General features: G+C 42.8%; 1 long non-coding RNA gene across 1 annotated transcript; it reads right to left on the reverse strand.

Moving 5' to 3' along the window:
* Positions 1 to 51,428: 51,428 nt before the first annotated feature.
* Positions 51,429 to 233,709, reverse strand: LOC140738436 (uncharacterized). The gene is made up of 4 exons (XR_012101373.1): positions 233,637 to 233,709; positions 192,257 to 192,356; positions 67,329 to 67,435; positions 51,429 to 51,674 (listed from the first exon to the last, which is right to left on the reverse strand). It is a non-coding gene; the product is annotated as an uncharacterized lncRNA (long non-coding RNA).
* Positions 233,710 to 288,358: the final 54,649 nt, after the last annotated feature.

Here is a 288,358-nt window from a genome sequence, read left to right on the forward strand (position 1 = left end):
CCTGTTTCTCTGCTGTAGTATGATTAACATCACAGACATCTAGCAATCCGGGATTATTAGGGTTGCTATGGTTACCTTCGTGAAATGGAAATGGTCCCCACCATCAAGAGCATCTTCAAAAGTTATTGCCTCAAGAAGACAGCATCTATCATGAAAGACCCTCACCATCCAAGACTTGCCCACTTCTCATTACTGCCATCAGTGAAGAGGTACAGGATCTTAAAGGCACACGCTCAACATCTTAGGAAGAGCGTCTTCCCCTCTGCCATTAGACTTCTGAATAGGCCATGAACTCATGAACACAACCGCACTATTTTGCTTTCTTTTCGCACTTTATTTATTTGTAATTTTGGTGATTTTTATATTTTGCACTATACTGTTGCCACCAAACAGCAAATTTCACATGTGTCAGTGATAACACATCTGATTCTGATTATTTTTATATCTTTTTTGTTTTTATAAAAGCACTAGTGAACAAATTAGGGATCTCATAACAATCCAGTTGCTTTTTTCATTGACATCATCAATAATAATAATTGGCGCTCCCCACTTCCCCTGCCCCCCAAATTTCAGATTGCCAACTCAACTTGAGCTGCTGTGCTAGTTTTTGGATTCATTTTTTGCTGGATTTTTGCTCCATTTCTCTGGTTACCGACTCGGTCACTTAAGAGCTGTTCACCACCGTCTCCCTCATCAGCCTCCGCTCTCAGCAGAGCAGTGTTGGTTTGCAGTTTCTCCTCTGCCAGTGTCATTGCTGTTATGTGATTGCTGGCCAGCTCGGCATGCTGAGGTGATGCAGCTGACTGAAGTTCTCCTGCAAAGCTACCTGCAGTTCCCCCCCTTCAGCCACTCTGCACCCTTTGGGAGAAAACCACGTGGAAACACAGGAAAAGTCAAGCCATGTAGAAAGTGGGCACAGCAGGAATGCACAAGAGAATGGTTACATAGAGATGATATGGCATTTTGTGTGGTTTATTTATGTATTTGCTTTGAGATGCCTTTTCTGTGTTATATTTATTTTTATATTGTCATTGTGTGAAGTATACACTCTGATGGTCAGGAAAATAGAACAAAGAAGATAAAATATTACAAATAGAAGAGTGCAGTATAGGAACCAGCCCACAATGTCTGTGCTGATTATTATGATAAAGCAGGGGTTCCCAACCTTTTATATGCCATGGACCCTGACCGTTAACCGAGGGTCCATGATACAGGAAGGCAATGTGAGAGCTCATGGACATTGCGTTTGGTGGTTGTATGCTCTGGTGAGCTGATCATTAAGACGGGTGGCTCGTCTCATCTCCTTTCTTTGCCCTGCTCACCATACACATCTGCTGCCAAAAAGTGAGTCTTTATTTTTGGGAGATTGTACACTAGGCAGCAGACCGCAATGAAAGAGAATTTTTAAAAAAATCTACAGATGCCAGAGATCTGAAGCAAAAGCATTTTCCGTTTCACAATAAAATTGAATTCTGCTGTATACTGCAGGGCTCTCCCCTGCATAGTCCAGGCTGAGAAATCAGTGCATGAGGATACCAGGCAGGGAATGAGGGAAAACATATGTCCAGAAGGAAGCTGTTTGGTCCAATGTGTGCGCATTGATTGAAAAAGAGCTCATTCCACCTACTAGCAATTGATTCATAGCTCTGCATTGTCTGTTCCGTCAGATCAAAGCCATTCATGGTGTGCAGTGTGCCTTATGTGCTGTGCACTTGATTCAAGTGCCATGTCGTTAGAGCGCAGTGCTTGCTAACCTGTGGCCATCTGTTCTTTGCCATGGAGGCACACTGGTGTGCATGTGTCACCGAGTGAGGTCACGATAACTGCTGCTAGAATGTCACGCACAATGCACCGCGAATCAGGAGGAGACTGAGGAGGCCGGTCTGAGTCACAGAACAACTCCAAGGCGATGGGTGGCACCCACAGTGCATCCGGGATGTGACGCGGAACCACTTGCAAAATCGTACTCAAGCCACTGCCCCCTGACAAGAGGAAATGAGCCATGATGTCTCCCTTCGAAGGGAAAGCATCCATCTCACTTGATCAATAGTGTGCTGGTTATGTTTGGGTGTCTCTTGGAAGCAGCTTGATTCCTTGTGTTCTTGATAATGAAGGCTATTGGTAGACCAGTTCTTGCCCTGCTTTGAGATTGGAATTATAGTTATGATATGTGACATATCTCTACAAGGGTAACTCTATTGAAATGACTTATGTAGTTAAGTAGTTTAGTTGACTAAGCACAGCTTAGTCAAGATGGCGCTAAACGACATCTCCTTTGCTTGCATCTTCAGAAACAGCTGTATTTCCATCTTTAATATCTCTATTTTTCTCTTTCCGCATTCTTTTGAAGACCCTGACATGGAGTTACATGCTGACTTCGGTTCTTCGTGGGAATGGGACCCGCTCTGGGGGAGTCACGACTGGCCGTTATCCGACACGCCAAGGGCGCGGTCTGAGAGCTCGGCTCACCTTTGGAGGCCTAGGATCTCGGGGCTCTGGATCGAAGGTCGGTGTCCCAGACCGATGTGTCGTGGGAGCCGGAAGATCTTTGGCCGTGTGCCCAGACACCTGCGACCTTCGGGCACAGAGCTCGGAAAAAGCGACGCAATGGACTTTTAACATGGTAAACCAGCGAGTTGTTTGTTATGTCTCTCCTCTCACTGTGAAACGGAGACACCTCCTTCTCCCTTATTAGGAGAGAGGGAGCCTGTGGTATGTCGAATACTGGGTGAACGTGTAGCCTTTGGAGGACTACAAGTCTGTGTCTTTGCTGTTGCTTTGCTGCACTCTTGAGTGCTCGGTGGTGGGTGCCGATGCCTTTTTTTGCCGGTGGGGGTAGGGGGGATTGTTGCTTGCTGCAGCTTGCATGCGGGAGGGAGGGGAGCTGGGGGGCACTTTGGGGTTCAAACATTTAACTGTCATTCATTCCTTGGGGCACTCCTCTGTTTTGGTGGATGGTTGTGAAGGAAAAGCATTTCAGGATGTATATTGTATACATTTCTCTGACATTATATGTGCTGTTTGAAACCTATTATTTTCTTGCTGCTGGAGCACAACAGCCACCTGAAAGTATCAGGTTAATATGCTACAAATCCACTTTTCCCCTTCCCCTTCCTCATCTATTGCTTTGCATTCCCCTGCTCACTATGATTCTCATTCTGTACACCAAGAACAGGCGGCATGGTAGTGTAATGATTAGCACAACACTTTAAAGTGCCAGCAGCCTGGGTTCAATTCCAACCGCTGCCTATAAGGAGTTTGTGCGCTCCAACCCGTGACCATGTGGGTTTCCTTGGGGTGCTCTGGTTTTCTTCCACAGTCCAAAGACCTGCTGGTTGGTAGGTTAATTGGTCATTGAAACTTGTCCCGTTATTAAAATCAGGGCATTGCTGGGAGGCACAGCTCAAAGATCCAGTGCGTATGCCAATAAAATAATTTTAAAAGTGAAAAGTAAACCTTTGTGTATAGTCAGTAACATGCCAACACATGCCACGTGTTGTACTCTCCTATGGAATCCAGTGTTGTTAAGGGCAAAGGAATTGTCTTTAGGAGCCAGGGTTCAACCCGATGCCAGTGCTATAAAACATGCTTGGGAACAACACCTATTTCCTAAGATCCAAGACTGAAACAATCGCAGCCAGCTTTTGGCACGGCGCTCTTTGTTGGCTTAAACAATCTGGAAGAATTTTGGATGCATCAGATACTAACTGAATTGCAGCAATGTTGAGTAGAACTCAATCAGAAACATAGCTACAAATGGCCGAAGAGCCCTGGTTGGGTGATAGTTAGCAAAAGGAGCTAGTTCTATTGTCCAACCAAAAATTTGACTCTTTCTGTATTAAGTCACAGTCTGTATACTTCTAGCATGAATCAGTATCTCCTGAGTTAATACTCTTTCCAGTTCAGTGTGCCAGCCAGAGTGGCATGTGGCAAATCCATATGCGTGCATTAGACTCCAATCCAGACGAACAAGGTGTTCAGATCGTTGTGACTGATCCTTGTGTTCCAAGCTGTGCTGATCTTTGTGTGCTGACTGTTGTGTTGAGATTCTTTTGTTTAGGGTCTTTGTACATTAAAATTAAAATCATCATTCTTGTTTTCACAGCCTTATCCTTGTGGAGTCCTCCAGTAGTCTAACCAAGGTTACCGACCATGCCTGAACAAAATTTTGGAGAATTAGTTGCAAGATTATTCACAGCCAACAGCCTTTATTTCATCTCTAATGTTTCTTCCCCATTCTTTCCATCTGTAATGGCTTAAGTAAAAAATTAAATTGTTCTAACCATTCTCTAGCAACAGTAGATTTTGTAAGCACCTAATTTTCCCCAGCACTGCGTTTATGAGAATAATCAATAATTTACTGAGACATTAGTGTAGTGGGTAACATTGGAAGAAAAACTTCTTTAGTATGAGAATAGTATTAACTTGTAATTAAATGACAGCTTAGTCGCCTGTTCTCTCTGCGGTTCACCAATTTCATGCCTGCCTCTCACTCATTTTCTTAAAGGAGAGATTAGATTTATTTGTTGCATGTAATCAAAACATGCAAAAAAGTATATCGTTTGAAGATTAGCATTATTTGTCACATGTATATCGAAATGCGCACTGAAATGTGTTATTTGCATCACATAAAATCAGCAAGGATGGTGCTGGGCAGCCTGCAAGTATTGCCATGGTTTTGGTGTCAACATAGCATGCCCACAACTTACCAACCTTTATTAATCTATACATATTTGCAATGTGGGAGGAAAATGGAGCACACGGAGGAAACTCCAGGCTGTCATGGGGAGGACGTATGAACTTCTTACTGACAGCAGTGAGAATTGAACCACAATCATTGGTGTTGTAAGCTGTTGTAATACTATATCACTCCACACATAAGAAGTTACCAAAACCTTGGACAAAGAGAAACGTTTTAACGGGAAGTTTAAAAGAGAAGGTAGTTGTAAAAGATAGGATTAAGGAGGTAATTAGAGGGTTTAAAAACAGGGCAACCATTGGCATTATTAGAGTATACTCAACAAATCCAGAATACAATAAGAACCATAACAGAATCAATGAAAGACCGTACCAACTTGGACATTCAACCACAGTGCAAAATACAAAAAACTGTGCAAATACAAAAAGAAAGAAATAATAACAATAAATAAAAATAAATAAATATGAGATGAAGGGTCCTTGAAAGTGAGTCCATTGGCTGCAGGAACATTTTGATGATGGGGCAAGTGAAGATGAGAGAAGTTATTCCCTTTTGTTCAAAAGCCTGATGTTTGAGGGGTAATAACTATTCCTGAACCAGGTGGTGTAAATGTTGAGACTCCTGTACTTTCTACCTGATGGCAGCATGTTCTGGGTGGTGAGGGTCACAGATCATAGATCCTGCTCTCCTACTACTGCACTATATGTAAATGTGCTCAAGGGTGGGAGGGCTTTACCCGTGATGGACTGAGCTGTATCCACTATTAATTGTATGATTTTGTACTTAAGCGCATTGGAGTTTCCATACTAGGTCGTGAAGCAACCAGTCAGTATACTCTCCACTACACATCTATAGAAGTTTGTCAAAGATTTAGATGTTATGCTGAATCTTTGTAAACTACTAAGGAAGTAGAAGCATTGCCGTCCTTTCTTTGTAGTAAGTTTTTTTCTTTGAGGCTCTATAAGGCACTCCTGATACCACACTTGAAGTATTGTGTGTAGTTTTGGGCTCCTTATTTTAGAAAGGATATACTGACATTGGAGATGGTTCAGAGAAGATTCACAAGAATTATTCCAGGAATGAAAGGTTTACTGTATGAGGAATGTCTGGCTGCTCTTGGGCTGTATTCCCTGGAGTACAGGAGAATTGGAGGGGGGGGGGGAGCGGGGAATCTCATAGAAACATCCCTAATGTTAAAAGGCCTGAACAGATTAGATATGGCAAAGTTATTTCCCATGGTAGGGGATTCTAGGACAGGAGGGCACAATTTCAGGATTGAAGGACTTCCTTTTAGAACTGAGATGCGGAGAAATTACTTTAGTTAGAGGGTGGTAAATTTGTGGGATTTTTTGCCACAAGCATCTATGGAGGCCAAGTCATTGGGTGTATTTAAGGCAGAGATAGATAAGAACCTATCTATCTCTGCCTTTATCAAGAACCTGATTAGCCAGGGCATCAAAGGGTATGGGGTGAGAGCAGGGAAATGGGGATGACTGGAAGAATTGGATCAGCCCATGATTGAATGGTGGAGCAGACTTGATGGGCCAAATGACCTACTCTGCTCCTATATCTTATGGTCTTATGGTCTTATAGTTGCACTTATGTGCTGGGCCCAGGACGGAACCTCTGAAATAATAACAACAAGGAATTTAAAGTTGCTGATACTATTACTACTATCTAAATACAAGTTTCAATTTTCAAAGTTCAAAGTCCCAGAGTATACAGTGTCAGAAGTGATACTGTATACTTCAGATTACTTTAGATTTTTAGGTTAAATTCCTCATGCTTCCCCAATGTATACTGTATACAACCTTGAGATTCATATTCTTGCAGCCACTAAACTAAGTAACAAAATGTATTCTTAAGAGGGAAATTACAGGCTGCAATCAATTGCAGTTCAGAGGAAGTAGTGTATTTCGAAGAAGCAGAAGAGTATCCAGCAGTTTTGTAAGCTGTCTGCAAGATGTCACCATTGGTCACAGGCACCATCTTGCAAAATACTTCTTAATATATGGCTTTAATTTAACTGATCCAATGGCCATTTTTAAAAACAAACGTGATTACTTAAAGCTTGAAATCAATGCCATTTTTTCACTAGGTTGCTGAAAACATATATTTCAGGGCCAACATGTAGCCATTGTTATGACAAATTTCCAGAATGTAAGTTCCATAGGATGTCAGGTGATCAAAGGATATTATGCACAGACCAAAAAAATCATTAGATGAATTTATTTAGTTCATTTAGCACAATGAAATCTAGTAATACAAGCAATATATTAAAATGCATCAATGGCCAATAAAGTTATAACTCTTTCAGGTTTGTCTTGAATGAAATAGTGTAATCAATCGGGTATTCACATAAAACACGCAGGCTAATCATTCAGAGAACTTTAGTTCTGAGGAGCCTTTAGAAATCCATTTGGTACTATAACACATAAAGAGATCAAATTGCAATTCCCCATTGATTCGGCTGCAGCAGGATATGTATTCTCTGTTGCAGTAAATAATCTCACTGATGCATTAGCATAGACATACTGGCCGTGCCAATTTCCGGCAAGTGCTCGTCATTGGTCAGAAATTGGAGCAGAATCCACTTCATTTGGGGTTTTGCCTTTAGATTAATTCCCCCGTGCTTCCTCAATTGATGATCAATTTGCTGATCATCAATGCAGGAACTTAGGAATACCGGCAGCTCTTAGAAGAGGACCAATGTCTCTTTACTCTGAATTTCCTGGTTACCATTCATAATATATTGAGAGTTTGAATGGCATTCTGGGTTTAATGGACACAGGGAGTATTCTGCATTTGCTCATGAGTTGTGCCTGTTTTCTCAAGCTAGACAGATTGATAACTCCACTCCTAGTGTAGCTGTAGTTGATGGCTGTTTTATTATTCACCAACGCGTTACAGTATGCAAGCAGCCGGTGTAAAAAGACAGTACTTCTCAGCAATCTAACAAAAGGCAGATTTTAATATTGATTGAAATCCCTTTGACTTCTGACAAACGTTTCTAACCAGTAAATGAAAATTACAAATGATATAAAATGGCCACCTTGACAACGAAAGCTAATAATGAGCAATCAACAATAGCTGTGAACACACATGTAAGCGAGGAGACCTATATCAGGTAGGACATAACTAGGAGGCTACCAGCCAAAAAAAACACTTGTGAACTTTGGGGAATTACACCTGGGAGCAATGTCATCTTTCAATGCATACATATAGGTCAATAGGTACATATAATGTCAGAGAAATGCATTCAATATACATCCTGAAATTCTTTTCTTCGCAACACCCAGGAAAACAGAGGACTGCCCCAAAGAATGAATGACAGATAAATGTTAGAACCTCAAAGAACCCACCCCAGCTCTCCCCTCCCATGCACAAGCAGCAGCAAAGCAATGACCCCCACTCCCCCACCAGCAAAAAAAACATCAACACCCCCCCACCGAGCACTCAAGCATACAGCAAACATCAATAAAGGCGCAGACTTGCAGTACCACAATGACACCCTTTGACCGGGTAATTTGGCATACCACAGGCTCTCTCTCCCTAATAAGGGAAAAAGAGGTGGCCCTGTTTCACAACGAGAGGGGAGACTTAACAAAACCTCGCTGATTTACGATGTTAAAAGATTGTTACTTCGCTTTTTCTGAGCTCTGTGCCCAGAGGCCCAGAGTGTCAGCCCCAGAAAAGCTTAGATCTCTGGACACTCAAGCCACGGCAGCTAACCCGCGGCTCCCAATGTTGCGTGTTCTTCCATGACACCTCAGACAAGGGCACTGGTCTAGAATCAGCCCATCTCCAGAGACACGCAAATCCAGCACCCTGAAGGTGCGCTGGTCTACCAGGCCACATCATTGGGATTTCAAAAGGCAGCCGGCTGTGAGGGCCTGAGAGCGGGTCCCATTCCCACAAAGAACCAAAGTCAGAGTGTAACTCCAGGTCAGGGTCTTCAGAAAATCCTTGAGAAAGTGAAAAAGAGATATCAAAGATAGAAATAGATCTGGTTCCAAAGATGCAAGTAAAGGAGTCGCCGTTTAGTGCCATCATGACTTTGCTCCGCCCCTTAAACTCTGACCATAAGAGGAAGTGTAAATGAAAGCAATGGTGTCTGTGATGTGTATGTAGGGTGACCTAGATTAAAACTGTTAGGTATTTAAGTCTGAGGAGTTAATCAAGTCAAGTCAAGCTTATTGTCGTTTAATTATATACATGCATACAGTCAAACAAGACAAAGTTTCTCTGAAACAGTTTCTCCTGCTGGAGAGATAATAATGGGGGACAAGAAAATGGCAGATGAACTGAATAAGTATTTTGTATCAGTCGTCACGGTGGAAGATATTAGCAATATGGTGGAAGCTCCAGGTGTCGGGGGCATGAAGTGTGTGAAGTTATCATAACTGGAGGGAATGTTCTTGGTGAAACTGAAAGGTCTGAAGGTAGATAAGTCATCTGGATCAGATAGTGTACACCCCATGGTTCTGAAAGAGGTGACTGAAGAGATCATGGTAATGATCTTTCAAGAATCACTAGATTCTGGAGTGATTCCAGAAGACTGGAAAATTGCAAATGTCACTCCACTCTTCAAGAAGGGAGCAAGGCAGAAGAAGGGAAATTATAGGCCAGTTAGTCTAACCTCAGTGGTAGGGAAGATGTTGGAGTCAATTGTTAAGGATGTGGTTTTGGGATACTTGGCGGTACGAGATAAAATAAGCTGTAGTCAGCACAGTATCCTCAAGGGAAAATCTTGCCTGACAAATCTCTTGGAACTCTTTGAAGAAATAACAAACAGAATAGTCAAAGGAGAATTGGTTGATGATGTGTACTTGGATTTTCAGAAGGCCTTTGACAAGGTGTCACACATGAGTCTGCTTAACAAGTTTCAAGCCCATGGTATTACAGGAAAGATTCTAGCATGGATAAAGCTGTGACTGTTCGGCAGGAGGCAAAGAGTGGGAATAAAGGGAGCCTTTTATGGCTGGCTGCCGGTGACTAGTGGTGTTCCACAGGGGTCTGTGTTGGGACCAATTCTTTTTACATTATATGTCAATGATTTGGATGATTGAATTGTTGGCTTTGTTGCAAAGTTTGCAAATGATATAAACATGGGTGGAGGGGCAGGTAGTTTTGAGGAAGTAGAGAGGCTACAGAAGGACTTAGACAGATTAGAAAAATGGGCAAGGAAGTGGCAGATGGAATATAGTGTCAGGAAGTATATGATCATGCACTGGTAGAAGAAATGAAAATTGACTATTTTCTAAGTGGAGAGAAAATACAAAAACCTGAGGTGCAAAGGGATTTGGGAGAGTTTGTGCAGGATTCCCTAAAGGTTAATTTTCAGGTTGAGTCCAAGGTGAGGAAGGCAAATGCGATCTTAGCATTCATTTCAAGAGGACTAGAATATAAAAGTAAGGACGTAATGTTGAGACTTTATAAAGCACTGGTGAGGCCTCACCTGGAGTATTGTGAACAGTTTTGGGCCATCTTAGAAAGGATGTGCTGAAAGTGCAGATGGTTAAAAGCAGATTCACGAAAATGATTCCTGGATTAAATGGCTTGTCGTATGAAGAATGTCTGATGGTTCTGGGTCTGTATTCACTGGAATTTAGAAGAATGAGGGGTAACCTAATTGAAACCTATCAAATGGTGAAAGGCCTTGACAGAGTGAACATGGTGAGTATGTTTTCTATGGTGGGAGAGTCTAAGACAAGAGGACACAGCCTCAGAATAGAGGATGTTCTTTTACAACAGAGATGAGGAAGAATTTATTTAGCCAGCGAGCTCCTATATCTTATGGTCATATGGTCTTAAGGAGCCAGGGTGAAAAGCATAGCAGTACACATAACACATATAACACACAAAAACTTCTGGAAGCAAAACTTACAGATGAATTATGCATAAATAAACAAACTAACGAGTAGAAATTAATTATTCTATGGTACAGAACAAATCATCTGGTGACACTTCGAATGTGCTATGGCAGGGAGTTCAGAAGCCTAATGGCCTGAGGGAAGACATTGTTTCCCATCCTGACCGTTCTTGTCTTTATGCATTGGAATCTCTAGCCTGGTGGTAGAATGGCTAAGAAGGAGTGAATTCCATCTCAGCAGAATGCAATAATGCTTCTAACTGTAAATCACGTGGTTCCCTATTCTGCATCATAAAAAGCAGTAATTCCAACATCAACTTGAAGATAGTCTCGAGGTAATAATGTCAGGAATGTACATCCTTGCATTATGAAAAACCAGTACTCAGGACACCTCTGTTTCGAGGAAGAGCTAAGTGACACAGAGATCTGGATTACTGGATTTTATTGCAGATTTTACAACCTCCTCCACTTAACAGGATGTGAGTCAGCTGTGTATTTGTGACTGTAACTACTGAGTATTCTGAATGAGCGAACGGGAAAGGTCCACGTGAGAGATGGCCATGTTTCACAGGTCACAGGGATAACCATGACTTGCATTTTTAAAGCAGCTTTAACACAAAGGAAATGGATGCTCTGTTGAGATGCAAGTAATGTTGGTGCAAAGAAAGGCCAAGCTTCTGGCAAAGAGTTCTCTCAATGGTTTCAAAGAAATTGAGTTAGAGGGGGATTTCCAAAGTGTTGGTCTTAGAGCAGGAGGCTGGACAGGCAAATAGAGGATCAATAAGATGGAAAATACACAAGGTGAAATGCAGGTTGAAAGGAAAGATTAAGGGTATTGGGGAAATGATGTACTGAGGGAGAAAAGTTAATGGGCAATGAGTAAAGGTCAAAGAGGAGCAACATCAGTAGCATAAAGCTCGAACTTTCATTTATGATCATCACCCACAAACCACTGGTTCTCCATCTGAAACTGTTGGGCAGGACAGAGAGCAGAATATTGGGGTACAGGAAATTGCCCATGACAATCTGTCAAGTTGCCTGCGTGGGCATTAGGAAGGTCTTTCAGTTGTTCTTTACTCCCCCTGGCCCTGTAATCGATTTTAGAGAAAAAGGTACAGAAGGACCTCCCAGTGGACTCTCTCAGTGAGGACAGCTTGCAAGTCCTGATGACATTGATGGAGCCAAATCTGTATCACTATAAGAGGGCTTCACAAATGCCCACACAGGTTCTGCCAGTGGACAAGCTAATTTATCAACAGAAGAGCTTGGAATAGCAAGCTAATGGAAGTTTTCAAGGAGGAATATGATGGGCAGGTAAGGCTTGGGGCAGGAGAGGGCATGATAATGTGAGATCTTGTTTCAAATCAAATCAAGTTTAAATATTATTCAGCCATACATGGATAAGGCTGAATGAAACAGCATTTCTCTGGTCGGAGTGACATGTTCTGCAAATTAATGGTAGGGATCCTCGTAAATCAGCCTGTCATTCCACTGATTGAGCACTGGAGGGCGGCTCCCAACTGAGCACGGACGCCACGCTACACTGCCTCCGGCACCTCCTCACCTGCAGGTTTAGTCCTCAATACAACCAAGGCTCTGCAGCACCCACTAAACAAGAGAAACTTAAAATACCAATGTCCAACAGGGGTAGTAGAGTATATATACAGTGTATAGAATTGAAGATGGTCATGAAGCAATTTAAAGTACCAAAAGACAAATCAGTTTCAACAAAGGATGGGTTATACCAAAGTGGAGACAAGTAATTCTTCAAAAACAGCCATAGACATTCACTGCAATAAGGAGAAGATATGGTCTGTATCTCATTCCAGTTTCAAAAAGGGAAATAAAATAGTTTTTTTTTAAGCTGAGCTTTATTTGTCACATGTGCATTGAAACACTGAGCCATACACTGCAACATGTCATTTTTGTTTTGCATCCCTGACCAACAATGCCCGAAGCCTTGCTGGGGGCAGCTGGCAAATGTTGCCTTGCGTCTGGCACCAGCATAGCTCAATTTACTAACTTCAATCTGTACATCTTTGGAAAAAGAGTGGGGAAACTGGAGCACCTGGAGGAAACCAACACAGTCGTGGGAAGAACATGCAAACTCCTTACAGAGAGTGGTGGGAACTGAAGCCCGGTCTTCTGATCTCTGGCCCTCTAACGTGTTACGCAAACTGCACTGCCCCTGAGCTAACAATTCAGTCTCACGTAAAACTGCTATGTGAACTAGTTCAGCTGGAGTCCAAGTTAAGCAGCTTTTTTTGCAGGCCGAATGCGATATTACACCTTATGTTTGGGAAATCTGTGCCATAGCGTAGGATGTCTGTCAAATCCATGAATTGTGTTACATAGATCGCTCAGCAGTTTCTCAGAGAAACAATGCACTTAAGAATAAACATCAAGGACAACAGTCAATCCCACACAGTTCCATATCACATTAATCAGTTTCAATAATATGTATTATTGTCCATAAACATAGATAATCAGGAACATAAAAAACAAATTCTGTTATATTTTCTGTTGCTCCTCTGTGATAAAACAATTGTGTTGTGACTGACATGTGGTTGGAACATGGTTAGATCCTTAATTTATGTCTTTTTGTTTCCACCAGTGGCATTTTATTATGAGTACAAAAAAAACTACTAAACACCTTATTAATAGCACTTTATTAACAGCGGCCACTGCTGACAACGGAAAGGTGTGCAGGGGTGAGTGGAGGTAGAGGCAAAGGTGGAGGCGGGAGTCAGGAAAGTCCCGATTTCTGATTGATTGAGGCGTCAGGCTAAATTGGAAAGGTCGGCGACGGGCCGAATGGTGGCACTGGCGTCCAGGCCCCAGAGCTGTCCGAGAGTGAGGAACGACCCAATATTAGGACAGTTTAAGTGCCGGGCCAGATTGAAAAGGTCAGTGTGTTGGGACTGAAGGTGAGAGACAGACTGGTTCTGCTTACTGCTCTGCATCGTTTACTCAGCTCTGCGATGAGCTGAGGCTGTGGCCTGCTCCAGCTGCAGTGATGCCTGGCTCCATTACTTTTAATGATATTTTCTTCTCTCTCTGTGCATTGGGTGTTTGATGGGTCTTTTTTTAATGGGTTCTATTGAGGTTTCTTTCTTTTGTGGTAAGGAGACCAATCTCAAGGTTGTATGATGTATACATACTTTGATAATGAATATACTTTGAAATATGAAGAAATTCTGCTCGTGCTGGAAATGCAGTGGAGCAAACTCAGCAGGTCAGATAGCATTATTTCTCTCCATAGATGCCACCTGTCGAGCCGAGTTCCTCATGCATTTTAGATTACTTTTTTTTGTAATTTGTTCATATTTCATGACATTATCCTCCCACCCCCCCCCCCCCCCGCCCATGCTGTCTCCATATCTCAAATATCCTGACTTAAGCCACAGCTTGCAGAAGCCTTGTTCCTTTAATAGGCAATGTGCTACAGATAATTGTTCTGACCTGACACCTGGAATTTGTTCACAGTCATCACAAAACCTTATATGTACACCACTGCTGATAACCAAGCAACCCTCAAGTTCCTTCATGCTATGTTAGACCTGAAAACTGTGACACGCTAACAGGGTTTCCCAACTTATTTTATGCCATGAACCAAATACCATTTAGCAAGGGGTCCACGGACTGTAGGCCGGGAAACCCTGCAATTAAGGATACGTTGTTAAAGATCAATCTAATCCTCACCTAAAGTTTTCTCATTCCATATTTTGGACCTTTCTGTTCTCCTGACCTGCCTATCCCTTCCTTCTGATGCCCCTCGTCCTTTCCTTTCTCCTATGGTCCACTCTCCTCTCCAATCAGATTTCTTCTTCAGCTTTATCTTTTCCACCTATCAGCTCCCAGCTTCCCACTTCATTCCCCCTCTCCCACCGAGCTTCCTCCCTCCTTACCTGGCCTCGCCTATAACCTTCTAATTTGTATTCCTTCCCCCACCTTCCCATTCTGGCTCCTTCCCCCTTCATTTCCAGTCCTGATCCTGATGAAGGGTCTCAGTTGGAAACATCAGCTCTTTACTCCTCTCCATAGATGCTGCCTGATCTGCTGAGTTCCTCCAGTATTCTGCGTCTGTCACTCCTCATCATGTTTAAGGGGAACATGAGGGGATAACTTCCTCACTCAGAGAGTGGTGAGAGTGTGGAACGAGCAGCCAGTGCAAGTGTACAACACAGTTTTGATTTCAATGTCTAAGAGAAGTTTGGATGGGTACATGGATGGTAGGGTATGAAGCACTATAGTCCAGGTGCTGTTGATGGGACTAGGCAGTTTAAATGGTTAAGCACAGGCCAGATAGGCCGAAGGGCCTGTTTTAGCTCTGTAGTTCTCTGTGACTCATATGACCATCTACCACCTGGTCCCATGGCTTCACGTGACCCTGACCAGGGGGCTGAGCAGGTGCTGCACCTTGCCCAAGGGTGACCTGAGGGAAGGAACACCTTACACCTCCTTTGGCACAGGCATACTTCCATCTGCCACCCTGCCCGCTAAGCAAGAATATTTTAATATGTATGCCAAATATCAGGAGGTCTGATGAAGTTTAAATACTGTTATATTTATTACTTCTTGCCTGTTATGTCACTGGCATTTAGGGCAGCAATGAAGGTCCCCCCAGCTCAGGTCTTCATCATGCCAGTTTCCTCCCTGGCTCACTACTGTCATTCATGCAAGGCTTGTGTGGAGACTCGGGAATACCATCGCACTCAGACATAGAAAGATTCTTCATTGCCATTTCCGTAACAATTCTGTTTGACCAGTCAGGGTTGTTAGCCCTGAGCTGATCCCCCAAACCTGGAGGACTGGTGAACCACTCTACCATTTGACCTGTTTGGCATGGGTGACCCTACCAAGAGCCAAAGCAGAAAGCCCTGACTCCAGCCAGCATACCCAAATATTAAAGGGAAATTAAACCAGCCATTAATAATTTTGATTTCTTTCCCTCTTTCTGTAACCTCACAATGCCTGGAATTGCTTTAAACAGCCAAGGAATTGTTTATGACTATTTCAAAAATCTTGATGATCTGCTTTTTGTAATTGGGCTCAGATCACTGGTACTGATCCATGAGAAGGGGATATGCTCAGTAGAATCATAAAGAGCATATAAAACTTAGCAGATGTGGTATCTTTATGATCTCATAAAACGAATGCTTTTTATTAATATTGAACAAACACGTAATCTGATCTTTACAACACAATAGAAACATCATCAAACACATAAAACCTACGAATCCGTGGCAGGTTTTGCGTTCTGTGCAATTAGCTTTAGCACGCAGATTCTTCTCTGTTTTGTTCTCGTCTGTATATCCGTGACCTAATTAGGTAGCAGTTCCTTCACTGATACCTTCATCTAGTTTAACAGCAGCGCGCTAAGTTTAGACCAATTTAAAAACACACCAAATTTCAACCTTGAACTAGTTTCTCGGCGATAGATTCACACACTTGGTAGAAGACAAATTGCTTGATGCACAAGCTGATTATGAGTCATCTTACGATGACGGAAAAGGAGGCCGTTTGTCCCATCAGATCTCGGGGAGCATTAAATTAGTCTTGCTGCCTCCCCTCTTTTACTGCCTTTTATTCTCTCACACACATGCCCATCAATGCTCCTTTGGTTCTCCTTGCTATTAATCTACAATGAAGGGCAAGTTACAATTAAAATGTAGGTATATCTTTGTATGATGGAAGGAAACTGGAGCAGCCAGAGGCAACCCATGCTGTTATTGACGGATTGTGTAAAATCCACATAAATGACACCTGAGGTCAGGATTAAAACTGGGCCCTTGAAACCGTAAAGCATGTTTTGGTACATTACATGAACCTATCTGATGTTCAATACCTGAGCTGCCAGTGTAAGTGCTTAGACTGGTGTTGAATATATATTTACAGTACAGTGCAAAAGTCTTATGTGTGTGTGTATATATATATATACACAGCTAGGATGCCTAAGACTTGTGCACAGTACTGTAGTAATTATACGCATTGCACTGCACTGTTGCAAAAAAACAAATTTCATGACATACTTGAGTATTAATGAACCTGATTCTGATGGGAGACTCTGTTGTAGACTGAGAGTGGGAGGAGGGAAATCATGGTTTGGAAAAAGGGAAAGGAGAGAGGAGGGAGTGAGAAGCACCAGAGAGACACTCTCTAAGGATCAATAAACCAATTGCTTGGAATTAAATAACCTTGCCTGCTGTCTTGGGGTTTTGTGTGTCTGCACCCAGGCCATCCACCCTGGCACTCCTTCTCTGCCACCTGTCCCACACCCCACCCTCGGTGCTCCACCCTCACTATTCCCAACATCCTTTGCTCCTGCCAGATTCACATGCTCCACATTGACAGTTATAATACTGTGCAAAGGTTTTAGGCACCCTCGCTATATATATGTGACTAAGACGTTTGTACTGTACTGTTTATTCATTCTTTGTTGCTGGCTCTAATATATATCTAATACATATATTTCCACAAATAGTTTTACTGTTGTGGCTGGCTCTCACATTCACCAAACCAATGCAAGTTTAAAGGTGAAACTTGCAGAAAATTCAACAAAATATGACACATACAAAGAGCGTGTTGGGCAGACAAAACTAAATGTACTGCACAGGGAAAAGCAAAAACATGAAAAGTCAGGTTGCAGTTTCAAAGAGAACTAATTTGCATGTGGCTGATGAAAATCTGATAATGATGAGAGTGACACAGGAATGGGTAACCTTAAGATTCACAATGTGAAAACTAACAATAGACAAGCAATAAAGCTTACACCAAAAGTGAACAGAAAATTAGTTAAACTGGAATTGGACACTGGTTCGGCTGTTCCAGTCATTCCACAAATGAGTTTGAATGGCATCTCAAAGGTATTGAACTGAAGCCTGAAGATATCCAAATAAGAATTTTATTGGAGAAAAAGATCATTCCTGTGAGAATGACATTTGTAATAGTGAAATATAATAGCTAACAAGCCACATTGGACTTGTGGATGGTTAAAAAAAAGTGGGCCAGCATTTTGGAGGTGTGATTGGCTGAGACAACTACAACTTGATTGGTGCTCCAACCTCTATTTGCATGCCAGATCCCTGTATGGTCAACTAAAAGTGAACTAAGAAAGGTACTGGATGATGCCACAATTGTTTTCATGCTGCACACAATGAGTACTCGTCGAATAGAGGGCAAACAGGAGTTCATGCCAAACTCTGAGCCTCCGGTTGGAAAGCTGTTTGGACCAAAGAAATAACATGCGGCTCAGAGGAATTGTGAAAGCGATGAAAGCAATGATCCAAGTACAACAGTTTTTGCTGGTAAAATATCTGCAAAAGCTTCTGATATGTTAGTAGTCAGTTACTTGTGAAATATGGCTTGGTTTTAAGCTAGAACAGAGCCCAAAGCTTCAGAAAGGTTGCAAGCATTTGGCTTTTGTGAGTATAAAGAACTGGAATCTATTCCACATGCTTTAACATTATTGCCTGAACTTCAAGTGAGAGATAAAAAACTGCTTGTAAAAGTAGATGCACAAGTCAAAGCCCAGCTGGATCAATGGAAGACTAAAAAGAAAGGAGTCAATGGAGAAATGAAAACGGAGGATTTGTTTGATGATGTTGTGGATGAGGAGACCAAGAGGAGAGATCAGATCCTAAAGGGAGCAATACAAGGATTGATAAGTTGAACTAAATGGATCTTCCAAAGATCAAGGTGTGCAAGCTAGAAAGAAGAAAAGTGAAAAGACAGAGGAGGATTGAAGAAGTGCTATGGAAACAGAAGACGAAAAACAAGACCTAATTTCTGGAGAAAGTAGCATATTCAGAGACACTCGCAAGTCACTAGAAGGCAAGGGAAGGTGAGAAAAAGAAAGACAGAAAGTTAAAAAGAAGAGACAGAGAGAAAGAATGTGACAGAGAAAGAGAAAGACATGAATGAGAGAAAGAACGTGAGAAAGAAAACGCGGGAAAAAGAAAAATCCCAATTCCAGATTTTGAGATTGTTTTCACCGCCATGGATCTCCCCCGCCCCCCCCCTCGTAGAGTGACCTCCCTTGTCAGGAGAGTGATTATCCCAGAGGAGTAAGAAATCTTCCAAAGCGATTAAATCTTTAGGCCTGAATGGGACAATTTAAAATTTACTATGCAATGGATGTCTATATAGTAGTTGTATTATATAGAATACTGTACATACAGTACATATATGTAGATTGAGGTGCATTCTATATTGAGTTGAAGTTCAGAGCTAACCAGGGAAGAGTGTTAAGTATTTAATATTTCAATAATATTTGAAGAATATTGTAAATATGTTGTTTGGTTAAGTATTCTTTGTTGTTTACTTAATGCATTGAGGATTATATGTAACAGTACATAAGTTGCATATATCATCATGACACCACGTGATACATACACACATTGCTTAAAGCAGTGATTCCCAATGGGGATGCTACCATCCCTCAAGGGGTAGTTATGTGTCCTAAGGGGGCATTAGGGGAAATAGAAGTCATAGATGGGCGTTCAAGATTTTGGTAGGAGGGGGGTTCGTTAACTTGAAGCGCGAGACCTGACCAGCCGTTAGTAGAGAAAACACATCCAATAAACAGGATGAGGCACTGGAACACAGGAAGAACCATAGCTCTGCAGGCAGTGAGCACTCATCGTTACAACACGTCTGAAACTCAGCAACCTCACCTGACATCACCAACCAAACAGACATTATTGGGGATGCATAAATTAACAGCCTGGGTGCCGAACAGTTCCCCTTGACTTGCGGCATGGAGCAGGTTCATGCAATTTAACAGCTGGTAGGTCAGGTACACCCTCTCAACTCTCTCTACTGATATACGGAAAAAAGGTCACGCAACGCTTCTGCGCAGGCTGGAACCAAGTGGAGAAATAGAGCCAATCAGTGAACCAGCCGATTCCAAGGATTCCTCTTGAGGTGTTCGATGCGACCTTGGCTTCATATGTGCAGTCAAGAACCGTCTTTGAGGATTATGAGACCTTATGCGACTGGACAATCGCACTAACTGGACTAATATAAAGGTAGCTTGCCAAACACCAGCTCTATCCCAACTAACATTCAGATTCCAGTCTGAATCCTCGTCAACATAATTTTCGCTGTTGTGATCGTCTTCACCTTTGTCGCGCCATTCCTTTGCATGCCATTATCACCATACCATCCGTGTCAACTCGTTGCTGCCATCGGCATCTGACAGGCATTCCCAGTTTGTGTTAATATTTTTATTATAATTTGGCTCCGTTAAAGATGGATAAATATGTATGGCATGACCTCTATTAGTCTGAAAGCGGTGAAACCTTGAATTCTAATCCACCTAAGAAACAGAAACAACTGAAAGAGCATCAATGTAATGCAACATACCTGGAGTGTGGTTTTATTCTGTTCCCGTCAGATAAGCGATACCCCATGTGTCTTATTAGTAATGCTGTACTGTCTAATAAAGCCATAAAACCATCAAGATATCAGAAACATTTCTGTAAAAGACTCCCTGAAAAGGCTACTTATGGTATTATTCAGTTCCAAAAGATGAAAAAGCATTTGAAAAGTGTTGCACACTTGAAAGCAAAAGATGACCTTGATAGTGGTCTCATGTTTCTTACAATATTTCCAAAATGATAGCAAAGTGTAGAAAATCTCATACAATCGGTGAAAGATTAATCCTGCCTGTTGTACTAGAAGGACTCACCACTGTTCTCAAAATGGACACCAGTATTTTAAAATCAGTTCCTTTGAGTAATAACTCTGTAGCTTATTGCATTCATGAAATGAGTGAAGACACTGAGTATCAACTATGCACAGAGCTACAAATAACAGGATTTGGGTCACAACTGAATGAGTCAACTGTGCGAGATGGCATATGTATGGTTTATATGGCCCATGTGGCTAAAGGGAATCAGGGGGTATGGAGAGGAAGCAGGTACAGGGTTCTGAGTTGGATGATCAGCTATGATCATACTGAATGGCGGTGCAGGTTTGAAGGGCCGAATGGCCTACACCTGACTTATTTTCTATGTTTCTATGTTTATCAAAAATGGAAAAGTTTATGAATAGATCCTCTTTTGCAAAAGGTTAAAAAAATATATCAACAGAGAATCAATATACTATGAGGTCAAAATATATATTGACAATAAAAGTATTCCGATTAGGAGCATGATTTCTTGTGTAAGAGATGGAGCACCGCATAAGACAGGGTCACCATACTGGTTTAGTGGCATTTATGAAAAAAGAAGTTCCAGGTCTGTTTGCAATCTGTTGTGTAATTCACCATCAACACCCTCAGCCAACATCTTTTTACAATCATGACTCCTGTATTATCTGCTATCAACAAAATTAAAGCTCATCCATTAAATAGCAGAATATTTCGCCAGTTATGCCAAGATAACAATGAAGAGTTTGAGTGCTTACTTCTTCACACTGAAGTGCATTGGCTGTCAAAAGGCTGCTGATTAAATATTTTCTTTGACCTTTTTGTCACTTGGCTGAATTTTTGCTCAAAGTCGATAAGAAGTTAGGAAACAAGATTAAACTTTTACGTGGAGATGTGGCATATCTATTCGATCTGTATGACAAAATGAACAATCTAAATATGAAACTGCAGGGTGAGAATTTTAATTTAATCCAGACAAGAAGTACAGTGCCCACGTGTATCACTGAAAGATTTTCAGAACCGATTCAAGGATTTAAATGATTTGGAAATTCTGGATTGGCTGATTAACCCATTTCTTTGCAAGGTGGAAGAACAGGAAAAGAGCTTATGAGAAGAAATTATTGAAATTCAGAATAACGAAGAAGCAAAAAATGCTTTTCAAAAATGTTAGCTTGTGTGGTATGTGGGTACACTGTCATACGAAGTTTCCTGGTCTTTGAAGAAGAGCCAAACTGCTCCTCGTTGCATTTCCATCCTCCTATCTTATTGAAAGAGGTTTCAGTGCAGTGAACCACATACTCACAAAAAGCCAGAAACAGTTTGGACATTGCTACACGTGGGGACTCCAGGCTTTTGCTATCACAACTTGAACCAGACATTTCAAATCTTGCCAAAAACAATCAAGCTCAAGAATCACATTGATATTGAAGCTGCTGTACAGTGCACAGGTACTGTGTAAGCTAGGATTAAAGTCAAATAAAAATTTAAAGCAGAATCATTTTTCTCATTTTAGCATATGGTAGATAAGTTTTTGCACAATGGGGATACCAGAAAGTATATTGTGCCTAAGAGGGGCACTGGGCTAAAGAAGGTTGGTAAACGCTGGTTTAAAGTAATAATGAAGTTAAGCTTGCATTCCCGGTTCCCTTGTTTCCCTTCAATTAGGTTTTATGTTTTGGAGTATCTGTTCTGGTGCTTTGGTTCCTATCGCTCTGCAACTCTAGTTTAAACCCTCCCATGCAACACCAGCAAACCTTTCCACTAGGATATTCATCCCCTTCCAGTTAAGGTGCAAACTGTCCCTGCTGAACATACACCCATAGAACCATAGAACACTACAGCACAGTACAGGCCCTTCAGCCCTCCATGTTGTGCTGACCCATATAATCCTTAAAAAACAAGTACTAAACCCACACTACCCCATAACCCTCTATTTTCTTTCATCCATGTGCCTGTCCAAGAGGCTCTTAAATACCCCTAATGTTTTAGCCTCCACCACCATCCCTGGCAAGTCATTCCAGGCACTCACAACCCTCTGTGTAAAAAACTTACCCCTGATGTCTCCCCTAAACTTCCCTCCCTTAATTTTGTACATATGCCCTCTGGTGGTTGTAGGTCCCACCTTCCCTGGAAGAGAGCCCAATAATCCAGATATTTGAAGCCCTCCCTCCTGCATCATCACCTTCCCATGTGTTAAGCTGTATGATCTTCCCTTTTCTGACCTCAGTAAAATACTGTATGGGAAACAATCCGGAGATCACAACGCTGGAGGTCCTCTCCTTTCACCTAGAACCTAGCTTCCTGAACTCACTTTGCAGAACCTCATCACCCCTTTTACCCATGTCATTGGTACCAACATGAACCACAACCCCTGGCTGCTCACCCTCCCATATAAAAATGCTGTAGGCTTGATCAGAGATGTCCCTGATCCTGGCACCCGAGAGGAAAAATACCATCTGGGAATCTCGTTCTCATCCACAATACTTCCCTTCTCTTCTCCTAACAAACGAATCTCCTATCACTGCATGTCGTCTGTTCTCTCTCCACCTTTCCCTTCTGAGCCATAGAGCCAGACCCCATGCCAGAGCTTCGATCGTTGTTGCTTTCCTCTGCTATGTCGTACCCTCCCGCAACGGTATCCAAAGTGGTTTACCTGTGGCTAAGGGTACTCTGTACTGGCTGCCTATCCCTTTCCCCACTTCTGCCAGTCACCAGTTAGCTGTGCCCTGCACCTTGGGTGTAACTACTGTACCTCCCTGTGTGTCCTGTCTATCAACCCCTTAGCCTCCTGAATGTTCCAGAGTTCATCCAGTTTCAGCTTCAACATTATAACATGGTCTGTTAGAATCTACAGCTGGATGCATTTCTTGCAGGTGTAGTTGTCATGGACACTGGAAGTCTCCCTATCTTCCCATATGCTACAAGAGAAGCATTCCAGTATCCTGCCTGGCATCCCTGATGCTCTAAATGTGGAATAAGAAAGAAAGTATATATAATGAAAAAAAATCGACCTATGACCTATGCCTCTCCTCGCCAAAGTTTTGATGTGCCGAAGTCTCAGCTCCCCACTCTATCACTGGTCCACTCACACAATGGCCGCTCTGCTTAAATATAACTTCTTTTTATTCGACCTTGCCAAGTGCCTAATAGTGCACAATCCAATGTTTCCTCAGGACCTGGGGCATGCAAAATGTGCCAACTGCCCTTTCCTGTTTCTTTTAAACACTCTCTCTCTCTCTGAGCAATCCAATGTCTCCTTGGGAACTGTGGAGTGCAAATTGCCCTTGCCCTTCTCAAGGCCAGTCTGAGATGAGCAATAAGTGCTTGCCTCAGCAGTAATCCCAACATCTCAAATAAAACATTGAATTGATAGCTCCACATATTTTAACTGGAAATCAGAAACAGTTTCAGCAATCATTGTCATCTTCCAGTTTACTGTCAGCTTTAGCAGAAAGAAAATGAGCAGAAGCTTGAGGCAAACTGCCGATTAAGGACCGTTTAGCCTGAGGGTCAAAGCACCAGGAGGATGATAAAAGGTTGGAAATGTTTGCAAAAGTGAAGAAAGTAACTGAACAACTTCACCATTTTATTTTCATTTCATTGCCCAAGAAATCCACTTTGTCAGGTTTTTGTTTAGACTCTGATTGCTTATTTATTTATTGACATATTGACATACCGCACAGAATAGGCTCTTTTGCCCCTTCAGGTCGCACCACCCAGCAACCCCTGATTTAATCCTAGCCTAATCATAGGGCAATTTACAAAGAGCATATAACTTACCAACTGATACGCCTTTAGACTGTGGGAGGAAAGCAGAGCACGCAGGTACGGGGTGAACATACAAACAGGCAGCGACGGGAACTGAGCCCAGGTCAATGGTACTGTAAAGTACTGTGCTAACCACTATGCTATCGTGCCACTTTTTAATGGCTTGTATCCTGCGAGATAATATAGAAGGACCCCACTGCTGATCTGATGTGTTAAATGAACTCTCAGGTGAGCTTATAAGCTGTTAGTGTGTCCAAGCTGTGATGGGGACTGACGCTCGTGCAGGCAGAACTTCACGGGAATTGCGAGGCTTGGTTCATTGTCACTTAAAGGGACCTGTCCAAGCAGCTGCCAGTCTGAATCATGCCCCAGGCAAGCTTATTGTGCCATTCGCTACACTGAATAATGTTATACAGTGGGACACATTTCTCTCTCTGACTTACTGACTGCTTATCTGGTGACCAGCACGCCCCACTTACCAACAAGTTAATGACACTACACGGGGCATCTTCTGACTGTTGATCTTAGCTGGAGTCTTCTGGTCCATTACCTTGCTGAGCTCAGCCACCAAGTAACTGTATACCTTGACCCAAGGCCTCGGTCTTTACAAGTCCAAATTACTTGTTATTCCTTGTGTGCTGTACATGAAGCATGTGATGGATAGCGTACATTCTGAAAGATAGTTGTGGAAATATGTCTGTAACCCTGAAGATGTTATGAATTTGTTGTAAAGTGTAATGTGACAAAATCCCAATAAAACACACGCAAAATGCTGGAGGAACTCAGCATCTAAGGGTAAGAGAACAGTCGACCCTGCTGCTGCCAACTTTGCCTTGACTGGCAGCACCACCAGGCCGGGTCTTTACACACTGCCACTGGCACCCCCCGTCTCCCGTTCCCCCACCATCACTCCACAATACCATGTCACTCAGGTCCCACTGCCAGCTCCCGGGTTCTCAAGACTCCATCTTCCTCTTGCCCCACATGTTTTGAACACCCAAACCCTCCCCTCTCCTCTGACACTACCAACCCACTTCCCCTCCCCCCTCCGATCTCAGGTCTTATTCATGCTGTGTCTTCACTATCCCTTCTGACCTTCCCCTCTCGGAGGCAGAACAATCTGTCCTCAGTAAAGGCCTCAGCTTTGTCGCCCTGTGCCCCCATCTCAGTGAATTCCGTGCCTGCCATGATGCTGAGCTTTTTTTGGCCACTTCCAAATCCATGCCTACTTTCTTGGCAAGGACTCTCCACCCTGCACCTTCTCCCGTCTTCACCCCTCCTCCTCTTCCTGAACACCCCGCTCTGGTCTTCTGCCTGCTCTGGATCCTTTCAATGCAATTGCCAACTTCGCTACCTCCGTCTCCAATTCCAACCTCACTCCTTCTGAACGCTCTGCTCTCCACTCCCTCCACACTAATCCTAGCCTCCCCAGATCGACTTTACTCTTTTCCATATATACAGTCGGCCCTCCTTATCCGCTGATTCCGCATGCGAGGATTGGGAAAACCTGGAAGTTCTCTCTCCAGCACTCATTGTTTGAGCATGTACAGACTATTTTTTCTTGTCATTATTCCCTAAACAATGCAGTATAACAACTATTTACATAGCATTTACATTGTATTAGGTATTATAAGTAGTCTAGAAATTACTTGAAAGTACAGGCAGTCCCCGGGTTATGAATGAGTTCCATTCCTGAGTCCATCTTTCAGTCGGATTTGAAGTCGGAACAGGTACATCTGGTATTATGTAGCCTCAGTTAGTAAAACATTTGTCTTAGTATATAATATATCTTTTACCTTTCTATGTGTATAAAACACTTAAGAAACATACGTATTTCAATAATTAAACCACTGTGTTGCTTAGTAATAATTGTAGCTTTCATTGGGGCAGGGCCTTTCAAATACTCCATTAAAATTGTTCTGATCGTTGACCGACTGTAGTTTAACACTTTTCCAATGACCAATGGCGTTTCACCTCTTTCCGATCGCTTTATTACTTCCACTTTATTTTCAATTGTGATCGTGATTATTTTTGTGAACAGAAACCCTGCGGATTCAGAGCTGTGCCAGGCCCTAAAGTCCACCGCACTAATACATGTTAAATAAGGTCCGGTATTCCACTGGGTCCTAAAGACTACCACATTGTGCCGGTTAAATAAGGGACTTGAGCATCCGCGTTTTTTGGTATCCGCGGGGGTTCCCGGAGCAAATCCCCTGCAGATAAGGAGAGCCGACTGTACTGCCTGGCTTGCTGAGTTCCTCCACTATTTTGTGTGTGTTTCTTGGATTTCCAGCATCTGCAGATTTTCTCTTGTTTGTCTATGAAATCCCAAGATGCTTTGCTGGTTTGGATGGAAGATTTAAAATCTGTTTGTGTTTTATTGTAAGAAGCTATGTGTTCTTTTTTCTGACAGGAGGTTTGTTTTATGGCTGGGGGTGGGGATGTTTTGCAACAGAAGAAAACAGGACAGAAATTCTAAAGGACAAATGTCAGAAGCAGATGTGGATGAAGGTATGGTGGGGTTTTGTGGAATGGTGCAACCTAGTTACTGCTCTTTGTAAAAGGTATAAAAGTGCTTTGTTTGAGACATAAGATTGAAGATGTTTTCCAGATGATACTTGCCTGGAAAATAGAACTTCCCTTGCAAGTAAAATAATAAATGTGCTATAATTTGATCTCTCTGAATTTGTTGTAGGTTGATACTTTATATTAGAAGATCTAGCTGAATGGTACATGACATTGTGCACAATCCCTTGGACTCTAATAAAATTAATTTATGAACAATGGGCTTTTTTAAAAGAAGTAGTCTCTGACCTGTGTCACCCAAGCCTGTTAATGTGCTTTTAACAACTCCATTCATTTTTCTGAGCCGATGATGAGACAGTCATGAAGAAGAGGAATACTTTGAGGTACAGAAATTGTAGGTGGACCCATGTAGCCAAGTGTTAATCTGCCTTTATCAGCCTGAAGCTGGACTTTACCTCCTGGAGTTTGACGGAAAGCAAACAGAGAAGGAATTCAAGGCTGCACCTCTGTGTTTCTATTGATAGAGAGAAAAAAGGATCCATGCTAAATCCAAGAATGCCCAATTTAATTTGGAAATGTTAAATCACTGGCTGATCTAAGCTGTCTAAGCTGGTGATACCAGATGGGCAAAGTTCTGCCTGAACTTTCTTTCTCCAGCACTGACAATGTGGAAAGCTAAATTAATCAAAGTGTAGAAGTCACAGTGACGGTCTTTGAATCCAGCCTGTATCCTGGATGGAAACTGGCTTGGGCAATAGACGATCACCACTGGAATTTAGGTTCAAATCTGTGTGGATGGCAGCAAAGTAAAGCTTTTCTTCTGTCCCCCAGTACATAAAACAATAATAAATCAATTACCAATTACCAATTCATGATATAGTTTATGGGCCAGAATGAAGAGTAGAACTCCCACCCATCATGTCCAAAATATCCAATTTAATTCAGACTCTACTCCATAGAACAATAGCCAACACTGGGCACATCTTGAATCAGAGGTTGGTATCCCCCAATCCACCATCCCAAATTAATATACAAATCAGTGGCTGTCATCTTCCCAGTCTGCTCAGCCAGGACTGATGTCCCAGTCACAATTGAAAGCCCGTGAATTATTAAAGAAGTTATAGATATAGGCGAAGAGGTTTTTTCCCATAAGATCTTGAAGGACTGGCACTGAAATGAGAAAAATGAAGGTGCGAATATAAATCCTCAGGGGAGAACCATAAATGTCTTTGTAAGTATACTGCTGAAAAATTCTCTTGTTCCAATCTCTATTGAATCTCAGACCTTTCGCTTCACCCAGACAAGTATCTACATAGGTTAGGGAGTTTTGTGGCACAGAACACTGTCGACTAAGATCTAAGACAGATCTATTAATTCTGTACTGTTTTAAGAATATTTTGTCTCAACTCCTAAACCTTCCCTTACGTAGCAATAAATTCTCTAAGCACGTTTATTGTGCTAAGCCAGTTTAGACAGACAAATCTGCAAAAGCAGACAGAAATCAGCAATAAAATAAACTGCATTGGAAGGAGATCAAAACAACATGGGGGTCAGTGTGCTGGAAACACAAGGAACAGATGAAAAGGGATTATAGGATTAGTTGAAAGGTGAAAGCTGTTCACACACTAATATCCCCACGGTCAACAAGGGTGTCATTCATAATTAGGTTAGAACATCCATAGTTCAAGTCAGAAGTATCTTCAGGTTCCAATGTAGTTGATTGAAGCAATGATCTAGAAACACAGATTATAACGATAATTTTATGTTGGTGAAGAAATCAACCTAAAATGTTTGGTGTATGTGACAGGGAGATTACAACAGGCAATGCTTAGGTTGTTGACTCAATTTTGTCAATATAACTTGGCACAGATTGGCAGAGGAACGGTTGAAGTATTTTTTTTTGTAATTTGCCACAGGATCTTCAGAACCACAGGCATTGCTCGCTCTGTTCTTTGCCAGTTCTCAAGGGAAAGCTTTGGGTCATTTGGAATTTCGCAGGCTGGCAGGTTTTTAGAACTGTATTCCTGGGATGTAATAGACAAGGTCCCAATTTCTGCAAGTGCTTGCATTACTGAAGTACAGTCACAGATTTATGATGATCCAAATTCGAAATGAAAAATCATGAATAAAAGGGTTGTCTTCTAAGTAAAAGTGAGATATGGAATGAGAGGTAACTGGACTGCAATATATAAGTTCCTGAGGTATCTTGATGGAATGGATAGAAGCTTCTTATGATGGGTAATCTAAAACAGATTGTCACTGCTTAAAGATAAAGAGGCATCCATTTAAGACAGAGATGAGGTGAAACGTTATTGGAAAGGTTGGGATTCTTTTGATCTCTCTTTTAAAAAGGGCTGGAAGCCATCATTAAATAATTTCAAAAAAGAATTAAATAGATAATAAGCTGTGGGAAGGAAAGTTACCATGGGTAGAAGGTGGATTGGAGATACCAATCAGATCAGCCCTCATTTTATTAAATGGCAAGAGTAGATTTAAAGGGCTGAGTTGTCAATTCCTGTTCCTAATTTGTATGCTTGTATTAAAATGCATTTTCCTGCCCCAGGGTTTGAGCACACTGGATCTCTTGAACATGGTAGCAGAGCAGAATATCAAAAAGTAAGGGCTCAAAAGTGTTGGGGCTCTCCACCTTTCAGCTTGAACCCTTGAACTCTCTCTGTTGGCTTAAAATAGAAAATCAAAAGGGCCTATTGCACCAGAAATAGCAGTCCAACCTTGATTTTAATTCAATACTTTTAAATTCATCCTCACTCAATGAATAATTCTGACAATATTTTTTAACAATGAGCGTGAATGTTAAAGTGCAGAAGCTCTTGGTATGTAATGTCTTAAAACTAAAGACGAATAAAGACTATCTAAGATGGAATAGTTCTTGCTTTATTTCCATTTTGAAAAGAGTAGTGAACCTACTGATGGACCTGTTTCGGCAATTTTCTGTTACATCCATCCAGTAAGATTGAATTTTATTCAGTTATCTATATTCCTGATGATTCAGCAAGGATTAACAATTAACACTCAACAAAATGTATTGTAATCCTTTGTTAACCTAATGGCATGGCTAGATTTCATCAATTACATGGAGCAAGCTATTGCATATGGCAAATACAAGATCCAGACAGGAAGAATAAATTTTACTGTCCCTCACGTATAAATAACAGTGTCTTGTCATGCGTGTGGGGGGTGGGGGGGGGGGGGGAGGACGCATGGAGTTAGCTTACTTGTCAGTCGAAAGCCGTTTCTACTGTGCTGGTCATCGATTGGCTTGCTTGAGGCATGCAGCAAGCTCTTTCCTATTGGTTGCCTTGTGTGCCACGGCACTGTTGTCCGGTTTCAGCCATTTCATGGGGGTTTCAAGAATGGCACTTGCAGGAGGCTTGGCCTCTTCTCCTTTTGTCCGCACAGAGGTCGCGACCAGCGCTGAAGAACCACTGGGAAAGTATGCTCCAGCTTTAGGAGTGCTCTTGCGCACTCTTAGCTCAGTATCTGTTTATTAAAGGTTTAGTTTTGTAGTCGTGTGACTTGGCAACACTTGGGCTCTTGGTCGACTCTTTTACTGCTAGTAAATAAATGATTAATGTGCTTATTTGTAATCGGTGTCTCCTGTTCCACTCACCAAACCTGTGAACATGTTTACTCATAAAGTGTCCAAAATAAAATGCATTTGATAATTAATATACAGAGGGTCACATGTCCAGGTGCTGGAATGGTCTCTGAAATCCACCACATTTCAGTTTCTTGTTGTGAGGTGGTATGGGATAATTTTGCTCACATAACAGTTTTTAGTTTTCCAGTATTCTCTGTGTATGGGGTGTCCAGGGAGGAGGCAGCGCCTCTGGTGAAGGGGCTTGTCGTGTCCATTCTGGGGAAGCTCGCTCACCTTCGGTCCCCACCAGCCATTCAGCGCTCACCTGTGGCTCCAAGTAGCTGTTTGCATGAGACAGTGGCCACAACCCAGTACACTGCTTTGACAGGCAGGAAAAACCAGGTGAGGGTAGCTGGCAGTCTCATACCCCAGTGAGATAGGGGCATGCTTATCCTAGCACGTAACGTCAGCTCCGGCAGACTGGGCGGATGAGATCTACAGTGAGATCCAACGGCTAGGAAGGCGGGTCTGCAACGCTTCATGGAGAGCGAAGGGCATGACAAGGCACAGAGATATCGTGGTCGTCCACTGTAGCCAAGGTAGACCCCAGTTTGTGATGCTTTTTCATACCACTGGAAACAGACTTCTGAGGTTGTGAGGGTGGAACTGCCCCAGTGCAATGGCTTTTCCACTTTAAAAAAACTCCCCCACTTGGGCTTCCTGTCATTGTTGGACGTGCCAGACAACCACATTCTCAGTGACGCATGCAAAATACTCTAAATTCAAGTTTCATATTTCAATCTTTTCAGTTTTGTTTTGTCTCAGGAAAAGCAGAATAGAAGAAGCCAGGGTTGTTTTTTTTTTTACCAAGGTGTGCAAAAAAAGTAATTTTATAGATATTGATATTTTAATCCACTAGCAATCATTCCATGTCAAAACTCTGTCAGTTGCAAAATTGGTGTTGGCACTTCTTGATTAAAACCAGGATCATAATGTGTAACTTATAAATATTGAACTCCCACTAATATATGGTTCAAAGGCTGCAGCCAAACAGACAGAAGATGAGTGACCTAGGTTTAGATGCAACTCACACAAAATGCTGGAAAAGCTCAGCAGGTCAGGCAGCATCTGTGGAAGTGAATGAATAAGGGCTTTGACCAGAAACGTCGACTGTTTAGTCATTTATGCTAGAGGAGTTCAGCAAGTCAGGAGGAACTCAGCAGGTCAAATGCTGGAGGAACTCAGTAGGTAAGGCAGCATCTAATGAAACTAATAAACAGTTGACTAAAGGTCTCGACCTGAAATGTCAGCTGTTTATTCATTTCCATAGATGTTGCCTGACCTGCTGAATTCCTCTAGCGTTTTTTGCGCGATGCTCTGGAGTTCCAGCATCCGCACAATCTTTAGTGTTTTAGATTTTGATTTGTAGCTGTTTGCATCTGGATATTAAGTTGTTAATAGTCTGTATGTTTCACTCACCCTTGCTGCATCTCCAAGACTGCAGGAGTGCACAGCAGAGGTGTATGTTGGAATTTCTGCAGTGATGAATTTGAGCCTAGTCGGTGCTTAGTGGCACTTGTAGCACACTATTTGATTGGAGCAAATGACTGTGCAAAGATGGAGGAAAAAGGTGCAGTCATGCATGATGTAGACATGTTTCCCTCCTGCGCCAGTATTTTCCCTCATCTCCTTGGCATTCTTATATGTGACTGCCACTGACAGTGTCTTTTAAGACTGAAACCTGCTTCCCTTGCTGTGTAGCTGCAAAGACAGGCGACTGAAGAGCTCTACCACCAGGTTCCCTTGAGAACCATAGGGGGTCACAATTTAATGCTGGAATAAGAGCAAAAAATATCCATTAGAATTTCACACTTTTATGAGCTTTAGGAGATCTTTCATTGGCTCTTTAGCATTAAATAACAGGAATCATTCAACACACCAAGTGACGGCGATTGGTCGTAGTTAGACAAATAGATTATATCAAATAATAAATTATTTTGAAGGCTTTTGGTACTGATTTTGGTTTAATTAGCCTGAATAATATTCTTGTTTGATCTCTATGTCTCTACCTGTATGCTAATCAAAGAGACCAGTCATTTCTTATTTTTGAATGACTTGGGGCCAGAAATTTTAAAACTGTATATTTCTCTTTCCAAAGAGAGCTGAGAGAATGGTTGAAATCAGAGATGAAACAAATGGACTTCATGACTATTCATAGATGAGAAATTCACCTTTGCTAGTGAGCCAATGGAATTAGTTGCGGAGGCTGGAGTTGATGTTAACATACGGGATTAATATGAAGGGGCAGAGAAATTATCAACCTGTTAAAGGTGTGTTGGAAGACTGCTGGGAACATCACAAGAAGAGTGTTTTTAGTTTTTGACAGCTTGGTTCTTATCACTTTAGGAATATGGGTTTGCTGGATTATGCAATATGCCCCACTATAGCTTTTTTGGTAACCCCACTTTTGCTTTTTCCAATGACTTTAGTTGATTTTAGGTTGCACGTTTTAATGAAGTCCAAGGATGCTGATATGCCTGAAAGTCTGTTGGTTCATCAACATGTTAAGGAAAGTTATTGTGATATGTTAACCATTTTTACTGATGGATCAAAAAGATAATTTAACTAGGAATGTTGGTGTGGCTGTTTTTGCACCTGAATTACTGGTAACGGTAAAGAAGCATCTTACTAACCATCTGTCGGTATATACAGCAGAATTGGTTGCCATTATTTTGAGCTGACAGTGGGTGGAGGAAATTTGTCCTTGCAAAGTTGTAATTTGTTCACATCCTTTTTTGGTTTTGACTAGTCTTAAAGCAGGTCATTGTAGCAGCAGGCCAGATTCACTGCTGGAAGTTCTTCAAATATTATTTCATATTCACATGTTGGTTTGCATGTCTCTTCTTATGGGTCCCACACATAAAGGTGTTGAGGGGAATGAGTGGGTTGATTGGCCAAAAAAGCTGTTAAAAGTTAACCTGTGGATATAAACATTTCACATAGCAAATCAGAAGCTAAGGGGCTGCTGGGACTAAGAATTAGGGATTATTGCAAAACATGTGGGATAATGGGGATAAGGGAAGACACCTTTACAGAATACATAAAACTATTGGATTGATAGGAGAAGGAGGTAAAGCAAGAAGGGAAGGAATTACATTGACATGACTTAGAATTAGGCATACAATCAGAATCAGAATCAGAATCAGACTTTAATTGCCAAGTACCTATGCACATACAAGGAATTTACTTCCGGCAGATGTTGTCTCTCTGCTCATGACAATAATAATGATAGATATAAATGAAAATATAAATTGTACATACAGGTAGTGCAATCCAAGTAATAGTTAACCGACAGTTAACCAGCAGTTAACTGTTCAGCAAAGTGACCGCAGTAGGGAAAAAAGCTTCTCCAGTGCCTATTAGTCTTAGTCTGGAGGGATTTGAAGTGCCTACCAGACGGAAGCAGATCAAACAATCCGTGCGCAGGATGGGAGGAGTCCTTTATGATGTTCCCCGCCCTCTTCTTCAACCTGGAAGAGTACAGGTCCACAATAGAGGGCAGGGAGGCTCCAATAATGTGATCGGCAGTCCTCACTGTGCGCTGTAGTCTGGTTCTATCCTGCTTGGTGGCGGCTCCAAACCACACAATGATGGAGGTGCACAGGACAGACTCAATGACTGCAGTGTAGAATTGCAGCAGCAATTCCTGAGGCAGACCGTATTTCCTCAAGAGCCGCAGGAAATACATCCGCTGCTGGGCCTTCTTCAGGATGGAGCTGATGTTCTGCTCCCACTTCAGATCCTGAGAGATGGTGGTTCCCAGGAACCTGAAGTTCTCCACGGTGGACACAGGGCTGCTGAGGACTGTGAGGGGAGACATAGCGGGGGGATGTCTCCTGAAATCCACTATCATCTCCTTTGTCTTGAGCTTTATTATTCCTTATATCCTGTTGGAGAACATCACTCTGGTTGTGTAGGCTTTGACATCATTATGAAACAGTTGAACACAGTCTTTTACAGTGTGAAACATAAAAGGTTGAAAGCAAGCAAATGCAGGCTGCCCTTCTATCTTTGGGAGCTGAAGTTCTCATTTAAAATCTTTACTAAGTTATGGAAGTGACATTCATTTAATTCACAATATCGTCTTTCATTATTTACATATATTATCTTTTGGGGTAAGTTAGTTTTCATTTGAAAAAGTACTTGTAAGGGTTTTATCTCCCAATTCTCTAAACCACACTCCAGTTCAGTTAGTGTGGTAATGCACATTTAGGTTGGATTGCCCGCCATCATTAAAGGTCAGAAGAAGAAGAAGCCAAATATTGGGCCACGAGTACTCCGATACAACGCCCACTTTGTCGTGGGCAAAGTACTGGAGAGTTTAACATCGGTAGCTGAGCGAAGGGCGCTGAGTAGGCTACGGTCAATTATGGAAAACTCTGAACATCCTCTACATAGCACCATCCAGAGACAGAGAAGCAGTTTCAGCGACAGGTTACTATCGATGCAATGCTCCTCAGACAGGATGAAGAGGTCAATACTCCCCAATGCCATTAGGCTTTACAATTCAACCGCCAGGACTTAAGAACTTTTTAAAAGCTATTATTAATGCTTTTTGAGATAGTGATTTAGATGCATATCATATTTTTTACTGAGTTTAGTATTGTATGTAATTAGTTTTGCTACAACAAGTGTATGGGACATTGGAAAAAAGTTGAATTTCCCCATGGGGATGAATAAAGTATCTATCTATCTATCTATCTAAAATGCTGGAGGAACTCAGCAGGTCAGGCAGCATCAATGGAAATGAATAAACAGGCAGGGTTTTGGGCTGAGACCCTTCTTCAGGACTGAGAAGGAAGGGGGAAGATGACCGAATAAAAAGGTGGGGGGAGGGGAAGGAGGCTGGTTGGAAGCTGATTGTTGAAGCCAAGTGGGCAAGAATGGTAAAGAGCTGGAGAAGAAGGAATCTGTGAGGAGAGGAGACGTGCAAAATGCTGGAGTAGCCTGATGTTTGAATCACCACTTAAAGGAATAAGGGACTGCCAATGTAAGAAGCTTGTGTAAAACAAAAGGACTGTAAGTTATGAACTGGACCTGTAGGTCTGCTCCAAGCAGTTAGTAGAAGGATGGAAATCCTGCTGCTCCAATAATAAAATTCTTTTGTTTTTCATAAGAAGATCAATGGCAGGGGCCCGTGCCCTGAACACAGGTAAAACTGTATCTCAGCACCATCTTCCCACCATATTTCTATTCCCCTCATAGCTAAACCTGCTGTAAAAGTGCACTAAACTCAAAGTAACTCAACAGTAAAGAGGTCCAGTGAGTAAACTGTGCAGACTGTTAACCACAAGCATTATTTCCCAGCAGGTTATGGTGAACCAAGTGTATTTTATTAAAGTTTTAAAGCAGACTTTGTGCTACTGGAGAAGTAATGCACAGAAACAAACAGAACAGAAAGGGTTTCTTGAGGCTTAATTTTTGTTTCCTTCTCTGAAACTCTGTAACTGCTCCAACAAACCTAGATTCATCACCAAAAGCCAGTGGAAATTTTAATGATCTGAAAGTTGTTGGAGTGAAAGTTTCAAAATATTGATAAACTCAGAATATTTCCCAACTAAAAACCAGACATGATAACAGTACAACATCACAAAAAAATGATATTGAATTGATTCATTAATTTAATCAACTCACAAGAATTCTGAATACTTCAAGTATTAAATAATAAAAGCTGTAAAACACAATGGGTGATTGGTGAATTAATTGTCCTCCCAGTACTAACAATGAAACCAAACAGTATTCTGTTGGAGATGAATAGCAAATTACAACAAATGAGCAGAATAGTGGCATTGGAGAATTGAAAAAAAAATAGACTATATTGTGACTTCACATTCGTAGATTTTAAGAAAACCTTCAGCTTTTAAGACTAGAGTCTAAATGAATTTGAATGCACAGGTACATCACCAGTATATCCCTCACCACCATCGAAAGTATCTACATGAAGCACCTGCCTTAAGAAGGCAACATCTGTCTTCAGTGATCCCCACATTCTGGGCCATGCCATCTTCACGCAGCTACCATCATATAGGAGCTACAGAAGACTGAAGTCCCATACCACCAGCTTGCAGAATAGCTACTTCCTGCAACCATTTGGTTCTTGAAACAACCTGCACAACTCTTATTGCAACTTCACTATAGTAACTCTATTACCATGTTGAACAGCTTGTGCTACAACAGACTTTGATTTTGTTCTCATTGGACTCTTTATTTATGTTTTTCTCATCACTGTTTTGTCTCCAATGCTATGTGCCTGTGGTGCTGCTACAAGAAAGTTTTCCCTTGTGCCTGTGCTTCATTGTCTTGTGAATAAACTTTGCCAATATGCCAATAACTTTGAGTTAAATGTTCAAATTGCTGAAATTGTGTAAAGTTCAGATTAAAATTTGGAGGTGCAGTGGGCAGAAAGGGAGGCTATCAAAGCTTGTAGTGGGATCTGTACCAGCTGGAAAAATGGTCTGAAATGTTGCAGGTGGATTTTAATGCAGTCAAGTGTGAGCCTTTGCAATGTGGGAGGACAAACCAGGGTAGAACTTACATGGTGACTGGTAGGGCAATGAGGAGTGTGGTAGAACAGAGGGATCTGTGAATATTGAGATGACAAAACAACAATGTCACTGAAGGGCAGGTACAACTGGTTGAAACTAGCTGGTTTGATGAGTGAACCAGGACTGTAGATGAGAGACGGGTTTAAATAGGCTGCAGGTGATGAGTTGGAAATGCATGGCAGGTGACTCCTGTTAGCTGGGTGGAGGCTAGGAGGTGCCTGCCTGTGCAGCCCTGACATAGGACAAGCTTCTTTTTTTCCACTAAGGCTGAGTGAGACCAGAAGTAGGAGTCATGGGTTGAGGTTAAAAGGTAAAATGTTGATGGGAAACTGAAGGGGAAGTTGATGTGTAGGTGATGAGAGCGTGATACAAGCTGCCAGATGAAGTGGTAAATTTGAATAAATAGATGGATGGGAGGGGTATGGAGGGTTACGGTCCGGATGCAGATCACTGGGACAAAACAGAAGAATAGTTTGACGTGGACTAGATGGGCCAAGGGGTCTATTTCAGTCCTGTTGTGTTCTATTAAGCTGTGAGTCTATACTGAAGTGACTGTTCAGATAAAAAAAGGCAGGGATTTGTTACTCAGGTGACTATTCCATTAATGGCAGGGACAATGTAATGGGGAAAACAGCAGATTCCAAGAAAAGGAAATATGTTGTTGTACCTTCAGATGAAAGGTGAGCTGAAATTAGCTGGTAAGCAAAATCATTGTAGTGTGTATTATTGCCCTGCTGAACAGCAATGCAGTATTAAGACAAAGAAGCAGATATATGTATACATAGAAAATATGACAAAGACAAATTATACAGAAGTTCAACTAAATTAATTCACAGCATTGAAAAATAAAATGGGATTATTATTGAAAGGATTTTGCATAATTGCTAAGACATATGAATAAAAAGAATAAGCATTTAAATATGTGAAAGTGAAATATATTAAGATGCATTTATGTTCTTAATGCATGCACATACAATTTAATTTGTGTAAATATTTTTATGTGATGGTATATCTAATATAATTTGCATGGATTATTTTGTATCAAGATTAAATTAAATATTTATAAAATGTTATGCTTACATTATCATCAATTTCTCTGCTGAAAGAAAATTGCGTTAATGCTTGTGGTTCTCTAACAGTAGGTATGTAATGAGACATGAATTGGGGAATGGAACAGAATGTCTGGCATGGCCTTACATGGTACAAGTGTTAATCAGAATACCAGACACTGAGATTAGTGCTTTGATTTATTGCTCACTCAGTTTTCTAGGTTAATTGCCACAGAGCTTACTGTTGGCTGCTCCTATTACAGTAGAATGACCTGAAGAATTTCATGTTGGAAAATCCATCCCATGATATTCTGTCTGGGTAGCCTCTAACTTGATAGCATGAACATCAATTTCTCCTTCTGGTTAAAAAAAAAACTTTTCCCTCCCCTTTCCCTCTTCTTCTATTCCCCACTTCTATGCCTCCTACCTCTTCTCACCTGCCTACCACTTCCCACTGGGACCCTCCCCCTTCCTTTTCTCCTATGGCCCACTCTCCTCTCCTATCAGATTCCTTCTTCTCCAGCCCTTTATCTTTCTTACTCACCTGGCTTCACCTATCACCTTCTAGCTATCCTCCTTCCACTTCCCCCCGCCTCCACTTTTTTATTCTGTCAACTTCCCCCTTCCTTTCCAGTCTTGAAGAAGGGCCTCGGCCCAAAACATCGGCTGTCTATTCATTTCCATACATGCTGCTTGACCTGCTGAGTTCCTCCAGCCCTATTGTGTGTGTTTCTTTGGATTTCCAGCATCTGCAGTCTTTTCTGTGTTTAATTGGAAGATATTTAATTGGAAGGTTCGTTTACAAGCTGCAGTTTGTTATATTTGAGTGTGGCGTAACATTTGATGTCAGAATGAGGAATTGGTGCAGACTGGCAGGAAATCTCATACATTACAAAGTTCAAAGTAAATGTTATTATTAAAGTACATATATGTCACCATATACAACCCTGAGAATCATTTCTTGTGGGCATTCTCAACAACTCTATAGAATGGTAACTATAACAGAATCAAAAAAAGTGCAAAAAAACAAACTGTGCAAACGCAAATATAAATAAATCACTATAAATAATGAGAAGATGAGATGACGAGCCCTTGAAAGTGAATTCATTGGCTGTGGGAACATTTCAGTGATGGGGCAAATGAAATTGAGTGTAGTTATCCCCTTTTGTTCAACAGCCTGATGGTTGAGGGGTAGTAACTGTTTTTGAAACCGGTGGTGCAGGGCCTGAGGAAAAGAAGGAAGAAAAATAGCAGGATGGGGCTGGGTTGTCAGTGATGAGTGTGAGAAAGAAACCGAATGGATTATATAAAGTTGCGCAGGTAAAGAACACAGAAAAGAAAGATGGTAAGACAGAAATGTGGAAATTCTTGGGAGGAAATCCGAGTGAGTTTGTTCAAAGATCATTAAACCTTGATGGGAGTTGAGGAATAGGACTGTACAAAATAGGAACAAGAATCAGACAATTGCCTCATCACTTACCCTTCCACTCAACATGTCCATAGCTAATCTGCTCCAGGCCTTATCTTCTCTTCTGTCCCAGTTCTTCAGTCCCCTGATCATTCAACAATACATATATGCATTGCTTCTTTAAATAGACCTGAATGATTAGACCAACATGATTAAACCATTTGGATCAGAATGTGATGGCAAAGTGTACGTTATGAAATGCACCCCCTAGATGTGACTACAGAAGGCAAATACTTGGGCTTAAGTTACATGGTTAGGATTGAAACAGCAGGGTTTGGCACTCTGATTATTTTTCCAGAAGTTACAAGATAAGGTGAACAGGTTTCTTTTTCATGATATATTACAAGTTGTAAGACTCGCAGAATGTTTTCTCAACATGTGCCAAACCAGATAGATTCCACAAAGATTTGAACAAAGGCACCAGAGAGCAAGTAAGCTGCCATTGGTAGTTCTGACTTTGCACAGCTTCAGAAACACTCGAAGTTCATTCGTTATCAATGTATATATGCAGGATGCAATGCTGAGATTTGCCTTCCCACGGTCAGGAAACAAGGCCAAAGAAAACCGTGAAACCAGTTCCCCTCACAAAGAAAAAAAAAGAAACTGTGCAAATGGGAACCCCCTAAAAAAAGAGCAAAAATCACAGAATATAAAGCACAAAGTCAAACGAGTCCCAGCACATTCGGTTCAGCTCAGTTCGATTGGCCGCACCAATCAAAGTTTCCCCAAAATAACAACAAAAAGAGTGAGCAGAAACTAGAAACACATAATACCATGTACTGACGAGTCCAATCCACAAACCCCATTGACTAAACCTTGCTCAAGGCCCAAAATTCTGATATTATTCTCCAATAAGAGAGAGAGAGAGAGAGGAGACAGACAAACAGAGGGAGACAAGAAGAGAGAGAGAGAGAGAGAGGAGACAAAGAGATGGAAACAGGAAGACAAAGAGAGAGCAAGGGAAAGGGAGAGACCATTCAAACGCAGGGACCTACCTTCAGGAAGGAGAGGGAAGGAGGAGGAGGAAGGGAGAGGGAGAGGGGAGACTGTCACATGCAGACACCCCTCTCTGACAGCAGCGAATAAGATGATGGTAGATAGCGCAGAACCTCCCGCTCATGCCTCAGTGATTTCAGTCTTCCATGGCTCTTTAATTGGTGACATTGGTGAGAAATGGAGTTGAATGTCTGTTTCTGGCAGAAGTCACAGGCAATATTTTTTTCAGATACCAATTGTTTTTTCTTTTCGCTCTCTCTTCTTACCAGAAATGCACCGTTTAAGGTGAGGAACAGGACTGATCACATCTTACTTAGAGGAAGCACACTTGCAGAACACAGACCACTGTGTTTCAGTACACTTTATATAAGACTTCATACTTCCTTTTGTCTTTGTGTTAAAGGCTTAAGGAATCAGTAATGATGGCCAACTGCCAGGTCAGGATGACCAAAGGCATTATGTCTTTGTGGAGCCTCCACAGTAGGAAGAAAAACACTAACCAAGATGTTGCCTCTCTCTGCCTCAAAACCACATTGTTCCATTCCTGCCAACTTCTCTATCCTCTCTTCTTTATGTGGACTTACTTCCACTTGGCTTACTGGTTCTTTAGCAGTCTAGCCATGTCACTTTTGGAATAGTCGAACACCAAACACCAATAAATCTAAGAGGTCGTGTGGTGTAGGCAATGAAATTGTTTTAGATCAGAATCAGGTTTAATATCACCAACTTATATTGTGAAATTTGCCATTATGCAGCAGCAGTACATTGCACTACATAATCATAAGATGGAAAGGTTCATTTATTATGAAAGCATACAGCTCTGAGATTCTTCTTCTCCAGGTAGCCATGAAACCATGAAAGAAAAGAATGGCAGCGTGATCATCACCCCCCAAATCCCCCTCTCCCGCACACACAAAAAAATGAGAAAGATTGGGCGAAGGACACAAAATACAAAAAAAAAGCATAAGACTGAAAAAAAGTCCTCATTCAAAATGCAGAAGACCTAGGCAACATTCTCCCCCTCCGTAGCAGAGCGATCCCCAGTGATAAAAAGGCAGTCTCCCCCTCCGTAGCAGAGCGATCCCCAGTGATAAAAAGGCAGTCTCCCCCTCCGTAGCAGAGCGATCCCCAGTGATAAAAAGGCAGTCTCCCCCTCCGTAGCAGAGCGATCCCCAGTGATAAAAAGGCAGTCTCCCCCTCCGTAGCAGAGCAATCCCCAGTGATAAAAAGGCAGGCAGGTGGTGTTTCAATCTCCCCCATCGCTTTACTTGGCAAACAATGGAAATTTTAATTGTCAAAATGGAGTCAAACATTGGCATGCAGCCACCTCGCCACAAGGCTCCTGCATGCTGCCTCTGCCTCCTGGAATCCCCTCGGAGACTGCAGAGCGTGGAATCACCAAAATGATCTCCAAACTGCAAATCAGAGGCTCCAACAGTTCCAGAGTCACATTCAAGCCAAAAAACAAACAAACGCAGAAGTCATAAAAGATGTGAAATACATGGTTTCATGATCTATCCAGATGATGTCAATCGAAGGAGCGCTGTACACGGGCACCATCTTTCCCAGCTAAAAATTGTAAATTACAGTAAGAAGTATAAATATCTATACTGTATATAAATTTAAATTAATTAAATAAAGCTAAAAGAAAATAAAGTGGTGAGTCAGTGTTCAGGGGTTCAATGTCCATTCTGATGGCAGAGGGGAAGACGCTGTTCCTGATGGTAGCAATGAAAAGAAGGCCTCTCCTTGGTGATGAGCGTCCTTACTTATGGATGCTGTTTTTTGAGGCATCATTCCTTGAGGATGTCCCTTCAGAAAGGTAAACCCTCACAAGGCGACAGGCCCCGATGGTGTACCTGATAGGGCTCAGGAAACCTTTGCCAACCAATTGGCAGATGTGTTCAAAGACAATCTCTCGCTGCTACTGTCGGAAGTTCCCACCTGCCTCAAAAGGGCAACCATCACACCAGTGCCCAAGAAGAGCAGGGTGACCTGCCTCAGCTACTATTGTCCGGTAACATTCTCACCTACAGTGATGAAGTGATTAGAGGGGTTCGTTATGGCTAGAAACAAATCCTGCCAAAGCAAGGACCTGGATTTACTGCAATTTGCCTATCGCCATAATAGGTTTACAGCGAATGGGATCACATTGGCTCTTCACGTAGCCTTGGATCACCTGGATAATAATAATACTTACATTAGGCTGTTGTTCATTGATAACAGCTCAGCATTTAACTCAATCACTCCTACAGTTCTGATCAAGTCCTCTAAAATCTGGGCCTCTGCACCTCCCTTTGCAACTGGACTTCCTCACCAGAAGACCACTGTATGAGCAGATCAGAAATAACATCTCCTCCTCACTGCTAATTAACACTGTTTCAGCACAACGATATGTGCTGAGCCCACTGCTCTACTCTCTCTACACCCATGATTGTGTGGCTAGGCACAACTCAAATTCCATCTATAAATTTGCTGACGACACAAGTATCACTGGCAGAATTTCAGATGGTGACAAGAAGGCGTACAGAAACGAGAAAGATCAGCTGGTTGAGTGGTGTTGCAGTAACAACCTTGCTCTCAATGTCAGTAAGATGAAAGAATTGATTGTGGACTTCAGAAAGGGATAAGATGAAAATATACACACCTGTCCCCATTGACAGATCGGTAGTGGAAAGGGCGAGCAATTTCAAGTTCATGGGTGTCAAGCATCTCCCAGGATCTATCCTGGGCCCAGCATAATGATGTAGTTACAAAGAAGGCACAACAGCAACTATATTTCATCAGGTTTTTGAGGAGATTTGCTATGTCACCAAAGTTGCTTTCAAATTTTTACAGATGTACCATGGAGAGCCTTCTAACTGGCTGCATCACTGTCTGGTGTGAGAGGGTGGGTCTACTGCAGAGGATCAAAGAAAACTGCAGAGAGTTGTAAGCTTAGTCAGCTTCATTGTGGAGCTGACCCCAGTATCCAGAACATCTTCGAGGCGTGGTGCCTCAGAAATATAACATCTGTCATTAAGGACCCTATCACCCAGGAGATGTCCTCTTCTCATTGCTGCCATCTGGGCAGAGGTACAGGAGCCTGAAAGCACACATTCAATAATTCAGGAATAGCTTTTTCCCCTCTGCTATCCAATTTCTGAATGGACTATGAACAGTTGAACTCTACCTCACTACTTTTTTATTTCTATTTTTGCACTATTAATTTAATTTAACTTTATATTAAACCTGAATCTGATTCTGATTCTGATACTGGGGAGGTTGGTGCCCATGATGGAGTGGACCGATTTCACAATTTCTGCTGCTTCTTTTTATCCTGCGCAGTAGACCCCTCCCCTCACCATACCAGACGGTAATGCAGTCTGTTGGAATGCTCTCCATGGTACATCTGTCGAAATTTGCGAGTGTCTTTGGTGACATACCAAAGACATTCGATAATTTTAATGTCCTAATCTTGAATGAAATGAGTGGAATTTTGGTCTTATGGTGTAAATACAGATGTATTGATGCTTCTGAATTCAGAATGTCATAATCTGAGGTTTCAAAAGCTAATGAACTAATTAAAACTAATAATACTATCACAAAGCTAAACTTAGCTCTTCGAGTGATAAATATTTTATTGTTTATATATTATGTTATATCACATCAATAACTAAATACCTATTGGGAATGGTACAAGCTGTTGAATTTTTTGGCTTAATAGTTTATACTATTATATTATACTGGAAACAAATAGTTTGTATCCATGAAATATCTAATGGAAATCAATAGAACTGCAGATGAAAATCTGAAATAAAAACAGAAATTGCTGGTCAGGCATCATTTGTCAAATGAGAAATCATCAATGTTTCACATCTTTCCATAATTTTCTGTTTTTATTATGAAAATATTGACTTGGGGCTGATGAAATTTTAATTGGTCTTCAAAAGGTGGCGTCTCAAAAAAGCAGCATCCAGCACCCAGGACATGCCCTCTTCTCATTGCTACCATCAGGGAGGAGGTACAGGAGCCTGCAGATGTATACCCAATATTTTAGGAACAGCTTCTTCCCCTTCTCCATCAGATTTCTGAATGGGCTATTAAATAGACAATGATCAATTCCTCACTATTTTTGCTCTCTTTTTGCACTATTTACTTAATATATTTATTTTAATATATGTATTTCTTACCATAATTTATATTTTTATGTGTTGCAATATACTGCTGCTGCAAAACGATAAATTCCACGACACAGGCCAGTGATATTAAACCTGGTTCTGATAATGGTCAATACCAACTGAGAGTTCTTAACACAATTTGAAACTGACAAGATAACCACTGAGGAATGTAGAGTTAAATTTAGTTGAAATATGCAAAGTATTTTTAAAACTGCAATAGGATTAATGTCTTCACGTTTGCTCTGATTGTAGCAGTGAGGGTTATCCCAAAGCAACCACCTCCTGGTACATCCAGTACTTTGCAAAAGTCTAAGGCACATAGTTTGGGTACCGAAGACTTTTGCATAGTAATGAATTTGTCACCGTGGAGAGAAGAGTAAGTTTGTAAACCTGGCGGAAGCAAAGGATGTTGGGAATAGTGAGGGTGGAGCACCATGGGAGGGGTGTGGGACAGGTGGCAGAGAAGGATTGCCAGGGGTGGGAGTTTGTGGTATGTGTGCAGCCTCCCCCTGCCTTGAGACACCAAGCAAAGTCATTTGATTTCAAACTATTGGTTTATTGATCATTACAGAATGTCTCTCTGATGTTTCCTACTCCCTCTTCTCTCCCTTCCCCTTTTCCCAACCATGATTCCCCTTTTCCTGCCCGTCTTGTAAAGACACTGCCCAGAAGACAGCAATGGCAAACCACTTCTGCAGAAAAATTTGCCAGGAGCAATCATGATCATGGAAAGGCGATGATTGCCCAAGTCATACAACACGGCACATAGTGTGTGTATATGTGTGTATATATATATATATATATATCTGTATGTGTGTGTGTGTGTGCATGCCTAAGACTTCTGCTCAGTACTATAAAGGGTAAGTGTTCACCTTCATTCTGATACAAATCGGCCTTCATTTTTATTTCCTTCTGGGAATTAAAAGCACTCACATCAATACATTCTGAACAGTGCCTCGGGTGCGGTTGACTTTTTGTGGTGTTGAGATCTATCCAGAAGCCTGTTTTTGTTGGGGGAGAAGCAGTACAAAAGAAGCTTATTTCAATTCTCCACTCCTGTTGTGAAATTTCCCTTTTGTAACTGACACCTCCTGCCAGTCCCTGAAGGTGCAGTGTGCATGTGCCAGGCTTGAAATTAGAAAACAGAAAATAAATGTTTGATCCAAGTTCTTTCAAGAGCGTGGATCATTGCAGTTCCTCTCAAAGCATTAGCAAAGCTCTGAATTAACGAATGTCAGAAAAAGTTAGTGAGAGGAGGTGGCAGTCACTGTTTGGCACTTTAGGCAGTGAGTTTAAAGAAAAGCTTCTCATCTTCAGCTTCTCCTTTTGAGACAAGCAATAAGAACAAAGCAGGTCCCCGTTCCTCCCTCACAATGGGCACCTGTCCAAATGGCTTATGGAACTCAAAGTGATTTATTCCTTCCTTGGTTTTCCTGCCTCCTCAGCTTCGGAGTTCTCAGGAAGAAATTTATGCTGCCCCCAGGGTCTTGTCTCTCTGTGGAGGCAGAGCTGGAAGACACTCAGCATCCTTCCATCTATTGCTATGGTTTTCTAAGAGTCAGATGGCTAGGCTTCACGTGTGAGTTCGGGTAATACCACACAAGTTCTTGAGCATGTCACCACTATGGCACTTTGCTTGTTTTTTCTTCCATATCTATCTGTCAGTGGCATTAAAGCAGAGCATTAAATTCCCTGTAAAGTAGTCTTTCTGATACCCCAGCATAGATCAGCCTCCTCCCCTATATTAAGAGTGCATACTATGAGACGAGTTACTCAGAACAAAAGTTCCTTCATTCGCTAGAAATCTGTTGCCCAAGTTGAAATTGCTGTAATCATACAGGGGTGAGATTCACATTGTTGGGCAGTGTAGTGGTTCGTACAATGCTTTACAGGCCAAAGACATAGCAGTTGGTAGGTTAATCTGTCATTGTAAATTGTCCTGTGATTAGACTAGGATTAAATCAGGGATTGCTGGGCAGCACAGCATAAAGAGCTGGAAAGGCCCATTCCATGTTGCCTCTCAATAACTAAATATTTAAAAATGATGATATCAAAGGCATACGGGAGGAGCTTAGGAGAGTCAATGGTGCCTAACAGTGACTCCTTTGCTTGTATCTTCTCTATTTCTATCTTTAATATCTCTATTTTTCCCACGCAGGGTTCTTTTGAAGACCCTGACCTGGAGTTACATGATGACTATGGTTCTTTGTAGGAATGGGACCCGCTCTCGGAGTTTCACGACTGGCCGTAATTTGACATGCCAAGGGCGCGACTTAAGAGTTTCACTTGCCTTCGGAGGCCTGGGATTTCGTCGATCTGCAGACGGAGGGGATTGAAGGTTGGTGTCCCTGCAGGAGATCGGCGTGTTGTGGGAGTCAGAAGATCTCTGGCTGTGTAGCCAAAGACCTGAGATCTCTGGGCACAGAGCTCGAAAAAAACAATGCAACGGACTTTTAACGTTGTAAACCAGCAAGTTGTTTGTTATATCTACCCTCGTGCTGTGAAATGGAGACGTCTCTTTCCCCATTATCAGAGAGAGAGAGAGAGAGCCTGTGGTATGTGGAATACTGGAGGAACGAATAGTCTTTGGGGTACAGTAAGTCTGTGTCTTAGCTGTTGTTTTGATGCACGCTTGAGTGGTTGGTGGTGGGTGCTGATGTTTTTTTTGCCGGCGGGGGGAGAGCTTGCTGCCGCTTACACACGTGAGGCTGGGGAACTTGGGGGGGACTTTGGGGTTCTAACATTTAACTGTTATTCATTCTTTGGGGGCACTTCTCTGCTTTCGTAGATGGTTGTGAAAAGAAAGCACTTCAGGATGTATATTGTATACATTTCTCTGACATTAAATGTACCTTTGAAACCTTCGAAACCTTTAGCAACCTTTACAACAGACAAGTAGATTTGATCCAAGAATAACAGACCAGCCTCTAGACTTGTTTTTTTATTTAATCAGGGATCCTCATTACTCACCATATAAATTTACATGTATTAGGAGACATGACTTGTCAGTCTCACTCAATGCCCACATTTTGTTTGTACTGTATGTAAATTTGCTCTTTGCATCCTCTTCCTGGTCAAAAGGAGTCCGACACAGCATTTTGCACTGTTGATTAATGCCACATCTAAATGAAAACACTCTCCATTATGCAATCCACAGTATCACTGATGAGATGGCAGAATTAACAGCAGGTCTGTCAAAGAACTCAGAGAAACACATATATATCATGGGTGAACTAGAAAGCAATTCTTGGCGTAATGATAGAAACAGATCCAATGGGGATTTTCAAAGGAAAATTGCATATAAATTCAACAAACAAAAAACATTTCAGTTGTGTGGAGAAGGAGCATCGAACAGAGCAGATTATTGAAAGGAGCAGCTCAGACAGCATGGGCTTCTTCAGTCCAAACAATCTGTTGGAGGAACGCTGCGGGTCGAGCAGGGAGGGATAGAAAACGTCAATGTTTTGGGTCAAAATGATGCATCAGCACCCAAAATTGCAACAATTCCTTCCCTCCCCCCACCCCACAGATGCTGCTTGACTGTCTGGGTTCCTCCTGCAGATTGCTTCATATTCCAGATTTCAGCATCTGCAGTTTCTTGGGTCCTCATGGATCCGCTCAGCGCTGTATCATCATATAATTCCATGATCCTGCTCACATCAGCTTGCATAAACACATTAACAGCCTAAAATCACCACCCCAGGTAACCGATACAAAATGGTGGAGGAACAAAGCAGGCCAGGCAGGCTGGAAGTCCAGAGGAACGCACACAAAATGCAAAATGCTACCAACATCATTTTGTTCAGTGATCGCTGTGATATTGGGTAGGGGCGGGTGTGGACTGATTATTCAATGCTCAGTTTCTGTGTTAGGGGAGCAGGTTTTGCTGGCAACACTCCCTCCTGGAAATGTGCACACTACAATGTTGACAGCCGGTGATTTCGATGTGCCCAGGGCATTGGGGAATTTAGGCCCAAATACCCTGATCTGCTTCTCAGCCTGATACCTGTCCATGACCAATCCATCTCCTCCTCTCCCTTCAGCAGTCATCACCATGAGCTCCCCATATCACTCTATTGGTTGTTATCAGTAAGGTGGCTGGTATGAAGACAGATGCAGAACAGACCCAGCGCTGGTACAAATGCTGCCAAACCTTAAAAGATAAGTAAATGGTGATTGAGGCTGAATTTCAGGTCTGCAGTCTGTGCATAGCTGACAGTGTGGGTGAAAATGGCCTAGAACCAATATACATGTAGCCCCTGGTAAGCCTCAGGCTCGCTCAGCTCGCTTCCGTCTGGGGGGAACAGCCTTCGGCCCCGCCAAACTGAGTAATCAAGTTTGTGTAGATGCTGTGTGATGTACCCCACCACGCCAAATAACAGACAGTACACCATATGCAATTAAATGATTACACTTTATAACTCTTACTTTGATTATGTAGATACTAAAGGAACAAAATAAGAACTGTTAACAAAAGGAAAAAGGTGCCATTATTAACCAGTTTGTGCACACATCGTTGGAGCTCTTACAGAACCAGGTCCCCCTTCCTCCAGTCAATGTCCTCCCAACTCTGCCGACCCACAAATGGGACCACACTCGATGATCAACTAAACACTCTGCTCGATTCTGTCCATGTCTCCTCTCCTCGCCAAAGACCCTGGGCCTCGGACTTCTGCTCGAGGTCCATTCTATCGCCCAGCTTACAGCATTGCATCTCCTCTCTCGGTCCCCATCGCACCCTCTCCCCAAAGCTCACAAAAGCAATAGTTTACAGATACACAAGAAAGAATAGCATCTATCCCAATTGGTTAGCAAATGAATACAATTCTCTCTATCAGTAATTTTAACTCAAACAAGCTGCAAGAGAGAAGCACTTTCTCAGCAGTTAACATACCAAAGAAGCCATTTTTATTTTTAACATAACAAAGAAACCATTTTATTAGCCTTAGCAGTAACATAGAAGAAGAACCCCTTACATACAAGTACTGTACATGAACCTCATAGTGTTATAAAGTCATTCAGCCCTTTGGCCCATCATATATTTACTCATCATCAACGATCCATCTATACTAATCCTGTTTATCACAACTTGGTCTGTAGCTCATAACACACATATTGAAAACAAAATATTCAAAATAAGGAGAGTCGGCTCGAAAGCATCCTGCATATATTTCACAGAACTCTTGCGGTCAATGAAATGATTTAATTCACAGAACTCTCTTAATTGTTAAAATGTTTGTGATGTCTCCATAAAAGGAAATGGTACTGATCTATCTCATTCTTGCACACAATGTATTGTTTTGAAGCTATCCACACAATATCTATTCCCCATGCTTTAGAGAAATTGTTGGCAAAGACCAACTTAATTTTGCATTTGATGTGGCCAGTAAGAATTGATCCAACAAATTATTCACTGTAGCCAAAAATGTTTCATTTTTGTCACAGCGTGAGACAAAGATTTTTTTTCAATTGGAAATTGTTTGCATAAACACTTCTAAATAAAATTCAACAAACAACATGCACATAAAAGATGCAACTGTCAAGCAGAATTTTAAATCAAGTGTCTTTGACCAAGTGGAAATTCTGGAGAAATAAGACTGCATGACAAGTTTATTGCAAAATATTTTCGAGCGTTGTTTGAGTTGTTGTCCCTGTCTGAAGCTCAAGGTTAATCAACCCAAAAGAGCTTTCTTTTGTTTGGTCAATACCATCTGTTCCTTTGTGTGGCAAACTGCCATACAAACAGAATATTGAAAGCATTGAAGGCTGCATTTGTATTAGTTCAGATTGTCTGAAAGTTGGGACAAGTTTAAGTCAACAGAATCACAGAAGAACTATACACTTGAATGGGAATGACCACATCTCCAACAAAAAGGGAAAAAAGGAGAGAAGAGCCATGTCTGTACCAAGGAGGTAAAGAGAGGAGGAGAACAAAGGAGAGGGAAGTATAAATGGAGATCAAGGAGAGGGCTAAGCGTGAGAACTGCTGACATTGCACAGATCATTATAGACGGTGAGAATCTACCTAAAAACAACGCCGTTGCATGATCTCAACCTGAATCATCGGTAATTCCTTTTATCCACAGATGCTGCTCGATCTGCTGAGCTCATCCAGATACTTTTTTTTTGCAACTCCAGATTCCAGCGTCTGCAGAATTTTGTAATATATAATGTGGTGGTTGTCCGCTGTGTTTGACGATGACAGGAAACGTCGTCAGAGACTGGTGAATGTGTGGAGTCTGTTGCCACAGGCAGCTGTGGAGGCCAAGTCTTTGGGTGTATTTAAGGCAGAGATTGATAGAATCCTGATTAGTCTGGGCATGAAGGGAGATGGGGAGAAAGCAGGAAATTTGGGCTGAGAGGGAAAATGGATCAGCTACGATGAAATAGAGGAGCAGACTTGATGGGCCAAACTACCTAATTTGCATTTATATTTTATGGTCTTATGGAAACCTTTGTGGGACAGTTTTTAAAGTGAAAAAGCCATTGCACTAGAGCAGTTCCTCTCTCTCGACTTCAGACGTCCAGGTCCAGTCAAACATCACAAACTGTGGTCTTCCTTGGTGGCAGTGGATGACCATGACACCTTCTGTGCCTTGTCATGCCCTTTGCTCTCCACGGAGATTGCTGGATCTCACTGTGAATCTTATCTGCCCGATCTGCCAGAGCCAAATTTGCATGCTAGGACAGGTATGTCCCCATCTCACTGGTGTATGACGCCATCGGCTATCCTTATCTGGTTCAGCCTGCCTGTCAAAGCAATGTACCGGGGTGTGGCCGCCGTCACAGGGAAACAGCTACTTGGAGCCACAAGTGAGGGTTGAGTGTCTGATGGGAACCAATGGTGGGTGAGCTGTTCTCAGAATGGACACAACAAGCCCCTTCACCAGAGGCGCTACCCCTCCCTGGACACCTCACATATCATCAACAAATACTTGGAATTGGAATTGTCTTGGTTTATTATTGTCACATGTACCAAGATACAGTGAAAAGCTTGTCATGCATACTGTTTATACAGATGAGATTATATTTATGCTAGTGACACATCCATGCCTAATACCTTCAGAAGTCCAGTTCGTCCAGAATTCTATTCCTCAATCATTTATTAAATGATGCCCCATCCGATAAATATATGCACCTTCATAGTCCAGGGGTTCCAGTGCTGAGCGAAGAGCCAATGAAGTGGCATCTGCTGTTGACCCATTGGCTTGCTGGGAATGGCTTCATCTGGATGGATATAATGAGTCTTTCTTGATAAAGGAATTACCTTGAACTTCCCTGGAAGATACGGTAACATTTATCGTTCTACTTTTCAGTCTATCTTCATTTATAGTTCAAGTTCAAGTTGCTTTTATTGTCGTTTCGACCATAAACTGCTGGTACAGTACACAGTAAAAATGAAACAATATTCCTCCAGGGCCCTGTGCTACTTGAAACAACACAAAACAACACTAGACTATGCGAGACAGCACAAGGCTACACTAGAATACGTAAAACTACACAAAAACTACACTAGACTACAGAACTGCACAGGGCAGCATAAAGTGCACAAAACAGTGCAGGGCAGTACAATAATTAATAAATGAGACAATAGGCACAGTACAGGACAAATTATAATGACAGTCTAGACTCTGAGTATTGAGGAGTCTGATGGCTTCGGGGAAGAAACTGTTGCATGGTCTGGTTGTGAGATTCTGAATGCTTCAGTACCTTTTGCCAGATGGCAGGAGGGAGAAGAGTTTGTATGAGGGGTGCGTGGGGTCCTTCACAATGCTGTTAGCTTTGCGGGTGCAGCGTATGGTGTAATAGTGAGAAGAGAGGCTCCGATGATCGTCTCAGCTGACCTCACTATCCACTGCAGGGTCTTGCGTTCTGAGATGGTGCAATTTCTGAACCAGGCAGTGATGCAGCTGCTCTGTATGCTCTCAATACAACCCCTGTAGAATGTGATGGGGGAGGGAGTGGTGGGAGATGGACCTTTGTCAGCCTTCACAGAAAGTAGAGGCACTGCTGGGCTTTCTTGGCTATGGAGCTGGTGTTGAGGGATGAGGTGAGATTCTCTGCTAGGTGAACACCAAGAAATTTGTTGCTCTTAATGATCTCAACAGAGGAGCCGTCAATGTTCTGCAGAGAGTGGTCGCTCCGTGCTCTCCTGAAGTCAACAACCATCTCTTTTGTTTTGTTCACATCCAGAGACAGGTTGTTGGTTGAAATTTAGAAGCTGAGTAATTCACTAATTAAATTTTGGAGCTTGCATTTGGACAGGAAGTCTTATTTCTTCCAGAAAACTGTAGGACTGCTAGTACAATACACTCCAGCTTACTCATATTTCCTATAATTGAAGGAACAATTAAATTTATTGAATCATATTTCACATTTATCATTGAATAGGAGGCCTTCTGGCCCTTTGAGATCATGCCAGCTGCAAGAGCACCCCAGAATCCTCCTGGTGTCAGAATGTTAGCCTTGTATCTGGACACCTTTCCCACTGTTATAGATTTGTGGTGCTATCACTGTTGCATAGTAACTGCACAAGTGCAAACGCTCCTGTGTGAGACAATGACTAAGTAATATTAAAGTTCAAAGTACATTTATTATCAAAGTATGTATATATTATACAGCCTCGAGATTTGTTCCCTTCCAGGCAGCCACAACACAAAGAAACCCAAAAGCACCACCCAAAATGGCCGTCAAGCACCCCCCCCCCCCCACCAAATGAGCAGAGGGGAGAAAAATCACGCAAACAATAAAAGTAAGCAAATAGCATTCAGAACGAAAGTGAGTCTACAGGCACGAAGCCTGGCATCATTGCAGCTGGAGCAGGCCACAGGCCACAACCTCAGTTCGGTGCAGAGCCAAGGAAACTTTGCTCAGCAGCGAGCAGAACCAGCCTGACCTCACCTCTGGTCCCGGCACTTTGCCTTTTCAATGGCGCCAAGTATTTAAATTGTCCAAATACTGGTTCATTTCTCACTCTAGGACCCGGGCCCTGTCATTTTGATACAATCAGGGCCTGGACCTCACCACCACAGCTCGGCCATTACCCGACCATTTCAAATTGGCCTGGCACTTAGATCGATCAAACCTCAGGTCTTTCCTCACTCTCGGTTTTGGTGGACAGACCTTGCCGTCACTCGCCTGAACTCTCTCTCTCTATTGTTTGCGGTGATCGTTTAGCAGAAAATGTGTTATTAACTAAGTACTTAGTTACACACACAGAATGCTGGAGGAACTCAGCAGGTCAGGCAGCATCTATGGAAATGAATAAACAGTCGACATTTTGGGTCGAGATATTTCTTCAGGGCTGGAAAGGAAGGGGGAAGATGCCAGAATGAAAAGCTGGGGTGGAGGGGAAGGAGGGTAGCTGGAAGGTGATAGGTGGAGCCGGGAGGGTGGGAAAGGTCAAGGGCAGAAGAGGAAGGAATCTGATGGGAGAGAAGAGTGGACCTTAGGAGAAAAGGAGGGAGGAGGGGACCCAGGAGGAAGTAATAGGCAGGTGAGAAGTGAAAGGTCAGAATGGGGAATGATAGTCAGGGTCAACCCTGGATGTTGCATCCTAGGAGTCTAGATACGCAAGCCAGGGCAGTACAATTTGGAGAGGAAGCTGTTGCCCATGTAGCAAATACCCCTCTCCACACATCTGATGAACCCAAAGGAATGGCAGAAACCAATACTGTTTGACACCAGCAGCATCGCAGGAGTTGCCAGTCAATTTTGAACTCAATGTCGGCCTGCCAGCTCCGGAATTTTCCCTCAGGGTTTACTTCTGAAGCCTTCCCCATGAGTGGGTATGCCCACAAGGTAGAGGAGGTTTGAGATCAGAGTTTTCTTTCTCCTAGATGAGCTGCCAACCCCAGAAGATGACCACCATCTCCTTTCTGGGGAATAGAGGAAGCCAAAACATTGACAGTGACTAAATCAAACAACATAAATGACAACATGCTTTGCTCCAGGATGAACTCAATGCCTTTTATGCTCACTTTGATGGACAGAACATGAAAATACTTTTCTGAAGCCCCACAGCCACCGATGATCCTGTGATGTCACTCTCGGAGGTTGATGTGAGAGCATCCTTCAGGAGGGTGAATCCATGCACAACACCTGGCCATGTACTGAAGACCTCTGCTAATCAACTGTCTGAAGTGTTTAGTTATATTTTCAAGCTCAGCTTCAGCAAGCCAAAGTACCCCTCTGGTTCAAGGAGGTTTCAATCAAAGAAGGACATGTCAATCTACCTCAATGACTATCATCAAGTAGCATTTACATCCACTGTGATGAAGTGCTTGCAGAGGTTGGTCATGAAGTATATCCATTTCTGCTTGAGGCACAACCCACCAAGTTGCTTACTATCACAACAGGTCAACTTCATTGACTCTTCACTCCGCACTGGAGTACCTGGACAGTGAAAATTCATATATCAGGATGCTCTTCTTTGTCCACAGCTCAGCATTCATCACTATCATGCCTTCAAAACCAGATATTATGCTTCAAGTCCTGGGCCTCAGGCCTCAATACCTCCCTGTGAAATTGATAGATAGATAGATAGATACTTTATTCATCCCCATGGGGAAATTCAACTTTTTTCCAATGTCCCATACACTTGTTGTAGCAAAACTAATTACATACAATACTTAACTCAGTAAAAAATATGATATGCAACTAAATCACTATCTCAAAAAGCATTAATAATAGCTTTTAAAAAGTTCTTAAGTCCTGGCGGTTGAATTGTAAAGCCTAATGGCATTGGGGAGTATTGACCTCTTCATCCTGTCTGAGGAGCATTGCATCGATAGTAACCTGTCACTGAAACTGCTTCTCTGTCTCTGGATGGTGCTATGTAGAGGATGTTCAGAGTTTTCCATAATTGACCGTAGCCTACTCAGCGCCCTTCGCTCAGCTACCGATGTTAAACTCTCCAGTACTTTGCCCACGACAGAGCCCGCCTTCCTTACCAGCTTATTAAGACGTGAGGCGTCCCTCTTCTTAATGCTTCCTCCCCAACACGCCACCACAAAGAAGAGGGCGCTCTCCACAACTGACCTATAGAACATCTTCAGCATCTCACTACAGACATTGAATGACGCCAACCTTCTAAGGAAGTACAGTCGACTCTGTGCCTTCCTGCACAAGGCATCTGTGTTGGCAGTCCAGTCTAGCTTCTCGTCTAACTGTACTCCCAGATACTTGTAGGTTGTCCTCAATTTTCTCACTGGCAGACCCCAGTCAATTTGGATTGGCAACAATATCTCCTCTACAATCTCCATCAGCACAGGAGCACCACAAGGCTGTGTGCTTAGCCCCCACTCTGCTTGCTTTATACCTATGTCTGTGAGGCTAAATGATGGTATACTTAAATTGCCAATGACACCACTGGTGGTGGCCAAATTAGAAGTGGTGACAAATTGGCATATGAGAGGGAGATTGAAAATCTGGTTGAGTGATGCCACAACAACAACAACCTGTCACTCAACATCAACAAGACAAATGAGCTGATTATTGACTTCATGAAGAAGAAGCTGGAGGTCCATGAGCCAGTCTTCACTAAGGGAATGGAGGTGGTGAGTGTCCTTGGTCCAACACATACTGTAAGTGCCATCACAAAGAAGGCACAACAGTGCCTCTAATTTCTTAAAAGTTTGCGTAGATTCAGCATGTCATCAAAAACTTGTCAGATTTCTATAGATGCATTGTAAAGAGTATCCTAGCTGGTTGCATCTTGGCCTAGTGTAGACACATCAAAGCCCAGAAATGGAAAGGTCTACAGAAAGTGATGGATAATGCCCAGTCCATCACAAGCAAAATACTCCCCACCCTTGAGTCCATTAACCTGGAGTGCTGCTATATGACAGCAGCATCCATCATCAAAGAGTTCTACCATCCAGGCCATGCTCTATTCTCACTGCTACCATTGGGCAAGAGGTACTGAAGCCTTCAGACCCACCCGACAAGGTTCAGAAACAGTTCTTACCCTTCAGTCATCAGATTCCTGAATTGGCATGGATAATTTCACTCATTATAATTCTGAAAAGAATCTGTGACCTACAGACTCAATTTCAAGGACTCTTTACAATTCATCATCTCAGTTTTTTTTTAATTGTTTGCACAGTTTGTCTTCTTATGCACATGGGTTATTTGCCAGTTCGTGTTAGTTTATTGTAATGAAACCCCTTTTCACTAGGCATCTCTAGAAATGGCTTATTAGCCCCTCGCTAACAGCCACTGTCCTCATGACTTTGTAATTTATCATTCCCTCATTAATAACACAGTTTTCAAAGGAATTCTGTGATGTCAGGAGCTCCAATCCATTTGTAAATGGTAGTGACATATCTCACCAGGGGGATATGTGGAAGACTCTTTCCCCTGGTGTGACATTCACCAGCCTCTCTGGGGGGGGTTCCTGATTCTTTGAGACCTCCTTATCTCACCATCTACTTCTTCCGTTGCAGGCACTCCAAGGGATCTTTCCTGTCTACATGGGGAGTCCCCCCCCCCACCCCGTCACTTGGCTGAGTTCAGCTTCATTCTCAGTTACTTTAGAGCCCAGTCTCCCTTCACTGTCCAACCGCAGGCCTGCCTGTTCACTGCTGGACTGTTAGACCCCTCCCCCCCCATTTCATCGGCATGAGCATGGAGAGGTTTGGGAATCTCTTCGTCAATTATTGGGGAGTTTGCATAGTTAACATATACTACACTCCAATTTCCTCGTCCTCTGAGTCTGTACTGTTACGCCTGTGCCCCTCCTTTTCGAGAATCGCAAGATCACTATTAATTCATGTCAGGGTACCCAGGAAATGAGAGAGAGACGTTTGGAATGTCCTGGCCCTCAGCGATTTCAAAGCCACGGGGACCAGCCATTGTCTCTTGGAGACGGAATTGTGTATTGAGCACTGCGCTATTCATTGACATCGTCAAGGAAGGAGCAACGTGGGCTGGTTGGGGGGATGGCATCCTCCCCAACCTGATTGACATCTGAGACCCCGTGAGTAAGGATAAAAGAGGGTCTGGGGAACAACCCCTTTGAGACGCACCAGAAGAAACGCTAGAAATCCTGTAACAGCATAATAGCGAAAGCCGGTGGAAAGCCCATGTGCGTCCTTTTCCATTTGCCTCAGAATTGGTGGGCCTTACCACGGAAGAACGGCTTTAGCTAACAGAAAGGAGAAATCAGCCCCAACGACTCTCGAAGGATTGACATCATAAAAGGAATGGGCAAGTTTTAAACTCTCTCTCTTGACTCCAACCAAAGGCTGCAGCCGGCAGCTTGAATGAACTTGAGTGACTTTTATATTTCCATCGGACAATACATTATTCCCTAGACAACGATAGAGTTATTTCTTATTGATTATTACTATACCCGCGCTTTTAGATTTAGTATTGACGATGTATATTATCTGTATGGTTGCATTGATATTATTTTTGTGTATTTTTATCAATAAATACTGTTAAAAATAGTACCATCAGACTTCAACGGACCTCTCTATCTTTGCTGGTAAGTGACCCAGTTACAGGGTACATAAAAATTGGGGTTCTCGTCTCGAGATTTGACACCAAATTGGGAGGCCAGTGAATCAGGCTTGTAAGTCCAAACTTGGATCTGGTTATGCGGGTAGCAAGACGGGAAACCAGCAAAGATGGACGTGGATGAATTTATAGAAAACCCGACTCTAGAGGCGCTAGAGGCGGCCACCAAATCAGACTTGATAAATATGGAGAAGGGACTAAACCTCGCAGAGGTGAGGTTGTCAATGAAAAAGCGGGAGGTGCGGAGGGCCATAACTCAGTATTATATTATGAAGAATGTGTTTTCGGCTGAGGTATTGGAAAACATCCCTGAAAAGGTACCAGCTAGTGGGACGGCTCAGTTAGAGTTGGAGAAATTAAGGTTGGAACATGCAATTAAGTTAAAGCAGCTGGAAGCAGCTGAGATGGAGAAAGAAACAGCCGAGAGAGAGAAAGAGAAAGAAAGGGCCGAGAGACAAAGGGAGCATGAGCTCCAGCTAAAAGAGTTAGCGGTGAAAAGGGAGCATGAGCTCCAGCTAAAAGAGTTAGAAGTGAAAAGGGAGCAGGACAGGGCTGAGAAACAAAGGGAGCATGAAATTCGGTTAAAACAGCTGGAAGCAGCTGAGAAGGAGAGGGAGGCAGAGAAACAGAGGAAACATGACTTGGACATGGAGAAGTTAAGGCAAGAGCAATGAGTTCAGGGGTCAGACCGAGAGGAGCGGTTTAATGTTAGTCGGGAGTTGAGGTTAGTACCTCCGTTCGAGGAGATGGATGTTGATAGTTATTTCTTGCTTTTTGAAAAGGTGGCAGTGAATCAGAAGTGGCCCAAAGAGCAGTGGGTGGCGTTGTTACAAAGTGTGTTAAAAGGGAAGGCACAACGAGCATATATGGCGTTGTCCATGGAGGAGGAAGAGGCGGAGAGTTATGACAAAGTAAAAGCGGCCATTCTCCAGACTTATGAATTGGTACCTGAAGCGTATAGACAAAAGTTCAGAAATTTAAAGAAAGGGTGGAATCAGACGTATACCGAGTTTGCCTATGAGAAGGGTGTGCTCTTGGACCGTTGGTGTACAGCAGAAATAGTGGAAGAGGATTTTTGGCATCTCAGGGAGTTAATTCTGATTGGGGAATTTAAAGGTTGTGTTTCGGAGGATATCCGGATGTATTTGAATGAGAAGCCGAATAAGTCCATCTCCGAATTTGCTAGGTTCGCAGATGAATATGCCCTAACCCACAAGACAAAGTTTTCCTCAAATAAAAGTTCCCAGAGAGACCATGGGAATAATAGAGAAAGCCCGCCGGCTGAGGCAGAGGTCCCGCCGGGAGCTAGTGGTAAGATTGGGGAGGAGAGGCAAGACGGCCAGAGATTTCCGGGCTTGACCTGTTTTAATTGTGGAAAGTGGGGACATATTGCATCTAGGTGCATTGCCCCGAGGAAGGAGACAGGAAAAGTGAAAGCAGCAGTCCCTATTGGATGTGCCGTGGTAATCAGTAAATCGACAAGAGAGCCCCGGGTAGACAGGGTACGAGAAGGGTCTGAGACTTGTATGTCAAACGGAACCGTGTCTGTGAGAGAGGGAGACCCACCAGTTCCCGTGCGAATCTGGAGAGACACAGGGGCTGAACTGTCATTGATTAGCAGTAAGGTACTGGATTTTGGTCGCAAGATGGGAATGGTAGCTGTGAAAGGAATAGGAAAAGGGACGGAAACGGTGTCCTTGCATAGGATCATTATGAATTGTGAGCTAGTCTCTGGACCAGTTGAAATGGGGGTGCAATCAGAATTCCCGAGAACTGACGCGGACGTCCTTCTGGGTAATGATTTAGCCAGTGGTAAGGTTTGGTCAGCAATTAAGCTGATGAGAAAGCCGGTGGAGGCCCCACCCCTAGATTCCAAGATCTATCCCACATGCGTGATCACTCGCAGCATGTCAAGAAAGGCAGCTGAGACAGAGAGCAGTTTAAATCCGGCCAGCATTGAGTTGGCCGAGACGTTTTTACCGACCCTGTACCACGAGGGTTTAGAGGGTGGTAAAACTAAGAGTAGTAAAGTGAAAGAGAGTAAGGGAGAGGAGGTAGATCTGCCCTTAGCGAGGAGAAAAGTTCTAGAGGTACGAAATAAAGATGAGAAACAGATAAAGCTGTTAAAAGGTCCAGGGTTAGACATGGATGATCTGTCTGGTTTGGCAGAACAGTTTGAAGAAGTGGACAATTCTAAAGGTGTTCCCGATAATGAAATGAGGGCAGTCCTAGATGAAAAGGGTGCCCTTACCTTGAAGAAGTCTGCTGGATTGGCAGATGAGGTTGTTTCAGCCCGCGGGGTTGAGTTTACTCCGGAAGGGAGTTGCCCAGAGAGTAGCTGGGAGGATCAGGGGAATTTAGAATTTGGACCAGGTACGGGTATTGAAAGCCTGGAAGAGGCAAATGTCCCATTTGAGTGTGTCCAAGATGTGGATGCACGTGGTACTGAACCTAGTAATGGAGCTTAGAAAAAGTCTGAGGTATTTGATTCAGTTGAAAAGGAATGCAGTCCTTGTGGGTCAGATGGTCTTGGTTCAGTAAAGAAAGGGTTAACCTTGGTAATAGTGGGAAGTGAGAGTTCCCAGGTGTTTGTGCTCGAAGGTGTGTTAAAAGTTAGTGAGGAGATCAAAGGTGGTGAGGTGAATATTATTATTGAAGGAAAGGGAAAATGTGTAGTTCCCAAATTGAATGAAGAAAATTTAAAGGCTGGACTGATATCAGAAGCAGCAACCAGGCTACAGAGACAATGGCTTGGTACCACAAATTACAGGTTTCAATTACAGGTTGAGTTGGAAGGTAAAGGGGCCCCACACGCTATTGTTATTCCAGAGTGTGGTGTGAAACCACAGAATTCGAAATGCTGTTTGAACAAAGAGGGATCGCTGGCATTGAGACCTAATAGCCTAAAGGGTCTTGAAGAGAAAACTAGCACCTTGCGTAAAATTAAAGAATTGTGTGAAAATTCGGAAAATGGTCTAAGTTTGGAACACATTGTTGATAAAATAACTCCTATGAAAGGAGCAGGTGAAAGCCTATTTCGCCAGGGTGCACAAGCTCCCCATGTGGGAATTGTTATGAATGTACCATAGCTCTGAGGGGCCGAAGGGTGCGGGACCAGCCCCCTCCTTCCGGAGAATCGCAAGATCGCTATTAATTTGGGTCTTGGACCCAGGAAATGAGAGACAATGCAACGGATTTGACCATTGTTCTTAGAGACACCTGTGTGAATTGCAACTCTATAGTATGTGCCAGCTATCAGGGACATGGACACTCTCGGGCAATCTGGGGTGGGGATTGTATCACCCTACCTTGATTGACATTTACAAATCTGCCAGTCATGATAAAAAGGAGACTGCAGGAGGCAGTACCCCAGCGACGCACTAGACGGAGACACCATCGCTCATCGCTCCCGTAAGGACGGGAAGCTGTTCGGGAGCCACGTGTGATTCGGTTCCCCTAGCTTGGGAAACGAGTGGCTGATAACCCTGAAAAGGATTTTGAACTGACAACGGGGAACTCACGTTCCCGATTCAACGATTTGAGTCCAAAAGGCTGGCAAGTTTATTTTCTCTCTCCAACCCGTGAACACCCAGCGGTCCCCAAAACGGCTAAAAGCCTTCATGAACTGGCGAGACTTTTATATTTCCACCAGACAATAGTTTTACCCCTAGACAAACGATAGAGCTACTTCTTATTGTTGATTATTACTATACCCGCACTTTAGATTGAGTATTGACGACGTATATTATCTGAATGTTTGTATTAACCTTACTTTTGTGCCCCTTTATAAATAAAAACGTTTAAAAATAGTACCATCAGAGTTCAGCGGACCTCTCTCTCTTTGCTGGTAAGTGACCCAGTTACGGGGTTCGTAACAGAATTAACCAGAAAAGAGGTGAGGGTTAACGGGACGCCATTTTTAAATAGCAGAAGCAGTTTTACGGGATTTCGACAAAGCATGTGAATGATAAAGACAACCCCATGGAAGCTTGACTGTTAAGTTTGAAAGTAACATAAAGATTAGTATTTTGCATGAACTTTTGTAGTATACACATAAGCTAAGATCACAACTCTTTCGTTTTGGTTTGCTGAAGGAAAGCAAACAAAAAGGTGGTTATTAAATTGGAATCTGATGCTACAAGACTTTAGTAAGGTACAAGATGTTAAGATATTAAAGGAAGTGACAATGTAATCGTTACCTGTTTAGATGCTGAATTGAATGTATAACTGTATTACTCTGTAGTGAAAAAAAAAAGCTTTTGTATTGTGTTAGATTCTAAAATCCTGTAAGACTCTGTATTACTTCGTTTTTACCGATGGTAAAAACACGTTGAAGAAAGGGGGTGTTACGCCTGTGCCCCCTCCTTTTCGAGAATCGCAAGATCACTATTAATTCATGTCAGGAGACCCAGGAAATGAGAGAGAGACGTTTGGAATGTCCTGGCCCTCAGCGATTTCAAAGCCACGGGGACCAGCCATTGTCTCTTGGAGACGGAATTGTGTATTGAGCACTGCGCTATTCATTGACATCGTCAAGGAAGGAGCAACGTGGGCTGGTTGGGGGGATGGCATCCTCCCCAACCTGATTGACATCTGAGACCCCGTGAGTAAGGATAAAAAAGGGTCTGGGGAACAACCCCTTTGAGACGCACCAGAAGAAACGCTAGAAATCCTGTGACAGCGTAATAGCGAAAGCCGGTGGAAAGCCCACGTGCTTCCTTTTCCATTTGCCTCGGAATTGGTGGGCCTTACCACGGAAGAATGGCTTTAGCTAACAGAAAGGAGAAATCAGCCCCAACGACTTTCGAAGGATTGACATCATAAAAGGAATGGGTAAGTTTTAAACTCTCTCTCTTGACTCCAACCAAAGGCTGCAGCCTGCAGCTTGAATGAACTTGAGTGACTTTTATAATTCCATCGGACAATACATTATCCCCTAGACAACGATAGAGTTATTTCTTATTGATTATTACTATACCCGCGCTTTTAGATTTAGTATTGACGATGTATATTATCTGTATGGTTACATTGATATTATTTTTGTGTATTTTTATCAATAAATACTGTTAAAAATAGTACCATCAGACTTCAACGGACCTCTCTATCTTTGCTGGTAAGTGACCCAGTTACGAGGTATGTAACAGTACCATGTTCAGTCATTAAGTCCAATGCTTGTCTTTCTGTTCTCCCATGTCACCGCAGAATCTTCACGCTAAGTGTAGGGTCCATGTTAGGCTCTGGGTCGACACGTATCTCTTGTCGCAGAGGTAGAAGGTGGTTCCAATGGAGAATTTTGACAGGTCCATTCCCATCTTCTGGCTTCAGCTGGAAAACTAGCACATTTGGCATCTGATTCTCCACTACGTAAGGTGTAGGCACCCAGCGGTCAGCCAACTTATGTTTCTGTGATAGCCTTAAGTTCCTTATGAGAACTCTGTCTCCAGCAATCAGTTGGGCGAATCTAATCTTTTGATCATATTTCCTTGTATTTCCTTGATTCTGCTTGGGATCAGAGACCTCTGTTAGTTCATAAGCCTTTTGTAATTCCCTCCTCATTTCAGACACATATTTAAGATAGATCTTCTGTGGCAAATCTTCCCCACCAGTCCCAAAACAGAGGTCAACAGGCAATCGTGCTTTGTGCCCAGACATTAAATAATATGGTGAGTATCCAGTAGCTTCATTCTGCATACAGCTGTAGCAATGGACCATATGCCCAATATGCTGACTTAATTTGTTCTTCTTGCTGATCTCCAGAGTCCTGAGCATGTCTAGCAATGTCCAATTGAACCTCTCGGGCTGGGAATCACCCTGAGGGTGATAAGGCATAGTCCTTGACTTCCCGACTCCGAGCGTGCTCAGTAACTCACGTATGAGCCTACTCTCAAAATCACTTCCCTAATTGCTATGTACCTGTCTGGGAAGCCCATAATGAACAAAATGCTTCTCACATAACTCTGTGGCCATGGTGGATGCCCTATGATCCTTTGTAGGGAAGGCTTGAGCATATCTGGTGTGGTGATCAGAAATAACCAAGACATTGGCTGTGTTGCTGGGCCCTAGGGAGAGGAAATCCATACACACCAGATCAAGTGGCCCCACACTCTACAGGTGGGATAAAGGAATGGCCCTTGTACACAGTGTTTTCCTCCAATAACATCAAATATACGACTTACAGTACTCTTCGACCTCAGGCTTCTTTCGGGGCCAGTAGAACCAATCTCCAACCCCAAATGACCTGAATCATCATGAAGTGACTTCAACCTCCGATACTTCTCAGGCAGAACCAACTGGGAACACCAAGGCCTGTATGGAGGAGACATAAACCGGCATGGTATCTGGTTCCTCAACTCCACTTTGTTCCATTCTCTCAGCAGTTGAGATACACCAGGGTGCTTCATCTTTTTAGTTTGGGCCATATCCCCTTCTACAACATCTGACCAAATGGTACCTATACAAGTGTCATCTCGGTGTGCGGAGTCCACTTCCCCACTTCTCAATGCAGGCAACTTCTTCGTATACAAAGCAGTCAGCTTGCAGTAAGCTTGTGGAATGGCACAACCAGAAGCCCCCAAGTGATCCATCATACTCTCCTGCCCTGACCTTGCATCTGACTTCCCCAGATGGAAAACTGGCACATTGCTTTAACTCTAGGTGCAGGAACGCTCTCCCACTCTCCATCCATTTCCAGCTCTACATGCACACATTGGGACAACACATCAGCATCAATGTTCCGACTCCCCGGCCAGTACTTCAGGCTGAAATCGTAGGCAGACAACGCCACCAACCACCGATGGCCTGTGATATCCAATTTCACCGAGGTCAGGAAATAAATCAATAAATTATTCTGTGTCCTCACCTTGAACTTGGCACCATATACATAATCACTTAGCTTATCCCCCACAACCCATTTCAATGCCAGAAACTCCAATTTGTGCATGGGTAGTTACACTCAGAGAATGACAGGTTCCTGGTGACAAAAGCAACAGCTCTCAACCCTGTGCCCTGATCTTGATATAGAACGCCCCTTTAGCCCTCCTGGTTAGCGTCTGTATGCAATACGTATGGCAATTAGGGGTTTTCAAAAGCCAACCCAGGTGCTTTCATCAGCATCTTCTCCAGCAAATGAAAGGCCTCTTCACATTTTGCATCCCAACTTGCTCCAAAAGGCTCTGAAGGGCTAAGGTAAACTTCTCCTTTCGTTCTCCTCCCGTTCTTCCCCAAGGAAGGGTAACGGGTGGTCATCAGTACTAAGGCCCCAGAGCTCTAGGACACTGAGTGGTGTTAATGGTAAATGCGTAAAATACCAGTTGTAGAAGGATCTGTACAGCAGAGTAACCTGAGAACCTGTGTCAAGCATGGTTCCAACATAAATACCCTCGATCCGTTAGGATACACTGGAGCTTGCCCCCCTAAGCCTTCAGGAATAGGGGTTTACGCTTTAGTATTTTTCTTGATACATTGATTAGAATGTGCTTCCCTGATAAGCTGAGCTGTTCCCTCATTGGGTCTCTCCGAAGTTTCCTGACTTCCCCTTGTGTTCAAGTAACAGTGGGCTCACTTTCCTGTCCTTCGCACTCCCGCCTGAAGTGTCCCTCCTCACCACGGTTGTAACAGACAACACTGGTTGCTCCGCTTTTCAAGGGTTAATAGCAGCACTCTGCTTACTAGTGTGTCTCATCCGTGCATCTGTCTCCCTGTCGGCTTTGTCATGCTCGGTGACAGCCGATCAAAACCGAGATACCTCGGCTCTAAAATCTTCCACAAACTCCTGTGACACTCCCGCCTGTGGGACGTCGGGGGTCGCTTCAGCAACTGGGGCTACAACCGGGGACTGTACCCTGCTGACAGCAGCCTCCCACTCCTCCATCATATTTCCCTCCCCTCTTACTTCTCTGATCGGCTCAACAAATTGGGGGCAGGGACACATCTTATGGGAAATTCAGAAGCTTAAAGCGATCATATCCTGTGACTGTGCACCCTTTGACACTTGGCCCATCCTCAGTTGATTCACCTCAGCCAGTTTAATCGCCCTTTGATGCCACAAGCAATGCAGCTGTCACTCTAGCTGAAAAATGTAGGCAGAAAGTTTCTCCCCTTTTCTCTGAAATATGCTCCTAAACCCCGTCGTAAGCTCCGTTGGGCTTCCCAACTTGCCAAAAATGCTCTGTAGTACTTGCATGTAGCCCACGGAAGTAGCAAATGGGCTCTCTGCCTTTAAGGCCCTCACTATTTTGGCAGCTGGATCTTTTAGACTCTCTACCAATCGCTGTCTTTTCACATTATCACTGCCACTCATCCAGCATCTGAGATGTCTGCTTTGCCCTAGTCTCATATTTTTCCTCCCCATCGGGGGTAGGCCTCCATCCAGAAAACATTCTCAGCCTACAGTAACTTTTACTGTCCGCCAGTGCACTTTTCCATTTATCCACCAGGGACGTAAGGGCCGATACCAACGCAGAATTTTAACCCCTCACTGGAGGATTCATTAGACCTTTCACATCAGACCACTCCTTCCCCTCACTCCGCAGAAATGAGAGCAACTTGTCTTTAAAGTCTCTGCCCTCAGCTACAGGAAGCTCGGCTTGCAATTTGACAACCTCGACTACACTCTCCTCTTCTCTGAAAGTATAGATGGCCCTGCCTCTCCGGGGGACTCTAAGGGTAACAGGCAGATCCACTGCTGGGATGTCATTGCTAGTCTGAGCGAAAACAAAATCTTTGCCCACTGTTTGGTCTAACTGCGCTCCATGATCGTAACCTTTCCTCATGCTCTAATGGTACTTAAAACCCTAGTCAACAATTCATCTGGTCTGCGGATATCCACCCCGCTCAGAACACAAGCATTAGTTACAGGCAATCTCTTTGAATCGCACCAACGCTCCATCCCTGCAGCATCCAGAACCACATGGCTTAATCACTTTCCTGGACAATAGTTTAACACAGGCTTAAACACCAACTACAATCAATGCTTATGACAATCACACATCTTCCAACCAACTCAATCCTGGATGAGCCCCCACAATGTAACCCCTTTTTACTGGGCGTCTCTAGAAACGGCTCATTTGCCCCTCGCTAGCAGCCACTGGACTCCGCAGCAATGAAGGCACCTTTCTCAGGCTTCATATGTCTAGGTTGCATTTGACTTTGGTTCCGTCAAATCAGTGAGATTGTGATATCTTGCCCACCCAAACCCCAGTTTGTATGAATGTTGTGTGATTTACTGCCCCATGAAATCGCCCATCAGCAGATCGTACACTGCACACAATTATAAAGAAAGTATATTTATGAACATTAACTTGGCCAAAGAGTTAGTAAAGAAAAGAAATAAATAAACAAAAAGGGCCCATTATAATTGAAAAGTCAACCGTGCACAGGTTGGTGCTCAACGCTTCCAAAACTCATACTCACTGATCTTCAGTAGACCTCCCCACTTTGGGCTCCATCGAATCGCGTCTTCCCACCGGATTGAATCCTATGGCCGGTTCTCTCCAACGTCTTCCTTCCCTCATCATCTCCTGCCAAACAAAGACAAAGACCAACCTTAGTGTTCCTCATAAAACCTCTCCCCTCAATACTCCCTAAAACTTAGTTCCACCATCTTAATTGGATGACGCACATTGCTAAGCAGCCCTTATCGTTCACGGTAACCCAAACAGGCCGAAAGCAGAACAGATCTCTATGCTGAAATGAAATCCCTACAGCATAGAGGTGAACATGTGAACCAGGGCGTTAAAAGTAAATTCAACAGTATTTTGCTTTGTCCTGTAAATGCCTGCAAGAAAATGAATCCCTGGGTAGAATATGGTAACTTAAATGTATTTTGTTAAAAAACTTTACATTGAACTTTGCTTTTATAACTTGGAAGAAGTAATGGATTTGAAATGCCCTCTCGAGTAGATAGTGAGCACTGAGCTGAACTGAAATATCCTTTTGATTTTGTGTTTTATGTTCTGTATTTTGGCTTGTCCGTTTTTGTCGTGGTTTGCTTGATTTTTTTTGCACGCACATGGGGGATGGGGGGTTGATATTTTTCTTTGAGCGGGTCAGTACCATGGTTTTCTTTGTTTCATGGCTGTCTGTGGGGAAGGGTTCTATGCTGCATGCATACTTTAATAATAAATGTACTTTAAAATCTTTGAATGTAGAAGCATTTAATCGTTTCTCCCAGGACTGAATTCCCTTACGACTCAACTCTACAACCGCCTCCTTAAAATTAAGCCATTTAATGTAATGCAGAAAATTATTGGTTTGATTGATTTCAACTAAATCACTCTGATTTAATTAGTGATTTCAGATTTTTTTTTATCAGAAGAGCTGCTTGATTCAGGCTTAATTTCCTTGAATGTTTACTGATATCTCTTCTTTAAAGGGAATTGCTGTTCAATACCATTGGAGCTTGCCTGTCAATGCCTAGAAATGCATTGATCCAGATCCCCTTATCTGCTGTTAAAGGATCAGGAATTGGCCTACGAGGAAGCAGAGGGCTGGGGGCAGGAGCAGAATCATTGAGTCATCGAATTTTTACAGCACAGAAGGAGGCCAAAAAGCATCTTGAGTCTATACAGTGGAATCTAGTCTATTCTTTCTCATGCCTTTACTGTGTCCTGTAAATTATTTTCAATAATTTGCCCCATTTTGTTCCTTTTTTAAAGCCGTCATCAATTCTGTTTTACACCCTGTTCTCAGATATTAAATTCCAAGATCAAAATTAGTGAGTTAAAAAAAAAGGCTTTTCATCACAATCCCCTCATATGTCTGCTTAAAACTTTCAATCTAGGTATGTTTCCTAGCCCTTCAACCATCTGCCAGCAGGAACAAAGATCATTCCCTGTCTAATCCAGGAGAACAGTCACTGAACCTAAGCTTTTCTGAGCAGAGGATGGAAGGCACAGGGCAGGTTACCCCGTGCGTTTGGTCCGATGCATTGAATAGTCGAGGCTCCTGCACGTTGAAGGAGTCACAGCTGAAGAAGGAATCATTTTCTTTCTTGGCAACAGGGGAATTCTAGGATTATTTGTGTGGTAAACCATGAAAGAGGGAATGATGCAGAAAGGTTAAACAATGAGAACATAAGCAACACGCACAAAATGCTGGAGGAACTCAGTAGGTCAGTCAGCCCGGTAGCATAGTGGTTAGCACAACTCTTTGCAGTACAGGGACCTGGATTCAGTTCCTGCCATGGCTGTAAGTTTGTACGTCCTCCCCATGAACGCATAGGTTCCTCTGGGTGCTCCAGTTTCCTCCCACAGTCCAAAGACATACCAGTGGGTAAGTTAATTGGCAAGCATTAAATATTGGGGATTGCTGGGCAGTGCAGCTTTGAAGGGCCAGGAGGGCATACTCCATGCTGTATCTCAACAAACAGATAAATAAATGGAAATGAACAAACTGTCAACGTTTTGATTCCCAGCATCTGCAGACTTCCTTGTGTTAATGAGAACATAAGCTGATTTTAAAAATCAAATGAAAATATGAGCATTAAAACTTGGAAAATAAAAAGCTTATTAGAGTCATGGAAAACCAAAGCACAGAAACAGGCCCTTCAGCCCATCTAGTCTGTGCCGAACCATTTAAACTGCCTACTCCCATCGACCTGCCACCAGACCATACCTTCCATCCACGTACCTCTCCAAACTTCTCTTAAATGCATTTTCCAATAGGGAAGGGCAGGCTAATGGGAAAGAGCATAAGGATAAATCAAAACATCCAGCATTAATAGATCGGGGACACAAGAGATTCTGCAGATGCTTTGGGCAACACACACAAAATCTAAAGGAAGACAACATCAAAGGAGAATAAACAATCAACAGTTTCCCCCATCCACCTTCCCCCGACCCGGTTTCACCTATCACCTGGCATTTGTACCCCTTTGCCTCCCCCTATGTTCTTAGTCTGGCTTCTGCTCCCTTCCTTTCCAGTCGTGACGAAGGGTCTCGGCCTGAAACAGCGACTGTTCAATCCCTCCATAGATGCTGCCTGACTTGTTGAGTTCCTCCAGCATTTTGCTTGTGTTGCTTAAGATACTGGATTTGCTACTTGTTCTTATTAAGCACATGGCCATCTATCTGGGAACTGAATGTTTAATGCATTTGCATTTCCTCTCGCTCTCTCTTGCTTTAATCTCTCTTTAGACATTCAAGTCAGTTTCATAATGACAGCGCTTTGTGAACAGACAGATTATCCCCCGTCGGACAGATTGCACAACACATGGAGAAAATTCCTTCCTCTGAGAACCAAGACGATAAGTCCATGAACAACACAGCTAAGGTGCTCCTGCTCGTTACTGACCAGTCAAGCTCAATAGCTCTGGAGGAGCTTTATCATACAATCATGCAGCAGAGGCAGGGGGAATCTCTTACTGGGAAAAGCCTTAAAGCCCAAAGCTTCATACCACATTCATCAATCTAACTGCTTCAGGCCTCGCTAAGATTAATGATAATCCACTCAGTACACAGCCACAGGGGGATTTCTTTGTTATTTTAACACACGCAGTCAAAATCATTAAAATAATTTATTAAGTGTAAAAAGGAGAGCTTACAGGGGGTAGTCTGATATATTGATTAATTTTTCACACTGGGTAAAGACTTTAACCGATGCTTTCTATCAGCCGGAGACATGGCAGTGTGTAGTACTGTAGTGTAAGCATTGCATAAGAGTGCTCTGCAGTGACCAGGAAACGACATCAGCCATTAATAAAATTGCCGCATGAACCTGCCTTCTCAAAGGCATAGTATGCAAAGTTATGGGCCCTGCGGTTAAAGGGATGTTGACGGTGGAAATCTGCAGGAGCACTTTCCGCAGATGTGGGAGCACAATTTAATAATGGCTTTGATAAAGGCATTACAAGGGTGACATGGTAGTGTAGTGGTTATCACAATGCTTTACAGTATCAGTGATGGGTTCAATTCCAGCCACAGCTGGAAGGAGTTGGAACATTTTTATTTATTTATTGAGACACAGGGCAGAATGAGCACTGTCTGACCTTCTAAGCTGTGCTGCCCAGTAATCCCCTGATCCTAGCCTGATTTACAATTTACAATGACCAACTAACCTACCAACCCGTAGGCCTTTGGACTGTGGGAGGAAACTGGAGGAAACACACACAGAGGAGAACCTACAAACTCCACAGGCAATGACGGGAATTGAACCTGTAAAGCGTTGCTCTACCCACTATGCTACTGTGTGGGTTTCTTTCCACAGTCCAACAATGTACCATTTGGTGGGTTAATTGGTCATTGTAAATTGCCCCATGATTAGGCTAGGGTTAAATCGGGGTTGTGGCATGAGAACTATCTGAAAGCAACACACACAAACTGCTGGAGGAGCTCAGCAGGTCAGTCCGCATCTATGGAAATGAATAAACAGTTGACGTTTTAGGCCAAGACCTTTTGTCACAACCCTGGACCCTGCTGCAGGGTCTACACGCCTGCACAGATGGGCTGCACAACAGGTTTGACAATCGTGCTCGTGAGCATGCACATACCAGCTAATTAGCATTCCATTATGGTGGTATTTAACTCCCTTCTTTTTGTTCTAGTGCTGTTGCGACTTGATCAAAAGCACAGCAATGTTTACTTTCCCTCCTTACCTTCATTCTTGTCCAGGACAGAAGAATACTATTTCGACAGACACTGTAATGGAGTGGTATTCATTTGGAATTAGGTGTTGCTTCAGGCTGCAGTGTTGGCGGTAACAGTCTGAGAGTCTTAGGCTACATCCACAGAGCCGATGAATTTTGAAAATGCCGGTGTCGTGAGAAAACAATAGGCATCCACACCAGGCATTTCCGAAAATACCACCGTCCACATTAAAACGGGTATTTGGGCAAATCTCCTCCTACTGGGCACGTGCACAGGACACAGCTACAGAAAACAAGCGACGAAGAACGGTATACTATTTCCATTTCCTCCTCTTAGTTCAAGAAAACAATGAAATGCCGCGCTGCCGCCACCATCTGTTCTGGCACGTCGTGACGGCGTTTTTAAAAAGCTCCAGTTACCCCGTACACACTACACCGCCCAGCCGACTTTTTCAGATTTAAACACTCTGGGGAGAATTTTAGAAAAGCTCCGCTTTCGGGGGAGGAAAACGCCGTTTCAGTGCGGACAGAGGGTCAAAACAAAGAGAAAAAGCTTCGGTTACGGATTTATCTGGTCTAGTGTGGTTGAGGCATTATTTAATGACTCTGTTGGCCTACTGTTTATTGTTTTTTTATCTTTAAATTATTCAACAGATCTCATTAAATTCAGTAAACTGTTGACCCTCTTCAGTGTCTCTCACTCTGTACTTGGGCCATATCTGAAAGTCTTGACAGCCTTCTTCAGGACTGGAAAGGAAGGGGGAAGATACCAGAATGAAAAGGTGGGAGGAGGAGAAGGAGGATAGCTGGAAGATGATAGGTGAAGCCTGGTAAAGGGCTGGCGAGAAAGGAATCTAACAGGGGAGGAAAGTGGACCATAGGAGAAAGGGAGGGAGTATGGGACGCAGGGGGGAGTTGATAGGCAGGTAGAAAGAGGGAAGAGGCCATAGTGAGGAGTAGGGGAGGTCGAGAAAAAATAAAGCTGGAGAGACATAATGGTGCAAGAAGAAAATTATTGAGCTAGGACACTGAAGCCTGGATTTTAGGCCTTCATTCATGGACAAATAAAAGGGGTTTGAGCAAGAGGCAAAATCGTGGCGATAATGCACCATTAAGCTGGGTGCCAACAGCCATAAAACAAGAAGAAGAAGAGAGGCAAAATTGAAGGACTGCAACCTGCCCTGGGTGAGTGCAGAGAAGTGGTGGGGCAAGGGATATTTTTGTGGATATGCGTTTTCAAGTTATCACACTGGTGCCTCAGGAGATGGTGTTAGCTAGTGGAGATGATGAATGGGATGGTGCAGCAATTTTTTAATTAAAGTCAAATTTGAGTCAAGTTGGATGATGAACAAGAAGCCTTCATAACAATACACTTAGACAGCACTGAGGCTGGCATAGACAGGAGGAATCTTTATTTTTATTTATTGAGATACAGTGCAGAATAGGATTTTCCGGCCCTTCGAGCTGCATCACTTAGCAATCCCCGATTTAATCCTAGCCTAATCATGGGTTTACCATGACCAATTAACCTACCAACTGTGAGAGGAAACAGGAGCACTCGGAGGAATCCCACGTGATCACGGGGGAAAATGTACAAACGTATTACAGGCAGTGAGGGGAATTGAACCCCGGTCGCCTGTACCGTGAAACATTGTGCTACTCACTATGCTACTGTGCTGCTTGTTAATTCTGAATTAGCAAAAACACAGAGTAGAGTTTTAGTTGCAAAGCGGGGAGCATAAGGATAGAAAGAGCAATATTACTGTTGTAACGTGAGCATTATTAAAAGTAAGTTAATACGAATCGGGATGATGTTGGTAACAAGAGGTTGGTTCCGGGGTTGGCAGGATTTTTACTCCCAGTGTGCATTGTATGTAGTTCCACCACCCATGCTGCACGAGGTATTCTGAAAGCCTCTGTTTTGTAAATATCATTTGCCGTCCCAGATAAAGATGTTCTTTTGGCCATAAAATTGTAGAGTGGTCCTTTTGTAAAGTAGAAGTTACCACATATTTTTGGCGACGAGGTGAACTGGTTTTGTGGATGTGTCGGCACGTTTCGAACAGGAGCTGTAAGCGGACAAGGAGCCTCGAGTTCAGATGGCTACGTTTGGGATAATCAGTGAATTTGTGGAGGGAGTCAAGGACTGGCTGGAGTATGAGGAAAGGTTGGGACACTTTTTCTGTGCCAATGGAATTTACTGAGGAGGCTAAGAAGCGCTCTATTCTCCTGAGTGTGTGTGGGGCAAGGACGTACAAGCTGATAAGGAATTTAGCCACACCACAGAAACCGGGAGAAATTCCATATGATGAACTGGTCAAGCTCGTGGGGAACCACCGCAATCCGAAACCTTTGGTAATAGTCCAACGGTTCAAGTTTCATGGCCATGTCCGGAAGCCAGGTCAGTCTGTGGGTGATTTTGTGGCTGAGCTTCGGCAACTGTCGGGGCATTGTGATTTCGGAGCCGTGTTGGATGACATGCTCCGTGATAGATTAGTATGCGGCATTAATAATGATGCCACACAACGCCGCTTGTTGTAGGAAACCCCACCGTTGACTTTCAAGAAAGCCCTAGAGATTGCCCAAGGCATGGAGGTGACTGCTAATGATGCCAAAGATATCCAGAAAGGACATGGGGGGTCGCAGTCGATGGCAGTGCACCAAGTCAGGAGGGAGTCTGGTAAACAGGCAAAGCGGGTGGAATGTTTTCAGTGTGGAGGGACGCAACTATGCAAACATTTGCAAATTCAAAGATACTGTCTGCCATGCTTGTAGCAAGAAGGGACATTTAGTTAAAAAGTGCAGGAGTTTAAAGGGTGAGGTTAAGCCTGGGCAGGGGAAAGCTCCACAGACTCAGGCAGCCTCACACCACCTAGGAGAAGCAGACGAGGAGGCAGTGTGTGCCTACAACATGTTTGGAATGGAAACAGATGAGAGACCATCTGAACCATATTATGCCACAGTCACTGTCGAGGGAAAGGACATTAAGTTCGAGATTGATTCAGGGGCTACTGCATCGGTCATTAGTGAAGAGACCTACAGGAGGACATGGGGGTCCAACCTGCCTCTCATCAGACCATCTAAGCTCCAACTCAGGACCTATACGGGGCAGCCCATACCTCGTTTAGGGGTGTTATACGTGGATATTTCAGCCGGGGGTCAGAAGGCTGAAGCCAGGCTGGTGATTGCTCAGGGCAGTGGGCCCAGTCCTTTGGGCCATGATTGGCTTTGCAAAACCAGGCTCAACTGGCATGGAATTAGTATGCACACACGATGGAGGATATTCTGCAGCGGTATTGTGACGTTTTCAGGGAAGAGCTGGGCACACTGAAGGGTGTGACCGTGAAACTCCATGTTGACCCTGAGGCCACACCACGTTTTTTTAAGCCCAGGTCGGTGCCCTTTGCCATGAAAGGCAAAGTCGAGGAGGAGCCAGAGCATTTACAGGGGCTGGGCATCATTTAGCCTGTCCAGCTTTCAAGGTGGGCAGCTCCCATTGTTCCAGTTTTGAAGGCATATAAAACGGTGAGGATATGTGGAGACTACAAGCTTACGGTGAATCAGGTCTCTAAGCTGGAGGAGTACCCATTGCCACGGGTGGATGACCTGTTTGCAACCTTGTCAGGGGATAAGCTGTTCACAAAGCTGGACATGAGCCACGCCTACCAGCAACTGCTGCTCGACGAGGATTCAAAGGAGTATGTCACCATCAATACGCACAAGGGATTATTCAAATACAATCGCCTGGTGTTTGGAGTGGTGTCTAGCCCCGCCATTTTCCAAAGGAGAATGGACTTTTTGCTGCAGGGGATTCTGCACGAAGCAGTGTTTCTTGATGATATTTTGATCACGGGAGCCATGGAGGGGGAGCATCTGGCTAATTTAGAACGGGTGCTGAAGAGGCTGTCAGATGCAGGGCTGCGATTGAAATGCGGAAAATATGTGTTTCTGGCTCCGAGTGTGACCTACCCGGGACACAAGATTACAGCTGAGGGGCTTTGCCCAGTGGAGGACAAAGTGAGAGCTATCATGGAGGCCCAAAGCCCCAAGAGCGTCACTGAACTCAGATCATTTTTGGGCATGGTGAATTATTATGGCAAGTTTCTTCCGGACCTCTCAAAGGTTTTGGCCCCACTGTATAAGCTGCTTCACAATGACACTAAGTGGCAGTGGGGTGAAGAGCAGGAGGAAGCTTTCAAGGAAGTGAAAGAACTCCTGCACTCAGCGAAGCTGCTTGTTCACTATGACCCAGACAAGGAGATCACCCTTTCATGCGACACTTCACCCTATGGAGTTGGGGCAGTTCTCTCACACGTAATGGAGGACCAAATGGATAGAAGCTTACATCATGAGCAACATCACAGCCCCCTCAACCATAGACAAACTCAGGCAAGTGTTTGCAGTTCATGGGTTGCCTGACACTCTGGTCACTGATAATGGCCCGACGTTCACCAGTGAGCTGTTCAGTGAGTTCATGCAGCAGAATGGCATTCGTCACATTCGGACGGCCCCTTTCCACCCAGCCTCAAATGGTTTGGCTGAGCGGGCTGTTCAGGCAGTGAAGGAAGGCCTGAAGTGGATGACAGGGGACTCTCTTAGTCCCCGGCTTTCACGTTTCCTGTTTAAATACCACCTCACACCACAGACTACGACTGCATGCACTCCAGCAGAGATGCTGATGGGGCATAGGCCCAAGTCAAGATTGGACCTGCTGCACCCGGACATGAAGGCAAAAGTGGAGATAAAGCAGGAAAAGCAGAAAGAGGGACATGATCAACATGCACGCGAGAGACAGTTAAAACCGGTTGACAATTTCTATGTGAGAAACTTCAGCAGTAGCAATAATCAGCAATGGCTACCTGGGGTTATTCTTGAGCAGAGTGGTCCAGTCTCCTATGTTGTTAAGCTGACTGGTGGGTGTGTTTTCCGCAGACATCAGGACCATGTGCGCCTGCGTCACGATACAGGCTCAGAGGTAGACAGTTCTATGGAGTTTTCAATGGTGAGACAGACTACTGGGGAAGAACGTCCACCAATGATTTTGCCAGAGAGAGATGCTGGCAGAGGGGGCAGAGTCCCCTGAAGAGGATGGACATTTTCACGTGGACACATAGACCCCTCTCATGTCCCCAACACTAGATCCACCCAAAACATCCTCACCAGCGGTGCCTGCTGGGTCACCGGGGGTAGTGCGTAGATCACAGGGCACTCACAAACCTCCTGACAGACTGAATCTTTGATGTTGTTAGATTGAATGTTGAATTTGCCATGTTTTTTAGGTGTTTTGTATCGGTAACTTGTTGCTAATGATACCACTGTTTTTTTTATTTCCCAGTTCTTCTATATTTGGGGAATGTTGGATTTTAAAGGGGAAGAAGTGTTGTAATGTGAGTATTATTAAAAGTAAGTTAATACTAATCGGGGAGTTGTAGGTAACAAGAGGCAGAATCCGGGGTTGGCGGGGTTTTACTTCCAGTATGCGTTGTATATAGTTCCTCCACCCATGCCGCACATGGTACCTGAAAGCCTCTCTATTGTAAATGTCATTTGCTGTCCCAGATAAAGATGTTCTTTTGGCCATAAAATTGTCGAGTGGTCCTTCTGTAAAGTAGAAGTTACCACAATTACTAAGGTGGTAGGTGGTCTTTACTCTGAGATCACAAACTCACCTGGGGATCAAAAATGACATAACAAGGAATCTGGTTCAGCCAGAGTCAATAATTAGAGAGCCTGAAACTGATGGAACATTGTTTGTGACAGGGATCTTATATGGTGAGTTTGACCTTGTCAGTGTTTAGGTTGTAGTTCAGCCATAACCAAATGTGAGACAAGTTGTTTAAGAATGTATCTGGTTCAAAGTGTAAAAGTGTAAATAATTACAAAATAATATCATCGTTGTTGGTTTGACACAGAAGTTAGCTATCACTGATCTGCAACCAAGTGCTGACGTGTATTCTGAAGCTTGTAGGATCTCTGAGAGATTGTTATAGCCAGAGGTCACCAGGGTTACAAGCGAGGATTACAAAGAAACTACAATTACACCACAACTGGTGGCAAGGATAGTCAAAATGTTTATTCCCATCCATAGATGCTATCTGACCTACTGAACTCCTCCAGCGCATTGTGCGTATTCCTCAGATCATAAGCTGAGCATTGCTGAGCGTTGGTACTGTTGGATCTGACTGTTTAATTGCTATCTTCTTTGCAGTTTGACTATTAATTGTCTGCTTGTATTTTAAGTAGCTCTTAGATACATGTAACAGATTAGTATGCTTCCTAGTGGTCACAGTATGTACGTGCAGCTGCTCAGTGTGTCCTAGTTGTTACATTGCTGTAATTCTGGGAAGTTCTGGAAGCTTCTCTTGGTGCTGCATTATTTGATTAGGGCTTTCTAATTGGCTGACTCTGATCTACAAATTTGAATGGAATTTTTCTCATCAACGGAGTATAAAATTAGCCAATCACAAGGCAGCACCATCTGAGTCTCCTTGTCCTTCAGCCTTTATTCTGAATGAACCTTGGATAAAAACATCGGAGGCCAACAGTACTGACTACAGACTCTACAAACTCAGCTGCTTGGAAAGAGAAAGCAGCCCAGGCATTTACATTTTCCTGCAGAATGAATATACATAGAAGCATACATAGACAACAGCAATGACTGTATGGTGGGAGAAGCTGAGTCAGAAAAACAAAACACATGAGAGAATTGAATATTGTGGAGAAAAGTCTTGAGAGCAGAAGTATTAGCATTGAGACAGAAAAGAAATCAAGATGGCCACTCAAATCAGAACATATAGGTGCTTTTAGGACTAAACACTCAAGTATGTGAGCCTTTCATACTTTAAGTGGGGAGAATGGAAATATTCATTTAATCCTCATAATACAATGGATTCTGGTTAATTGGACCATTGTTTAATCAGGGAAGCTGCTTATTTGGGCCAATTCTTAAAGAAAAAATACTAATTAAGAACGTTGCCTAGATTGCCTTTGTTCATTTGGAACACTATGCAACTTAATTAGGGCAGGAGTCTCTTGCCGAACAGTTTTTAACTAGAGTCAGTCGTGTGCGCATACATGGCCGTTAGACACTACACCTTGATAAAGAGTGAGCAGTTTTTAAGTAATGTTGGGTGTGTGCATTTGTGTTCAAAACAAAGTGATTTCTATCATTGATAGTTGGTGAGAAATAAGCATTTTCAAGTATTCAGACTTGGAGACACCAGAAACGGCTTGGAGAGAAAATGAAATGATGTCACTACTTTAACAAGCTGGGAACTATGAAAAATTTGAAGATATCGACAATCATCTTGAATGTTGCAATGAAAATGAAGATTTGGGGGATGCAATAATTGAAAGCATGGTACGAAGACAGTCCATGACCTACACTAGATATCAGTGCTGATTTTTACAGTCAATCAAAAGAACACGGCAGTGTAAACTAGATTAATTTCTACATTAATAACATTAGAAACTAATACATCATTTTATGCTACTGTAGAAGTATTGATAGTGTTCTAACATGTTCTGTTTAAATGCGAAATTTGTTACTCGGTTAAAGGATAATTCATCATTTTTTATGCCTTTTTTACCTATTTCCTTGAAACTTCGGCTAATTGGAAAGGCCACTTAATTGGACGAAAATGTACTGGTCCCGATGTGTCCCAATTAACTGGAATACACTGTTTCTGAATTTATATGATCACATTGAAACTGTGCAGGCACTATACATAGCAAAGGGACAGTATATGAAGGATATTCTATTGATGGAAACGGTCTCTGCTATGCTTATTAATCTGGTAGCCCCACACAAAGGCTGAAGATGTTTCATTCACAGAAGCAGAGTAGAAATATGAGGATGATTTCAATTGACAGCCAACTGAATTAGCAAAAATGTGTAAGGAATCAAAAAGCAGAAGGAACTGCACTCAACTACTTTCTTATATTAAAGGATATATCCAGATGTTGTAATTTAGTTGGTTTATTAAATAATTTAGCTTAAATAAGCAATGGTTTGGTCCAATCTGTTAAGTACACATGTTCTTTCCCTTGAGTTTTACCTACAATGAGAATGGCAGGGAAATATGATGAAAAATGTCTATCGTTACCAGGCTGGCCCACTATAGCAGCTTACAGTCAGAAGGCAGCAACAGAAGTTCCATTTCTGCAAAAAGATTATCATCATGTGCAGAAGTGGAGTGAAGTCTTGCTCCATGTGCAATGGCAGGCATTCATGAAAGGTCTAGTTCTTCAACAAGGTAAAGCGATATATGGACTCAGTGGTACCTCCTGCACCCAATAAAGTGGCCACTGAGTGAATGTTGGTCGTGAATGAAGCCCATCCACTTCAAGGTCTGACATGTTGTACATTCAGAGATGCTTTTCTGCACGCCACTGTTGTAACGCATGGCTACTTGATTTACTGTCGCCTTCCTGTCAGCTTGAATCAATCTGGCCGTTCTCCTCTGACCTCTCTCAATAACAAGGCATTCTCACTCATATAACTGACACTCACAGGATGTTTTTGGTTTTTTGTACCATTCTCTGTAAATGTTAGAGTCTGCTGTGCATGAAAATCTCAGGGGACCAGCAGTTTCCTAGATACTCTAACCTGTACACCCACTTGTTAACGCAAATATCTAATTAGCCAATCATGTCAAAGGATAAAAGCATACAGGCATTGTCAAGAGGTTCAGTTGTTGTTCAGACCAAACATCAGAAAGGAGAAGAAGTACGATCGAAGTGGCTTTGACAGTGAAATGATTGCCAGATGAAGTGGTTTGAGTCTCTCTGAAACTGCTGATCTCTTGGGGTTTTCACACACAACAGTCTCTAGAGTTTACAGAGAACGGTGTGAAAAACAAATAAAAAACATTCAGTGAGCAGCAGTTCTATAGACGAAAACACCTTGTTAATGAGAGATGTCAGAGGTGAATGGCCTGACGGGTTCAAGCTGACAGGAGGGCAACAATAACTCAAGTAACCGCACGGTAGAACTGTGCGGTGCAGAAGGTTGTCTCTGAACGCACTATATTTCGAATCTTGAAGTGGATGGACTACAGCAGCAGAAGAGCATGAGAACTCAGTGGTCACTTTGTTAGAGCATCACACACAAAATGTTGGAGGAACTCAACAGGCCAGGAAGCATCTACGGAAAAAAGTACGGTCGAAGTTTCGGACCAAAGCCCCTCAATCCTGCCAAAGGATTTCAGCCTGTCAACTGTTATTTTTTTCATTAATGCTGCTTGACTTGCAGCGTTCCTCTAGGTGTGTGTGTGTGTGTGTGTGTGTGTGTGTGTGTGTGTGTGTGTGTGTGTGTGTGTGTGTGTTGTGTGTGTGTGTGTGTGTGTGTGTGTGTGTGTGAGTGTGTGTGTGTGTGTGTGTGTGTGTATCTGTGTGTGTGTGTTGCTTCGATTTCCAGCATCTGCAGATTTCCTCTTGTTTGTGGTCACTTTGAGGTCCAGTAGGCAGCTACTAATGTGCCACTGAGTGTACATTATGCCTTTCATGAGATCTGGAGGCTGCAAATTGTTTTACAGTCAATTAAGTACTTTTGAAGTGTTGACATGATTGTACTGCAGGAAGAGAGAATTGCACTGAATTGACTTATTTTGTTTGTTTTATGCCCCTTCTAATGACCCATTAAACAGCCCTTTAATCTGGACTCCACTAGAAGTATCCCTATCACCTGTGCTGTTCAGTTATTAATAAGCAATAAAAATGGCCAGTTCTCGGTTATTATAGCCTTTATAATTCAATACAATACAAATTTATAGCCTGCGCCATTCAACTGTTAAAGCAATGATACAATCAACAGTGTAAAATAAACCTTACTTCTCATACTATTCAAATCCCTTTCCACCCTTTATGCCAGCAATTACCCGATCTGGAATAAGGAAACTAGCATTCATCTATCAAACCACCTTTCCTGCCTCCTTAATCAATTATTAAACCACTCATACAGCTTACAGTTCTGAGCTATTAATCCAACCTTACGGCTGCACAGCTCAACTATTGAACTTATATTCACCAGTGAAAGCAACTTTACTGCGTTTCTCTTCATCTATTAAACCAACCTCTTAAACTGTATTACTCAAGTATAAAACCAATTGTAAGATAATTATGTTGAATTATCAGCCCAATCTAAACTAACACATTGATTATCTATTAATTCAAGTGAGAGGTATATGTTGCTCAGTTGTTAGCTTCCTTAAGATCCATACAACTGATTTAAGGCAGCGCTTTTAATATAGGAGATTTCTCCTGCTCCAACAACAGATTGGAACACTATGTATCTTGATATTGAAACAATTATTAAATGTGCCTACATCTATTCCTTTGAGAAGATACAAAGCCAAAACACAGCTGCTATTGTGTTGGGAAAATCCAGCACTCTCAGATATGTTCAGTCCTGATGAAGGGTCTCAGCCCAAAACATCAACTGTTCATTCATTTCCAGAGATGCTGCCTGACCTGCTGAGCTCCCTCAGCATCTTGTGTGTGTGTGTGTGTGTGGCTCCCAGATATGAATCCACTATTCTGCGATGAAGGAAGTCCCGGGCCTGCATGGCCCAGTGTAAACACACTTACTGTCTGTATTCATTTTCATCTTACATTCATAAACAGAGATACCAACAATGACTTGTAGTTTGGAATATTATCACGCGATAGGGTTGATGTGAGGCTGCAGTTGCCTCAAATGTTGTGATTCAGTGTCCCTAGATCAGCATGAAAACAGAAAATGCTGGGAACACTCATTAGGTCACGCCAGATCTCCTCATCCATGGCATGCTCTCTTCTTACTACCACAGGAGCCTGAAGGCACACACCCAACACTTTAGAACAGCTTTGTCCCCACCACCATCAGATTTCTGAACATCAGTGAACCAACCTGTGAACGCATCTTCACTATTTTCACTCTTTTGCAGTACTTATTGTAATTTATAGTTCTTTTATCAATTGCATTGTACTGCTGCCACAAAACAATAGGTTTTGTGACATTACTGTACATCAGTGATATTAAACAGATGCTGGTCTGTTGGAGGAGACATAGATTTAATGTTTCAGTTTGAAGACCCTTCATCAGGAGGGGGAACAAGCTCATGGAGCAGCAGGGAGGGTTGGGGAGACAGGATGTCCGTGAAAGGGTAAAACTGGGGAGACCATTGGGATAAGCTGTTTCCAAGGTTATGTGGACAATGGGAGAATGGAGCAGTTAGAAGGTGAAGGCACAGACAGAACATAGACGCTGTGAAGTGCAGAGCATGAAGGCATGCCGGGCAGGTCAGATTGGGCATGTCCTCCACTTCCAGAGAAAAATAAGAAGAAATATGGCAGGAAAAAAGCAAACAAGCTGAGCCAGTATCACAGACCGATTCAAACAGAAATCAAGTTATCTGAAGTTGGAGAATTCAGTATTAAGCCGAGAAGGCTGCAAAGTGTCCAGAAAGCTTTGTTCCTCAAGCTTGAGTTGTCTTTTACTATAACAGTGCTGGAGGACGCAAACCAAAGTTCAAAGTAAGTTTATTATCAAAGTGTATATATATGTCACCATATACAACCGTGAGATTAATTTTCTTGTGGGTATACTCAATAAATCTATAGAATAATAAGCATAACAGAATCAATGACAGATAGCACCAACTTGGGCATTCAACCAGTGTGCAAAAGGCAAAACCTGTACAAATACGAAAAGAAAGAATAATAAGTTCAAAGTTAATTTATTATCAAAGTACATATATGTCTCCTTATATAATGCTGAGATTCATTCTTTGTGTCACCTGCTCAATAAGTAATAGCCATAATAGTATCAATGAAAGTTCACCCAACTAGGGCATTCAGCTAGAGTGCAGAAGACAACTACTGTGCAAATACAAAAAGAAAGAACTGATAGCAATAAATAAATAAGCAATTAATGTGAGATGAAGAGTCCTTGAAAGTGAATCCATTAGTTGTGGGAACATTTCAACAATGGGACAACTAAAGTTATCCCCTTTGGTTCAAGAGCCTGATGGTTGAGAGATAATAACTGTTCCTAAACCTGACAGTGTGAGTCCTGAGGCCCCTGTAGCTTCTTCCTGATGGCAGCAGTGGGAAGAGAGCATGTCTCGGCTGATGGGAATCCCTGATGATGGATGCTGCTTTCCTGTAACCAAAGTGATAGTGGGATGGGGAATTAAAGTGGTAGGGACTGGAAGTTCAGGGTCACCAGTACGGACTGAACATTGGTGTTCTGCAAGCATCACCTACTTTACACTTGGCTTCTCCTGTCCAGAGGAAACCACACTGCAAGCACTAACTTCGGTACATGAGATTGGAAGAAGTACAAGTGCAAAACTGCTTCACCGGGGAACTGTTATGAGGTGCGCTGGCAATATCAGTGTGAAGAAAAAACAGACTCCGGTGTTGAAAGCATGGGTGGTTTGGTGACAGACATCATGAGAAGTAACATTCTCAAAACTAGAACCTTGCGATGAGTGCAAATCAAGCTTCTGCTTAAATAATACAAGCAACATGGAATTCTCTAGTCTATCAAAATAAGCTTCAGAAGCTTAAATAGAAAGCATCAGGAGACTGACCACATCACAAAGAGTGAGGCACTCGAGAAAACAGAAGGAACTCTAAACGATTAACAACTCTCAATAAACAACAGTTAACAATTAACCAATTCAGGCTCCTCTAAAAGCCATGGAGCCCAATACTCTCAGGCCAGCGGAACTCATTGCAGGAAGACTGTCTGGGTCTCTGAATGGCACTGAATGAAAAAGTCAAGTTTGCAAGGGAAAGAACTGTAAAACTGGAAGTTTGGACATTCAAGACTGAAGCAAGACAAAATTCCTTCATCCTCTGGTGAATTATCTATCCAACCCAAGAACACCGAATATAGTCAAGCCAGTAAATTACATTTCTGATTGCTAAGGAGTTGAGTCTTTCTGCAAGAACATGGTGATGAGGTAAAAGATCAGCTGTGACCATATTAAATGGTGGAGCAGTTCAAGAGGATGAATAGCCTATTCCCATTTCCAGTTCTTTTTCTGGTTGTTATGCTCTTACAATCACCCACTTCCCGACTAAGCACATCACCTTCTTTGACTCCATGAATGTGAATTCAAAAAGTAGCAGTTGTCAGTAATGGGGTCAGTAGGATTAACATGCAAGATTTAGTTGTGACAATAGAAATACATTTCTGCATCAATAAAAAATTTGATCCTGTGATATTGCAGGCTTTTGATCTACATGGGAAGCAGCTGAAATATTGTTTGTGTACTTACATATCACTTGAAACATTGAAAGTGAATTCCACAACCAATGGCCTAGAATACTACAAATAGTCTTACATCTATGCATTTTTATAAGTCCAGGTAATTCTACTTCCTCTACCACTCTGCTCTCACTAAATATAGATATGGAAAACTCTGTGGCTGATTCACCACCTTCCAACAAGCAGCTCAAACGCTGCTCTTGACTAAGCTAAGGATAAAATAGTCTGAACTGTCACATTGTCAAATGGCTTTCCGATTTCTACTACTGCATGATTCTTGTTGATTGGTTGAAGGCTTTCTCTCTGTGATCAAAATTAAATGTTTCTTTTCTCGGCCTTTGCTAATGGACACACATTAATGTAACACACTTTAAAATGTTCAACAAGCTCTACGTTGCTATGGTAACTTGCAAGAACTGGAATGAAAAGATTCATTCACTAGCCTCAACATCCAGGACATCTTCAAGGAATGATGCTTCAAAAAGGAGGCATGAATTATTAAGGACCCCCATCACCCAGGAATGCTCTTTTCTCATTGCTACCATTAGGGAGGAGGTACAGGAGCCTGAAGACACACACTCAGCGACTCAGGAATAGTTTCTTCCCCTCTGCCATCCGATTTCTGAATGAACATTGAACCCATGACCACTACCTCACCACATTTTTCATACATACATATACATATTATATAAACTTTGAATTACAATAAGAAGTATAAATTCACAATTTTTATTATTATGTATTGCATTGTACTGCTGCTGCATAACAACAAATTTTGTGATATATGCCAATGATATTAAATCTGACATTGATGCTGATTCTGCTTGTAAACTTGACACACTTAAAAAGGGTGTAAATTATTATTTTAAGATTCCCTTTTTCTTTGAGTTGTATTCTTCTTAATCTACCAAACAGTTAGCATTTGATAAACTCAAGAAAGTCTGCAGATGCCTGAAATCCAAAGCAGCACCCATAAAATACTGGAGGAACTCAGCAGGTCAGGCAGCATCTAAGGAAATTTGTTGTTTCAGGCCGAAACCCTTCTTCAGGGCCCTTGATTGAGTTTCACTGTTTTCTGATCTAAAATAATAACATCTGTAGAGGATTTGAAAAATAAAGTTTAAATAATCCAGGTGGTGGGGTGGAGATATATCCCTACCAAGGGAGGTGAAAGAACTCCTTCCCTCTGTTAGCCTGCAGGTCTTGGGCAAGATATAGCACCTGCTTAGCCCCCGATTAGGGTCACATGAAGCCATGGGAGCAGGTGGTGGATGGCCGTATGAGCAGCTGGTGTATATAACATGTCCTGGTCGTGCTACCATAAACACCAGGCAGACAATCCTAAAGAGTATTGGTAATGGCTGGGGTCACCCACCTTGTAAAGACACTGCCCAGAAGAAGGCAATGGTAAACTACCTTCTGAAGAAAAAATTGCCAAGAAAAATCATGGTCAAAGATCATAACTGGCCACACCACATGACACGGCACATTATGATGATGATGATGAAATAATCCTATTATCATTCTCTGCTTAATTTATGTGTGATGTTCTAGAGTTGGTTCCATGAAAGATCTACTGTGGTTTCCAGAGACAAGTTAAAGCAAAAGCTAGCAATTCAACTTAAGTCATGTTAAACGCAGAATGGAGAACAGCAGATCACAGTAAAGGCCCTTTAGCCCACAATGTGTCAGCCTTTTAACCTACTCCAAGATCAATCTGACCCTTCGCTTCCATATAGCCCTCTATTTTTCTATCATCCATGTGCCTATCTAAGAGTCTCTTAAATGAAAATAATGTATCTGCCTCTACTACTACCCCTGGAAGCAGTGTGTTCCATGGCACATTCCCCACTCTCTGTGTAAAAAACTTACCTTTAATATTCCCCCTATACTTCCTTTCAATCACCTTAAACTTATGTCTTCTTGTACTAGCCCTGGGAAAATGGCACTGGCTGTCCACTCATATCATTTTGTACATCACTATCAAGTCATCTCTCATCCTCCCTCCCTCCAAAGAGAACAACCCTAGCTTGTTCAATCTAACCTCTTACAACATGCTCCTGATCCAGGCAGCATCCTGGTAAATCTCCTCAGGACACTTTCTGAAGCTTCCACATCCTTCCTATAATGAGGTAACCACATCACATCACACCAGTGCTTTATAGAGTTGCAACATCACCTCAGAGCTCTTGAACTCAATCCCTCAACAAATGGAGCCAACACACCATCCGCCTTCTTAACCACACTGTCAACTTGTGCAGCATCTTAGTGAGATCTATAGACATGGACCCCAGGATCCCTCTGTTCCTTCGCTCTGCTAAGAATCTTGCCATTAACCCTGTACTCTGCCTTCAAATTTCACATTAGGATTGAATCAATGAGTCGTGTTTGTTGTTAGACCAATATTGTCATTGAATCATAGGACATTGAACAGATCACCATGTTCATGGCCTCCGTCATGGAGATTTAAGAGGATAATATTGACAATCTACTTAAAGCAACAAACTACCACTCTGCCTTTGGTTATAACATAGGACCATGACTTTTGTTCAAGTCTATGTATCCATCTCTCAAGATCTCAGAAATGTGTGGTTTGCTCATGAATTTACCCAGTTCCGCGTGGTCACTAGATCTGAACATTATATCCTTACACATGGTTTTAATCTTCTTTATGGGCAAATATTAGTCTGTGTAATATAAAAAAAATTGAGTGGTGGGGTGGAGATACATTTCTACCAAAGGAGGTGTAAGATGCTCCTTCACTCCTCTAGCCTGCAGGTCACCCTTGGGCAAGGTGTAGCACCTACTTAGCTTCTTGATTAGGGTCACTTGAGCCATGGGAGCAGGTGTGAGATGGTCATATGAGTAGCTGGTACATATCACATGTCCTGGTTAGGCGACCATGGATGCCAGGCAGACAATCTCGGAAGAGTATTGATAATGGCTAGGGTCACTTGACCTTTAAAGATTCTGTCTAGAAGAAGGCAATGGCAAACCACTTCTGTAGAAATTTTGCCAAGAGCAATCATGGGTTATGTGACTCCGATCGTTTACGTGAAACAACATGGCACATAATGTCGAAGAAGAATATCAAATCAGGGAACAGATGCTAAAAAGAGAGTATGCGACAATTAACTTATTGTCATCTCCCCTCTCAGTGCGAGCTTTTGTATATTCTGAACAGTTGAACACTCACTCACACAGGTTCAAATGAAAAGAAAGTCATAAAACAAACCTACATAATCTGAACTTGTTGTTTATGAGATCAACAATACCAATAAGATGTTTTGAAACAACAGTCATTAGCAAAAAACCAAACACAAAGTGGAATATAGAGGTAATATATTTGGAAATCCTCAAAGTTAAGCAACAAGCCTGAGGGATTTCATAAACCAACCATCTAACAGTGAGAAATCAATTTCTGCATCATCTGCTTACTTTGATGCTAAAATCATCAATATACACTTCTTTGAACTTGCTTAGTGCCAAAGCAATCAGTGTTAAAATTGCTTTGGTCATGCTTTTCAGGGATATCAGACCACATTACTGTTTCTTCATAATTTAGTAAAATATTTATGGTTATGAACTGACCACTGCAAAACCAAGAGGTTAAGACTGCTATTGAAATTCAGAAGAGTGGAAACAGTGTGATTAAATTGATGGATGGAATGAATGCTGAGAAATGGTCCTGGAAATTGGGCAAGTTCTCAAAGATCAGAATCAGGTTAAACATCACTGGGATGTGTCGTGAAATTTGCTTTTTTTGCGGCAGCGGTACAATGCAATACATAATAATAGAGAGAAAACTGAATTACAGTAAGTATATATTAAATAGTTAAATTAAATGAGAAATGCAAATATAAAAATTTAAAAAGTAGTGAGGTAGCTTTCATAGAATCAATGTCTGTACAGAAATCAGATGGCACAGGGGAAGCAGCTGTTCTTGAAACATTGAGTGTGTGCCTATAGGCTCCTGTACCTCTTTCCTGAGAACAGGACATATCCTGGGTGCTGGGTGTCCTTAATGATGGATGCCGGCTTTTTGAGGCATCACTCCTTGAGGAAATCTTGGATACTATGGAGGCTAGTGCCCATGATGGAGTTGATTGAGTTTACAACTCTTTTGCAGTTCATTTCAATTCTGTGCAGTAGCCACCACCACCTCCCCCCCAATGCCAGATGGTGAGGCAGCCAGTTTGAATACTCTCCATAGTACATCTGCAGAAATTTGTGATTGTCTTTGGTGCCATAATAAATCTCCTCAAACTCCTAATGACATATAGCCACTGTTGTGTCTCCTTTGTAGCTGCTTTGACCTGTAGGGCTCAGAGATGTTGGCACCCAGGATTTGAAATTGCTCGCCTCTGATCCCTCTATGGGGATTGCTGCGTGTTACCCTTTCTGAAGTCCACAATCAATTCTTTAGAATTTGCATCATGCTTTAGAATTGTATAAGAATGGGTTAATTTGGATATTGACAGACTATTTTACCTTGAAGAACCAGAGATCACATTCCGGACTTGTAAAGAAGTAAATTCTGTACTAATAAATTGAATTGTTATTTCAGCAGCTGAAAGGTAAGTCTATGGGGATCGCTCCCTAATTGGAAGGAGTAATGAATTTTAGTAATGATTCATTCATATGCATATTAGATGCAGTTATTTACTACAAATAATTTAGTTCGGAAATAATCAGTATTTTCAATCAGAGGCAAACATGAATGGAACAGATGAATCTAGACTTATGATTCCTGAAGCTTTCCAGCATATTATGCCTGAAGGTGTTGTATATAAAGAGAAAGTGATTGATTGCTGTGATTAGTCAGCAACTCCATCATTATCTTCCTACTACCAAAGTGGACAAGGTAGAGTGACATTAGTCTTGTGAAACCAAGAAATCATTATCTTCATATATCCCTGAAGAAACAGAGTGAACACACAGAGAAACAAAACCTTATAATGGCATTACAAATACATTGATTGATTAAAAATACTTCTCACATCAGGCAAAAATCAAATGGACCACTGGCTCTTCAGTGATGTGCACTAAAGAATACCTTGCCCTGGTGAACTATCTAGACTTCCCTCAAATAATTTATACCTGAAGTATAAATTCATCTGTCCTCTCCACAGATACCAGCTGATTGATGAGGCCTTTCAAATTTTCTCCATTCATTTTTGTCACCCACTCAAATGGAAAATTAGGGAAAGTAAGAAGACTCTTGCATGAGGCTATTGATCACGTTTCACGGACTGATCTTTATTATTTATACAGTGATGTGAAGCTTATTGGCAAGGAAGAGCCACTTGATGGTTTTGTCATTTACCCTTCCTATCTCCTTGTTGAATGATGGAGAACAGACAGATGTGGTAGTAGTTTGTTTGGCTGGATTTGCCCAGTAATTGGCGGACAGAAGGTAGCTGGGCAATTTTTCACTTTGTCAGTTTGCTACCATTGCTATTACAGTACGAGAACTGTTTTGTTTAGCGATGCAGATTGAATTACAAGTCTTCAGTACTGCAGCCAGGATGTTACCAGAGACCATTGCTTTAGTTCTGTCAAGTGTACTCAACCGTTTCGGGTTATCACTTTGGCTGAAGAATGGCACAATGGACTACAGTGGACCTCAGGAGGAGGCTGAAATAGATCATGCGTTCAGCACTTCTGACTGAGCAGGAGTGCAAATGCTAGTTGGGATTAACACACTGACCCCTCAGAAAGCAGGTAATAAATGTGGGAGAGGAAAAAAATACAAAGCTCCTGAATTGCTTCTTTAGTTTCGTCCTTAACCTGGTTTGATGTACAATTTACACTCAATGGGTGGCAGGGCGGAGATACGCATCCACCGACGGAGGTGTAAGGCACTGCTTCCCTCTGCTAGCCTGCCTGGGTGAGGTGTAGCACTTGCTTAGCCTCCTCATTCAGGGTCATGTGAAGCCGGTGGTGGATAGTCATTTGAGCAGATGGTGCATATCACAAGTCCTGGTTATGCAACACCAGGAGGACAATCTCTAAAGACTATTGATAATGGCTGGGATCTCTCTTCTTGTGTAGATGCTGCCCAGAAGAAGGCACTGGCAAACCGCTTCTGTAGAAAAATCATGATCGCTCCCATTATATGACACCACACATAAAGAATAATACACTCAGTGGCCATTTCATTAAGTACAGGAGTGGGTACCTAATAAAGTGGACACAGAAGAGGAACCTGATGTGGTCTTCTGACACTGTTGCCCATCCAATTCAAAGTTCAATGTGTTGTGCATTCAGAGATGCTCTTCTGCACGCCGCTGTGGTAATGTGTGGTTATTTGAGTTACTGAGGCCCTCCGGTCAGCTTGAACCAGTCACCCTAGCAACATGAGCACCTTCAAAAGGTGATACCTCAAAAAGGCAGCATCTGTCTTTCAGGACCCCCATCACCCAGGTCATGCTCTCTTCTCATTGCTGCCATCAAGGAGGAAGTACAGGAGCCTGAAGACACACACTCAATAACCTAGGAATAGCTTCTTCCTCTCTGCCATTAGATTTCTGAATAGACATTACACCATGTACACTACCTCACTATCTTTTTGCCCTCTTTATTTATATATGTATTTTGTAATGTACTGCAATGCCCTGCTGCTGCAGAACAACCCATTTCTTGACGTATGCCAGTGACATTAGACCATAAGACCTAGCAGTAGAATTAGATTATTTAGCCCATCGAGTCTGCTCGATTTATTTCGTCATGGCTGATTTATTTCTCTTCAACTCCATTCTCCTACCTTCTCCCTGTAATGTTTCATACCCTGACTAATAAAGAATTATCAACTTCCGCCTTAAATACATCCAATGACCTGGCTTCCATAGCCCGCTGTGGCAATGAAATCAACAGATTCACCACCCTCCGGGTAAAAGAATTGCCCCACATCTCCATTCTAAATGGACATCCCTCAATTCTGAGGTTGTGCCCTCTGTTCTTAGACACCTCCACCAAACTAAACATCCTCTCCACATCCACTCTATCTAGGTCTTTCAGCATTTGATAGATTTCAATGTGATACCCCCTCATTCTTCTAAATTCTGAGTTCAGGCCCTGAGCCATCAAATACTTCTCTTGTGATAACTCTTTCACTCCTGGAATCATAGTTGTGAGCCTCCTCTGAACTCTCTCTGATGTCAGCATATCCTTTCTTAAATGAGGGGCCCAAAACAGCTCACAATACTCCAAGTGAGGCTTCACCAGCGGCTTATAAAGCCTCAACATTACATCTTTGCTTTTATATTCTAGTCTTCTTGAAATAAATGCTAATATTACATTTCCTTTCCTCACCACCGACTCAACCTACAAATTAACCTTTAGGAAATCCTGTATGAGGACTCCCAAGTCCAATTGCATCTCAGTTTTTTAAAATTTTCTCCCCACTTAGGAAATAGTCTATGCTTTTATTCCTTCTACCAATGCGCATGTCCCTAGACTTCCTGGCACTGTATTCCATCTGCCTCTTCTTTGTCCATTCTCCTAATCTGTCTAAGTCCTTCTGCAGCCTCCCTGCTTCCTCAACACTACTTGCCCCTCCACCTATCTCAACTTTACCCACAAACTTGGGCACAAAGCCATCAATTTGTCATCCCAATCAATGACATACAACATAAAAAAGCTGATCTCATCACTGATACCTGCAGAACAGCGCTAGTCAATGGCAGCCAATCAGTAAAGGCTCTCTTTACTCCCACTTTTTGCCTCCTGCCAATCAGACAATACTCTGTCCATGCTAGTATCCTTCCTGTAATACCATGGGCTATTATTTGTTAAGCAACCTCATGTGTGGCACCTTATCAAAGGCCTTCTAAAAATCAAAAATCACAGCATCCACCATTTCTCCTTTGTCTATCCTACTTACTTCCTCAAAGAATTCCAATAGATTCGCCAGGCAAGATTTTCCCTTAAGGAAACCATGCTGACTTTGGCCTGTTTTATCCCATGCCTCCAAATACCCTGATTCAGATTCTGATTCTGACCATTCTCCTCTGACATCTCTTATTAACAAGGCATTTTCACCCACAGAACCCAAATCAATGGATTTTTATTTTTATTTTTTCCGTCCATTCTCTGTAAACTCTCAAGCCTGCTCTGCATAAAACTCACAGGAGATCAGCATTTTCTGAGATACTCAAAGCAGCCTGCCTGGCCCCAAATGATTCCACAGTCAAAGTCTCTTAGATCACATTTCTTCCCCATTCTGATGTTTGGACTGAACAGCAACGGAATGTCTTAATGACTTCTGCATGCTTTTATGCAATAAGGGGCTCACATAATGGGCTGAGAAGATATGTGCGTTAACAAGCAGGTATACAGATGTTCTAACAAAATGACCACTGTCGGGTCACTGCATTTTGACGACAGATGTATGGTGATATAGTGATGGTAAATGTTGAAAAATGGGTATGTAGCATTAGAAAATCCATCAGTAATTTTTTAAACACTACAAGTAATTAGTAAGTGTGGGACAGTAGCATAGTGGTTAGCACATTACTTTACAGTACAGGTGACCCGGGTTCAAATCCCACTGCTGCCTGTAAAGAGTTTGAGCGTTCTCCCCATGAATATGTGGGATTCCTCCAGGTGCTCTGGTTTCTTCCCACGGTTCAAAGCCATACTGGTTGGTAGGTTAATTGTCCTATGATGAGGCTAGGTTGAAAATTGGGGGATTGCAGGGCAGCGTGGCTCGAAGAGCCAGAAGGCCTATTCCACACTATATCTCAATAAATAAATATTGTGTAGAATAACGTGAAGTGCAGAAAGCTTAACCAAAACCCCCCTCCAGTGAGGCGATGTCCCTCATAGCAAGCTTTCTTCTTTTATTGTGAGGCCAAGTTCAAATCGGAATTTTGTTCCTGATGTTCTGGTTTAAAGATTGGTTATAATGCTTGGAGAATCCATCTATGATTACAAGTAGCATCCTCCAAGAGGACCACAACTTTGTTGTCATTTGGAGGCTTGTGTGCCTCAATGACCCAGAGAGCTATGTTGGTTGGAGTCAGGGCTCTATGCTTTATAACCATATAACAATTACAGTATGGAAACAGGCCATCTCGGCCCTCCTAGTCCATATCGAACGCTTACTCTCACCTAGTCCCACTGACCTGCACTCAGCCCATAACCTTTCATTCCTTTCCTGTCCATATACCTATCCAATTTTACTTTAAGTGACAATACCGAACCTGCCTCTACCACTTCTACCGGAAACTCGTTCCACACAGCTACCACTCTCTGAGCAAAGAAATTCCCCCTCGTGTTACCCTTAAACTTTTGTCCCCTAACTTTCAACTCATGTCCACTTGTTTGAATCTCCCCTACTCTCAATGGAAAAAGCCTATCCATGTCAACTCTATCTATCCCCTTCATAATTTTAAATACCTCTATCAAGTCCCCCCTCAACCTTCTACTCTCCAAAGAATGAAGACCTAACTTGTTCAACCTTTCTCTGTAACTTAGGTGCTGAAACCCAGGTTACATTCTAGTAAATCTTCTCTGTACTCTCTCTATTTTGTTGACATCTTTCCTGTAATTCAGTGACCAGAACTGGACACAATACTCCAAATTTGGCCTTGCCAATGCCTTGTACAACTTTAACATTACATCCCAACTCCTATACTCAATGCTCTGATTTATAAAGGCCAGCATACCAAAAGCTTTCTTCACCACCCTATCCACATGAGATCCCACCTTCAGGGAACTATGCACCATTATTCCTAGATCACTCTGTTCTACTGCATTCTTCAATGCCCTACCATTTACCATGTATGTCCTATTTTGATTATTCTTACCAAAGTGTAGCACCTCACACTTATCAGCATTAAACTCCATCTGCCATCGTTCAGCCCACTCTTCTAACCGGCATAAATCTCTCTGCAAACTTTGAAAACCTACTTCATTATCCACAACACCACCTATCTTAGTATCATCTGCATACTTACTAATCCAATTTACAACCCCATCATCCAGATCATTAATGTATATGACAAACAACATTGGACCCAGTACAGATCCCTGAGGCACACCACTAGTCACCGGCCTCCAACCTGACCAACAGTTATCCACCACTACTCTCTGGCATCTCCCATTCAGCCACTGTTGAATCCATTTTACTACTTCAATATTAATACCTAACGATTGAACCTTCCTAACTAACCTTCTGTGCAAAACCTTGTCAAAGGCTTTGACTCTTTGCAGGGTCACCCATGCCAAATAGGTCAAAGGGTATAGAGGTCAGACTGAGTGGCCCAGCTGTCCTCCAAGTTCGGGGGTTCAGCCCAGGGCTAATGACCCTGACTGGTCAAACAAAATTACGATGGCATTCCTGAGTCTCCACCCAATACCTGCATGACTGACAGTAGTGAAAGCCAAGAGGAACCTACAGACATGATGAAGGAAGCCCTGACCGCAACCAAAGATAGAGGACCTTCATTGATGCCCTAAGCACCAGCGGTGTAACAAGCAAATAACACAACAAGAAGATGTTAAATGCAACAGAGATAACTTGCTAATATTCACTGTCATTTCCCATTACATTTTGCTCCACCTAAGTTATGCTGATTTAGCAGAACAGACATCTGGCCAGAGATAATTGATGAATGCAGTGGTTCAGTTGATAGGATACCTGGTGATACAAAGCTGAACCTTCAGCTTTATCATGTGATTATTCAGGTGAAGCAGACATTTACATTTACAAATTGCCTTCTAAGCTGTTAAGCCAATAGAAGGAAATGCAAATAATTGACTAAACCAATTTCAGACGTTGCTTCTGTTCTCCTGTAAGTGTTAATATCCAGGAGAAATTTATTGATGTAATTTACAAAAAGTCATACTGCAAACTGAATCCCCCATGAGAGGCATAAAGATACAGCAGAGATGTGTGGTAAAAATTGACTCTGAGCGCAATGGAGTGGAGACAATGAGAGGAGCTACCTCTAATATTAATAAATACACCAAGGGAGAGATTGCATGGAGCAATACAACTAAACAGAAAAGAAACATGCCCAAAGTCTAACCAAGAACCTATTGTAAATGGCAATTGGTCAATATTGGGGAAATAAAGTCCCCCACTACAACTCATTTTAACTGACCTCCCTTCAAAATTTATGGTGAGATACCTCCTCTGTGTAATGTAAGTGAGATTCAATGTTTTCTTTAAAAGAATACATGTTGAGAACAATGGAGAAATATAGCTAAGATAGAATCCCAAAGAAAAGCAGTAGGGACAGACACTAAATTTAATAAAAGAGCAAGGTAAAGATCTCTGTACATAAACGAATGACACATTCTAAATCATTGTTGGAAGAATTCTGCATGACAATTAAATGGTAATTGTCTGGAATCAGGTATTTCATTGTCTTATTTTAAGCAACACATACTCAAATGCTGGAGGAACTCAGAAGGTTCAAAGGTTAATTTTATTTTCAGAGTATGTATGCAGAATACAACTCTGAGATTTGTCTTCTCCAAGTAACCATAAAATACAGAAAAACCTAGAAGTAGTTGAAAGAAAATACATCAATCCTCACCCCCACATGAAAAGGCAAGGAAACAAAAACTTGTAAACCCCAAACACCCCCTAACCTCTCCCTCGCACGAAAGCTAACGGCTCGCCAAAACCCCCAGCCCGCCAATTGGCAACAAGAAAGAATGGGCAAAAACATTTAAAAAGATAGTGCTGAAAGAAGCCAATCATCTGAACTACAGTCCAATCCATAAATCTCAGAATTTTGATAATACCTCTGCTATCATCAGGATCCAGCAACCCCACTGAGGGCAGTGACATAAACCAGTGGCCTCTCAGAGGGCAACGACACTTTGAGGATCTCCAAGGGAAGCATCTATAGAAATGAATGAACAGCTAATGTTTCAGGCCAAGACTCTTCTGCAGGACTGGAAAGGAAGGGGGAAGATGCCAGACTAAAAAAGTTGCGGGGGAGGGGGGAGAGGAGAAGGAGGCCAACTGGAAGGTGATAGGTGAAGCCAGGTGGGTGGGGACGGTAAAGGGCTGGAGAGGAAGGGATCTGATAGGAGAGAAAAATGTACCATGGAGGAAAGGAAAAGGAGGAGGGGTAGCAGTGGGAGGTGAGAGGCAGGAGAGAAGAGGTAAAAAGACAGAGTGGTGAATAGAAGAAGAGGGGAGGGAGAGGGATAATTTTTTTACCAGAAGGAGAAATCGATATTCATGCCATCAGGTCGGATGCTGCTCCTAGACTCTGAGGGTCGCCTCATCTTGGCACAAGGGAAGGCCATATAGTGACATGTTGGAATGGGAATGGGAATGGGAATTAAAATGTTTAGCCACTGAGAAGATCTGCTTTTGGTGGATGGAGCTGAAGTGCTCGAGGAAGCGGTCCCTCAGCTTACAAGGATTCTCACCAATGTAGAGGAGGCTGCATCAAGAGTACCGGACACAAGGTATGGCCCAATGTAGTGTTGCCTCACCTGGAAGGGCCGTTTGAGCCCTAAATGGAGATGAGCGTGGAGATGGATGGGCAGGTGAAGTGTTGCCTCATCCAGAAGGATGGTTTGGGGCTCTGAGTGGAGATGGGAAGGGGATGAGTGGGCAGGTGAAGTTTTGCCTCATCCAGAAGGATGATTTGGTGCTTTGAATGGAGATAAGGGAGGAGATGAATGGATAGGTGAAGTGCTGCCTCACATGGAAGGACCATTTTGGGTCCTGCATGAAGGTAGGCTCAACATGTTTTATTGTTTTATTTCATTTGCCAGAGTACCTGAACATCACCATTCACCTGGTCATTCAACACCACTTCTTTGGTCAAGGAAGCATAGCAATGTCTCTTCTTCCTTAGGGGACAGAGGTGAGCGAGTCACCCACCCCCCACCCACAGCACCCCCATTCTAACCAATATTTACAGGAGCACCATTGAGAAGTGTCCTGACCAGCTGCATCACCATCTGGTATGGGAATTATAAGGCATCTGACCACAAGACCCCACAAAGGATTGCAAGAGCTGCTGAGAGCATCTCTGGGGTCTCTCTTCCACCCATTAGAAATGTTTATCAAGACTGCTGACATACGCAGGGCCTTGAGAGCTATTAACGCTCCCCCTTATCCGTCCAACAATGTTTTTGACCTCCAACCATTAGGCAGGAGTTACCATAGCACTAGGACAAGAACTGTTAAAATGCAAAGCAGCTTCTTCGCCCGGCAATAAGACTACTGAACTCTCTGTCATCACCTAGGTCTCATCATGAATGAAGTGCCAGTAGCATTGTATTGTTTACTCTTTAACTTGTGTTGTAAATACACCTTATTATTTGTTAATTTATTTGTGGTAATATTACTTTATGTGTTGGGTTGTGTGAGTTATGTGTACTGCATTGTACATGTTGGTCCTGAAGAACATTGCTTCATTTGGCAGTATACATGTGTACAGTCAAATGACAATAAGTTGAACCTGAACAAGTACATTTTTTCTGTCATTAAAAATCAAATCAAAGACATGAAATGTTCCATCATTTTTAATCGGGGTCAATTTTTGGATGATGGGATGACAATACATCTACCAAAGGAGGTGTAAGGTGCTCCTTCCCTCCGCTAGCCTGCAGGTCGCCCTTGGGCAATGTGCAGCACCTGCTTAGCCCCTGATCAGGGCCATGTGGAGCCATGGGAGCATGTGGTGAATGGCCATATGAGCAGCTGGTGCACATCACAAGTCCTGGTTATGTGACCACCGACACCAGGCGGACAATCTCTGAAGAGTATTGATAATGGCTGGGGTCGCCCATCTTGTAAAGACACTGGACAGAAGAGATCACTTCTGTAGAAAAATTTTCCAACAGCAATAATGGTCATTGGAAAGAGCATGATATCCCATGTCATATGACACGGCACATAACGAATGAATGAATGAAATTTTTGAATATTACCTTTCTCCCCTTGCCATTTCTGTCCTCTAATCTGCATTCTAAATGCATATTTCTCACATAAGATCATGAATTTGACAAGGCATATTGAAATCAGATTGATCATGCCCCTCAGGAAAGAAATAAGAAGATGGGATAGATCAATGTTTGGCTAAGGAACTGGTGCAGAAGGAAAGGCTTCAGATACAGGGATCTCCAGGCTCTCTTCCAGGGCAGGTGTCACTATACAAGAAAGACAGGTTGCACCTGAAATGGAGGCATGCCGATATCCTTAAAAGGAGGTTTGCCAAAGAGGGTTCAAACCAGCACAGCAGGCCAATGGGAACCGGGGGAGTAGGTCAGCAAATGAAGGGGTTGGCAGGAAGGTATAGGTTTGGTAAAATGAGTCAGAGAAAAGAAGGCCAGGCAGAGCCAGATTAATGAATACAGTGGGATTTATGGGCTGAAGTCCATTTATTTCAATGCACAGAGTACTATGGGTAAGGCGAATGGACTCAGAGCCTAGATTAATACATGAAACTATGATGCTATGACCATTACAGAAATTTGGTGAGAGAAGGTCAGGTGTGGCAACTCAATGTTCCAGGGTGTCGATGTTTTTGATGTGATGGTGAAAGATCTGAAAGACATACTACTGATTAGGGGGAAGGTCCACAGCTGCATATTGAGAAGACATCCTAGAGGACTCATCCCGCTTATATAATAGGCTTCCCCAAAAGCCCACATGAAATAAAGTAACAGATATGTAAGCAGATTATGGAAAGATGGGTTGTAGTGGGTGACTTTAATTTCCCAATATTTCCCTATACTGTAAGTCTCACCGGTAAGAAACATGATGACAGAGAAGACATAAAAGGCAGGCACTCTTCTGTGATTTCCACAACTCTGTACACCATATTCATTAAAATCTTTGTTTGAAAATATGAAAAAAGTCATGAGGTAAATTTGGAAAAATCCCCTGAGGCCTAGAACACTTTAAGCTCCAAAAGAACCTACCTTTCAACATCATCTCTTAAAACAACTTGTTATATTTAAATGTTAATTTTACTTCAGCACCACCGAACTCTCTGAGGATTCAAGTGCTCCATGAATTTCTATTCATCTTTACCAAACAAATCCAATTTCTTCATCCACAATTTTATTTGTGTGCTTTTGCTACGAGTTGCATTTGTGTGGGTCAGGGGTTATTTTTCCAATAATCAAATATTCCTGAAGTTTCCAAAGGTGAAATTATTTTCTCAGAGAATCTGGAGCCGAGCGTTTATGACTGGTTTACCTTGAGACAGAACAAAAGTGTTTTTCAGTGTCAGGGAATGGCAGATGGCAGACTGGGGAATATTTTAATCTGTTTGCTGTTTGTTTTTAATATGCGGTGAATTTTCTGAGGGCCGTTATTCAAGAGGAAAGCAGAACACAGCTCTCTGGGCATTGGATCCACCGACCTGGATCACAATAAACCATTCAAATTAGTTTTCATTGGACTCTTGGAGGATGAAGTGTGATTTTATAGATGTGCATAAAATCATGAGCGGTAAAGAAAGAATGAATGCTTATAGATCATTTTCACAGGATTGGGGAACCAGGAGCTAGAGGACATGGGTTTAAGGCAGGAGTTCCCAGCCTTTTTTATGTTTTGGAATAATGCCATTAAGCAAGGTGTCTGTAGATGCCAGGTTGGGATCCCTTGGTTTAAGGGAAGGGAGGAATGGAGAGAACAAATAGGAACCTGAGGGGCAGCTTCATCTTGCAGAGGATGGCATGTAGATGGAATGAGCTGCCAGAGGAAATGGTTGAGGCAGGTATATGAACAAAGTTTAAAAGGTACTTGGGCAGGTACATGGCTAGGAAAGGCAGAGAGGGACATGGGGTAAAAAAGGGGAAAAGGAGACTAGTTGAGAAAGGAATCTCGGTTGGTGTGTACCAGGTGGGCTGAAAGACCTATTTCCATGCTGTATGACTCCATAACTCTATGATTTGAGTTCTCTACAAGATCTCAGTTTTGGACATAACTGCAGAATCCAGTGCACCCTCCTTTTTCTGTTCTTGACCCACCTGTGACTTAGTTACCTCTGCGCCTATCATAGGTATTATTATATGTTAAATATAATGTTAGATGTGTATTAAAAAAAAGAATATATCAAGCTCTGAATAGGAACAGATATTTATGATATATATATATATATAGTATTCTACCAACCAGCAACGAAAAAGCACTTAGCACACATGGGTCAGTGTAAGGGAAACAGAGTCAGCCTCCTGCTGCAGACTCGCTGACTGGCCTTGCTGCGGTTTGGGATTTTCGGGTGGATGTGAAGTGGTGATCAATGGGCCGCCCTGCTGGGTGTGAACGGTGATTTGTGTGTGGTCAAGCAGGAGGAGGGATAATGATTGACACCCCCTCCCCCCAACACACTGCTTTCCTGCCTCATTTGCTTCATCTTGCATATTTTCTCCATCATCTCATTCAGGGTTCTAATTAAGTTGTTAGATTCATTTATTTTTAATTTATAGAATTTAGTAATATTCCATTAAAACCATAAGCCCATTCAGAAACTCCTGTGGCCCCAGTTTCTTGTTCTTTTACTTGTGGTCTCTACGAAATCTGGCATGGCTCCCATTGAGAACCATTTCTCCAGCATACGTACAATAGCACCTAAGTGTAGTGTTCAACATTTTTAAAAGGTGAAAATATGTCCTTTCATTCTGGCTTTTCTGAGGCAGAATATAGGAACTATCAGAACAGAAGCCATAGCAGATCAGGCATAAAGAAGAATTCAGAGCTCATAATCTATTCTGCTAGGCAGGGAGGTAGAGCAGAGATTGGATTTAATAAGGGAGATGGTGGGTTCAGGTGTAAAATTTGATAGGGTGAAGGTGACAGAGAAGAGGTAAAATGAAACCACCAAATTACCTTAAGAAAGAGCTGGAGGTCCAGAAGCTAGAAGATCATATAGGTTGGAAACTGAGGAACGTACGTCATGTTCTTTTTAATGGTGGTAGGTGAGGTTGATGGTGGAAGTATTGCTGGTTGGGAATGACAGCAAAGGTCATATGCTTAAGGTGCATTATAGTATGGGGGGATCAGAATGACTCTCTGGAGATAGATGTTATGATGTGAAGAATAGATTATCCTGATAATGTCCAGTGTTGTTGTCACCAGAATAGTAAGATCCTTTTCACTTTAGTGTCCAAACAGAGCACAGGGGAAAGGCACCATCATATCCTTCCTTTATATCTCAGAAAGGGTGTTGGATCTGAAACATTCTTCTTCTAAAACGTCCTTTTAAAACATTTTTTTTTTGACCAGCAGCTTCCAGCATTTGAAAGCTAAATATGATTATATTTACTAATTTGATGTAAACTAATAGTTAATGACAGTAAGAGTCCAGTAACAATTTCCCACTGTTGCAAAAGAATTTCTCTCCAGAAAAAATATCGATGTTTATATGTATGTTCAATTGCTTAACACTGAATAAAAGACATATGGAAATAAATTTTGAGTTGAGTTGAACTTATTGTCAAATGCATGCATGCACAGGTACAATGCAAATTCAATGTTAGCATTACTTTCAAGAGGACTTGAATATAAAAGCAAGGACGTAATGTTAGAGGCTTTAAAGGCATTGCTCAGATCTCTGCATAGTGAGCAGATTTGGACCCCATATCTAAGAAAAGATATTTTGGCTTTGAAGAGAGTCCAGAGGAGGTTCAAAAGACTGATCTCAGAATGAAAGGATTATGTATGAGGAATGTTTGATGGCTCTGGGCCTGTACTCACAGGAAACGGGGGGGGGGGGGGTGTGGTACTCATTGAAACCTACTGAATATTAAACACCATAAACCAACGTCCATTATAGGGCAAAGTGATCACAGCATTGCTAAACCATTATGATGAGTATAATTTTCCCAAATAGTTCAACAAAGGTTGAAGGGAAAGAAGCAGTTTTTGAAACTAGTGGTGTTGGCCTTCAGGCTTCACTTCATCCTGGCCATGGTAGCTGCAAAAAGATGGCATGGCCATTAAGGTGAAGATATTTGATGATGGATGTTGCCTTCTTGAGGTAGCACTTCCTATAGATACTACCACTTATGGACAAGAATGTGCCCATGATGTGTTGGGCTGAATCCTCTACTCGCTGAAGTTTCTGTGCATTCAAATTCCCATACCAGACCATGATCAGTCAGGATGCTTTTAGCAGTAGATCAGTGGAATTTCCACACTGTAGTGAAATAATTGCACACTGAGGAGCTTTCAGCAACATGATATCTGTTTTCCTGCAGTCCTTCCTCTAAATTATTTGTGATCGTGTTCTAATGCAACTTGTAATAGGCAACACTGGAACATCTACTTTCATTTGTAATTTTCTTCATGCAAACTTCCTTTCTTTATAGGCATTGAAATGTGCAATCAGTTGTAGCAATCAAGTTCATTGAAGTTAATATCTGGAGTATCAAGCGAGGTTTGGAGGCAGGAAGAGGAGAAATTTGGAACATTATAATCCAGAGAAAGATGTGATGCATTGGGAAAGTGCAGACGAAATTCACAAGAATTTTGCCTGGATTGGGACACATTATGGGAAGCTATTGAATAGAAACATAGATACCTCCAAGAAGGCCACAAACTTGCCATAGGGTTTGGAGGCTTGTGTGCCTCAATGATCCGGAGAACCATGCTGGCTTGAGTCAGGGTCTTGTGCTTGTAGGATCACCCATGCCAAACAGGTCAAAGGATAGATGACAGACTATGGGTGGACCACCAGTCCTCCAGGTTTGGGGGTTCAGCTCACGGCTAACAACCTTGACTGGTAAAACAAAATTGTTATGGGACAGCACAATATTGCAACAGTGTTTCTGAGTCTCCACCTGGGATTTGCACGACGGATGGTACTGAAAACCTAGAGAAAGCGACTGGCACAATAAAGAAAGTACTGAACATGACCGGAATAGAGAAGCTTCATTGCTACCCTAGACACCAGGGGCAAAATGGGTAGTAACTAGAGGCATAGATAGAGTAGAGAGTTAAAGTCTTGCTCACTCACCTTTGGTCCCCACCAGACACTCAGCTCTCACCTGTGGCTCCAAGTAGCTGTTTGCATGTGATAGTGGCCAAGCCCCGATACTTTGACTTTGACAGGCAGGGTAAACCAGGGGAGGGTTACCGACGGGCCTCAGACCCCGATGAGATAAAGTCATGTCTGTCCTAGCATGCAAAGTCGGCTCTGGGGGACTGGGGGTGGATGAGATCTATAGTGAGATCCAACAGCTAGGAAGGCGGTACTGCAACGCTCCATGGAGGGCGAAGGGCATAACAAGGCACCGACAGGTCATGGTCATCCACTGTAACCAAGGAAGACCTCAATTTTTGACACTGGCTCATACCACTGGACCCAGACTTCTGAGGCCAAGAGAGTGGAACTGCCCGGTGCAACAGATTTTCCACTTTAAGAACTCCCCCACAAGAGCTTCCTGTCATAATTAGACACGATGGACCATTCGCTTGGAAACTGAGCTGGGAGGATATCCAGTATTAAGGAATATTTGGAGCAATGTGCTGACAGAAGGCAAAAACAGTAACTACAATGAATGTTAGAAAAATCTGGAGGTAAAGGAACATATACGAATCAGGGCCACGAAGGTTAGAGAAAGGCTTAAGTAGAATGAAATATTTTGATTGATTAAATGATAGGATGAAGAAAACAGAAAATATAAATGCAATGGGTAAATCAAAATAGCACTCAAAGACAGAAAGGAAACATAGAAAAGGAAATGACATGACGGGGAGGGCCATGAAGAGGATTGATTGGATGTGTTCACTATGAGTAACAGTGAATAAGTGAATCCCTGAGGAATAATTTAGTGAGCCAACAAGCCTGCAGGAGGCTATGCATTTTAAATCATTTTGCACAATATTCTTCATAGGGCTAGATGTCGGGGATTCCAAAGCAGCTGAGGGGAGTTGACAGAAAATATATCTTACTCAGTAGTGTTCTGAGAGAATCTAGATTAATTTCACTGAAGACCAATGCAGTGAGAAAGAGGAAACTCATCTATCCGTTTGGTAAGAGTTTGCAACTCAACTTCATTACCTCCATTCTGATTCTCACCTAGATGTCATACTTTCCGCTTCAGTCTTCACTTACTCATTCACCTCATATGTGGATCTTCAAATCCATCCCACCATGTGGAATCTCGAAATGGGAAAATTGCTTGCACTTAATTGTTGATCCTGAAGTGCCTGGAGAAGACAGTGGTGAGCCATCTACTTGAACTTCTGCAATTCTTCTGGTGAAAATTATCCCTTAATGCTGTTGGATGAGGAACATTTAGATCCAGTGGGATTGAAAGATCGGTAACATACTGAATTTACAGGTCAACATGGTGTGTGAGATAGAAGGTTGGCTCTTCTGCACACTTGCTGCCCTTGTCCTCCATCACTTTGGAATTTGTAGATTTGGGAGGCCTTGTAATGAGCAATTACAGAGCACTTTGTAGATGGTATACAATGCAAATGCTGTGTGTTGCTGATAGGAGCAATGAGGTGGATTGGCGGTCAAGTGGGTACATTTTTTATACTTCCTTTATGATGTACAAGAAGGCCATTTTGTCCATTGGGTCTCTGCCAGCTCTTAGCACAATCCAGCACCCTATTTTCCTGCAATCTATCCTTTCCTACATGCCTTTTCAACACAGAGAAAACATACGGAAGACCTCAGCAGATCAAGTGCAATCTGCGGAGTCAGTGGGATTGTCGACCACCTCTTACCTTCCACGAACACAGCTTCACCTGCTGAGTTCATTCAGTAGTTTGTTTTTTTTTTGCTCTAGATTCTAGCATCTGGTATCTTTTGTAACCGTCTATTAATGGTACCCCTGATTATTATACCACCCCTCTGCACTAAGAAATTTACAGTAGCCAGTTGACCTACGAGCATGTCTTTCAGAATTTTAATATTTATTTATTTATTTATTGAGATACAGTGTGGAATAGGCCCTTCCAGCCCTTCGAGCCAGGCCATCCAGCAATGCCCCAATTTAACTCTAGCTTAATCGAGGGACAATTTTTACAATGAGCAATTAATCTACCAACCAGTACGGTTTTAGGCTGTGGGAGGAAACTGGAGCACGTGGAGGAAACCAAAGGGTCATGGGGAGAACGTACAAGCTCCTTACAGGCAGCAGCAGGAATTGAACCCCAGTCGGCTGCACTGTAAAGAGTTGTGTTAACCAGTATGCTATCATGCTGCTCCTAATAAGCAATTGGCGAGGAAGCTGGAACACTGAGGGGGAGCCCACACTTATCATGTAAAAACTCCACAGAGACAACACCAGAGGTTGGGATTGAAGTTGGACCATTAGAGCTATGAGACAGCAGTCCTGAGACAGTGCTATGGTGCTGCTTTGGATAATGCGGAGCTTCATGCATTCATCCAGGGAAGTGAAGAATTTTCTCTCACATTTCAGACGTATTCTTTCAGGTGAAAGAATTTGGGAGATCAGAAGGTGAGTCACTCTCCACAGGTTTCCTGGTCTTTGATCTGCTCCTGGAACCAGGTTCTTTCTGAGACAGATTCCACCTAGCTTCTGGTCATCAGAGACTCCCAGAATATTGATGGTGAGTGTCAGCCAAATGCGAGTACAAACCTAAGTCTTGTCCAAGCTTTGCTGCATATGAGCTTGGGATGCTTCGTGTTCTGAGGACCCATGGATGGAATTGAACTGTGCAACCATCAGATCCTGAAAGTCCACACACAACATTTTAGAAACAGCTTCTTCCCCACTGCCATTTGTTTTCTAAATGGTTCATGAATCCATGAACACTCCCTCACTATTTTGCTCTCTCTTTGCACACTTATTTTATATCTATTTTATAAAAACTTATAGTTTTTATGTATTGCTTCTGCCACAAAACAACAAACATCACAACATATATCAGCAATAATAAACCTGATTCTGATTCTGAGATACCCCCACGTCTACTCATAGAATGGTGGAAAAATCACTGATTAAAGTTGTGGCCAACTTCAGGCCAACTTAGACCCCTCAGTTAATGGTAAGGCACTATGGCATGAAAAATGCAGGAGGCTGTTACAGAGATGCTTCAGGCTGAGATGTTTCAACCCCAACAACCACAACCATTGTTCTGTTGTGCAAGGTATGATTCCAGCCTTTGGAATACTTCACCTTTTTTGGCTCCAATCTAACCAGAGGTCTTTAATGCCAAACTTGATTAAGCTGTGTTTTTGATATCAAAACTTTTTTAGACTACGATTATGCTGAGCTCTGGAGCCGTGTCCTGGCAAAACGTAAATTGGGTATGGATGGACTGGTCATTGGTAAGAAGTGCTACTTAACTGGACTGTTCCGGTCATCTTTGATCATTTTGCTGATGATTGACAACAGATTAATGCATCCTGATGAAGAGTCTTTTCCCAAACTGTTAACTGTTTATTCCCCTCCACTGATGCTGCCTGACTTGCTGAGCTCCTCCAGCATTTTCTAGGAGTTGCTGAAGATTTTGAACATCTGCAGAATCTCTTGTGTGTGAGATTCATGATTAGGCAGCTTAGATTTGCTGTGAATGTGGCTCATTCTCATTCGCGATTAAAAATAAGCTGCAAAGAGCAGTGAACTCAATCAGCTCCATCATGGGGACTAGCTTCCCCAGCATCCAGGTTACCTTCAAGGAACGATGTCTCAACAAGGCGGCACCATCAGGAAGGAGGAGCCTGAAGACACACACTCAACGATCCATGATCAGCTTCGTCCCCTCTGCCATCCGATTTCTGAGAGGACATTGAACCCATCAACACTACCTCACTACTTTTTTATTTAATTTTACACGCACACATACATATATATATATTTCTTCCTGCAAGTTACAGTTGTTGTTATTATGCATTGCAATGTACTGTTGCTACATCACAAATTTCAAGACATATGATATATTAAACCTATAATGTTTATTCTGATTCCCCATCAGTCCCACCCATAGCTACTGAAGTGACAATGCTGATGTCTCCTTGTCCCGTCACCATTAACCGTTCTGGTACTTCTCCCCTTTTTCTGCCTTTCAGGGAAAGCTTTCTCCAGTACTCTGTTTCACGTAGTCATCTTTTCAACAGGACTTTTATTAGAACAAGAGACAAAACTTGAGAAATGTTGGTAACGTTTTCAAGCTGACTTCACACATCACTGATGGAAAATTGGTTCCTGTGAAAGCTAGCCATAGACCTCATTGTCTCCATGGTATCCAAGACATTTTCAAGGAGTGGTGCCTTAAGAAGGCTGCATCTATTACTAAGGAACACACTCAGCAAATCAGGAACAGTTTTCTTCCCCTCTGCCATCAGTTTTCTGAATGGATGTTGAACCTGTGAACAATACCTCACAATTTTTAAAATTTCTTTTGTTTTTGCACTACTTATTTTAACTTAACTAATTAATAGACATATATATATACACTGTAATTTAGTTTATTTTTCTGTATATTTATTTACCATGTATTTCATTGTACTGCCATTGTAAAGTTAACAAATTTCACAACATATTATAGTGATGTTAAACCTGATTCTGTCTATTTTAAGGTACTGTTTATGATGGATTCATGTCAAATGGGGGCTGTCAGGATCAATTCTTTTCGTACTCAGCTTTGCCATGGTTATATGTTAGGGCTTAGTTCACGTGCGTAGTCAATATCCAGCCTTCAAGGAAACAGTATACACATGATAAAATTCACCCACCTGCTCCTATTACTGCTAAATTCTCATTGGCATGTGTCTTCTTGCAGTGGATGACTCCTGCTTGACGTGTTTGTACTTGAAATTTGACCAGTGTGGAATATGTCATCAGCGACTTCACAATACCAGAAGCATTAAAGTTTAATAATGTGGTGACTTTCATAGCAGCCTATCAACGTGCTGGACCCTGTCCACAGATGAGGCTGCGGCAGGAAGATCTGGCATAAGGTGCCTCACAGAGCAAAGCGAGAAATTGTCAAGCTACTGAAACAATACTGTGCAGGCCAACATGCACAAAATGCTGGAGGAACTTGGCAAGTCAGGCAGCATCCCGGAGAAGGAGGCCTTTGTGTGTGTGAGGGGCTTGGTCTGCCCTTTTTTTGTGTTTTGTTCTGTTCTGTTGTTGTTGTTGTTGTGACTGCTTGTGTTCTGTGGGCCTGCGCCAACCGCTCTAGGCTCCGTGTCCGCAAGCTCTGCGACGTTTATTCTGCTATGTGCTGAACTGAGGCCGAGGCTGTGGGCCTGCTTCAGGCCTTGTGTCTGAGGACTCACTTTCATTCTAAACGCTGTTTAAATACTATTACTGTTTGCACGATTTGCTTTTCTCACACTCTCTGCACATTGGGTGTTTCCCTTTTCTTAATGGGTTCTTTTGAGTTTCTTGTTTTGTGGTTGCCTGTAAGGTTAGACGAATCTTGAGGTTGTATAATGTAAACACACTTTGATAATAAATGTACTTTGAACTTTGTGCTGTGTTGTTTTTGTGTTGAATATTGTGGGCATGCTATGTTGGCTGCCCCACGAAGTCCTTTGGTGTGTTGGATGTTAACGTAAACGATGCATTTTACTTGTACGTTTTGACTTAGAGTACCTTTGATAAATAAATCTGAGTTGATGGAGGGGAATAAACAGTTGATGTTTAGGGCCGAGGTCCTTCACCAAGACCCGCACACTAACTTCTCCTAGGGCAGTGGGAGGGGATACACACTTAAATGTACAACATACAAAGGCTATCGTACAATAGTGACATGACTTAGGCCTGTTAATACAGTTAATGATGAGGTATTACACAAGTACTCCATCTTACCAATCCAATATCCAGCCAATGCTGTGATTGTTTAGAAGAGTCACACTGAGAGGGATTTTCTGCTTGAAGTCAAGGGACTGAACTGAGTGATCTGTTCTTGGGAGTGGCAACAGGCACAGGTATGGGCTGCCATGGATGGAACAAGAATGGGAGGTCTCTATGGATACGGCGATGTCAGCACATGCCCTGAGGAAAGAATGAAAACACAGACAACCAAAAACAAACCTTACTTGAACCATCAGAAAGGTTTGCTCCAGTGGAGAGAATCCCATAGTTGTCACCACTGGCCATCTCAGGGAACGACTGCCTCCTTAATTGAAACAGGGAGAACTTTATTTTCCTGCCCAGGCTTCCTGGTCTAGATGAAACCTTGCTGCATCCTCAGCTTCTATGTTCCTGTCTTGTATGAGTTACAGGCAAATATCCAACAGCTTTCCTACGGTACATAATCAAAAGCCAGTGACAGAATTTCACGTAGTACATTTTAGACCTGTGTCATGTTGAACAATTGTTTTTTCCCCCAGGATAGAAATGTTTAAACCAGAGGGAAAGCATTGAAGGTGAGGGGGTAGGTTCAAAGGGGGATATGAGAGGTAAGTTTTTTTACTCAGAGAGTGGTGAATGCCTGGAATGTGCTTCCTGGTATGGCGGTAGAGGCAAATACTTTAGAGGCTTTTAAGAGAGGTTTAGATAGTCACATGAATCTGAGGAAGATGGAGGGATAGGGACAGTGTGTAGGTGGGGGGGATTAGTTTTTTTTTTGGGTGGTTCTGATTTACATTTTAGCTAGTTCAGTACAACATTGTGGGCTGAAGGGCCTGTTCCTGTGCTGTATGGATTAGGCATTGGCTTTGTGGGAGAAGTCAGAGAATGGTAGTAGATGGTTGCCTCTCTGACTGGAGGCCTGCGATTGGTGGTGATTAGGGATCTGTGTTGGGTCCATTGTTGCTTGTCTTCTATACCAATGATCTGGATGATAATGTGGTTAAATGGATCAGCAAATTTGGGGATGACACCAAAATTGAGGGTATAGTGGACAGTGAGGAAGGCTATCAGACCTTGCAATGGGATCGGCTGTAAGAATGTGCTGAAAAATGGCAGAAGGAATTCAATGCAGACAATTGCAAGGTTTTGCACTTTGGTAGGACCAACCAAGGTAGGTCTTACACAGTGAATAAAGGGGCACTGAGAATGTAGTAGAACAAAGGGACCTTGGAATATCAGTCCATAATTCGTAGACAGTGATGTCACAGGTAGATAGGGTAAAAAAAAACTTTTGGCACATTGGCCTTCATAAGTCAGTACAGGAGTACAGGAGAAGAGATGTTATGTTAAATTTGTATAAGATGTTGGTGAGGCCTAATTTGGAGTATTGTGTGCAGATTTGGTCACCTACAAAAGATGTAAACAAAGTTGGAAGAATGCAGAGAATGTTTACAAGGGTGTTTCCGGGTCTGAGGGATCTGATTTATAAGGAAAGATTGAATAGGTTAGGACTGTGTTCTTTAGAATGTAGAAGAGTGAGAGGAAAACTGATAGAGGTTTACAAAATTGTGAGGGGTTCTGATAGAGAAAATGCAAGCAGGCTTTTTCTACTGAGTTTACGTGAGACTGCAACCAGAGATCATGGATTAAGCATGAAAAGTGAGAAGTTTGAGGCGAACATGAGAGGAAACTTCTTCACTCAGAGGGCCACGAGAGTGTGAAATGAGCTGGCAGCCCAAGTGCCCACTTTTGCAGCAGATGCAAATCTCTCTGCAATCATGCTGTCAATTTCAATGTTTAAGAGAAATTTGGATAGGTGCATGGATGTTAGGGGTACGGAGGACTCTGGTCCCCGTGCAGGTTGAAGGGAGTCAGCAGTTTAAATGGTTTTCAGCATGGACTAGATAGGCCAAAGGGCCTTTTTATGTACTGTACTTCTCTCTGACTCTATCTGACTCTATGACTTTATGCATTGCATTGTACTGCTGCCACACAGTTAACAAATTTCATGGCATATGTTAGTGATTTTAAACCTGATTCTGATTCTGATTCTATTATGGTTGTAGAAGCAAATACATTAGAGGCTTTTAAGAGACATTTAGACAGGCACATGATTGAGAGGACGATGACGGGTTATGGATAATGTGTAGGCAGGGGAGGGTTAAATGAAACCCAATTTCCCCTCGGGATCAATAAAGTATGTCCATCTGTCTGTCTGTCTGTCTGTCTGTTAGTTTTTGGGGGGTTTTTGATTTACTTTTTCATTGGTTCAGCAGAACATTGTGGGCTGAAGGGCCTGTTCCTGTGCTTTTCTGTTCTATGTTTTATGTTCTCTGTACTTGCTTTCTATCAGCTAGCACAGTGGTTGACCTTCTTGGCTGTGATCTCTTCAGAAGTGGCCAAGATGCGCAGAGAGCGACTTGGCACCGGGCACTCAAGACATTACAGCAATGGCCTTGAGTTCTTTTGCTTGAAGTTGGCAGTTGATAGTTGTGCCTGTACTTCTGGAAAAAGCAATAATGTGAGCGTGACTGGCTGTCAAGTCAAGAAGCAGAAGAGACAGTTCGTCCCTGGTTTAATAACAGATGATGTCAAACACCATTTCAAATCCGCAAAGAAGGAAAATTTCTGGTTTTAGGACACGTGGGATCTAAGGCCAGAGCTGCAATGAGACAGAGGCATCTGAGCAGTCTCATCACAGAAGAGTCAAAATAAAACATGTCACTAGTATTGGAGAAAATTGCTATCAGCCTTCAGAGTTGCCGACTTGATCCATACTGTAGGCAGGCTACCTACAACGGACACTTACGTCTGCTATGACACCAGCTTAGCTCTGTCATCACCAAGTGTTTGAGTGCTTCACAATGACCTTACTAAGCCAATGATAAAAGTGAGTAAATAGTGTCTGTAGTCGGAAGGCCTTTCCAGATTAACTGTATATAATTTCATACTTTCGCAGCTGATATAAAAGGTTTAAACTTCCAAACTGCTAATGCAGGTGGCTCAGTAAATATCAACAGAACAGAGATGTAAAGCTTACAAGAAGCAGCTCCACTATAAGTGTTGTCTCCGACTGCCTGAATTGATTTCATTCTCAAAACATATTATTAATCCTTAGAACATACTGCTCGAAGTGCACAGGAATTCTATGAAAAAAATTAAGTTTATCATTTGCTAAGCAGCTGCAATTTGTTAAAGCTCCTTGAAATTCTTTTTTTCAAAATGTTGCTGTCAAAATTTAAGTCCATTCAAATTCCTTTACATTGAGTGGCCAGATTGTCTGAGTGATTTTTAATTGGTCTATTTATCCCATAGCTCAATATAAGATGACTTACTAATCAAATTTTTGTTAAGTTAAAATGCTTTTTGCAGCTACACTGGAACATTTCTCCAAATATCTCCTTGTAAGGATCAGAATCAGAATCAGCTTTATTATCACTGACGAGTGTTGTGAAATTTGTTGTGTTGTGGCTGCAATGCATAACGACTACTACTATAAGTTAAAATGAGAAATATAAATAAGTAATAAAGAGAGCAAAATAGTGAGGTAGTATTATGGGTTCATGATCTGTTCAGGACTCTGATGTCAGAGGGGAAGAAGCTGTTTCTAAAACACTAAGTGTATGTTTTCAGATTCCCATAACCCCTCCCTAATGTTAGTAATGAGAAGATGGTAAGACCTGCAAGCTGAAGACCTACCTGCTGCCATTTAGAGTCTACTTGCTCCTGGCGACAGTTTTCAAAAACCGCCATCTTATTTAAATGACTGGTGAGTCCTGGGGTTGATACCAAGATGTCGGGGAGTCCGAAGGTCGAAGACTGAAGTCAGTGAGTCCGAAGCTAGAGGCCCGAAGGTCGAAATCCATGGGTCAGCATGGGGGAGGTCAGAGGTCCAATATTTTTGAGGCTGAGAGTCCAGGGCCAGTGGGCTCTAGTTCGGAGGCCCGGAAGCATAATGTCCTGGGGATGGAGGCCTATCTGTGTTTGTGAGTGGGACAGTGGGAAAAGGGTTTGTTTTACTGCTGTTGGTGTTGCTGCTCGAGCCTTTCTGCTAAACATTATGGGCATGTTATGTTGGTGCCGAAAAGCGTGACGGCTCTTGTGGGCTGTCCCCAGCACATCCTAGGCTGTTCATTCTGCTAATGCAAATGGGACATTTCACTTTACGTTTTGATGTACGTATGAGATACACATAAATATGAAATTGAATCTGAACTATGGAAGTGTGATATGACAGCCCTCAGCCATCCATTCATTTCCCAGTTTTGCTGATGCTAAGGCTTATTTTCTTGCCCGTAGAAACTCAGTGTTTGAATTATAGTCATTGGACAGGGCGCAGATGGTTACTTTCCCTAGAGTCATAATTCTGACACTCACTGTCCACACTGTCACGAGTTAGGTTACAGCCTTGTCTGCTGCCTCACTTCACAGAACACACACCACATTTAAATGAAGATCAGAATTTTTATTTCATCCACAGAACGCAGCTTTGTTTCTGCAATTAATTTCACTGATGGACTTCAAGCATCAAGAGCACTATATTCGTAATTTAGGAGCCAAAACCACTGAGATCTGGAAATGTCTTTTGTAGATATTTTTTGTCAGAGCTTTGGTGATTGAAGTCATCTCCGATCTCCGTTCATTCCTAGCACCGAAGTCCCAAAAATTCACTGCTCATTTTCCTGTCACCTAGGTGGTCTGTTGACATTACAATTGGCCTTTTTTGTTAAAAAATTATTTTGGTTATTGCAGTTTCTTTGTTCTGATTTCCCTCATCCTAAACATTAATCATTGCACTTTTCTTTCCTTAATTTAATATTTTTCTTCCCTTTTTCAAGTCAAGAAAGGAGGAGCAAGAATAGGATATTTAGCCCCTCAACTCCATTCCGCCATTCAATCGGATTATATTCTGTGAAAATAAATTTGGTGTATCCCAGGCCTCTGCTCCAAACTGGCATCAGGTCCTCAAGAGGTTCAAATATACATTGATTTAAAAATACATCTACTGCCTCTTTGAAGACCTCCAGTGATCTAGCTTCGACAAACCTCTAGGCATAAAGAATTCATGAGACTCACTGCCCTCTACAAGAAGAAGTTCCTACACTACTCAGTTTTAAATTACTGCTTGTTAGCCCTGTGGTGGGACAATTGAGGAACAGAGGAAGGCTTGTAAAAAGGTTTTGCATGGAGCTCAACAAGAGTATGTTCCCATTAAAACTTACTGCCGCTGGCATTTAGGGCAGCAAGGAAGGTCTCCATCTCTGGCAGTGTTCAGGGTTTCCTTCATCACGTCAGTAGCTTCCTCATGGTTTTCACTCCTGTCAGTCATGCAAGCCCTGGGTGGGGCCTCAGGAACACCGTTGCACTCAGATGTAGAAGGATTTTTCATTGCTGTTTCCATAACAATTTCGTTTTACCAGTCAGGGATGTTAGCCCTGAGCTGAACCCCTGAACCTGGAGGACTGGTGGACCACTTTTTGTCTGGCCTCTACCCTTCGACCTGTTTGGCATGGGTGACCCTACCAAGAATCAATGCAAAAGGCCCTGACTCCACCCAGCACAGCCCTCCAAGTTATTGAGGCACGTAAGCCTCCCAGCCCTACCACAGGGTTGACGTCCTCTTGGATGATTCCCATTAAAAACTTGGACAGTAAAGGTGGGGAAAGCCAGCCTTGGATAACTAAGGAAATTTTAAAAAAGGCTTCAAACTAAAAGCTCATGCATTCAAAGTCACCAGGAGTGATGGGAAACTGGAAAATTGAGAAAACTTTCAAAAGTAACAAAGAAGCACTAAGCAAGCACTAAAGAAAAGGGTACATAGATTATGAAAGTAAACTCCCTCACAATATAAAAACATAGTAAATGTTTTTATTATTATATAAAGCAGGAAAGGATGGGTAAAATGAATGTAGATCCTTTGGAAGATGAGAAGGAATTAATATTATGCAAAGTGGAAATGGCCATGGCCTTGAATGACCTTTCTCTTCAATCTCCAAGTGCAGGACGCATCTAACATGACAAAGTGAGATGTTATGGATAGGATGGGATATAATCGCCATCACTAAAGGGGCCGTGATGGCTGGCCCGTGGTGCAGTGGCATCAGCAATGGACATCGAAGCGAGTGGTTTTGGGTTCAAATCCGGCTCTCTTTCTCTGTGCTGGGTTGAGCGTCAGGCTGGCAACTCAGCCTTGTAAAAAAGAGACAAAATATGCTAAAGAATTGTCAAGGTTTCCACCTGATGTGACACATGGCGTGGAGAGGAATAACAAACAAAGAGGTAGTGATGAGCAAACCAGTGGGCCTAAAGGTAAACAGGGCTCCTGTTACTGATAGGATACATCCCAGTTTACCGAAAGAAATGGCAGAGTTATAGCAGATGCATTTGTCAAAATTTACCAGAACTCTCTGGACTCTGGTAGATCCTGGTGGATTGGAAGACAATGAATGTTATACAACCGTTTAAAAAAGGCTCTAGGCTCTGAGTGGTGGCGTGGAGGTTTGCCTTTAGCAAAGGAAGTGTAAGTCACTCCTTCCCTCCAACAGCCTGCAGGTCACTGTTGTAATGTGAGTATTATTAATAGTAAGTTAATACTAGTCGGGAAGCTGTTGGTAGCAAGAGTCAGGATCCGGGGTTGGCGGGGTCCTTACTTCCGCTCTTTTTACTCCCAGTATGCATTGTATATAGTTCCTCCACCCATGCCGCACGAGGTACCTGGAAGCCTCTGTATTGTAAATATCGTTTGCCGTCCCAGATAAAGATGCTCTTTTGACCATCAAGTTGTCGAGTGGTCTTTTTGTAAAGTAGTTACCACAGTCACCCTTGGACAAGGTGTTGCACCTGCTTAGCCCCACCTACCCCCACCCAATCAGGGTCACATGAAACCGTGAGAGCAGCTGGTGCATATAACAAGTCCTGGATATGCGACAGCTGATGCCAGGCAGGTAATCTCTGAAAAAGTATTGATAATGGCTTGTAAAGACACTGTCCAGAAGAAGGCAATGCAAACCATTCTGTAGAAAAATTTGCCAAGAACAATCAAGGTCGTGGAAAGACCATGATCACTCACGCCATACAATACGGCACATAACAAATGACTGAATGCAGGCTAAAGCTGGATAACTATAGGCAGTTACATTCATGTTTTTATTCAGGAGATTGCTTGAAGCTATCATTGAGGATGAAGTACTGAGACATCTGGGTAGAAATGATTCCATCAGGCAGACACAGGATGGACTGATGAAGAGAAGGTCTTGTTTGTAAACTCACGGGAGTTCTTTGAAAATGTAATGGGCACAGTGGATAGATCGGAATAGGAAAAAGATGTATGCTAGGATTTTCAGAAGGCTTCGATAAAATGCCACATAAAAGACATATCCTTTAGATAAGGATGAACGCACTTGGAGGTAATGTATTAGCATGGTAGAGCACTGATTAACCAATAGAAATCAGACAGTTAGGATAAATGAGTGTTTCTCTGGTTTGCAAGCAGTTGAGCACCGAGTGTCACAGGGGTCAGTTCATCTTATACATTAAAAGTTCCTCTCCATAGATGCTGCTTGACTTGGTGTTCCTCCAGCATTTTGTGTGCGTGCTGAACAATATAGCCTTGTCCTTTTGTTCATAAATACCAGCTGTCCCAGTTCAAGTACTTGATGCCATCTTAAGAATTTTCCACAAAAATAGCAAGCTCTTGTTCATTAGCAGAAACAACTAAATAATGGTAAAATCATTAAAGTCTTTTATCCTTGCCTCATTGCAAAACTGCCAAGAAATTATACCAAGTTAGCCAATACTTGCTGTTTCATAATGTAATTGCAATATAGTAATTGATAAATGAAGCTTGATTAAGTTCAATGTTAAACCACAACTTTTAAAAAAAAACTTTGTGTGCATCAGATGTGTTCACATTAAATGTGCATAAGGGTAAGGGCCTCCTACAATTTTCTCTTGTATCTCTCAAGCTGACCGAACAATACATTTCTGTCCAAGCTCTTCAAGTATTACTGAGTCAAATTTTACTATCTAGATCAGAAAAGAAGAATGAGAAAGAGTAGCTGTTGATTGAACAGACTGTTAACCACTTTATTTAAATATGGAGTAACATTGTTTAGGATTTCAACAGACAAAAGATTAGCAAGATAAAAAAGCCTCACTAATTTGTGTTGAGATTTTCTTTTGAGGTGGTAACTAAAAAGACTTATGAAGGCACGGCAGTAGACAATCTACTGTATAAGGACTTCAGTAAAGTTTTGTGTCAATCTTCAAGGCAGAGGACATGTCTAACATGTCATGGATGCGATGGGAGGTGAGGACAATTGCTGTCAAAAGAGGTAATGATGAGCCCTAAAGGTGGTCCCCTGGTCTTCATGGAATGCATCCCAGGCTACTGAAAGAAATGGCAGAAGTTATAGCAGCATACACAAAATGCTGGGGGAACTCAGCAAGTCAGTCTTGATGAAGGGACTCAGCCTAAAACGTTTACTGCTTATTCCTCTCTATAGATGCTGCCTGACTTGCTGGGCTCCTCCGGTGTTGCATGTTGCTCAAGATTTAGAGCATCTACAGAATTTCTTTGGTTAAAGGGAAATTATAGCAGATGCGTTTGTGATAATTTGCCAAAACTTCTCTGAGCTCTGGGCAGGTCCCAGCAGATTGGAAGACAATGTATGTCACACCACTGTTTAAAAAATGATATAGGCAAAAGGCAGGCAAGTGTAGGCTATTGAGCTTAACATCTGTAGTCAGGAAAAATGCTTAAAGCTATTACTTAGGAGGAAATAGCAAAACATCTGGATAGAAGAGATTCCATCAGGCAGACACAACATGAACCTATGGCAGTTCCTGTTTGACAAACTGCTGGAGTTCTTTGAGGATATAGTGAGTGCAGTGGATGTTTTATACCTGGATTTCCAAAGGCATTTTGTAAGCTATCACATAAAAAAACATATCCTTAAGATAAGAATGCCTGGAGTTGGGGGGTAGTAGCATGAATAGAGGATTGGTTGGCCAATAGAAGACAGAGAGTTGGGATAAATGGATGTTTCTCTGATTGCCAATCAGTGGCGAATGGAGTGTCACAGGGGTTGGTTCTAGACTGTTCACGATATATATTAACAATTGGGAAGAGGGGACCAAGTAGAGCATACATAAGTCTGCTGATGACACTAAATTGAATGGAAAAGCAAATTGTACAGCAGATGAAGAGAGTCTGCAGGGAGATATACATAGGTAAAGTGACTGGGCAATGGTCTGGCAGATGGTACAGAACTCTGGTAAATAGGAGTTCATCCACTTTGGATGGAAACATAGATCAGACAATTACTTAAAAGGTGAATGATTGCAGAATGCTGTTAGGGGGCACCTAAAGAAAGTGATAGATAAGACAGAGGGAGGAAGGTTGTTTTTAGGTGTCACTGGAATAATGGGACATAGCATCAAGAGGAAAAGGGAAAAAGAGGTAGGATGGGCATGAGGAGAAATGATAAGACACCGTTAGGTAGATTTTTACATAGCCGAGCAATGGAGGATTATGGGGAAATGGCAGGTAGGTGGAACTGAGTCCACTGAAATAATGATCTTATTGAATGAAGGTGCAGACTTGTCTGGCCAGATTGCTTACTCCTACTCCTATTTTGGAAGAAGGGTCTCGGCCCAAAACATTGACAGTTTACTCTTCTCTGCAGATGCTGCCTGATTTGCTGAGCTCCTCCAGCATTTGTGAGTGTTGCTTTCCTGTTCTTTTGTTCTTATGTTGAAGCTATTTCCCCTCATTAGAGATTCTCGCACCAGCGGAATTGCTTCAATGTCTATTTTGTAATGTTTCTTAGTATCTCGTATGATTCCATAAGACCACACATTATCCGCTTAAACTCCAAATGGGTTCCAATATCCTCAGTCCTTTCCATTAGGAGCATCCCACAACTGCTCATTTTTATTCTGCAGATTCCCATCTACACGCACAGTCCCGTTTCACTAATCAGTTCTTAAAACATGGACTTTTCTATTGGATATTTCAGAGCTGCGGCTAATCTACAAGACAATTCCTGGGAAACCTTGGGGCAGTCACGTTCCTGCATTTTTCTTCAATATCTAAATGAAGCTCTTGTATCTATGCTCTGCAGCAGGAAACATGTTCTACAATGATGGATTTATCACCACAGGATAGAGCAGTTCAAGGAAGAAGATTTTTAAGTATGTGACAACCCCAGAGAGGGCGCTGAATATGTTCTCAGGGCTAAAGAATTATTGCTACGACAAGGGTCTGTTTAGGCTGCACTTATTTTCTTTGGAACAAAGGAAATTGATAAAAAATTTAGCTAAGGTTTGCTTTAAATTATGGGAAGGCTAGATCAGATGAAAAACAAACCTGTATCTCACAGCAGAGAAGATAGTAGATATAAGCTAATTCGAAGGAATCAAGGGGAAATTAAACATGATTTCATTTATTGAATTATTGGTGCCTGAAAATCACTGCCCCAAAAGGGTGATGAAGACAGAATCTCTTTCTAGGACTAGAACATAAAAGCAACGCTGAGGCTTTTTAAGACAATGGTCAGACTACGTTTGGACTATAGTGAGCAGTTTTGTGCCCTGTATCTAAGGAAGGATGTGCTGGCATTGGAGAGGGTCCAGAGGAGGTTCATAAGAATGAAACCAGCAATGAACGTATGAAAAGGGTTTGATGGCTCTGGGCTTGTACTTGCTGGTGTTTAGAATGAAAGGGGATCACATGGAATTTTATCAAATATTGAAAAGCTTAGCTTGTGCGAGCAAAGGCAGGATCTTTCCAAAAGTGGGAGAGTCTAGGACCAGACGGTAAAACATCAGAATAGAAGGATGTCTCTTTAAAACAGAGATGAGGAGGAATTTCTTTCGCCAGAGAGTGTTGAATCTGTGGAATTCTTTGCCACAGATGACTGTGGGCATCTAGTCATTGGGTAAATTTAAAATGGCAGTAGGTATGTTCTTGAAGAGTAGAAGTGCCAAAGGTAATATGGAGAAGGCAGTAAAATGGGGTTGAGATGGAGAGTAACTCAGCCATGTTCAAATGGCAGAGCAGACTCAATGGGCCAAAAGGTGTAATTCTCTTCCTATGTCTTATGGTCTTACTGCGCTTAAAAATCACGAGGGTGAACACTTGAAGGACCCTGCTCTTAAAGCTTTGCAGCAGGAGCTAGGAAATGGGATTAGGTTAAAGCCCATTGGTTGTTTATCACTTTTTGTTTTTATGTAGTTTTTCATTGATTCTATTATATTCCTTTTTTCTACTGTGAATGCCTGCAAAAAACAGAATCTCTGAGGTAGTATATGGTGACATATACAGTACATACTCTTGTAATGGATTTACTTTGAACTTTAAACTTTTGTCATGAACTTTGATGTAATATGACAATAGCCGGCAATTCCAAAATTCAGCATTTTGTTTACAGATGTAAAGATTAACTTTATTTGTCACATGTACATTGAAACATACACTGAAGTGTGTCGCTTGTGTCAAATCAAATCAGCGAGGATTGTGTGAGGCAGCCCACGAGTGTTGCCACGCTCCCTGTGCCAGCAGAGCATGTCCACAACTCACTATCTCGAACTGTGTATCTTTGGGATGAGAGAGGAAACTCACATGTTCACAGGGAGAAGGTACAAAGTCCTTACAGACAGTGGTGGGAATCAAACCGTGATCAGTGATCACTTATACTGAAGCCACTACGTAAACGTGTCACCCCATGGTAAAATATTGACGAACAAAGTGGTGAAACTGTTTAATGTTCCATTAGACCATAAGACATAGGAGCAGAATTAGACCATTTGGCCCGTCGAGTCTTCTCTGCCATTCAATCATGGCTGATCATTCTTTCCCCTCCTCAGCCCCACAGATTCCTACTGGTCCGGCTCATTTGGACAACTTACAGCATTACTGCTGCTGAATTCGGTGAGTTGGGATGAAAGCCTCAGTGCGCAAGAATACTTGACACTGGAGCCAAAGTGTTACAGACCTCTTTCCTTCATCCCGAGCCGAAAGTGCTGAATCAAAATCGCAGGTGTACAACTGCAGTTTACCTGACTTGAAAGTACAAGCAGGCAAGCGAGAAATACCCTGCTCAGATGCTGGCTTTCGGTAAGCTATGATTTCAACAAGCCTCTCAATTCCGCAGCATCTGAACTCTGTGGTATTTGTTTGGCAATGTAATCTAGCCAAACATCAACTCAAGCTAAATTCAAAATTAAGGGAAACATATCAATTAATCCTTCCCGATGCCAGCACTCATATTTAATATCCTGATATGTTCACACATTGTGTTATTGGGTTAATCTATTGCAGAGGAACAGGATTTAATTTGTTCTGCCTTATGCAGTCCTGTCACTGGGGATGGCAACGAGTGGAGTAATTACCTGGTGGAAATGTGTTTCTGTTTTAAATGAAATAGATATTCTTCCTGCACTGTTTCCTCGTTAAAATGACTAATGAATAATTAAGGCAGGACATGATAAAGAGGTGGAAGTGGGAACCAGAGAGCTTGCGTGTGATCAGAGACAATCACCAAATGTGCGGTATAAATAATTACGGTCTGGCTAATGACCCAGCTGCACATGCCAGTTCATTATTGATCAACTGGAAGTTATTGTTGTGGTGAGCAACAATCAGTGGGGAATACACCAGTGACATAATCTCATCGTGGATTCACTATTTTGATTGGATTGGGAGGAGGTGGGAATAGCACACTCTGGGATTGAACCACGCAGAACAGCATTGAAGTCATCGGGTTGATTAGGGTGGTGTGAAAATCACAGCACAGGAACACAGGCATTTAGCTCAACTGCTTTGAGCCAGGCTTTGTGCTCCTCAGAGCTCAGACGAAACATAAACAAGGAGATCTTGAGCCTTACTTCACGGGGCCGTGCCTCACGTTATTCATCTAACAATATTCTCCCTTCACAATGAAAGACAGAATCTGAATTAGGGTGGCATGGTGATACAGCGGTTAGCACAATGCTCTGCCGTACAGGCGACCCGGGGTTCAATTCCCGCCACTGCCTGGGGGGTTCTTTCTGGTGCTCCAGTTTCTTTCAAAGTCCTGTAGTAGGGCTACAGCAGATTGCATGGCTCAAAAGGCCAGAAAGGCCTATCCTGCACAAATAATTAAATAATCAGTGCAATACGTAAAATCTATAAATTACTGGAGCAAAGATAGTAAGGTAGTATTCATGGATTCATCGTCTGTTCAGCAATCTGATTGCTAAAGTGTTGAATGTACCTTTTGTGTTGAATGTACCTCTTCTTAGATGATCGTAATAAGAAGAGAGCAGGTCCTCAGTGTTGGGGGCCCTTAATGATGCATGTTGCATTTTTCATGTATCACCTTTTAAAGGTGTCTGAGACGCAGGGGAGGGTAGTGGCCTTGATGGAGCTGGCTGAGTTTGCAAACCCTCTGCAGCTTTTACTGATCCTGTGCAATAGCCCCTCCATGCCAGACAATGATACAATCAGTTAGAATGCTCTCCACACTATATCTATAGTAAACTATAGACTTAAACCACACAATAGCAAAGCAAATGAAACAAGTGGGCTGAGGATTAGAGGAAAGATAAAAAAGTGTCAGACTTTACCCTGACATTTATTCAAACCTGTTTGTGGGCTTTGTGTCTGTGGGCACCACAACGTTTACTCGGTTATCTGCTGAAGTGAGGCTGAGGCTGAGGCCTGCTCCAGGCTTTGTGTCTGAGGACTCACTTTTGTTCTGAATGTTATTTGCTTACTTTTATTGTTTGCATGATTTGTTTTTTTCTCTCTCACTGCACATTGGGCGTTTGTCAGTCATTTTTTATGGGCTCTATTGGGTTTCCTGCTTTGTGGCTGTCAGTAAGAAGACAAATCTCAAGGTTGTATATAGCATACATACTTTGATTATAAATGTACTTTGAACTTTTGAACTTTGAAGAAAGGAGGTGGCAAAGATGAGGGTTCACGTGAATCTACTTTCAACAGGTGGGAACTTATACTGCACAGAGGCAATCAGAATTAGAATCAAGTTTAATATCACCAGCATACAGTATATCCAATATCTAATTTGTTAACTTAGCAGCAGCAGTACATTGCAATTCATGACAATATGGAGAAAAAAAAGTAAGTCAATTACATTAAGTATATATAAATCATTAAATTACAAATAGTGCAAAAACAGAAATAATAAAGGTGAGGTAGTGTTCATGGATTCAATGTCTATTTAGGAATCGGATAGCAGTGAGAAAGAAGCTGTTCCTGAATCGCTGAGTGTGTGCCATTAGGCTTCTGTACCTCCTTCCTGACAGTAACAATATGATGAGGGCATTTCCTGGGAGGATGGAGGTCCTTAATGTTGGACACCAACTTTCTGAGGCACAGATCCTTGAAGATGTCTTGGATACTACAGAGGCTAGTACCCAAGATGAACCTGATTAATTTTACAACTTTCTATAGCTTCTTTTGATCCCGTGCAGTAGCTCCCCCCATACAGGACAGTGATGCAGCCTGTCAGAATGCTCTCTACGGTACATGTGTAGAAGTTTTCAAGTGTCTTAGGTGACAAACCAAATCTCTTTAAACTCAAAATATAGCTGCTGTCTTGCCTTCTTCATAGCTGTATCGATATATTAGCTCCTCAGAGATCTTGACACCCAGGAACCTGAAATTGCTCACTCTCTCCACTTCTGATCCCTCTATGACTCATGATTCCTTGTCCTACCCTTCCTAAAGTCCATAATCAGCTCTTTCATCTTACTGACATTGAGTGCAAGGTTGTTGCTGTCACAGCACTCAACTAGCTGATCTATTTTGCTTCTGTACGCCCTTTCATCTCCACCCAAGATTCTGCCAACAATGGTTGTATCATCAGCAAATTTATAGATGGCTTTTGAGCTATACCTAGCCACAACTTATGGGTTTAGAGAGAGTAGAGCAGTGGACTAAGCACACATTCCTGAAGTGCACCAGTGTGGATTGTCAGCGAGGAGGAGTTATTATTACCAATCCGCATTGGTCTTCCAATTAGGAAGTCAAGGATCCAATTGCAGAGGCCCAGGTTCTGTAGCTTATCAATCAGGACTGTGGGAATGATGGTGTTAAACGTTGAGCTATAGTCAACGAACGGCATCCTGACATAGGTGTTTGTATTGTCCAGGTGAACGAAGGCTGTGTGAAGAGCCATTGAGATTGCCTCTGCTGTAGACCTATTGTGACAACAGGCAAATTGCAGAGGGTCCAGGTCCTTGCTGAGGCAGGAGTTCATTCTGGCCATGACTAACCTCTCAAAGAGGCTACTGGATGGTAGTCATTATAGTAGCTCACACTACTCTTCCTGGGCACTGGTATAATTGTTGACCTTTTGAAGCAGCAATCAATGTCAGATTATAAACTAATATCTATTTTTCATATTTTAATGCAACATAGGAGATGTCTTTCAGCCCATTGAGTGTATGATGCCTGTCAGAGCAGTCCCATCATTTTCCTTCCCTGTTAATCTAGTCTCTCTCAGATGCCCATCAAATTTTCCTGGATTCTCTGACCATTGACCTGCACTAAGGGGTAATTTATGGCAGGCACTAAACATACCCGAGAAAATCTGCAGAGGCTGGAAATCCAAAGCACCACACACAACATGCTGGAGGAACTCAGCAGGTCAGGTAGCATCTACAGAAAAGAATAAACAGTCAACATTTTGGGCCGAAACCCTTCATCGGGACTGAGGAATAAATGCACCTATTACATTTTGTAACTTCAAGACATTAAACTAATTTAAAGGAAAGCACGAGTCCGAAATGTGAATCTAACTGAGTGTTTATTTAAGTGAGGTGTGCACATTTCACATGTTAGCATCATGAAACATACAATTCATGTATTTGTATATATAACCCATAATGAATTTTTTAAATGAACAAGAATGCTCAATATATACAAGGTTACTGAAATATTAAATACACAACAATCCCAACCAACTTTAGAAATGTGAGAGGAAACTGGAGCACCCGAGGGAAACTGATACAGTCACCGGCGAAACATGTCAACTCCACACAGAGAGTAGCTATGCTCAGATTGGAACATTAGGGAACATTAATGTTCCCTGGGAACATTAGGTAGCAGCTGTATGAAGTTACTAGAAGTAACTTTGTTTTTAATAGTCCGTAACTATAGATAAGCACTTTACTCTGTAGATTGAGCAGTTGAGTACCCATTAGAATAACACTGTTCTAGCAGGGCTCATTGTACTTTTGTGAACAACGAGGTTGCAGCTTTTCCTAAATCTGTGATTGTGATGTATTACTGTCTTTCTCAATAAAAACATCGAGATGAGTACAGAGGGCGAGACACTGTGCTGCGCTGTCTCGCAGCTGTCAGAGGAGGGTACCTGCATGTTACTGTCTCTCTCTCCCTCTCACTCGCTCCCAAAGAAAGGCCCTGTGTTTGAATGGTCTCTCTCTCTCTCTCTCCCTTGATCGGAGGATGATACTGAAGTTCTGGATCTGCGGTTTGTGAATTAGACTGTAGTTCTGCTCGATCATTCTTCAGTTGCTACTTTGCTTTTCTGGGCAACTTTGAATCAGGGCAGCCTGCAGATAATGAATGAAATATGGTCTCCTTTGATTTTGCGTTATATTCTCTTTGCTTTCACTTGGTCTTTCTTGTTACTGTTCACACGATTTGTATTTTTGACCCGAAAGAGGGGCTGGGGTTGATATCCTTGTGCCTGGAGGGTGTTGATATTTATTTTCTTTCAACGGGTTCCATGGTGTTTCTTTGCCTCGTGGCTGTCTGTGGTGAAGACAAACTCAGGGTTGTACACTGCATACATACTTTGATAATAGATGTACTTTGAATCTTTTGAATCTTTCTTTTGTTAACAGTTCAGAGGTCGAAGGATCCAACTAGCAAGTAGTTTTGATGTACTTCACCCATTTCAACTTTGTTTCCTATTTTGACATGACTTTATACAGTAAATTAATATTCTTAAGACCTTCTGTATTTCTTACAACCATTTCCGTGTTTTGCATCACTGGTTCCCAAGCAATGTATTTTAGTCATGCTTATCCACTCATTTCACTACAATTTGCCTACAGGGTGTCCGACTGTATCATATCCTGAACAAAATTAACTCTTTATTTTCTCTTAATGTTTTAATGGTACTTGGCTATGTTCTATCAACCTGCCTGACAGGGGGTTAGAGAAAACTATTCTGCTTCCCAGTCATAGTAAGATTAATGGCTCTTCAGAGACAGCTTAATCCCTGCTAGCTACACAATGTTTTCTGGAGAAATTTGTCCTTCAAACCTTAAAGCTAAATGTAATATAAGTAGTGGCAGTGAATTATACCAAGTTTCTGATACTTGGATCTATAACAGAAACAGTGCAAAGCTAGCCATTGCCATGTTCTGTATATTTTACTGCCACTCCAGTGAGAAAGTCTGGAAGTAAATGCACAGAGTTCTTTGAAGTTGGCAGGTCTAGAGGTGACATTTAAGTAATCCTTTGGATCATTGGTTTTATAAATAGAAGCAAAGGCTCCAAAGTTGGGCAAGTTATTCTAGTTCAGAGGTCTCCAACCTTTTTTATGCTCATGGACCCCTATCATTAACCGAGGGTTAATAGGGCCCAGACTGGGAACCCCTGTAATACGGACCTTTACAAAACACTGGCTGGAGCCAAGCAGACTGTTATGAAATTTTGGGATGAGTTACAAGATTTCAATGAAGGTGCAGAGAAGGATTATCAGAATGGTGCCAGGGATAACATACTTTAAGTATTTGGAAAGAACAGAGAAAAGCTTTGAGGTTTTGTGGCTTAGGAGAAGGGAAAATGTGGCAGAGCTAATCAAACAAATAAGACGAAAGTGTTCCCTGCATCAGAAGGATTTAGAATTAAGGCAATTCACCAGTGGTTAATGATAAAGCAAGTCCAATCTCTCTACAGGCCCTCCATGATTCATTGCCTGGCCTCCCATGAGATCCCAAAGTGCTCTTGGTCATTTGCTCATCTTGATGCACTTCAAGGATACAAATATCTCTTTCCTCATAATATGCACATGTTCCAAGACCTCACTGCCTCGTACTCTAATTTTGTTGGCATCCATGATATTCTCTTTAGGAGAAATAGACGTAAAAAATCCCTCCTGTGGCTGCATAAATTGGTGGTCTTTAAGAGAACCTAGTCTCACCCTCGTCACCCTCGTGTACAGTTCCAGTCTTCACACTACAGAAATTATTTGGAACCAAATGTAAAAATGTCAGACGGATTCACTATTAGTGTTTCTGCAACGCAAGGCTGTAGTTCCAAGGGAAATCTGGGACAGAGTGTAGAAGGTTGAGGGGGGACTTGATAGAGGTATTTAAAATAATGAGGGGGATAGATCAAGTTGACGTGGGTAGGCTTTTTCCATTGAGAGTAGGGGAGATTCAAACAAGGGGACATGATTTGAGAGTTAGGGGGCAAAAGTTTAAGGGTAACACGAGGGGGAATTTCTTTACTCAGAGAGTGGTAGCTGTGTGGAATGAGCTTCCAGTAGAAGTGGTAGAGGCAGGTTCATTATTGTCATTTAAAGTAAAATTGGATAGGTATATGGACAGGAAAGGAATGGAGGGTTATGGGCTGAGTGCGGGCTAGTGGGACTAGGTGAGTGTAAGCGTCGGCACGGACTAGAAGGGCCGAGATGGCCTGTTTCCATGCTGTAATTGTTATATGGTTATATGACATGGTGGAAGATAGAAGGCTGAACGTTCCCTTTGTAGAGATTCAGAAGATTATGAGGACAGACAGGATAGGAGACTTAGTATGTCACTAAGATTCCAGCAAGTTTCTGCAGATGTATGGCGGCTACATCAGAGCCTGGTGTGGAGGCTCGAACATGCAGGCTTGAAAGAATCTGCAGAGGGTCGAAGGCTCAGCCAGCTCCATCATGGGACAGTCCTCCCACTGTAAAGGATATTTTGAAAAGGTGTTGCCTCAAGAAGGCAGTGTCCAACATTGAACATCTGACTACCATCTGGGGCATGCTCTCTTCTCATTACCTCCATTGGGAGGAGGTATGGGAGCCTGCAAACAGAAGCTTAGTGTTTTCAGAACAGCTTCTTCCCATCCGCCATCAGATTTCTGAGCTGTCTGTGACTGTTACCTTGTCATTCTGCTTTGTATTATTTATTTATTTATTTATTGTAATGGATAGTAATCTTTATGTCTTGTACTGTACTACTGCCAGAAACAGCAAATTTCATGGTACATGTCAGTGACAATAAACCTGATTCTGATCAACAGATAAAACCTTGATAGGCTCGAGTTGTTCTCCAATCTTGGCAATTTGCTTGCAAACATTTCATCACCCATACGATGAGACATCATCAGTGTGCTGTTGACAGCGCACTGATGCTGTTTCCTCGTATACTGACGAAATGTTTGCAAGCAAGTTGCCAAGATCGTAAAACAACTCAAGCCAGCCATCAACAACCTGAGCTGCACATTTTCCAAATTATTTCCAGTTAACATCTTTTTTTCCAAGACAAGGGCATCTTGAATCAGAGGGTGCAGGTTTAAGGTAAGAGGGGAGGAATTAAAGGATAGCTTTTTCATGCAGACGGTTGTGGTTTTGTGGAATGAACTGGCAGAGTAGAGACAGAATTAAAATGTTTTAAAGATACCTAGGTGGTTAATTGGATAGAAATGCGTAGAGAAATAAGGACCTAATGTGAGTAAATAAGATTCTCATCACAGCTGGCACGGACAAGAAGGGGTGAAAGACTCAGTCATGAGCTCTGTTATCATCCAATTCGATGAAGTTGTGTTAGGTTGGACCAGACACAGGAAATGCAGCTTTCCAATGGAGAGGGGTGGTGATGAAGGAGATTAAGATAACATACATCAGTTTGAAATAATTGAATTTAGTTAAAAGTTTTAATTGTTTAACTGGGCTCACAAGTGCCTTTAAGTATTTCAGTTTCTAAGGGCTTTTCATGACTTGATCTCTAATAATTTCCAAAAGTGGTTTTCGGAATGGGCAGTTAACTGGCAGTTGAAAGCTCTTCTGGTTTTTGTGAATGCTTCAGTCCTGAACCCTTCCCACATCTTGTGATGGCAGCGTGCCAAGCAAGCTTCTTCATGTCTTGTTGAGCTTCATGGAGAAAGCACTTGAGTGTACTGAAGGATACTCAAGATATTGGCTTGTGTATGCCAAGTGGGTCTGGTCTATTGAAATGCTTGCCACTCACCACACTGTGGCCACACCATGATTTACCTATATTATGCCCTGAAGCAACTCACCAAGCTTGCTTCAAACATCTTGCTGGTTCATTCATGACCTCTGACATGAGGCAGGCAGGAATTGCAGGGGCATGCAAACACTGTCGTCTCGAAACTCCTCCTACTATCATAGACCTCCTTTGACTGCGGACTTCTATTTTTTTCACTTTAGCTGGGTTCAAAATCTTGGATTTTCCTTTGGGATGCTTTCAAAATAACAAGTGAAGTGGCTCACCCAACGGATTTCCTCAGGATGACTTGTGAGAGCAAATAAACCAGCTTATATAAGCTTCACCTTTAACCCTAAAGCAAAGCTTCAACAGATGTCAGCTTGTCTGATAATCTCTTTATGGGCTTTTGCTATTACTTGCATGATGTGGGGGGGGTGGGGGTGGTGGAGTGGGAAGGTGGGGTTGGTTCCTCTACTGGTCCAAGCTGGGGCTCTTGATGTTTCTATCATTCATTCTTTGGCCTTCTTGTTTCATGGATGTTTCAGCGAAGAGTAAGAATTTCAGGTTGTATAATGTATACACCCTCTGATATTAAATTGAACCATTTGAATCTCTCACACAATACCTCACTCTTGTCCCAAGAAAGAGGAAATTGGTTAGGATTCCTTCTTCGATGCCAGGGGTTCCCAACCTGGGGTCCACAGACGCCTTGCTTTAGATATTGGTCCATGACATAAAAAGGTTGGGAACTCCTGTTCTAAGTTATCTCCTGATGGAAAAGGCACAAAAATGTTGTGTAAGGAGCAGATTAAGCTTTATTGTGGAGGCACATGTATCAATGACAATTTAGAAAATAACTTACCAAATGTAGTACAATATTAGAGTCAGAGCATCATGGAGTCATAAAGTCATGGTGAATCAAGCCCTTCAGCCCTTCTACTCCAAGCTGAAGCCATTTAAACTGCCTTCTCCCATTAACCTGCCCTCCATAGCCCTACCATCTATGTACCTATCCAAACTTTGCTTCAAGCTTGTATGCACCACTTGTGCTGGCAGCTCATTCCATACTCTCATGACTCTCTGAGTAAAGAAATTTCCCTTATGCTTTTCACCTTTCACCCTTAACCCATGACCTCTGTTGTAGTCCCATCCAACCTCAGTGGGAAAAGCCTGCTTGCATTTACCCTATCTATACCCCTCATAATTTTGTACACCTCTATCAAATCTCCCCTCAGTCTTCTACATTCTAAGGAATAAAGTCCTAAACTATTCAATCTTTCCAGATAACTCAGGGCCTCCAGTCCCCCAACACCCGGTAATATTGCCATGTATGCAAATGGCACTCCTGTGTTATCAATAAATGAGAGACATATCAGTGCCTCAAATATTCATACCATGTTTTTCCATTTACATTCTGTAGGATGAATTAAATGGTGACAATTTAAGTACTGTGAATGGAAAGAAATACAATAGATAGAATGGAATATTTGCAGTGTCAAAAGTGTATTTAATCTTTGAGGAAATAACAGGCAGGCTGGACAAAGGAGAGCCAGTGGATGATGTTTACTTGGATTTTCGGAAGACCTTTAACAATGTGCCACTGCTAAACAAGATACAATCCTGTAGTATTACAGGGAAGATACCAGCGTGGACAGAAGATTGACTAACCGATAGGAGGCAAAGTTTAGGAATAAAGGGGGACTTTTCTGCTTGGCTGAAGTTGACTAATAGTGTTCCACATGCATTAATGTTAAGATGACTTCACATTATATGTCAATGATCTGAAAAAAGGAATTGATGGCTTTATGACCAAGTGCGTGGACAATGCAAAGAGAGGTGGAGGGAAAGGTAGTGCTGAGGAAGCAGAGAGTCCGCAGAAAGACTTGGACAGATTAGGGGAATAGGCAAAGTGTCAAAAGCTAGCATGTAGAGACTTTGCTAGAAGAAATAAAAACATAGACAATTTTGTAAACAGGGAGTGATATCAGAAATTGGAGATGAAACTAGACTTGGGAGTCTTAGTGCAGGATTCTCTATAGGTTAACTTACAGGTTGAGTCAGTAGCAAGGAAGGTAAATGTAATACTAGCGTTCATTTCAAGACGACTAGAATATAAAAACAGGATATAATATAATATAATATAATTTATAAGACATTGATCATACTGCCTTTGGAGTGTTGTGAGCAGATTTGGGCCCCAAATCGAAGAAAGTATGCACTGATTTTCAAGTGAGTCCAAAGGGAGTTTACAAGAATGATCCCGGGAACGCAGGCATTAATATATGAGGAACAGTTCATGGTCCTAGGCCAGTACTCATTGATGTTTAGAAGTATGGGGGTAGGGAATCTCATTGAAACTTGCTAGATATTGAAAGAGCTCGACAGAATTGAGAGGATATTTCCAATAGTAGAGAGTCTGGCACCAGACAGCACACCCTCAGAATACAAGGATGTCCCTTTAGAACAGAAATGAGGAGGCATTTCCTTAGCCTGTGAGTGGTGGATCTGTGGAATTCATTGCCACAGAAGGCTGTGGAGGGCAAGTCATTGGGTACATTTAAAGCAGATGCTCATAAATTCAAGATTAGTGAGCATATCAAATGTTATGGGGAGAATGCAGTAGAGTGGGGTTGAGAGGGAAAATAAATCAACCGTGATGAAATGGCAAGGTAGATTTGATGGGCTGAATGGCTTAATTCTGCTCCTACATTTTATGGTTTTATGGTCTAATCTGAGTATTTTCTGATCATTTGACAAAGCACTTCTCTCAATAATTTACTGAATGTAATGTTAGACAATGGCATCACAATTGACAGTTCAGACAAGAACATTTGTTTGTTTAATGCGAGAATGACACCATTAGCTGTGTTTGTGTAAAGCCTTCACTTTTAAAGATTCTTCTGCTCTGGATATTACTGCCAAGCTGCAATATTCTGACTGAGGTAATACTTAGCAATAAAAATCGACCAGAAGCTTTGCAAGAAACAACTCAATTCTAATAAATCACAGCTGTGAGACTCCCAAACACACAATGCTCATGTAACTTCAGCAGTTTGTATCGCACTCTAAAGATGTGGGCTGGGTAGTGCCTACTGGAATTGTCGTTTTCAAATTTGTCAAAGTGACAGGCAAAGTTGACCTGTGTAAGCTGTTCACTAACAGAACAGATTCAGCCAACAGGTGATCTCTTTTAAAAATGAACAAGTGAGAAAGGCAAAAAACGTTGCTTTCTCTCTTTCTCTCTCGCTCTCTCTCTCTCTCGATATATATATATATATATATATATATATATATATATAAATATCAGTGGCATCTTTTTCTGTGGCTATCACATTCGAGTAAACATATAAAAAGGATAAAATAATCCTCAGGTATGCTTCTATGGAGGAGATTATTGAATGTCATTTAAAAGCAGGCAATTGAGGATGATATATGATAACAGGAGGCCATATAGTTTTATCGATGAAGGTGTCAGCTGCAGAGACATACACAGTGGAAAATAATAGGCATAAATCTTACATTGGGTGGCATGGTGACACAATACTTAGTGTTGCTCTTTCACAACTCCAGGGCTCGAAGTTTGTCCCTGACTTCAGATTCTGTCTGTGTAGTATTTGCGCATTCTTCTTGTGACTCTTTGGGGTTCCTCCCATAATCCTGAAGACGTGCTGGTCAGTAGATTAATTGGCCACTGTAAATTAACCCTGGTATAGTTAAAGTATACACTCAGTGGCCATTTTATTAGTCTACCAGTACCCTTGCTTATCTAATCAGCCGATCATGTCACAGTGACTCAAAGCATAAAAGCATGCAGATATGGCCAAGAGGTTCAGTTGTTGTTCAGACCAAACATCAGAATGGGGAAGAAATTAGATCTAAGTGACTTTGACCCTGGAATGATTGTTGGTGTCAGATGGGGTGGTTTGAGTATGTTAGAAATTGCTGACCTCTTGGGATTTTCACATACAACAAACTCAGGTGTGGGAAAATGGTGTGTGAAACAAAGAAACATTCAGTGAGTGGCAGTTCTGGGGGTGAAAATGCCTTGTTACTGGGAGAGGTCAGAGGACAATGGTCAGGCTCAAGCTGACAGGAAGACAACAGTAACTCAAATAACTATGCCTTACAATGGTGGTGTGCAGAACAGCATCTCTGAATACACAATAGGTCAAATTTTGAAGTGGGTGGGCTATTGCAGTTGAAGACCATGAACAAACACTTGCAAGCCACTGTTTTAGGCAGAGGGGGTACCTAATAAAGTGGACACAGAGTGGATCTCTCTCTCTCTCTCTCACATATATATACTGTCTAAACCTTTGTAATCAGGAGGAAGTACAGAATAAACTGTAAGACTGCAGAGGAATAAAATGGAGATTGGGGCTTATGGGACTTCTTTGCTGGAAGATGGTAGAAACCAAATATGCTAAGTAGCCTGTCTTGTTGTAATAAGAAAGTAATTTTGCAAAAGTAGACTGGGTAGGAAAAATATACAATTGTTCTCTGTTGCCTTGAGCTAAGAGGGAGAAATCAGCTAGAGTTGATCAGCTGGTAAGCACACATGCTTGAACAATGGCTTAGGATAGGATTAAGCTCATCTGTGCAGGCTCATTAATCATTGATGTGCCCTTGGTCTCATGCTCTAGAAACGTGACATTCTAGCAAATGCATGTTTTTATAGTTATCACACAAAAGAGGTCAGTGGGCCCAAGGCAGCTCCAAGGAAACCGACCCATTCGTCCCATTTCATCTCCTTTTATTCCTGTACCCATGCAGTTTATTTCTTTCCACACAGTCTCATCAAACACCCTTTGATTTTTTTTCTGATTAACCTAATCTTGGGAGTAATATACCCTAGCCAACCAACATACTGACATATTTGGGATCATGCTCCATCATAGAGAGAACGTGCAAACTCCACACAGATGGTGCCTGATATCACGGGTAAACCTGTCTCTGGAGATATGAGGCAGTAGTTTACAGTAGTACATTATCCTGCTGTTCTTCTTGTAATTTACTTCCAGAATTCATTACACTAACATCAATATGGCCAAATCTCCCAGGTAGATTAAAGCACATTTAGAAAATAGAACAAAGATCTTTGAACAGTACAGCACAGCACAGGCCCTTCAGCTCCCAATGTTGTTCTGCTCTTTCAACCTACCCCAAGATCAATCTAACACTTCCACCCTTCTTTCATCCCTTGTCTATCTAATGGTCTCTTAAATCTCCCTAATGTATTAGACTCTTCCAGCACCCCTGGGAGTGCGTTCCACCCCTTACCACTCTCAGCGTAAAAAGAAACATCACATGCTTTCCTTCCAACGCCTTAAAGTTATGCTATCTTGTAACAAATATGATCAAAGATAAATGTTCATTCAGGAAGAAAACTTGAGCCTGTCTTCAGGAAAATAAAATAAATTGAAATAGAAAATAGATAAATGGATCAATATTCCTAAAATCTCTTTGTTATGGGATAGATAATTCTATCTCCAAATGCAAACAGCTTGCTTTAGTATCCTATCTGTAAACAATTCTCTCCAAAAAGTAAGTAAACATTTCTGTGAAGTTTCTTTGCCTCCCATTTGTATTCACCATTCCACACCAGTAATAAATCTCTGGCTGTCCACTTGATCTATGTCCCTTATTTACATCCATAAAGATGACTCTCATTCTCACTCGCTCCAAAGTGAGAAGGCCTAGCTCACTCAACCCTTCCTCATAAGGCATGCTCTCTAATCCAGGCTGTATCCTGGTAAATCTCCTCTGCACCCTCCCTAAAGCTTCTATGTCCTTCCCATAATGACAATACTAACAGAACTGAACACAATACTCAACAAAATAGCACGTAACCAAAGATAAAAGGTACCCAGGCACAATCAGGAGGAAAGCCTCAGATTGTCTCCAGGAAAATAAAATAAAATCATAATAGAAAATAGATAAATGAATCGATGTTCCTAACATCCAGTTTGTTATGAGATAGATAGCTTGGCCATCACATTTTAAATGGAAAGAGCTTGCTTCAATATCACATCTGTAAACAATTCTCTCCAAAAAGTACATAAAGTTACTTTGCAAAAAATCATTGGAACCAGAGGTTCCCAGCCTTTTTTTGTGCCATGGGCCAATACCATTAAGCAAGGGGTCCATGGATCCCAGGTTGTGAACCCTTGCTTGTTGGAACCATAAAAAATATATCTTACCTTAATTGGGAAACTAGAATAAAGGATTGAAGCCTAGAATAGAAGAGATAATATAAATCAGGAAGGAAAGTGAAGTGTTGTAAATTTGCCAAATATGGCCATACGCCTGTGAGGTGGCATCAACATTATCCAAAGTGGTGACACACTAATATATATAAACAGACGAGAATCTGCAGATGCTCTAGAACTTGAGCAACACACACAAAATGCTGGAGAAACTCAAGATGTCAGGCAGCATCTACAGAGGAGAGTAAACAGTTGATTTTTCAGGTCGAGACCCTTCATCAGGGTCTGGAAATGAAAGTGGAAGAAGCTGAAGTAAAATGAGGTAGAAGCTGGCAGGTGATAGGTGAAACCAGCTGAGTGGGAAGGTGCATGATTGGCAGACTAATAAATATGTTCATTTGATCCCAAAACTTTCGAAACATATCAATTAGTTAAGCTTTTTTTTTCATTTAAAAAGCAGAACATCATCCAACTGATTCATTAAGTGTTGCATTCATCCTGATTGTCAGAGTTTGTACATTGTCAGTTCTGTCCATTGTCCAAATTGTCATGGAATACAAGTTTTCAGGAGCTGAACTTTGCCCCAATTGCCTTAAATTGTGCATTGTCAGGTGCTGAAGATTGCCAGGTAGTCAACATTGTCCAGAGTGTGTGATATTGCATACTGCCTGAATTGAAACATATGGCATTTTGCTAGGTACTGTAGATTGTCCAACTTGTCAGAATTTGCCAGGAGTTGCAGATTGCCAGTTAGTGCGCAGTGTCTGAGCTATCAAGCATTGCACATTCTTAAACGAGCAAGTGGTAACTGCATGTTCAGGTACTGCTATGGTTCTATTATTAAACCAACAGTTATGTGGCTAAGCTCCATCCAGAATTAATTTTTCATGAGTAAACTCTGTTCTGCATAGGCCTAATCCTGACAGTGCTGATAAAAAAATACCTCTGTGCTTTCATACATTTAGCAATTCTTACCTTATAACTAAATAAAGGCTCCATAAAATTGTAGAACAAAAAACTCTTATCTTGTTAAATTAACAAAGGCTCTGTACAGTTATACACTGTAACTGTGGCACTGCTGATTACCCAGGAAGCCTTTGTCTTTAATATCAAACAATTGCTGTTCTGCATGGCTGGTGTTACCAAGCATCTAATGCGAAGCATGAGATGGGATGTCAGGCAGAAATCTGTGTGACAACAAATTTTCTATTGCATTAAGAGCGCGAATGGCTTATTCAAACATTATAGCACACTTTTCTGAAAACATCTGTCTTTGATTCCGCTCAGCCTGGTGACATGCTTGGAAAAGGGTTCCCTGCTGATGCCTCACAGGATGTTCTGCCTCCACTAGAGACAGGCGACTGAAGAACAAAATACCTATAACAACCTAATATTCTCAAAAAGGACTTACTTACAAGGTCATGGGTGCTTAAGTTCAGACCATTATTGAGATACAAGGCCCTTTCATCCATTTGAACCATGCAGCCTAGAAATCTCCTGATTTAATCCTAGCCTAATCATGGGACAATTGACAATAACCAATTATCTTACCAATCAGTAGGTCTTTGGACTGTGGGAGGAAGTCTTAACATCTGTAGGAAACCCACACAGTCACGGGGAGAACATATGAACTCCTTACAGGCAGTGGTGGGAGTTGAACCCGGGTTGCCTGTCTGTAAAGCATTTTGCTAACCACTGCGCTGCCTTGCTGCCCCAATTAGATAAGCAATAATATTTTGAAGTGTAACTGGTGTATTTCATGTAAAATTAAAGTTCTAATTTTTAGCATCCTAGAGAAATGAGCAGCATGACACGACAGTGCATTTGAACAGCACTATGCCCAAAGATAAATTTCTGTTTAAGGTTCCTTTAATGTGAATGTGCATGTGATGGATATTATGTAGGCGGACACCAAATGATATATCAACACCACAGTTGTTCCTGTAGGTACGGCACACTTCATTTTCATTACACAATTAATAGAAGGGATGGATATTGTGTTCTGGCATTGATAGCTTGGCAAGCTAATGTGTAGACTGGGAAGTTCCAGCAAATGCACTACTTTGCCTGAAGCAAGGACCTTGTCCTTGTGGAAGGAGCTACCCCCATGACCCTATCATTATGGGGCCGGATAGGTATTACACTGGGAAAGACTAGCTGGGACAATGGCATATCGTTTGGATTCAAAATCTTCTACCAATTTTTTTTTTCAATTCAATTCAAGTTTAATTGTCATTTAGCCATTTGTGAATACTCATGAATACAGCCAAATGAGTCATCATTACTCTGGGGGTCAAGGTGCAAAACACAGTACTAACAGTCACACACAGCACAAAGCACACGCAAGGTAGAAAGCACAAATGGTATCACAGTCACGCAATAGAAGAGACCAAAACACTCACGCCGTCAATCCTCAGTCTCCCACCAAGCGGACATTGGAGGTTGTGAGCAGCCGGTCCTATCAGCACTGGAATTCCTACGAATTCATCGAGCATCTACGCTCCGTCCGCCACAACAGACAGGATCTCCCGGTTGCCACTCACTTCAACTCTCCTTCACATTCCCATTCGGATATGTCCATACATGGCCTCCTCTACTGCCATGATGAGGCCAAACTTTGGTTGGAGGAACAACATCTCATATACCGTCTGGATAGTGTCCAGCCCCTTGGTATGAACATCGAATTCTCCAACTTCCGATTATTCCCTCCATCTCCCTTCCCCCATCCCACCTTCACTCTGTCTCCTCTTCTAGCTGCCTATCACCTCTCATGACTCTGCCTTCTTCTACTACCCATAGTGCTTTCCCCTTAGATTCCTTCTTCACCTCTCCTGCCTATCCCCTCCCTGCTTCCCCTCCCCCACCCCTTGATCTTTCCTCTGATTGGTTTTCCACCCTCTCCCCACCTTCTTTATAGGGTCCCTGCCCCCTCCTTCTTTAGTCCTGATGAAGGGTCTCCACCCGAAATGTTGACTGCTCCTTTCAACGGATGCTGCCCGACCTGCTGAGTTCATCCAGCTTGTTTGTACGTCTTGATTCCTACGATTTGATTCACATACCCATGGCACCTGTGCCCCACCCTTATCCCTTCCTCCCCATGCACTCCTCAGCATTTTCTTGCCTCACATGCAGAACAAAGAGTGATTCAAATATCAGAAGCAAGAGGACTTGGAATTAGTAAAGCTGTATCTGATGTCTTTTGTTACTTTGCTAACGTAATTCCTCAGTATACCTCCTTGTGTCCATGCTGAAGGTTGAATTATAAAAATGGCATAAGCTTCCTTTAACATTTTATGAGGCGCAGTTGTCAGGATTCCAACCTGAACATCTGGATTATTGAATTGTTGAGCTCTTGTCGGGGTCAAGGGATTCAAATTCTGCTTGTCACTGCCGTTATAATGGTTTCACACTGGCTGGTTTAATTCACTGAGATGTCTATTACTGGATTGCTCACCAGAAGTTATTGCATTCCTTTATACTGTAAGTTCAATGCACAAAGGTCTTTTAAAATCCTTCCTCAGTGATTTTAGCAAAGTGAACTAAATTCAAGATTTTCAACAGGCTCCCCCCCTTGTCCAATCATTATGGTTTTTATTGCCAGTAATTACGCAAAAATTGTGAAGAAAAATATTGTGGAGTTTTGCTAATTCCTGGGACCTATTTGGTAAGATTTGGCTGTAAGCAATTGGTATGGAACTATGTGCTCACACGTTCATTCATTAGGATTTGCACTGGATTCATTCCTGTTGTTTGGCTTGTGTTTAACCACAGTTTAGGCATAGCCTGATAAATGGCATCCAAGATGATTATACTGGATGAACCAATTTTGATAATATTGGGCAATTAATAGCTTAAAAATCAATGTCATGATTCATTTTAATTTAATAAAGGATAATATAACTGAAACCAATGGAAGTATAACATGTGGGCTATATAGTAAATGGCAGGAATCTTAGGAACACTGATGTGTCATAGTTCAAAGTAAACTTATTAGGAAAGTAGGGAGTCTTAGGAACATAGGATGCCTGAAACGTTTGTATTTGTCAACATGGAGCGGAGAGTGAGTTTGTAAATCTGGTGGGAGCAAAGGGTGCTGCGGATGCTGAGGGTGGGGTGCCACAGGATGGGGTGTGGGACAGATGGCAGGGAAGGAGCACTAATGCAGGGGATGTGATACAGGTGCAGATAACCCCAGCCATGAGACAGCAGGCAAGGTCACTTGATCCCAAACAATTAGTTTACCGATCATTACAGAATGCTTCTCTGGTGCTTTCCGCTCCCTCCCCTCTCCCTTCTCCTTTACCCAACCATTATTCCCTTTTCCCTGCCCCCTTCTTGCTCTCAGTCTACAATAGAGACCCAGCTCAGAATCAGATTTATCATCACTCACATATATTATAAAATTTGTGGGTTTTTTGCTATAGCATTACACTGCAATACATAAAATTACTACAATACCATGCAAGAGCCTTCGGCATCCTCACTATGTGCCTGAGACTTATGCACAGTACTATATATGTCACCATATACTACCTCGAGATTCATTTTGGCAGTCATTCATGGTAGAATAAAGAAATGCAAGAGAATCAATGAAAAACTACTCACAAAGACTGACAATAACCAATGTGCAAAAGAAGACAGATGATGTGAATACAAAGAAAATGATAATTATAAATAAATAACACTGTAACCAGGAGTTGTATGGTCATTGAAAGCAAGCCCATCGTTGTGGAATCAGCTCCGTGTTGAGATGAATGAGTGCTGAGTTATCTTGGGGAACACGTTCGTACCTCTGTGGGGGTAACAACATAAGCAGACAGGGTATAATGTCAGGAGAGGTCGGAAAAGCTTGGGTTGTTTTTCTCTGGAATGTCCAACGGTGACCTGGTAGAAGCTACAGAACATTATGAGAAGCAAACCAGTAGACCAGGGCTTCCCAACGTTCTTTGTGCCATGGACCCCTACCATTAACTGAGGGGTCTGTGAACCCCAGGTTGGGAACTCCTGCTCTAGATAGAGCAGCTAGTCGAGTCTTTTTCACAGGGTTGGAAATGTCAAATATTTGAGCGTTTAGCTTTAAGGTGAAATGGGGGGAAAGTTTAAAGATTTGTGAAGAAAGTTTCTTTTTAACACATGGTGCTAGTTTCCCTGAATGCTCTGCCAGAGCTGGCTGTTGTGGAAGTGGATATGAGAGGCATTTAGACAGACATGTGAGAGGCGGGGTTGGAAGAATATGGACTATGGGCTGGCAGATTGATTTTGTTTAACTTGGCAGCAAGGTCAACACAGATGTCAAGTGCCAAAAGGCCTAATTCTGACCTGTACTATTCTATCTTTTATGCCATGGACCAATTCCATTAACTGTTTTGGATGAATAAATGAATGAAAGTCTTTGCTTCTGGTGATTCTCACTGAGTTGTTGGACAGAACAGTTGACTGAGGTGCTCATTAGTGGCATGGGAAGCTGCTATGAATGCTAAGCTGGAGAACAAGTTAAATTATGCTTCTTTTTCAGCACGATAATTAATGATCAGCAGCAGTCCATAGCTCTGTGGTGGCTATTATTGGCAAGATGATATCTAGCTAGCTCTCTGAACGGATAAGAGAAACTGTTTTCAACTGAAGGAGTGCCTGCCAAAATCCATCGATGTGCATGAAAAATTTTAATGTATAGATATTAGTTTTTTGCTACCATTGATCTAAGACAGTACTACCAAGTGGGGTTTGGTGCCTGTTGCTGACTATAAGGAGCTTCCTCCAAGTGCTCCACATTCCTCCCAAATTCCAAGGAATATGGGCTAGGGGTAGTAAGTTGAGAGTGTGCTATATTGGCGCCGGAGGAGTGGCAACACTTGCGGGATGCCCCCAGCGCAATCTTCTGCATTGGTCATTGACACAAAATGATGCATTTCGCCGGAGGTTTCAATGATCGTCTACATGTGACTGATAATGTTCATCTTTAAATCTTCTTTCAAGGCCGAAATAGATGGGAAGTAAGAGCCTGCCGGTGCATTGGAGCTGAATATTGAATGGCAGGAGGAAGCCAGCTGGAGGAGAATTTCTTTGTACCAGAGGGAATGAATGAGTAGGCTCAACAGCAGGTGAGCTCCCAGCTTTCCTTATGAAAATTGGAGAGCACTTTTCTTCCTTCTGGTTCGGTACAAAAACATAAGTTTAAAAAAATTATCTGGGTTTTCTGAGAAACTTTTACTCACTTTTGTCAACTGACAGGAAAGCCACTAAAAACCCTTCTGAGGGTGGATTTATTCTTTCAAAGTTCAAAGTTCTAAGTAAATTCATAATCGAAATATGTTACTATATGCTACATAGGGATTCATTTTCTTGCAAGCATTCATAGTAGAACAAAGAAATACCATAGAATCAATGAAAACTACACTGTGGTAAACTATGTATCCCTGTCTGGACACGCCCCTCAGCTGACTGCTCCTGTGGCTCCTCCCACAGACCCCTGTATAAAGGCGATTGGAGGCACTGCTCCTCTCTCAGTCTCCGAGATGTTGTGCTCCGTTTTGCTGCTAATAAAAGCCTATCGTTCGCCTCCCGTCTCCGAGAGTTATTGATGGTGCATCATACACGTAAAGGCTGGCAATCAATCTGCAAAAGAAGACAAGCTGTGCAAATGCAAGAATAATGATAAATAAAAGTATAAATAGATAAATAAGTAAATTATACTGAGAACATAAATTGTAGCGTCCTTGAAAATGCATCTATAGATCATGGAATCAGTTCAGAGTTGAGCTGATTGAAGTTATCCGCATTGGTCCAGGAGCCTGATGGTTGAGGGGTAATAACTGTTCCTGAACCCGGTGGTGTGGGACCTAAGGCTCCTGTACATTCTTCCCGGTTGCAGTAATGGGAAGTGAGCGTGGCCTGGATGGTGAGGATCCTTGATGATAAACGCTGCTTTCTTCAGGTAGCGCTCTTTGCAGATGTGCTGAATAGTAGGGAGTCAAGGTCCGATGTGCCATCAGATTCTGGTCTGTATATTTAAGTACAGACACCACGAGCATATGGTGAGTTAACGCTTCGGCTTATTGAAAGGAGTGAGTTAAAGTATAGTATCGCTAGTTTTCAGTAGCTCGGTTCTACATTCACTTGGTTTCAGTTTGGTTGATGAGGTTAAATATCTATCAATTGAAACTGATAGCATCTGGCAACAGATTAGTTTAATTCACACAGCTCCGCTGTCATCATCTGCTTCCTCCGAGACAAATACAGTACTCGTCTCTGTTTCTTTGTATAAATTTAATACCAGTTCTATAATTAGTTTGCTTCCAAACAGAAATCCACAGCAGGTGGGTAATTAGGTGCGACATCATAAATTCGGATGCTTCAGAAGGAATTCTAAGGATTCAGATAGCTTTGTTTTTGCATTGTGCATACAATGACTTTGAGCAGACTCTGCAGACTCGCCCTTTGTGATGATTCTCTGCACGTCATCCTTCTCAGTAAACTGGAAGACAGGGGCCAACATGAAGCAACATCTAATGACCTTCGCAGACTGGAGCTCTGATCACAAAATGGAAGAACCACCTGAGCCATGTAATAGACCTGAGAGATATTAAAAATTATATGCATCATCTTCTGAAAGTCATTTGGAGAAATGGGTCTACAGATCTGTGACCTGCACACACATAATTATTCACAGACTACCTTGGAACATAACCTACCTCTGCTCATCACTAAATGATTCTTTCTAAGTAATTCCAATCCATTATTTTGATACCTTGATGAGACAGAACAAGGACATTTCCATGGTGTGGAAATTCATCTCTAGACATTCATGCCAAGTGGGAAATGGAGCACAGAGTCAATGGAGCTGGACGCCAGGAGGAAAATACAATGGTCTGACAAGACTCTAGAAAGTCAAATCTTCACCCTTTATTTTATAAATAATTTTTTTGTTTGTAGTGCCTCATTAGCTTGAGATGTGTCAAAACCTCGCCCTTGCAATAAATAGTGCTACTTACCAAGAGAGGTAGAGTCTCTGATTTACTTCCATCCACTTTGTTTGCAGAGTTTCCCTGGGCAAGGCTTTATCACTTGTCCTGTGAGGGATTGCCGACTGTTCGGCTCCGAGCAAGGAGAAGATAAAACTGGTAGGACTTATCATAATTAGGCCTCTTGTATAATTTGTTGATCTCACTGGGCTTTGAGTAGTACCCTACCCCAATTGTATTGGATAGTGGTAAAGGTGTTCTTACAATGCAATATAGATAGATCTCTTTCAGGAGGAAGAAGCAGTAAAAATTCCATATGGTAGTAATCCATAGGAAAATCATAAGGACGGGATTGTTACAATTTGCCTATCATTCTTTTTGCTGCAAACCTTTAGAAACATAGAAACATAGAAAATAGGTGCAGGAGTAGGCCATTTGGCCCTTCGAGCCTGCACCACCATTCAGTATGATCATGGCTCATCCAACTCAGAACCCTGTACCTGCTTTCTCTCCATACCCCCGATCCCTTTAGCCACAAGGGCCGTATCTAACTTCCTCTTAAATATAGCCAATGAACCGGCCTCAACTGTTTCCTGTGGCAGTGAATTCCACAGATTCACCACTCTCTGTGTGACTATCTTTGACTATGCATTCTTGTTATTCATCCACAGTGAAGCAAAAATGTGCACACCACTTTTCCTCTCAAAATCTTATATCATTTTGAGAACCTCTCTATATCTCCCTTAACATCCTTCTGTTATTTCAGAAATAAATTCATTTATAATGAAAAAATACATACCAAAGAAGAACACGGTGCAAACTTTTTATATTCTCAGTGTCAACTGGTCTATAAATTCAGTGCTATTGGTTCTATACACAATGATGCTAGTACATTTTTCTTTTGTACATACCACCATTACCACTCATCTCCCTTAACTTCACTTGTCCCAGTGGAAAAGCCTGATATTTTCACAGCTATAACTTCAATCTAGGAATCACTTCATGCATTTTTGTTGCCCCCTTTTTATGAGTGCATGATCCATTGGAATTTTATGTTTGTATACATATAGCATAACTTCTTGTTTTTATGTAAAATATCTTTCAATAAAAATTCTTAATCTACTGTATTTTATGGTCTTTATTATTTTTATCTTCTCTTGCCCTAGGGAGTGTATTTGTTTTCATTCTCTCCTCTCCAGCCGTACCGTTCCTTTCTCTGCATCTATCTGCATACCAGACTGCTAAAGTAGCTATACCCTCTTCCACTCTGCTGCAATATCTGTCATTAATTTGGTATCTCCGACACATTTCTGCACCACCTACACTGTTGTCTAGATCCAAGTAAATTCTGAACACAGAAAACAAGAGAGATCCCACAACCCCGGGTATTGGGATACCTTGGTTAGAATCTCTGTGTTAGAATTCTTTTATTCGAATACTTCTATTCAATTCACAGAATTATGGTTCTTCTGACCTCTGTACCGCTCCTGTTCTGTAAGAATCAATAAAGTGAAGGTTTCTCTGTGAAGTATATGTTGGAAAGATTTATTCCTTTCACCCTTCCTATAATGGTTTTAGACCAAGGTTTATGAAACTGAATCCAATTTGTTAGAATATTCAGATACACCACTGTATCTCTGAGAGAAAGTTTGTTCATTTTATTAAATAGGGAAAAATATAGCGAGAGGCAGTCTGACTGCATCTACAGAAATAGAAACAGGCTTATAGTCACAGGACAAATGTCATACTCCAGACCCTTTGTCAGAGTCTTCAGTCTGCACTGTTAACTCTGTTCCTCTTTCCACAGACATGGCCTGATCTACTGAGTACTTCCACTGCATTCTGTTTTTATTTTAGATTTCCAACATATAACAATTACCTAACCTGGATTGTTCAAAGCCTGGTCTGCAACATCTGAAGTTCTGTTTGACTAAGGCCAACCTGTAGTGTTTGCAATACAACTGCTTGATAGCCTTTAGTAATAACATTATTTACATAGCACCTTTCATACATTACGATGCAGGCTGAAAGTGCTTCATATAGACTGTAAAGATAAATCAATATGGTCAAAAAAATGAGGCAAAATTAAAATCTTGAGGAAAAACAAACATTATATAGAATAAAATGTAATAAAATAAACCAAGTTATATAGCTATAATCAACAGCAACAGTCATAGAACATGCACAAAATGCTGGAGAAGCTCAGCAGGCCAGGCAGCATCTTTAAAAAAGAGTATTGTCAATGTTTCAGGCCAACTTTAAAAAGCAGGATTTTAACAGTGTTTTAAAACGATCCACAGTTCTAGCCTGGCATATCTCAGCCAGTAGAGTATTCCAGATGTTTGGTGCATGAGAGCAAAAGGCCATATCACCAGTTCTTATATGCTTGGCTTTAGGAACAATAAGTAAACCAGTATTCACAGATCTAAGATTATGATTAGGGATGTAAAGGGATAGACACTTCAAAATATACTGAGATTTTCCGAGCCTTATATATAATTAAGAGTACTTTAAAAATGATCCTAAAGGACACAGACAACCAAAGTAATGATGCCAAAACTGGAGAAATGCGCTCAGATATTCTTCTCCTTTTTGGTTAAGGTCCTTGCTGCTGCATTTTGAATTAGCCGCAGCCAGTTTATGTTTCTCTTAGGCAGAACAGAGTCCTTGGGTTCTTATCATCCTCCACATTTCTCATATGCCCATCTGACATAGCAATACAAAAAGGTCTGGTGAATTACTTTACCTGTAATCCCATTATCAGATGTTCAAGGAACAAGGGGCAGAGCTTGCCACTTTGGCACTGTGAGGAAAAACTTATTTTTATTCAGAGCAAAGTGGTAACCTGAAAGTCACTCCATCTTGTGCTAGTGAAAGCATATTTAATCAAGGCTTTCAAAAAGGAATTGAAAGAGCATTTGCGAAAGAATAATTTGCTTGTATATTGGGGAAGGAGCTGTGATTAATGGAAAATCTACAAGGAGGTGGGTTGGTCTAGTTTTGTTGCACGAGACCTTCTGTTCAGTTACGATTCTATGATTCAATGGATAATGATTCCAGGCTTTGGACTACTGACCCCACTGTAATAATATCACCAACTGCTTCTGTTTGACAAAAAAGGGCACAAATTCATCACTGGTCCCATGAACACTCGCTATAGGTGCATATCGTCTTTATACTTCACTTCCAGGGTTTTGTTTCACTAACTATAGCATGACCATTTCATTCAATTCTACTGTAATGTCTGTTACTGTTCCTGTGTCTGTGTCTCAGTTCACTGTGTTTAGCTAACAGTAAGGTTCTTATATATAGCAGGCGAACCGGCTCACAAATAGCCAGCGCGTGGGGGGAGACTTTGGTAATGCACCTCTGACGTCATTTCTGCCTGGAGAGGGCAGGTGCTAAGGATTAAATGCCAGCACTGCGAAGTTTGAATAAACTAGTCTCCAAATGACTTACCGACTGCGTGTCATTATTTCAGCGCTGTGTGTAGCACATCGCTACACTTTTTAAAATATATAGAGAGAGAGAGAGAGAGAATATTTTGGCAATAATTTGCTTTTATGTCAGCCTTCTTTATGCAGTCAGTGATTCAAAATAGACATTGGAGCAGCATGGTAGCATAGTGGTTAGCACAATGCTTTACAGGTTCAATTCCCAACGTGGCCTGTAAGGAGTTTGTGAATTCTCCCCATGACGTGGGTTTCCTCTGGGTGCTCCTGTTTCCTCACACGGTCCAAAGATGTACCGGTTAGTAGGGTAATTGTTCATTGTAAATTGTCCCGTGATTAGGCTGGGATTAAACTGGGGGATTGCTGGGCAACGGGGCTTGAAGGGCTGGAACGGCCTATTCTGCACGGTATCTCAATAAATCAATTGATCGATCCTCCAACTCAGAGGTTCCCAACCTAGGATCCGTGGACCCCTCGGTTAATGGTCGGGTTCTTTGGTGTAAAAAAAAGGTTGCAAATCCCTGTTCTAAGCATTTGGGTAAAGATCTATCTACTTGGCATTCCTTTTGTTGAGATCCCATCATACTGTTCTATCAAACTATCATCATCAACATGCGTATTAAGGTCAACGTGGGTTCCTGTTTCAATATTGCCCAATTAGAATTTACTGAATATTACTCCTGGATTAATTATTTTTGATCCGTATCTTCCAGTCCTTTTATCAAAATATTTTCCTGAATGCTAAATTTCTGGATTTCCAGATTTTCTAGTCTTTCCTCATAGGATCCCTATATCGTGAACAGTATTTTAGGCTCCTTGTATTAGGATTCCTCAGCAATGATTAAGTCCCATGTTGTGTTTCTGGCCTCTTTTGTTCTATGATTGTTGAAACAGTGATTTTGCTGTTTGAAATGAAGGTCACTTTAATGCACCTATGAAATATTCAACGACTGCCTCTTAAAAATGCTGCAGTAACCGTGCTGAGACGTTGAAGTACCAAGAAGCAAATAAAGGAACTTAACGGTGTTTTCTGCAGCATGAAATACAACAAAAATATTCTTGTAAGCAGCTTAAAATATAGACCACAGGGTCCACTCAAACCTCTGTGATTTTTCAAAGAGGTCATTTCTCTCCTGTCAGCAATTATAACTTCATTGAGTGAGAGAAAAATAGAAAGAATTATAACCTCATATATCAATAGCGCTTTCTAATCAGAGTTAAAGAGCACTAACAAAACCCTTGAGAAATCTCCATTCTCTAAGAGAATAGACATTGCTGTCTATCATTACTACATATCAGACTGTGCTTTTTTGGAGATTGACTTTGCCTGTTCAATTCAAGTGCATGTCTTGGAGCACTGAGTGCTCCTCCTGCGAGACAGGCTGAAAGAATACTTCACAGATTATCTTGCGGCATTCCATCTCATTCCAAATTATTTCAATTCAACCTATCAAAAAATATTTCAGCCCACTTCAAATTACATTTGTCCTCCTCATTTCAATGCCTCACTCAATCACATTCTAAACCACCCCATAAGACATTGGAGCTGAATCAAGCCATTCAGCCCATCGAGTCTGCTCTATTATTCCATCCTGGCTGATTTATTATCTCCCACAACCCCAAATCATCCACCTTCTCCCTGTGATCTTTGACACCCATACTGATCAACCTTTGCTTTAAATATACCCTATGACTTGGCCTCCACAGCTGTCTGTGGCAATGAATTCCATAGATTCACTACCTTCTGGCTAAATAAATTCCTTCTTAGCCCTGTTCTAAAGGGATGTTCTTCTATTCTGAGGCTTTGCCCTCTGGCCATAGACTCCTCCACTACAGGAAACATCCTCTCCACATCCACTCTCTCTGGGCCTTTCAATATTTGATAGGTCTCATTGAAACCCCCCCCCCCCCCTTATTCTTATTCGCTAAACTCCAGCGAATACAGGAACAAAGCCATTATTTTTTAATCAAAATAAGTTTTATTCATAATAAAAACATTTACAAATATAGACCTTGTCATGTCTTTTCAGTCTACATTCAAAGTTGATGCTTTCAGTACTGTTCTATTACATTCCCACATATCAATCAATACCACTCCTGCCACTCGCTTATTCTGCTGGGGTGTTTCCTATTACAATACTAACTGAGGGTCTTCCTTCCCCAACTTCACCCCTCCCTCTCCAGTAGCAGAAGAACTTCACACTGTAGTACTTCCCCACCACGCCCTTGCAGTGGCTGTACAAAGCTTCAGTGCATAAATCAGCACATTTTGATGTTTACACATTCTGCTGTATTCTTTCCTCTTACACTGAAACATTATCCTCAATTATCAGAATCAGAAACTGGTGGGGAAACTGTCCTCACTGGGTCTCCCTCTGCAACTGGATCCTGAACTTCTTAACAGAAAGGCCACCATTCGTCTGTGTAGACAGCAACATCTCCAGTCCTATTCGGCTGAGCGCTGGCTCTCCCCAGGGTGGTGTGCTCAGCCTGCTGCAGTCACACTGCTGACACATGATTGTGTTGCAGGATTCAGCTCAAACCATGCTATCAAGTTTGCAGATAACACAACAGTGGCTGTCCTCATCAACAACAATGAAGAGTCAGAGTACAGAGAGGAAGTGGAGCAGCTGGTGGATTGGTGTGAGAACAACCTATGTTTGAACATGAAGAAGACCAAATAAATCATTGTTGGACTTCAGGAAAGTGCAGATGAACCATCTCCCTCTACGAATATATGGCTCCTCTCTAGACCGATTTAAGTGTATCAAGTTCCTGGGAGTTCACACATGACTATAAGACATAGTCTCATAGATACATGAGGAGAATTAGGCCATTTGGCCCATGGAATCTCCTCCGCTATTTCATCATGGTAAATCCAATTATCCTCTCCACCTCAATTGCCTACCCTCTCCCCATATCCTTTCATGTCCTGACCAATCAAGAATCTATCAACCACTACCTTAAATATACATAAAAGCTTGGTCTCCACAGCTGCCTGTGGCAAAGAATTCCTCAGATTCACCACTGTCTGGCTCACCTCCTTTCTAAAACGACTCCCATCAATTCTGAGGCTGTGTCCTTTGGTCCTAGACTCTTCCTCCATAGGAAATACCCTCTTCACATCCACTTTATCAATGTCTTTCACCACTCAAGAGGTTTCAATGACGTCAACCCGCATCCTTCTGAATGCCAGCAAATATAGGCCTAAAGCCATCAAAAGCCCTTCACACGACGAGCCGTTCAAACCTGAAATAACTTTCATGAAGCTCCTTTGAACCCTCTGCAGTTTCAGCACATTCTTTCTAACATAAGGAGTCCAAAACCGCTCACAATACTCCAAGTGAGGCCTTACAAGTAGTTTATAAAGTCTCAACATTATATCCTTGTTTTTATATTCTAGTCCTCTCGAAGTGAATGCTAACATTGCATTTGCCTTCCTCACAACAGACTCAACCTGTAAGTTAACCTTCAGAGAATCCTGCACAAAGACTCCAAAGTTCATTTTTACCTCAGTTTTTTGTGTAGCCTCCGTGCCCCAGTTTACCCCAGTTCACTTAGGGTGATCCACCGTCACACTGCCAATAGTGCAATACTTTGGTGTAAATATGGAGTAATGCCCCCCCAGTACACGCTCGCAATACAAATACCAGACAATACACCCAAAAGCGAGTAAACAATTGCAACTTTATAGTTATCTCTTAGTATGGGTTAGTAGAAACAGATCATCTAAAGGCGCCAAATAAATAAGTTTATCAGTTTGTGCACATAATATTTTAATACGTTGGAGCTCACGCCTCCGGTTCCATCCACAACGACCTTCCGAGCATTCAGCCGCCATCTGAACCGCCGACATCTAGTATCCGTTGCTCTGGAAACTGCTGTCCACTCCTCACACACCTGTTCTCCTCGCTCTCCTCCCCGAAAAAAGACCGCAAACTCCTGCTCAGCTTACACATACAAGATAGCATAACAATTCTCCATTGGCTATTTTCCCCCTTATCAGTAGTCATAACCCAAACATACCAGACACAGAAACCCATTACAGCATTACAGAGAAGCCATCTTATTATAACAACACAGAGAAGCCATTTTGTTAGCCTGAACAGTTAACACCATTGTTACTGGTACTGAGAGTCCAACATTTGTATTTTCTCTCCATTTAGAAAATAGTCTACCCTTTCATTTCTTCTACCAAAGTACATGACAATACTTTTCCCAACACTTTATTCCATCTACCATTTCTTTGCCCATTCTCCTGGTACAAGTCCTTCTGTAGCCTCGCTACTTCCTCAAAACTACCTGCATCTCCACCTATCTTAATATCGTCTGCAGACTTTGCAATAAAACTATCAATTCAATCATCCAAATCATTTACATATGATGTAAAAAGAATCGGTCCCAACACAGACCCCTGTGGAACTCCACTAGTCACTGGCAGCCAGCCAGAAAGGCTCCCTTTCTTTGCTTCCTGCCAATCAGCCACTGCTTTATCCATGCTAGAATCTTCCCTGTAATACCAAAGCAGCCTCATGTGTGGCACATTGTCAAATGCCTTCTGAAAATCCAGGTATACAAAATCAGCCAATTCTCCTTTGTGTGTCCTGCTTGTTATGTTTTCAAAGAATTCCAACAGGCAAAATCAGGCAAGATTTTCCCATGAGGAAACCATGGCATATGGTTTCCTCATATGGTAAAATATGGCATATTTTATCATGTGCCTCCAACTACCCTGAGATCTCATCCTTAAAAATCGACTCTGACATCCTTCCAACCACTGAGGTCAGACAAATAGGTCTATCATTTCCTTTCTTCTGCCTCTTTCCTTTCTTGGAGATTGGAGTGACATTTGCAATTTTCTAGTCTTCCAGAACCATTCCAGAATCTAGTGATTCTTGAATGATCATTAATAACGCCTCCATGATCTATCTCTTCAGCCATTTCTTTCAGAACAATGGGCTGTACACCATCTGCTCCAGGACCTTTCAGTTTCCCAAAGACCTTCTCTCTAGTTCTGGCAACTTCACACACTTCATGCCCTCTAACACCTTGAACTTCCACCATACTGCTCGAGTCTTCCACCATGAAGACTGATGCAAGATACTTACTCAGTTTGTCCACCATTTTTGTCCCCTATTACTACCTTCCCAGCATCATTTTCCAGCAGTCCAATCCACTCTCACCTCTCTTCTTACACTTTATGTATCTGAAGAAACTTTTGGTATCCTCTTTAACATTATTTGCTAGCTCACTTTCGTATTCTATCTTTCCCTTCTTAATGACTTTTTTAGTTGCCTTCTGCTGATTTTTAAAAGCTTCCCACTCCTCTAAATCCCCACTAATTTTTGCTCTATTATATGTCCTCTCTTTAACTTTTATGTTGGCTTTAACTTCTCTTGTTAGCAGTATTCTAAAGGAAAGATGTGACATCTTTTCTTTAGAATACTGCTTCTTCTTTGTGATGTATAAATCCTGTGCCTTCTGAATTGCTTCCAGAAATTCCAGCCATTGCCGCTCTGCCATCATCCCTGCCAGTGTTCTCTTCCAATCAATTCTGGCCAACTCCTCGTTCATGCCTCCGTAGTTCCCTTTACTCCATTGTAATACTGATATACCTGACCTTAGCTTCTCTTTCTCAAATTTCATGATGAATTTGATCATACAGAGATCGCTTGCCCGGAAAGGTTCTTTTACCTTAAGATCTTTAATCAATTCTGGTTTGTCGTACAACACCCAATCGAGAATAGCTAATCCTCTAGTGGGCTCAACCACAAGCTGCTCTAAAAAGCCATCTCATAGGCACTCTAAAAATTCCCCCTCCTGGAATCCAGCACCAACCTGATTTTCCCAATCTATATGCAGCTCCCCCAAGACAATTGTAACATTACCCTTTTGGCATATATTTTCTATCTCCCATTGTAATTTGTAGGCCACATCCTTCCTACTGTTTGGAGTTCTTTATACAACTCCCATCAGGGTCATTTTACCTTGCAGTTCCTTAGCTCTATCCACAATAGGTCAACACCTTATTCCTTGGCTCTATCCACAATAATTCAACGCATTGCTTCTTAGCTCCATCTACAATGGTTCAACATGTTGTTCCTTTGCTCTATCCACAATGATTCAACACCTTTGAATCATGGATGAGGTCATCCTGCTCCCTAATAGCAGCTGCCTGAACAAGTAGGCAGTGCCACCACTTCCTAAGGAGATCGAGGCAATCGCCCGCAATCTTAACAGTATTTTACAGGAGCACCTTTGAGAGCATCCTGACGAGCTGCATCTCCATCTGCTTTGGGAGCATTGGACCAGAAGTCCTACAAAGGACCGTGAGAACAGCTGAGAGGATCATAGGGGGTCTCCTTACCATGCATGGGGGTCATTTATCAGGAGTGCTGCATACACAGGGCCCTTAGTATTATCAAGGATCCCACCTAACCATCCAGCATGACTTTCTACCATCAGGCCATCACAAAAACAAGAATGGTCAGGAAGGGAAACAATTTCTTCCTTCAGGCCATTAGGCTTCTGAACTCTCTGCCGCATCACATTTGAAGTGTCACCGGTTAATCCTTTCTGAACCTGACAATATTTAATGGTTGCACTTTGCTTTCTTTATTTATGCACAATTCATCTGTAGATTTTATCCTTACTTTCCAAGGTAGTCGTGGGTTATACGTGTGTGATGTGTACTGCTGTGCTTTACACCCAGGTCTGGAGAAACATTGTCTCGGTTGACGGTGTATATGTATATAGTTAAATGGCAATAAACTAAAAAAAAGAATTAATTAATTAATTAATTAATAAAAAAGTAGACTTGACTTGAGAATCAGGTTTAATATCATCGGCATATGATATGAAATTTGTTGTCATGCAGCAGCAGTATATTGCAATATATGATAATAAAAACTGTAAATTATAGTAAGAAGTACATATATTTTAAAAAGTAAATTAAACGGGTAGTGCTTGAAGACAGAAAAAAAAGTAGTGAGGTAAAGTTGATGGGTTCAATGGCCATTCAACAATCTGATGACAGAGGGAAGATGCTATTCCTGAATCATTGAGTACGCGCCCTTAGGCTCCTGTACCTCCTCCCTGGTGGTAGCAATGAGAAGAGGGTCTTTCCTGGGTGGTGGGGGTCCTTTATAATGGACGCCACCTTTTTGAGGCATCACTCCTTGAAGATGTCTTGGATGTTGGGGAAGTCAGTGCCCATGATAGAGCTGGCTGAGTCTATAACTTCCTGCAGCTTATTGTGATCCAGTGCAGCGATCTGCCTTTGCCAGATGGTGAGGCAGCCAGTTAGAATGCTTTCCCATGGTTGGGAAGTCTAGGACAAGAGGGCACAGCCTCAGGATAGAGGGGCATCCATTTAAAACAGGGGTGCGGAGATATTTCTTTCACCAGAGGGTGTTAAATTTGTGGAATTTCCCATCACAGGCTGCTGTGGAGGCCAGGTCGTTGGGTGTATTAAAGGTGAAGATTGATAGGTTCTTGATTGGCCACTGCATCAAAGGTTACGGGGAGAAGGCTGGGGAGTGGAGCTGAAGAGGGGAGAAAAAAGTGATCAGTCATGACTAAATGGTGGAGCAGATTGATGGGCCAAATGGCCTAATCCTGCTCATATGTCTTATGGTCTTATGGTCTATCTGTAGAAATTTGTGGCTGTCCTTGGTGACATACTCAAATTCCTAATGAAATATAACCACTGTCTTGCCTTCTTTGTAAATGCATCAATATATTGGTCCAGGATAGATCCTCAGAGAGGTTGACACCCAGGAACTTGAAAATGCTCACCCTTTCCACTTCTGATTTCTCAATGAGGACTGGTGTGTTACTCTTTCTGAAATCCACAATCATTTACTTGGTCTTACTGACATTAAGTGCAAGGTTGTTCCTGCGACACCACTCAACTAGCTGATCTATCTTGCTCCTGTACACCTTCTCATCACCATCTGAAATACTGCCAACAATATTTATACTGTATAATGTTGACTTTGCAAAGATGCCACCTTCTTAAATGACTTCCTAAAAAAAAAAGAGAAGCAGGGTGGGTCCAATTGCACAAGAGATAAAGAGTAAACTTGCTGCAGTAAATTAGATCAAGTTCATGGACATTTTAGTTAGTGTGATAACTGGTGGTAATTACCAACAAGCAACTCTGGCTTTGATATTTAACTGCTGTGTGTGGAACCCTTCAGTTTTCATTTGTTGGAGATTTAAAAGCACTAAAATGTTACTTCCCCTTTTTATTTACTTTCTTAATATAATCTTTCTTTACCTATCTTTACTTCCCCTTCTGTACCCTAATTGTATTATGTATGATCATGATACCACCATACATCCAATTTGATCACATGTCAAAGAACTTCAGATAAGCTGAACGCACCTTTTATTCCTCACTGTCTTGCCCTCCACACTCCTTATTTTACTCTTCCAGAGTCCAGGAACTCACAGGAGCATGAATATTACATTGGCATAAAGGATAGAGAAGAAAAGAACTGAAGATGCCCATCTGGCGTATTGGTTACAAATACATTGGGTGACTGAATTCTTCTGATGGGAAGGTAGGTCTGAAAATTGACAATCAGTCACAGTGAATTCAATATGCAAATTTGAAGCAAATCAGCTTCAAGTTCAGACGTGAGAAGAAGTAACGGGTGGCGTAAGTAAATCATCAAGTATAGTTCTTACAATATGGAAGTGGCAAACGTGCAAGATGGCACCTCAGACCCTGATGGATAGACCCTGTTGCTGGGGTGGTAATGTATGGTTAGCACACAACTCTTTACAGTTCAATTCCTGCAGCTGCCTGTAAGGAGATCGTACCTTCTCCCCGTTGGTTTCCCCAGATGCCCTGGTTTCCTCCCAAATTCTGAAGTCTTACCGCTGATAGGTTAATTAATCATTGTAAATTGTCCCATGATTAGGCTAAGATTAATGTGGGGGATTGCTGTGCGGTGTGTCTCAAAGAGCTGGAAGGACCTACTCAGTGCTGTTTCTCAATAAATAAATACATTAATTAATTAATGATAAAGTGCACCAGTCCTTCAGTTCTTATTCAGAGCAGATGGTGATGTTCTGCAGGCAAGCAATATTTATGAAAATGAATGGAAAAATGCAGTGGCATATTAAAAAGAAGCCATGTATAAATGCTGGAGAGTGATCTTCCATTAACTTGGATTTTCATCACTTCCTTGTGACATGAAAAACCTTGGATGTTTCAGTCAGTGAGGTGATAGAAGAAATATAGAATCATTTTAAATTGACTCCATCTGAGATTGTAAATGTGAAAAGCTCATGAGCAGAAACCTGAATGAGGCACGACAATTCATAATTATATGGATGTGTTCGTGAATCTGCCTTGACACTGTAATTTCCAAATCTTCCCAAATCAAGCACTACACAACCAGTGAATGTGTGGCTTAAGTGTCAAACAAATTTAATCTAAAATTTTTACGCTAGTTTTAACATATGAGAGTCATTTGAAAATGTCAGTGTAAGGAGAAGGCTTCCCAAAATACTGAAGAATTTCATCTGCTGAATAAGAAAAGGGCTAATTCTGTAAATGGTCACACTGTAGCAGCATAGGTGCAAGCTCTGATATATTGGCTGAGTGAGTTTGCGATGAGAAGAGATGACTGTGGAAAAATGCTATCATAGACAAACCAGCTTGGAACATCAAAATGCTTCAGCTTGTGAAATACACCCCAGTGCATTCCCTTGTATCAAGGATTGTAAGCCAGTAAACAGTCAGTCAAGAAGATTCTCTGTGGATGGAAGTGCTGATAACAAACAGAAAGTCACAATGGAAAGGCGTCCACAACATTGAACCCACTGAGCAGCTAGAAGACTGACATTTAAGCAGCATATATGCTTCTGGCATCACTAACAAAAAATGTACAAAAGTATGAATCTTGATACGGCTGCTGATGGCTTGATCATGGGCATTAATATGGCCACTAGAAAGTGCAGCAAAAAGGATGCTGAATCTGAAGAAAGATTCTGTCTGGACACTGAAGACTCTTAAGTAAGGGGTGACTCACACCCCTTACACCTTTCTTCACACCAGCACCACAGCAGTGGAAGCTGCAAGCAGTTTCAAACTCCTGGGAGTGCACATTCCGCACAAACTCTAATAGTCCCAGAACACATTATATACCATCAGGAAAGCTCAGCCATGCCTCTGCTTACAGACGAGGCTGAAGAGAGCTGGATTATGTACATCTATACTTACGTCAATCTACGGAGGTGCAGTAGAGAGCATCCTATTAAGCTGCATCACTGCATGGTTCAGAAACTGCACAGCGATAGTTAGGAAGTCTTGACAACGGGCACAATGCATTTCCAGCACCAGCTTGGATGTGGATGCTGAGGCTTTGTAAGGTATTGGTCAGACTGCACTTTGCGTGTTGTGAGCAGTTCTGAGCCCCTTATCTAAGAACGGATGTGCTGGCATTCAAGAAGGTTCAGAGGAGGTTCACGAGAATGATTCCATGAATGGAAGGGTTAATGTATACGGAGAGTTTGACGGCTTTGGACCTGTACTCGCCGGAGTTTTGAAGAATGAGGGGGGATTGTTATGGAAAACCAAAACATAAAAAAAATTAAAAGCAAAAACACAGAGCCAGGAATGCATGTCTTAGTTTTGTTCTTTACTTTGAGCAAGGCACGCATGTATGATGTGGTAGCATGATGATGTATGACATTCACATAATTTTACATATAACCAATAATGAATTATTTAAACGAACAAGATTGCTTGATCAAACAATATATTTACAATATTACTCAAATATAAAAATGCAACACTCCTCCCTGCTTAGCCATGAACTCCAAATCAATATAGAATACATCTCAACTTCTGCAATCAACAATGGCATTGGTTCTAAATGTTCCTGCATTACTTTGGCAATATTAGTGTAGGACTCTCAGTATCAGTAACAGTGGTGTTAACTGTTCAGGCTAACAAAATGGCTTCTCTGTATTTTATAATGAAATGGCTTCTCTGTAATGGGATCCTGTGTCTCATATGTTTGGGTTATGGGTATTGATAAGGGGAAAACTAACCAATGGAGAATTGTTATGCAATCTTGTCTGTGTAAGCTGAGCGAGAGTTTGTGGTCTTTTTCGGGGAGGAGAGCGAGGAGGACAGACGTGTGTCGAAGGGGCAGCGATTCCAGAGCAATGGATACTGGATGTCGGCGGTTCGGATGGTGGCCGAAGGCTCGGAAGGTCATTGTGGAAGGGAACCGGAGGCGTGAGCTCCAGCATATTAAAATATGTGCACAAACTGACAAACTGATTATTTCTTTGGCGCCTTTAGGTTATCTGTTTCTACTAACCCATCACTAAGAAATCACTATAAAGTTGCAATTATTTACTTGCTTTTGGGTATTGTCTGGTATTTGTCTTGTGAGCGTGTACTGGGGGGGCATTACACCGTATTTGCTCAGAAGTATTGCGCTACTGGCAGGGCAATGGCGGTTTAACCTAGGCGAATGGGGGTCAACTGGGGGCACGGAGGCTACATTAGCAAAATTCATTTCAGCTGGTTTGCTTAGAACAGTCATACTGAAGCAAACTTTATACCTTTTTACCCAATGCACTCAACAAAACTGGCACTTGTTTCTCATTGGCTATTCCACTTGCTTTAAAATACTGCTCAGTTCATTTAGTATACATCACCCAATTACCTGTGTCCAATTGAACACATCTATATTTCCATCGTAGCCAGCCATTTCTGCTCTTTTTAAAAATTTTATTGTTATTATCATCTGTAACTCACTGCTTATGAGCCTGTGAATTTTGTCCATTTTCTGTCTTTTTTTAAAAGTCTCGACCATTTCTCAACTCTTGTGAAGAAGCATGCTCAGGTTTTAAAAAAATTTGAATGCCTCACTGCAATTTTTTAAAACTCAAACGTCTCACTGCATTCAACTGGTAGTCATCTTGGGTTTGTTTAAAACTTCCGTGTCACCACTGCTACGCTTTTTTAACTTCAAAACATAAAACTAGTTGAAAGAAAAATGTTTACTTCATTCTTGCCTTCTAGTGAGGGGCACACATATGATATGGCGGCATAATAATGTATGCCATTCACGTACTTTTACATATAACTCATAATTCTTCAATAGGTTTGACAGCTGCCCTCCTGTTTACACCCCCTCAGCACAACCAATGCTCCCTCAGCACCAGCACCTCCCTTTCTCCCCCTCCTCCCTTCAGTTAAGCACGTGGCTAAACACCACAGGCTGCCACTGGCTGCATCCCCTCCTTGCCCTGCACCTACTACCCACACCTTCACGTACCAACTGCTATCATTCCGATCTTCACCCTCTCCCTGCCTCCAAGCTTCACCAACTCCCCAGTCATCACGGACACATCTTCACTACTGAGCAGGTGAGAAGGGCTCTGGGGAAACTCAGACACGGCAAAGCATCGGGACCGGATGCTGTGAACCCCAGGGTCCTGAACGAGTGTGCTGAGCGGCCGTGTGGAGTTCTCCAGCGCATTTTCAATCTGAGTTTCAGCCTAAAAAAGGTCCAGGCTGCGTGGGGAAAAAAATCACGTGCGGCCCCAGTACCCGAGAAGAGCTAACTGAAAATCTTGAATGACTACTGTCCAGTGACCCTGACCTCACACATCACAAAGAACTTAGAGGGGCTAGTCCCGGCTCACGTCCAGCCGCAGTCAGATCAGCCCTCCATCCGCTGTAGTTAACCTAACAAAAGCACATTGGAGTTGACAATGCTGTCAGTGACCTGCTGAACAGAGCCTACTCCCATTTGGATAAGCAGGGCAGCTCTGTGACGATCATGGTTTTTGATTTCTCAAGTGCCTTCAATAACATAGAGCCCTCATTGCTGGGGGGGGGGGGGGGGGAACTCCATTCAATGCAGGTCGGCACTTCCATTGTATCCTGGATAATGGACGACCTGACTGGCAGACCATAGTCTGTGCGGCTTCAGAGCTGTGTGTCAGACATGGCTATAAGCAGCACTGGGGACTGTACTGGCTCCCTTCCTCTTTACCCTGTATACCCTGGACTTTAGATACAACACTGAGTCATGTCATCTGCAGAAATTCTCTAATGACTCAGCAATAGTTGGGTGTATAAAGGGAGGACAGGAGGATGAATACAGGGCCCTGCTGGAGAACTTTGTCAAATGATGCAAGCTGAATCATCTGCAGCTCAACATCAGTAAGACAAAGGAGATGGTGATGGACTTTAGGAAAACTAAGTCTGCACTGCTCCCTGTTACTATTGATAGTGAGGATGTGGATGTGGTGAGGACCTACAATTACCTTGGGTGCACTTGGATGACATATTTGGCTGTCTCGCCTCTTGTCTTGCCACTGGATCCAGATGGGAATTGGGAAGGGAGAGTGAGGCTGACGCTGTACAACTCTCCCTCACTTAAATCCAAATCATGCACTAGTCTCGACACCATCGTAAATGGTGTTGAAGTCTTCATCGACGATGATGGACGAACCATACTTGGATGACAGTCTTGTGTGGAGCACCAACACAGTGACTGTGTACAAGAAGGGCCAGTCACCTCTAATTCCTGAGGAGACTGAGGTTCTTTGGAGTATGCGGGCCTCCCTTCACATGCTCTACCAGTCTGTAATCACCAGTACAATCTTCCATGTGGTGGTGTGCTGGGGCAATGGCATCAACACAGGATGCCAAAAGGCTCAATAAACTGATTAGAAATGCTGGCTGTTATAGGTGTCAAAGTGGACACAATGGAGACTGTGGTAGAACAAAGGACCCTATGGAAAATGCTGGCAGTTTTGGACAATGTTTCTCACCCTCTGCAGGCCACCTTAGCTGAAGAGAGGAGCACTTTTAGTAATAGACTAAGACAACTGGTGCTGCTCCAAAGAGTGCCATATGAGGTCATTCTTACCCTCGGCCATTAGGTTCTGTAAAGAGTCAGCCTATAGCTGGGGAAGTGATTACCCCCTCCTGTTAGACTGTTTGATGTAACTTTTTAAAAATTCTTTTTTACTTCTCTTCTAATATTTGTTTATCTGTTCACTTGTAATGCTAACGTGACACTGTAATTTCCTTTGGGATCAATAAAGTATCTATGTAATGAATTATTTAACCAAAAAAAGGATGCTTAACCAAACAATATATTTACAATATTAAACATTACTGAAATATTAAATGCACAACAGATATCTTTTGCCTCTACTGCAGGATCTGTGTGCTGAATTGGCATGGGTCACTGTCTCAACCAGCTTCATACATTATGCACAATTAAATGCACATGAAGAAAGCCAATGCTACCCAACAATGACCATTCATGATAGAACAAATTTCCTGATGGGGAGAAGTCAGCAACTAATCAAATCTTAACAACAAGATGAATCCAACCACTTTATATGGCCCAGATGCCATTTTGGCTGCAACTACAACAGAGGATATCTCTATATCTCAGAAGGATGTCTTTATATTGCAAAGGTTTGCAGAAGGCTTCTTGATCCTCAGAAAGGAAATGCACATCTGAGCAGAAAGAGGTGTTCTACTTGGCTGAGAGATCTGGCTACAACTTGTCAAGAAGGTCGGTGACTGGCTGTCTAGAAAAATGAAGGCCTTCATTTCTGCTTAATCACATGCTGAATAAGAATTCAATTTCAAAGGAGTAATGAAGGCATGCTTTCTCTGTCTTTGTAGTGACTCACTCCTCTTGCAAAGATAATCCATTCACATGGTAAAGCATGCTTGTTGATGTCTTCAAATATGGAGAAGTTACAGTGTTAAGCTGTATGATTAAAAGTAGCTAAGACATGCCTATTACACTTGTGTACACTAAAAAAGAGTGGGAAGAATTGTATTCAGATAGACAGTGGCATATTTGTTTGGCAGGCCATTTTCATTCTCCACCAAATGAAAAACTCTTGTTAGACATTCAGGATACCAAGTCGAAGAACACAGTTTTGTTCTGCAAGCTTTGCACACCATGCACTGGCTGACACTCTGAGTTTCATTCATCCCAAGACAATAGACACTGTTCTAGGCTGCTTCTTTCATGTTCTGATTGAATTCAACTTCATACCAACATCTGATTATGGGATGCTTTGATTTTCCACCCTAGACCATTCAGCAATGCTGGGCTTCAAAGGAAATCCTGCCTTAGGACAGATTATCATTGGCACAACTGCAGTTGCAGGTGAGATATTGTCTTCCACTATTATTCCTGCATTAGTCACTATTTTGATGTCAATGATCTACAAAGTAAGAGAAACATTATAAGTACTTTGTAGAGCAGATATTTTTGAAACTGTTGACCTAATGGGTAAAGGATCTGAAGTTTAGGTAAGTCATTAATATAAATTCAAATTTTCCATAGATTCCTTCTTCAGTGTCTTCAGTCAATTTTATGAAATTTGACCAATATTCACTTGCATAATACCATAACCCACAAACTAAGCAACATTATGCCCTAAAGTTCATGATATGATATGATTTTACATACATGCTTCTTCAAACACTGAATGTAACCTGAGTAACTACTTGGTAAAATGAGGAATAATGTAAGTTTATTCATTCTATAGAAAACATATGAAACCAAGACAAGGGTAGATCAGAATTCAAAAAGTGGTATTTACATGGGTGGCAGGTTTGGGATGTGTCTCTACCAAAGGAGGTGTAAGGTGCTCCTTCCTTCCATAGCCTGCAGGTCACTCTTGGCCAAGGTATAGCATCTGCTTAGGCCCCCCAAGCAGGGCTATGTAGAGCCATGGGAGTAGGTGGTGGATGGTCTAATAAGCAGCTGGTGCACATCATACATCATGGTTATGCGACCAATGACACTAGGCAAACAGTCTCTGAAGAATATTGATAATGACTAGGGTCACCTGTCTTGTAAACACACTGCCCAGAAGAGGTCAATGGCAAACCACTTCTGTAGAAAAAATTTGCCAAGAACGATCAGTGTAATGGAAAAACCGTGATCGCCCACATCCTATGACACAGCTCAAAATGAACAATCAAGTATTTGCAGGTTTTGCCCAGGTTAAGCCAGGGTACCATTTCCATGAACTGTTCAGAACCCAGACATTTTGGAAGTCAAAGTCAAAACGACAACCACAAACTAAGCTCCCACACGGCAGAAGATGCCTGAAGTCATGCAACAACCAAGAAGATACATCCTGTCGATCTGTACATATATTGAGCATTTGCAAGAGGGAGAGGACCTGTATCTTTACGCACTTCTCCAAAAATAAAGAGGGGAGATGAACAAACCTTTTGATTAACTTCATCCACCTTGCTTCCTTGCAAAACGTTCATGCTAATTTTATATTTTGTAATGATCTGCTTAAAGAAAGACAATAGATGATCCAAAACAATGGATGAAAAATCCTTTTAAATCACTTAACAAATCACAATCAATCACATGATATAAAATCTGGCTGGTTACTGTTTTAAGGAGATACCACATTTGAGTCTTTAAAACAAAGTATTTCTCTAAAATCTTCCCATAGAAAATTGTAATTTGAAATGAAAAGCATCCTTCTCAGGGTAACATAAACAGTGATATTAAGTTGCTTCCATTCATCTTGGTAGCATTGAAAAGAATCACAAATGGTGATTAAGAGATAGGGTTTTGTGCTGGTTATTATTGAAGGAGAACCACTAGGGTTGATTGTTTAAAATACAGTGACATTCATTAAGTCAGTCCATGCACCAAGCAGTAGTGAAGAAAATCATAACCTCAGACTTAATGATACAAATGGACTATTTTAACATTTAAAATGTTATGTCCCTTGAGATAACATGAACCAATGTGAAAGATTAATGGCTCTCCAAAAGTGTACAATAGTACCTAAATGCATTTTAAAATGGAGGGCAGAAATCAATTATCGTCTTTCATGAACAAAAAGTCAACTGAAAACTTCAAAACTAGCAGATTTCTGTTTGACCGAGTTATCAAAGCTTTTAGAATTGGGTTTAGAAACAGATCTACTATGAATGATTGATCTGGGCTAAAGTATTAGCTAGTCATTCCTGTGTATCCACGTTCCAAAGGAGAGGTGAAAGAAGGCAATCCAACTGGAGTTTCTGAGGATGGAGGAACCAACACTGTGATAGAAGGTTGAATGCAACTATGCCAGTTAAAGGCGTCTATTGAAATCTATTGTAGGTTCACTGAAGGAGATTTCCAATCCTTTTTAACTTTCTGTGACAATAGATGAGTGGCGGGGAGCAGATACGTCTCTACCACAGGAGATGTAAGCTGGTCCTACCCTGCAGGTCACGCTTGGGCAAGGTGTAGCACCCCAGTCAAGGTCACAAGAAGCCTTGGGAGCAGGTGGTGGATAGTTGTATGAGCTGCTAGTGCATATCATGAGTCCTTGTTATGTGACCAGTGACATCAGCCAGAAAATCCATGAAGAGTATTGATGATGGCTGGGGTCACCCGTCTTGTAAAGATATTGCTCAGGAGAAGGCAATGGTAAGCCATTTCTGTTGAAAAATTTGCCTAGAACAATCATGGTCATGGAAAGACCATGACCGCCCATGACATTCGACATAGTACAAAATGATGATGATGATGACAATAGAAGAAAGCCATTCAGCTCATCATATCTAGTTCACTCTCTTCAGAGTAATCTCATTGTTCCCATTCCTCTGTTTCTCTGCATCCCGCTCTGTTGCACGTTCATCAACTTTGCTCAGGTTGCTTTTCTGATTCATTACATTGCTGGTTAATTTACAGCAACCATTTGACTTATGAGGACATACTTGGGATGTGGTATGAAACCAGAGCAGCTGGGAAAAGCAGACAGAGTCTCTGGGTGAACTTAAACACTCAATGCAGGCAGTGCCACGTTAGTTTGGACAGCGTGGTGGCGTAGTGACTAGCACAACTCTATTACAGCTTGGGCCATTCCAGAGTTCAGAGTTCAATTACGCTGCTGTTCTGTAAGGAATCTCTGTTTGCCCTCCTTGTGGAATGCATGGATTTCCTCTGGGTGCTCTGGTTTCCTCCCTCAATTCAAAGATGTACCAGGTAGGTTATTTGGTCATTTTAAGTGTCCCGTGATTAGGTTAGGGTAAACTGGATTTGTAGGGGGTCGCTGGGGTGGCGTGGCTTGAAGGGTCATTTCGGGCTGAGACCCTTCATCAGGACTGGAAAGAAAGAGGAGAAGTCAGTGTAAGGAGGCGGGGAAGGGGAGGAAGAAGTGCAAGGTGGTAGGTGAAACCGGGAGAGGGGGAGGGGTGAAGTAGAGAGTTGGGAAGTGGATTGGTGAAGGGGGAAGAGGGTAGAAGGTCATGAAAGAATGGGAAGGAGGAGGAGCACCAGAGGGAGGTGATGGGCAGGTAAGGACATAAGATGAGGGAGGGCAACAGGAATAAGGAATGGTGAAGGAGGGGCAATTACCAGAAGTTCGAGAAATGGACATAATACCATCAGGTTGGGGCTACTGAGACAGAATATAAGGTGTTGTTCCTCTATCCTGAGTGTGGCCTCATCGTGGCAGTAGAGGAGACAATGGACTGACATATCGGAATGAGAATGGGAAGTTGGCTACTGGGAGAACCCACTTCTGGAAGTGAACATGGATTTGACACCAGGAACCAAGGCTCCACTGAAGTTATCCTTTAACTTCCAAGTCTATGAGCATAAATTTCCGGAACTCACTGCTGAAAAGCTGACTGTCAATCAAATTGCATAATCATGGAATTTTTTTTTTGCTTCAGAGTTCATTATTATTCTGGGAAGATTATGCTGAGATCAATTAAAACTGATGTTGAGGTGAAATTTCTCAGTGTGCATCCACTACCACAGATATCTCTCTATCTCACATTGCTCAAGTACTGAAAGCCCCCAGAATCAGACAGATTGGCAAAATGACTTCAAACTTTATCTGGTCATGAGAGCTGCCATGGTCCTGACGAAGGGTCTCGGCCTGAAACGTCGACAGCACTTCTCCCTATAGATGCTGCCTAGCCTGCTGTGTTCCACCAGCATTTTGTGTGTGTTGTCATTCCATGGTAGACTTGTTTTCTATTGGAAATGGTATTTGAAAAGATGTTTGGGGGATGGGTCAACTTCCAAAAGACATATAGAGGTAGATTTCTTACTCTCAAGGTCACAAATAGAAGGAAGAGCCATAGGGCAGACTTAAATAATATCTGCACATTTCTCAGTCTAATGTCATAGGTCAAACTGAGTTCAAAAGAATGGAAAATAGGTGAAGAGGAATATAATAAAGTAAAAAAGCAAACTCAAGCAATGTCTACCTTCAAGTTCTATGGAGATTATGTCTTTAAGATCATTGGACCAATGGATTCTGGGAAAATACCTCATTTTTTTGTGAGGTAACTTTTGTAGGATCTCTCACTTATACATCAACTCTATAACTTTTGACCTGATTCTCAAGCAGAGAGGTGTGGACTTCTGTAACTGAGTTCTTCTGAAGTGACACGAATACTCCCGTCTGCTTCTTATGAATCTCTAGCTTTAACAGATTTTTTATTCATGGGCTAAGGATATTCATATACTGTACATACTGAAAAATTACATTTGCAACCAGTCATGTACTTAGTTGCTCAGAGAGTATCTCGCGGAATGGTTCTGAGTCCCTGCTTTTTTCCATTCATCTATTTGTTGTTTCCGTGTCTTGCAGCACTGACAAAGAATTTGTATTATTTTGGCAACCAATAGATTGCACCAATGCAAATACAGACCAGAACTGGAAATTTTTTAAATTTTAGTCTATTGAAATTCAACATAGAGTCCGAACACCATGGATGTAATGAGGGAGGAACCTTGTCAGTGTGACCCCTGCAAGCAATCAGAATGCAGATGATCTTACAAAGAGACTTGCTTATAAATTATTTCACAGACTGCTGAAGCCCAGGAAAAGCACAGAATAAATCTGGGGCCTTTCCAGGAATAATTACACAGCTCTTATTTAAAAAGTGGAGTACATGAAGGAAGGAGGCTGCAAAGGGATTTCAGTGTTGTGTAATATTATAGACCCTGCATGCAAATATATGATGCTTGAATCTTAATGAATTCATTTATGAGTTGAAGGCATCTCCAGCTAGTATCAGAGATTTGCCCTTTCTCGGCTATCACAGCAGGTTTCGGTTCATAAATATGAATTGCGTGCCTATGCAGTCAAAACTTTACTTGAAAGTTAAATAAATTCATAGTTCTAAAGAGGAAGATAAGGAGGGTGTTTACAAAATGTCCATGTGGTATATTATTGCAGACTTTTAGATGGTCGGTAGGTAAAATTATTGTCTGACTGCAACCAGTAAAATAAGACCATAAGAAATAGGACCAGAATTAGAATTAGGTCATTTGGTTCATCAAGCCTGCTCCACTATTTCATCATGGCTGATCAATTTTCCCTCTCAGACCCAATCTCTTGCTTTCTCCCTGTATCCCTTCATGCCCTAACTAATCAAGAATCTGTCAACCTCTGTCTTAAATACACCCAATGATTTCACCCCCACAACTGCCTGTGGCAATGAATTCCACACCTTCACCACCATCTGGCTAAAGAAATTCCTCCGCAGCTCCTTTCTAAAAGGACGTCCCTCTATTCTGAGGCTGTGTCCACTGAGTTTAGACTCCCCTACATCCACTCTATTGAGGCAAATGATGCAGGAATAGTAGCAACAGCTTCAAAGAAATTGTTTGAGGGTGGCGTGGTAGCATAGTGGTTGGTGCAACGTTATTATAGCGCAGGTGACCTGGTTCACTTCCTCAGCTGACTGTAAGAAGTTTGTACGTTCTTCCGATGACTGCATGAGCATCCCCCTAGATGCTATGGTTTCCTCCCGCAGTCCAACAACGTATAGGTTAGGAATCTATTAGGATCTATTGTCTCTCAAATAGTTCCTGGGTGCTGGCACACCACCTATTACCTGCAGCAAGTATGATGGCTTAAGTAATGATTTGAAATGAATTGAATTGACTTTACTTCTTACATCCTTCACATACATGAGGAGTTAAAATCTTTACGTTACGTCTCCGTCTAAATGTGCAATGCTCAATTTATAGTAATTTGTAATAAATAGTATGTACAACAGGACAGTCAATATAACAAAGAAATACAATTGTATCAGTGTGAATTAATCAGTCTTATGGCCTGGTGGAAAAAGCTGTCCCGGAGCCTGCTGGTCCTGGCTTTTATGCTGCGGTACCGTTTCCTGGATGGTAGCAACTGGAACAGTTTGTGGTTGGGGTGATTTGGGTCCACAATGATCCTTCGGGCTCTTTTTACGCACCTGTCTCTGTAAATGTTCTGAAGATTGGGAAGCTCACATCTACAGTTGTGCTGGGCTGTCCACACCACTCTCTGCAGAGTCCTGCAATTGAGGGAAGTACAGTTCCCGTACCAGACAGTGATGCAGCCAGTCAGCATGCTCTCACATCTGTTACATTAGAGAAGAAATTCCTCCATGAGTTTGTTGCATTTAATCTGCTTAGCAACGTGAGTTCTAGTATTATAGAAATTGTTCATAATACGGGCTTATCTGAGCTTCCACTAAGATGGAGAAATTTAAATTTCAAAGTTCAATGTACATTTATCATCAAAGTACTGTATACAACCTTGAGATTCAACTCCTTACTGGCAGCCACAGAGAAACCTGATAGACTTTTTAAAAGCAAAATATGACCATCAAAGTCCCGGGGTCCAGAGAGAGAGAGAAACAAATCATGCAAGCAATAAAGACAAGCAAGCAGCACTCAGAACTGGGGTTCACAAAGCCAGACATCGCTGCTACCAATCCAGATGTCCACTAGCGGCAGGCCACAGCCTCAGTCCAGCACAGAGACAAGCCAGCCCCGGCACAAAGCCGGGCATCACTGCAGCCAATCCAGATGGTTGAGATGATTGTTTTGACAATCTTTGCTTTGCAGAACCCATCAGGGTTCTATGTTAGCATGGCAGGGTTTAATAAGGAGAGGGCAGTTTTGTGAAATCTTGCTCCGAGCAAAGAGACTTACCTGCCTGGAACAAATTGCAACTGCATGCTCACATAATGAAATCATATGATCATCCCTTGTGTAATAAATTTTGGACTTGCAATGGTTTGGTGTGAGTTGCTGTGCATTAAAATCATATCAGATTTAGTTCATTGTCCTATATAGCTACTTACTTACTGCCTGTTACTCTGCTGGTGTTTAAGGCAGCAATGAAGACCCTCCATCTCTGATGGTGTTCAGGGCTTCCTTCATCATTTCAGTAGCTTCCTCTCAGTTTTCACTACTGTCAGTCATGCAAGTCCCGGGTGGAGACTCAGGAAAACCATTGCACTCAGAAGATGAACAATTTTTCATTGTTGTTTCTGTAACAATTTTGCTTGACCAGTCAGGGTTGTTGGCACCACACCTGGAGGACCAAAAGATCACTCTTAGCCTGTCCTCTGCCCTAGGCCAGCTTGGCATGGGTGACCCTACCAAAAGCAAAAGCACAAAGCCCCGACTCCAGCCAACATAGCTCTCTGGGTCATCGAGGCACGCAAGCCTCCAAACCCTATGACAAGGTCGTGGTCCTCTTGAAGGTCCTATATAGCTGGTGCAATGAATTTCCAGCTCATCTGATTCAGGAACAGCTTCTTCCCCTCTGCCATCTGATTCCTGAATGGACATTAAGCCCATCAACGCTACCTCATAACTTTTTAATTTCTATTTTTGCACTGCTTATTTAATTTAGCTATTTAATATTTAAAACTGTAATGCAAGTTTTTTTCTCTCTATTATTATGCATTGTACTGCTGCCAGAAAGACAACAAATTTCTTAACATATGCCAGAGATATGAAACCTGATTCTGCTTCTGAAGCTTACAGAGTAAGGTGTATGCAACAAAAAGTGCCACTTCAACCCTCCTGCTTCAAGCTAATTCAATCTTACTTAAAGAATTTATTCCAATATATTTGAGATTTCTCTCAGGTATGGGATCTTTTGCTTTTCACTGTCTGACGTACACACTATACTCTGGCAAAGTGTTCAGATAATCTACTGTCCACGTTTGTCACTGTATACCTTTATCAGTAGTTGTCTGTGACAGCATTTGCAGTTCCATGGTATCTCCTGGTAACGAAAGCAATAGCAGAGTCAAATTCTCTCAAGGCCAAAGCCGATCTCTGAAAGTAATGGGGAAACCATTTGTGACCTTGGTTTCATTTTAGGGAATGAGGAAACAATGCACGCAAAATGCTGAAGTAACCAGAAGGGTCTCAACCCAAAACGTCAACCGTTTATTCCTCTCCATAGATGCAGCCTGACATCTGAGTTCCTCCAGCATTTTGTGTGTGTTGCTTTGGATTTCCAGCCTTCCCAGAATCTTTGTGTCAGGGCTTATACTCTGTATAAGTGATAAACTGACATCCACAAATGTTCAAGCAGAAATGCTGCACTCCAACATGTTGGACAAATTTTCATTATCCAGCTGACAATTCCTTTCCTTTGGACCTGAACTGTATAATATATTGTGAGGTGTATAGATAGGGTAAGCAGACTTTTTCCACTGAGGTTGGGCAGGACTACAACCAGAGGTCATGGGTTAAGGGTGAAAGGTGAAAATTTTATGGAGAACATGAGAGGAAACCTCTTCACTCAGAGGGTGGTTAGAGTGTGGGATGTGCTCCCAGAGCAAGTGGTGCATGTGAGCTCCATTTCAATGTTTAAGAGAAATTTGGATAGGTACATTGCAGGAAGTGGTATGGAGGGTTACGGTCCCGGTGCAGATCGATGGGAGAAGGCAGTTTGAATGGTTCAGCATAGCCTCAAGATTCAGGGGAGTAGATTTAGGATGGAGATGAGGGGGAACTGCTTTTCCCAGAGGGTGGTAAATCTGTGGAATTCTCTGCCCAATGAAGCAGTGGAGGCTACCTCAGTAAATATATTTATGACAAGGTTGGATAGATTTTGTATAGTAGGGGAATTAAGGGTTATGGGGAAAAGGCAGGTAGATGGAGATGAGTCCATGGCCAGATCAGCCATGATCTTATTGAATGGCGGAACAGGCTCGACAGGGCATATGGCCTACTCCTGCTCCTATTTCTCATGTTCTTATGGCATGGACTAGATGGGCCAAAGGGCTTGTTTCTGTGATGTACTTTTCTATGACTATGAATCTATATCCAAAATCATCTTCCACCCATTGAACAATATAGCAGAAATGCCTCACAACATTGACTCTCTGCAGAGCAATGGAGTAACATATCAGTTCACTGCAGCAATTCTTCGGAATGTTGGAAAGTCTGTTCTTCAGCATCAGTACATGTCCACTTCACACCTACCAGCATTGCTAGATTAGGCAAGAATTTAGAATAATAATTCAAAAATCCTACATATATTTTCAGCTCAGTGACATTGGTATTAATATTGATTTGTTAGTGTAACATATACCAAGATACATGGAAAAGCTTGTCTTACATACTGTTCATACAGATCAAATCATTACACAGTGATTGAGCTAGAATAAGGTAAAAAAAAATCAACACAGAACTCAAGTGATTCTCTCTCTCTCTCTCTGTGAGAGCTTGTCGATCACCAGTCGGGGGACTAGAAGAAACAATGCGGACGATTGTGACATCGAGACAGCAAGGTGCTGTCCTCACACTCTCAATGCTGCAGAAGTGATCTCTCTCTCCCTCGCTACTGACAGACAGCCTGTCTGAGATGCCGAAGGGTTGGGATGGACGTAGCTTTTTGATGGACTCTGGATGGGGTCTCTTTGGGGAGCTTTTGTTACTGCTTGCATGGTAGGGGGGAGGTGGGTTACTGCTTTTGCTTGTATAAGTGAGAGGGAGGAGGAGGGATAGTGTTGATGCTTCTGCTGCTGTTTGTGGATAAAGGAAGGGAGGGAGGCTTTGGGGTTCTGATGCTTCTGTCATTCATTCTTTGATTATTCTGTTTCATGGATGTCTGTGAAGAGTAAGAATTTCAGGTTGTATACCATATACATTCTCTGATATTAAATTTAACCATTTGAATACATTTTAAAAGCTGCTGAAACAGTGCAGTTGCAGGTAAACGATAAAGTGCAGAGTCATAACAAGGAAGAGTGTGAGCCCAAAAGTTTGGTAACAGTGGGATACATTAGTTGCCTATTGTCAGCCAATAATTTCTTAGTCTTTTATTTTGAAACTACTTGTTCATATGCAGGACTTAAATCCAACCTAGTGAAGAGATAAAACTATGAATTAGTCTTCCATTCTCAGAAAGGAATATTGTTCAAGGTCAAGATTTGATTCAGTCAGCTTTTAATCTCCACAAATTCTAATTGATACACCATGCTTTAATACTGACATAATGTTCACCACCAATTCAGAGTGCTTAACACAATTAATTATTTTCTTTCTGAGAAGCCTGTGAATAAGTTCTTTCAATTTTGTTTTAATTGCATAAGGCATTGACCTTGGTTTGAAGAATCTTTTTGGATTATTGGAATTTTTACTTGGGTGTCCTTTAATATTCCTCATTCATTTTTGAAACCACTTTGTTTGTTCCGTGTACCTCTTCTAGCCTCCTCCATTGTGACAGCCTCCATTCCAAGGGAATTTATTTCATCCACGCTTTCCCAAAATCTCCAGATCCTTGAACAACCACTGGTGGGAGTGTATCAACCTGTCTTCGGTAATTCACTGTCATGTCATAACTACTACAATGCTTTCACCTGTATAGCTGTTTAAGTCCAGGTTAATTGTTTGTCACCCAATTACAACTTCTTTCTGGTTCCTCAGTATAACCCTGCCCCAGTGTCAAAATCATATGTCACAGTTTCATTCATACCCATGACAATAGACAGCAGTTCTATTTTTGGTAAGTAAGACTCTTTGCAAAATCAAAGTACGTTTATTATCAAAGTATGTATAAATTATACAACCTTGAGATTTGTCTGCTTACAGGCAGCCACAAAACAAGAAACCTGAAAGAATCCATTTTAAAAAAAGACCAGCACCCAATGCACAGAGAAAGAGGAAAATAAACAGAAATCATGCAAATAATAAAAGAAAGGAACAGCATTCGGAGCCAAATTGAGTCCATAGACCCGAATCCCAGAGTGGCTGGGGTAGGCCCATTGCCTTGGTGTCCAGGCAAATCGAAGCTCGTAGACATGAAGTGAGTAGTAGCCGGAGCAGCCTCACAGCCTCAGTGCTGTGGAGAGAGAAGTGGACATCACAGAAGAAAGCTCACATTCAACCCAATCCTCGCTTCCGGTCCTGACACCATGCCTTCTCGGTCCATCTGTGCTGGCGTTTAAATCGTCCGAACACCAGCTCATCCTCCACATTAGGATCTGGGCTTCAACTGAACCGATTTGTTCTTTGGCTATTATGACCAAAATCTCCAACAAGTTTTAAAACTTAAACATTGACATAATGTTGCTTGGTTTGAGCTAAAGCAATTCTTTAACAATCCCATTCTTCAATGTTTATATTACTGGATTTCTCTGACTTCAGCAGTTTTTCATTTGGCTATATGCAAGAATTCCCAGTACGCTTAATTAGGAATGCCCTGAGTTTATTTTTGTCATTAAGGTTGTTTGCAACAAATAAATGTAACAGTATCTCACAAAATTCTTTCCAGGTCTGGGTCTGAGCATCGGATTATATAATTTACCTTCCTTTGTTAAGGCTGCCTTCTCTCTTTCCATTTTTGATGGAGGAGTTTCTGTGCTCTCCTGCCTGTCTCAGGAACAATTGTTAGATGTTAAACATGCAAAGCGAAAGTTATAGCTATGTTTTGTTTTATTTGCTTATTTTCTTATATCCTGCTGCATGTGTGTATATCTGCAAATGCAGCCCTTACAGAGACCACCTGTATGGCATCTGCCAAACGTCAAGTTATTGACATGAGAAAACCAAATGTGGACGCTGGAAATCCAAAGCAATACACACAAGCTGCTGAAGGAACTCAGCAGGTCAGGCAGTATCTAGGGAAATGAAAAAAAAAAGTCAATGTTTCGGGCTGAGACCCTTCTTCAGGACTGAAAAGGAAGAGGGAAGATGCCAGAATAAAAAAGTGGGGAAAAGGGCAAGAAGATAGCGAGAAAGTGATAGGTGAAACCAGGTGGGTAGGAAAAGTAAAGATCTGAAGAGGAAGGAATCTGACAGGAAAAGGGAGTAGACAATATGAGAAAGGGAAGGAGGGGACCCAGGGGGAGGTGATAAGCTGGTAAGAAGAGGTAAAAGGCCAGAGTAGGGAACAGAAAAAGAGGAGTGGGGAAGGGAATTTTTTTTTACCTTAAGGAGAAACTGATATTCATGCCATCAGATTGGTGGCTACCCAGACAGAATATATGGTGTTGCTCTTCCACTCTGGGGGTGGCCACACCTTGGCACAAGAGGAAGCCACAGATCAACATATCGGAACGGGAAGGGGAATTGGAATTAAGAAGTTTGGCCACCGAGAAGTTCCGCTTTTGGTGGATGGAGCAGAGGTGCTCGTCGAAGCGGTCCCACAACTTATGCCGAATCTCCCGAGTGTAGAGGAAGCCGCATCAGTAGCACTGGATGCAGTAGACGACCCCAGCAGGTTTGCAGGTGAAGTGTTGCCTCACCCGGAAAGACTGCTCAGTGCCCTGAATGGAAGTGAGGGAGGAAGTGAATGAGCAAGTGCAGTGCTTACAACAAGATCAGCCCTTTAAAGCACTAATCCCTGCCCTCTGAATCAGGGTTAATATTACCAGCATGTGTTGTGAAATCTGCTAACTTTACGGCAGCAGTACAATGCAATACATAGTAATAGAGAGAAAAAAAACTGTGAATTACAGTAAATATATATTAAATAAGCAGTCTTGGAGAACAGCTACATTTATTGAAATAATATACAGCAATTAAATATTATTACATGATGCTATTTGGTGGCGTAGTGGCATCAGCACCGGACTTCAAGGCGAGTGGTCCTGGGTTTGATTCCAGACAGCTCCTTGCATGCTTTACATCTGTGCTGGGTTAGTCGTCAATCTAGCAACTCGGCCTCAGAAGAACACAGCCAAAATGTTTAAAAAATGGCAAGGTTGCTGCCCGATGTGCCTCAAGGTGCAGAGAGTAACAACGACAATATAACGTTATGCCTCGAAAAAATAATTATATACAGACAGATCAACTTCAAACACTTTATTTCTGCTTGTATTTCACATCTTTTATTTCATTTACAGTTTTGGCCCGAAATGTCGACTGTACTCTTTTCCGTAGATGCTGCCTGGCCTGTTGAGTTTCTCCAGCATTTTGTGTGTGTTGCTCGGATTTCCAGCATCTGCGGACTTCCTCGTGTTTGTTTCCAGTTGGAAGCTCTTCTGTTTTTAATAATATTTCTAAATTTGAATGAGTAGACTTCCTTACTTACTGCCTGATATGCCACTGGCGTTTAAGGCAGCAATGAAGGTCCTCCATCTCTGACGGTGATCAGGGCTTCCTTTACCATGTCAGTAGCTTCCCCTCGGCTTTCACTACTGTCAGTCAGTGGAGACTCAGGAATACCGTCGTACTCAGATGTACTGTGGAAGGATTCTTCATTGCTGTTTCAGTAACAAATGTGTTTGTTCAGTCAGGATTGTTAACCCTGAACCTGGATGACGTGTGGACCATTCTTAATCTGTCCTCTACCCTTTGACCTGTTTGGCATGGGTGACCCTGCCAAGAGCCAAAGCATAAAGCCCTGACTCCAGCCAACATAGCTCTTCGGGCCTTTGAGCCACACAAGCCTCCAAACCCAATGACGAGGCTGTGGTCCTCTTGGGTTGATCAACACAGTATCTGATCAGTGTACTCACTTGCCTTGAAATACGCACATCCTTTTAAATGTTTGCTGCTTGGCTCGGCTGAAGTTCCCCCCCTCGACTTACTTAGTGCAAAAACTAAAAAGGTTTCCCGGAAATATCTGCTAATTATTCAACTCAGTTGTCATCTCTTATCCCAAGCCTTACAAAAAAATTGAACCGCAACAAATTACTTTAACCAGTCTTTCCTTATGTATCACTGTTCTTATCAAATATAGGATTTTAAGTGTTTCTATTGCATGTCCCTAAACTTGAGTGCTAAAGAGGAAAGTGAAAATAGCTGCATTTTAGTCTGTTGCCAAAAGGTAATTTCACTCAGAAGCTCATCTGGTATATTTGGGTCTTATTCTTCAATAACAGATACAGGAAAATTTCAGATGTCCAGGCATCCTATTATTCGTGTCTGTTCATTGAAGCAATATGCTTTAATCCCCATTCCCTGTACTTTGGGCATTTACTCTTTACAAATGTTCCTCTTCAAGGTTTTATTAAATCCATTTTAAATACTGTAATTGATTTGGTTTTAAACTCAACATTCTTTCCATGGGAAAGTTCATTGTTACTTTCCCCATAGATGCCTCTATTTCTGATCCTTGCTGCTAATTTACCAACCAGTAGAAATAATGTTTGTCCTTTATTTTTTTCAAAGAAACCTCTCTGCTCCTATGATTCTGGTCTTACTTCTACAAGCTTCAATCATATTTATGTTCCTGGTTTCATCTAGTCACCTTATATATCTATTGATTTGTAAAGTTAACATGATAATCCAAGTGTTATAAATGTGTTGAGGTGTTGCTGCTGTTCCGTTGTGTTGCTGTTAACATAGGTTGTTAGTTATTGTTTCTCATGGACTTATGGTCTGCCCTGAAGTGTCATTAGCTTGGCCAACATGTGTCTGTCTACAATATATTATTCACCTTGATTGATCAATGAATATTTGTTGCAATCTTGTGGAAGTGGAGATGATGTTGACATGGAGAGGATGTTTCTGAAAGATGAGAGCTCTAGGGCTAGAGGGCACAGCCTCAGAATACAAAGAAGTCCATTTAGAAGACATGAGGAGGAATTTCTTTAGCCAAAGGGTGGAGAATCTGTGGAATTCGTTGCCACAGATGACTGTGTAGGTGAAGTCGTTGGGTATATTTAAAGCTGAGTAGTAAGTCATTAGGGTGGATGGAGCTCGTCAGCCTGGGAAGACAGTCCATCTAAGAGAGGGAAAACTCTGATTTCAAGCCTCCACTGCCTTGCGGCCATACCCACTCATGGGGAAGTCTTCGGGAGTAAACCCTGAGGACAAATCCGGAGCTGGAGTCCCTAAGGCAGTCAGACGTTGTCTTCAACCTTGCTCTGGCAACTCCTGCGACAACACTGGTGCCAAGCTGTATCGGCCCTTGCCCTTCCCTTAGACAACATCAGTGGTGTGGAGAGGGGAGACTTGCTGCATGGGCAACAACCGGTCTTCCATACAACCTTGGCCAGGCCTGCGCCCTGGAGAAGACTTTCGAGGTGCAGATCCATGATCTTATGAGACTAATGGATGCCATACAAGAGGCTCAAAGATTCCTGAGAGCCTAGAGAAGGATCATGAGAATGTGGAATGAGCTGCCAGCGCAAGTAGTGCATGCGAGCTCGATTTCAATGTTTAAGAGAAGTCTGGATAGGTACATGAATGTTAGGGTCATGGAGGGCTATGGTCCTGGTGCATGTCAATGGAAGTAGGCATTTAACTGGCTTGGCATGGACTAGATGGGCATAAGGCTCTGTTCTGTGTTGTACTTTTCTATGGCTCTGTTATGAGAAGAAGGCTGGAGAATGGGTTTGAGAGGGTTAATAAATCAGCCATGATTGAATGACAGAGCAAATTCAATGGGCTGAATGGCCAAATTCTGCTCGTATGCCGTATGGTTTTATGGTCTTATGAGGCTTTACAGTTGTTTTGGCTTCTATATTTCAACAAATAAGAACAAACAAAAATCCTACTCAACTTGACACAATTTCCATCAAGTATTGATCCTTGTTGAACCAGCACTTAAGCAAGGAGTTAGATACATATATATATTTGATCCGCTGCTTATTTTTGAGAACAGATATTTATTAAGGACCACAAAAACAATATATTTCAATCAAGGGAAACCGACAACAAAGTCTAATGGATATCAGGCAACCATTCATCATTTATTACAAATGGTTTTAGGATCACCACTGAGCAGAGGCATGGAGAGGTCAATCCAAAAACTTTACCTTCCTTCTCCTGGTGCAGAATGCCTTTGTGAAAATCGATCTACTCTTGCTCCTCAAAGATTACAAAAGAAAGAAAGCGGGGAAATTTGTTTCAGTACCATGGTACACAAATTAGGATGATTCAGGAGACAGCCCTTTCAGATAACAGTAATCATTTCTTATCCCACCTTCCTTCTCTAATCAGAGAGTACAATTCACCATTATGTCTCTGCTCAAAATACAAAGGGATTGCAGACTGTTGTCCTGTCATCTAAATTGCATTTCTCATAAGAATCACTGCCCCTGTCATTACCTGTGCTCACTAGATAGATAGATAGATAGATACTTTATTCATCCCCATGGGGAAATTCAACTTTTTTCCAATGTCCCATACACTTGTTGTAGCAAAACTAATTACATACAATACTTAACTCAGTAAAAAATATGATATGCATCTAAATCACTATCTCAAAAAGCATTAATAATAGCTTTTAAAAAGTTCTTAAGTCCTGGCGGTTGAATTGTAAAGCCTAATGGCATTGGGGAGTATTGACCTCTTCATCCTGTCTGAGGAGCATTGCATCGATAGTAACCTGTCGCTGAAACTGCTTCTCTGTCTCTGGATGGTGCTATGTAGAGGATGTTCAGAGTTTTCCATAATCGACCGTAGCCTACTCAGCGCCCTTCGCTCAGCTACCGATGTTAAACTCTCCAGTACTTTGCCCACGACAGAGCCCACCTTCCTTACCAGCTTATTAAGACGTGAGGCTTCCCTCTTCTTAATGCTTCCTCCCCAACACGCCACCACAAAGAAGAGGGCGCTCTCCACAACTGACCTATAGAACATCTTCAGCATCTCACTACAGACATTGAATGAAGCCAACCTTCTAAGGAAGTACAGTCGACTCTGTGCCTTCCTGCACAAGGCATCTGTGTTGGCAGTCCAGTCTAGCTTCTCGTCTAACTGTACTCCCAGATACTTGTAGGTCTTAACCTGCTCCACACATTCTCCATTAATGATCACTGGCTCCATATGAGGCCTAGATCTCCTAAAGTCCACCACCATCTCCTTCTACACCATCTACATATCAATGAAACATGGGTCCTCAGTGAACCTCCCTTCATACTGCTCTCTCCAGGCCAAGAGTGACAATCAGCTTGGAAGTTTTGGAATAAGATGGTGCTAGTGTAACCCCTGGGTCACCTCAGGCATCGCTCAAACTCGTTCTCGTCTAGGGGGAGCAGCCTTCGGCCCCGCCAAACTGGGTAATCAGCTGGTGTGGATGCTGTGTGATGTCCCCGCCTCGCTCAAAAAACAGACAGTACACCTTATGCGATTAAATGAGTACAATTTATAAAGATTACTATAACTAAGCGATTACTAACGATACAGTATATATGAATAAGAGAAAAAAAAAAGAAAAGGCGCCAAACTTATCAAAGTCCAAACCACTTCATGCACAACCGTTGGAGCTCAATTACTGAAGTCTTCTGGTATTCGATCCCCTCCGAATTTCTCGACCCGCCTCCTGGGACCCCCACGGTGATCGACCAGTCGCTCCACACTCCTCTGTCTCCGTCTCCTCTCCTCACCGAAAACCTTGGGCCGGGGACCCCCGCTCGGGGTCCGTACCGTCACCCAGCTTCCAGTACCCCGTCCTCTCTCTCTCACTCCATCGCGCCGACTCCCCAAAACCCCCACCAACAATCAGTTTATAGTCCCAAACAAGCTTCCAGCACTTATCATAACAAAGACACTAGCATTCCTACTATTAATACAGGCGCCAGCATTCCTACTTGTAACAAAACAAAGACGCCATTTTGATTACATACACAGTAACAAAGAAAAAGAAAAAAAACCCCGTTACACTCTCCCCCCACCAAATAAAAGTCATGTCCTCATGACTATTAGATAACTCGTCACCTTTCCTGCCAACACACCATAACCCAAACACCAGCAGTGACATCTCCTCCCCACACAGTAAACCTCACGCCCTGTTCCTTAGGCGCTATATAGGCCAACTATCTGGGCGTTCCCTAACCCTTCTGAGACCTCCGTACCCCCCTCACCTAAACCCTTAGGCTAGGACACAGCTGAGGATACCTTGGGTCCACTACCAACTCCTCTTTCAACCTCTCACTCATGCCCCACACTGCACACAGCTAACCCTCCCCACTACACCTGACTCAGTGGAAGAAGGGCCAAAGGTCTCTTCCTCAATCGAGGGAAAGTCAGCAAAAGGAAAAAAAAACCACACATCCAGCCATCAGCCTTTGAATCCGTATTCATCCTCATTTCTTTGATCGGTAGCTGCTGTTTGATCTTCTCCAAACGGAAACACGTGACCTGCACTGCTCCTGCAGTCTCTTCAGCCTCCTGCAATTGAGATTATCATCTTCTCTGGCCCCTGGCTCAGCAGTTCTGACTCCTGCATCCCGGCCATCTCAATCTGGAATGCAGTTACTCCAACAGCTTCTTCCACCCCGACCTGAAAAGCAGCAGTTAAAGATTGGTCACCCTCCAGTTCAGTATTCACTGCACTTCTCTCCAGCTTTTTTTTTTTCTCTCCTCATGACTTCTTCCAGATCAACCTTCAGGTTTTGCACTTCATTTGAACTGTCGATGGTCATCTTCAGGTTCCCTTCAAGCTACCGCTTCCCCCTTCCGAGATTTGTCCGCAATTTCTTCACCTCCGCAAACTCCCTTCTCCAGGCTCTGTTCGCTGTGGCCCTCAGTCAAACAACTTTCTTCGTTCTCTCCAACTTGTAAGTCTTTCAAATGGTTCCAGATCACTCTCTCCGGTCTCTCAGTCTTCATTTCAAACTTGATTCCGTAGAGACAGACAGACACGAGCTGCGACCTTTGCCAGCCCTGGCACGTGTCCAGAAAACACTGTAACTCTGTAGTTCTCAGCCGCTCCAGCAACGACCTCACTTCATATTCTCCTGAGGCAAATCCAAATACCAGGAGATCATCCACATACGTCAAAATTCCAAACACCTCCACACCCCATGGTCTTCCACATGCCCTGCAGGAAGGTTGCAAGGGCTCCGGAGATACCCTGTGGTATATTTTCGGACCGGAAAGACTCCTAGGAAACTTTTAACCGCCATCTTCTCCTTGGCGGCCTCGCTCATCGGGATCTGGCAACATCCACTCCTCAGATCCAGCACCTTAAACGTCTTCGCACCACTCAGATAGGCCATCGCCTCTACGGCCCAATATAATCCACACACACGCTGCCTACGTCTGCCACGCTGTAGGGGCCAGTCGCCGCAACCTCTGCCTCACCGAGGTGTCTTCAGCAGTCAACTCCCCTCCCTGGTGGTATTTCGCAGCGTCCACTAAGAGGGTCTCACCCTCAGATACTCCTCCAGGCCATACCACCACCGGCTCTCGTTTGAATTCGGTATTGGCCCAATGCTGCTACACACGTCTGCACAAGCAGCTCGAAACTCTGGGTGCATCGATAATGCCTCCAAACAGCTCTTACCCGCCTCCTCGGGGCAGGCCCCCAAGCGCACCAACAGGATATTGGTTCTCTCCATAACCGAAACGCTGCCCGTCTCAACAGTGTCCGGACACATCAGCATTAACGATTCACGAACCTCAATCACCTCCACATTTGCCTCTAAGAACTCCATTTTCACTGACCAACAACCGTCGTCTTTATAATCACCGGCACTGGTACCCCAAATCTCCAGTGCCGTCAATGTCATCAAGGGTAAAGGCTTCCAAAAGCGGTTATAAAACAAACTGTACAGCAACTTAACCGGTGCCCCGGTGCCGAGGATGGCTTTAACTTGACTTCCATCCATCCGTAACAACACCTGAGCGCGTGGTCCCTCTAAGCCTTCAGGAATAGGGTCTGTTCCTTGCGGGAGTTCCTTGGTACATTGCTGGGAACGTGCTCCCCCAGAGACCCCAAGCCGTTCCCCCACTGGGCCTCCTCTAAGTTTCCCGACATCTCTCGGATCAACGGAACAACTGATCCCCTTGACAGATCCCCCTGTCTCCGAAAGCAATTTATCTGCCCTCCTAACCAAAAGGGATACCCTAAAAACTTCCCACCAATCTCCTGCCACTGATATGATAAGCCCCCCAGCTGCGGCATTTGACTTCCAGTCGAACCACACGCATTTTCCCACACTTTCCCAGAACTGGCAGCTGTCATTTCGAGATAATTGCGCCCGACAGTTCTAACAACGCTACCAGCCCGCCTACTCAAACTTTCAACCAATCCCTGTCGCTTTCCCTCAGCCAAGCACTGCCACTCACCCAACAACTGAGAGGTCTGCTCCGCCCCTTTAGGGCTGGACATTATTCCAACAACCGGGCGGAGCCCACCATAGCTGAAACATCCCAACCTCACTCTCCAAACAGTACGGACAACCCATGGTACCACCACCATTTCGTCAGCGCTAGTCGGAACTCGAACAACGACCCCCGGGCTACCAACAGCAGCCACCCCACCCAACACACATGCAGAGATAACCGGCAATCGCACACCCACAAAGGCACACCAGCTCTTCGCCGCAGACACAATTTAAAGAGGGCGATCACACAGCTTCCACAGAAATCAATCCCGGACGAGCCCCCACAATGTAACCCCTGGGTCACCTCAGGCATCGCTCAAACTCGTTCTCGTCTAGGGGGAGCAGCCTTCGGCCCCGCCAAACTGGGTAATCAGCTGGTGTGGATGCTGTGTGATGTCCCCGCCTCGCTCAAAAAACAGACAGTACACCTTATGCGATTAAATGAGTACAATTTATAAAGATTACTATAACTAAGCGATTACTAATGATACAGTATATATGAATAAGAGAAAAAAAAAAGAAAAGGCGCCAAACTTATCAAAGTCCAAACCACTTCGTGCACAACCGTTGGAGCTCAATTACTGAAGTCTTCTGGTATTCGATCCCCTCCGAATTTCTCGACCCGCCTCCTGGGACCCCCACGGTGATCGACCAGTCGCTCCACACTCCTCTGTCTCCGTCTCCTCTCCTCACCGAAAACCTTGGGCCGGGGACCCCCGCTCGGGGTCCGTACCGTCACCCAGCTTCCAGCACCCCGTCCTCTCTCTCTCACTCCATCGCGCCGACTCCCCAAAACCCCCACCAACAATCAGTTTATAGTCCCAAACAAGCTTCCAGCACTTATCATAACAAAGACACTAGCATTCCTACTATTAATACAGGCGCCAGCATTCCTACTTGTAACAAAACAAAGACGCCATTTTGATTACATACACAGTAACAAAGAAAAAGAAAAAAAACCCCGTTACACTAACCCCCGTTACACTAGGAAGCAATGCTACTAAAGGCGATGTCCTCAAGATGGGTCATGAAGCCATTCTTCTCACTTCTTTGACATCTTCTTTTTAGTTCAGATATGGTTCTTCTACTACTAGAGCATTTTACTTACATTCTTTTGGTGTGATTTCAGGCTGATCTGGTGCTTTTCTGTCTCCGAGAGGGTTCCACGAGCCTGCGACCAAACCCGATGACATGAAGTCACTGTAGTTATTGAAGGCCCAGACTGCAGACTGCAATATGGTTTTCCAAGGGTCTTTTCTCTCTGCTTCTCCTGACTGTTTCCTTTCCAATCAGTGATTGATGTCCACAGTCCTGATGAGAGTATATTTAATTTAATTATGCCAGTCATATGAAGTTTCTTGAAGCTTGGGCAGGTACTGAGGATGAGGAAATTGACATGCTTGGACACCATTTCTGGTGGTGTTCAGGACTTCCTTCATCATGTCAGTAGCTTCTTCTTGGCTTTCACTTCTGTCAGTCATGCAAGTTCTGGATGGAGACTCAGGAATACCATCACACTCAGATGAAGAAGGATTCTTCATTGTTGTGTTACGAATGTACCACAGCTCTGAGGGGCCGAAGGGTACGGGGTAGCCCCCTCCTTTGTGAGAATCACAAGATCACTATTAAGTCAGTTCAGGGGACACAGGAAATGAGAGAAAGACATGCAGAATCCACAAAAGGGTTGGAATGTGTCCTGGCCTCCGAAAGGTGGACCCATTGATACCGGCTATTGTCTTGGAGACGGACTTGTGTATTGCATCCTGCACAATGCATCGAAGCCCCCCCACCCCCAGGCAATGAACCGAGGGGGAGGTTGGTGGAGGGATTGCATCATCCCAACCTGATCGACATCTGCGACCCTGTGAGTCAGGATAAAAAGAGGGTCTGGGGGAACAGCCCCTCAGACGCACCAGAAGAAACGCTAGCGATCCCGTAATAGCAAAAACCAGTGGAAGGCCACGTGCGTCCATTTCCATTTGCCCCGGAATCGGTGGCCTTTACCATGGAAGAACGGTTTTTAGCTAACAATGGGGAAATCAACTCCCAACGACTCTCGAAGGATTGACATCATAAAAGGAATGGGCAAGTTTTAACCCGTCTTTTTCCAACCAAAGGTTGCAGCCTACAGCTTGACTGAACTAAAGTGACTTTTATATTTCCATCGGACAATACATTATCCCCTAGACAACGATAGAGCTATTTCTTATTGATTATTATTATACCCGCGCTTTTAGATTTAGTATTGACGACGTATATTATCTGTGTGTTTGCATTGATATTATTTTTGTGTATTTCTATCAATAAGTACTGTTAAAAATAGTACCATCAGACTTCAACGGACCTCTCTATCTTTGCTGGTAAGTGACCCAGTTATGGGGTATTATCTGGGATTTGACACAAAATTGGGAGGCCAGTGAATCGGGCTTGTATGTCCAAACTTGGATCTGGTTACGCGGGTAGCCAGACGGGAAACCAGCAAAGATGTACGTGGGTGAATTTATAGAAAACCCGACTCTGGAGGCGCTAGAGGCGGCCACCAAATCAGACTTGATAAATTTGGCGAAGGGGTTAAACCTCGCAGAGGTGAGGTTGTCAATGAAAAAGTTGGAGGTGCAAAGGGCAATAACTCAGTATTATATTGGGAAGAATGTGTTTACAGCTGAGGTATTGGAAAATATCCCTGAAAAGGTACCAGCTAGTGGGATGGCTCAGTTAGAGTTGGAGAAATTAAGGTTGGAACATGCAATTAGGTTAAAACAGCTGGAAGCAGCTGAGAAGGAAAAGAAAAGAGCCGAGAAGGAGAGGGAGGCAGAGAAACAGAGGAAACATGACTTGGAGATGGAGAAGTTAAGGCAAGAGCAATAAGTTCAGGGGTCAGACCGAGAGGAGCAGTTTAATGTTCGTCGGGAGTTGAGGTTAGTACCTCAGTTCGAGGAGATGGATGTTGATAGTTATTTCTTGCTTTTTGAAAAGGTGGCAGTGAATTAGAAGTGGCCCAGAGATCAGTGGGTGGCGTTGTTACAAAGTGTGTTAAAAGGGAAGGCACAGAGGGCATATACGGCGTTGTCCATGGAGGAGGAGAGTTATGACAAAGTAAAGGCGGCCATTCTCCAGAGTTATGAGCTAGTACCTGAAGCGTATAGACAAAAGTTCAGAAATTTAAAGAAAGGGTGGAATTAGACGTATACCGAGTTTGCTTATGAGAAGGGTGTGCTCTTGGACCGATGGTGCACCGCAGAAATAGTGGACGAGGATTATTGGCGTCTCAGGGAGTTAATTCTGATTGAGGAATTTAAAGGTTGTGTTTCAGAGGATATCCGGATGTATTTGAATGAGAAGCCGAATAAGTCCATCTCCGAATTTGCTAGGTTCGCAGATGAATATGCCCTAACCCACAAGACAAAGTTTTCCTCGAATAAAAGTTCCCAGAGAGACTGTGGGAACGATCGAGAAAGCCCGCCGGCTGAGGCAGAGGTCCCGCTGGGAGCTAGTGGTAAGATTGGGGAGGAGAGGCAAGACGGTCCGAGATTTCCGGGCTTGACCTGTTTTAATTGTGGAAAGGGGGGGGCATATTGCATCTAGGTGCTTTGCTCCGAAGAAAGAGACAGGAAAAGGGAAAGCAGCAGTCCCTATCGGATGTGCCGTGGTAATCAGTAAATCGACAAGAGAGCCCCAGGTAGACAGAGTACGCGAAGGGTCTGAGACTTGTATGTCAAACGGAACCGTGTCTGTGAGGGAGGGAGGCACCCCAGTTCCAGTACGGATCTGGAGAGACACGAGGACTGAACTATCATTGATCAGCAGTAAGGTACTAGATTTTGGTCGCAAGACGGGAATGGTAGCTGTGAAAGGAATAGGCAAAGGGACGGAAATGGTGCCCTTGCATAGGGTCATTATGAATTGTGAGCTAGTCTCTGGACCAGTTGAAATGGGGGTGCGATCAGAATTCCCGAGAACTGACGCGGACGTCCTTCTGGGTAACGATTTAGCCGGTGGTAAGGTTTGGTCAGCAATGACGCTGACGAGCCGGCCGGTGAGCGTTGTGGTCCCGCCCCTAGCGTCCAAGATCTATCCCGCATGCGCGGTTACTCGCAGCATGTCGAAAAAGGCAGCTGAGAACGAGAGCAGTTTAAATCTGGCCAGTGTCGATTTGGCCAAGACGTTTTTACCGACCCTGTACCATGAGGGTTTAGAGGGTGGTAAAACGAAGAGTAGTAAAGTGAAAGAGAGTAAGGGAGAGGAGGTAGACGGACCCTTAGTGAGGAGAAAAGTTCTAGAGGCAGGAGATAAAAATGAGAAACAGATAGAGCTGTTAAAAGGTCCAGAGTTGGACATGGATGATCTGTCTGGTTTGGCAGAACTGTTTGAAGAAGTTGAAAATTCTGAAGGTGTTCCCAATAATGAAATGAGGGCAGTCCTAGATGAAAAGGGTGCCCTTACCTTGAAGAAGTCTGCTGGGTTGGCAGATGAGGTTGTTTCAGCCCGCGGGGTTGAGTTTACTCCGGAAGGGAGTTGCCCAGATAGTAGCTGGGAGAATCAGGGGAATTTAGAGTTTGGACCGTGTACGGGTATTGAAAACCTGGAAGAGGCAAATGTCCCATTGGAGTGTGTCCAAGATGTGGATGCACATGGTATTAAACCTAGTAATGAAGCTCAGAAAAAGTCTGAGGTATTTGATTCAGTTGACAAGGAAGGCAGTCCTTGTGGGTCAGATAGACTTGGTTCAGCGAAGAAAGAGTTAACCTTGATAATAATGGGAAGTGAGAGTTCCCAGGTGTTTGTGCTCGAAGGTCTGTTAAAAGTTAATGCAGAGATCAAATGTGGGGAGATGAATATTATCATTCAAGAAAACAGGAAATATGTAGTTCCCAAATCGAATGAAGAAAACTTAAAACATGCGGATCACTTACAGGTTGAGTTGGAAGATGACGGGGCCCCCCATGCTATTGTTATTCCAGAGTGTGGTGTGAAAAGGCAGAATTTGAAATGCTGCTTGAACAAAGAGTTTGAATTGAAAACTAATAGCCTGAAGGGTCCTGAAGAGAAAGCTAGCAACTTGCATAAAATTAAAGAATTGGGTGGAAATTCAGAAGATGGTCTAAGTTTGGGACACAGTGTTGATAAAATAACTCCTATGAAAGAAGCAGGCAAAAACCTATTTCGCCAGGGTACCCAAGCTCCCCACGTGGGAACTAACCGGAAAAGAGGCGAGGGTTAATGGGGACGCCATTTTTAAATAGCAGAAACCGGTTTTAAGGGATTTCGACAAAGCCTGTGAATAATAAAAGACAACCCCCATGGAAGCCTGCCTGTTGAGTTTGAAAGCAACATAAAGATTAGTATTTGCGTGAACTGTTGTAGTATACCCGTAAGCTAAGATCAGAACTCTTTAGTTTTGTTGGCTAAAGAAAAATATGAAAAATGAAAACAGGAGGTTATTGAGTTGGAGTCTGATGCTGCAAGAGTTTGATATTAAGATACAGCATATTAAAAGAAGTGATAAGGTGCTCGCGGACTGTTTATCTAGATGCTGAATTGAATGTATAACTGTATTACTCTGTAGTGAAAAGAAAAGCTTTTGTATTGTGTTAGATTCTAAAATCCTGTAAGACTCTGTACTGCTTCGTTTTCACCGCTGGTGAAAACGCTTTGAAGAAAGGGGGTGTTACGAATGTGCCACAGCTCTGAGGGGCCAAAGGGTGCGGGGTAGCCCCCTCCTTTGTGAGAATCGCAAGATCACTATTAAGTCAGTTCAGGGGACACAGGAAATGAGAGAAAGACATGCAGAATCCACAAAAGGGTTAGAATGTGTCCTGGCCTCTGAAAGGCGAACCCATTGATACCGGCTATTGTCTCTTGGAGACGGACTTGTGTATTGCATCCTGCACGATGCATCGATGCCCCCCCAGGCAATGAACCGAGGGGGAGGTTGGTGGAGGGATTGCATCGTCACAACCTGATTGACATCTGCGACCCTGTGAGTCAGGATAAAAAGAGGGTCTGGGGGAACAGCCCCTCAGATGCACCAGAAGAAACGCTAGCGATCCCGTAATAGCAAAAACCAGTGGAAGGCCACGTGAGTCCATTTCCATTTGCCTCGGAATCGGTGGGCCCTTTACCCCAGCAGAACGGTTTTTAGCTAACAACGGGGAAATCAACTCCCAACGACTCTCGAAGGATTGACATCATAAAAGGAATGGGCAAGTTTTAACCCGTCTTTCTCTCCAACCAAAGGCTGCAGCCTACAGCTTGACTGAACTAAAGTGACTTTTATATTTCCATCGGACAATACATTATCCCCTAGACAACGATAGAGCTATTTCTTATTGATTATTATTATACCCGCGCTTTTAGATTTAGTATTGACGACGTATATTATCTGTGTGTTTGCATTGATATTATTTTTGTGTATTTCTATCAATAAATACTGTTAAAAATAGTACCATCAGACTTCAGCGGACCTCTCTATCTTTGCTGGTAAGTGACCCAGTTACGGGGTACGTAGCAGTTGTCTCCATAAAAATTTTGTTTTACCAATTAGAGTTATTAGCCCTGAGCTCGACCCTTGAACCTAGAGGACAGGTGGACCACTCTTAATCTGGCCTCTACTTTTTGACCTGTTTGGCAAGGGTCACCTTACCAAGAGCCAAAGCAAAAAAGCCCTGACTCCAGCCAACATAGCTCTCCAGGACATTGAGGTACGCAAGCCTCCAAACCCAATGGCAATGTTGTAGTCCTCTTGGAGGACCTCTAGCTTCTGGAACTCCTTCACTCCGTTAACCTGCAGATCACCCTTGGGCAAGGTGTAGCACCTGGCTAGCCCCCCCTCCCCCACCCCAGTCATGTGAAGCCATGGGAGCAGGTGATGGATGGTCGTATGAGCAGCTGGAGACAATCACAAGTTATGGTTATGTGACCACTGACACCAGGCAGACAATCTCTGAAGAGTATTGATGATGCCTGGAGTCACCCATCTTGTAAGGAAACTGCCCAGAAGAAGGCAAGGTAGAAAAATTTGCCAGGAACAATCATAGTTATGAGATCACGATTGCCCACTTCATACAAACACAGCACATAATGATGATTATGGTAGAGCGGAAGGCTAAGGACTAATCTTAGGATACTGAATGAACTGAAATCAATTCGATAATAATATGAGCAAATTATAATTGGGGGCAAATACCCTAACAGTTTGCTGGAAGCAAATTCACAAAAGAATTAGATATAATCTTGAAAAGGAGAATGAGGTGAAAAGTTGGAACAGTGACAAAAACTGGATGATTGCTGCAGGCATGATGGGCTGAATGGCCTGTTTCTGAATTGTTATATTGTATGTTTGAATAAAAATTTCTGTCGGCAAGTGCTTTCTTTTCAATATTCCTTAAATGTGTTATGCTCCAACATAAGTTAAAACTAACAAATCTTATTTGATTTTATTCCCAATAGAACATAAATAAAATAGCTTCCTTATTACAATAAAGGAATTCTATGATGTTTTTTCTAAAAATAAATGAAGGGTCCAGTTAATAAAAAGACATTATAAAGTTGTTCCCTATTCATTACCTTTTATGACTATGATCTGACCTTAACTCATAGCCCCCAGTGCAATGCTTTCCACTGTGTCTCATTTGTACTGAGAGATGATACGCTCCCTGCCTTGGGTGTATAGCAAACGCGTAACATGAATAGATTCTGTCCAGTCTTCTGATAGATCCCTAATGCCCAGTAATCTGATTCCAGGTGTATTCTTTCAATGCAGCTAATATCGCAGTCTGAATCTATGGACAAGGAGAGCAGTAAAGTTGCAGCATCTCTTGAGTCTTACAGGTATTAAACGTGCATTTTGTCCATTCAGAAAATTCTCTTTTAAGTGCAAATGTGTAATGTATGACTGCAACCTCCTGCTTATGGGTGCAGAAATTCTAGAGCAAAATCAGAGGATTCATTCTGTATTTCAGGCACCTCCATCACACAGCAATCCACTTGCAATGCAAAATCAATACGTCTACTGACTGCAAGTGCTACAGGTTCCCACTAAAAGAGCTTTTACGTAATGCTTGAGCTTACAAAAACAAATATTCTTTCTACTAAACCAGCTGTATCACTATTTCACCTCCCTACCAATAATAATGCCAACAACTCTAGCCCCTCACTATCTCACACCAATAAGTGTAAACTAGCAGAGCCTCTTAGTAAAACACTAAATCCAAAAGAGTTTCAGAAGGGAGTACCCAAGCCTGATTGACAGCTCTGAATGCATTAAAAGCCAACTAGGTTTTTTAAAAAAAATTAATCAAAATGAACTTCTCATAATAAAAACAAATTTTCAAGAATAAACTGTATTGCACCTTTTCATTCTTACATTCATAGAAAATGTGTTTATTGTTGAATTACATTTAATTAAAATAAACTATATCATGAATGCCACTCATGTGGCTCTTTAGGGTGGTACACTACTCCAATAATTGAGGGGGTTGCCTCACCCACCTCTGCCCCTCCCAGTCTAGTATTGTGGACCTCCCTCACTAAGCTCTTGTGGTGGCTACACAAGCTCCAGTCCATTCCACAGCGCACGCTCCTACAAACTCTGTGTGCCTGGGAACGGCCTGTAGATCAGAGAGTCCTCTGTCAGGTAGCTGTTCGGGATGAACTGTGATATAGGCCCTTGGATCTTATTCCACACACCCACAATAAGGTGTACAATGTGATACAGCTGATAGATTTGCTTTTTCACAGCTCTGATAACAAGGTTTTATCCTGGCCTCAGGTGGAGTTTGCTCAATTACCGCTGCTCAGGTTTCCTCCCTTATCCAAAATAAGTCTGGTTAATTGATCAATATAGATAGTTCCTAGATCAGTACACAATCTGCTAGAGGTACATAACAGGTTGAGCAGAGACAGGGGAAATTTCGGGCCAAAACCCTGGGGAATGGGGATGTGAGATGGCCAGCATAGAGAGGAGAAGGAGAGTGGCAAGGAAGGACTCGGAAGTGATTGGTGGACTGCGGATGTAGCTCCAAGTAGGGAGGGTGCACTGGGATGAGGGGGAGCAGGTAAGTGAATAATAGATGCAGGCAGATAAAGAGAGGGAGGAAAAAGAAAAAAAGGCATATGCAGTAAGGTGGAGGGGGAGGAGTATGAAGATGGGGAAAGGAAGAGGATAGATGTTGGAGGGAGATAAGCAAGCACGTTGAGTGTCAGATTCTGAGAAGTGAAGGAGGTGAGAATGGGAACCATTCGAGGAGAAGAGAGAGGTGAAGAACAGTTTGAACCAGGCAGGAAGAGGGTAGGAAAATATCTGTGTGTGGTTGGTGGACGAAAGAGGGGGAATGTGACAAAGGTGGGTGAAGAGGTTTGGCAGTGGAAGGAAAAAGCAATAAAAATGGAAGGACCAGAGGATCAGAAGAAGAAGGGTGAGGGTTTGAGGGGGGGGGGGGGGAGGATTGAAAGGGGTGTGAAGGGGAAACAAACAGGGAAAAGTGGAAAACTCAATACTCATGCCATTGGGTTGTCAATCATCCCAGTGGACCATTTCAACTCCCCTCCCTATTCCCACACTAACCCTTCCATCTCTGGCCCATTTTGACTGCCAGGGTGAAGCCCAGCTCAAACTGAAGAAGCAACACCTTATGCCTTACCTGAGTTCTTCCAGCCGGTTATATGTTACTCCAGGTTCCAGCATCTGCAGTATCTTGTATCTTCATAGATTGTTCCTAGTTTGTAGCTGAGCAGTAGAATCTGTGGAGAATTTGGGGAGATAAAAAAATATGGAATTTTTGCAATATTTTTGTCAGTGGGGTCTTGGTCATTAATATAGGCTCTCTGGGCCAAAGAGCCTGTTTTTATGACTATAACTCCCATGCTGTTATAGGTAGAAATGGACTAAAAGGACATCTGTTGAACAACAGAACTTAAAAACTTAATTCAAGGAAACAGAGCTTTGTTAACTGAAAAGCAGTTTGGAACCTGCTAAAGTACGTATAACTTTATTCTTCATATATAACTAGGTGAATGTAGCATAATTGGGAACTCCAGTTCCATTAGCATTGTTGTGGTTGGCTTCCATCTGTCTCGAAGGACAATGGGGGATGATGCTCATCATCACAAACCTGGGCGGAAGGTATGGAGATCCTGAGATGCCCAGTCATCAAGATCCCCCTCTCCGCCTCACCAGTGTAGTCCAAAGGAAAGCTTATGAAGCAATACGTTTGACACCAGTTTGGCTGCAGGAGCTGCTGGAAGGATGTTCAATGACATCCAACTGCCTTAGGGACTCCACTCCAGATTTGCTGTCTGAGTTTACTCCCATAGCCTTCATCTCTCTCGCGACTGCCACAAGGCAGTGGGGCTATCTACCTGTAGTTGGGGATATGGTTCACAAGCACCAGGGCATGTCCACACACCGGTGGGCCTGCCTGCTACGTGTGCAGGGGCCAGACTTCCTCCCCGTCCTCTGTGGTTCAGCCTGAGTCCGCAAGGAGTTCAGTTTCCGTATGTCGTCAGTGAGGAGGCACTACATGAGGCTTGGTGTTGGAGAGGCTACGTACTGGCAGGGAGAGACTTACACATTCAACTCTCCTTTTTGCAAAACAGCTAGCCAGCAGTGGAAGCTGAAAGACAGAGTGACAAGCACTGCCATGCTAGACACATCACAACAACCATTTTGACACCACATATTATAGTAACTACACTATATACATAGATATTTGAATTATTTGATTAAGATTAAATTTGATGATCAATCAACAACGCCAGTATCACATCCTGGGATAAATGGTTGAGGTAAATTAGAATACACTGTTATCATGCATCACTTGCTGTGTTCCTATATAACAGTGAATAGAAGCTTAATGATCCTTTTGTGTAGAGAACAGAAAAAAAAAGTGACTATCTCTTATTTTTTGAAGAACAGTCACTGCTAATAGATTGATATAAATTTTTTCCCACAGCAAGTCACAGTGACCAGGAAATCTGCATGTGTTGGTGGTGCTAACTGATGGGAAATATCAGTCAAACACTAGAGTTATCTGCTTTCCTTCAATTTGCATCAATAACCCATAAAGACAACAAAAATTTGGTTTGATATCTTAAAGGGCAAGAGTGTAGTTCTGAAACATGCTGCAGAAGGCAAATTCTAGTAGTATTTTGTTTTTAGATAAGTCAAGATTGAAATTTCTAAAATCAAACATTAAAACTGATGGCGGCAGGCATCTGGAAAATATTGCTCAACAAACAAAGTGCTGGTGGAATGGAATGGGTCAGGCAGTATCTCTGAAGGGACACGGACAGTTGATGTTCTGGGTTAAGACGTTTCATCGGGACTGAGCAAAAGAGATAGCCGGGTCAAGGAGGTAAGGGGGGGGGGGCGTGTGGGGGGAGAAGTGGTGCAAGAGCTGGCAAGCTGATGGATCCAGGTGAGGGGGGGATGATGGCCAGATTGAGGAAGGAAGAGTGAAAAAGTGACAGACTCCAGAAGGACAATACTGAAATATTATTCTTGTTATTAGAAGCAATCTGGTGAAGAGATGGCTGAGTTATAATTGTTTCATAACATAATGATCATGAGAATAGCTAGGTAATCTGGTTAATTGATGTTGACTGTAGGATAAATATTTGCAGAGCAGCAGGGAGAATTCCCCTGTTCATCAGCAGTTATTACCAATGTACTTTTATGTCCACCTGCATGTTATATACTGAACGGTGGTTTAATTTTGCATCTGATAGACTTCATTTCTTTTGTGTTCTGGGCACTTCCCACACTGCACAGGACTATCAGCCGAGACTATGCGCTTAGCTTTGGAGTGGAACTTGAGCACGTGACCCAACAATGGATAAGGTTCAAGGGTTCATTTCATTGTCAGAGTATACATGTACAATAGAACTCTGATATTCATCTTCTCCAGATAGCCATGAATAACAGAAAAATGATAGGAGCTGTTGAAATAAAAAGACATCAACAACCCCCCCATGCAAAAAGAAAAAGAAACAAAACTCACAAACCCCAACCCACCCCCCCCCCCCCATAGCTCCCCACCCCACGAGAAAGCTAACAGATCACCCCACAGAAAATGGCAGCCGGAACATCAAACCCTAAATCCCAAACCCCTTCCCTCTCAAAAAATTAACAGATTGCCCACCCGGAAGATAGCAGCTAGAGCATCAACAACCCCAAAATCCCAGCCCCCTGCCTGACACCAAAACTAGCAGATTTCCCACACAGAAAACGGCAGCACCAACAATAAACCCCAAATCCCCAACCCCATCTCTCACACACAAAAACTAAAAGATTGTCCACACAGGATAAGGATAAGGAAGGAATGTAAACACCCACATTCTATGCACCTGCTGATCTCTCTTGTGATACTTCCACAAAAACTTACCACCACTGCTGCATACACTGTATATAATAAAACTCCTGAAAGAATTTCAACACTTACCCACCACATCATCATCATTATGTGTTATGGTGAACATGGTCTTTCATCTGTCTTTAATCTGCCTGTGGGGAAGGCCTCCTTTCACACTGTTGTTCTTACTCTTTTCTCTTTCGGTGACCATGATTGTCCTTGGCAATTTTCCCTACTGAATTGGTTTGCCATTCGCTTCTCCTGGGCAGCGTCTTTACAAGTCAGGTGACCCCAGCCATTATCAATACTCTTCAGAGATTGTCTGCCTGGTGTCAGTGGTCGCGTAACCAGGACTTGTGATATGCCCCAGCTGCTCATCCACCACCATGGCTTCACGTGACCCTGATCAGGAGGGCTGCAGGTGAGGTTACACCTCCTTTGGTAGAGACTTATCTCCACCCTGCCACCCAATTCCCAAACACAGTTTTTTTTAATGTGTGCTTTCTATTTCTATTTCCTTTTTTAAAAGTGGTGTAATTTCAAATCAGGACTATAAAATTTTACCTACCGCTCATGCTGGTCTAAATGACCTTCGGTTACCGGGATTAGCACTGTCTCCCTTTCTAATAAAAATATATATTGGCAGCTTTCCAGTACACCAGCATACATCCTATTCAAAGTGCCTTGTAATATAATTTCTGGATTCTCAGCAATTTCAACACTCAGGAGATATCCCATCAGGTCCTGGCCTTCTGTCCAGTTAGCCTAAGCTAATTATATTTAATTCCTTAAATCTATCATTAATAGCACTCATGTTTCCCTTAACTATTTCAGAATCACTTTCCTTATGATATCCTTTTCAGTAAAAAGCCATGCAAAATACTGTACCTTTTTGTTTAAGCCTTCATGTAAAAATTAACAATCCTCCTGGGAACCGTGCCAAATTGTCTATTTTTCTGAAATGGCTGTAAAATATTTAATGTTATTATGGTGTTTCTGATTATTTTTGTTTCTATACTTAATGTTATTACAGCTTTGATTATTTTTTTCCTCTGTAGTCTTCTTTCCTTATCCCATTGTGAACCACTTCTAGTTCTCTTTTTTATTAATAGTCTTTCAAGGTTGTACTTCTCAGTTTTAGTGTTTCCCGTCTCTTTATGTACCTATATCCTGAAATTATTAGCAATTTTATTTTGTTTTCATACAACCTAGAGTTCATATTTTCCCACAACTTAAGCTTTAGTTTTTACCTTGGCAGTGCATTTATAAAACCCCAGGATGAACATAAATGTGACTTCTGCCAAACACCCATAGAAGTATCTGCAGCTGAATAGAAGACCCTTCTAGAAAATTAATGTCAAGGAAATCAGAGTTATAAAAGCAAATAACTATTCTTCTGTTGTCTTTTTAACGACAATTTCATCTTGTTTTTAAGGTGAAATGAATGGATTCAGAGCCAGACCATGCTGAATGATACGTTAAACCTAACTTTCAATCTAAAGCCAGCAGAGCAAGTAAACATTTTCTAAAATTTATCTTTTGTTGCTGTTTCTATGTCAGTGACAGTAGATCATTTCTCTTGATGTGCAGACTCTTTAAATGAAGTTGAATTTTTCTTGCCTTCATTCTATTGTATTTTTCCTATCACAGTTCTTCTGCAGAAATCTTTCAAAGTCTTTCAAATTTTTTCCAACTTCAACAGAGATTTGGAAATCATCATTGATATTAAATTCATGTGTTTGAAAATACCTGTCAGCTGCTTAATTCCAATGTTTAATTTAATTCTTTGGATTTTTCCTGTGTCCATAGGAGGGTTGTGTTAACCATCTTTTGATTTGAATTTGTTCCTTCTGACTGTAGCATTCCATTTCATACTTGATTTTCTTTTAATTGTAAAAGCTTGTCATAAGTCCTGCCGGCTTGCACCTGTATTTCTTAATTGTTGTCTGATCTATTCATTAAGCACTTGTGCTTTCTGTTTAATCTTGTCTAGTTTATTTTGATTTGCACAGGTTTTCTGCATACTGTGATTATTTAAAGCAGACTCCCGAATAGAGCTTCTTGCAGGGTCTCAAAATGCTTATTGTTTCAAGAATGAATCATCCTTGTGGTGTCACTTGGCTAAATCACCAATGTCCTGTTGGAACTGCAATGAATAATCTCTTGATTCTGTCTCTGCATGGGAGTCTGTCATTCCTCTGTACCTTGGTTTCAGCCGTCTATCAGAGTACACTGTGACAGTAAGTCTAAGTCATGTAAATTAAACCAGCGAAAGTTCAACAACTGCTTTGACATCAGTCAGCTGGAGGCATGGGTAGCTTCTATTCTCAATGCTTGTCCTGAAGCTTTGTTCTGAGTTTCTTGAGTCCATGTTCTGGGCTTCTCTAGTCTACATCTAAGGTCATCAAGATTTCCTGGGTCTCCCATGGCCCTCCAGGTTTCCGAGGACTATTCCAGGTTTTCAAGTTTGATTCCCAGATCCCGAGTTTGAATCTATGTTTCTGAGGTATATGCAATGTTCCTGAGTTTTCCAGACCAGACTCAAGAGCATCAGGTTTGTCTCAAGTTTCCTAGCCTTGTCTCAAGAACATCAGGTCAGTCTTAAGCTTCCTCGGGCTCCCTGGGCCATTAGGTGCCAGCCTTTGCCAGGGAGGTACTGTCGTGAACCCTGCACCTGTATTTGTTAATTGTTGCCTTATCTAGAGTCATTAAGCCCTTGTGATTTCTGTTCAATCTTGACAAGCTTACTTTGACTGCCGCAGGTTTTCTACATACTGTGATTATTTAAAGTGGACTTCCGATACTACAGGGACCTTCTGTTTCATGAATGACTTATCTCACGGTGTCACTTGGTTCAGCCACCATTATTCAGTTGGAATTCCTATGAATAAACTTTCGTTTCTGTCTCTATATGGGAATCTGTAGTTCCGCTGCACCTGGGTTCAGCCACCATTATTCAGTTGGAATTCCTATGAATAAACTTTCGTTTCTGTCTCTATATGGGAATCTGTAGTTCCGCTGCACCTGGGTTCAGCCATCTCTCAGTGCACACCGTGACAGAATCTCCTCATTCAGTGAAATTTCAGGGTCTTCATAGCAGACAGAAATCTATTGAGAATTGCAAAACCTAATTTGCATAGTATTGTTTAGGAAAAGGATAATTAAATTTCTTGCTGTCTTAAGTTTGTCTAATGAAACACCTGCTTGAAGTCACCAAAGAGAAGCAGTTAGAAGGTCAAGATGGAATATGGTTCCTCTTTATAAAGAGATACCTGCAATTTGCTCTATTTGCTAATAATGTAACAAATTTAAAATATTGAATATCCAGTAAAGGGTTCGATTTAGCCTAACTGTCCTTTAATGAAAATATTTAGTTCATTATGTGGGGTTGGCTAGTTGTTACCCAAAACTGGACAGGGATAGCCACAAAATCAACATCCATACAACCTCTTTGGGCACTTCACATTTCACTTCAGTGCTCTTGTTCCCTCTTTTACACCATGGATGTGTGGATAGAAAATAGTAGATTAATTTACCACCGTAAATTGATGAAGATTATTGACCAGCACACTTATCGAGGATATAATGCGATAAATGGGATTTACATACATGGATGCTTTCTGGTTGAGTGGGCCAAATGACTGCTTTTCTTATCATATGACTGAATGTCCTTGTCTCTAAGGTGAGAGTTTAACTCTCTTTCATAATCTAGACATTGCACATTGATTTTCAAACTGGTCTGATAATACATCAACCATTTCATAATACATAAACATCATATTTTTTCTTGGACTGGACCACTAAATGCCTCACATGTGTCCACTGTAGCAGAACTTCTTTGTGGCTTTCTCACTACTGCCATCAGGAAGAAACTAGAGGAACTTCAGGATTCGCACCACCAGGTTCAAGAACAGTTAATACCCCTCAATCGTCAGGCTCTTGAACCAACGTGGATAACTTCACTCAACTTCATTTTCCCCATCCCTGAAATGTTCCCACAACCAATGGACTCACTGTCAAGGACTCTTCATCTCATGTTCTCAATATTTATTTCTTATTTATTCATATTATTGTTTCTTTATGCATTTGCACAGTTTGTTGTCTTCTGTACTCTGGTTGATTCTGTAGTAGTTGCTATTCTATAGATTTATTGAGTATGTCCACAAGCAGATGAATCTCACGGCTGTACATGGTGACATATATGTACTTTGATAATAAAATTTATTTTGAACTTGGTGCTTTGTACTGAAATCCCAATGTTATCAAAAATGTGTGTTTCCATTTCCAATTGTAAGAGTGTAACATTAATTAAAGGAATTAGCTGACGTGCAGAGTGGAATGTAAGGACTGTACACTCGAGAGATTGACTCATGTCAAAGCTCCCCTGAGTAGTTAGGAGAAGATAACATACGCTGGCCTTGCAATTGGTGTCCAGATGACAGAAAAAAAGATTATATATACTGTACACTTGAGAATATAATAATTTTCCTATAGAAATTGGATTTTATCCTTCATGGCCTGATAAGCATTTGCTTTGTGCAGCAAATTTCCTAATCAGATCCATGGCATGAGAAAATTGTGCAATCGTCAAAAAAAAAATCAAAATTATTAATGGTATTATGAACTTTCTCAGGTGCAAAAGTAAGACATCTGTAGTTCCCATCAGGAGTTAATTGTAATGTACTAATTGCTGACAATATTAAAGGGTGTCAGAGCTGGTGGAACTTATCCCAATCTGGCCACAGATCAGCTGCAGGGAAGTTTGCTGTGGAGGTGGTGAGGAAAATATGGGGAGGCAGAACATTGAAAGTTCCTACCTCACTCCTCCAAATCCATCAAAACAGTCTGTTTCAATTTGGTCCTTGGCTTCCAGTGGCCCGACACCATGGTGAGGGGTAGACCGATCAAAAGGCTGCTGATCTCAATGTGCTTCTCCAGTGTGAAGTTAGCTTGAATAGATGAGTGATCTTCTCTCAGTCTACGCTATCTTCAATTATTTAGATCATGGACTTCGTCATCACAACAATGTTTAATCAGTTTGGTCTAATCAGCTCATTTACTCCTGACGGGGTACAAGAGCATCTGAAATGGAAGGAAGTAGATCCAGATTTGACTGACTGTTTATATCAAAGACTGATGGTACGCCACAACAATTTGATTCACTAAATGTTGTGGTGTGTGGGAGAAGGGAGAAAATACTCTGTAAACATAATGGTACTCAGAGATGGAAATCTTGACTGAAGTGCCACTTACCAAATGGCGTTAATTGATAATGTCTTCGTCCAAACACAGTTTGAAAGTGGACTCTCAAGGATTCTTGAATACAAATGTCAATAGTGTTTCCAACTGTAACATATGCTGTTAGTAAACATTTGCCACCTAATTAAACCCTGGAGGATTTAAAGCCATTATTGCAGGTGTAATGGTTCTAATCTATGTATTCAACTAATGTGGTGTTTAAAGACTTTCCATTTGTAGTCTGAATATATTGGTGTTCCCAGGAACTATAAATCTGACTCAACATAGCTCACCAGCCGTAAGGGACAGAAAGCTTGGAGTATAGAACTGCACGGTGGAGGGACGGATGGGTTAAAGAGTATTCATTTTAAGGAGAAGAAACATGCTGGGGAACCTAGGTTGTTTGCCTCTTATGAGGGGTATAGATAGGGTAAATGCAAACAAGCTTTTTCCACTGAGGTTGGGTGGGACTACAATCAGAGGTCACAGGTTAAGGGTGAAAGGTGAAAAGTTTAAGGAGAACATAAGGGGAAACGTTTTCACTCAGAAGGTCGTGAGAGTGTGGAATGAGCTGCCAGTGCAAGCAGTGCATGCAAATTTGATTTCAACTTCTAAGAGAAGTTTGGATAGGTACATGGATGGTAGGGGTATGGAGGACTGTGGTCTGGATGGAAGTAGGCAATTTAAATGTTTCCACATGGATGTGATCAGCCAAAGGACCTGTTTCTCTGCTATCATCTGTTTCCATAATTCTATGACTCTAACCTCTTCTATGTCTCCAAAACACCCACATCTTTCTGTAATACAGTGACTGGAACTACACTGAGTTCTCCAAATATGGCCTAACCAAAGTTTTATACAGTTGCTCATCTAATTGTGGTATCACTTTTCAGGGAGCAATGGACCCCAAGGTCCCTCTGTGCATCAATGTTCCTTAAATGTCTTCCAAATATATATTCCTCTTGCACTTGACCTCCAAAAATGTCCACTCATCGAGACCAAGTTGCTACTGCAGTTTCGCTGTCCACATTTTCAAAGGGTTTATATGTTTCTGAATCCATTGGCAACCCTCCTCACCATTCTCAACTCTGCCAATGTTTGTGTCAACTGCAAAATTACTAATCAGCCCACCTACACTTGTCCAAATCATTTTTATATTACACAAGTAACTCAACTCAACCATCCTTCCTTTGTTCTTGAATGGTCCTACCCTCTCCCCAGTGACACTCTGGTTTTTAATTTATGCCTAAAATCATTACATCAGGAGAAATGACTGAAAGATTCTTCGGATAATGCATGGGTCTTCATTGGTGGAATGTAACAGTGCTGGATACTACAAATACTACGTCGACTCAGGCCTAGGGGGCCAGCGTCAGGCATGAAGATGGACTCTCCACTCCTCTCTCTCCCTCATCGGCGTGTTCAGTTCATCTACATTAGCTGCGCCTCTATCTTCTAGGAGCGTGTTGAGCATAGTCTTGGGAGGGTGCCCAGGGTTCATCCTCCCATGCTTGGGCTCCCATGTGATGACTAGGCTGGCAGGTAGCTCAGGGTGGCGTTGACAGTGCCCCGCTAGTTGCAGTCTTCTCGCCTCGATTTTAGTAGTGAGTGTCGGTAGGTCGTCGTAGAGCTCGATGTTCATCATGTGCTGCTGCCAACTCATGTCAAGAGCCATTCGGAGCATTCGTGTATAGCAACCATCTAGTGACTTTCACACGGTCTTGGTGAGTGTCCACGTCTCGCATCCGTATGTCAGAATGGACTCCATGACTGCAACAAAGAGTCTGCCTACTGTGAAGCGAATCAAAAAGAGCCAGATCTCGAAACATCCTGACGTCGTCACAGCAAGAAGTATGTTCGTGCCAAACTTAGAAGGAGTGAAACAGAAGAGCTAAGAGACAAGTTCAAGACAGCAAAGAAGAATCTCTTTGCCACCTACGACCGACTGAAGGAAGAAGAACTAGCTGAGAGGATTTGAGGGGTAGAGGCTGCTAATGAAGACAAGCAGCATGGAGAAGCATGGCGCCTAGACAACGAGATCAGCAGATGGAAGAAATCCTCATCAGGTCAAATAAGTGGTAAAACAGCAGAGGACCGTGTCCAGACATGGTTTACCCACTTCAAGAACCTTCTGGGAAGCCCTCCAACGATCACGGAGGAAGAAAAAGAGGACATACCAATGATACTAACGCAAGTCGACATTGATGATGGCCCATTTACTGTTGAGGAACTGAAGAAGGCCAAATATTCACTCAAACAGGGCAGGAGCACTGACCAGATGGGATGCCACCAGATGTCCCAAAGAACTGCAACCTGGACGACACCTTGCTGGACATGTTTAATACGGCATTGATGAAAGGTGACAAACCAGAACAGTGGTCACTCTCAAACATTATCCCTGTCCCCAAGTCTGGATCCCTCACGAAGACAGATAACTACCACGGTACCAGCTTGACCTGCATCTTAGCAAAGCTATACAATCGGATGATCTTGAACAGGATTTGCCCCACCACTGACCCGAAGCTGAGATTCAGTCAGAGTGGATTTTGGCAGAAGTGCACAACAGTAATGCAAATACTTGCTCTCTGTAGAATCATCAAGGAGGTCAAGAAGAACAACCTACCACCGTGCTTACTTTCACCGATTTTCGCAAAGCTTTTGACTCCATTCACCGAGGTAAAATGCTGAAGATCCTGAAAGCTTACGGAGTGCCAGACCATCTACTGAGAGCAATAGAGTCCAGCTATACCAAGACCATGGTGAAAGTTGTATCACCAGACAGAGAAACAGCAGTGTTCGAGCTCCTAGCTGGTGTGCGGCAAGGAGACACTCTGGCACCCTACACCTTTATAATCGTCCTTGATCCGCTTTACGTCAAGCTACCAAAGATCATGACAAGCTTGGTTTTACCATAAAACCAGAATGAACAAAAATGGGGTCAGACCAGTTATGCTCACAGATCTCAATTTTGCAGATGACATTACTCTGCTCTCTGACTAGATGGAGGAAGCACAGCAGCTACTGACAAAAGTGGAAATTGAGTGCAATAAAGTTGGACTTCACCTAAATGCTAAAAAGACAGAGTACATAATGTTCAACTGCAACAAAGGTACTCTCAAGACCATGAAGAATGATACCATTAAGAAAGTCTTAGACTTCAAGTACCTCGGGTCAAGAATGATGAGTTCGGAGAAGGACATAAAGATACGGAAGGCGCTGGCGTGGAGGGCTATGAACAACACGAAGGAAATCTGGAGGTCAAACCTGACCAGAGGGCTCAAAAAGAGGATCTTCATAGTGCTGAATAGCAGAATTTTATTGGCAATAAAACTACCCTACAATTGTCCAAAGTAAGCACAGATAAACTCAAGCAAATCCAGTGGGAGACTATCATCTGCTAAATTAATCTCATTACCAAATAATAATGTGGCCTCATGAACCATGTCCCAATTAGGTGATTTGAGATGAGTTTAAACATTGAAAAGACATTAATGATAGGTGTGATTCAGCAGAGGTTGGCAGAGTTCAGCCAACATTTAACTACCAGAAGCAAACAAGAAACAGTCCATCCTGATTCATTTCAAATCATAGTCGAGGACTTTAACCAGCCTTGTTTGAAGAAAAGCCAACCCATTTACCACCTGCATGTAACCTGTAGCACAGGAGATCTCAACACACTAGGTCACTGATGTACTAAGATATAGAATGCCCACTGTTCTATGCCCAGACCATATTTCAATAAATCTGATCACCTGGCTGTCCACCTCCTACCTGCATACAGGCAGAGGCTAAACAGCGGATCTCCAGCGAGGGGTGGTCAAGGGGGATAGAACAGCAGCTACAGGATTACTTCAAGCCAGTGGACTGGGCTACGAACAAGGTCAACTCAATGGATCTGAATGAATACATTATGATTGTCACGAACTTTATTAAAACAGCTGTAGACGAGTGAGTCCTATACAATCATTCAGAGTCTTCCACAACTTCAAGCATCAGACTTGTATGCCTCTGAGCTGGCCCTCAGAAGGTTGTGGATCTCATGGTTCATCTGGGATTTCTAGTTGGGGAAGACTCAACAGTGGATTGTGTGGAGTTAGCATGCATTCCCAGTGACTGTGTGACATTCCCACTGAGTGCTCAGGTCTTTTCCCTCATCCCAAAGTCATTTGGGTTGGTGGGTTAATTGGCAGCAATACATTGCCCAATCTTGGTGTAGAAAAATTAAAGAGGCGTTTAGTGTATGATTAGTGCAAATGTTTGCTTGATGTTTAGTGTGGATTTAGCCAAATATAGAGTCTGTTTCCATGCTCTATAACTCAATGGCTTATCTAGGATTCATTGTTAACAGTGTTTTCTGCCTCTGTTTAAGACAGAAACAAATAGATATTATAGTAGAATTCTGATAATTCATTAATTGACTATTCAGATTCATTTGCTCACGGTGATGTTTTCTGCATTCCCTTGAATCTGATTTGAGCCTGGTGTCTTCTGATAATTGCACCCACCCCCCCTTTACTATTTCCCATTCTTGTTTCCCTCTCTCAGCTTATCTCTTCATCCGCCCTTCTCCTCCCTCTGGTGCTCCCGGTCATTTGTCCTCTCCTATCAGATTCCCCCTTCTCCAGCCCTTTATCTGTTTCACCAATCAACTTCCCAGCTCTTCACTTCTCTCCCTTCCTTTCTCCCGTTTTCACCTATCATCTACCACCCTACACTTCTTCCTACCCTCTCCCCCAACTTCTCACTCTGCCTTCTCCCCTTCCTTCCCAGTCCTGATGAAGGGTCTTGGCCCAAAAGGTCGACTGTTTACTCTTTTTCCATAGACTGGCACTCCTCTGGTATTTTGTGAGAGTTGCTGGGATTTCCAGCACCTGCAGATTTTGTCATGTTTGGGTCTGCTGTTCCTGCTCTGTCATGACCAACAAAACCACTTAAACAGTCATTATAGTACTGTGTAAGAGACAAAAAAGAGAGTTGATATGTATTGGGATATTAATAGGTAATAATAACGAACAAAACCCCCAACATACTAGACTTTCAGAGTTTCATTGTACAGGAGAGATTTTTTGGCTCCCTTTAAAAGCTCTGATGCCAGAACATTGAATATTCTGAAAGGGGTGTTAGTGTAAGAGCTCTCTGCAGCAACAAGGCGCCTGAAGGAAGTATTAAGAGTTGTAGCAGCTGCCTGAGAAAATTTATCATTTTTACAGGTGCTTTCTAACGGAATATAAGAAATGTGTTTATGATTTTAGTTCTCATATGAGGAGAGATTAAATAAACTGCCTCTACCGAGTTTAGAAGAATGGTACATGATCTTATTGAACTGTACAAAAATTCTTATGGGGCTTGACAAGGTAAATGCAGAATTAATGTTTTCACTGGCTATTGTGCCGGCACAGTTGCTCGGGATGAATCTCAATGAAACCACTACATCCCTTTACAGATCTTCCTGAATACACACAGGCTGAAAGGAGATAGGTGATTGTCCCATCCGCACAGCTTCTTCTTCAGGATGTGTGGGAAGGATTTGACAGGGATGTCTGTTCTCACCACTAGTCAAGCAAGTTCCCAGTGTGTGCCTGCAAGTACTGTTAATGAGGCATTCTGCAAAGTGACTGATGGTTTGCACGGAGAACTATTCCACAGCCCACCTGATTAGCACTCACCATTGTCGCTCACCCTTCCTTTATCTGTAGTCCTGATCCTGGAAGCTCCAGTGCAAACTACCATTCTTGTGTTAATTGGCACATTGATTCAGTACTGAACTGCTGACTCCCCTGTCTCTCAGAATGGGATATTGAACTTAAATATCCCATCATGCTCCATCATTAATGACATTGGAGAAAATACACACAGTGGCCACTTCATTAGGTGCACCTGCTTGTTAATGCAAATATCTAATCAGCCAGTCATGTGGTGGCAATTCTATGAATATAAGGGATTCAATTGTTGTTCAGATCAAATGACAGAATGGGGAAGCAATGTGATCTCAGTGACTTTGACTGTGGAATGATTGTTGGTGCCAGATGGGGTGGTTTAAGTATTTCACAAGCCCCTGATCTCCTGTGATTTTTAAACATGACAGTCTCTAGAATTTACAGAGAATGGCCAGCAAAAACCATCCAGTGAGTGGCAGTTCTGTGGCAAAAATGCATTGTTAATGAGAGAGGTCAGAGGAGAATGGCCAGAGTGGTTCAACCTATCAGGAAGGTGACAGTAACTCAAATAACCATGTGTTTCAACAGTAGTGTGCAGAAGAACATCTCTGAATGCATAACACATCAAACCTTGAAGTGGGTGGGCTACAGCAACAGAAGCAGCAGAACAGAATATACACTCAGTGGACATTTTATTAAGTACAGCCGGTACCAAATAAAGAGGTCTATGTGTGTTTATTTAAAGATTATCATTTTACGGTTAGTATTTAAATACCTAGAGATTACAGGGAGGACGGCAGACTGTTATTTTATGGTTTACTGGTCCTCCACAGCTTACAAACCCCTCCTTATGTATAAACCATATGTATGAGTAAATGTTTGGGAGGCTGGTGGGATGGATTTGCCAGCTGCTGTGGGACCACAGGAATCTTCTGCCAAGTAGGAAATCTATTAGCAGATACACTATTAATCTATCTTGTAGAGAAATCTGAATAGCTGAGTTAAGTTTCTTGTGGTCTAACTACACGTTGCCCTTGCTTGGCCTACGTTTTGATTCAAGTACTTTGCCAGGCAGCCAAGTGATGAACTGTTGTGATTATGAGCAATTATCCTGAACAGAATCCTATCAAAATGTGAGGAGGACCTGTGGATTGCAAGTGCCTGTCTTGTTAAGCTGTAACAATGAAGTGCATTTATCTCAACAGATCCTTTCCACTGTTTTTTTTTAATCATACAATGATTAGATAATATTGGGCCAGTTTTCTTCTTGTTAGACAGTCTTTCTAGATGAAAAATGTATTCCTTTCTATCTGAGTTGATGTGTTCTAAGGAGGATGATGAGCCCAATGTGGGAACCACAGTCCCTTTTGCAGATACAGCCGGAGATAGCTACCGGAGCTGCACAGGAGTTATTTGTGTCCTGGTCCTCTCCAGCTACTGGTTACACAAGATGTCTGTATACTTCCAATGCATGGACTTAACACCATTCCAAGTACTTCTTCTCCATATTGCATGGGCAAGGGCCAAGGTTTCACTTGATTCAGTAGAGATGTTATATTTTTTTTTAGAAAGCTTTGAACACATTCTTGTGTGCTTTTCTCTATTTGCCTTGCAATCTCCTCCCATGACAGAGACCAGGAATGGAATGTCCATATTCAGATTATAATGTGCCGCAAGTGAGATGTCTGGCTTAATGTAGTTGGCTAAAGGTAACTCGGTTTGGGGGAAGATCAAGACTTATCTTTGCAGTGAATTTGGAGGAGTTTGCAGAGGCAACATTGGTTGTATTTTTCTAGTGTATTGCAGGAAATTACATTGGAGAAGTTTGTTAAGGTCTCCAAAACATGAAGGAGGGTAGCAATATCAGCAGTCCATTAGCCCATGAGGTTTTTTTTTGCCAGATCTTCAAATATCCCTTCCTTCAGCTGAATCAAGGCTATGCAGGTACATTGAAGGCAGTGATTAATTTAATTATTGGCTTCTGGCCTTCTTTAGTGGATGGCATCTGGGATATGGGATGTGATCCAAACTTTCCAGGGTCTTCTTGTGAACCTTTAGTGTGGTGCAGCGGGGGGAGGATGGTGGAAGACTTTAGTCCTGTGGATGCTGATAGTAAGCACCTTCCTCCTTCATGCTCCAATGAATGAGTTGATGATGCCTTGGAGTTCAGACTTCATGGTGCACAAAAGTAAGTGTTGTCTTCCTACCAGAGCTACTGGAGCTGGACTACTGAGGTTTCGATGACCTTGGTTCCGAAATGTAAGCATGTTGAATACTCCTATTAATTCTAAAGATTAGCTCCAGTCCCAGATGAAAGTTTCTTGGATGTGAGAAAAGTTTTAGGGCAATGAAGCCTTCAAATATTGGTTCTGCTGCTGAACTATTGTTTCGCTTCAGAGCTAAACATGCTATTATAACATGCCACTAAACAATGCATGCCATTATGGTGTGAATATAGGATGGAGACAAGTTTCTGTGAGCTGCTAAATTTGAAGAGGGTGTTCCACAATCACTCCTGTGTGAGCTTCTCCTATCTCACTGAATGGTCTTCAGTGAAATAGAAGATCACACAGAGTGGCTGGTGTTGTTCTTCATGTTTCTCTTGGTATTGCCATGCAGTGAAGGACATGGCCTTGGTGCATTTAGGTTACTGTGATTCAGGGAACAGCTTCTCTATTACTACTGGGAGGAGACAGTCATTGTTGACCCTGGTGATGATGTCCCCTCAGGCAGACCCTCTCTATGGTTACTACAGTTAAGCAGATAAGTTCCGACATGTCAGTCCTTGATAAGCCCACCCTCACGGTGAAGGAGCAACACCTTATATTGCGTATGGGTACCCTCCAACCTGACTGCATGAATATCAATTTCTCCTTCCAGTAAACAAATTTCCACCCCTCCCCCCTCTATTCCCCATTCTGACCTTTTACTACTTCTCCCCTGCCTGTTACTTCCCTCAGGGTCCTCTCCTCCTTCCTTTTCTCCTACAGTCCACACTCTTCTCCTGTCAGATCCCTTCTTCTCTAGGCCTTGACCTTTCCCATCCACTTGGCTTCACCTGTCACCTTTCAGCTCCACTCTTTCCCCTCCCTCACCTTTACATACTGGCCTCTTCCAACTTCCTTCTCAGTCCTGAAGAAGGGTCTCGGCCGGAAATGTTGACTACCTATACATTTCCATAAATGCTACCTGATCTGCTGAGTATTTCCAACATTTTATGCATGTTTCTTTGAACTTCCAGCAACTGCAGACCTTCTCGTGCTTACAGTTAGGTCTGTCTCTTTTCTTGCAGAAGGTTACTGTGATGGTATCACTAAGAGGCCCTGCTATTTCCTTCCTTTTCCAGATGTGGATGATGAGGCAGACACACAAGAGACCAGGTGCTGGGGTCCATGGCAACAAGCAATCTGCTGGAGGAAGGCAACGGGTCGAGCAGCATCTAGGCAAGGAAAGAAATTGTCAAGGTTTTGGGTCAAAATCCTGCATCTGGAGGATCAAGTGGATGATGAGGTCATGGTTGTTTGACTGAAGAAGGCCCAGGAATATGGAATTCCTTCCCAAAACACGAAAATGAGGGTTCATAAACTTCTTGATTATTTAAGAACCCCTCTTTGATTGCTCTCCTGGACACCAGTAAGTGTAAAATGAGCTCAGCTTTCATCCTTATCTTCATCAGACTAAAAATAATCCAGAACTACATTTCCTATCTTAAAAGTATTCAATCAGGACAAGTTTTTGAGAGGCAACGAATTAATGTGACAAAGGAGAGGGTAAGCACTGAATATTAAGTAATGCCTGGATTACTTGTCCAGTAACATAATTACTAGGTTGCTGCACCCTCTACAAAGAGAGCATCTATAATCATTTCCTTTGAGTTCTCAATGCCTGAAACTTCGAATAAATTGTTTTTTTTTTAAACTGGATAAATATACTTTATCTGGAAGTTCTCTGCACCACATCTCACTCTGTTCTGCATGAATTTAATATCAGATCTGAAATGGCTGAGTGATGGTGTTGAGTGAGGAAGCAGACTTATTACTTTGAGCTAGGATCAAACCCCTCCTGACAGGACAGTCTGTAGCATAACAACTAGATTGTCTCAATAAGTAACAAAGTGCTGAAGTCACATTGACAAGGCCGCTTGTTGTATTTTTGACATTCACGATTGATTGATTCACTCACTACTGAACAAGAATAACTTAGCATGATAGGAAGTTGAAATAACATCACTCACATCCCAGCAAAATACTGCAGAAGCTGAGAATAGCAGTGCCTCTAATTGCTTAGGAGTCTGTGGAGATCCGATATGACTGGCTGCACCTCAGCCTGGTATGGAAACACCAATGCCTTTGAACGGAAAATCTTACAAAAGGTGGTGGATTCAACCAACTATGTTACAGGAAAACCCCTCCCAACCATCAAGCACACCTACATGAAATGCTGTCGTAGGAAAGCAGCATGCACCATCACAGATCCCCACGATCCAGGAAAATCTTTTTTCTTGCTGCTGACATCATAGAAGGTACAAGAGCCTCAGGGCTCCCACCACCAGTTTCAAGAACAGTTACTACCCCTCAACCATCAGGCTTTTGAACGAAAGAGGATAACTACACCAACTTGCCCCATCCATTAACATGTCCCCAAAACCAGTGATCTCACTTTAAGGACTCAATATCTCTTTATCTCACGTTCTCATTATTTATTGCTATTTATTTATATTTGCATTTGCAGTTTATTGTCTTCTGCACTCTGTCTGATCATTCAATGATCCTGTTACAGTTACTATTCTATAGATTTGCTGAGTATGCCCGCAGGAAAATGAATCACATTTATTGCACTTTGGTAATAAAATTTACTTTGAACTTTGAAATGAAATTACGGGACGGCATGGTGGAACAGCAATTAGCATCAAGCAATTACAGTGCCAGAGTCCTGGGTTCAATTCCCGCCACTGCCTGTGAGGAGTTTGAATGTTCTCCCCACGATGGTCTGGGTTTCCTCCCACAATCCAAAGACATAAGGTTTAGTAGTTTAATTGGTCACATGGGTGTAATTAGGCAGTGCAGGCTTTTTAGTCTGGAGAGAACTGCATCACTAAATGAATAAAATAACTACAAATGCTCAGCAGGGCAGGCAGTATCCCTGGAGAGAGAAGGGGATAGATAATATTTCAAGTCAATGGTCTTTCATCACAACTGGGGAATGCTAGAAATAAAATGATTTTATAATGCCGCATGGGAAGCGAGGGAAGAAAATGCGGAAAGGGTGCAATGTGCAAATTAGAAAAGGGATGATGGCACAAGGCAAATGAAATAAGATGAGAAATGGGTCAAGGGTTTACTGTGAAAGGTGTGCACAATTTCTATGGAATTGCCTAAGTGATATTGAGGCAAAGCTACGTTGATGCTAGAAATCGGAAGTGAAAGAAAACACAGGGAATTCTCAACCTGTCAAGCAGTATCTGCAGGGGCATGAGAAAAGAGTTTGAACTTTTACATTGATGACTTCTTATCAGGAATCGTTGTATTAATTGAGTCCTGAAATTGAATCAACCTTTTCAGACGGTGACTTCCTTTTCCTTGGGCTTTCACTGATATTCATCAGAACATTGTAAGTGGCCAATTGACACGAAAAGAGTTCCTCTCTCACTCACACAGTTCTGTCATATGGTTATCTGCCTTGAGGTGCTTAGCTTGAAGGAGGCGGGCAGACATAGATGAAAATGGGATGGGGATTCACTACATCTAGTCATTCTAAATCTTTCTCCATTTCTTCTACCTAGCTATTTGGGGAAATTCCTGTAAATTAGACTTTAAGTGCCCTTTTTTTTTATACATTTACTACATTGTTTACGCCTAAAAGTAGACCAAAGGTTGTACCTTTTCTGAAGATATGATTAACTTACTGACTTGTAACTGGCTGTCTGCATTCCTTACCTTAGTATTGACCACAACCTAAAGCTACCAGTGGAAACATCTAGGGCAACCAGAAGTCATGGGTTAAGGGAGAAAGGTGAAAAGTTTAAAGGGGACCTGAGGGGAAACTCTTTCACTCAGAGGGTCACGAGGGTGTGGAACGAGCTGCCAGTGCAAGTGGTGCCCACAAGTTCAATTTCAAAGTTGAAGAGAAGGTTGGATAGGTACATGGATAGTAGGGGTATGGAGGGCTATGGTCCCAGTGCAGGTCGGTGGGAGGAGCCAGTTTAAATGGTTGCGCATGGACTCGATGGGCCAAAGGGCCTGTTTCTGTGCTGTACTTTTCTATGACACTGTGACTCATCAGTCACATGTGCAAGTCACAATTAACTGATGTTGTTTATGCCACCAGTGTCATTAGCTTCACTGTTCTCATCACAATCAGCACTTGGCAACATATCCACAAACTAGGGATATATTTAGGGTGGCACTGTTCGTTCAATGCTTAGCATAATGCTATTACAGTGCCAACAACCCAAGCTCTATGCTCCAGGGAGTTTGGATATTCTCTCTATGGCCATGTGGGTTTCCTCAGGGTGCTCCGGTTTCCTCCCACATTCCAAATAAGTTCAGGTTATTATGTCGGTTAATTGGTCTTTTGGCTCTGGGTCTTTACTCACTGGAATTGAGAAGAATCGGTTGGGGGGTGGGGGGGGACCTCAATGAAGCCTATTGAATGTTGTAAGGTCTCTATAGAATAGAATCTGTGGAATTTGTTACCACAGGTGGCTGTGCAGGCCAAGCATTGAGTATATTTAAAGTGGAGGTTAATAGATTCTGGATTAGCTAGATCATGAAAGGATACTGGAAGAAGCATGGCGATTGAGGCTGAGGGGGGAAAATGGATCAGCCGTGATGAAATATTGCAGCAAACTCGATGGGCCAAATGGCTTAACTCTGACCTATGCTCCTATATCTTATGGAAATATAGTGATGGACAGGGAGTTTGAGAAATGGGCACTTCCAATAGGAACTCTTTCTTACTGAAGTTTCTTATATGCAGGATTGAGGATAGTGAGTTTCTTTTATATTTCGTTGTAAAACTGATTTATGTTAAACACCTAGACTTGTGTGAGTCAGAGAAATGACTGCAATTCTATATCATGCCATTTTATTGCTAATGCCGAACCAGGGACAGGTTAAGTGAATAGAATTTAATACCACTGATCTGGATTACACTGAATTTCTTTCCAGTAATTTAAACAATTTTTTGGAGTACCTTCTCTGAATCCAGCTCCAGTCCCCGATTCTCTACATTATTGAGAACATTTGCCCAGAAAACAAAATGAAATGTGAAATACTGCCCTCCTCCCACTGCCAATTTATCATGTTGGTTCATTTTATTAGGATGTTACCTGCTGTAAGTTTACTGGAGTGGCTATGGGTATCTCTGTGTCCAGACTACAGCCTTGTATCATGTTTGCTGGGCTAATTACTGAGATGTCACATTTAGCACCCGACACCGAATACTGATTAGATCAGAACTCAGAAAGAATCTTTTTCCATGTGTGAATAATACTCAAACAATACTGTGCAAAAGTCTTAAGCACCCTAACTATATATATGTGCCTCAGACTTTTGCACAATACTGTAGTTATCCTCCCTTTTTGTTTTGATAATGTTATTATGCTTGTTATTACTTTGTGTAATCATTTGGTCATCACTTCTCTGTTGTATAATAGATGGCCACTCAGAGATAGTAGATTTGCAGTTCTTTAGACTTTAGCTGATGATGTTACTTAGACCTCAGACACCACAAACTGCTTGTGTTTGTCAGGCAATGGTGAGCTGTATCGCTCTGTGTGTTTCGGTAAAGTGGATTATTTATACAGGGTATTGAGGACGTTGCCACAAAGCTGTCTTCTGTCCACTAACCCACAAATATCAGTGTTCTCTCATGGGCCAGTGTCCCCAGTATTTGAGCCTTATTTACAATCAGCTCCCATGGGAAGCTCTTTCCATGAGCATGATTTTTCTTGGCAAATTTTTCTACAGAATTGATTTGCCATTGCCTTCTCCTGGGCCATCTTTACAAGATGGGTGACCCCAGCCATTTATCAATATTCTTCAGAGATTATCTGCCTGACGTCAGTGGTCGCATAGCCAGGACTTGTGATGTGCACCAGCTGCTCATGTGACCATCCACCACCTGCTCTCATGGATTCACATGACCCTGATTAGTGGGGGGAGGGGGGGCTAAGGAGGTGCTACACCTTGCCCAAGGGTGACCTGCAGGCTAGTGCAGGGAAGGAACACCTTACACCTCCTTTGGTAGTAACATATCTCCACCCTGCCACTCTATCTCCTAGCACCAGCCTGTCACTAGACTCTTGAAATAGATACATCATCCAGGCTCTGTCACTGGCAGACAGAGAAAAATATTCAAGGATCTTGAGAGGGTGAATGCAAACACAGCCTTTTTTTTCAGTCAGTGTTAGGGAATGCAGAACTAGAGGGCATAAGGTTAGGTAGATGAGAGATATAATTGGAACTTGAAGGACAAATTTTGTACAGAGTACGGAAGGACTGCCAGAGGATGTGATTAAGGCAGGTACATTAACAACATTTAAAAGACACATGGACAGGTACATGGAGGGGAAAGGCTTCATGAAGCCATTCCCAACTTGGGGTCCATAGACCTTTTGGTTAATGGTAAGGTTTCATAGCATAAAAAAGGGTTTTGAACTCCTGGTTTAAAGGGATATAGGGCAAATGCAGGAAAATGGGATTGGTTGAGATTGGAATCATGGTCAGCATGACCAGGTGGGCTACAGGGACTGTTTCTGTACTCTGCGAGTCTATGACTCAGCACCAAGCTATATTCACAGCACCACAAGTACTGCTGGGGCTAAGTTCTGCTGAGCAGGACATTATTTTCTACAGTATGTTTACCTTTTCCTACCTCAGTATAATTATGTATGGCATGATCTGTGGACGGTGTACAAAACAAAAGCTTTGCACTGTGTCTAGGTACGTTCAAGGATTCAAAATACATTTATTATCAAAGTATGTATGCTGTATACAACTCTGAGATTCGTCTTCCCACAGACAGCCAAGAATGGTCTGCATCCTAGGGTACTAAAGGAGGTGGCCCTGGAAATTGCGGATGCATTGGTAATCATTTTCCAATGTTCCTTAGATTCAGGATCAGTTCCTGAGAATTGGAGAATGGCTAATGTTATCCCACTTTTTAAGAAAGGAGGGAGGGAGAAAACAGAGAACTATCGACCTGTCAGCCAAGGGTAAATCATGCTTGACTAATCTGTTGGAGTTTTTCGAGGATGTAACCAGGAAGTTAGATGGGGGAGATCCAGTGGATGTAGTGTACCTCGATTTTCAGAAGGCATTTGATAAGGTCCCACATAGGAGATTGGTGGGTAAAATCAAAGCTCAGAGCATCGGGGGGAAGACATTGACATGGATAGAAAACTGGTTGGCAGATAGAAAGCAAAGTTTAGCGGTGAATGGGTGTTTCTCAGAATGGCAGGTGGTGACTAGTGGGGTGCCACAGGGCTCGGTATTGGGACCACAGCTGTTTACAATTTACGTCAACGATTTAGATGAAGGCATTGAGAATAACATCAGAAAATTTGCTGATGATACTAAGCTGGGTGGCAGTGTGACATGTGATGAGGATGTTAGGAGAATTCAGGGTGACTTGGATAGGCTGGGTGAGTGGGCAGATACTTGGCAGATGACGTTTAATGTGAATAAGTGTGAGGTTATCCACTTTGGAAGTAAGAACAGGAAGGCAGATTATCATCTAAACGGTGTAGAGTTAGGTAAGGAAGAAATACAAAGAGATCTAGGAGTCCTTGTTCATGAATGAGCAAGTGCAGCAGGCAGTGAAGAAGGCTAATGGAATGTTGGCCTTTATTACAAAGGGAATTGAGTACAAGAGCAAGGAAATCATCTTGCATTTGTACAGAGCCCTGGTGAGACCACACCTGGAGTATTGTGTACAGTTTTGATCTCCAGGGTTAAGAAAGGACATCCTGGCTGTAGAGGAAGTGCAGTGTAGATTCACGAGGTTAATTCCTGGGATGTCTGGACTGTCTTACGCAGAGAGGTTAGAGAGACTGGGCTTGTACACGCTGGAATTAAGGAGATTGAGAGGGGATCTGATTGAAACATATAAGATTATTAAGGGATTGGACAAGATAGAGGCAGGAAATATGTTCCAGATGCTGGGAGAATCCAGTACCAGAGGGCATGGTTTGAGAATAAGGGGTAGGTCATTTAGGACAGAGTTAAGGAAAAACTTCTTCTCCCAGAGAGTTGTGGGGGTCTGGAATGCACTGCCTCAGAAGGTAGTGGAGGCCAATTCTCTGGATGCTTTCAAGAAGGAGCTAGATAGGTATCTTATGGATAATGGAATCAAGGGATATGGGGACAAGGCACAAACCGGGTATTGATAGTAGATGATCAGCCATGATCTCAAAATGGTGGTGCAGGCTCGAAGGGCCGAATGGTCTACTTCTGCACCTATTGTCTATTGTCTAAAACCAAGGAACCCATTTGAAGAAAAACATCAATGCCCAATGCCCCCCGCAACCCATCGCCATGCACAAGAAAAATCAAATTGTGCAAACAGCAAAATTAGATGAGTGAAAAAACACAGAATATATAAACACAGAATCAAAAGATTCCACTCTAGTGCTGTGTTCTTCATTATTTACAGGTCACCCAAAACAAAACAACAGAAGCCATAAGTGCATAATTACATGAACTACAAAGTCCTATCCACAAACTGCATTTATCAAACCTTGCCCAAGACCCAGGACTCCACACAATCCTCCAACAGCTTCAAGGGGGAGAGAGAGAGATCATTTGGATTCAGGGACCTTCTTCGGGGAGCAGTGGCTAAGAGGGAGAGAAAGACAATTACACACAACTACCTTCCTCTGGCAGCAGTGAGCAAGGGGCTGGTAGACAGCACTGAATATCCACTTACCTTCCACTCTCAATCAATGATTTCAACCTTCCTCGACTCTTTAGTCAGTGTGATCGGTGAGAATTGGAGTCAAGCACAGGTTTGCGCCCTGCCCTGTCTCCAAATTTCTTGGCCGTGACGATAAAAGCCAATGCCAATACAAAAAACAATACCAATTTAGGTGTTTGTGGAAGGGCTTTGTGTGATTGCATTTGTCAGTTTCAGCCTAGCTTTAAATGTGCACCAGACCACCTTCCCACCCAAGTAAGAGACAATTTTCTCTCAAAGTTAGCCGTGTGATCTTGCTAATCTGGTGAATAATGTGCATTTTTTGTAACTAGCATGCACAGTTAGTTCTGTCATGGTGCGTGCTCGCAGCAACTTCTCCCAAGTGTGGAGGAAGAGCAGGCTCTTTCTGTCATGGTGGGCGCTGGCAACAGCTTAACCCAAGACAAACGAGAGAATCTGCAGATGCTGGAAATCCGAGCCACACACAAAAAGTGCTGGAGGAACTCAGCAGGCCAGGGAGCATCAATGGTAAAGAGTAAAGATGACGTTTTGGGCCCGAGACCCTTCATCAGGACTGGAAAAAAAGATGAGGAATCAGAGTTAGCAGGTGGGGGGAAGGGGAGGAAGAAACACAAGGTGATAGGTAAAACTGGGGGACGGGGGATGGGTGAAGTAAAGAGCTGGGGAGTTGATTGGTGAAAGAGATACAGGGCTGGAGAAGGGGTCATCTGATAGGAGAGGACAGAAGACAACGGAAGAAAGAAAAGGGGGAGAAGCACCAGAGGGGACCATGGGCAGGCAAGGAGATAAGATGAGAGAAGGAAAAGAGATTGAGGAATGAGGAAGGGTGGGAGGAACATTACCAGAAGTTTGAGAAATTGATGTTCATGCCATCAGGTTGGAGGCTAGCCAGACAGAATATAAGGTGTTGCTCCTCCACTCTGACTGTTGCTTCATCTCAACAGTACAGGAGGTTATGGACTGGCATGTCAGAATGGGAATGGGAAGTGGAATTAAAATGGGTGGCCACTGGGAGATCCTGTTTTTTTTCTGGTGGATAGTCGGAGTGCAGGTGCTTGGTGAAGCGGTCTTCACAATCTTTCACAGTAAGCTCTGGCAACGACTCAACTCAGGAGCAGATGAACAACAGACGCCCCCACCCCGTACCATGAAGAGACGGAAACTGGAGATTAGACATAGGGATACCAACAGAGCATCAGAGGGGATGAGCGAGTAACACTGCGAGACAAATCATTCTCCCCAACACACAGTCAGACTGTTTACAGAGCACAATGAGAGTCCCCTTTAAATAATTATGGAATGCTGAAAACCTGTGCCAGCTGCAATCAATTCAACAAGACCAAGCAGAAACCACCTGCACTTAATGGCTCCAACAATTAGTAAATGCAGATTCTCGAGAAACCCTGCAGCCCAATGCTTCATGGCAAGCCACAGAAGCCTGCAGGGCTCACAACAGTTCATAGGATTGAGAATTTTGCTCCACTGAAACAGAATTAGAATCAGAATGAGGTTTAATATCTCAATCATATGTTGTGAAACTTATTAACTTTGTGGAAGCAGTCCAATGCAATACATAATAATTGGGAGAAAAAAGCTGTGAGTTACAGTGTGAATATGTATATTGAATAGTTAAATTAAATATATAATGCAAAATAGATTTAGAGAGAGAAAGTGGTTCACGTTTTAGGTCAATGGCCCTTCATCAAATCATACTGATGAATATTAACTCTGTTCCTCTTTCTGCAGATGCTGCCTGATGTGGTGCGTACATAAGAAATAGGAGCAGGAGTCGGCCATCCGGCCCGTCAAGCCTGCTCTGCCATTCAATAAGATCATGGCTGATCTGGCCATGGACTCATCTCCACCTACCTGCCTTTTCCCCATAACCCTTACTTCCCCTACTATGCAAAAATCTATCCAACTTTGTCCTTAAATATATCTACTGAGGGAGCCTCCACTGCTTCGTCGGGCAGAGAACTCCACAGATTCACCACTCTCTGGGAAAAGCAGTTCCTCCTCATCTCCATCCTAAATCTACTCCTCTGAATCTTGAGGTTATGTCCCCTAGTTCTAGTCTCACCAACTAGTGGAAGCAACTTTCCTGCTTCTACCTTATCTATCCCTTTCATAATTTTATATGTTTCTATAAGATCTCCTCTCATTCTTCTGAATTCCAGAGAATACAATCCCAGGTAACTCAATCTCTCATAGCCTAAACCCCTCATCTCTGGAATCAACTTGATGAACCTACTCTGCAGTGCCTGCAGAGCCAGTATATCATACGTCAAGTAAGCAGACCAGAACTGCACACAGTACTCCAGGTGTGGCCTCACCAGTACCCTGTACAGTTGCAGCATAACCTCCCTGCTCTTGAATTCAATCCCTCTAGCAATGAAGGCCAACATTCCATTTGCCTTCTTGATAGCCTGCTGCACCTGCAAACCAACCTTTTGTGATTGCAGTCTCTTTTGTTTCTTTTTCAGATTTCCTGTGCCTGCAGGTATGTTGTTACAGGCAAGCTCATGTAGTGGCTTTTCTATGAGAGAATAAAGGGACAGGCTTATTCCACACCATTCACTTCACGAGTGGCTGAATGGTGTTCATCTTTCCCACGCTGTGCTTGGCCTAAGAAAGATTAATATTGATTTGAGCAAGAAGCTGGGAAAACAAAACACAACTAGAAAGTACAGAGCTGGTCAAGCAGCCTCAATGGGGGAGAGAAACATAGACAACTCTGCTGCCACACAGCACATATGCACTAAAAGTTCTGGCACCACCATCCCCAACCCACGGACACACTTCCATCCTGCACTGGTCACTACTCATCTTTTATTGCTGCCTTTCCCACAGTGATGCTCATGAGAAGCCTCTGTCGGTCAGGGTCAGCCATGGACGTTACATCCTACCTGTCTACATATGCACTACGATATGGAGAGCAAGCTGTTGCCCATGTCGCAGGCTCCCTCTCTCCAGGCATCTGATAAACCCATAGGAACAGTAGAGACCAATGCAGTTTAGCCCTTGCAGTATCGCAGGAGTTACCGGTCAGCGTTGAACTCAGTAGGACTGCCGTAGGGACTTCAGCTCCGGATTTTTCCTGCAGGATTTACTCCTGAAGCCTTCACCATGAGTGGGTATAGCCACAAGGCAGTGGAGGTTTGAGATCAGATATTTCCTCCTCCTATTCTGCCAACCACGGCTGATGAGCCCCATCTGTCCGAAACAACTGGTTTTAAGGGGCCAGTAACCTGCCTTTGCCTCTTCTCCTGTCATTAGGAATGGTCCTGCCAGGCTTAGTAGCTAAGCCACTCGTGAAGGCCAGGAGCTGCATTTGGTTGTCAAAGGCTATTTGAGAGCATGCCACGAGAAGCATTTAATAGGTAGTAGGAGATTGTCCCCACTACCACCCTCGGATATAACAATGTTAAGGACCATATTGATATGACTGCTTGTTTTTTTCATAACAGTGCCAGTAATATTATACTGTCTTACATAAACATGCACTTCACACTTTATGTCAATCTGACAATCTTCAGGCCTTTGGGCTCGGGGACCTGTGCTAATATTATTTTATGACTGCACAGTACTATACAAAAGTTTCAGTCATCCTAGATCTTTTTACATGGTTTCAGATGGCATGGCCTCCACAGAGCCCTGATCTCAACATCACTGAGGCTGTCTGGAATTAACTGGAGTGACAGAAACAAGCAGGAAAGTTAAAGTCAGCAGAAGAACTGTGGCAAGTTCTCCAAGGTGCTTGGAACAGCCTTATAAAACTGCACAAGAGTGTACTTAAGAGAATTAATACAGTTTTAAAGGTAAAGGGTGGTCATAACAAATATTTTTTTGATTTAGTTTTTTACTTTTTACTGCTCTTTATGGCATTTTTTTGATATTTATAAGCATTTCCTATTTTAAGGCATCTTTGCATTGTGGGATATTTTTTACATGATCCTAAGACTTCTGCACTGTACTGTATGTGCTGGATCATAACCACATGTGCTAAGTGTGACTAAATATGTATGTATTGCGTTTTGCAACTTATCCCCAGAGGAGCTATGCCTCATTTAGCCGTTTACATGTGTGTGATTGAATGACAATGAACTTGCCCTTGAACTTGAATATTTCAGGTCATGGCCCCTTCGTCACAGACGTTTTATGCTGGGTTACTGAAATGGAAAGTCGTCTCAGATCCAACATCCTTTAGCTTGATCCATGCAAACTCATTAAAGAGATGCCTTCATCAAATGACTGACTCACTTCCATTATAAAATGTTTTTGGAACAAAGCTCTCTGCTGCAATTTAAAGCTTGTCACCTGGCCAATAATATGGCTGCATCTGAATAAACCATCTGCTGAATCTTCGCCTGGAAATGCTGCTGGCTCTCTGAAGTAATTTCACTTTTCGTTCATTTTGACTTTAATACCATGAAGATGTACTCATATTATGAAATCTTATTCTACAGCATGGATCCATGTATTACTTTCTAGCTGTTTCATTTGAATTATAATCATAATTAACATTTCTTTGATATCAGTTTGAGCTGAAAGATTTTTTTTACGGATGCTAGATCATTTTCACAGTCACATCAAGGCTCTGTCTATAATTTACAATGTGACCAAATTCTGCTGCAATTCATTAGATTGTTGTGAAGATGATATCATCTTCACACATTAAGTCTGAACAAGGGATCAAGTGTTATCAATCAGATTCAATCAGGGAGATGATTCAACATAATATTTCTGCAAATCTTCCTGTGATGGCTGCAGCTGAGAAATGGATTTAATCAATGCTGTTTTCAAATCTTAAATCCAGAGATTGAAACAATGCCAAGGACTTACAGCATTTCACAATCCTCACCAGCCCAAAGTTTGACATTATGGGGACAGTAGTACTATGGGTAAATTCTGAGCAACACACACAAAATGCTGGAGGAGCTCAGCAAAGCAGGCAGCATCTTTGCAAAAGAGTAAACAGACGATGTTTCCAGCCAAGGCATTTCATCAGGACCCTTCCTGATGAAGGATCTTGGCCCGAAACGTCGACAGTTTACTCTTTTCCGTAGATGCTACCTCATCTGCTGAGTTCCTCCAGTATTTTGTGTGCGTTGCATTGGATTTCCAGCATCTGCAGATTTTCTTGTGTTGGTAAATTCTGAATTAGCCCTAGAACATAGAAGATTGAGGGGAGATTTGATAGAGGTGTACAAAATTATGAAGGGTATAGATAGGCTAAATGCAAGCAGGCTTTTCCACTGAGGTTGGATGAGACTACAACTAGAGGTCAGTGGTTAAGGGTGAAAGCTAAAATGTTTAAGGGAAACATGGGTCATGAGAGTGTGGAATGAGCTGCCAGCTCAAGTACTGCATGCGAGCTCCATTGCAATGTTTAAGAGAAACTGGATAGGTACATAGGTGGAAGGGATATGGAGGGCTATGGTCCCAGCACAGGCTAATGGGACGAGGAAGTTTAAATGGTTCAGCATGGACTAGATGGGCCAAAGGGCCTGTTTCTGTGCTGCACTTTTTAAGGCTCTCTAAATCTAGCAGCTCAATGTTCCAAGTTAATGATCTGAAACAATGAGATCTGATCATACTTAAACATGAATTTAAATTTGGAAGTAAATCTAGCATTAGTAACCATGATCATAAAAGTAGTGGATTATCAGAAAAACCCTTGTGACTCACTAATGTACTTTAGGGAAAGGAAAACTGCCATGTTATCTTGGTCTGAAATAACTGGAGCTTCAAACTCAGCAACATGGTTGCTTCTTAACTTCTTTCTGAAATAATCTAGCAAGGTGGGTGAGGGGGGAAACGGGGCTTGTGTCGCTGTTGGTGATTTGTTGCTTGTGGTGTTCTGTGCTGTTCTGCTGAGCCTTGTGGCCATTCTATGCTGGCGCCAGAATACTTGGCGGCACTTGCAGGCTACCCCAGCACATCCTCGGACGTGGCGGTTGCTAACGCATACCAGGCATTCCACAGTATGCTTTGACGCAGACGTGATAAAAGCGGTAGCACCGTGGTTAGCACAACGCTTTACCATACCGGTGACCCGGGTTCAGTCCCTGCTGCTGCCTGTAAGGAGTTTGTACGTTCTCCCCATGACCACATGGGTTTCCTCCAGATGCTCTGGTTTCCTCCCACAGTCCGGTTGTTAGGTTAATTGGTCATTGTAAATTGTCCTGTTATTAGGCTAGTGATAAATAGAGGGATTGCTGTGTAGCACTGCTTGAAGGGCAGGAAGGGCCTGCCCCATGCTGTATCTCAATACATAAACAGATTTGAACTTTAATACAAGTTTTATACATCTGTATAAAACTACTATGTCAGCCTATTTAACTCTGCTGTAGGAATACATTCTCCAAAAACACAAACATGGTTTAAGAGGATGCCTCACCTGCACCTTCATCAGAGGCAATCGGAGATGAGAATTAAATGCCAATCTTGTCAGTGATACCCTTGTCCCTCGAGAGAACTACATTCTTTGTCCAATGCTCACTTACCCTGGAACAGTATTACTTACAAACACCTGTACCCAACACAGCTAGCTGGGACCTATAATGCAAGGTCACGTTTATTAATGAAAGCCCAGACGCTGCGTTTGATATGAAACAAGGCTGCTGGGGGAAGGTTATTCAGCATCCCCAGATGTTTGAGGGCGGCTTTAAATAAATTAGTTTTGGAACTAGTGTTAGCCTAATGCATGTATGATGCGTACGTAGGATGCGTATGATAGCAAGAAACAGGAGAACCTTTAACGAGGGTTGGCCCCAAAGGAAAACCTTGGTTGCCATCAGACACTGTAGCACGACCCCCATTGTTCCAAGTGCAGTATGGAACTTGACCCCAATGCTGTTAAATTGTGGATCACAGAATACAACAGAGAGCCAGGGCCTAATACTAACTTTATTTATATAGCACCTTTTATACAATAAGATTCAGGCTCAAATTGCTTTACATAGGTTGTAAAACTAAATCAATAAAATCATAAAAATACAAGCCAAAATTAAAAATCTTAAGTTAAGACAAATATTATTTAGAAGAAAATGTAATTGAATATACCAAATTATTCACATGTAATCATCATCAATAGGCATTAATTAATCCTATAAATAGGCCAAATTTTTTAAAAAGTAGGTTTTTGGAAGTGTTTTGAAATGTTCCATAGTATTAGCCTGGCGTATCTCAGTCACTAGAGTATTCCAGGGTTTTGGTGTATTAGAGCATCAGGCCGCTTCACTGGTTCTTGTATGCTCTTATATGGATTCAGCCCAGTACATCACAGGTAAAGCCCTCCCAACCACTGAGCACATTTACATGAAACACTGTCATCATGGCCTGGTATGGAAACACCAGTGCCTTTGAGTGGAAATCAAAAGGTAGTGGATTCAGCCCACCATGCTACAGGTAAACTCCACCCACATGAAGTGGGCACACCTACATGAGAATTAAGCACATTGAGCACACCTACATGAAGCACTGTCGTAGGAAATCAGCCGAAATCCTCCCCATCTAGGCCAAGCTCTTTTTTTGCTGCTGACATCAGATAGAAGGCACAAGAGCTTCAGGACTCCGACCACCTGTTTCAGAAACAGTTATCTCTCCTCAACTATCAGGGTCTTGAACAAAAGGGGATAACAACACTCACTTTCCCCATCCATTGAGATGTTCCCACAACCAATGATCTCACTTTAAGGACTTTATATCTTATTATCTCATGTTCTCGTTATTTATTGTTATTTTTTAATAGATAGATAGATAGATAGATAGATAGATACTTTATTCATCCCCATGGGGAAATTCAACTTTTTTTCCAATGTCCCATACACTTGTTGTAGCAAAACTAATTACATATAATACTTAACTCAGTAAAAAAAAATATGATATGCATCTAAATCACCATCTCAAAAAGCATTAATAATAGCTTTTAAAAAGTTCTTAAGTCCTGGCGGTAGAATTGTAAAGCCTAATGGCATTGGGGAGTATTGACCTCTTCATCCTGTCTGAGGAGCATTGCATCGATAGTAACCTGTCACTGAAACTGCTTCTCTGTCTCTGGATGGTGCTATGTAGAGGATGTTCAGAGTTATCCATAATTGACCGTAGCCTACTCAGCGCCCTTCGCTCAGCTACCGATGTTAAACTCTCCAGTACTTTGCCCACGACAGAGCCCGCCTTCCTTACCAGCTTATTAAGACGTGAGGCGTCCCTCTTCTTAATGCTTCCTCCCCAACACGCCACCACAAAGAAGAGGGCGCTCTCCACAACTGACCTATAGAACATCTTCAGCATCTCACTACAGACATTGAATGACGCCAACCTACTTAGGAAGTACATTCGACTCTGTGCCTTCCTGCACAAGGCATCTGTGTTGGCAGTCCAGTCAAGCTTCTCGTCTAACTGTACTCCCAGATACTTGTAGGTCTTAACCTGCTCCACACATTCTCCATTAATGATCACTGGCTCCATATGAGGCCTAGATCTCCTAAAGTCCACCACCATCTCCTTGGTCTTGGTGATATTGAGACGCAGGTAGTTTGAGTTGCACCATATCACAAAGTCCTGTATCAGTTTCCTATACTCCTCCTCCTGTCCATTCCTGACACACCCCACTATGGCCGTGTCATCAGCGAACTTCTGCACATGGCAGGACTCTGAGTTATATTGGAAGTCTGATGTGTACAGGGTGAACAGGACCGGAGAGAGTACGGTTCCCTGCGGCGCCCCTGTGCTGCTGACCACTGTATCAGACCTACAGTCTCCCAACCGCACATACTGAGGTCTATCTGTCAAGTAGTCCACTATCCAATCCACCATGTGAGAGTCTACTCCCATCTCTGTTAGTTTGTGCCTTAAGATCTTGGGCTGGATGGTGTTAAAGGCACTAGAGAAGTCAAGGAATGTAATCCTCACAGCACAACTGACCCCCTCTAGGTGAGAGAGTGATTTGTGCAGCAAATACGTGATAGCATCCTCCACTCCCACCTTCTCCTTATATGCAAACTGAAGAGGATCCTGGGCATGCCTGGTTTGTGGCCTCAGATTCTGTATTATCAGCCGCTCCATGGTCTTCATCACGTGCGACGTCAAGGCAACAGGTCTGAAGTCATTCAACTCCTTTGGTTTGCATTTGCGTTTGCACAGTTTGTTGTCTTCTGCACTCTGGCTGATCTTTCAGTGATCCTTTTCTAGTTACTATTCTCTAGAGTTGTTGAGTATTCCAGCAAGAAAATGAATCTCAGGGTTGTATAGGGCGACAAATACGTACTTTGAACTTGGCTCTCGGAACACTAAGCAAACCAGTACTGGTGGATCCAAGATTACAATTAGGGGTGTAAAGGGATAGAAACTCCAAAATACATGGAGAAGCTAGATTATTCAAAGCCTGATATACAATTAAAAATATTTTAAAAATTGGTCCTAAAGAACACAGACAGCCAGTGTAATGATGCCAAAATCGGTGAAATGTGCTCAGATTTTCTTTTTTATTGGTTAAGATTCTTGCTGTTGCATTTTGAACAAGCTATGGCCTATTTATATCTTTCTTGGGCAGTCCTGAAATAAGTGCAGTACAGTAGTCTAATCAGCTAAGAACAGAGGTGTGCATCAATCTTTCTGCATCTTGAGATGTTATGAGAAATTGAACTTATCCACTAATGATGCTTAAACATTCAGGCGGAGTTCTGAGGATATTAAGCATATTAAGCTGCTGTTCTCAGATCAAGGATTCTAAAATATATTAAGCGTCAGGTTGTCCCAATATATCATTTCCTTTCAGATTTAATATTTGTAGGTTCAAACCTAAGCTCTGCCATTTTTTACTTTTCCAGTGTTGTCCACGCAAAGGTCTGAACCAGCCCTCCAATTAGAATTAGCATCTGCATTTCAGAACAGGGCTGGTAGGCTTTTTCTTCATCCTGGTGAGGACTCTTCCTGAAATTTTGTACTGCATTGACTCTCAAGGTCTCAAATGCCTTCACTTGCAATATTTTGATCATTCCAGGCTGTAACTGGTGACACCAACAATCAGATCAATGGGGAGATGTATCAGTCTCTTGTGTATTATTTGCTTAATTCTTTTCTTCCTCCAAGTACAACCAGAAGCAGTAAAAGGGGAAAGGGAACTTTACAGTCTTTAAGAATAATGGGATTACTGAACATTGAGGCAGGTGTGGGGAGTTTATTTGGCATCGTGGTGTACTAAATAATGATGCCATGACATCACCACTATAAATCGAAATGATTTCCTCTTAATAATCGTTTGTTCATTGTGTGCCATGTCATATGATGCAGATGATCATGGTATTTCCATGACCATGATTGTCCTCTACAGATGTTGTTTGTCATTGCCGTCTTCTGGCCAGCCACCTTACAAGATGGGTGACCCCAACCATTATCAATACTCTTCGGAGATTGTCTGCATGACATCAGCGGTCGCATAACCAGGTCTTGTGATATATTCCACCTGTACATCTGACCACCCACCACCTAGTCCCATAGCTTCATGTGACCCTGATCGGGGGATTAATCAGGTGCTACACTTAGCCCAAGGGTGCCCTGCAGGCTGGTGGAAGGAAGGAGCACCTTTCATCTCATTTGGTAGAGACATATCTCTTCCCTGCCACCCACCTCTTACTAATACATCGCTGAATTATGGCTATGAGTATTGAATTGTACTTCCCAGGAGGCTGCTGTAATACTTTCATTGTAAGGCAATCTATCACTAACTGCTTTGCACAAGGAAGTTTATTGAATGATCAGTGCTATGCTCTGGAGCCTTAGTCTATGACACCTCTGCAGCAACCAAGAAGCCTCAATTAGAGTAGGCATGAAGGAGGCCATTTTCAGGCAAGAGACATAACAGAGCACTCCAGTGGCATGTCGAAGTGGCGGGGGCAGATCTGGGACTTTCTGCAGATGACTATCACGACTCTGCACCATGTGGTAAGCAGTGAGGGGACTGAGGCAAGGACTACCCAGCAGGCAATGGGAAGCAACAGGGTGGGCCTGATATTCAATTCAAGGTGAAGCAAAAACTAATTTCTGTGACTTGTTACTCAATCTACCGATCAGTCAGGAAAAGGCTGAACTCTGTATTGGAAATCTGAGCTGTCACCATTTTATGTAATTATTTATATTTACCGTTGCCACGTTGAATACTTAAGGCAATGCTGCAGTCTGAAAGGTAGATTGTGAAACTGTTAAATTCCTATATAACAAGCACAGAACAAGAGTCCCTTATCCAATCAGGATCAGAGAATGAACAAGACCACAAGCACTCAGAGAATAACGTGTACCACACTTAAAGATACACTGGGTTAGCAAAAACTAATTTTTATGACTTGTTATTAATTGATATACTATAAATTACCAGTGAGGTCTGAATGAAGCTCAAAAATGGTAAGACACTGGTAAGGCAACTCAGCTGAGTTGGCAGAGGTCTCCAACTATAAACATGAGCAGAGTGCCTCACTGGAGACCTGAAGTGAACAGGATTGACCTCATTGGTTATTATATAGTGCCCTAGGTTTAGCTGGAGACATCTGGAAAAGCAGTATCAGTCCCAACCCACAACAAAGCACTTAAAGCACATCCATGTATTAATATTCATGAGCTGCTGTGAAATTCCGAGAGTATTTTTAGAAGCAATAAAATATTAATCAAAGAATATTGTTTAACTGTTATCTTGCTGTGTTTGAAATAAAGTAAACATTATCGAGGAGTACTGCCTTGTAACATAACAGAGCAGGGGGGCTATTTACGGGCAATATTGTCGGAGTATTTATGGAACTCGGTCATTGTCTACTTCCTGTATTCTAACAGTCTGCCCTCGACTTCACTGAGAACAAGTAGATGCCAACACCATTACGAGAAAGGATGCTGAGACAGGACCTGGAGATTAGGAATAGGATTTCAAGAGGGGTACTTTCAAAGCAATAAGTATGTGTTTTTTTTATTCCTATGTGTTTAAATGGAAATTAAATACTCATTACCCACTACACATAAGTAAACATATTACAACAGTATTCATAACATCAATTTGTACAATGGTATGAAAGGGGAAGCAGCTTAAAAAAATTGGCAAGAACAATTAATGCCACTGAATGAGAATTTAATGAATGCATTAAGAGATGAGAAAAAGGAACTGAATTGATGAATTTTATTAATCAAAATACTGCAAAAGGGGCCTGTTCTGTTTTGTAACTTCAAAACATTAAATTAATTCAAAGGAAGGCGCAGGGAAGTCACGAGGAATGAGAGTGTAGCCTCGCTTTTTACTTTCAGCAAGGTGCACACCATCACATAGTAATGCGATGACACTTGCAATTAGCATATTTTTACATATAATCCATAATTAATTATTTAAATGAACACAAATGCTTAATCAAACTATATAATATATATGCACACACACACAAGATTACTCATATATCGTTGAAATATTAAATACACAACAGGGCCTTTTTGTCTTTATTTCAAATCTTACTCTGAATATGAGGCTTTTTGTTGCTGAGTTAATATATGACAGCTAACCTCTTTCCCAAGAACTGTCTTTAAACCTCTATGTGGAATTTATAACAGAACACTCCTATGGTGATCATTAAAGCTCCCTTTGGAGCACCATTTTATGGGCGTTACAAGCTAATGTAACAGCCATTTTAGTGTTAAATTATCAGAAGAACTACTTATACCTGTTTTCAGTGAAGTCTGTGAATCTTAGATGCATTGCATTATAGTTAAAGGATTAATTGCATAACAGTAGGAAGCAGCCAGAGGCAATCATAACAAGGTAGATTGCAGTGAATTAAATTTGCTTATTCCAATCCTGCTGGAAGTCATGATTATTGCTATGAAATAAGGAAGACTAACAGGATCAGAAATCACAGGTATGTGCTAATTAGAAATAAATTTATAATAGAACAGAGGAAGCCAGCCATCCCACCAGCTTGAAGCACTCGGTAAGTAAAGTTGAGGGCTTAGGATGTTCATACACAGTTTGATAGTAGGCATAGAGAGACAGAATACAGCAGGAATTTCTTGTCATATTGTGGTCCTGGTCTACAGTGAACCTGGGCTGGATAGTCATGCAGCAAATACAGCAACTGCAACACTGTGGCAGATGTTGTGTATTTAATATTTCTGTTGCAATGAGCGACCGAAGTGAACACAGGCACGGAGATTGAGTTTGGATGTTTTACATGGGCGTAAACGCCGAACAGCATGCAGGAGGGATCGTGACATGGAGCCCTGATATGGAACCTTGACATGGAGCTTTGACTCAGAGAAATGGAGTCTCATAGGTAACCCTTGAAACTGGAGCTAAGCTTAGAACGAGCGGTTCTAAGCTGTCAGGGAACATAGTTTACTCACAGGGAAAAGACCAACAAACTGGTTGTGACGTAAAGGTTCTTGTACTGAGTCTTTGACAGAAACCAGGTGTGCCATCATCAAAGAGAATTGGAAGAAATTTGGGAAATTAACAATTGGGACCATGGCATAATCAAAGAAACTTAGGAGAAAGATAGGGAATTAATGATCGAGACTATGACAATAACCTCCCCCGCCAATGGGAGTCTCCAGGCACTTCACCGGGCTTGTCCAGATGGTCCCGATGGAAAATACAGATGAGGGAAGGGTCCAAGATGAAGGAGCGGGGAATCCAGGAGAGTTCCTCTAGGCTGTATCCCTCCCAATCGACTAGGAGGCCCCTGCCTCAGCGGCGCACATCCAGTAATCACTGGACGGTGTACACTGGGTGGGTGTCACGATCCGGGCAGGTGGAAGGGGTTCGGCAGGAAGGTATAAAGGGCTGACAGATACCGGCTTCAATTGGGAAACGTGGAATGTAGGATGGATGTGCATGGATTTGGGTAGTTTGAGTCGGAGGGGTTGATAATACTCTCAATCTCAAATGGTCCCAGGAAATGGGGAGGACAAGTTTCCTGGGCTCATTCTGAAGGGGGAACTCTTTAGAAGAGAGCCAAACCTTCTGCCCAGGCCGATAATCAGGTGCAGAAATCCAGTGGCGATCGGCAGTCTTCTGGTTGTGGTCGGCTGAACGGAGCAGGGCCGCGTTTGTGTCTTCCCAGATCTTGCGGCACCGGTGGAGATGGGCCTGAACAGAAGGCACAGCAATGTCATCTTCATGAGCGGAGAACAGAAGGGGTTGGTAACCAAGGGAGCATTCAAAGGGAGACATTCTGGTGGTGGTGCTGACCAGGGAGTTGTGGGCATACTTTACCCAAGTGAGACGGGTGCTTCAGGCAGACGGGTTGTTAGCGGTTATGCAGCACAGTGCTGCTTCCAAATCCTGGTTAGCTCACTCTGTTTGCCCGTTTGTCTGTGAATGAAAGCTGGACGATAGATTTACTGAGGTTCCAAGGGCTTGACAAAAAGATCTTCAAACCTGAGACGAATTGGGGGCCCTGGTCAGAAATAATGTCTAATGGAATCCTGTGAAGGCAGACGACATGATGGATGAGAAGGTCGGCTGTTTCACTGGGACCCCGAAGCGGACTCTGCCTTCTCATAGCTGAAGAGGTGTTTCACCTCCGCTCCCATCCTGGTCCAACCAGACCCCTCTTGTCAATTCATTGTGGAGTTTGACACCTCCAACTCTGGGGTGGGGGGCAGTCCTCTCTCAACGTTCAGGCCCTGACCAAAAACTTCATCCCTGTGACTTCCTTTCTCGCCAGCTGTCCCCTGCCGAACGAAATTACAACGTAGGGAACCGGGAGTTACTGACGGTCAAACTTGCTTTGGAGGAGCGGAGGCACAGGCTGGAGGGAACAGAACATCCGTTTATCGTCTGGACTGATCACAAGAACCTTGCATATATCCAAACTGCCAAATGCCTGAATTCCCGCCAGGCCCGTTGGGCATTATATTTTGGTCGGTTCAGATTTACACTCACCTCTCATCCGGGGTCCAAGAACAGGAAGCCCGATGTCCTCTCCCGTCAATACATTTCTGAGGAGGGCCTTCCCAACCCCGAGACCATCCTTCCGCCATCCTGTGTAGTGGCTGCCCTCACCTGGGAGATCGAGGCCATAGTCAAAGAGACTCAACGGACTCAGCCAGACCCAGACTCTTAGGGGAGGTGAGACAAGTAAGGGGCGCTGCCACCCGCCTGTACTCCCTAATGAAACAACGATAAAAGTTTGCAAATCCCAGAAATTGCCAGAGCTGCTTGAGTGTCGTAGGTGTTGGCCACTCCGCTACCACCTGGATCTTTTCGGTACCTGCTCTCACTTGCTCGCTCTCGATGATGTATCCTAAGAAACTGACTGAAGGAATGTGAAATTTGAACTTCTCGGCTTTTACGAAGAGTTTGAGTCTCATAGGTAACCCTTGAAACTGGAGCTAAATTTAGAACAAACGGTTCTAAGCGGCCGGGAAACGTAGTTTACTCCCAGGAAAAAGACCAACAAACTGGCAACTAGTGGTTGTGATGTACCGGTTCTTATGCTGAGTCTTTGATGGAAACCAGGTGTGCCATCATTAAAGAGAATTGGAAGCAATTTGGGAAATTAACGATTGGGACCATGGCATATTCAAAGAAACTTAGGAGCAAGATAGGGAATTAATGATCGGACCATGAGAATTTCAGTCATATTTGAGTGTAGGCTAAAACAAATGGACTACACAGAGAAGAAAAAAAGATAAAAGCTCAAGTTGCAGTTTCAAAAGGAGCACTAATCTGCAAGCTGTCGATGAAAACCTGATCATAATGAGTGTGACACAGGGCTGGGTAGCCTTGAAATTTACAATATAAAAACTGACAGGAGACAAACAATATGGCTTATACCAGAAGTGAGCGGAAAATTAACTAAAATGGAATTGGACACTGACTCAGCTGTTTCAGTCATTCCACAGAATGAGTTTGCACATTTCAAAGACGCCAACTTTAAAGCCTGCAGATATCCAACTAAGAACTTGTACTGGGGAAAAGATAACTCCTTTGGGAATTGATGTGTACTGAATATTTCAGTGATAGTTGAGTAATCCTGTAAATATGTTGTTAATTAAGCATTCTTGTTCATTTAACTATTTCATTGTGGGTTATATGTATAAATACGTGAATTACACACGTCATCATGCACACCTCACTTAAAAAAAACACCGAGTTAGACACCTATTCCTGGTCTCCCGCATTTTCATTTGAAGTGAGAAAATGTAACAGTGGTGATAATGAACCTGTGATAGCTATCAACTTGTTGAAGCACAGCAAAGCGTTCAAACAAAAAAGCAATGCAGTGAGGAACAGCGAGAAAGAAACGCAGCCCAGTACATGCAGAGACCGTAAAGTTAACAAAAAATGCAGTGCAGCAAATGTTCTTCAGAAGGGAAGATCCTATTGATTTTTTTTAAAGTCAGAAAACAGAAGAATTCATGGGTTCATAAATAAGGAATACTGATCACAAAATAAAAAGAGCTGCTGTGGCTGGCTACATTGGAAAGACTGGCATGTTCGATTCTGCAAGAAATACTGGCTCATGTATAGTGAACTAATTGAACAATATTTTGAAGCAAATAAAACAGACAAAAAAGTACAAATTTAGAGATTGTCTGAACATTGTCAGCTCAATGATGCACTGAGATATCATTTAGTTTGTAGTCTCTTACAAGAAAGCATTCAAAAATGGCCCTTAAATAAAGGACAACTTACATTTAAAACACAAATTGGAATTCCTGTATCAATAGAAACAGCAAACAGAGATCCAATGGAGCTGCAGTCAGGAATGAAAGTGAACGTGAACAAAATTACAAAGTCTAAATAGAAACCAGCTGAACAAATTGTGTTACCATTATTACAGGGGCTCAGAATTACTCACAATACTCCAAGTGCAGTCTGACCAATGCCTTATAAAGCCTCAGCATTATCTCCTTGCTCTCATATTCTCATCCTCTCAGAATGACTGCTAACATTGCATTTCCCTTCCTTACCAATGACTCAGCCTGTAACTTAGCCTTCAGGGAATTATGGAGTCCTGCACAAGGACTGTTAAGTACACTCGTATGTCTGATTTTTGAATTTTCTTTCTGTTCAGAAAATAGTCTACAACTTTATTCCTTCTACCGAAGTACATGATCATAAACTTCATTGCACTATATTTTATCTGCCTATTCCCCCAATCCTTCCAAGTCCTTCTGCAGACACTCTGCTTCCTCAACATTACGTATCCCTCCATCTACCTTCATATCATCTGCAAAGTTGGCCACAAAACATTAATCCTGTCATCCAAATCATTGACATATAACATCAAAAGAAGTAGTCCCAACACCGATACGTGGGGAGCACCACTTGTCACGGGCACCAAGGCCTCCTTTATTCCCATTCGTTGCCTTTCATTCAATGTCATTCAATGTCTGTAGTGAGATGCTGAAGATGTTCTATAGGTCAGTTGTGGAGAGCGCCCTCTTCTTTGTGGTGGCGTGTTGGGGAGGAAGCATTAAGAAGAGGGACGCCTCACGTCTTAATAAGCTGGTAAGGAAGGCGGGCTCTGTCGTGGGCAAAGTACTGGAGAGTTTAACATCGGTAGCTGAGCGAAGGGCGCTGAGTAGGCTACGGTCAATTATGGATAACTCTGAACATCCTCTACATAGCACCATCCAGAGACAGAGAAGCAGTTTCAGCGACAGGTTACTATCGATGCAATGCTCCTCAGACAGGATGAAGAGGTCAATACTCCCCAATGCCATTAGGCTTTACAATTCTACCGCCAGGACTTAAGAACTTTTTAAAGCTATTATTAATGCTTTTTGAGATGGTGATTTAGATGCATATCATATTTTTTTTTACTGAGTTAAGTATTGTATGTAATTAGTTTTGCTACAACAAGTGTATGGGACATTGGAAAAAAGTTGAATTTCCCCATGGGGATGAATAAAGTATCTATCTATCTATCTATCTATCTATCTATCCTGCCAGTCAGCCAATCTTCTATCTATGCTAGTATCTTTCCTGTAATATCACAGTCTCTTATTTTGTTAAGGAGCCTTGTCAAAGGCCTTTGAAAAATACAATTAAACAACATCTACTGTCTCTCCTTTGTCTATCCTGCCTGTTATTTCCTCAAAAATATTCCAACAGATTTTTCAGGCAATATTTCCTCTGAAGGAAACCATGCTGACTTTGGCCTATTTTATCATATGCCTCCAAGTACCCAGAAACATCATTCTTAATAATCATCTCTGGCATCTCTAAAATAAGGCTAACTGGCTTTTATTTTCCTTTCTTCTGCCTCCCACCCTTCTTAAAGAGTAGAGAGAGGTTTGCATTTTGCCAGTCTTCCAGAACCATTCCAGAATCTAGTGGTTCTTGAAAGATCATTGCTAATGCCTCCACAATCTCTTCAGCTACCTCTTCCAGAACTCCTGGATGTAGTCCATCTGGTCTAAGTGACCTATCTACCTTCAGACCTTTCAATTCCCCAAGCACCTACGCTTTAGAAATAGCAGCTACACTTACTTCTGCTGCCTAACATTCTGGAATTTCTGGAATAATGCTGGTGTCTTCCACAGTGAAAGCTGATGCAAAATAATTAATAATGTAGCCCACCATTTCTTTGCCCCATTACCACATGTCCAGCATCATTTTTCAGCAGTCCAATATCCATTCTCACCTCTCTTTTACTCTTTATATATCTAAAAAAAACTTTTGGTATCCTCTTTATATTATTAGCCAGCTTACCGTCATATTTCATCTTTTTTCTCCTTATGGTTTTTTTGGTTGCCTTCTGTTGGTATTTAAAAGCTTCCCAATCCTTGAACTTCCCACTAACTTTTGCTGTAATGTATGCGCTCTCTTTTGCTTTAATCTTGTCCATGACTTCCCTTGTCAGCCACAGATGTGTCATCCTCCCTTTAGAATAGTTCTCCTTTGGGATATATTTATCGTACTCCTTCTGAAATGCTGCCAGGAACACCAGCCATTGCTATTCTGCCTTACTGGTATCCCCTTCCAATCAACTTTAACCAGCTCCCCTCTCTCATACTTTAGTAATTCGTTTTACTCTACTGTGATAATCTTACATCAGACTTTGGTTTCTCCCTCTCAAATTGCATGGTGAATTCTTTCATATAATGTTCACTGCTCCTTAAAGTTACTTTGCCTTAAGCTCCCTAATCAATTCTGGTTCATTACACAATATGCAATCCAGAATTGCCTTTCCCCTACTGGAGTCGATCATAAGCTGCTTTAAAATGCCATTCCGTAGGCATTCTACAAATAGCCTCTCTTGGGATACAACATCGACCTGATTTTCCCAATCAAGCTGCATATTCAAATCCCTTATGACTATTGCAGCATCTCTCTTCTCATGTCTTTTCTATTTCCCATTGTAATTGGTAGCCCACATCCTGGTTACTGTTCAGAGGCCTGTACATAACTTCCATTCAGGGTCTTTTTACCCTTGCAATTTTTTAATTCTACCGACAAGTGTTCTACATCTTTTAAAGGATTTAATTTCATTTTTACCAACAGAACCACCCACCCCTTTTACCTGCCTGCCTGTCCATTTGATACAATGATTATCCTTGGATACTGAGTTCCCAACTATGATATTTTTTTCAGCCATAACTCAGTGATGCCCACAATGTCACACCAGCCAAACTCTAAGTGCACTACAAGATCATCTACCTTATTCCTTATGTAACACCTTCGATCAAATATAATACCTTCAGTCCGGTATTCATCACCCTTTTTGACTTTGCCCCCATGTTACATTTCAACTCATCCTAATTTTGCACTGCCATTTACCTGTCTTTTCTCACAGTCTCACTACACACTACATCTACTTGTATACAGTTCCTCACCCTCAGTCTTATCACACTGATATCCATCCCCCTGACAAATCAGTTTAAACCCTCCTCAACAGCTCTAGCAAACCTGTCTGCAAGGATATTGTGCCCCTTGAGTTCAGGAGGAGCCCGTCCTTTTAGTACAGACCGTACCTTCCCTAGAAGGGATTCCAATGATCCATAAATCTGAATGAACCCCCGTCTCCTGCAACAATTCTTCAGTCACGCATTCATCTGTCAATTCATCCCATTGATACCCTCAATGGCACATGGCACAGGTAGCAATCTAAAGATCACTACTCTGGAGGTTCTGCTTTTCAGCTTCCTACCTAACTCCCTATATTCTCTCTTCAGAATCTCCTTCCTTTACCGATCTATGTAATTGATGCCAATATGTAACACGACTGCTGGCTGCTCACCCTCCCCCTTTAGAATACTGTGGACCTGATCTTAGACATACCTGACTGTGGCACCTGGGGGGAAAAATACCAACCCTATGTCTCTTTCAGAATCTCTTGACTGTTCCTCTAACTATGGAATCACATATTACTACTGCACTCTTTTTCTCCTCCCCTTCCCCTTCCCTTCTGAGCCATAGAGCCAAACTCAGTGCCAGAGACCCTGTTGTGGATCTCCGCCACCCCCCTCCACCAACAGTGTCCAAAGTAGTATGCCTGTTGTTGAGAAGAACAGTTACAAGAGTATGCATTACTGACTGCCTATTCCCGTTCCCTCACCTGACGGTCACCCAGGTATCTGCTTCCTGTAACTGGGGAGAGAGAAGATGTTGAGGATGAGAAAAGGGCCAAAGAGAGAGGAGCAGGAAGGTTGGAGGCAAGCGACAAGATGCAAGAGAAAGAAAGAGGAAAGTAAGGGTTGCAGAGAGGTGTCTAAGGGAATGTGGGGGAGGGGTGAGTGTCAGAGTGTGAGAGGGAAACTGATGGAGAAGAGGTTTGTGGATAGAAGGATTAAAGGTGAGGGTATCAAGTGGATGGAGGTGCGTATGTGTGTGTGTATGTGAGGTGAATATATGTGTGTCTGTTTGTTTGTCCATGTGGTAGACCCTGCTCTGTTATCCCCTGTGCTTCCGCATCAAGACCTTGCTCTACTAAGATCCTATGACAATAATACGTTGGAGAATGTCTTCTTATGAGTATGTGGCAGCTAGTTATCATATATTAAGAATATGTGGCATCTAGTGCATGCCAGTCAAACCGTGTTAAAGGAAATCACGCTTAGACAACTTCTGTGACGTCTGAGATCTTGGGATTCCGGGACAACCCTCGAAGTGATAGATGTGAATACTTAGAAAGCCCAGATGTGGCCGACATGGACTTCTATTCTGACCTTGCAAACATTTAGTAATGAGCCCAAGAAGATGACATATTGAGCCTTCTGGGCAACCTCAGTGTCAGAATCTGGAAAAATCCAATGTTCTGGCAAAGAAGGGGTCTAAGCCTAAGAACATTTATTATCAAAGTATGTATACAGAATATGATTCTGTGATTCATCCTCCCGTAGGCAGGCAGGGAGTAGGGAAAGTTAACTCCAACATGCTAGGAACACAGTTTTGTCAAAACCCAACAAGCATGTTTACCACAAGGGATTAGGAAAAAAAACCCTTCCCAAAAGACCTCCTCAATCCTAAGATCATCTCAGAACTATATGGACATCATCAACATGACCAGCATACTGTACGGGAAACATTAATGGGATTATAGGGGTATTACATAGGAGCCATCGTCTATCATATGGGGAATCATTAAAAATCCCTAAGATAAGATGGGAAATGAGCTGTCACATGGGACTCATCAAAGTATTGCAGATGTTGTGTCTAGACAATGCAATATGCTGTTCCATTAAGGGAAGACTTGTTTCTAAGAGCATTCCTGTAATGGAAGTACATTTTGCATATTTATCCATTTCTTCATTATTCAGATATTTTGTGTTCCTAGTTTACATAATGCATTTCCCACCAGTCCGAAGAAGGCATTTTTTTATTGTACAATGTGCTTTGAAGTTTGCTGCTATTTAAATCTGACTAGATCTCGGTGATTTGTAGCATAAAATCTTCATATTTTCCTTGATCTTCACACCTGGAGAAAACACTTCCACTGAACTGCGAAATCATTTTCCTTTTCTATCATTAAAAAAACACAAAAGAAACTTGTAAATATGCTACAGGTCTGGTTGTCTGAACAGAAAAAAGGTAGGTTACGAGTCAGGGTTAAGATTTCTCAACAGAACTGAATCCTGATAAACACACTTCCCTTGCAACGTTAACCAGTCTATTTCCAGCTTACTGACCTGCAGTGTATTTCGAGCAGCTTCTGCTTTCATTTCAAATTCCAGCCTTTCCCAGGTACCTTTGCATTCTGTATGGACTCCAACAGCGATGGAAAAGTAACAAAAATGCAGAGAGGATCTAGCTGATGTGGTAGTGGGGGAAATCTTTGTGATGGGGGGGGGGGGAAGCCGAGAATAAGGGGTGGGTAGCGGGAAGAGGATTTGAGTGGAGTGGTGGGGTTAAACAAAGGCACAAACTTTAAATGCAAGAGGTTTCTGAGCAGATCTGAAAATCAGAAAATGTTCTCACATGAATCAGAAGTGCATGAATATTTAATGCACACAGCCTCACCGCAGTCCCTGGTTTACTTCTGCCTAAACTCTCAGAATCAATTAAAACTGTGCATGCTTTTGCAAAGCTAATATTCTTCATCGCTTGGTAATGGGCACAGAGCCCACCGTGCTGCGATTGAACTTCAGCGCTGTTTTATTTGTGCTTTGCGCTTGTTATTTAGACGAGCCGAAGAAAACTATTTTATTGTGCTGAGCGCTGTCGAGGAAGGCAGGTTGTGCCACTGCTGAATGTTATATAACTTGCCTGAAACACCCACGTTCTATAATTCATCATTACTTCAAAGGGGCTGGGCTCAGGAAGCAGGCCAAGCAGCAAGCTCCCTATCACCTCTGAGCAGCGCAGGCTCTAAGAGATAATCATCACCATACAGGTAAATCCGAAAATAATAATTAACAATCATAAAGGGAAAAAGATGACTATATTCTAAAACAGATTATTGTCTGCACAATAATTCAGCTGAAATAATAAATAATTCGAACAATGTCAATTCTATGACGTTTTCCATGTAAGAGAAGCTAAAACTCAGCGACGTAGGCTCAGAGTAAAGTTGTCATTTCAGATGGAAAGGAGGAAGATTTCTTTTCTCTTAAGTTCATGAACCTTGGGAATTCTCGACTCTTGTGGATTCTGAAACACTGAATATATAAAACAGATAAAATACTGATTAATTATGGAGCTGAAGCTTATGGGGAGCAGGCAGGAAAGTACAGCTGAGGCCGTATCAGATCCGGTGTAAGGAGGCTAATAGCCAATTCCTGTTCCCATTTCTTATGAAACAAAATGCACCAATGATTTTAGTAATGTTTAAGTCAAGAACAACTGCTATTCAGCAGTGTTGCATCATAGAACAATGCAGGACAGGAATAGACCCTTCAGCCTATGGTGTCTGGGCCAATCATGAATCCTGATCCAAACCAATCCCATCTATCTACACATGGTCTATCCCATGCCATTCCCTGCTGTTAATGTGCTCTGTAAATCCCACTTAACCAGTGCTATTGCTTCTGTTACTTCACCTGGAACTGGCTTATTATCGTTGAAAGCATAGTGAAAAGCTTTCCTTGCGTTACAGATTGAACCATTAAGGTAGTCGAAGGTAAAGCAAAAACAGAGTGCAGAATAAAGTGTCACAGCTACAGAGCAAGCACGGTGGAGGCAGACAATAAGGTGCAAGATCGTAACCTGGTTGATTTTGAGGGCAAGAATGTATCTTATCACTCTAGGGAACTGCAAGGTAGAAGCTGTCTTTGAGCCTGGTGGCACCTACTTTTAGGCTTTTGTATCCTCTGCGCAAACGGAGAGCAGAGAAGAAAATATGTGTGTGGTGGTCTGGCAGCACATTCCAGGTACCCACCATTCTCTATATATAAAAGAAGTACCTCAAATATATCCCCAATTAAATTTTCCCCAATTACTTTAAATATATGCTCCCTGGAGTTCAACATTTGAACCCTGAGATTATCTTGCGTATGTTGCTCTTAGCCCTCCAACCAGGAATCCATAGACATACAAATACGCAAATGGAAATGGAGGTGGACTAGCCACACCTTGAGGAAGCCGACTAGCAATGTCACCAGGCAGGCATTAAATTAGAGTCCTTCGACTACCTTAATGGTTCAATCTGTAACGCAAGGAAAGCTTTTCACTATGCTTTCAACGATAATAAGCCAGTTCCAGGTGAAGTAACAGAAGCAATAGCACTGGTTAAGTGGGATTTACAGAGCACATTAACAGCAGGGAATGGCATGGGATAGACCATGTGTAGGAAAGAGGGAAAAGGGATTTCCAAAGAGCACATGAAGGAGAGATATCAAGGCCAACATTAGAGAATGGGGACACCCCTGGTCCACCTTTGAGAAACTAGATCAGAACAGAGGATGGTGACTCATCGATGGGCTATGCTCCATTGGGAGCTAAGGGTCCAAGAAGAAGAATATGTTTCTCTTAATTTTATATATTTCTATCAGGTCACCCCCTCAGTCACAAATGGTCTAGAGAAAACAATCCAATTTTGTCTAACCTCCTCATATAGTTCATATCCTCTAATCAAGCAATATCCTAGCGAACTTCTGCATTGGCTCAAAGTCTGTACCTTCTTCAGTACTGCAGTGACCAAGCTGCACATCGTACTCCAGTTGTGGTCTAATTAAGGTTTTATATACCTACATCATCATCCAATGTGCATTGTTTGTAGACAGGCTAACATATAATTCCCTGTTGATTCAGAAAAGGCCTGCAGTAGATAGAGTGGATCCTATCTAGAGGTCAATGACCAGTGGTGTTCTGTGGGGATTTATTCTGTGACCCCTGCTCTTTGTGATTTTTTATAAATGGCTTGCACTTGGATGTAAAACTGGAAGGTTTGGATCAATATTGGAGTAGGTTGAAAGTTTGGCACAACTCCATTGGCTGAAGGTCCATTACTTTGCTGCACTATCATAGATCTGTGTTCTATGATCTACATGCTTCACTACCTGCTGATAAGTTCCCCAGTGAGCATCCACTTAACTAATCCTGGACCATACCCCTCTCCACAGAACAGTTAAACACACAGTGAGGTGGGCGATTTGAGGAGAGGGAGAAGTTGGGGAATTGGGGTCTGATAATTTTGTTAGTGTTTTATTATGTGAGCAATTTGTTAGTTTTTGTGTGAGAGAAGGTTTTGATGCTACTGCTGCTGTTTATTTCTGCGAGGAGGGGATTGGGGCTTTTGATGCTATTGACATTATTTTTTGTGAGAAAGGGGTTGGGGAGTTTAATGTTATCGTCGCTGTTTTTTTTGTGAGGGAGAGGGTTGGGGGGTTTGATGTTATCATCGCTGTTTATTGTGAGGGAGAGGGTAGGGATGATTGGGCTTTTTGATGTTCCAGCTACCATTTTCCATGTGAGCGACCTGTTAGTTTTTCTGTGAGGGGGTTTGTGGGAAGTTTTGGGGGTTTACAAGTTTGTTTTCTTTTTTGTGCGGGTATGGGGGGTGGACTTGTTGATGTATTTTTTTTCAACAACCCCTGTGGTTTTTCCGTATTTCATGGCTATCTGGAGAGGACAAATGTCAGAGTTGTATTGTACATGCATACTTTGACAATAAAATGAACCTTTGAACCTTCGGAACATACCCCATAGATCCAGAGATTCACCAGATATGAAACCTTTGTACCTGTGATTGAGAAGTTTCAATGGATAAGCAAAATAGTCCTCTTATAAAACTTGTGGCCTCACTGATTTACTAACTGTTACAAGAAAAGGGAACAAATAAAGAAAGAGACAAAGAAAAAGAAATTGTGCCTATACTCAGACTAGAGATAAGAAGCATTCTATTAATAAGATGTAACCTATGAAATAGCCAGATTCAAGTGGCATAATGCTTGCTTCGAAAACTGAGAAGCTTCTAGAAAATACAGAATCAGTTATACTACAATTACTCAGCCCACCGCTGTTCACACTGCTAATGGTTGGCTGTACTGTCAAATCCAGTTCGAACCAAAACATTAGGTTTGTCGGCGACACAACAGTGGTTGGCCTCATCAGGAGCAATGATGAAACAGCAGACAGGAAGGAGGTAGAGCAGCTTATAGTGTAAATGTAACAACTTGAGTCCCAACGTGGCCAAGACTAAAGAGATGATTGTGGACTTCAGGAAGATGCCAGCTAACCGGTCCCTACTGCACAAGGTTTCTCCTTGGAGAGAGTCAGGAGCACCAGATTTCTTGCCGTGCACATCACTGATGATCTCACATGGTCCATGAACACCACCTCTTCAGTCAAGAGGGCACAGCAGTGCCTCTACTTCCTAAAGAGACTTGAGGGAAGTGAGGCTCCCACCCCATTCTCACCACTTCTACTGGAGCACCATCAAGAGTGTCCTGGCCAGTTGCAACACCATCTGGTATGTGAACTGCAATTCATTAGATTGTATGACTCTGCAATGGATAGTGAGGACTGCTGAAAGTGCCATCAGGATCCCCCTCACCCCCATTCAGGACATGTATCAGAAGCACTGCATATGCAATGGCTCCAGCATTGTCAGAGGCCCCTCACATCCCTCCCACAATCTCCTTGACCTTCTGCCATCAGGCATAAGAAACTGCAGCATAAGAACCAGAACTTCCACCTGCTACCACCCAGCACACATGTACACTTTGCCCGAATGCCCTGCCATGCCCCACCCAACACAATTTCTCCCCCTCCCCTCCTTTCTTTTACCATTCTCCATTCTGGTTCTGCTCTCACCCCCTATCTTCTCCTCACCTGCCCATCACCTCCCACTGGTGCACCTCCTCTTCCTCAATATTCAATGGATACTGTCTTCTCCTGTCAGATTCCTTCTTCTTCAGCCCCTATCCTCTTCCACCTGTCACCTCCCAGCTTCTTACTTGGTCCCCTCCCCTTCATCCCCTACCCATCCACCATCCTCCTCACCTACCGGCTTGTATTCCTTCATATTCTGGCTTCTGAATACCCAGTCCAGGGTCTTGGCCAAAATATTGACTGTTCATTACTCTCCGTAGATCCTGCCTGATCTACTGAGATTACTAAGATTTTATCTGCCTTGATCAGTTCACCAACAACCCTGTGGACTTGTTGAGCTAACTACCAAGTTTACGATAATTGTCCTTATTCCTTAGCTTCAAAATGTCAGTAATATTGTAGTAGATCAGAGCTATGCCCACTTGAAGTTAGAGTCAGCCAATCAGTAGAAAGGTGCAGAAGTTGTCATCAATAATATACTTGTCATCGCTACATCTCCACTCCACTTCAGTGAAAGCTGCCCCGAAGAGGATGAGCAAAATCTAAATGTCGTAAACGCTGGAAATTTGAAATAAAAACAGAAGATACTTGGCTGTTTATGCAGCAGTTGTGGATAAGAAATGGAATTAACATCTCAGGTCAATGCTCCCTTCTCAGAGTGCAATCAATTGAGGCCTTTTTCAACTCCACCATCTCAGAGACTCCTAAATGGGTGGACCTTCATTGTTCTCAAGATTTGCAACTGTAAGAAGCAACAGGTTCTCCTTGGATCCCAGAAACATAGGTCTGAGAGCAGGACATTCAATGCCCCCAAGGCTTTCTGCTAGTCCTCAGTTAGATCATGAATAATCTGTCACAATAACTCGCTCCCTGCTGAAAATTGCAGCTGACATTATGCCTGGCAGAAAGCATGCCGCATCACTGATTTTAGAATACAGACCTGCTTGTGAAAGTATTGCTTCTCTAATTACTAGAACTGTTCCAGCATAGAACACCCATCAGAGATTGTTGGAATAATGCTCCTTCAAACATGAATACACTATACCACATTAGAAGTTGTGACAATCAATCATCATTTGATATATTTGGGAGGAGGGGTAGGCTGATGCCAGGGTGAAATAAAATCAGATGAACATAAACAACACACACAAAATGCTGGTGGAACACAGCAGGCCAGGCAGCATCTATAAGGAGAAGCCCTGTGGACGTTTCGGCCCGAGACCCTTCGTCAGGACTAACTGAAAGGAAAGATAGTAAGAGATTTGAAAGTAGTGGGGGGAGGGGGAAATGCGAAATGATAGGAGAAGACCGGAGGGGGTGGGATGAAGCTAAGAGCTGGAAAGGTGATTGGTGAAAGTGATACAGAGCTGGAGAAGGGAAAGGATCATGGGACGGGAGGCCTCGGGAGAAGAAAGGGGGAGGGGTGGGAAGCACCAGAGGGAGGTGGAGAATAGGCAAACAACTAAATATGTCAGGGATGGGGTAAGAAGGGGAGGAGGGGCATTAACAGAAGTTAGAGAAGTCAATGTTCATGCCATCAGGTTGGAGGCTACCCAGCCAGTATATAAGCTGTTGTTCTTCCAACCTGAGTTTGGATTCATTTTGACAGTAGAGGAGGCCATGGATAGACATATCAGAATGGGAATGGGACGTGGAATTAAAATGTGTGGCCACTGGGAGATCCTGCTTTCTCTGGCGGACCGAGCATAGGTGCTCAGCGAAACGGTCTCCCAGTCTGCATTGGGTCTCACCAATATATAAAAGGCCACACCAGGAGCACCGGATGCAGTATACCACACCAGCCAACTCACAGGTGAAGTGTCGCCTCACCTGGAAGGACTGTCTGGGGCCCTGAATGGTGGTGAGGGTGGAAGTGTAAGGGCAGGTGTAGCATTTGTTCCGCTTACAAGGATAAGTGCCAGGAGGGAAATCGGTGGGAAGGGATGGGGGGGACGAGTGGACAAGGGAGTCGTGTAGGGAGTGATCCCTGTGGACAGCAGAAAGGGGGGGGGGGGGGGAAGGGAAAGATGTGCTTGGTAGTACTACCCTCCACGCCGCTCTGACATATTGGGAAATCATGTACTCGGCAGGTTACAGCAGTGGTTTGCCTTTGCCTTCTGCCAGTGAGTTTAAGGAGATCACCACCTCTGCACTGGATGACCAGGACATCTAAGTGCCTTGTCGTGCTTGTAGCGCTCCACCAACGCCTGCTGGCCTGCCTTCTTGACTGTTGGACTATTAATAGGTCTCCTCCACTCTATCTACTGGGGCCAGACTTCGCACTCTGGGATAGGCAAATCCCCTACCTCACCGAGGGTCAAAGACCTGTCGGCTACCCTCACCTGGTTTGATCTGTCTACTGAGACGGTTTACTGGGGTATGGCCGCTGCGCGTGTTACAGCTACTTGGAGCCACAGGTGAGAGCTGAGCGCCAGGTGGGGTCCAAAGGTGAATGAGCTGCTCTGAAAAAGGGCACAGCAGGCCCCCCCCACCAGAGGTGCTACCCCTCCCTAGACACCCCATACACGCCCTCTAAAAGATAGCAGAATATAAAAGCAAGGATGTAATGTGAGGCTTTGTAAAGACCTGGTGAGGTCACACTTGGAGCATTGTGAGCCGTTTTGGGGCCCTTTATCTAAAGAAGGAAGTGCTGACATTGGAGAGGACTCATAGGAGTTTTACAAAAGTGAATCTGAGATTGAAAGGCTTGTCATATGAGGAGCATTTGACGTCTCCGGGCTTGCAGTCTCTGGAATTCATAAGAATGAGAGGGGATCTTATTGAAACCTATCAAATGTTGAAAGGCCTTGTTAGAATGAATGTGGGGAGGATGCTTCCAATCGTGGGGGAGTCGAAGACCAGAGGGCACAGCCATAGAATTGAGGAACATCCATTTAGAGTGGAGATGAGGAGGAATCATTTTAGCTAGAGAGTAGTGAATCTGTGGAATTTATTACCACAGGCGGCTGTGGCGGCCATGCCATTAGGTATATTTAAGGCAGAGGTTGATAGATTCTCGATTAGTCATGGCATGATGGGATATGGGGAGAAGGCAGGAGATTGGTGCTGAGAGGGAAATGGATCAGCCATGATGAAATGGTGGAGCAGACTTGATGGGCCAAATGGTCTAATTCTGCTCCTATATCTTATGGTCTTGTGGTCTTATAAATTAACTTCTTAATAGAAAACCATCAACTACCATGCAAATCACTTCAATGTCATTGGAACTCAGCTATTTCTTTACACATTGCTTTCCCTTTTGGAAAGAGGATTTTATTTTTGTATAATAATTATGCACATTGCCCATTAACTGGTACTCTCTGAATCTGGGAACCTTTTTATTTGTGTCTGAATGTCAAGGGGTTTGATTATTTCTCTCTCTGAAGTATCTTGGATGCATCACTGTTTATTTGAGCCTTTATTTTTTACATAAGATTGTAGGAACATCAGAAACAGGGACGAGTGTAGGCCAATTAGCTCCGTTCTGCAATTTCAATACAATCATGGCTGATCCATTCTTGTTCTTTCCCCATAGTGCTCGTTACAAAAAAATTATTTTAATCTTCATTTTCAAAACATTTGTTAACTACAGGTTTCTGAAGTAGAAATATCAAAGTGTTACAACTCCATGAGGGAAAATATTCTCCTCAACTCTGACTAAAATGGGTGACCATTTATTCTGAAGCTATCCCCTGGCTGTAAATGCCTTCCTTTAATGGAACCATTCTCTACAGCATGGGTTCTCATGGAACCCTACCATTACCCAAGGGGTCCATGGACCCCAGGTTGGGAACCTCTGGTCTAGAGCCAAGGCATATTTTGGCTTAATAACTATCTTCCTTCATGAAAACTTTCTCTAGAACCAGGGCATATCTTTGCTTGACTATGTTTGCTTCATCCCCGGAATCAATCTAGTGAAGCCTCTCTTCACTCTTGTTAATTTAAGCAGATCCTTCCTTAAATACAGAGGCCAAACCTCACACAATTTTCCAGATGTCATCTCTCCTGCACCTGTAAATTCTTATCCAATCTTCCCTACTTCACAGCAATAAAGGCCAGCATTCCACAGCCTTTCTGATTAATTTTTGTAGCTGCAGGCCAACACTATGAATTTTATGGTCTCTGACCATCTGATCTCTTTTGCTCCATGACAATTTCACGTGACAATTTCAGACTTTTTCTCAAATTCGCTTAAGGTATAATTTTGTACTTGCAGATGTCCTACCCCACTAAGACCGCTCTTCTGCATATCCCAGTTGTTCATCCTACCTACCTTCCGTTCCATGCCCAGACCGTATTTCGGGAAATCTGATCACTTGGCTGTCCATCTCCTAACCTGCATACAGGCAGAGGCTAAAGAGCATTGCTTCGGAGATGAGGACAACAAAGAAGTGGTCGAGGGAGGCAAAGGAACTTTGAGTTGGTGGACTAGGCTGCGTTCAAGGACTCATCCATGGGCCTGAATGAATACACCATGGTTTTCATGAACTTTATAAAAACGGTGTCATTATGTACTTTAATAATGAATTTACTTTGAACTTTGATCTGTACACATACTCTCCCTTTCTTATTCTCCCAACCTTCTTACTCTGGCTTCTTTTCTTTCCAGTCTTGGTGAAGATCTCAGCCCATAACATTGACTGTTGATTCCTCTCTGTGGATGCTGCCTGACTTTGTTGAGTTCCTCCAGCATTTTATGTGGGTGTCATCCGCTCTTGGGTTACTTCACTGTTTCTCTTTGCCTTTCCCCAAAGAGTTGTCAGGGTGGCAATCATTATGTTCGTCCTGCTTGAAATGCAGGCTGGGCTGCAATAAACTCAAGTCAGTTGGAAGTCTGCAAGGCATCAACATCTTTGCTGGATGAATCACGTACAATATGTTATTGTACAACACTATGTGTTTCACTTAAGTTCAGAAATTCCGGCTTTAGTGTGTTACTTGGCAAGCAGACATCCTGATAATATTGTGGCGCTTGACGGAGGTTGCCTCATGTGGAGATTGAGAATTGTGCAACATCCATGCTGAGAGCTAAAGTTTTGGAGGACCAACATGCCGGTCTTCTAGCAGTGGCTAAAAAGGAAGCATAGACTTGAAGTATTTCCTGGTAGCCTGGAGTTTATCAACTTGCCGTGCACTGTTTGGGATACCAACATGTCCAAAATAAAGGTGTCCAGAGCTGTCAGAAACACTTCCTGCAGTCCCAGAGTCAACTCCTATAACCACATGGAGGAGGCCCCCGAGCCTGAGATTGTTTCACAGCCATAACTTCCAAACCCTTCCCCCCACTGGTCAGAAAAGGTGCTATATATACGTATGTATGTATGTATATAAATTGAGATTCAATCTATATTAAGTTAGAGCTTATAGCTAAGCAGGATGGAGTATTGTGTATTTAATATTCAGAAATACATGAGTTATATTGTAAATATATTGTTTTGTTAAGCCTTCTTTGTTTAAGTAATTAATTATGTGTTACATGTAAAAGTATGTGAATGGCATATGATATTACACCACCACATCATATGTGCATGCCTTACTTAAAGCAAAAAACAGCAGTATTAAGACATGCATCAGTCGGGCTCCTTTTTTTTCTTTAAATTAATTTTATGTTTCGGAGTTACAAAACACAGCATTAATCACTTGTTGTATAGCAAACCTGCCACTTCTGGAATAGGTCTGGAGCTCTCTGAAGGACAGACAACGGGTCTCAAATGGAAATGTTGAGTCTCCGCTCTTCATAGACGCTGTATGACCAGCTGGTTGGACACCATTTTGTTTGTTGCTGCTGGTTCCAGCATCTGCTTTCTCTTGTGTGTCCTGTATCATTTCTTATATTGGGAGACCCAAAGTCCCAAAGTGTAGACAAGACTCCAGGTTTGATCTCACCAAGGCCTTGTATAATTGTAGGGACATCTTTATCTTTGGACTCAAACCCCTTGCCACAAAGGTTGCTATGGAATAAAGGAATCACTCACACTTCTCTCTTCCTCTCTCTCTCTCTCTCTCTCTCACACACACACACACACACACACACACACACACACACACACACACACACACACACACACACACACACACACACACACACACACACACGTTGTAGAAAGCGTGGTATTTTTATATCCATTTGGAGATACAACATTTTGACCAATTTACAGGTGTTCTCCTATCACTTTTTGACCAAGAGGAGAAGATGCATGATCAGTCATTTCTGACAACACCTTCCCCATCACTTGCCCTACACACAGGGTCTGGTGTTCTCGTGCCTTAGACAATTTTCTTGTCAGCTAAAGCCTTGGATACCACATAGATGGCAAGTAGCAAGCCTGTTATCATCAATGATCACATTCCATTCTTGGTTTGCTATGAATTTTATTTTAAGATCTGCTAATTAGCCATCTACATTATCTGCATGTACTTGATTTATCATTGCCTCCCAACATATTATCATCATATAACTACAAGGAAAGGATGGAGAGCCTTGGATTGTTTTCACTGAAGCGTTCAAGACCGAGAAGCAATTTGATAGAAGTACATAAAATTAGGACTGGCACATGCAGGATAGATGGTCAGTCTTTTTCCCCATGGTGGAAATGTCAAATAACAGAGGTCATAGCTTTACGATGAGCGGAGAAAAATTTAAAGGAGATTTGCATGCCAGTGTTTGTTTTAACATGAAGACTGGTCGGTGCCTGGAACATGCTGCCAGGGTAATGATGAAAGCAGCACTTATTAAGCATTTGACCGGGTTTCCCAACCTAGGGTCCACAGACCCCTCAGTTAATGATAGGGGTCCATAGCATAAAAAAGATTGCAAACCCCTAGTTTAGACCGACGCATAAGAAGGCAAAGGATGAAGGATATACATCCTGGGCAGGTATATGAGTGGTTTAAATTGACATCAGATTTGGCACTGATGTTGTGGGCTGAAAGGTCTTTTCCCACACCATTTTATTCTATGTTCTATATTTAATTAACGTACCATGGATACAAATTTGGGTGCTACTCTGGAGTTATCCTTAAGAGGTCATTCTAGTGGACTGACTATTTCTTAATCTGTATTACTGCACAAGGCAAGACTGTCTTGTTTGTGGTATAGATTTTTCTTTCTTTCAAAAATTATTTTATTCATAATAATATACAGAATAAAGAAAATAAAATCAATTTTTTTCTACATCCATTTGTACCTTCAGATCAGTACATTTTCTTATTACACATCAATGACACTCATGGTTCCTAATAGATCTGTGTAGAGCTTGAGAGATTGTTACACAGAGACTAGACTCTCAGTCTCCAGCATTAGCAGGAACCGAGACTGTGGTGCTTCCCACAGAACCTCTGCTATGGCTTCACCAAGTTTCACTGTTTCCCTCTGCAGCCAGCTGGCAATATTTGTCAGTGGAGTCTTACAATGGAGGACCAACTAGCCTTGGGCACATGGAAGTGCATCTGAGTTTATGATCTTCCAGCAGTTTTGATGTTAGTGCTGATATGACCCTGGGAACAATCCACAGATCTCAGCGGTTAGCAGATTCTTGGAATGAATCTCGAAGAGGACCATTGCACCTCTTTCCAGATTTTCCTATCTTCATAGTTCATGAAAAGTAGATTGATCATCTCATCCAAATCACAGTCATCTTGAGGGTTCTCTCACTTCCAGACAAGCAGAGCTTTGGTGCTGATTTGAGAACTCTGGTGACTTAGTGCAAAATACAGTTGGAGCTATACCAGCCTAGCCTGGGTAATGACTGAAGCACAACTCTGCTTCCCCATCTTGTCTGTGTGCCTACAGAGTTTTGTAAGATATAGAAGCACTCAGAGAAAAGGCGTGATGCTATGCTTTATAGTACCATTTTGTAATTGATTCTTAAGATTATCATATATCTGGAGGGTGGGGGCGTGGGTGTAGTAGGGACAAGCTCCCACTGCCTATTATATGCTCCCAATAGCGTGTGTCTCAAATAGTTCTGACACGAAGTCCAGCATCTAGCCTTCACATGCAGCTTAAATACTAAGCCCAGTGGAACCTTTTCTGCTGACAGGAGATGGGCCAAAATTGGATTACTGGCACCTTCAAACCAGTTACTTCGGGCAGATGGGGCTGGTCAGCCACGGTTAGCAGCTCACTTAGGAAAAGAAAAACTCTGAACTCAAACCTCCAGTGTCTTGTGGCTATACCCATTTATGGAGAAGGCTTTGGGAATAAACCCTGAGGTAAAGTCTAGAGCTGAAGTCCCTAAGGTGGACGTACATTGAGTTCAACACTGACTGGTAACTCTTGCGACTCTGCTGGTACCAAACTGTATCGGTCTCTGTCATACCTTTGGATTCATCCGCTGCGTGGAGAGGGGAGTCCGCTACATGAGCAACAGCTTGCTGTCCATATTGTACTGCCCCAGCTTGTGTATCATGTAGACAGCTAGGCTGCAACATCCGTGGTCAATCCCAACCAACCAAGGGCCTCTAGATAGTACAATATACAAATTAACCTGGCGTGTAATTTTTCCTGTGTTTATACCACTTCGAGGTCAGCGTGGCCTCTTCAAGAACCTCTGATACATGCTCGTTTGTTTTCAGTTACTGATGCACAGAGCACCCATATCTCTTTGTATCAACACTTCTCAATCCGATCCCATTGAAATAATCTGATGCCTTTTTATGTTTCCTACTGAAGTCACTAATCACACAGTTATCCACATTCTACCGGATCTGTTATGGTTTTGTCAACTTGACCTGAATCTTATTTGTATTCTCACAATTTATAATCCCATCTGGTCTAATCTTTTCATCAAAAATCAAAATAATACATTCCCTTTGATCAGCTAAATCACTGATGCATGTTGTGAATAGCTAAAGTCCAGACATTATGAGCCAACTAGTTACAGCCTACCATTCTGAAAAAGACTCATTTATTCCTTCTCTCTATTTCCTGTTAGTCAACCAATTTTCAATCCATCCTTATACATTATCCCCACACACTCTATTTTAATTTTATACATTATTATGTTGAATTTTATCAAAAGCTTTTTGAAAATGTAAGTACATCTAATGACTGTTTTATCTGTTATATCAGATACACTGTCAGTAATCTCTAGCAGGATTGTCAAACATGATCCCTCTTTCAGCAATCAGTGCTGACTTAGTCTAACGCAAGGTTTCCCAACCTGTAGTCCATGGACCCCTTGCTTAATGGTATTGGTCCACGGCATAAAAATGTTTGGGAACTCCTGGTCTAACCTATTGATGCGTTGGCGCAGAGAAGCAGCTTCCATCATCAGGGAATCCCACCACCCAGGTCATGCTCTCTTCTCACTGCAGTCATCAGGAAAAAGGTACACGAGCCTCAGGACTCACACCACCAGTTTCAGGAACAGTTATTACTCCTTACCTTCAGGCTCTTGAGCAAAATTAGATAGCTTCATTCAACTGCACTTGCTCCATCAGTGAAATGTTCCCACAACTTTATGGACTCACTTTCAAAGACTCTTCATCTCATGATCTCGATATTGTTTATTGATTTATTATTATTATTATTATTATTATTTATTTCTGTAGAATTCATTGCCAGAGGCACTTGTGCAGGCCAAGTTATTTAGTATATTTAAGGCAGATGCTGATAGGTTCTTGATTAGTCAGGGCATGAAGGGATAGGTGGAGAAGGCAGGATACAGAGGCTGAGAAGGAAAATGGATCAGGCATTATGAAATGGCAAAGCAGATACGATGGGCCAAATGGCCTAATTCAGCTCCTATATCTTAGGCCTTATAATAGTGACTAACACCACCATCCCATCTTTTACCCTCTCCTTCTAAAATACTTAATATCTTCGGATACTTTAGCCTCCAGCTTTCATCTACCCATTGCTATCTTTCCATAATGACAATCACACTGTAATCATTTACCCCTTTCCTTGAATGAGAACTTACTCACGTTTTGAGAATATCTCTAGTATTCAGGCACAACGGATTTATATTGATCTCATTAAACTTTTACGATATCTTGATATTTTTAAGCTAGTCTATGGAATGACGGGTGGCAGGGTGGAGATATGTCTCTACCAAAGAAGGCACTCCTTCCCCTCGCTGGCCTGCAGGTCACCCTCGGGCAAGGTGTAGCACCGGCTTAGCTCCCCCACCCCCCGATCATGGTCATGTGAAGCCATGGGAGCAGGTGGTGGATGGTCGTATGAGCAGCTGGAGCATATCACAAGTCCTGGATATGCAACCACTGACACAAGACAATCTCTGAAGAGTATTGATAATGGCTGGGGTCACCCGTCTTGTAAAGGCACTACCCAGAAGTAGGCAATTGCAAACCACTTTTGTAGAAAAAATTGCCAAGAAACATCATGGTCATGGAAAGATCACAATCGCCCACACCGTAAAACGCAGCACATAATCTGTCATGGTGGCTGCTGGCAGGACTGAACCCAGACATGGAAGAACAGCAGCCTCTGTCACGGCAAGTATTGGCAATGTCTCAACCCAGGAACAGCAGACTCCCATGCAATAAAAGAATCAAAGAGGTTATCGATAGGAACACCAGTAGAGCATTGGAGGCATCACTGAGTGACATGAGACAAATCATTCTCAACACAAGGTCTCCGCAATAAGCACTAACCAGGAGTCTGCATTAAATAGGCATCGAAGGCAGAAGGCCATGCCAGTCACAATTAACTTGACAAGATTAAACAGAAAACACAAAGGGTTAATGCCTCTACTTAAGACAACAATTAGAAAATATAGATGCTAGAGAAACCTAGAAGCCCAACGCTATATGACAGCGCAGAGGCCCGCAGGTCCACGACAACTTCCCTCACTATGGTTTCCTTTTCTATCTGAACAGGAAACAAATATGCAAATATGTTGGTGCACAATTTTGTTTTACCCACTCATTTTCAAGCTCTGCTTTCTCTTTTTTCCCTCTTTAGTATTCTAGAATTCCCTCCATTGAGACCATCACTCCATAGTAACTTGATTTACTGCAACTCAGGTTCCAGCAGCTTTCTGCTGTAGTCTGTCAGTCACACTCAGGTGCAGTCTATCAGTATAATGCAGGTGTATTCTGTCAGTAACATAAAACCATAGAACCATAGAACATTACAGCACAGAAACAGGCCTTTTGGCCCTTCTTGGCTGTGCCGAACCATTTTTCTGCCTAGTCCCACTGACCTGCACCTGGACCATATCCCTCCATACACCTCTCATTGATTTACCTGTCCAAGTTTTTCTTAAATGTTAAACGTGAGCCCGCATTTACCTCTTCATCTGGCAGCTCATTCCACACTCCCACCATGCTCTGTGTGAAGAAGCCCCAACCCTAATGTTCCCTTTAAACTTTTCCCCCTTCACCCTTAACCCATGTCCTCTGGTTTTTTTCTCCTGTAGCCTCAGTGGAAAAAGCTTGCTTGCATTCACTCTATCTATACCCATCATAATTTTATGTACTTCTATCAAGTCTCCCCTCATTCTGCTACGCTCCAGGGAATAAAGTCCTAATCTATGCAACCATTCTCTGTAACTCAGTTTCTCAAATCCCGGCAACATCCTTGTAAACCTCCTCTGCACTCTTTCAACCTTATTAATATCCTTCCTGTAATTCGGTGACCAAAAATGCACACAATACTCCAAATTCGGCCTCACCAATGCCTTATACAACCTCACCATAACAGTCCAACTCTTATACTCAATGCTTTGATTTCTAAAGGCTAATGTACCCAAAGCTCTCTTTACTATGCTATCTACCTCTGACACCACTTTTAGGGAAAGTTGTATCTGTATTCCTAGATCCCTCTGTTCTACTACACTCCTCAGTGCTCTACCATTTACCTTGTACATTCTACCTTGGTTTGTCCTTCCAAAGTGCAATACCTCATACTTGTCTGCATTAAACTCCATCTGCCATTTGTCAGCCCATTTTTCCAGCTGGTCCAGATCCCTCTGCAAGCTTTGAATGTCATGGCCAGGTCGGTGAAGTCCACATTCCGGTTCAAGGTCTGGTCTGTGGACTCCGGACTCCGGGTAGTCCAGCTGTCCCTCGGTTCAGTTGGGCTTAATCATAGGCACCTGATGCTTGTCTTGGGACTGGAAATCTAAGTGGCCCTGGGTTCGCATGTAGGTGCTGGTTCGTCTTGTCAGAATCCCGTCCTCGCCTCCGTGGGGTAAGTCAGACCGTCTTTGCCGTTACCCTACGGTTGGATTGGTCCCTTCCTGTCCTTGCCTCCATTGGGTAAGCAAGGCTGTCTTTGCCGTTACCCTGAGGCTGGACTGTTCCCTTCCCTTCCCTTCCCCTCCTTTCTGTAGCCCTTGGCTGAAGCCCCGCCTGCTGCCTTTTGCCTGGAGCCTTGCCTGCTACCTTTCACCTGGAGCCCCACCTACTTCCTTTCGCCTGGAACCTCACCTGCTTCCTTTCACCTGGAGCCACGCCTGTTGCCTTTCACCTGGAGCCTCGCCTGCATCTTCGCCTATTCTGGCTGTCAAGTTCTACAACCGGAGCAAGACTGGAACCTTGCTGCGTCCAGATAAGAACCGTCTTTCATTGTTTGGAACTCTCTTTGTGTCCATGCCATCGCTAGGTAGATATGGCTATTTGCAGCTACCTAGTGTTGGGAACTGTCTCATCGTGTTCAGCTTTCTGTGTATGAGTCCTGGCCCTACGTCCTGTTCTCAAGGAGGGGTCCAGGCTCTGTGTTCCACATTCCTATCTCCCAAGACCAAGGCTCTGTGTTCCGTGTTCCTGTCTCCCAAGACCAAGGCTCTGTGTTCCGCGTTCCTGTCTCCCAAGACCAAGGCTCTGTGTTCCGCATTCCTATCTCCCAAGACCAAGGCTCTGTGTTCCGCATTCCTATCTCCCAAGACCAAGGCTCTGTGTTCCTCATTCCTGTCTCCCAAGACCAAGGCTCTGTGTTCCGCGTTCCTGTCTCCCAAGACCAAGGCTCTGTGTTCCTCATTCCTGTCTCCCAAGACCAAGGCTCTGTGTTCCGCATTCCTGTCTCCCAAGACCAAGGCTCTGTGTTCCGCATTCCTATCTCCCAAGACCAAGGCTCTGTGTTCCTCATTCCTGTCTCCCAAGACCAAGGCTCTGTTTTCCGCGTTCCTTTCTCCCAAGACCAAGGCTCTGTGTTCCGCGTTCCTATCTCCCAAGACCAAGGCTCTGTGTTCCGCGTTCCTATCTCCCAAGACCAGGCTCTGTGTTCCGCATTCCTATCTCCCAAGACCAAGGCTCTGTGTTCCGCATTCCTATCTCCCAAGACCAGGCTCTGTTTTCCGCGTTCCTATCTCCCAAGACCAGGCTCTGTGCTCCGCATTCCTATCTCCCAAGACCAGGCTCTGTTTTCCGCGTTCCTATCTCCCAAGACCAGGCTCTGTGCTCCGCGTTCCTATCTCCCAAGACCAAGGCTCTGTGTTCCGCGTTCCTATCTCCCAAGACCAGGCTCTGTGTTCCGCATTCCTATCTCCCAAGACCAAGGCTCTGTGTTCCGCATTCCTATCTCCCAAGACCAAGGCTCTGTGTTCCGCGTTCCTATCTCCCAAGACCAAGGCTCTGTGTTCCGCGTTCCTGTCTCCCAAGACCAGGCTCTGTGTTCCACATTCCTGTCTCCCAAGACCAGGCTCTGTTTTCCGCATTCCTATCTCCCAAGACCAGGCTCTGTTTTCCGCGTTCCTATCTCCCAAGACCAGGCTCTGTGCTCCGCGTTCCTATCTCCCAAGACCAAGGCTCTGTGTTCCGCGTTCCTATCTCCCAAGACCAGGCTCTGTGCTCCGCGTTCCTATCTCCCAAGACCAAGGCTCTGTGTTCCGCGTTCCTATCTCCCAAGACCAGGCTCTGTGTTCCACATTCCTGTCTCCCAAGACCAAGGCTCTGTTTTCCGCATTCCTATCTCCCAAGACCAGGCTCTGTGCTCCGCGTTCCTATCTCCCAAGACCAGGCTCTGTGTTCCAGTCTCTCTTGTCCAAGTTTGAGCTTCATGTCCTCACTCAGCCCAGGAGTCCCGTGTCCTGCCCCCACGTCCAGTCCTGTTGCCTTGTTATGTGTTGTCCTTGCCTAGATCCGGAGTCTGAGCCCAAGTCAAGACCCAGGTTCTGGATCCTTGTTCAGTCTTTGGCTCGAAGTCATCATCCAGGTTCCTAGTTCCTAGTTCCAAGTTACTAATTACAAGTTCCTAGTTCCTCATCCACTTTCCTAGTCTAGTCCTAGCCCAGGCTCTGTATCCTAGTCTCGTTCAGGGCCTGTGTCTTGTCCAGCGTTGTTTCTTCCCCAATTCCCTTGCTTTCTTGACACACCTAGTCCTGTCCCTAGTACTTCGTGTCTGTGTCTTGCATCTGGGTCCTTTCCCAACCCCCACCTTATGAAATTGAAAACCTTCCTCACTGTCCACTGCACCTCCAATCTTTGTATCATCAACAAATTTGCTGATCCAATTTACCACAGTATCATCCAGATCATTGACATAGATAACAAATAACAATGGACTTAGCACTGTTCCCTGTGGCACACCACTAGTCACAGGCCTCCACTCAGAGAAGCAATCCTCCACTACCACTCTCTGGCTTCTCCCATTGAGCCAATGTCTAATCCAATTTACTACTTCACCATGTATACAAACTGACTGAACATGAACTATTACTCACAATGCCACGTTGACTCTCCCTAATAAGTCCCTGTCTATCTAAATACATGTAGATCCTATCTCTTAGTACTTTTTCCAATAATTTAGCTACTACCAACATCAAACATACTGGCCTTTAATTTCCTGGATTACTTTTACAGCCTTTTAAAAACAACGGAACAGCATGAGCTATCCTCCAAACCTCTGGCACCTCCCCCGTAGATATGCTGCTGTATGCACTTCTTGCAGGTGTCATTGTCAGGGACACCGGAGGTCTCCCAGACTCCCCATATCCTGCAAGAAAAGCATTCCAACTTCCTGCCTGGCTTTCTCTCTACTCTAAACAAACAAAACAAAACTTACCGGGGACCTACACTTCCCTCTGCCTGCTGAGCCAAAACCGTCCCACTCTGGCTCAGTCCACTCTGATGATGGCCGGTGTATATGGTGGTCTTTTTTTAAAACTCAGGAGCATTCTGTCAGTAACACACAGGTGTAGTTTGTCAGTGACACTCAGGTGTAGTTTGTCAGTGACACTCAGGTGCAGGCTGTCAGTAACACACAGGTGTAGTCTGTCTGTAACACTCAGATGCAGTCTGACATAACACTCAGGCATTGTGTGTCTGTAACACTCAGGTGCCGTCTGGCAATACCACACTTTACTTTATTGTCACCAAACAATTGATACTAAAGCGTACAATCATCACAGCGATATTTGATTCTGTGCTTCGCGCTCCCTGATATACAAATCAAAGTAAATATAATAAATATTTAAATTATAAATCATGATTAGAAAACAGAAAAGGGAAAGTAAGGTAGTGCAGGTCAGGTCCGGATATTTGGAAGGTACGGCCCAGATCCGGGTCAGGATCCGTTCAGCAGTCTTATCACAGTTGGAAAGAAGCTGTTCCCTAATCTGGCCGTACGAATCTTCAAGCTCCTGAATCTTCTCCCTGAGGGAAAAGTGATGAAAAGTGTATTGGCTGGGTGGGTCGTGTCCTTGATTATCCTGGCAGCACTGCTCCGACAGCATGCGGTGTAAAGTGAATCCAAGGACGGAACATTGGTTTGTGTGATGTGCTGGACTATGGTCACAATCTTCTGCAGCTTCTTCCGGTCTTGGACAGGACAACTTCCATACCAGGTTGTGATGCACCCTAGAAGAATGCTTTCTATGGTGCACCTATAAAAGTTAGTGAGGGTTTTAGGGGACAGGCCAAATTTCTTCAGCTTTCTCAGGAAGTAAAGGCGCTGGTGGGCCTTCTTGGCAGTGGACTCTGCTTAGTTAGACCAAGTCAGGTCATTTGTGATATTGACCCCGAGGAACTTAAAGCTTTTGACCTGTTCCACCTGTGCACCACCGATGTAGCTGGGGTCGTGCAGTCCACTACTCCTTCTGAAGTCAACAACCAATTCCTTCGTCTTGCTGACGTTGAGGGATAGGTTACTGTCTTCGCACCATGCCACCAGGTTCTTAATTCCCTCTCTGTACACTGACTCATCATTACCCAAGATACGGCCTACAATTGTGGTGTCATCAGCAAACTTATATATTGAGTTCAATGGAAACTTGGCTACACAAACATGGGTGTACTGTGAAAACAGCAGGGGGCTGAGTACATAGCCTTGTGGGGCACCGATGCTCAGAGTGATTGTAGAGCAGAGCTGGTGCAATCTGTCAGTAACACTCAGATACAGTTATTCAGTGACACTCAGGTGCAATCTGTCAGTAACACTCAGGTGTACTCTGTCAGTAAGATTCAGGTGTAACCAGTCAGTAAGTCTCGTGGGCAGGCTGTCAGTAACACTCAGGCACAGTCTGTCAGTAATACTCAGGTGTACTCTGTCAGTAACAGCCATGTGCTCTCTGTCAGTTAGTTTCAGGTGTAACCTGTCAAACAGACTCAGATGCAGGCTGTCAGTAAAACTCAGGTGTAGTCTGTCAGTAAGATTCAGGTGTAACCTGTCAGTAAGACTTGGGTGTAGTCTGTCAGTAACACTCCGGTGTAGTCCGTCAGTATCACACAGGTGCAGACTGTCAGTAAATCACAGGTGTGGTCGGTCAGTAAAACACAAGTGCGTTCAGTCAGTAAGACTCAGGTACAGTCGGTTAGTAACACTCAGGTGCAGTCGGTCAGTAACACTCGGGTGTAAACTGTCAGTAAGACTCGGGTGCAGTCTGTTAGTAAAACGTAGGTGCAGTCTGTCAGTAATGTTCAGGTGTAGTCCGTCAGTAACACTCAGGTGTAGTCCGTCAGAAACACTCAGGTGCAGTCCATCAGTAACACTCATGTGCACTGTGTCAGTAAGACTAAGGTGTAACCTGTCAGTAAGATTCGGGTGCTGTCTGTCAGTAACACTCAGGTGTAGTCCGTCAGTAACACTCAGTTGTAGTCTGTCAGTAAGGCTCAGGTGTCGTCTGTCAGTGACACTCAGGTGCATTGTGTCAGTACAACGAATGCGTATTCTGTCAGATACACTCAGGTGTAGTCTATCACTGAAACTCAGATGCAGTCTGTCAGTAAAATGCAGGCGTAGTCTGTCAGTAAAAAACTGGTGCAGTCTTACAGTAAAAGATAGATGTTGTCTGTCTGTAACACTCAGTTGTAGGCATTCAGTATCACACAGATGCAGACTGTCAGTAAATCACAGGTGTGGTTGGTCAGTAAAACGCATGTGCGTTCAGTCAGTAACACTCGTGCAGTCCGTCAGCAACACTCAATTGTAGTCTGTCAGTGACACTCAGGTGCAATCATTCAGTAACACTCATGGGCACTCTGTCAGTAAGATTCAGGCATAACCTGTCAATAAAACGCAGGGGCATTCTTTCATTCTCAGTCAGGTGCCGTCTATCGGTAACACTCAGGCGCTGACTTTGTGTAAAACGTAGGTGTAGTCTATCAGTTACACAGGTGTAATCTGTCAGTGACACTCAGATACAGGCTGTCAGTAACACTCAGGTGTAGTCCGTTTGTAACACACAGGTGCAATGTTTCAGTGTCATACATGTGTAGTCTGTCAGTAACACTGATGTGCACTGTGTCAGTAAGACTCAGGTGTAACCTGTCAGTGACACTCAAGTGCAGTTGGTCTGTAACACACAGGTGCAGTCTGCTGGTAACACTCAGGTACAGGCTGTCAGTAACACTCAGGTGTACTCTGTCAGTAAGATTCTGGTGTAACCTGTCAGTAATACTCGGGTGCAGTCTGGCAGTAAGATTTAGGTGTAACCTATCAATAGTACTCGGGTGCAGTCTGTCAGTATCACTCAGGTGTAGTCCATCAGTAACACACAGGTGTATTCTGTCAGTCACACTCATGTGCAGTCTTTGTCTAAAACGTAGGTGCACTCTGTCAGTGACACTCAGGTGCAGTCTTTGTGTAAAACGTAGGTGTAATCTATCAGTTACACTCAGGTGTAGTCTGTCAGTGACACTCAGGTGCAGTCGGTCAGTAACACTCAGGTATAGTCGGTCATTAAGACTCAGGTGTAGTCTGTCAGTGACACAGAGGTGCATTGTGTCAGTAAAACATAGGTGTATTCTGTCAGTTACCCTCAGGTATAATCTATCATTGAAACTAAGATGCAGTCTGTCAGTAAAATGCAGGTGCAGTATGTCTGTAAAATGCAGGAGCAGTCTGTCACTAACATTCAGGTGCAGAATGTCAGTCACACTCATGTGCAGTCTGTCAGTAAAATGCAGGTGCAGTCTGTCAGTAACACTCAGGTACAGGCTGTCAGTAAGACTCAGGTGCATTCTTTCAGTAACATTCATGTGCACTGTGTCTGTAAGACTCAGGTGTAACCTGTCATTAAGACTCAGGTGCTGTCTGTCAGTAAACCGTAGGTGTAGTCCATCAGTAACATTCAGGTGTAACCTGTCAGTAAGACTCAGGTGCTGTCTGTCAGTAAAACGTAGGTGTAGTCCGTCAGTAACTTTCAGGTGTAGTCTGTCAGTAAGACTCAGGTGCAGTCGGTCAGTAACACTCAGGTGTAGTCTGTCAGTAAGACTCAGTTGCAGTCTGCCAGTAACATACAATGTAGTCTGTCAGTGACACTCAAGTGAAGTCTGTCAGTAACACTCAGGTGCAGTTGGTCAGTAACACTCAGGTGTAGTCTGTCAGTAACACTTAGGTGCAGGCCGTCAGTAGCACTCAGGTGTAGTCTGTCAGTAAGACTCAGGTGTTGTCTGTCAGTGACACTCAGGTGCATTATGCCAGTAAAACATAGGTGTATTCTGTCAGTTACACTCAGGTGTAGTCTACTATTGAAACTAAGATGCAGTCTGTCAGTAAAATGCAGGTTCAGTCTGTCTGTAAATTGTAGGTGCAGTCTGTCAGTAACACTCAGCTGTAGTCTGTCAGTAAAACGCATGTGCACTGTGTCAGTAAGATTCAGGTGTAACCTGTCAGTAAGACTCGGCTGCTGTCTGTCAGTAAAATGTAGGTGTAGTTCGTCAGCAACACTCAGATGTATTCTGTCAATAACACTCAGGTGCAGGCCGTCAGTAACACTCAGTTGTAGTCTGTCACTAAGACTCAGGTGCAGTCGGTCAGTAACACTCAGTTGTAGTCTGTCAGTAAGACTCAGGTGCAGTCGGTCAGTAACACTCAGGTGCAGTCCGTCAGTAACACTCAGGTGCAGTCTGTCAGTAAAACGTAGGTGTATTGGGTCAGATACACTCAGGTGTAGTCGGTCAGTAACACTCAGGTGCAGTCGGTCAGTAACACCCAGGTATAGTCTGTCAGTAAGACTCAGATGTAGTCGGTCAGTAACACTCAGGTGTAGTCGGTCAGTAACACTCAGGTGAAGCTGGTCAGTAAGACCAGGTGCAGTCTTTCAGTAAAACTCAGGTGTAGTCTGTCAGTAAGACTCAGGTGCAGTCTGTCAGCAACACTCAGGTGTAGTCTGTCAGTAAGTCTCAGGTGTAGTCTGTCAGTAACACTCAGGTGCAGTCGGTCAGTAACACTCAGGTGTAGTCGGTCAGTAACACTCAGGTGTAGTCTGTCAGTAAGACTCAGGTGCAGTCCGTCAGTAACACTCAGGTGTGGTCTGTCAGTAACACTCAGGTGCAGTCGGTCATGAACACTCAGTTGTAGTCTGTCAGTAAGACTCGGGTGCAGTCTGTAAGTAACATACAATGTAGTCTGTCAGTGACACTCAGGTGTAGTCTGTCAGTAAGACTCAGGTGCAGTCCGTCAGTAACACTCAGATATAGTCTTTCAGTAACACTCAGGTGCAGTCTGTCAGTAACACTCGGGTACAGTCAATCAGTAACACTCAGGTGCATTCTGACAGTAAGATTCAGGTGTAACCTGTCAGTAACACTCAGGTGCAGGCCGTCAGTAACACTCAGGTGTTGTCTGTCAGTATGACTCAAGAGTTGTCTGTCAGTGACACTCAGGTGCATTGTGTCAGTAAAACATAGGTGTATTCTGTCAGTTACACTCAGGTGTAGTCTATTATTGAAACTAAGGTGCAGTCTGTCAGTAAAATGCAGGTTCAGTCTGTCTGTAAAATGTAGGTGCAGTCTGTCAGTAACACTCAGCTGTAGTCTGTCGGTAAAACTTAGGTGTAATCTGTCAGTAACACGCATGTGCACTGTGTCAGTAAGACTAAGGAGTAACCTGTCAGTAAGACTCGGCTGCTGTCTATCAGTAAAATGTAGATGTAGTCCGTCAGCAACACTCAGGTGTAGTCTGTCAGTAGGACTCAGGTGTCATCTGTCAGGTACACTCAGGTGCATTGTGTTAGTAAAACGTAGGTGTATTCTGTCAGATACACTCAGGTGTAGTCTATTATCGAAACTCAGATGCAGTCTGTCCATAAAGTGCAGGTGTAGTCTGTCAGTAAAACACAGGTGCAGTCTCACAGTAAGAGATAGATGATGTCTGTCTGTTACACTCAGTTGTAGGCTATCAGTAACACACAGGTACATACTGTCAGTAAATCACATGTGTGATCAGTGCATAAAATGCATGTGCGTTCAGTCAGTAACACTCGGGTGCGGTCTGTCAGTAACACTCAGGTGTAGTCCGTCTGTAACACACAGGTGTATTCTGTCAGTAACACACAAGTGAAGTCTGTCAGTAACACTCAGGTGTAGTCTGTCAGTAGGACTCAGGTGTCATCTTTCAGTTACACTCAGGTATAGTCTATTATTGAAACTCAGATGCAGTCTGTCCATAAAGTGCAGGTGTAGTCTGTCAGTAAAACACAGGTGCAGTCTCACAGTAAGAGATAGATGATGTCTGTCTGTTACACTCAGTTGTAGGCTATCAGTAACACACAGGTGCAAACTGTCAGTAAATCACAAGTGTGGTCAGTCAGTAAAACACATGTGCGTTCAGTCAGTAATGCTCAGTTGCAGTTAGTCAGTAACACTCAGGTATAGTCTGTTAGTATGACTCAGGTGTAGTCGGTCAGTAACACTCAGGTGCAGTCAGTCAGTAACACTCAGGTATAGTCTGTCAGTAAGACTCAGGTGCAGTCCGTCAGTAACATACAATGTAGTCTGTCAGTGACACTCAGGTGCAGTCAGTCAGTAACACTCAGGTGCAGTCTGTCAGTAACACTCAGGTGCAGTCTGTCAGTAAGATTCAGGTGTAACCTGTCAGTAACACTCAGGTGCAGCCGTCAGTAACACTCAGTTGTAGTCTGTCCGTAAGACTCATGTGTTGTCTGTCAGTGACACTCAGGTGCATTATGTCAGTAAAACATAGGTGTATTCTGTCAGTTACACTCAAGTGTAGTCTATTATTGAAACAAAGATGCAGTCTGTCAGTAAAATGCAGGTTCAGTCTGTCTGTAAAATATAGGTGCAGTCTGTCAGTAACACTCAGCTGTAGTCTGTCGGTAAAACTTAGGTGTAATCTGTCAGTAACACGCATGTGCACTGTGCCAGTAAGATTTAGGTGTAACCTGTCAGTAAGACTTGGCTGCTGTCTGTCAGTAAAATGTAGGTGTAGTCCGTCAGCAACACTCAGGTGTACTCTGTCAGTAGGACTCAGGTGTCATCTGTCAGGTACACTCAGGTGCACTGTGTTAGTAAAACGTAGGTGTATTCTGTCAGATACACTCAGGTGTAGTCTATTATTGAAACTCAGATGCAGTCTGTCCGTAAAGTGCAGGTGTAGTCTGTCAGTAAAACACAGGTGCAGTCTCACAGTAAGAGATAGATGATGTCTGTCTGTTACACTCAGTTGCAGGCTATCAGTAACACACAGGTACATACTGTCAGTAAATCACAAGTGTGATCAGTGCATAAAATGCATGTGCGTTCAGTCAGGAACACTCGGGTGCAGTTTGTCAGTAACACTCAGTTGTAGTCTGTCAGTAAGACTCGGGTGCAGTCTGTCAGTAACACTCAGGTGTAGTCCTTCTGTAACTCACAGGTGTATTCTGTCAGTAACACTCATGTGCACTCTGTCAGTCAGATTCAAGTATAACCTGTCAATACGACTCAGGTGCAGTCCATCAGTAACACTCAGGGGTAGTCGGTCAGTAACACTCAGATGTAGTCTGTCAGTAACAGTCGGGTGCAGTCTGACAGTAACAATCAGGTGCAGTCTGTCAGTAAGATTCAGGTGTAACCTGTCAGTAACACTCAGGTGCAGCCGTCAGTAACACTCAGTGGTAGTCTGTCAGTAAGACTCAGGTGTTGTCTGTCAGTGACACTCAGGTGCATTATGTCAGTAAAACATAGGTGTATTCTGTCAGTTACACTCAGGTGTAGTCTATTATTGAAACTAAGATGCAGTCTGTCATTAAAATGCAGGTTCAGTCTGTCTGTAAAATATAGGTGCAGTCTGTCAGTAACACTCAAGTGCAGGCCGTCAGTAACACTCAAATGAATAGTCTGTCAGTAAGACTCAGGTGCAGTCCGTCAGTATCACTCAGTTGTAGTCTGTCAGTAACACACATGTGCAGTCTGTCAGTAACACTGAGGTGTAGTCCGTCTGTAACACTCAAGTGAATAGTCTGTCAGTAAGACTCAGGTGCAGTCCATCAGTAACACGCAGGTGTAGTCTGTCAGTAACACTCAGGTGCAGTCGGTCTGTAACACTCAGGTGCAGTCTGTCAGTAACACTCGGGTGCAGTCTGTCAGTAACACTCAGGTGCAGTTGGTCAGTTACACTCTGGTGTAGTCTGTCAGTAAGAGTCAAGAGTCATCTGTCAGTAACACTCAGGTGCAGTCAGTCAGTAACACTCAGGTATAGTCTGTCAGTAAGACTCAGGTGCAGTCCGTCAGTAACATACAATGTAGTCTGTCAGTGACACTCAGGTGCAGTCAGTCAGTAACACTCAGGTGCAGTCTGTCAGTAACACTCAGGTGCAGTCTGTCAGTAAGATTCAGGTGTAACCTGTCAGTAACACTCAGGTGCAGCCGTCAGTAACACTCAGTTGTAGTCTGTCCGTAAGACTCATGTGTTGTCTGTCAGTGACACTCAGGTGCATTATGTCAGTAAAACATAGGTGTATTCTGTCAGTTACACTCAAGTGTAGTCTATTATTGAAACTAAGATGCAGTCTGTCAGTAAAATGCAGGTTCAGTCTGTCTGTAAAATATAGGTGCAGTCTGTCAGTAACACTCAGCTGTAGTCTGTCGGTAAAACTTAGGTGTAATCTGTCAGTAACACGCATGTGCACTGTGCCAGTAAGATTTAGGTGTAACCTGTCAGTAAGACTTGGCTGCTGTCTGTCAGTAAAATGTAGGTGTAGTCCGTCAGCAACACTCAGGTGTACTCTGTCAGTAGGACTCAGGTGTCATCTGTCAGGTACACTCAGGTGCACTGTGTTAGTAAAACGTAGGTGTATTCTGTCAGATACACTCAGGTGTACTCTATTATTGACGCTCAGATGCAGTCTGTCCGTAAAGTGCAGGTGTAGTCTGTCAGTAAAACTCAGGTGCAGTCTCACAGTAAGAGATAGATGATGTCTGTCTGTTACACTCAGTTGTAGGCTATCAGTAACACACAGGTACATACTGTCAGTAAATCACAAGTGTGATCAGTGCATAAAATGCATGTGCGTTCAGTCAGTAACACTCGGGTGCAGTCTGTCAGTAACACTCAGGTGTAGTCCGTCTGTAACACACAGGTGTATTCTGTCAGTAACACTCAGGTGCAGGCCATCTGTAACACTCAAGTGAAGTCTGTCAGTAACACTCAGGTGTAGTCTGTCAGTAACACTCGGGTGTAGTCTGTCAGTAACACTCAGGTGCATTCTGACAGTAACATACAATGTAGTCTGTCAGTAAAACACAGGTGCAGTCTCACAGTAAGAGATAGATGATGTCTGTCTGTTACACTCAGTTGCAGGCTATCAGTAACACACAGGTACATACTGTCAGTAAATCACAAGTGTGATCAGTGCATAAAATGCATGTGCGTTCAGTCAGGAACACTCGGGTGCAGTTTGTCAGTAACACTCAGTTGTAGTCTGTCAGTAAGACTCGGGTGCAGTCTGTCAGTAACACTCAGGTGTAGTCCTTCTGTAACTCACAGGTGTATTCTGTCAGTAACACTCATGTGCACTCTGTCAGTCAGATTCAAGTATAACCTGTCAATACGACTCAGGTGCAGTCCATCAGTAACACTCAGGGGTAGTCGGTCAGTAACACTCAGATGTAGTCTGTCAGTAACAGTCGGGTGCAGTCTGACAGTAACAATCAGGTGCAGTCTGTCAGTAAGATTCAGGTGTAACCTGTCAGTAACACTCAGGTGCAGCCGTCAGTAACACTCAGTGGTAGTCTGTCAGTAAGACTCAGGTGTTGTCTGTCAGTGACACTCAGGTGCATTATGTCAGTAAAACATAGGTGTATTCTGTCAGTTACACTCAGGTGTAGTCTATTATTGAAACTAAGATGCAGTCTGTCATTAAAATGCAGGTTCAGTCTGTCTGTAAAATATAGGTGCAGTCTGTCAGTAACACTCAAGTGCAGGCCGTCAGTAACACTCAAATGAATAGTCTGTCAGTAAGACTCAGGTGCAGTCCGTCAGTATCACTCAGTTGTAGTCTGTCAGTAACACACATGTGCAGTCTGTCAGTAACACTGAGGTGTAGTCCGTCTGTAACACTCAAGTGAATAGTCTGTCAGTAAGACTCAGGTGCAGTCCATCAGTAACACGCAGGTGTAGTCTGTCAGTAACACTCAGGTGCAGTCGGTCTGTAACACTCAGGTGCAGTCTGTCAGTAACACTCGGGTGCAGTCTGTCAGTAACACTCAGGTGCAGTTGGTCAGTTACACTCTGGTGTAGTCTGTCAGTAAGAGTCAAGAGTCATCTGTCAGTAACACTCAGGTGCAGTCAGTCAGTAACACTCAGGTATAGTCTGTCAGTAAGACTCAGGTGCAGTCCGTCAGTAACATACAATGTAGTCTGTCAGTGACACTCAGGTGCAGTCAGTCAGTAACACTCAGGTGCAGTCTGTCAGTAACACTCAGGTGCAGTCTGTCAGTAAGATTCAGGTGTAACCTGTCAGTAACACTCAGGTGCAGCCGTCAGTAACACTCAGTTGTAGTCTGTCCGTAAGACTCATGTGTTGTCTGTCAGTGACACTCAGGTGCATTATGTCAGTAAAACATAGGTGTATTCTGTCAGTTACACTCAAGTGTAGTCTATTATTGAAACTAAGATGCAGTCTGTCAGTAAAATGCAGGTTCAGTCTGTCTGTAAAATATAGGTGCAGTCTGTCAGTAACACTCAGCTGTAGTCTGTCGGTAAAACTTAGGTGTAATCTGTCAGTAACACGCATGTGCACTGTGCCAGTAAGATTTAGGTGTAACCTGTCAGTAAGACTTGGCTGCTGTCTGTCAGTAAAATGTAGGTGTAGTCCGTCAGCAACACTCAGGTGTACTCTGTCAGTAGGACTCAGGTGTCATCTGTCAGGTACACTCAGGTGCACTGTGTTAGTAAAACGTAGGTGTATTCTGTCAGATACACTCAGGTGTAGTCTATTATTGAAACTCAGATGCAGTCTGTCCGTAAAGTGCAGGTGTAGTCTGTCAGTAAAACACAGGTGCAGTCTCACAGTAAGAGATAGATGATGTCTGTCTGTTACACTCAGTTGCAGGCTATCAGTAACACACAGGTACATACTGTCAGTAAATCACAAGTGTGATCAGTGCATAAAATGCATGTGCGTTCAGTCAGGAACACTCGGGTGCAGTTTGTCAGTAACACTCAGTTGTAGTCTGTCAGTAAGACTCGGGTGCAGTCTGTCAGTAACACTCAGGTGTAGTCCTTCTGTAACTCACAGGTGTATTCTGTCAGTAACACTCATGTGCACTCTGTCAGTCAGATTCAAGTATAACCTGTCAATACGACTCAGGTGCAGTCCATCAGTAACACTCAGGGGTAGTCGGTCAGTAACACTCAGATGTAGTCTGTCTGTAACAGTCGGGTGCAGTCTGACAGTAACAATCAGGTGCAGTCTGTCAGTAAGATTCAGGTGTAACCTGTCAGTAACACTCAGGTGCAGCCGTCAGTAACACTCAGTGGTAGTCTGTCAGTAAGACTCAGGTGTTGTCTGTCAGTGACACTCAGGTGCATTATGTCAGTAAAACATAGGTGTATTCTGTCAGTTACACTCAGGTGTAGTCTATTATTGAAACTAAGATGCAGTCTGTCATTAAAATGCAGGTTCAGTCTGTCTGTAAAATATAGGTGCAGTCTGTCAGTAACACTCAAGTGCAGGCCGTCAGTAACACTCAAATGAATAGTCTGTCAGTAAGACTCAGGTGCAGTCCGTCAGTAACACTCAGTTGTAGTCTGTCAGTAACACACATGTGCAGTCTGTCAGTAACACTGAGGTGTAGTCCGTCTGTAACACTCAAGTGAATAGTCTGTCAGTAAGACTCAGGTGCAGTCCATCAGTAACACGCAGGTGTAGTCTGTCAGTAACACTCAGGTGCAGTCGGTCTGTAACACTCAGGTGCAGTCTGTCAGTAACAATCGGGTGCAGTCTGTCAGTAACACTCAGGTGCAGTTGGTCAGTTACACTCTGGTGTAGTCTGTCAGTAAGAGTCAAGAGTCATCTGTCAGTAACACTCAGGTGCAGTCCGTTTGTAACACACAGGTGCAGTCTGCTAGTAACACACAGGTACAGGCTGTCAGTAACACTCAGGTGTAATCTGTCAGTGACACTCAGTTGCAGACTGTCAGTAAATCACAGGTGTGGTCGGTCAGTAAAACACATGTGCGTTCAGTCAGTAACACTCAGGTGCAGTCCGCCAGTAACACTCAGTTGTAGTCGGTCAGTAAGACTCAGGTGCAGTCGGTCAGTAACACTCAGTTGTAGTCCGTCAGTAAGACACAGGTGTAGTCGGTCAGTAACACTCAGGTGCAGTCGGTCAGTAACACACAGGTATAGTCTGTCAGTAAGACTCAGGTGTGGTCGGTCAGTAACACTCGGGTGCAGTCGGTCAGTAACACTCAGGTATAGTCTGTCAGTAAGACTCAGGTGCAGTATGTCAGTAAGAATCAGGTGTAGTCTGTCAGTAAGACTCAGGTGTCATCTGTCACTAACACTCAGGTATAGTCTGTCAGTAAGACTCAGGTGTAGTCGGTCAGTAACACTCAGGTGCAGTCGGCCAGTAACACTCAGGTGTAGTCTGTCAGTAAGACTCAGGTGTAGTCGGTCAGTAACACTCAGGTGCAGTCGGCCAGTAACACTCAGTTGTAGTCTGTCAGTAAGACTCGGGTGCAGTCTGTCAGTAACATATGAGGTAGTCTGTCAGTAAGACTCAGGTGCAGTCCGTCAGTAACACTCAGATGTAGTCCATCAGTAACACTCAGGTGTATTCTGTCAGTAAGACTCAGGTGCAGCCCGTCAGTAACACTCAGGTGCATTCTCTCTGTAACACTCAGATGTAGTCTGTCAGTAAGACTCAGGTGTCGTACGTCAGTGACACTCAGGTGCATTGTGTTAGTAAAACATTGGTGTATTCTGTCAGTTCACTCAGGTGTAGTCTATTATTGAAACTAAGATGCAGTCTGTCAGTAAAATGCAGGTTCAGTCTGTCTGTAAAATGTAGGTGCAGTCTGTCAGTAACACTCAGCTGTAGTCTGTCGGGAAAACTTAGGTGTAATCTATCAGTAACACGCATGTGCACTGTGTCAGTAAGACTAAGGAGTAACCTGTCAGTAAGACTCGGCTGCTGTCTGTCAGTAAAATGTAGGTGTAGTCCATCAGCCACACTCAGGTGTACTCTGTCAGTAGGACTCAGGTGTCATCTGTCAGGTACACTCAGGTGCATTGTGTTAGTAAAACGTAGGTGTATTCTGTCAGATACACTCAGGTGTAGTCTATTATTGAAACTCAGATGCAGTCTGTCCGTAAAGTGCAGGTGTAGTCTGTCAGTAAAACACAGGTGCAGTCTCACAGTAAGAGATAGATGATGTCTGTCTGTTACACTCAGTTGTAGGCTATCAGTAACACACAGGTACATACTGTCAGTAAATCACATGTGTGATCAGTGCATAAAATGCATGTGCGTTCAGTCAGTAACACTTGGGTGCAGTCTGTCAATAACACTCAGGAGTATTCTGTCAGTAACACTCAGGTGCAGGCCGTTAGTAACCCTCAGATGTAGTCTGTCAGTAGATAGATAGATAGATAGATAGATAGATACTTTATTCATCCCCAAGGGGAAATTCAATGTTCCTCCAGTATGATATCACATAAACACAAGACAGACCAAGACTAACTGACCAAAAAAACCACATAATTATAACATACAGTTACAACAGTGCAAAGCAATACCATAATTTGATAAGAGCAGACCATGGGCACGGTAAAAAAAAAGTCTCAAAGTCCCAGATAGCCCATCATCTCACGCAGATGGCAGAAGGAAGAAACCTCCAACGTGGCAAAACTTCCCGATGCAGCCTCTGGAAGCACCCGAGCACAGCCAACTGTGAGTCCGTCCGAAAACTTCCGACAACTTCGTGCCTCCGACCAGCCCTCCGACACCGAGCACCGAGCACCATCTCTGCCGAGTGCTTCAACCCCGGCTCCGGCCACCAAGCAACAGGCAAAGCCGAGGATTCGGGGCCTTCCTCTCTGGAGATCTCTCCGGTCGCTCAGTAGCAGCGTCAGCAGCACAGGCATGTCAGAAGTTTCGCCAGATGTTCCTCCGTGCTTCACACATCCGTCTCAATCAAATCAGGATTGTGCACGGCCCCTACTTACAGATAACGGATATTCCTTACTGGAGTGGCCGCTGCGCCCTGCGTCGTCGCGCCGCCATCTTGATGTAATGATGAGTAAGACTCAGGTGTAGTCTGTCAGTAAGACTCAGGTGTCGTATGTCAGTGACACTCAGGAGTATTCTGTCAGTAACACTCAGGTGTAGTCTGTCAGTGATACAGGTGTATTCTGTCAGTAACACTCATGTGCACTCTGTCAGACAGATTCAAGAATAACCTGTCAGTAAGAGTCGGGTGCAGTCTGTCAGTAACACTCAGGTGTAGTCTGTCTGTAACACACAGGTGTATTCTGTCAGTAACACTCATGTGCACTCTGTCAGTTAGATTCAAGTATTACCTGTCAATAAGAGTCGGCTGCAGTCTGTCAGTAACACTCAGGTGTAGTCTGGCTGTAACACTCAGGTGTAGTCTGTCTGTAACACTCAAGTGAAGTCTGTCAGTAACACTCAGGTGTAGTCTGTCAGTAAGACTCAGGTGTCATCTTTCAGTTACACTCAGGTGTAGTCTATTATTGAACCTCAGATGCAGTATGTCCGTAAAGTGCAGCTGTAGTCTGTAGCTAAAACACAGGTGCAGTCTCACAGTAAGAGATAGATGATGTTTGTCTGTTACACTCAGTTGTAGGCTATCAGTAACACACAGGTGCAAACTGTCAGTAAATCACAAGTGTGGTCAGTCAGTAAAACACATGTGCGTTCAGTCAGTAATGCTAAGGTGCAGTTGGTCAGTAACACTCAGGTGCAGTCGGTCAGTAACACTCAGGTATAGTCTGTCAGTAAGACTCAGGTGCAGTATGTCAGTAAGAATCAGGTGTAGTCTGTCAGTAAGACTCAGGTGTCGTCTGTCAGTAACACTCAGGTATAGTCTGTCAGTAAGACTCAGGTGTAGTCGGTCAGTAACACTCAGGTGCAGTCGGTCAGTAAGACTCAGGTGTAGTCTACTATTGAAACTAAGATGCAGTCTGTCAGTAAAATGCAGGTTCAGTCTGTCTGTGAAATGTAGGTGCAGTCTGTCAGTAACACTCAGCTGTAGTCTGTCGGGAAAACTTAGGTGTAATCTGTCAGTAACACGCATGTGCACTGTGTCAGTAAGAATCAGGTGTAACCTGTCAGTAAGAGTCGGCTGCTGTCTGTCAGTAAAATGTAGGTGTAGTCCATCAGCCACACTCAGGTGTACTCTGTCAGTAGGACTCAGGTGTCATCTGTCAGGTACACTCAGGTGCATTGTGTTAGTAAAACGTAGGTGTATTCTGTCAGATACACTCAGGTGTAGTCTATTATTGAAACTCAGATGCAGTCTGTCCGTAAAGTGCAGGTGTAGTCTGTCAGTAAAACACAGGTGCAGTCTCACTGTAAGAGATAGATGATGTCTGTCTGTTACACTCAGTTGCAGGCTATCAGTAACACACAGGTACATACTGTCAGTAAATCACATGTGTGATCAGTGCATAAAATGCATGTGCGTTCAGTCAGGAACACTCGGGTGCAGTCTGTCAGTAACACTCAGGTGTAGTCCTTCTGTAACTCACAGGTGTATTCTGTCAGTAACACTCATGTGCACTCTGTCAGTCAGATTCAAGTATAACCTGTCAGTAAGACTCAGGTGCAGTCGATCAGTAACACTCAGGGGTAGTCAGTCAGTAACACTCAGTTGTAGTCTGTCAGTAAGACTCGGGTGCAGTCTGTCAGTAACACTCAGGTGTAGTCCTTCTGTAACTCACAGGTGTATTCTGTCAGTTACACTCAGGTGTAGTCTATTATTGAAAGTAAGATGCAGTCTGTCATTAAAATGCAGGTTCAGTCTGTCTGTAAAATATAGGTGCAGTCTGTCAGTAACACTCAGGTACAGGCCGTCAGTAACACTCAAATGAATAGTCTGTCAGTAAGACTCAGGTGCAGTCCGTCAGTAACACTCAGTTGTAGTCTGTCAGTAACACTCATGTGCAGTCTGTCAGTAACACTCGGGTGCAGTCTGTCAGTAACACTCAGGTGCAGCTGGTCAGTTACACTCTGGTGTAGTCTGTCAGTAAGAGTCAAGAGTCATCTGTCAGTAACACTCAGGTGCAGTCCGTTTGTAACACGCAGGTGCAGTCTGCTAGTAACACACAGGTACAGGCTGTCAGTAACACTCAGGTGTAATCTGTCAGTAAGACTCAGGTGTAGTTTGTCAGTAAAACACTCGTGCAGTCTCACAGTAAAAGAGAGATGTTGTCTGTCAGTGACACTCAGTTGCAGACTGTCAGTAAATCACAGGTGTGGTCGGTCAGTAAAACACATGTGCGTTCAGTCAGTAACACTCAGGTGCAGTCCGCCAGTAACACTCAGTTGTAGTCGGTCAGTAAGACTCAGGTGCAGTCGGTCAGTAACACTCAGTTGTAGTCCGTCAGTAAGACACAGGTGTAGTCGGTCAGTAACACTCAGGTGCAATCGGTCAGTAACACACAGGTATAGTCTGTCAGTAAGACTCAGGTGTGGTCGGTCAGTAACACTCGGGTGCAGTCGGTCAGTAACACTCAGGTATAGTCTGTCAGTAAGACTCAGGTGCAGTATGTCAGTAAGAATCAGGTGTAGTCTGTCAGTAAGACTCAGGTGTCATCTGTCACTAACACTCAGGTATAGTCTGTCAGTAAGACTCAGGTGTAGTTGGTCAGTAACACTCAGGTGCAGTCGGTCAGTAACACTCAGATGTAGTCTGTCAGTAAGACTCAGGTGTAGTCTGTCAGTAACACTCAGCTGCAGTTGGTCAGTAACACTCAGTTGTAGTCTGTCAGTAAGACTCGGGTGCAGTCTGTCAGTAACATATGAGGTAGTCTGTCAGTAAGACTCAGGTGCAGTCCGTCAGTAACACTCAGATGTAGTCCATCAGTAACACTCAGGTGTATTCTGTCAGTAAGACTCAGGTGCAGCCTGTCAGTAACACTCAGATGCATTCTCTCTGTAACACTCAGATGTAGTCTGTCAGTAAGACTCAGGTGTCGTACGTCAGTGACACTCAGGTGCATTGTGTTAGTAAAACATTGGTGTATTCTGTCAGTTCACTCAGGTGTAGTCTATTATTGAAACTCAGATGCAGTCTGTCAGTAAAATGCAGGTTCAGTCTGTCTGTAAAATGTAGGTGCAGTCTGTCAGTAACACGCATGTGCACTGTGTCAGTAAGAATCAGGTGTAACCTGTCAGTAAGAGTCGGCTGCTGTCTGTCAGTAAAATGTAGGTGTAGTCCATCAGCCACACTCAGGTGTACTCTGTCAGTAGGACTCAGGTGTCATCTGTCAAGTACACTCAGGTGCATTGTGTTAGTAAAACGTAGGTGTATTCTGTCAGATACACTCAGGTGTACTCTATTATTGAAACTCAGATGCAGTCTGTCCGTAAAGTGCAGGTGTAGTCTGTCAGTAAAACACAGGTGCAGTCTCACAGTAAGAGATAGATGATGTCTGTCTGTTACACTCAGTTGTAGGCTATCAGTAACACACAGGTACAGACTGTCAGTAAATCACATGTGTGATCAGTGCATAAAATGCATGTGCGTTCAGTCAGTAACACTTGGGTGCAGTCTGTCAATAACACTCAGGAGTATTCTGTCAGTAACACTCAGGTGCAGGCCGTTAGTAACCCTCAGATGTAGTCTGTCAGTAAGACTCAGGTGTAGTCTGTCAGTAAGACTCAGGTGTCGTATGTCAGTGACACTCAGGAGTATTCTGTCAGTAACACTCAGGTGTAGTCTGTCAGTGATACAGGTGTATTCTGTCAGTAACACTCATGTGCACTCTGTCAGACAGATTCAAGAATAACCTGTCAGTAAGAGTCGGGTGCAGTCTGTCAGTAACACTCAGGTGTAGTCTGTCTGTAACACACAGGTGTATTCTGTCAGTAACACTCATGTGCACTCTGTCAGTTAGATTCAAGTATTACTTGTCAATAAGAGTCGGGTGCAGTCTGTCAGTAACACTCAGGTGTAGTCTGGCTGTAACACTCAGGTGTAGTCTGTCTGTAACACACAGGTGTATTCAGACAGTAACACTCAGGACAAACTGTCAGTAAATCACAAGTGTGGTCGGTCAGTAAAACACATGTGCGTTCAGTCAGTAACGCTAAGGTGCAGTCTGCCAGTAAGACTCAGGTGCAACCAGTCAGCAAGACTCAGGTGCAGTCTGTCAGTAACCCTCAGATGTAGCCTGTCAGTAAGACTCAGGTGCAGTCAGTCAGTAACCCTCAGATGTAGTCCATCAGTAACACTCGGGTGTAGTCTGTCAGTGACACTCAGGTGCAGTCTCACAGTAAGAGATAGATGATGTCTGTCTGTTACACTCAGTTGTAGGCTATCAGTAGCACACAGGTACATACTGTCAGTAAATCACAAGTGTGATCAGTGCATAAAATGCATGTGCATTCAGTCAGTAACACTCGGGTGCAGTCTGTCCGTAACACTCAGGTGTAGTCTGTCTGTAACACACAGGTGTATTCTGTCAGTAACACTCATGTGCAATCTGTCAGTAATACTCAGGTGCAGGCCGTCAGTAACAATCAAGTGAAGTCTGTCAGTAACACTCAGGTGTAGTCTGTCAGTAACACTCAGGTATAGTCTGTCAGTAAGACTCAGGTATAGTCTGTCAGTAAGACTCAGGTGTCATCTTTCAGTAACACTCAGGTGTAGTCCTTCTGTAACACACAGGTGTATACTGTCAGTAAGACTCAGGTGTTGTATGTCAGTGACACTCAGGTGCATTGTGTCAGTAAAACATAGGTGTATTCTGTCAGTTACATTCACGGGTAGTCTACTATTGAAACTAAGATGCAGTCTGTCAGTAAAATGCAGGTTCAGTCTGTCTGTAAAATGTAGGTGCAGTCTGTCAGTAACACTCAGGTGTAGACTGTCAGTAAGACTCTGGTGTCATATGTCAGTGACACTTAGGTGCATTGTGTCAGTAAAACATAGGAGTATTCTGTCAGATACACTCAGGTGTAGTCTATTATTGAAACTTTGATGCAGTCTGTCCGTAAAGTGCAGGTGTAGTCTGTCAGTAAAACACAGGTGCAGTCTCACAGTAAGAGATAGATGATATCTGTCTGTTACACTCAGTTGTAGGCTATCAGTAACACACAGGTACATACTGTCAGTAAATCACATGTGTGATCAGTGCATAAAATGCATGTGCGTTCAGTCAGTAACACTCGGGTGCAGTCTGTCAGTAACACTCAGGAGTATTCTGTCAGTAACACTCAGGTGCAGGCCGTTAGTAACCCTCAGATGTAGTCTGTCAGTAAGACTCAGGTGTAGTCTGTCAGTGACACTCAGTTGCATTGTGTCAGTGACACTCAGGTGCATTGTGTCAGTAAAACATAGGTGTATTCTGTCAGTTACACTCAGGTGTAGTCTATTATTGAAACTAAGGTGCAGTCTGTCAGTAAAATGCAGGTTCAGTCTGTCTGTAAAATGTAGGTGCAGTCTGTCAGTAACACTCAGCTGTAGTCTGTCGGGAAAACTTAGGTGTAATCTATCAGTAACACGCATGTGCACTGTGTCAGTAAGACTAAGGAGTAACCTGTCAGTAAGACTCGGCTGCTGTCTGTCAGTAAAATGTACGTGTAGTCCATCAGCAACACTCAGGTGTACCTTGTCAGTAGGACTCAGGTGTCATCTGTCAGTGACACTCAGGTGCATTGTGTTAGTAAAACATAGGTGTATTCTGTCAGATACACTCAGGTGTACTCTATTATTGACGCTCAGATGCAGTCTGTCCGTAAAGTGCAGGTGTAGTCTGTCAGTAAAACTCAGGTGCAGTCTCACAGTAAGAGATAGATGATGTCTGTCTGTTACACTCAGTTGTAGGCTATCAGTAACACACAGGTACATACTGTCAGTAAATCACAAGTGTGATCAGTGCATAAAATGCATGTGCGTTCAGTCAGTAACACTCGGGTGCAGTCTGTCAGTAACACTCAGGTGTAGTCCGTCTGTAACACACAGGTGTATTCTGTCAGTAACACTCAGGTGCAGGCCATCTGTAACACTCAAGTGAAGTCTGTCAGTAACACTCAGGTGTAGTCTGTCAGTAACACTCGGGTGTAGTCTGTCAGTAACACTCAGGTGCATTCTGACAGTAACATACAATGTAGTCTGTCAGTAAAACACAGGTGCAGTCTCACAGTAAGAGATAGATGATGTCTGTCTGTTACACTCAGTTGCAGGCTATCAGTAACACACAGGTACATACTGTCAGTAAATCACAAGTGTGATCAGTGCATAAAATGCATGTGCGTTCAGTCAGTAACACTCGGGTGCAGTCTGTCAGTAACACTCAGGTGTCGTCCGTCTGTAACACACAGGTGTATTCTGTCAGTAACACTCAGGTGCAGGCCATCTGTAACACTCAAGTGAAGTCTGTCAGTAACACTCAGGTGTAGTCTGTCAGTAACACTCGGGTGTAGTCTGTCAGTAACACTCAGGTGCATTCTGACAGTAACATACAATGTAGTCTGTCAGTAAAACACAGGTGCAGTCTCACAGTAAGAGATAGATGATGTGTGTCTGTTACACTCAGTTGTAGGCTATCAGTAACACACAGGTACATACTGTCAGTAAATCACAAGTGTCATCAGTCCATAAAACGCATGTGCGTTCAGTCAGTAACACTCGGGTGCAGTCTGTCAGTAACACTCAGGTGTAGTCCATTTGTAACACACAGGTGAATTCTGTCAGTAACACTCATGTGCAATCTGTCAGTCAGAATCAAGTATAACCTGTCAGTAAGAGTCGGGTGCAGTCTGTCAGTAACACTCAAGTGAAGTCTGTCAGTAACACTCAGGTGTAGTCTGTCAGTAACACTCAGGTGCAGTCTGTCAATAACACTCAGGTAGAGTCGGTCAGTAACACTCAGGTGTAGTCTGTCAGTAATACTCAGGTGTCATCTTCCAGTTACACTCAGGTATAGTCTATTATTGAAACTCAGATGCAGTCTGTCCATAAAGTGGAGGTGTAGTCTGTCAGTAAAACACAGGTGCAGTCTCACAGTAAGAGATAGATGATGTCTGTCTGTTACACTCAGTTGTAGGCTATCAGTAACACACAGGTGCATACTGTCAGTAAATCCCAAGTGTGATCAGTCCATAAAACGCATGTGCGTTCAGTCAGTAACACTCGGGTGCAGTCTGTCAGTAACACTCAGGTGTAGTCCATGGTAACATACAGGTGTATTCTGTCAGAAACACTCATGTGCACCCTGTCAGTCAGAATCAACTATAACCTGTCAATAAGACTCGGGTGCAGTCCGTCAGTAACACACAGGTGTAGTCTGTCAGTCACACTCATGCGCTGTCTTTGTCTAAAACATAGGTGCACTCTGTCAGTGACACACAGGTGCAGTCTGTCAGTAAGATTCAGGTGTAGCCTGTCAGTAACACTCAGGTGCAGGCTGTCAGTAACACTCAAGTGAAGTCTGTCAGTAACACTCAGGTGTAGTCCGTCAGTAAGACTCAGGTGTCGTCTTTCAGTTACGCTCAGGTGTAGTCTATTATTGAAACTCAGATGCAGTCTGTCTGTAAAGTGCAGATGTAGTCTGTCAGTAAAACACAGTTGCAGTCTCACAGTAAGAGATAGATGCTGTCTGTCTGTAACACTCAGTTGTAGGCTATCAGTATCACACAGGTGCAGACTGTCAGTAAATCACAGGTGTAGTCGGTCAGTAAAACGCATCTGTGGTTGGTCAGTAACATTCAGGTGCAGTCTGTCAGTAACACTCAGGTGTAGTCTGTCAGTAAAACACTGGTGCAGTCTCACAGTAAAAGATAGATGATGTCTGTCTGTAACACTCAGTTGTAGGCTATCAGTATCACACAGGTGCAGACTGTCAATTAATTACAGGTGTAGTCGGTCAGTAAAACGCATGTGTGTTCAGTCAGTAACACTCGGGTGCAGTCTGTCACTAACACTCACGTGCACTCTGTTAGTATGATTCAGGTGTAACCTGTCAGTAGGACTCGTGTGCAGTCTGTCAGTATCACTCAGGTGTGGTCCATCAGTAACACACAGGTGTAGTCCATCAGTAAAACACAGGTGTAGTCTGTCAGTCACACATGCAGTCTTTGTCTAAAACATAGGTGCACTCTGTCAGTGACACTCAGGTGCTGTCTGTCAGTAAGATTCTGGTGTAGCCTGTCAGAAACACTCAGGTGAAGTCTGTTATTCACACTCAGGTGCAGACTGTCGGTAACACACAGGCGCAGTCTTGTGTAAATCGTAGGTGTAGCCTATGAGTTACACTCAGGTGTAATCTGTCAGTGACACTAAGGTACAGGCTGTCCATAACACTCAGGTGTAGTCTGTCAGTAAGAGTCAGGAGTCATCTGTCAGTAACACTCAGGTGCAGTCCGTTTATAACACGCAGGTGCAGTCTGATAGTAACACACAGGTACAGGATGTCAGTAACACTCAGGTGTAATCTGTCAGTGACACTCAGCTGCAGTCTGTCAGTAACACTCAGGTATAGTCTGTCAGTAAGACTCAGGTGTAGTCGGTCAGTAAGACTCAGGTGCAGTCTGTCAGTAACACGCAGGTGTAGTCTGTCAGTAAGACACAGGTGCAAGCTGTCAGTTAGACTCAGGTGTAGTCTGTCAGTAAGACTCAGGTGCAGTCTGTCAGTAACACTCAGGTGCAGTCGGTCAGTAAGACTCAGGTGCAGTCTGTCAGTAACACTCAGGTGTAGTCTGTCAGTAAGACAGGTGCAGTCTGTCAGTAACACTCAGGTATAGTCTGTCAGTAAGACTCAGGTGTAGTCTGTCAGTCATACTCAGGTATAGTCGGTCAGTAAGACTCAGCTGCAGTCTGTCAGTAACACTCAGGTATAGTCTGTCAGTAACACTCGGGTGCAGTCTGTCAGTAATACTCAGGTATAGTCTGTCAGTAACACTTAGCTGCAGTCTGTCAGTAACACTCAGGTATAGTCTGTCAGTAAGACTCAGCTGCAGTCTGTCAGTAACATTCAGATATAGTCTGTCAGTAAGACTCAGGTGTAGTCTGTCAGTCATACTCAGGTATAGTCGGTCAGTAAGACTCAGCTGCAGTCTGTCAGTAATACTCAGGTATAGTCTGTCAGTAACACTCAGCTGCAGTCTGTCAGTAACATTCAGGTGTAGTCTGTCAGTAACACTCAGGTATAGTCTGTCAGTAACACTCAGGTATAGTCTGTCAGTAAGACTCAGCTGCAGTCTGTCAGTAAGACTCAGGTATAGTCTGTCAGTAACACTCAGGTATAGTCTGTCAGTAATACTCAGGTATAGTCTGTCAGTAACACTTAGCTGCAGACTGTCAGTAGCACTCAGGTATAGTCTGTCAGTAACACTTAGCTGCAGACTGTCAGTAACACTCAGGTATAGTCGGTCAGTAAGACTCAGCTGCAGTCTGTCAGTAACACTCAGGTATAGTCTGTCAGTAACATTCAGGTATAGTCTGTCAGTAAGACTCAGGTGTAGTCTGTCAGTCATACTCAGGTATAGTCGGTCAGTAACACTCAGCTGCAGTCTGTCAGTAATACTCAGGTATAGTCAGTCAGTAACACTCGGGTGCAGTCTGTCAATAACACTCAGGAGTATTCTGTCAGTAACACTCAGGTGCAGGCCGTTAGTAACCCTCAGATGTAGTCTGTCAGTAAGACTCAGGTGTAGTCTGTCAGTGACACTCAGTTGCATTGTGTCAGTGACACTCAGGTGCATTGTGTCAGTAAAACATAGGTGTATTCTGTCAGTTACACTCAGGTGTAGTCTATTATTGAAACTAAGGTGCAATCTGTCAGTAAAATGCAGGTTCAGTCTGTCTGTAAAATGTAGGTGCAGTCTGTCAGTAACACTCAGCTGTAGTCTGTCGGGAAAACTTAGGTGTAATCTATCAGTAACACGCATGTGCACTGTGTCAGTAAGACTAAGGAGTAACCTGTCAGTAAGACTCGGCTGCTGTCTGTCAGTAAAATGTACGTATAGTCCATCAGCAACACTCAGGTGTACCTTGTCAGTAGGACTCAGGTGTCATCTGTCAGTGACACTCAGGTGCATTGTGTTAGTAAAACATAGGTGTATTCTGTCAGATACACTCAGGTGTACTCTATTATTGACGCTCAGATGCAGTCTGTCCGTAAAGTGCAGGTGTAGTCTGTCAGTAAAACTCAGGTGCAGTCTCACAGTAAGAGATAGATGATGTCTGTCTGTTACACTCAGTTGCAGGCTATCAGTAACACACAGGTACATACTGTCAGTAAATCACATGTGTGATCAGTGCATAAAATGCATGTGCGTTCAGTCAGTAACACTCGGGTGCAGTCTGTCAGTAACACTCAGGTGTAGTCCGTCTGTAACACACAGGTGTATTCTGTCAGTAACACTCAGGTGCAGGCCATCTGTAACACTCAAGTGAAGTCTGTCAGTAACACTCAGGTGTAGTCTGTCAGTAACACTCGGGTGTAGTCTTTCAGTAATACTCAGGTGCATTCTGACAGTAACATACAATGTAGTCTGTCAGTAAAACACAGGTGCAGTCTCACAGTAAGAGATAGATGATGTCTGTCTGTTACACTCACTTGTAGGCTATCAGTAACACACAGGTACATACTGTCAGTAAATCCCCAGTGTGATCAGTCCATAAAACGCATGTGCGTTCAGTCAGTAACACTCGGGTGCAGTCTGTCAGTAACACTCAGGTGTAGTCCATGGTAACATACAGGTGTATTCTGTCAGAAACACTCATGTGCACCCTGTCAGTCAGAATCAACTATAACCTGTCAATAAGACTCGGGTGCAGTCCGTCAGTAACACACAGGTGTAGTCTGTCAGTCACACTCATGCGCAGTCTTTGTCTAAAACATAGGTGCACTCTGTCAGTGACACACAGGTGCAGTCTGTCAGTAAGATTCAGGTGTAGCCTGTCAGTAACACTCAGGTGCAGGTTGTCAGTAACACTCAAGTGAAGTCTGTCAGTAACACTCAGGTGTAGTCCGTCAGTAAGACTCAGGTGTCGTCTTTCAGTTACGCTCAGGTGTAGTCTATTATTGAAACTCAGATGCAGTCTGTCTGTAAAGTGCAGATGTAGTCTGTCAGTAAAACACAGTTGCAGTCTCACAGTAAGAGATAGATGCTGTCTGTCTGTAACACTCAGTTGTAGGCTATCAGTATCACACAGGTGCAGACTGTCAGTAAATCACAGGTGTAGTCGGTCAGTAAAACGCATCTGTGGTTGGTCAGTAACATTCAGGTGCAGTCTGTCAGTAACACTCAGGTGTAGTCTGTCAGTAAAACACTGGTGCAGTCTCACAGTAAAAGATAGATGATGTCTGTCTGTAACAGTCAGTTGTAGGCTATCAGTATCACACAGGTGCAGACTGTCAATTAATTACAGGTGTAGTCGGTCAGTAAAACGCATGTGTGTTCAGTCAGTAACACTCGGGTGCAGTCTGTCACTAACACTCACGTGCACTCTGTTAGTATGATTCAGGTGTAACCTGTCAGTAGGACTCGTGTGCAGTCTGTCAGTATCACTCAGGTGTGGTCCATCAGTAACACACAGGTGTAGTCCATCAGTAAAACACAGGTGTAGTCTGTCAGTCACACATGCAGTCTTTGTCTAAAACATAGGTGCACTCTGTCAGTGACACTCAGGTGCTGTCTGTCAGTAAGATTCTGGTGTAGCCTGTCAGAAACACTCAGGTGAAGTCTGTTATTCACACTCAGGTGCAGACTGTCGGTAACACACAGGCGCAGTCCTTGTGTAAATCGTAGGTGTAGCCTATGAGTTACACTCAGGTGTAATCTGTCAGTGACACTAAGGTACAGGCTGTCCATAACACTCAGGTGTAGTCTGTCAGTAAGAGTCAGGAGTCATCTGTCAGTAACACTCAGGTGCAGTCCGTTTATAACACGCAGGTGCAGTCTGATAGTAACACACAGGTACAGGATGTCAGTAACACTCAGGTGTAATCTGTCAGTGACACTCAGCTGCAGTCTGTCAGTAACACTCAGGTATAGTCTGTCAGTAAGACTCAGGTGTAGTCGGTCAGTAAGACTCAGGTGCAGTCTGTCAGTAACACTCAGGTGCAGTCGGTCAGTAAGACTCAGGTGCAGTCTGTCAGTAACACGCAGGTGTAGTCTGTCAGTAAGACAAAGGTGCAAGCTGTCAGTTAGACTCAGGTGTAGTCTGTCAGTAAGACTCAGGTGCAGTCTGTCAGTAACACTCAGGTGCAGTCGGTCAGTAAGACTCAGGTGCAGTCTGTCAGTAACACTCAGGTGTAGTCTGTCAGTAAGACAGGTGCAGTCTGTCAGTAACACTCAGGTATAGTCTGTCAGTAAGACTCAGGTGTAGTCTGTCAGTCATACTCAGGTATAGTCGGTCAGTAAGACTCAGCTGCAGTCTGTCAGTAACACTCAGGTATAGTCTGTCAGTAACACTCGGGTGCAGTCTGTCAGTAATACTCAGGTATAGTCTGTCAGTAACACTTAGCTGCAGTCTGTCAGTAACACTCAGGTATAGACTGTCAGTAAGACTCAGCTGCAGTCTGTCAGTAACATTCAGATATAGTCTGTCAGTAAGACTCAGGTGTAGTCTGTCAGTCATACTCAGGTATAGTCGGTCAGTAAGACTCAGCTGCAGTCTGTCAGTAATACTCAGGTATAGTCTGTCAGTAACACTCAGCTGCAGTCTGTCAGTAACATTCAGGTGTAGTCTGTCAGTAACACTCAGGTATAGTCTGTCAGTAACACTCAGGTATAGTCTGTCAGTAAGACTCAGCTGCAGTCTGTCAGTAAGACTCAGGTATAGTCTGTCAGTAACACTTAGCTGCAGACTGTCAGTAGCACTCAGGTATAGTCTGTCAGTAACACTTAGCTGCAGACTGTCAGTAACACTCAGGTATGGTCGGTCAGTAAGACTCAGCTGCAGTCTGTCAGTAACACTCAGGTATAGTCTGTCAGTAACATTCAGGTATAGTCTGTCAGTAAGACTCAGGTGTAGTCTGTCAGTCATACTCAGGTATAGTCGGTCAGTAACACTCAGCTGCAGTCTGTCAGTAATACTCAGGTATAGTCAGTCAGTAACACTCGGGTGCAGTCTGTCAATAACACTCAGGAGTATTCTGTCAGTAACACTCAGGTGCAGGCCGTTAGTAACCCTCAGATGTAGTCTGTCAGTAAGACTCAGGTGTAGTCTGTCAGTGACACTCAGTTGCATTGTGTCAGTGACACTCAGGTGCATTGTGTCAGTAAAACATAGGTGTATTCTGTCAGTTACACTCAGGTGTAGTCTATTATTGAAACTAAGGTGCAGTCTGTCAGTAAAATGCAGGTTCAGTCTGTCTGTAAAATGTAGGTGCAGTCTGTCAGTAACACTCAGCTGTAGTCTGTCGGGAAAACTTAGGTGTAATCTATCAGTAACACGCATGTGCACTGTGTCAGTAAGACTAAGGAGTAACCTGTCAGTAAGACTCGGCTGCTGTCTGTCAGTAAAATGTACGTATAGTCCATCAGCAACACTCAGGTGTACCTTGTCAGTAGGACTCAGGTGTCATCTGTCAGTGACACTCAGGTGCATTGTGTTAGTAAAACATAGGTGTATTCTGTCTGATACACTCAGGTGTACTCTATTATTGACGCTCAGATGCAGTCTGTCCGTAAAGTGCAGGTGTAGTCTGTCAGTAAAACTCAGGTGCAGTCTCACAGTAAGAGATAGATGATGTCTGTCTGTTACACTCAGTTGCAGGCTATCAGTAACACACAGGTACATACTGTCAGTAAATCACATGTGTGATCAGTGCATAAAATGCATGTGCGTTCAGTCAGTAACACTCGGGTGCAGTCTGTCAGTAACACTCAGGTGTAGTCCATGGTAACATACAGGTGTATTCTGTCAGTAACACTCATGTGCACCCTGTCAGTCAGAATCAACTATAACCTGTCAATAAGACTCGGGTGCAGTCCGTCAGTAACACACAGGTGTAGTCTGTCAGTCACACTCATGCGCAGTCTTTGTCTAAAACATAGGTGCACTCTGTCAGTGACACACAGGTGCAGTCTGTCAGTAAGATTCAGGTGTAGCCTGTCAGTAACACTCAGGTGCAGGCTGTCAGTAACACTCAAGTGAAGTCTGTCAGTAACACTCAGGTGTAGTCCGTCAGTAAGACTCAGGTGTCGTCTTTCAGTTACGCTCAGGTGTAGTCTATTATTGAAACTCAGATGCAGTCTGTCTGTAAAGTGCAGATGTAGTCTGTCAGTAAAACACAGTTGCAGTCTCACAGTAAGAGATAGATGCTGTCTGTCTGTAACACTCAGTTGTAGGCTATCAGTATCACACAGGTGCAGACTGTCAGTAAATCACAGGTGTAGTCGGTCAGTAAAACGCATCTGTGGTTGGTCAGTAACATTCAGGTGCAGTCTGTCAGTAACACTCAGGTGTAGTCTGTCAGTAAAACACTGGTGCAGTCTCACAGTAAAAGATAGATGATGTCTGTCTGTAACAGTCAGTTGTAGGCTATCAGTATCACACAGGTGCAGACTGTCAATTAATTACAGGTGTAGTCGGTCAGTAAAACGCATGTGTGTTCAGTCAGTAACACTCGGGTGCAGTCTGTCACTAACACTCACGTGCACTCTGTTAGTATGATTCAGGTGTAACCTGTCAGTAGGACTCGTGTGCAGTCTGTCAGTATCACTCAGGTGTGGTCCATCAGTAACACACAGGTGTAGTCCATCAGTAAAACACAGGTGTAGTCTGTCAGTCACACATGCAGTCTTTGTCTAAAACATAGGTGCACTCTGTCAGTGACACTCAGGTGCTGTCTGTCAGTAAGATTCTGGTGTAGCCTGTCAGAAACACTCAGGTGAAGTCTGTTATTCACACTCAGGTGCAGACTGTCGGTAACACACAGGCGCAGTCTTGTGTAAATCGTAGGTGTAGCCTATGAGTTACACTCAGGTGTAATCTGTCAGTGACACTAAGGTACAGGCTGTCCATAACACTCAGGTGTAGTCTGTCAGTAAGAGTCAGGAGTCATCTGTCAGTAACACTCAGGTGCAGTCCGTTTATAACACGCAGGTGCAGTCTGATAGTAACACACAGGTACAGGATGTCAGTAACACTCAGGTGTAATCTGTCAGTGACACTCAGCTGCAGTCTGTCAGTAACACTCAGGTATAGTCTGTCAGTAAGACTCAGGTGTAGTCGGTCAGTAAGACTCAGGTGCAGTCTGTCAGTAACATTCAGGTGCAGTCGGTCAGTAAGACTCAGGTGCAGTCTGTCAGTAACACGCAGGTGTAGTCTGTCAGTAAGACACAGGTGCAAGCTGTCAGTTAGACTCAGGTGTAGTCTGTCAGTAAGACTCAGGTGCAGTCTGTCAGTAACACTCAGGTGCAGTCGGTCAGTAAGACTCAGGTGCAGTCTGTCAGTAACACTCAGGTGTAGTCTGTCAGTAAGACAGGTGCAGTCTGTCAGTAACACTCAGGTATAGTCTGTCAGTAAGACTCAGGTGTAGTCTGTCAGTCATACTCAGGTATAGTCGGTCAGTAAGACTCAGCTGCAGTCTGTCAGTAACACTCAGGTATAGTCTGTCAGTAACACTCGGGTGCAGTCTGTCAGTAATACACAGGTATAGTCTGTCAGTAACACTTAGCTGCAGTCTGTCAGTAACACTCAGGTATAGTCTGTCAGTAAGACTCAGCTGCAGTCTGTCAGTAACACTCAGGTATAGTCTGTCAGTAACATTCAGATATAGTCTGTCAGTAAGACTCAGGTGTAGTCTGTCAGTCATACTCAGGTATAGTCGGTCAGTAAGACTCAGCTGCAGTCTGTCAGTAATACTCAGGTATAGTCTGTCAGTAAGACTCAGCTGCAGTCTGTCAGTAACATTCAGGTGTAGTCTGTCAGTAACACTCAGGTATAGTCTGTCAGTAACACTCAGGTGTAGTCTGTCAGTCATACTCAGGTATAGTCAGTCAGTAAGACTCAGCTGCAGTCTGTCAGTAATACGCAGGTATAGTCTGTCAGTAACACTCAGCTGCAGTCTGTCAGTAACACTCAGG

Source organism: Hemitrygon akajei, chromosome 14, assembly GCF_048418815.1.
Source record: "Hemitrygon akajei chromosome 14, sHemAka1.3, whole genome shotgun sequence".
Lineage (NCBI taxonomy): Eukaryota > Metazoa > Chordata > Chondrichthyes > Myliobatiformes > Dasyatidae > Hemitrygon > Hemitrygon akajei.